We start from the raw sequence: 288,358 nt of genomic DNA, 5'->3' as shown, positions 1-288,358 counted from the left end.
TTGTTTTTTTTTTTGCTTTGCCTTTGGTACTCTGACTCCCTCTTCTCATCTCCATGACGTGAGATCTTGTGATGGCAGGTGGCAAAGTCTGTCTTTTAGAGTGACTCTCCAATTTCAGCACTGATATGTGTAAGAACTCCAGCAATCACTGATCAGGATATAGTTCTTGGTATATTTCTTCTATTTCCTTGTGCAATTACTTTAATCAGCGATACAAAAAAATCTCATTTTCAAGGTTGTTTAATGATCCTAAATTGAAAAATCCTGAAATAAGTGAAAATCTTTTTTAGTGTGCTATATATATATATGCCAGTTTATATATCTATCTATATATAAATAAATATGGGTTTATGGGTACCAGAGTAAAAATAAAGACACTGCATGTATTCTTTCTGTACCATAAGTTTGGGGGAGAGGGGGAAGTTGTTAAATTCTCAAAGCTGTTCTCTGTCCTCAGAAATTTCAAATTCCTGGCTGGAAAGAGGTCAGTACAGGTTTTCCTGGTGGGAAGAACACAATTTTATTAGTCACTGATTAGATTGTGCTGGTTGTGATTTACTCCTTCCACTTCATCCACTGGCTTATGGAGTAAATATCCCTCGGTGAGCACTGAAAAGTCTCACATATGTTCCTGTTACTCTTGTATTCAGTACGCTGGCTTACAGACATGAAAAGCGTAAGTCTCAAAATAACAACTCTGCTCCCTTGTTCAATTTATACAGTTACAGATGCAGATGATCGCAGTAGTTTGTGGACATTTATGCCATTTCCTCAAAAACCCCACAGGCATTATACACAGAGTTAGTAAATTCAACCTAGCTGTCACTGTGAAGCATGAAACTACAGGACAGAAAGCGATGCAGTGTGCTCAAGCAAATTATTTGAGGCCATAGTAGTGCTGTGCAAGTGCAACCTATATCCTTTGCTACATAATAGTATATAGAATATATATATATAGAATATATAGAATAGCTAGATGCTATTCTAGCACACGTTAGAGATAATTTACACTCCTTTTTCTCTCCTGATCTAATGGCTGCTACCCCCAGTGTTAAAATCTAAGCGTCATCTGATTGTTTTGCCTCTCTCTGCCATCTCCTCTGCTTCATTTTTTAAATAATTCCGAAGTCCAAACTGCTTTATAGGGCTTCTCTAGTTATTAAAAGGTATCTGAAAGTATTTCTTTTATTCTTGACATTATATGAGTGAATGCACATATTTTTGAAAAGGAGCTTAGCCCCACAAACACATGCCTCCAAACGCAATCTTTGTTTCAAAGACAAGCTACTTCTTGACTTAGTCAACTGCTGATTATTACTAACAATACATCCCCACTCAGCTCAAAAAACATTACTCTGTATGTTGCAAGGCATTTATAGCACATCTTCTTTCCCATGTTTTTATTTCTTTTTAAAAGATATTTTTTAAAGGTAACTTTTGTATCAACAGAAACCATGAGACTCAACAAATGCAGTGAGCAAGGCACTGCTATTCTTGTTGAATTACACTCGAATATGAGATGTTAAAAACTAGCATTACTGTCCTGAAAAGGAATTTAATGAAGAAATCATCTATCTACATTTACAACAAGAACCTACAACTGGAATCCTTGTTGAAGTCTCTCCTATTGTGCAAGAACTGACCTTGTTTCTTAAACCCATAAAGCATCATCAAGCTGATGAGTTACATTATCACAGTGGACTTTTTTAATCAGTGGCACTTTTCTGATGAAGCTGTGAGTGGCTTAGATCTAATGCTTCAAGCAGTGGACTGGAAAAGTTAAACAAATATTCATGGAGAGATTGCCTGTGAATTGCTTCCTTTTCCTCCTTTTTCTTAGCATCTTTTCTAAGAATAGCACATACTGTATCTCTCATAGTCATGTAGTTTCAAACTTGAAACCCATTCACCTTTCTTATTCAATGTTCCCATGAGTCAACCTGTTACTTTCAAGAAATGCAACTCAAGCATGGATCAATCAGCTTCATGACTTACAAAAAAGCATGAAAAAACACCACCTTCCCATCTGGAGACATTTTCCTAAGAAGTACCATATTAAAAAAAAAACCAGCCATTATATAAAAAACAATTTTTGGAGAGTACTTTTGTTTCCTATTTACGTACTTTCATATGCCAGAAAAATATTTCACTTTCCACTCTTAACCACAATCCACTGGCCAAGCTTAAAATTACAATCCAGTATCAAGATCAAGTAGAAATGGCAAACTAGTTTCCCCTGACACTTTGTTTATTACTTTAGGAGTTTGGCCCCAGTGACTTGGGTTCACAGACAGAGCTTTACTTCAGGACAGGTCAGCAGATTTGGAGCACAGATAATAGATCTGCATCATGCTGTAATCTGGAAGAATAGTAGTACCCCTCATGGAGGAACGTCTTTATTTCTTCTATCAATCCTAGTTAATTACCCAGAATGCAAATTGTTGCATTCTAAGTAATGAACAAATTGCTAGTTTCAAAAGCTGTAATACAGTTATCAGAGGCTATATTGAAAAGGTGTTCTTACTGCCTTCAAACCCATCAGACAAGAATTACAGTGTATATTATGCTTTGTTTTTTAAAATGGAGATCAGGAACTCATCTTTCTCTCACTGAGATTTAGACAGTATTTTTATGCCATCCTGACTCTTAAGACTGTATTTTTTTTAGTAGTTTCTCAATACACAAGTTATTTGTCTTCCAGTTATCCTGACTTCATGATCCTCACTGAGATAAACCACCATGCTCAGAAGGCCTCTGCTTTAACTAAACTACTATTTGGGGTTTAGTTACAGCAGGACAGGAGTCAGGACTGGCTGGCAAACCTTTCTATATACTTAGGCAGTTAAGTTGGTTAAGCTAGTTGTAACTAAGTTCCTCCTACTGCAGCTATGTTAAGATGCTCCAGAGACTAAAACAGACATTGCAGTGACTGGACGGCTTGCTGCTTTGTCTCTCAGCTTATCTTCCCACTGAAAAATGCAAAAGAAGAACCAAAATTCTCAATTCCAGAGGACTGGGAAACTTGCAGAATTTCTTTACCTATTAAGAAATGATGCAGGGTATGGAAAAGATGGAATGGCCGGATTTCTCAAAAAGTTTTCAAAAATTTCTCAAAAAGAGACAGACACTCTGGGGTGCATGAAACTCTTATTTTAATAACTCTTATTACACCCATGAAGAAGTTTTCTGTGCATCATTTCCAAGGCATTCATGGCTGGGACTGTTTTAAATGTTTCTTGACTTCTGCCTCCACACTCAGCCACACAGAGCTGTATGGGTCTCCTTCTGGTGACCATACCCCATCCCTTCTGCATCTGTCTCCCCATGAGAAGGGAGCTCTCAGCTCATCAGGCACTCTTACTTTTTTCTATGGACTTTTTTTCATGAACCTGTGTGGACCAGGGTTTTTCTTTGAAGCTAGACCTTATAGCAGCTAAGCCCAGAAATTATAATAGGAAATGCCATCCCTCTTGCAGTCTTAGCAGACATAAGGATGAGTACAGTTAGTACACGTGCTCTGTTTGTTGAAAAAATAAAGAAAATGAAAGGTATGATAGCTTTCAGAAAAAAGTAACTCCAAAAGCAGCGCATGTAAGTCCCTTAAGTACTCCATAGTAAAAACATAATTTCTGGAATCCGAGAAGATTAAATTCCTATATCTGATATTCACATGTGGCTTAGTATATAGGAGGACATAAGATGCTGCCTAACTTCTTGTCGTGGTTTAAAACCAGGCAGAGCTCCTTCACTCACTCCCCCCCTTCTTGCCCTCCTCCTACTCACAGAGGGACAGAGAAGAGAATTGAAAAGAATGCAACTCCCACGGGTTGAGATAAGAACGGTTTAGTAACTAAGGTATAACACAAATCACTACTGCTACCACCAATAATAACGGAAATAACAAGGGAAGAGAATACAACATCTCACCACCAGCTGACCGGTAACTCCCCCCCCCAGCCCGACCAAGCACCGACCAATACCTCCTCCAACCCTGCTGTCTCAGCCCTTCCGGGTAACTCCCAGTTACATCCTGGGCATGACGTGCTGTGGTATGGAATACCTCTTTGGTCAGTTTGGGTCAGGTGTCCTGTCTCTGCTTCCTCCCGGCTTCCCCTCCTCCCTGGCAGAGCATGAGGCTCACAAAGTCCTTGGTCAAACCAAAACATCGCTATCAGCTCTGTTCCCAGGCCGAAAGTCAAAACACTGCACTGCACCAGCTACCAAGAAGGAGAAAAATGACTGCTACTGCTGAACCCAGGACAGTATCCACCCCTTATTCCATACCATTCACGTCATGCTCAGATCCCACATTTTCAATATACCATCACTCTTATCTAAGTGCATGGACCAGTCGCTATAAAGCTGCTGCGTCCATCTGGTCCATGATGCCAGGTTCCATCTCTTGTAACAGTCTTCCACAGTAGGAGAGACTGTGTGCAGTGTTCACACTCGTGAATAACCTGGGCAATAGTGTCCATTGTTAAGTCCACCCCTCGATCATGAGTCCATCTCTATGTTGCATCTCTGCTCTGATGGCCTGAAGTGCCATGGGCCCACCAGGTTCAAAATAATTCACTGCCCCCTTCAGCAGTTTCTGCAGGTTGTTGCTGGGGACTCCATACAGCTGCCTTCCATCTCCGATGCTTCCAAAGCACTGGAGGGGCCCAGTGGACTAGATACTTGCCCATACTGTCCCACACACCCTGCCACTCATGACTGTCCAGCCTTGGGGAAAATCTCCTGGTCCCCCTATATCGTTGCCTAACCCCAGACAAGACCCGAAACCGACTCTGCTTAACTTTTGAGATCAGACAAAATGGCTGTGGGTAGAACACAGTCTGTGTGTAGGCCAACATGCTGATCCCCATCACAATCAGCAGGCAGGTCCCAAGGATACCCAAAGGCCATTCAAAACCTTCAGAACTCTCAAACAATGCTGCTGTACTTGTCACTGGGGCTGGTGTAGCTGCTGTGCTTGCCGGCTCTCCCACCGCCAGCTTCCCTTTTCCTGAGTCCAGCTCTTCCTCCTCTGCCTTGCTGGGAAATGCTGCGTGGTCTCCTGCATCCTCCTGGGGCTCGGCGGGCGGCTGCCGGGGAATGCTCTCGGCCGTCACGGGGCTGGGCTCAGCTCCTCTGCGGGGCTCGGCCCCTCCGCTGTCTTCTCCCGCTCTCAACAGCCGCCTCCTTCCTCTCCTCGACCGCTCCGGCCTCCTCCACCGGCAGCCGTCCCCTCGCGGCCTCCGGCCCCGCTCCCGCCGCCGCTTGGTCCCCGGGGCCGCTCTCCCGGGCCGGTTCGGCTGCCGCCGGCTCCCGGGGCCGCTCCCTCTCAGCTCCCCGCGGCCTCACGAAGACGGAGGCGAGGGCGAGGGCCAGGCCGGTGAAGAGCAGCCGGACGGCCAGGTACAAGTCCACGGCCACATCCGTCCCGCCCTGCTGCTGGAGCCCACCCGTATTACAAGTCATGGCCATAAAGCACAGTGAGACAAGAACCTTAGCCCAAGCCCCACACTTGATAAACACTAACACAGCAAATACCGGCTCTAAGTAATGTACTGCATTCTGAAACTGTGAGATCGAGAGGAACAACTCTGAGAGCCAATAAATTGGCATTGTGACGAATTACTATTAATCAGGTCAGATCTGTCGTTATCTCAACCCTTCTTGACCCATGTTGGCCGACAAAAAGAACTGTTGTGGTTTAAAACCAGGCAGAGCTCCTTCACTCCCCCCCCCCCCCCCCCTTCCCCCTTGCCCTCCCCCTACTTCCAGAGGGACGGAGAGGAGAATCGAAAAGAATGCAACTCCCATGGGTTGAGATAAGAACAGTTTAGTAACTAAGGTATAACACAAATCACTACTGCTACCACCAATAATAACAATGATAAAGGAAATAACAAGGGAAGGGAATACAACACCTCACCACCAGCTGACCAATAACTCCCTCCTCCCCCCAGCCCGACCAAGCACCGACCCATACCTCCTCCAACCCCGCAGTCTCCCAGCCCTTCCAGGTTACCCTCAGTTACCTCCTGGGCATGACGTGCTGTGGTATGGAGTACCTCTTTGGCTAGCTCGGGTCAGGTGTCCTGTCTCTGCTTCCTCCTGGCTTTCCCTCCTCCCTGGCAGAGCATGAGGCTCACAAAGTCCTTGGCCAAACCAAAACATCCTTGTTATCAGCTCTGTTCCCAGGCCGAAAGTGAAAACACAGCACTGCACCAGCTACCAAGGAGGAGAAAAATGACTGCTACTGCTGAACCCAGGACACTTGTTCACTATGGAAATGCAAAGCGCTCATTGGCATCAAGCCATCAGTGAGAAAGGCAGAGGGGAACCACCACCAGGTCACAGCAGTTCTGGGATACGATGACAAGAAAAAGATGTTCAACATTCTTGCAAAAAAAATCCCTACAACCTGGTCACAGAATCGTAGAATCACTGAATGTTTTGTTGGAAGGCACCTTAAAGGTCATCTAGTTCCAACCCCCTGCCATGTGCAGGCACATCTTCCACTAGACCAGGTTGCTCAAAGGCCTATTCAGCCTGGCCTTGAACACTGCCAGAGATGGGGCAGGCACAACTTCCCTGGGCAACCTGTTCCCAAAGGTGCTTCAGTACCTTTACAGTGAAGAACTTCCTAGTATCTGATTTAAATCTACTCTCTGTCAGTTTAAAACCATTACCCCTTGTCCTATCACTACTTGCCTTTATAAAAAGTCCTTCTTCAGGTATTTTTTACATCCCTTCTAGGTAATGGAAGGCTGCAGTAAGGTCTCCCCTGAGCCTTCTCTTCTCCAGGCTGACCAGGCCCAAAGGTCAGCAAATGGGTGCCTCTCTACTTCTCAGGAGAAAGCCTGCTGCTACTATCATAGAATCATAGGATCATAGGATAGTTAGGGTTGGAAAAGACCTTAAGATCATTTAGTTCCAACCCCCCTGCCATGGGCAGGGATGCCTCACACTAGACCATGTCGCTTAAGGCTCTGTCCAACCTGGCCTTCCAACTGCCAGGGATGGAGAATTTACCATTTCAGGCAAACCCAAACCCATTGCCTTTTTCGGTTGTTCTGGTTGTTATACAGGGAGCATATCGGGCTGCCTTGGCTCCAGCATCTCTCCTGATGTGACAGGTCTTTCTTCTTTGGTCTGCAGAGCAATGAAGTGGATCTGCAAAGGCACCTCAGGCACTGTGGGGAAGCCACTTTCTCCTGCAGGTCCTTGCTGTCACAAGCTTCCATGCTTCTGCACTATTAGTCCCCTCCCTTCTGTGTGTGTCAGCAGGGGAGATTTTGGCTGTTTGGCTGTGGGTTTACTGAAGCCTGCACTACAAACCAGCTGTCTAACTCCTCAGCTTCCCTGATGTTACACAGTCACCTCACTGCCTCCCGCAACTTTCCCAGCAGCCACTGCATACAGTCCTCCATCTGGGCACACCGTGTACAGGCAGGTCTGCTGCCTGTCCCTGCCCCAGGAAAAAGGTCCAGGCACTGATCAACAGCATTCAGTTTGTAACAACTACCCCCCCACCACCATCAAACCCTTCCAAGGAGCTGTGAGGACAATAGAACGCTGAAAGAAGCAGATGTAATACTTGTTTGCCAGTTGAGGAGAGTGGTAACTTTACACTCTTTGGAAGATTTCGCTTTAAAGCATGTCAGTGTACAGAAAGTAGTGCATTACCAAACCTCAGTGATAATTGGCAATTTTAGTTCTGCTGTTTCAGTCCACAGTTTCATAATTTTTCATGCTGTGGATGACATTTTCTGCTTCAGCTGCTCTGACTGCAGAGAGCTCTGGGGCTTCTTAAAAATTACCATGCAGTAGGCTGTATGTAAAGTGTAATTTTATAAACATGCACATCAAAGAATTGAGTGCTAGTCTGAGGCAGTAGCACAAAGCAGGTCAGCATGAATAGTACTGAAGAGTTTCCCACGCCTTTAAAAAAATCACTGCCCACCCATAAATCGATGCATTTTTTCGTTATGTACTGAACCTTGAACCTCTTTTCTTGAGAGCAACAGCCTATTTTTCGGTACCACGGACTTTACTAAATTGCTTTATATGTCTGCACAGACACTAACTTAAGTATTTTGCTTAGATTTTTCTTCTTGTGTTGGTTGTCAAAGTGGAAGATGTCACATGATAATATATACCACAAGTACTTTTGTTGGTATCATTTTAAGTCTTGCATAATAATAAAAATCACAAGATGCAAATACAGTTTACAAGTGAACTGGAACGTAATGATAGTTTATTTCAAAGTATAAAGAAAGACATAAATTTTCTCTTCTAGTTTTAGTCTTTCCTAGTGGAAATGTCTTTCCTCGTAGAATCAAAGAGTGGTTTGGGTTGGAAGGGACTTTAAAGATCATTTAGTTCCAAACCGTTTGCCATAGCAGTTAGAATTCAAGACCCGTTTTTCCTAGAAAACGTTTTGGATTACTAGACAAACAGGAGGAAGTCATGATTCAGCATACGAATAGTGCTGCCAACAGACTCCTCCTGAGCTGAGCAAGCTGCTTCCAGGTACCCTGGAGTAATGTGGGCTGCAGAAAACCAGTATGTCCACAACTGCCCTTTGTGTGAACAGGCTCCTTGCACCTACAGAACCTGGTAGAACACAGGCATGAATAAAACAGCCTAATGTGCTTAATTGCACCCTTAGCAAGCACAATCTGGTAAATAAATGAATGTTTCTGTATATGCTGCGAATTTTGCATTTGCAAATTCCTGGCAATGGGTTGGTATTGTGAGCCAGACTCCCAGAATAGCCACTTAATCTACACTTACTTATATCATGAACTGGACATACACACAAGATCTGCTCAAGCATGTCTTTCTCTCTGCTTATCCAGGACTCCTTTTACTCTGTTCCTATTACATCCAGCCATTGTGTCTTCAACTCCAGATGCTATTTGCTGACAGAGTCTCTTCGGGTCTGAGGGTCCCATGAATGCACAGCACCCTGGGACAGACATACCCCAGCTTTCCAATGCTGGGTAACATACTGTGCATTGTGCCTGATGCATCAGGGAAGGAGGACAGGAGTGAGAGTGGCAGAGGTTAGTTCAGAATGGGGTACCAAAGATATGCTGCTCCAAAATAACCACCCTCAGTGCAGAAGGATGTAGGTGTTTTGCTGGCAGTCATGAGTGGAGTCGTCAAAATTACTAGGTATTTTCCAGCTTCTTTCTCCTTCTATGGTCTGAAGAGTGGCAATCTTTTTTTTACACAATACGTATTACTGATACTGCACTTCCTTTACACAGGGCTATAAAACTTTTAGAAATCCCCTTCTCTGCAGGTATCTAGGATTTTATCAGAAATCCTGGCTTTTGCTATTTCCAATAGCAGCAATTTTAACCGAACCACTCAGTGCCTCTTCACTCTGTATGACCTGTCTTTTATTTAGATCCTTCATTTCTGGTGCTTGTTTTATTAGGAAAAGCATAATCTAAGAGTTTGGTATGCTTCTTCCACACAGCACATCTCATTGTGCCCTCTGGGATTCACACTGCATCTGCGCACTTTGGGGCAGCTAAGTGCACCAAAGAAACGTAACAGAAATTACGCTTACTACACCCTGATGTTTTATAGCCAACTGCCTTTTCAGCGTACAGTAAGGATCAAGACCAATGTCTTTGTTAAATGCAAATTTTTAAGTCTTTCTTAAACACAAATTCTAAAGAGAACAAGTCAGACCCAATCCAGATGTACTGCATTTGGCAGAAACGTCATTATTGACCTCCTGCAGCTTTACATTGGACTCAAAGTCACTGTTCAACTGTAGGATGAAGCTCAGGAGAAAATGCACAAACTTAAATCTTTATGTGCTCCCAAGGCTGTATTTTCCCCAGGGGCCATTCAAAAATAGCTCTCACCATTTCCATTGCAAGGCTAAAAGGAGGGCTGCTAACATCATATGAATTATAGTCCTTGTCCCACAAAATAAATCCCTAACTGTGCATCATTTTCTACTCACACAGGCAAATATCAGCTGAATTCAACTGTTTGATTATTCCTGAACAGGTAAAGTGAAGCTAAAAATTATTTGCTTAAACTGCAAATGGTGTAAATAACTTACTGTCTTGGGTTTTGTATGAATTCCTATTTGTGTAAAACTTGTGTAACTGAATTCTTTGACAAACAGGAGCAGTTTGTAAACCTGTGGTTTTACATGGCTTATGGTCGTCCAGCCCGCATACATCTTGAGCAGAACAAGGACTGTGCAACTTCTCTGTGCAATTGCATGACAGAGAATACAGGCAGCTCTGGTTGGTGATGGAGGCAAATTCTGAAAACTGCAGGGCAAAGAGAGCCAGGGATGAAAACCAAAATGTTTTTCATTATTAAAAGGAAATATTTGGAGAAATGCGGTCACACCATTTCCTCACATACCTTAACTAAAATGCTAATTCTTCTGTTCATTGTTGCTAAGTTAATTATTTGCCTACTTTTAGTGTATTTGATTCTTCCAGCCTTTGCAATCAAGACTCAAATATGCTCATTTCTATTCAAATATCTTCAAATATCTCATTAAAAACATTTATAGTCCTCATCACTTATGGAAAAATAGGTGGATATATGAAAGTTAAAAAATACACTAAAACCACTTTTGAATTAAAATAAGTAGAAAATTAAAAATATTTCTGGATTTGACAGCTTTAAATTCTGGAGTTTAGCAATATTGGCTATGTCAGTCTTACACTTACTAACAAAAACTTCATTACAAGCTCAGTGAGTATGACTTCTCTTTAAGATTTCAGTTTTGAAATAGAGAAACAAAGATTATCTTACCCTGAATATCTCTTTTTCATGCAAAGTAATTTAAACTTAAATCATTCAGATACCTACACTTTTTTTTTTTTTCCCTTAGCCTTTATCTGAATAAATATTTATTATTAACATTTACTTCCCGTATGGAGCACCTCTGTCCGTATGCGATGCATCCCGAACATCTTTTTCTGGGAAGCCTTCCATTAGTGTTCTATGCAGGGTAACTGCATTGGTAAATAAACCATCTGGAACTGTGTATTAAAAGTCTGCATATTAAGTACAACGGGAACTTAAGCTGAAGGAAGGGAAGGTTTCTACCTCTTCTCTAGATGCTGTGTCAGTACTACAATGCGACTGCAGACTCCGTGGGGTAGATTCAAGTTTTCTAATGCTTTATTTAGCAATGAATCAGCTGATGATACTTTGTTAATACATGAAACTTAGCTTAGTTTGTCATGGATGTAGTCATCCCGTGTGTTTCAAAAGGTGCCACCTAACAAGCCCTTCTTCTTCACTGAAGAGAATTTACTTTGTATTATCTTTAGTGTTTTAGGTGGCAGTAGTTGAGCTTTTGATGTCTACTGACAAAGGAAATAGTTTTCCAAAGAACTGTTAAAAAAAAAAGATAACATTTTTAAAAGTAAAATTACTCAAAATTCAGCTTTTTTCCTTTTCTTTTTTCTCTTTTTACCCTGCAGACAAAAGCAGCTAAAAATAATATCACTGCATTTTCTTCCAACAGGAAGACATGCTAATATGGGAACTGAAAGAGTTTATTTTTCTCAGCAGGAGCAAAATATAGACTCTGGTTTTCTACAATGTTTACATAAAGATTTCTCTCTGAACTTGAATTCTAGGGGAAAAGAGTCTTTCATCAAACTACAAGACTTGCACTCTAAAGATCATTCCAGATGTGACAAGCACATGGGAATACTGCAAGTTAATTATAAACAAGGATAGTTCCCTACACTAACTGGTTTTACATGCATATGTGTTGAGCCATGTAAAACCGTGTGCAACCAGGACCAGACAGTCCCATTCCTTTTTCCAGCAACAAGCACACCAAGAATGCTTTTAGTCATTGTCAAATGAACTTGGTATGTCATACAAATGAAACCTGACATGCACACCTGGAAATGAAAAATAATTGCTGTAACAAAGCAAACAAATTCCAATTTCTAGTCAGTAATTTTCAAGCAAATTACTGAAATGTTGCACTAGTGAATCCAACCCACAAGACACAACTAAATCAAAATGGCATAGGTAAAATCTGGCTGAACAACTTTATTCTTTTTATCCAAATCCTGGAGAAATACAAACAAGAAAAATAATAAGAACAAGAGTTAGTGAAGGAGAGAAATACAGGCAATGAAAGTTTGGAGCAGGTTGTGATTTTAGTCTCTGTGTTACTGTGACTTCTGCACTGAAATCAGCCATGAGATGCAGATTTTCTTACATGCCCATAATGAGCTTGGTACAGGACTGCTACAGTGAAACAGCTTATTGGTGACATCTCAGTTTGTGCCAGTGCTTTTAGACTTTTGCAGCAGTTAAATGAACTGTTGTCTAAGTTGTACTATTGACATTGATTTCTTCAGGGACTACACACATGGTATAGTTTACCTGATTTATACCACTACATGGCTCTCTCAACTTGTGAAATTCCCAGCTAGCCATCACAGGCAGATTTTGGTCCCCTATCACTAAGATAACATCAGCTGTGATGTTCATCTAATGTCTTCTACAGCTGCAGGAATTTTGAGTGGGGTCTAATCAGTCCAGGAAATTGTATCCAGCAAATCCCAGGTCCTTCAGAAAAATACCTTATTTGCATCCTGAAAAGTTCTAAAGTAAGAAATATGTAGTTATCCAATGGCCTTGAAAAAATTCTTTCAGGGCCTCTTTAATCAGGTTTCATGCTCACACTTTGCAGGAATACACCCCACTTCACAATCATAAAAAATTTTACTTATACTACTTTGGCCAGAACAAATTTAAAAAATCAACACATATCCACATCTAAAGAGACAACATTAATCAACTCACAGCAAATATTCAAACCCATAATCAATGTATACTGAACATGAATTCTTTCAAAGTTTATTCATTGTTTAAAAGGTAGCTTCCCCTTCTCAAAGATGAAGAATGTCTGTCAAGCCTAATACATGTAGGGCCAGAGAGTGGTATTAGAGAGCCGTGGGCCACTATCTTGCTGACAGCATGCTCTGGTATGGAATTCATCCTACATGTGTTGATACAATGAAGGGACTCTGGCCAAATTCCATAAGAAGACCGAGTCTCATTAGGTCTGAGGATGTGATGATTATGATATTCCTCCAGGCATCCCTTTAAAGCAGTATCTTACTAAAGAGTCACTTATGTCTCATCAAAACGTGTACACATATACCAGTTTGCATATCATAAAGCACCGCTGATGGCACAGAAAGCATCCAGGAGTTTGGAAACACTAGAACTTGGCTAAACATGTTGGCTCTGTTGCAGGTGAACCTATATGAAATTAATTGCTGCCAATGGGCAAAATAACTAAAAAGCTCCACGTTTTACCTCAGGGGCTGCAAAATTCTGGGGTTTCTGGAGAAGCTGTGAACAGCCAGAAGTAAAAGCTAAGATAAAATCACTATCTGTCTTCAGCAATGCTTTATGCCAACCTACTTCACCCTCCAAAACATTATCCATTCTTAGAAAACAAGTAACTAAATATTCTCCTCTGTAGATCTCCAGCAGGACAAGACTTGTCCTCCTGTTCTTGCTTGCTGGTGAGTTAGATAAGCGGGAACAGTGACAGAAGTTTAGGATGAGCGATTCCTATAACCTGTTGATTTACTTCCATCATTAACTTCCACTCCGCAACATGGAAGATGGAAAATTTTGTGGATCTCTGTTCACTTTACTACTCTGAACAATGTACTTTCAGACAGCTCTACCCCACATTAAGACTGTGGAAATTTCTAAAAACTATTCAATGACTATCTTCTGTTGTGACACCTATGGTCCAGTGACAATACACAGCAGTTGAGGAGAGTATAGCTAGAGATGATTATCAATGAAACCTAAAAATGAAAACCTTAGAATAGGCTAAACAATAGCCCTAGCTAGGTACTCTAGGTCTGTCTCTTGAGTCCCATTTATAGTTACATAGCCCACAAAACATGAAGTTTGAGGATCTGGTTGAAGAAAACTGGATACTATTTCAATGACTAAACAAGCATACCACATTTTGCATGAAAACCACTTCCCTTGGTTCAATTAATGCTCAGGCTTAAGCTTTTAAAGCACATTTAACAATAATCCAATCATGGTGAACAAACAAATAGAATCAAATTACTAGTTTCCAGTTATATCTTCTTCTTTAGTACATGATAAGCACTAAATTCTGCTTTGAGTGACAGAGAGAAAAGGTGACACTTCTTATCCCAGGAGGCTGTCACGCAGAGATGTCCCAAACTCAGTAGTAAATTGATTACGCAAATGATTCTGCTGGTTCTGTCAACCAAAAATAAAAAAAGCAGGCAGACTAGTTTTAGCATGGTGCTTCATTATCAGTTTAATGGCATCCCAAGGCTTATCAGACTGTCAGGCCAGAAAAGAATTACACCTTGTTAGAGGGAAGCACTGACACAAATTTACTCATGAAGTACTGTCTCCCCTAGTTTTTCACTGTCACTAGAATGACATTTTTTCATCCTGTAATTTGGATAAGGAGGAGTCAATCATTTTCTGTTTTACATTAGGCTATCTCCATCACTTTTACCTTTCTTGTCTTTGACTACTGTATTTTTAAGTCATTGCTTCTGGGTCTTGATATATTTTTCCATTTGTATTTTATATTAACATTGATATTGAAGCAGAAATACTGATCACTTTATGTACTGACATCTAGTGAATCTTAGTGAATTTTTGTCTTACTGTTTCAAGACTGCCACATTGCCAAAGGTTAATTACATTTTCCATACCATCTGGGCACTGTTCTCAGTCATACTTGTACTTCACTTTGTTCAATTTTCCATCAAAGGTATCCCCAGTGTTTTTGTTAGGAAACTTACATCCCCCCCCAAACTCTTTGTCCTCTCCACCTCTTTGTTTATCTCTTACTACAGGTGTGGATGCAGAATGAATTTCTGGTATTGTATCATTCTATAAAATACATCTTAATGCTTTTGACATACTTGTCTATGTATCAACCTCCAGGTGCACAGTTTATTTGTAACCCTAACAAAGAACATTAATTCAAAACAGTAATAAAAATCAATTGAGAGTAAGCCAAAGTCTTGTTCAAACCCCTCCTCAGTGCAGCTGTTCTCCAAATCTGAATAGTTCCACCCTTGAAGTAATCAAAACACATATGTGCATCTAATGTTTGACAGATTTGCCCTTTCTGACAGTCAGTATCTATATCATGCACATTACATTTCTGACTGTAGATACAGCCAGTGGATGGACTAATTACAGATAGGTATTTGTGACTAAGTGTTCCCAGAAACTAAACTGAGATTATTTGTCTCACTGCATATAGCCATCACCTTACAACTACCAAGCAGAACTGAAAGATGAAAAACAGAGGCAGAAAACTCCCTGTCTCAGCCCAAAACAATGAACAATCTTGGCCCCTGCACAGCTCAGGTGTCTTGTTGAAAGCAAAATGGCAGGAGCCTAACATTCAATGAAAGCAAATAATTGCAACAGGCCAGTGCGGGAGCAGGTGAGGGAGTACAGATGGAGGTGAATTTGGCCTGTTTAAATTTTTGGTCCAAATGTAAGGCAATAACTGACTCATCACCATTTGAGTCTTCAGGGAGGCAAAAAAAAGATGTACCTGCTTATACTCCTGAACATGTTGTGCTCCTAACCAAGCGTGAACAAGCAAACAGTGAGAGTCTGTCAACCACTACTCATATGAGCTTGGATGAAGATATCCTTGTATCATCTGGCTTTAACACATAGACTACTGTCATGGTTTAAACCCAGTCAGGTAACTCGTTCACTCACTCCCCCCCTTCTTTCCCTCCCCCTACTCCCGGAGGGACAGAGAGGAGAATCGAAAAGAATGCAACTCCAATGGGTTGACATAAGACCAGTTTAGTAACTAAGGTATAACACAAATCACTACTGCTACCACCAATAATAACAATGATAAAGGAAACAACAAGGGAAGAGAATACATCTCACCATCAGCTGACCAATAACTTGCCCCCCCCAGCCTGACCAAGCACTGACCCATACCTCCTCCAACCCTGCAGTCTACCAGCCCTTCTGGCTAACTCCCAGTTACATCCTGGGCATGACGTGCTGTGGTATGGAATACCTCTTTGGTCAGTTTGGGTCAGGTGTCCTGTCTCTGCTTCCTCCCAGCTTCCCTTCCTCCCTGGCAGAGCATGAGGCTCCCAAAGTCCTTGGCCAAACCAAAACATCATTGTTATCAGCTCTGTTCCCAGGCCGAAAGTCAAAACACTTCACTGCACCAGCTACCAAGAAGGAGAAACATGACTGCTACTGCTGAACCCAGGACAGCTACACAAAATGTTAATTCCCATGGCACAACTCAAGCTATGGTCACTTAAGTTTGTAATTTTTCACTATTCCCGTTTGATTTAGTCAGTAGAGGCTTTCAAATTGAACTAGCCAGGCCGAACTCTATCTGAAGCCTGTAAAATGGCTGGAATATGGACAAGTGGGTGAAAGAGCAGGAGTAAGCAGGCAAGCATAACCTGCACATGTGTAAAGTCTCTGAAAGGACTGAGAGAGCTGCCTTTTAGTTTCTAGACCTTAATGGCAGCAAAGCATGATTGCAACAGTGGTTTCAGTGAAGAACTTCTGGTTCTTCCTGGCTGCACTTTCTGCAGCTCCTGTAAAATGGTGGCTGTTCATAAGGGCAGCACCTGAATGGCGGGCAGTCAAACAACAATTAGGAATTAACTCGATGTTGTAGGTCACAGCTGAAAGCCCACACTAGCCTTGCAGCTGCCAACTACTTCCAGTCCAATATGCATCTCTAAAAGCAGGATTACTAAACCACTGCAACACAACCCTATAGTCACCAACCAACCATTCCTGTGCAATGAAGTCAGCTTACAGCTAGGAAGTTAGCTTTAAGGGCTTTATTATAGATGAGTTTCTCCTGGGCTATTGAAAATACTTTGATCTCTCAGGTTTTAGCGTGGCCTAAATAAGCTGCTATAAGGGAACCTATCCTTTTATCCTGCAACTGAGCTGCATCAACTGAAATGTTATAGGTGCATGTAGGAGGAAAGTAAGAATGGGAAGATTAGCTAACACATTCATCTTCCTGTCCGCCTTGGCATGGACCCGTGAAGTAAGTCAGAGAAACTACAACTTCAGCAGTCATGAAAGAGTGGCTCTGAATTTTGCTGGGAGGGGAAAAGAAAGGCATAGGAATTCAATTTCCAGCTTCTTAAAATTTCATCACCTTCAGGGGCTGGTCCTAGAGTTTATTCTCTGTCATATGAATACTCCCATTCACACTATGTAATTCTCCCCCTGCTGCACCATTCTCCCTCAGACATGATTTAAGTTGTTGCACTACAAACTTATTTCTTTATGCTTTAGAAAGGGACTATCATACAAAACATGCTATGTGATGGCCACAAGTCTGTCCCAAAGTCAAGCTCCCCACGCATGCCAGGCCTGCGCAGAGGTCTGGGATCTAGTCAGTGCTCAGCATGGCTCCTTGCGAAGCATCCAGGAAGATAATCCCCTGCAAGCTTCACAGTCCAGCTGCCCCCATCTAGGCTTGGCCACACTCCCTTGCTGCTGCCCGCTTTCAAGACCTGTAGTGCCCAGCCAAGTGCTCCATGCACGATGGTGTCCATCAGCTGACAATCTGCACCAGCAGCTTCTTCAGCTCGAATTGCCCTTGCACTGCTCACCTTAGGAAGAGTCAGTCTGTGGATTTCTGTAACAGTTGTTAAGGTCTTCAGTGGCATCCACAGAAAGTATTTTATTATGTTTCTGCCAATTCTGAGGCAACTGGACCTTGAAGATTAACTTGATGGTTCAAACAGCCCAAAGGATGAGGCTGTAAGGCTATCCTGTGTAAAGATACTACAATGATTCTGTCAATACTGGGAGTTTAAGCAAGCCCTGTATATTTACTAGTTCCAGCTACAAACATGAACTACTACAGCATTTTATTTCCAAACATTGTACAGATAAATGCATCTGATGCTTCTGACAAACAGCCTAGAGCAGATAAGCAAACAACTAACACTGACCTTGTGTCAGATTTACAATTTTTAATTTTTTAGGCCCTCAGAAAACCAATTACCTAAACCTTAAGCTAGTTAGGAGAAAACTATCTTCTGGTCTTCAGCCCAGTGAGGATTGTAAAGCATCTGACTGAGGGGGACACAAGACTGCCCTTGAGTGTGATGATGTGCCAACCACAGAACAAGCTCTTTCTCATTTTGTCGCTCCAGCCCTGGCAAAAGTAATCTGCCAATAAAATCACCACCAGTCATTGGGAGCTGCTACTGGACTATTATGGAAGAGGAAGAACATGCAGAAGTTATGCTGCAGTTTGCATTTTCAAAGGATCACACAAATGATACTAAATGATGGATCAGGTCCCCAGTTTACATGATCAGTATTACTCAAGCTCAGCAAAGGGCCATTTTCTCTGGTCAATAAAATGGGGGGGAGGGGGGGAAGACACAACTTCAAAAAGGCCTCAAAATCTCTTTAAGGCAGCTCATACACTAATACAGAGAACCACATGGATGAAAAAAGATTGCAGAGTATCGCATCTTTAACTTCACCTCATCCTGCTGTCTCTCCTGAGATAAAGCACTGGTCCACTACATTGAGAACTGGGATTTTAACAACAAAAGAAAATGAAGGTCTGTTGCACTTCATCTGCAATCCAAACATCTTGGATTATCTCCTCCTTCTTCACATCATTGATGGCAGCTTAATGTAAGAATTAATCATCAGTGAATAACACCAAGCTACAGGCAGGCACCACACACTGATCATCCCAAAGCACCAGTCACTGTTTTTGAATGTGCAATTTCAAACCCTTAATAGGTGCTAACTCTGAATTGCACATTGACCTGTAATCCCCAGCTAAGTGTCTACTAAAATAATGAAAAGAACTGAACAACAAATCTCTGCAGCTGTATCACACCTCCTGATTGTCCTCAAAACTTATCCCTAGCTGCTGCTCTCCCCAGAAGTTATTCTACCCAACTGCACATGTGGATGTTTGGTTCCCCGGCACCAAGAGCATTAACTGTTAATATTGCTCCTTCAGAGGGATTTAAAAGAGAAGCAAAAGGAAAAATAAAGACAGTTCCAGTGAAGACTCGCAGTCATTACTCAGTGCTACAACTTGATCATTGGATAAAACTTAAAATGTAGAATGAAATCCCATTGCAGGGTTGGAACATGATACACTTTCTTTTACATTAGCTTTTAATAAAGGATCCATTCAGCACAGGAATACACTAACTCTTCAGGTGAAAGTAATTTATAGACTACTTCACCCTAAGTTATTTTCTATTATTTTGTTCTTGGCAAAGCAATGTTTCAATGAAAACCAACAACTTGAGAGCAGGGCAGGTTAACAAGATCATTAATTTCCCGAGTTTTGCTAACAAAAAAAACCCATCACTCTCTTAAATAAAAATGAATGGCAACTATTACCGATTTTATTATTCCTCCACAAAGAACAGACACTATTGAAAACCAAATCCTTTTTTTCAGTGAGCTGTTAATTACCGAAAAGAAAAAATCCCAGATCCATAAAGCCTTTTATTCTCTACATTTATTTATTTACTTTTTTTTCTAATGATGTTGCAGTGAAAAGAACTAGATTCTGAGTAAGTCTGAAAGGGCTTCTTGGACATACGTGAAGTAGCTTCTTTGCCATGTAACCATGGAGAAGCATTTACAGAGGAAAAGATTGGGTCCCTCCCATAAAATTTAATGTTTGGGCATAAACTGAGAGAGTCTTTTATTCATTTCATGACTGAGTCAGGGCATCAGTACACTTTGTCCAAGCTGCATGTCTGCATTAACCCAGTGCTTATAGAGCTGCTGTGTGCAATGACCTGCAGGTAGGACTTGACTTTGCTATAGGGATTTTCACTCAGGTCTCTGAACCTGTTTTTACAACACACTAACACTTGCTCTTTTCATACTAATCAGTAGAAATTAACAGTGTTTCTACTGAAAGGGTGGTAGAGGAAGAAGGCTAGTTTTCTCAATAGGGAACTGAGGCTTATGCTTCTTTTTCAGTACTTTTTAAAAGCAATTACCATTAATTGTAAGCAACAATGTGACACAAAACTAGGATTTGCAGTCACATTAAAGTGCTGCCTATATTAATGCAACTGTTTTAGAAGACAGGTGTTCTTTGAAAATTCTGGATAATCCAAAGACCTGGACACGTAACTGTTGCATCAAATTACTAATGCACTTCAATTTTAGATCTTCCTGGAATCTCTGTATGCTAAGTTTTATGAAAGCATTAGGCATTTCATGTTTGCATACCTCTGTGGATGCTTAAAGAGCAGACAGAACAGCTAATTTAACTTGGACTATAACTTATCACATAGAGCTTTTCCTTAAGTATCTGAGAAGGAGGTATAAACTTTATTCCATCCACATTTTGTGCTTGTTAGAGCATGTGTTGGAAGTACCTGACTTTTGGCATTGGGCAGGGACTAGTTGTGGCACACAATTTTTGATCTCTTTCACCCTAAATGTTTGGTAGGGTTTTGTGGGGGGCTACTTGTAATACTGTACATACCAGTATTTCTCTTAAGCCTGTCTGGTGTAATCCCATGTTTTTGTCCTTCTGCCAAGCAAACACTTCTAATGTCTTTATTTTATTTTATTGAAAAAAAAAAATATATATATATATATATATGTATACACAGGAACAGTATTTGACCTGATTGCATTTGTAAGTATTTACTTATTTTCCACAAGGGCTGAAGTTAACAAAAAATTATGCTATTTTTAATTTCAGACTTCAAATCTTTACATAATTGCATCCCTAGGCATCACACAATAAACAGCGATACAGAACAACAGGCATGTTTGCTTACAAAGTTTATTGCAACTGAATGAGGCCCTGCAGTTTGGTCCTGTGACATGATGTTGGACTGGCCCAGGAGCAGCATAAGCGACATAAGACCTGAAAAGAATGACAGCTTTTTTTAAAGCTCCAGACTGGAAACCTCCGCCAGATTTTTGTAAAGTGTGTGGCAAGAACAAAGCACAGCAGTAGACAGTGCGGCATGCTCAGCACGAAACCCTTTAGTCAGGCAAAAATCCAGTGAAGTAAGATTAGCAGAAGAAAGAAACAAAGAAAACCATCTTTTCCTGGTGACCTTCTCAGCATACAAAGTTTAGGTATTTCACCAGGAGCTTTCCATCTTCTTCCAGCACCTCTCAGGGCTGTTTTTTCCTGTAGGGATGCAGTCTGAGCACCACAGCAGAAAGCTGTCAATTTAAGAAGCTCTGATATCAAGCCCTGGCATTACTCATTGGCATATCTGCCACTGTGAGCATTTGAAAAAGTAAGTCTCCTAACAAACACACTTGCTGTCACTACAGCCTATAATTGAGGTGATGGATTCGGCACTGCATCTACTCTGGACCAGACATGAGGGACCAAGTGAGACATTCAGGTATCTTTGGTGCACCACACATTAACATGCACTTTAAACCTTCTCCAGAAGTAAGTTTCACCTTTACTCTACTAATTCAATTTCCACATGCTCACACAGCTCTGCCCCATAGAACATGGAGCTGTATCCAAACTGCAAGGTGGTCAGCTCCCCAGCCATCCACTAGATCAAACCACCAAGCTGGTTTCTGATTTTCATTGGCTTCAACATCTCTTTTTCCTAAAACTTGCGCTGAGGCCTCATTATCTTAAATCTTTAATCTCCATTCTCTTGGAATAGGCAGAAAACACCAACTCTGATCCAGCACATACAACTGACCTTTGAATCTACTGATGTTAAGGAGAGGTTTGCCATTAAGTGAGGCCCCACTGCATTGCCCATCATCATCTTACTGCTTCCTGACAGGGCCGTCTTTGTAGGCTCTTGGCAATATGAAATATTCTCCATGGTTGCAGGCTTGGAAATCCAGTTTACAAAATAGTAATTTTGTTATAAATGCTAGTAATACTAAGAAACAGAATGTACACCAAGTAAACTTAGTTCCTTGGTGCCAGATACCAAAATTAGTATCAGGCTGTTTCTGATTCTTCACTTAGTATGCAGCTATTTTGTGTCAAATATTTGGTGGCTAATTTTACTTTACCTCAAACCACAGAAATTTCAAGTCAGTCAGAAATGGCTCATATCAGTCTTGGGGCAGACTAAGCAAGTTTTTTTAAGCAGTTCAGGTGAGATTACAGAAAGGCAAAATTAAAGTTATGCTGTGCCACTTGTTTCAGTGGTATTTGCATACAAGGATAGGTTTAGAGACAGTGGAAGTGCATGCTGCAAATGTGTCTTATCAGTGAAATAATCAAGAAACACTTGGAAAGCTTGGAATGTGAATGCTGTTTGCAAGCAACCTGCTGGGCAGGAAGTCAGCACTTACTACACTAATATTTCTACACTTGATAATGAACAGGAACTTATTCTGGTATCCTATTCTACACTGATAATGAACAGAAACTAATTGTTTCAATTGTACATCCACACAAATAAAGAAATGCATGTGTTCCTAAAATGCTGGCAGTAACTAACCATAAATGCTTCTAAGACGGATAAGGCTGAAGCTTATTAAATAGAAAGTATGTCTGTGACATTGTCCTAGCTATGGAATTAATAAGTATCCATGCCACCCGTTTCAAGATTAGGCACTCACAAACTATAGACAGAGATCAATGCAAGTAAAGCAAGCAATGTTACACAGCATTTCTGGCAGTACTACATGCTCAGAGAGGACAGTGCAACTGCTTTCTAAAAGGTAAAAAAGCCCAAAAGCACCTTGCATCTCTGTGAGCTTAAAATGAGAACATCTGCTTTATGTGGCAAGTCAGCTTCATCCTCTCAGCAGACATTGTCTCTGCTTGGGACAGAACATCTAGAAACAGCTTTTGCTGGAGTCAGAACTGCACTGTGCGCAACACCCCATGAAGAGAGATAGGAAAGGTCTGGTTACTCTTTGAGGAATCTCAAAGTGGATTTGGTTAGATGTTATCAAGAAACAACATCTCAGGAAAACATGGGTTGCCTTATTGCAGTAGTTCAGAACTTTCCTGCAGTGAGACTTGTTTCTGATCCTGGTCTTGCTTGGGGTGGGTTAAGTATTTGTAAGGAGGAAAGAAAGCTTACTGCCAAACATGACAAGATGTGGATGGGAAAATCAATGTTTACAGAGAGATACCTGCAGTTAGGCATGGTTCAGCAGTTCAGACAGGGACATGGCAAGCCATATCAACTCCTAGCTAAAGAAAGAAAAATCAAAGTGAGAGGCATTTAAAAAGGCAGGACTACCAGTGGATTATTATCAAGCAATTTTATTTGCCTCCATCACTTTGAGAACAGGATCTTTCAGATCCAAAAGAAAAATCTGCTTTAGTGCAATGTCTCAACATTCACTTACATAGTTGGGGAAAAATAATTTCTTCCACTGGCTGAGGTTTTATGGTATGAACTGTTCATACTTAAAGAGAATCAACTCTCCATTCTCAGAGAACCAATTCCCCACTTTGCTCTGTAATCCTGGAAGGCAGGAAAAAAAAAAAAGGAAGGAAATACAAGGAAGAAAAACCTGAAAGGAAACATAAGATAAAAACCCTGAAGCATCACAGTCTCACAGCCATTTTACAGTGTTACAGATTGATAAGAGAATTCTAACCAAATGCATAAAGGAAATGGATCATGATGTCACTGTTTCCCTACCCACCCAAATTTTAAGCATTTAAGAAATGTACTTTTGCAGTTATGCACATTGCATGAGCAGATATAGGAGCCTTTACACTAACAAACTTAGACAACAACTACATGATACACGGGTAGTCAAATTTACATAGGCTTATACATTACTATTATTTCTGTCTGGTCTTCAGCTTTGAACTTTCAAATGCAGCAGCTATAAGTAATTGTGATTTCTGTCTTTCAAAGCTACTACATCTGCTTTCACAGAATCTTGACACAATTAACATGAAGACTTTGCAAGGAGGTTTCAAAGCTTAGCATGCCTAAAAAAAGAGTACTTTCCACTGCCAGAAACAGCTTCCTGTTCTCTCCCAGATATCTTGGTAGACTGTGTATAACCCATTTTCTTTCATATAGTGAAGGTTTAAAAGGACAAATACAAATTCTGTATACAAAACCTTTGCTCTCCAAACCACAGTCACATTCATCAATATCTGAAAAGCAAAGAATGCAAAGAAAAATCAAGAAGCAGGCATCACCCTGGATTTATTTTTGTTCCTTTTCTCTCAACCCAGAGTGACAATTCCTGTGCTATAGTACCTTGTGCACCTGTGAGAGCAATTCAAAAGCAAATATGTGCTTCTCTGGTAACTTTTTCTTTTAATAACTTCCTATACACTGCTTTATAAATTAAGGACCTTTAAAACTAGGGAAAATATACCTTTAATCCTCTGCAATGACTAATTGTGTATACAAACTGTACATCATGCAAACTTCGTCACGTGGAGGTATTCAGAGAAAAAGTAATTCAGTCTGAATTGCATCACTCTCCCAAATAACTCAGAAGTTTGAAACAGCTTACTACTATATAACTTTTTCCACTATTTCTAGTTCTCAGATGTCTTAACTAAAAGCTCAGTAGGTTTGGTTATGAGGTGACCTAGAAAGGACAGAGCTAATGAAACAACGGAGTACATTCTTTCAGCTGAGAGCACTTACTATGGTCTTTTTTGGTTCCCTAGCTTGCATTAGCATTAAAAAAAACAAAACCAGAACAAAAAATAAAACATCACCAAAGAAAGATCTCTGTGCTGCACCCATGTATGTGCTAAAGAGAACAGAAGTTAGCTATAAACTTGATTTATTTCATTAAACAATGTATAAATTTGTCATCCTTTTCCATCTTTACAGACTTCTCATCCTTTTAGTAGAGACATAATCATCTGGGCATTTACAGGTGCCTTTCACAATATTCTTAAGGCTCTCACTTCTGCACGTAAAGCCCTATCTCCTTGTTAGTCATTAGTGCTGCAATTTATCTTTCCGCCGAAAGGATTAGATGTGTGACTCCATTAAGAAAACTGCATGGCCAGAAAAAGAGCTATAAAAAAAGAAAAAAGACAAATGTAGCATTCTGTCCTAGAGAGTGTGTCTCTTACAGCTCTGTCTATACAGCTTGGTTATTTTTGTTCCCATCAAGAAAGAGGAAAATCAGAAAAGATCCCCCCTTTACCACTAGATATTTTGCATGTCATACCATGCCCAAACTATTACACCAGCACTGCCCATGTCATACCAGCCCAACAGAACACCTGTGCAATCCAGTCTGAACAGCAAATTAATAGCAATCCTCCCTGCTTTCCATTAGCCACTTCACAATGTCTCTTCCCTGTCCATAATACACCTGTAAAGCCTTACAGCATATTTTGGAGCCTATTGTTACAGCTTACTGTGCATCCGGTAGTCATCAAGATTATCTACTGTACTAAGAACTGTGCGTATCACACAGATGACTGCATGACCACTCCAAATCACAAAATTAGAAGAAATTTAAAGTTGCTAACCTCAGTGAGAATAAAAAAAATGCAAGAAGGAGACTGAAAAGAAATACCACATCTACACCTGAGATACATAGTAAAAATATTTTCAGGCATATAATGTGTGAAGACATAAAATTAATCTCTTTCTTTTGCCTTTAAGCATAGAGAGAATTCCACTTTTTTTGGTAGTGTACAAATCTGCTATCATCTTCTGCCAAGCTAGACTTTGCTTTGGGCCTTCCTTGATTTTTTTTGTTTGTGTGTTTTGGTGGTGTTTTGTTGTTGTTTTTTTTTTTCATTTCAGCACATATACTGAGAAACTCAGACACTACTGTGAATGTCAGTGACTGACTGCTTGCTAAATACTGTAAATTGTACCTGTAAGAAAACTGAACAAATCAACAGTGCATTAGTTGTGGCTTGGCACAGCTTCACTTTGGCTGCTTCTTCTGGATGAAGTGCAGGGTCTGGAGAGCTGCCAGTAGTGCTGATAAAGTGAACCAAGCCATAAACCGTAATACACAGGGGACAAAAAATTCTTTTGCCAAGGAAATGCTGTCAGCCACAGCACAGCATCCTCATGTACACTTTTATATACCCTTGTATTATCACATAACACTTCAAAAATCTTTAATATGGTGTAACTGTCTTTCTTAAATAATAAAAATTAACTTCTGACTTCCATTATTGATTTCCCCTATATTCATTAGTGCTATCTGATGTTCCTTGTTAAATACATTCCCCAGAATGACATAGGTGACTAGCAGAGTACAGGCTTCACCCACTAAACTAACATAAATCTTAGATTTTCTGTGTACCAACAACCATTCAGAATTGATTTATAGCTTTTACCAGTGGTATGTAGGGAAGCCATGTACTTAACTTCCTGTGACAACACTAACAGTTTTAGAAAAGCTGTTTACTCAGCATAAAAAAAGATCATTGGTTCCTCATCCAGCACTTACAGTGTAATGAAAATGCTCTATTCCTGCTACTGAATGGTCAATACAAGCATGGAATTATTTTTACGTCTGCGTATTGTGCAAGGCTAATTATTCCACCTTTGCGTCTTTAGACATCTACTACAAACTTACAGTTAGAAATCCATAACGAGATGTAACTAAAAACTATCACGTGCATGCTAGTATTTATTTACCATTCTAAAGCCTAGAATTTATAAGTGTTACGCTTGTTCCTGTAAATAACTCAAAACAACTCAGGACCCCTTCCAAGCAGTGTTCTTATCTCCCTTTGGTAATTAGTTGTATATTTCAACAATCTGTGTTGAATAACCATTAGCCAAGCTGCACCAGAGTAGAGTAGTACACAGAATACTTTAAGTCACACCTTCTGGTGCAGGGGATTCTGCTCTTGTGCCCTCTGTTCTGATGTATGAATTATGACAATGACATAAGACACGAGGAAAGGCATACAGGGTTAAGGTTCAGGAAGTGGATCACTACTTAAAAAGTCATCTTTTATGAAACTATATTCAAAATGAAGTAAGAAAATAATTGGCCTTGAAAACATGCCAAATACTACACAAATATTTCCATTTGCTCACTGCAATGGGATAGTGAACTCAATTGCATGGCCATCCAGAGTTCACCTTGTGCATGTGCTGAGAGGTAATAATTAAACCTACAAACCAAAAGCCTTGCTCTTTCGCATAAGGATTCAGTATATGCTCATGACAGAAGAGATATCATTGCTTCCTTACCTACAGTGCTTCTCCCTTCAAGTAAAAGGACCCAAATATCTAACCATAGTTCTGAAGCTCAAGAGCAGTTCAGGGCAGCAGCTGCATATCAAGCAGCTTCCCAGGAACACATCCCTCTTGACAAAAAACAGGTCTGTCAGGAGAGCTTTCCTTTATCTACAGGCTTCCTCTCTAGCTGACCACATCTCTGTGATGATACAGTCTTATCTGCTGTCACTGTGAACAGACCTACTGCAGATGGCTGGAGTTTTGCATACATAATAGTGAATTCTCTGCAGATGGTAGCCTGCATCCATGACCACAGTAAATGAAGCAGACATTGTGTTTATATTTCAACTCCTCAGTCTGGAAAAGTCCACAGATCCATAACTGTATTTTATCAGAAGCAAACAGCTACAGAGGACAATTTTTTTGCCCAATGGATAATGAAATAGATCCTGCTTACAGCACTGTTTCTCATAGGATAAAGCAGTAGCATATACTGCAAAAAAGGCTTACTCATCAGGCTTGAAATATTTCAGAGTAGGTTTCCATCTTGCCAGCTTATTCTCACAGACTATCCACATAACACCCCAAAACACACCAATAACTTTTGTGAACATCTTGAGCTCTTAAAGAGGCAGACCATTAGTGTCAGCTACCTTGGATATTCACCAACAGATTTTCCTAAACCTTCAAAGACTTTTGTCGCATTTCAGCTAAACAGAGATAAAATATTACCTCTTTCAATTTGAGTTTCTTTGTTTATTGTATAATTTAGTAGCCTTTGTGTACTGCTGCAGAGCTCTGCTTATGAGAGTCCAAGACATTGAGGCCGTGGTGCTATCTACTGTTACTTATCACATATGCAGTTGACTTTATGGGTGAGTGCTGTGTTCACCTGAAGAACCTCTTTGTCAGCGTGAAAAGTGTGAAGTGTGATGCAGTGTGAAGGCTTTGTAGACAGCCTTTAATTCTAGTGCTCACCTAGACAACATGAATTACTGGAGTTAGAAATGAGAGATGGTAGTAGCAGCTGATGCTAAGAAGCCCTGAACAGTATGGATGAGAAGATAAAGAGCAACAGTAGAGAAAGCAGGCAACAATGCAAGGCAGATACAGAGAGAAAAGGAAGAGAACAAAATGGTAATCAACCAGCAGCAACTCATCAATTACAAAAACAAAACCAGAATTAAGAAAAAAAAAATAGAAGGCAAAGCTTTTTCTGGAAAGAAGAATACCTTTGTAAGAATAGGAAAATAAACTGAGAGATGGCAAAGTTTAAAATCAATGAATGCTATTCTGTCCTTGTTAATGACCTTTTCAAACTCCTTTCTGAAGTGAAAGTTTGATCACAATCATCTTACACAGAAGATTGAAGAAACTTTGAAGCAGAATGAAGTGTGTACATGCTTAAGCATAGGAAAGTAAAATTCAAAGCTAGAGAAAAGACAAATCACTATTCCCTTTTGCTATAATTAAGGAAAATCTAGTGATTGGTGATCACAACCAAAAGGGATAATAATATATCAACAGGATACCTGAAGTAAATCAACATGCTTGGTACAACTTTAGAAGATAGCCTGAAGGAATCTGTATAGGAACACTGATATTGTCAGTTTACTGAAGTTACATGTACCGTGCAAAACTACCACACCATTCTAGCAGAGGGTATCAGTACTAAAATATTACTCAAATCATCATTTTAAGGCAGTCATTTTCATTTTACAGATAATAAAATGAGGTGGAAAGAAGTACTTCATGGCTTTCTCCTGCTTGCAAACAAAAGGAATGGTAGTGGCAGGAATAGGAAGCTGTGCCTGCCGAATTTCCCCTTCCAGCTTCTAGGCTGAACATGCTCTCCCCAAAGGCTATGCTGCCACAGTAGCAATATTCAGTACAACCGAAGTGTAAAAGTAAGTTTGGTTATAAAATAGGCAGGGTTCTGTCAACTTACAAAGACAATTTTGCATCACTTTTATTGGCTGCACTTCTGAGCACCATGTACCACACACATATCCTGCACTCCAAACACCACAACCAAATGTTAGCACAGGATCCTACCAAGATCAGTTGTGAAACAAACGTTACACATCAAATCCAAAGCATTTCTAGGTAGAGCCTTGTTTTCCACCTAAAATACTACTGAGCGCAGTTCATGTGCATTACAGGGAGAATAAACACAGTTCATGTTCACTGCTGCTAAGCATAAAGTCCAGTTTCCATGCCAGCCTGCCCATATATGCTTCCTCAGATTCCTTTTAGGATGAAACCACACGTGTCTTATCTGAAGCCCTTTCAACAGGAAGTTTCATTTTCAGAACTTAAAGAGGCTAGAGAAGTCAAAATGTCCACTACTGCTCTTTGTGTATTAGAAAGAAATTTGCAAAGGCTTTGAATTCAGTCTTGGCAATTTACTTTGTCACAGGCTAAGAATATTTATATACTACAAGTTAGGGGAGAAATGCCTGCCTTCTGCTGTTTCCCACAATATGACTATAAAGTCAAAAACAAATTGTGGGGAAGATCAGAGTGAGGTGGAATTTAATTTTCCTTAAAGGGTAGGGCAGTTTTATTCACTGGATCTCTCTTATTGTACTAATTAACAGTTTCCTGAGAGACTTTTTCTGATCAAGATTTTCTATCCCACTTGAAAAGCCTGCATCATCTCTGGTACTAGACTCTCTATTGGCTACTCCAACACAATGCACAAAAATGAACAGACTTGAAAGGGGAGGAGTTTCACGTTTTGCTTACTAGATCATCTAGATCACACTAAACTGTTCATTTAATGAGGTAGGATGCATTGGTCTATTTGTATTGTAACATGCCGCTACAGTGAATTCAATATGTCTGCAACTCTGGCCATAAACTCGTCTTTACACAGGTGCAAGGACACTTCAGTAGAAGTTTGTTGCTGAAATTCTTACAGATTTTTCACATATGGCTCCACTGCAAACTGCTTAGGTAAGATGAAAGAACACTGCCTCATTTACAAGTGCCCAGAAAAGCTTTGATCTCTACTTGACAGCACCAATTACACTCTGATAAATCAAAATGCAGCCCTAAAAGTTGTCTGGGATCCACAGTTCATACTAAAGTCAGGCCATACTGCAAGAATTCTTTAGCATTATACCTGCAACTGAGAAATATATTAAATCCTAAGACCAGTACTAACATTTTTCTCGTCAGGATTCCCCTTCAAAAATTAATCTAGTCACAAACTCTACCGAGTCAAAATTGCTTTAGTATTACTGGTAAGAAGTGGTAAGAAACTAATGAAAACAGGTCATGATTTTATCTTTTTGTTATAGTAATCAGTGGAGAAAAAAAAGGAAAAGCTGTGTTCAAATGTTTATAGATCACTGTACATATCCTACAGAATATTCAAAGAATAGAGAATACTCTTATAACTGATCACCTTTAGACACCATCAGGCTACAGACTCCCTCAATGAACAAACTATTCTTAGCCTTTTGCAGTACACTTACTGAGCACAGGCTGCTGGGAAGTCAACAGAACATCCTTGAAAGTTGTATTTCTAAGCAATGTTATGCTTTTGTTGGTGCATGCTCAGGTTGTAAGTTTAGACTGATATTAGGAAAAATGTCTTCCCTGAAGAGGTGGTCAGGTATTGGAACAATGACTTGTCAAGTTTCTAGACAGCCTTCTTACATCTTTTGCAGTAAGAGGAAACTATCACTTGCAGAAGTGCATATCAGCCTTTGTTTGCTTTGGCATTCCTCTTGGTAACGTATGAAGTCAGAGTCTCAAAAAACCCAGTTGGTTTGAAGCAGTTTATTATCTAACAGTAATGGGTAACAGTGCATTTGCAGACCTTCAGCCTTTATTAGGTCTGAAGCTGCAGTTTTGTTCTGGTTTTCCAGAATCTAGCAGCATGGGATAACAAGGACATCACTTGCAAAATTACAGCAAAACTACTCTGGAATGCCAAAGCTAATTAGTTGGTATTGATAGTGGCATTACAGTCAAAGGTGATTTGCTGCTTGTCGGTTATGTTTGTTCTACTATATGAACTACTTTCCAAACAGGGAAAAATAGGTAAACTCTTTGGCCTGAAAATTCAGTAAAGCAATAGCATATAAATTAGAGGAGAATAAGAAAAGTTATTTAGGAAAAAGGCGGTCACGTCTAGATAATTCAACTTTCATAGTGATTCAGTGATTATTTATGAGACAGGGCTGTTGCTTAGTTGAAATGGATGGTCAGCTCTAAAAGTTTGAAAACTACTGGTAAGTGACCAACACTACCTCTTCCAAGTGGAATCACAGAATCACAAAAGAATTGATGCTGGAAGGGACTTCTGGAACTCACCTTGTCCTTCCCCCCTACTCCAGCAGGAATATATAAACTATTCGCAATTACCCTCCACATGTCATTATCAGTCAGCAAGCTTCCTTGTGGCAGGCATTTATTTTCCAGAAGAGTCTGCAGGAGGAGAGACGTGAACCTCTGAGGACAAAGGAATGAACAGCTTCCCACATATTTGGAGTACAAATGAAAACACAGATACAATTACATATGACTCAGTCAAACAGCATAATGAGGCAGGTCTGAATGGTCAAACAGATTATAGAAGTGGCTATTACATACTATAGAAGGCAGGCACCAAACAGGCAAAATTATGTGGGAATTTGAAGTGGATTTTAGTTTGGTTCTATGGAGGCATCCAAGGAAGAGGTAACAATACAGTAACAAAGACAGCTGTGGTCATTGGTAAGAACAAGGTTAGAGTAACCTACAGTTAATTGACTGCAGGACAGGGTCAGAAAGGAAATAAACAGCCATGGACAACATAAAAAAAGAATTTAAAACACTGTTCTCAGCATGCAGCATGGCTGAGCAGAAGATTACAGGTCAGATTCTGGCAAGCTAGACTGAGAACAGGAATAAGCAATCACAATAGCCAAATGTATGTGCAAGGGAAAAGGGGTCTTACTTTTTGCACTCAAGTTTTTGGAAAGTTTTCAGGAAGCCTCAGGGGAATGTGCTAAACAAGGAATTAGCAGGGGGTAAATGCTAAGAAAGGAGAGACAGTTTTAATTTTTACTCACTAGTGACAACTTCAGGGGTCACCTAAATTAAAATGGTGGAGGTTAAGGAACAGGACCATGAAGGACTCAAAACAGACCCATGTCTGCAGAACAAACCAGAACTGCTCTTCCCTTTGCTCTGCAGTTTTTGTCTCTGCACACACACCAGCATGTACTCACAGTGAAACATGTACCACCCATAGTACAGCCACCCTAGCCAGTCACCCTGGGGCACCTCTAGGAGCTAACTGCAGTACCCTCCTGCCTGCAGACAGTTTTCTTTCAAAGGAAGCCAAGTCTGTCCTTGAGTGCTGACAAATATGCAGAGGTAAGGGAAAACGAAAGATCAAATTCTGTTAGAAGATGCTGGTATGACCGAAGAGACCCGTATCAATACGATGAGGAAGATAAATATCATTCAGTGAAGCAGAAAGGACCAAAAGGTGCCCAGAAAATGCATGTGAGACCTTGGTTTAAAACTCAGTGATTTCCTAGGCTTTGGTGATACCAACATCAGAAACTCAAGTGTGGGGACCTCTTCCATGTGATCCAACCAAACTGTTAACTCTTGGTTTAGTGTATTCTTAAATAAAAAAGCACACAAGACTTTAATTTCTAATTCTTCCCTTACGTGAGGAAGCTGAGCCTGCTCGGTCATATTTAACTAGTTTTCTTACTTTGTCATTTTCATTCACTGTGGCACAAATTTTTCACTATGAAATGCCTATGGCTAACTATAGCAACTCTGCTTTTAGGACTGGGACAATGTAAAATCTTTTAGGAGGTCAAAACAACCAAACTAGCTAAGGTAAAATTTCCCACTGGATAACAGAAAAAAATTAAGTCACTGATGTATCTGAGAGATCACTAATTCAGCACAAGCCACTGATCCAGTCACTCTTTCATTGCAGCCTCAGAATGCAGGCACACGAGCTAAGACTTTTTTGCCTTTTGAGCAGATTCATAATAGAGAAATCAAAAAATTAGTTGATTAAATAGCCACTGTTACTCAAAATTGCTGTATCATTTGTAATAAACATGACTGCAGTATATACAAAAGGGAGAACTTTTGTATATTCCTCACTGCGAAATGCGTATTTGCACCACGCAGGACACCATTCAAATTAACTCATCTATTTAACTACTTGTCCTCCATTACCTCATTTCACAGAACAGAAACAAATTTTAGCTTTTGTTTATTGGTAACACTTCAAGGAAACAAAATCAAAATTTTGTTTTGCCTCCATATTCCTAGGGTGACTCCCAGGTGTCACCTGGCAAGGCCAGCAAGATTCTAGGCTGTGCTGGACCACAGTACAGAGCTAAAAAATTCCCCACGTGCTTCCTATCCCTCCACTAATGACTTTCATGTCTGCATTCAAGGAGGATCTATGAGCCTTCTACCTCACACAAGTTAAATGATCACCGTACCACTTTCTGTCCTTCTAACAAAAAAAGCGAGCAAAGAGAGTAGCATCCTCCTGGGAGACCAATCCTATTACCTGCACCACGTTCCTGTTCTCAGTCCCTTTGTACAGTGTTGTGGTTGGCTGACCTTGCCCAGCATCCAAGTGCTCATACAGTTTCACTCAGTCCCCACCCCACTTGCCCCAGCGGGACAAGAGAGAGGACACAAAGAGCAAAAGCAAGAAAACTGATGGGTAGATGTAAGGACAGTTGAATATGTGAAGGAAATTTAAAAAAGAAAAGAAATGATGCAAAGGCCACCTCAGTCACCACTTCCCACAGGCAGACAGATGCCCAGTAATGGCCACCTTGGAGGACAACACTCACACTCCACCCTCCCATACCTCAGGTTCTATTGCTGGTCATGACACTGCGTGCTACAGAAAATCCCTCTGGCCAGCTCAGGTCAGCTGTCCCACAAAAACTAACAACCTACTCTATGAGAGGGTAGGAGGGGAGAATGGGGGGTAGCACTGGAGGAGGGTGAAAGCCTTAACAGCACTGTTGTAGCCACAAAACAAAACACAATACCTTATGGGGCTTCTATGAAGAAACTTACCTGCATCCCAGTCAGACCCAGCACAAACATAAAAAGCAGCACACACCGCAGCTGACTAGCCAACCACTGATGTGCTTACAGTAGCCCCCTCCCAGTTAAGAGTGATTCTGTCCAAAGAGCACTGTTTGTACCATACACCACACTTCTGCACCACACAGAGAGTGGTGCAATGCAGTGGCAGTCCATACATGAGTTTCACAGGCCCAGCACCATTGACCTGCTTCCTATTTTCTCCAAGAGAAGCCTGATTCCTACAGACACACAGCAAAATCCCACTGCAGTTTAATGGCCTGTACCAGCATCTTGTACAACACTGGTTTCTGTCAGATATCAAACTCCCTCTAACAGTCCTAAACCAAATCTGTTGGGTGGGGAGGGAGGAAATTCCAGGTCATGCCTATAGACCTCTCAAAGATTACGGATCTGAAAATAACTAAGAGGTCACATGCCATTGGAAGCTCCCTGGTGAGAAAAATGTCCCCTCAATTGCTCTTTTCAAAATCCCATGAGAGAATAATTTGAATCCTGTTGCCTAAAGTTAAAAATGTTTAATCCAGAGAACTGTACATGAAAATGTGAGCCTAGAAGTTTCTGCACATTACTACAGCAGCCATCTGCATGGTGTACCCTGTATTTGTAAGCTTATGTTACTCCTGCTCAGGACTTTCAGTTAGTGAATGAGTATTTGCTCTTGTAACAGACAGAAATTCAGTCATCGCTGCACGACTCTATCTACTCACCCAAATAACCTCAGGCTTATTTGGGCATGCATTCAACTATTTAATCTATTAAGAAGGGATGGTTCCTATAAGTAACCAAAGCCAGGTCTCAGTTTGGCACCATTAAAGGTACTCTTATAAGCAAATGGGATGCAGAAAATTTTTTTATTCTGCTCTAAAGTTCTGCTTAAGTTAGTATCAAGCTTCCTTTCTTTTATCCTTTCTTTTATTTTCTTTTAAGAATTAAAGTTTTCAAGGATAAACTGGGTTAGGTGTTTTTCTCTTCCTATATGGGCTTGATGACTCACATGGATCTGTGAAAATATGTCTCTCTTGCCTCTCTTTTTCTGCTCATAGGTCAATTTGTAATCCATTATAGAAATTAAATATAATAATATTTTAGCAAGGATTTCCATTTAAGATACATCTTAAAGAAAACAACATCTGAATAGTCATAGGATTCTCTGATTAAACAGTGAGCAAACAAAACACTGACAAATTATTTAGAGTCATCATGTTCAACTTTAGCACATGAGCCATAAACTTGGGGTTTTACCTGATTATATGTTAGTATTTTTTTCTGTTGATATCATATTCCATACTTTACATAATGAGTAGATTAAATTAAAAACTATTCCTAACAGGGCCATAGAACTATTTCAGATAGTAAAGCTATGCATTTCAACACTGTCTTGACTTCCAGTAACTAATCCCTTCTAAATGCATTCTCAGATTGGAACACTGAGACTCAGCTAATTCACGAGGAAACAAAAGCAAAGATGAGAAGACTTCACCTCAGTGTGTAGCCAGATCATTGAGCAGATCATCCTGGAAACTGTGCTAAGGCACATAACAATAAGGGGGTGGTTGGTGACAGCCAATTTGGCTTCACTAAGGGCAAATCATGCCTGACAAATTTGGCAGCCCTCTATGATGGGGCCACGGCACTGGTGGACAAGGAAAGAGCAACTGACAGCATCTACCCGGACTTGTGCAAAGCATTCAACATGTCCCACACAACATCCTTGTCTTTAAATTGGAGAGATATAAATCTGATGGATGGACCACTCTGTGAGTAAAGAATTGGCTGGATGGCCACACACAAAGAGTTGTGGTCAACAGCTCGATGTCCGGCTGGAGACCAGTAACGAGTGGTGTCCCTCACGGATCGGTGTTGGGACCGGTCTTGTTCAACATCTTTGCCAGTGACATGGACAGTGGGATTGAGTGCGCCCTCAGCAAGTTTGCCGATGACACCAAGCTGTGTGGTTCGGTTGATACGCTGGAGGGAAGGAATGCCATCCAGAGGGACCTTGACACGCTTGTGAGGTGGGCAAACACTCATCTTACAAACTTGAACAAGGTCAAGTGCAAGGTCCTGCACTTGGGTCAGAGCAATCTCAAGCACAACTACAGTCTGGCTGGAGGATGGACTGAGAGCAGCCGAGAAGAAGGATTCAGGAGTGTTGAATGACAAATAGCTCAACATGAGTCTTTAATGCGCACTTGCAGCTCAGAAAGACAATTGTAGTGGGCTGCATCAAAAGGAGCACAGCCAGCAGGTCCAGGGAGATGATCCTGCCCTCTGCTCCACACTCATGACACTGTACTGCATACAGCCCTGGAGCCTCTAACACAAGAGGGATGTGGACCTGTTTGAACAAGTCCAGAGCTGGGCTATAAGGATGATTAGAGGGTTGGAGCACCTCTCCTATAAAGACAGGCTGAGAGAAGGCTCAGGGGAGACCTTGTGACAGTCCTCCAATCCTGAAAAGGGGCCTACAAAATCTTGGGAGGAACTTTTTACACAGGCATGTAGTGACAGGACAAGGGAAAATAGCTTTACACTGGAAGAAGGTAGATTTATATTAGATATTAGGAAGATAATTATTCACTGTGAGGATGGTGAAACACTGAAACAGGTTGCCCATAGAAGTTGTGGCTGTCCCATCCCTGGAAGCGTTTAAGACCAGGATGGATGGGGCTTTTAACAACCTGGTCTAGTGGAAGGTGTCCCTGCCTGTGGCCAAGAGTTTGCAACTAGATGATCTTCCAACCAAACCATTCTATGATTCTATGATTAAACTCAGAGAAGGCCCAATGAAAACTTTCCTGTAGAGAGCTCGTCATCAGCAGACAAACCTACACCATTCTTACTTCTTCTCACTATTCAGCTAAGCAGTCTGGAGACAACAGGGAAAAACAAAAAAACCCAGTGTTTCCTAAAAGCTGTTCCCAAAGTTCTTCCTAAGCTGAGAAGTTCGGCCCACAGAGTCTTTCACATAAACACAATGGGCAATGGAAAGCGTGGCAACATGCATTGGTTTGGCTTTTAAAAGCTGTCATGTTTCACATCTCATGTAACCTCCTTGTGAAAAACTGGGATTTTCAAAGCTTTATGTTAGGATCTGAAATTTGAAAACTGCCTTTTACATCTTCCCTGCTTCTTGACCAGAAACCCACTATGACTAGTATCAGCAAAATCTGCACCAGAAATACCAGAAGTGCTCTTGTAATTTCCTTTTGCATCACTGAAACTTTAGGGATATAAATTATGCTAAATAATCATATTGTTTCTTATTTCCATTGTTTACAGATTGGATATAAGGAAGAAGTTCTTTATTGTAAAGATGGTGAGGCACTGAATGGGTTGCCAGGGAGGCTGTGAATGATCCATCCTTGAAGGTGTTCAAGGCCAGGTTGGACAGAGCCTTGGGTGACATGGTTTAGTGTGAGGTGTCCCTGCCCATGGAAGAGGGGTTGGAACTAGATGATCTTAAGGTCCTTTCCGACCCTAACTATTCTATGATTCTATGATCTTTCCTATTATGAGAATTTTTATAGAATGAGAGAGGTAAATAACTCTTTTGTGACAAAGTTTATTAATAGCAGGAAAAAAAATACAAAAAAAGACAAATTCTTCAACTTATTATTAATTTTTTACAGTGGCTTACATAGAAACCAATTAGTTTTAAACTCCATTCAATTTTATGGAATGCCTCCACAAGAGCTCTTAATACAAAGCTAAAACTCAAACAAGCACAGTATAAAGATGATGAGAACTCTGCTATTGTCATCCTCACAGAGATAGCAGAATTGCAATTTTCATACGTGTCCATAATAAAAATTATGGGTACAATGTCCAAAACTGTAGTAAAATCTCAACTGTTTTACATTAGCCATGGTGCAAGAAAGAAAACTTCCTTGTGCACTCACAGGAAATACAGACACCAAAATTCAATCCAAAGGGGCAGAAGTACAAATAAAAGGAACAGTTAAAATCCTGGAAAGCAAAATGAAAATATTAAAAAATTTTAATTAATTACTTAGATTGAAAAATTGAATTAAGTGCCAATACTTTTCTCAGAGATACTTAAAGAACTGTAGTTTAGAAATCTCCCTCCCCTTTTAAAATATGTGGTTAAATGCAAATTGCCTTCCTGAAGACTTGCTGAAGTTATATTAATTACTTATCTGGTGAAGCCTACTCAGAATTTGGGGGGGGTTTGCTATTTTTATTCCACAGACCCTCAGTGAGCTGAGGAAGGACTACTTTGCTATGAATGAGTAACGGTACTGTACCTCTCATGCCACTGCTGCCAGTGCACAAACAGATCCCCAGAATTCTACTCTCCCAAACCTTCAAAACAAGATGGAAACAGACTGCAGTACGTCTGATTTAAATGAATTTCAGAAACTCCAGGGCCACTTCTGCCATGAACAACTGTCCTTCTGGATCACAAAAGAGCTTCAAATCACACCATGCACACATCGCAAGCTCATGCTGAGCTCTGGCTTCAGCACAGCAGACTCACTCCTGTTGATTCAGCTGTGTGCGTGTAACCGTCACTGATTCCTTCTAATTGCAACTGCTTCTGTTACACATTTTGTCTAAGCTCTGCTGTTTCCCACCCACACAGGCTAAACAGTAGAAATGCCTTCCCATCAAACTTTACAGGGCCATCTTAACAGATATGGAAACACAGACAAGTATGTCGTGGCTGGACTCATCTTCAGGAAAACATTTTTCTTATCAGTGCTTCAGTATCTGCCTTTTCTAATGAAACTCATTAGGAAAAGGTGTTTTAAAACTGTTTACATAACATACTTACTGACTGGAAATTCTGATTGGAAACCTATGCAGATTAAATACATTTCTAATATCTTTTGGTTAAATTTGCTCTGATAACTAGATATAAAATAAATCGGGGTGATTAAGAAATTTTCTTTACACAGACACAAAATATGTGGGTTGAGACAAGCTGCTCTAACCTTTCCTGTCATGAAAAGGAGGAGGGAAGATTTCTAAACTACAGTTCTCCCAGAATTACAACTTTAATAAGGAAGAGGATGTTCCCTATACTGCTCTGACAGACATGGTAAGAAATGTGTACAATCATTTCTGGAAGGACACTCAGTAACCTGGGGATAAGTGAAAACACTCCATTTGTCAAGATCTAGAAAAATGTATCTGCTATTCTCTGTCACAAAAACTGGTTTTAGTCTGCTAGATATTGTGGGGGAAATAAAAGGGTAAAACCTGAGTTTCCGTGCTGATAAGAACAATGTTCCCAGAAGAGTAATTTCCATTTGCAAAAGTAGGCTCAGTTTGTTAAAATGAATCCATGTATTCTTAAAATTAATACAGATACCTTATGCTTATCTTCAGTATTCAGGCCTGAATATGATCTTACAAAGAAATAGAAGAACATCACAAATGAGACAAAAGACTTACAGGTATTCATGCATATTACCATATGCATAATTCTCAGGGACATGATTTGTTCATAACCTCCATTTATGGAAATTATGAATTAAACACTGATAAACAATAGACACTTTTGCCATTGCTTCTTGCAAGTATGCCTATGTTTCCTTGTTAGTCCATACTGGTTACAATTTTTTTTGCTATAATCTATTTTATAAACAGACCCCTCATCCTTTCTCTTCATTGTCAGGTATCATGATGTCAAGCACCATGTTTTACCAGCAGGAGTAAGTCTGATAGTGTTAATCATTATCTGTGGCATAAGGAAATCAAACTGAATGGCAGCTAGAAGACAAAGCTGATTGTGCAGGAAACAAGCATGTTAGTAATCGGTACTTCTCAGAAAAAAACCGTAACAGATGCATTGCTGTTAGGTGGGAATTTGTTAGAGCACCAGTATATGAAATAACATTTACACAATTGAGGCCTGGGTTTTCTTTCTGTTTGGTTTGATTAGGTGGCTTTGTTTTTTTTTGTTTGTTTGTTGTGTGTGTGTATGTGTGTGTGTTGTTTTTTTTTGTGTGTGTGTGTGTTTTGTTTTTTGTGGTGGTTTTTCTTTTTGTTTGTTTGGTTGGTTTGGTTTGTTTTGGGTTTTGGATTTTTGTTTTTTTAAATCAGCTTATAATAGCCAGGCTGGCAGTAGCAAACCAATAATAACAGGGCAAAATAACCCAAGGAAAGGCTGGCCTTCATAATGGCTTGTCACACTGGTGCTGCTGGAGCTGGAAAAGCTCCAGTCTGGGGTCAGCATGGGACACCACAGCAGGGCTGATGCCAAAATAGGGTATGCTTACACAAGCTTTTATGAGCGAAGAGGAACCTCAATCTGCCTAATGCTCCCATCCAAGTCTAAACAATATGACTGATTTTTGGCACGTGGACAAATAAAAGGTAATAACCCTAATGCAGCCTGGAATAAAGGCAGAACAATTTTGCCCCTACCTGCAAAACACTCCTGAAACGTACCCTGTGGATCCATTAGATAGGGCTGGGCTGTATGCTAGCACACCTATACAGCTTCTGAAATTGAGCTGGCTTCTTTTTGCAGCTGGGAGCATAGAGAAAATGAACAGATGCTTGCCTGCAGCCAAGGATATACCCATACTGACCACTCTCATAGGCATGCTGTACTTGCAGAATACCTTAAACAAGTTGTGGCTTTCACCTGCAAATAAGACTATTTCCATTCCTATTTATGTAAAATCTAAATGACATCAGGAGTAATCCAGGAGCTCATGTGCACACTGCAGTTGCTTCCAGCCTAACCCCAACCCAGGGCTGAAGCTTGTTCACTTTCATTAAATAGCTGCTGTTTGTAGAGTGGAGGTAGGAGGCTATAACCACTCAGTTTTGCTTTCTGTGTCTATTTGGAAATGGCAAGGCTCGTTAAACTTCAGCAGCCAAGTTGCTAGCTGTCTTATCCACGAATACCATACAGATGATCTTATTAGCCACTACTTTGCATTGGGCAATACAAATTTAAAACCAGACTTTCTATCTGGCAGCATGCACCAACTCAACTCTAAACAACATCATTGCTCAGAGGAACAGTAAGAACAGGAAAGTGCAGCTAGTGATTAAAGTGCCATTGTCCCAGGAGACAGACATTTTCTAGGCAACGTTCAGCAAACCACATTGGTTCCCCCATTTAAGCCAAATTTCAGAAGTGTTAGGATTCCTTTCTGTCCTCCTTTAACCCTGGTACTGACTGATTCTTCTTCCCTCCGTTTCATTACTAACTTACAGTGATTCACCTGTGGGTGCTGAATTATCCCCAGATTAGTCTTACTAGAAAAGAAATAAGCAGTTTTCTGCTGGCGTACCTCTCTGAACCAGCTCATGTCTGAGTCACCTGAGGACCAGCCCTGGCCCACTGCTCCAGATCAGCTCCTTTGACTAGGCTCCTTCCCGCTTACAAGGGACCAGCTTGCTGCTTGTAAGCAATGCTTCAAGCCCTCTGACTTGTTGTGCAAAGCCTTGTGCACAGCAGGTTTGTTTCAGCTCCACTGATCACCTGGTGGAAAGGAAGGAGGGTCTCCTTCCAGACAGCTGTGGTGGAAGTGTCCCGGAATAGGAGGACGTTTGAAGGCTCCCCTGGCTCACAGGAGAGGAAACAAACTCAGAGTATGGAGCTGAAGTTGGGCATACTCCCCCATTCAAAATCCCACAAAGCTTCAGGACTGGCTTCATCACAGCAGAACAACAGAGTTTGTGGGGAACAGATTAAGGAACAGCCCTAGTCTGCTCTTGTAGTATAAATATCTTCCACCAGTTTCTTCATCACTGTGTATCCTGTGTGTGCTTCCCTACAGCAGGGGAAGATATTCCTCAAGTAGGCAGCTTGGGAAGCCCATTTCCTATCCCCAGATGCCCACCTCTGTTGTGATGTAGAAAAGACATCATTCAGTTCGGGATGCTCAGCTGAATTGTTTCATTCCTGTTTCATATCTTACAAGTACATATTTCTTGGGCATTGAAAAGCTCTCTGTATGATTCAGTAATCCCAAGCACAATTATGGTCTGTGTTTCCCATTTCTCCCCATAATAAAAGTTTTACATGAAGAACAAATAAAAACACACTGCTGAGAAAGGGACACAATTCAAATTAATTGTAAATAAGAGGAAATATTGAAAACACACTTGGAACATGGAAGTTCATCTCCTTTATTGATCTCTGACATAACCAAAGAGGTATCACCATGATTACAAAGGCACCCCAGGCTGATGTTCAAGCATGGGGACCTACTGCACCAGGCAATGTAGAAACACAGAAGGGTGACTGAAATCCTTGTCCTGAATTGTTTAGGGTGTGCAGGCTGGCAGTGAACAGAGAAAAGGAAAACACAAAAGCAGAATGATGATGTCGGTAAATACAGTGGTTCTACCACCTGTATTTTAGAATGGGAAGGCTGCCAAGGAAACAAAAAGTGTGACGTAAATACCAGAAAAAGGGAAGAACAGAGAAGTGCAAGACTTCAAGGCATAAAAAAAGAGGAAGACAAGGAAATGTGAAAGGATGCTAAGGTGCCAAGACTAGCAAAGTAGACATACTCCAGATCAGAAACAGACATGCCTGAAACAGATTTAACATGGTTTTGTTACAATTGTGATGTGGCTGTTACCATTTTAAATTCCATCTTCAAATGCCATTCCTCATATTTTTCAATGAAAAAGGCCTGGTAAAACTACTTAGAATTAACAAGTCTTACATCAAATACTGAGTTTTTCAACATGAAGTCCACACAAAGGATACCACATCCAAGCATTTTGTTCTGACACTTCCAGGGAAATTTTTTTTTTTTTTTTTTAATTTTCCACTAAAGACTTTAATTTCAGATTGGAATCAAGTACCAAGATACCAGAATTTTTAATGTTACTAAAAATTCCCATTTTGAGAGTTTATCCAAGAGAGCTCTGATAGTCATGCTAAGCTTCAGGAAGAAACAGCTCTTCCCTCTCTCCCCCTCCTTCTCCCTCAAAACCTCAACAAAACCCTATCTTTGACCATCATCAGGCCAGCAAGATTTTTATATTAAACAATACCCTCAGGCACTATGGGCTATTCAGCTGAATTAAGGCAAAGGGACTGCTGGCAGGCTTAAAAATAGGCATGTGTTTAAGAGCTTTGCTGGCTTTGTTGCTGCAGTCACAAAAAGGAAGTTGAAGAGGCATCAATCTGGACTTCATCAATATCTCCAAGAGACAAAATATAACTACAATTAGTAATTCATTCTGGTCTACAGTGTCTTTCAGGAAGCTTAACTGAGAGCAAAGTGAGATAGTAGCTTTTTTTTTCCCTTCCTGTTATTTTATATTAATGTGAAAACAGGTTAGGTAATCAGAAGAGTGAGACAAAAGACACTGTGCTGTGGGAAGGGATGTATCATAGTAAGGGAAGTGAGGAATAACTACAGCACAGCACTGAGTGGACTGAGGATAACCTATGGGTAAATTCCGTGATAAGCGTTATAATTTGTATTATCACTTTGGTAATTTTCAGGATTTCAATTTTGTGACAAGCCTTCCTGCACATTGTCAGTAATATTTTTCCTACCTTTAAGACTGTGACCCTAAACAGCAGCAGTATTTCTTCCTGCCAGCTTCCACAGGGAAAGGAACCTAGCAGAAAGCTTCCCACTTGGCAGTGGAAATCTGCTGTGCTTACCTTTGTAATGCTTTCACATACTTTTCCTCAGTCTATAACCTATGTTCTGGCTCTTTTGGGCTTGCTCTAGCTAGCTGCAGTCATCTTTAGGGTAATATGTCATTCGATCAATGATGGTCTGAGGATGAATCCATTCAGAATGTTGGCAAAAACAACCCCTCTGAATTTGTATCAAGGGACTCAGAGAAAAAAGTAACTGTAAAGAACAAGCTATGCAGATGCTAACTGTGTTTCAAATGTAGACGATGTTTCTAATGCTATGCACATGTCTGAAAGAATTTCTATCTACTGCAGAGAATTAATACTCCATACAAATTCAGGAAGTGATGGAAAATAGAGAGCAGACATATGTCAATTTTCCTTTTAAATAAGCTGCATATTTCAGCAACAACATGCTAGATTTTCCTTCTTCCCCACTGTCTTTGTCTTTGTTGTTTTCTGTTTCTCTCCTGCTTTTCCTTCTGACGTGCAACAGTGCAACCCTGCAGGCTGTGAACATATATATTACAGTTAGTGTTACAAGAGAGCTGAGGCACCAGAAACAATGTAGGCATGTTAACACAGAAGATAAATTAGCATGTATGAAGACCAAAGTCAAAGCACAACCTCTTCCTGAGTTTGCCCAGTGCTGCACCCAAAGGTTAGGCAAAGCAGGACTGTGTTTTTTTTTCTCCATGAGGTCTTCATCCATATGCCACAGTGGCCCCCAACAGTGGGGAAGAGCAACTGAGCAAGCTAGAAAATCATACCCCTGATTTCCCCATTGCTGTCCATGTTTTCTCCTCCTGTATTCCATATAGTCAGTGCTGCTCTCCTGTCCCCTGCAACAGCGTGATACTAGGCTGTGATATTCTTGTGGTGGAACTCTGTCAGAGGGCTGTGTAATACAGCTATTGTTACCTCTTTAATCTTCAACTGCATATAGAGCATTTGAAGCTAACCCTACTCCAGTAGTGTCAAAAAAGGATGTAAAATAAACAGCATTCCTTTCTACTGTCCAGCCCCTTCAGACAGACTGCACTCAGACAGGGTCCTGAGGATCAGTATCCATAGTATCTGCAGCTAACCAGTGGTGGAAGGAGGAATTTTAGAAGAAAGTTTGTGGCTGCAACACAGAATGTGCTATCATACCTGCAATAATTAGCTGTGCTATCTTTGGAGGAGCTCTCTAGGGTACCATGATATGCATTGCCCTGTGCCATTTCAACATGTTCCAGAATTCTTAATTACCTGCTCACACAGAGGTGGTGTGACACCACACCGGTGCTCTGATGAACACTCTACAGCAAGGTTCATCGAAGGGGGGAAAAATAGCAGAAACCATCTTAGAAGCTACATCTTACAGGAAGCCACGTGACCATCAGCATGCTACGGGACAAAAGGCAGCCCACCTTCCCAGCCTTATACAGGGCTAAGCAGTCCAGACAGGACCCAAAGCATGTTCCCTTCTTTCTGCAGGTAGCCATGAGAAGGTAAGGCACAAAGACTCACCAGACTGTTGCACAACAGGCACATTCAGGAAAGAGGAAGAAAACAGTGGAAACCAGCAGAAACCAAGGTATTGTTTTTGTACCACACCTCAGAGAGAATACAGAACTTTACGAAGGCAAGACCAAAGGCACTTTGAGGAGCCCTCTACAGCATTTCATCCTCATGCAAAGAGGAGAAGGCAGCTCTGTCAGTACATACACCACAAGAACTATAAATATCCTGATGTGTTTTAATAAGTATTATATGCAAAATCATATTGTGATAGACCAAAATAGCTTTCATCCTAATTACAGACATTTTAAGTAGTAGGTATTACTCACCCATTTAACGCTCAAGCCTGTGACCTGCTAGGCAGTTTGAAACATACTTGAACTCCTGCTGTGGACAGAGCCTGTCTTTAATGAAGAAGTGAAGGCTACACGGAAGTTATGGGCTTGATACAAAATTTACTTGTGAAATCCTGTGTCCTATAATAAGCAAGAGATCAGAACAAATTATAGACAAGGGCCCTTCTTGTTGGGAAATCTTGCTACTAGCTAATCTGTATGTTTGCAGATGGGTCTATCACCTGAGCAGGCCTGTAACTGCTGCTCACAAGTACTCCCTCATCTGGAATTTTCCAAACAGACATTATACACCCAAGATACTGTCACAGTAGTCATTAACATGGAAAGACAAGTTGCAAGCCAGCTGCTTCATCAGCATAATGGGCAGCAACAGACTAAGCCATTAGCAATTAATTAAAGATCAATGACATTTAAAAACCTAAAGAATGCATATCTCAGACCATTTGTAATCATCAAATAAGATAAAGCAAGCCATAACCCTGTTAGTTGTTGTCTGCTACTGCGCTTCCCTCTGTCCTCCTGCTTTACAGACAGTGGAGATGCAGGAGAGTTGGTTACCTACAGGACTGCTCTTAGGATCAGCACCAGATGAGGCCAACAGCATGTGCTGGCAGCCTTGTTTGAAGCCCACTGTCATGAGTCATCATCAATGAGTTTTTCTGTTTATCTCAGTGGGCATTGGATGGGCTGTAAATGTCCTTGCCAAAATCAGTAATTTCTAATAGATAAATATCCTCTGCTTTCAGGGGTTTTGTGACTTTGAATTAGCTAGATTATTCTGTGCAGTCAGAGTTGGGACATTACTCAGTGCACTTCCTGCATGTGCTATCAACAGCCCACATCCAATGATGAGTGAAACGCAGGGTTAAAATTTTTAAAGACTTGTTGACACTAGAACTCCTGAGCAGTTTCATAATCCCTTACACCTACAAGTGTTACAATCTGTGGCTATGAAAAGGAAAACCAAATAAAACAAAACAGAAAAAAGGCAAAAGGATATGAAACTCTGTGGCTGAATCTCAAATGGCTAGGGTTTGCCGTAACTTCTGTTAACAGAAAGAAACTCTGCGTCTTGCCTTCTCTCCCAACCACTTAAAAGTCCTGAAGGTGGTTATGGCTGAGTCATCAGATGGATCACTTTAATCTGGACATCTTTAGTAGGTATTTTTGTTTCTTTTGATGATAGAGTTAAAATAAATTGTAGAATCATAGAACAGTTTGGGCTGGACGGGACCTAAAAGCTCAACTACTTCCAACTGCACTGCCATGGATCAAGTTGCCCAAAGCCTCATCCAACCTGGCCTTGAACACTGCCAGGGATGGGGCAGCCACAGCTTCTCTGGGCAACCTGTGCCAGCCTCTCACCACACTCATAGGGAAGAACTTCTTCCCAATATCTCATCTAAATCTACCCTCTTTCACTCTAAAGGTATTCCCCCTAATTAATCTCCGTGCAGATAATGCACTCCTCCCAGAGACAGCCATTCCTATTTCCACGTGCCAAATTATACTTTCTTCATTCACTCGGACTCCCAGCTGTCCTTCCAAAACACAAGACAAGCAGCCCACAAACAAGCCAGGGCCGGAAGCCGCTAACCGCCGAGTGACTCACGTACCGTCCCGCCCGTTCGCCTGGCTCCACGGCACTTCGCGGCCATCAGCCCACGCTCACGCACGGGCGGCCTTCTCCTTCTCCTCCTCCTTTTCCTCCTCCTCCTTCTCGCGGAGACGGGACGCGTCCTCTCCTCCTCCTCCAGATGCTGCTTTCTCCGGCGCTGTCGCGGTCTGTCTCCACAGACGGACTGTGAAGGGGCTGCGGGGATGAGCGCTGGGGCGGGAGCTCGTCAACTTCAGGGTCGCTGCCGGGCCGGACACCAGCGGCGTGAGCGAGGCCTGCGGGAGACGCGCCAGAAGCGCGTGGTCGCACCGGCGGCGCTGCCGCCGCCTCCCGCAACTCATTGACCCACACGGTGGCGGAGGCGGCGCGGTGCGGCCCAGGTCCCGCCCCGCAGCGCCGCCGCCTGCACAGCACGGACGGATTCGACCCGACTCTGCTCGGCCGGTGCAGAGGCTCCGTCAGCAGCGGCTCCACGAGCTCTCTCCTCTGCCCTGCCTGCGAACCAGCGCCTATGGCACCTTTAACCGGGGCTCACCCCGTGCCTAGCGGCAGGCAGGGCAAAACCCGCCGGCTGGCGGCAGCCGCGTGTGAGCCTTAGTGTAAACGGGAGCAGGGCGAGCCCCAAGTCTGGATGAAAGACGAAACAGAACAAACACCACACACGCCTTCCCCCCACCCCCTCCCACCCCCCCCCCCCCAAAAAAAAAAAACAAACCCAAAAAACCAAACCAACCAACCAACCAAAAAACCCAAAACAAACAAAACCAAACCAGCCAAACAAAAACCCCCATAACAAAATACAACTAAAAAAAAATAAGAGAGAAAAAAACCCCACCACCCTCACCAAAACCAAACATGGAGACAAAACGAGCAAACAGCAACAACAAAAAACCCTACAACACAAACATGGAAAAGCAATCAGTTTTTTTTTGTCACAAAGAAGTTAAATCCTCAAAATACCCATTTCTTGGTACTCCGATACATAAAGCTTTTCTGAAGCCTGCTACTACACTTGGGACCCTGCGAAGCTTGCGTTGATGTCATTAAGAATGTTTGAGCCTCTGAAACTCAGTTAAAGATGTACCTGAAATGACAGCTCCAAGTTCCTAAGATAGCAATAAGTGACCTAAAGGAAACCTGGAGGCCAATATTTTTGTTTGCTTCATTATAGTTCTCCATTTCAAGCAACCTTTCTTTCCTTGATCAAAACCAAATGAGCATTGTGGGGCTGTGGTAGTATCTATTTTGCCATATTTTAATAAAACTGCTATGCTCTTTTTATATAGTTGCACATTAGAACACCAAGATAAATTTAAATTTTGCTAGAAGCGTAATGAGGTGGTCTGTTTTCCCCTCAGTGGAGAAAAAACACCCCTACATTTTCCCCTGGCTGTGTGTTCACCCCTGTGACACTGGTGCTCTTCCACGAGGACACAGAAGCTGCATGTAGGTGCTACCTGTGTACTAAAATAAAAGGAGGGGGCCCAACAGTGGTTGTTGGAGTCACTCTGCAAACTGTGGCAGAAGGCAGGTGAGTAAAATTAAGAAGAAAGTAGATGTTCACTGGACCTGGGACATTAATAAAGCCACTTGGAAGCCAGTCTTGCAAACAGATTTGTGGTGACAGTCCTTACCATCATGGAGACCTTGCTGCAATGGATGCCTCATCTTCTAGAGTAGAAGCTTCAGTATGCATCTTGACCTACACAAATCAAACCTACGCATAAGAACATGGTTGTAGTTAAAAGACCACTTTCTGGTCTTTAAGTAACTGAATTCTGCAGTGATAGTTCGCAAGCACTAAATAAGACTGCTTTATGAGACACAGAATTAATGAACCTGCTTACCGGTCGATTTATGTACTTTATCCCATAAGCTTCCTTCCACTGCAGCAACATGACTCCTTGACATATTTGCTGTGATACACCTTTCTGGATGAGATGTTAAGTGTCACTGCCAGTACAGAGCTACCTGTCCACTGGGGAAACGGATGGAGAGATTTCTGTCTCTGGAGGAAACTTGTAGGAATGTAATAACTGGGGAAAAGCAAACAAACAAACTAAACAAACATAAAACCCCCACAACAAAAAAAAAGAAAAAAGAAAAAAAGAAAAAAAACCACAACCAACCAACCAACCAAAAAAAAAAAAAAGCCCACCAAAAAAAACCCAACAGTTGGGTCACTTTGTTGAACTGCTCCCTGAGTTAAACGTTCGTGGGAAGGAACAAGAGGAGTCAGAGAGGAAATGGATAAGGGAAGGAAAAGAACTGGACTAATACAGGGTTACATGTTCCAAGTCTAATTGCTGTAGAAGACAGGCCAAAAATATTTCCTCTTTATTAAGGTCCTGAATTAAAGCTGACAATTTTACATGCCCTGATCACCAACATATCTGGATGCATTCCAGTAATGCATATTGCACGTTGCTCTTTCATCTTCTCCCCAGAAGTGGCTGTAGTTCTGTCTCCAAGCTGTAGGGTATGACTGGGGGGGACTTGTTTCACATCCTGCTTGTAGAATTTTGATCAACCATATGCACTCCAGAAGACAGCATCAAGGCAAAATGTGGAAGGTCTGGAGTGCCCTCAGTCCCTTCAGTTCATTTCACAGACCAGACAGACAAGGCATCTTGGGCATGTGTCACGCATTACCTGCAGATGACTAAGACCTCAAATTTGATCTGAAATGCTATAGGAGGTGAGGGTAGAGGGCAGAGTGGTTTTGTTGTTCTTAGCATGCCTTTTGCCAAGGCAGTGCAAGTCAGTATACAGTTGGAATTCCCTAATTGCTGAAAATTTCCTGTTCAGGTGATTCTCACAGATCATCTTGACCTGCAAGAACTCAGGTTTGGGTAGCCAGGGTCCAGCAGCTTCACAGGAATGGGATGGAGACATCTTGCCAGCAGGACGTGACAGAAAGGAGACATGATACTGGTACAGCATAGACTGGAAAAGCTGACTGGAAAGTGATGCTGTCGCTAAGCAAAAAAAAAAAAAAAAAAAAAAAAAAAAAAAAATTCTATGCTCTTGCCACTTCCACATGTGGCATTGTTTACTTCCATGTGCTGCTGCACTCATAGCTAATCCAGATGGCCATGTGATTAAGGATGAATATGCACACAAGTTGAAGTAGAGTTTAATACCTTCAGAACTGGCTAAGCCTGCATGCAGATTTTTTAACTTGGGAAGTTAGACTAATAAGAGAGATACAAATTATTAAATAGATGAGAACCATACTTTACAGAAGGAGCTTTCTTTAAGGAAAGGAGGGAATCAAGTTATGTGTCAAAGGCAAGTTTCTATGAGAAGACACTGCTAGGAGTGTTGTGCTTAAAGATACAACCTCTGATGTGTTCTGTGTGTAATTTAAAGATGTAAATAGTCAGAGAAGTAGAACAATACAAGAAAGTAAGCCTGGTGGGTATTTGTTATTTATAGTTACTGGAAGAAGACAGGACTTTCTGTATGTGCTTTTTAGTTGGACAGAAATAGGAAGTAAGTTCATCTTGTATTCAAGCTCATTTAACATTATAGGGATAGTACATCATGGAGCTTTGCATTCCTGCCAATGTTCACTGTCAAAAGAGTAAATTGCCAGTTTTCACATAGTTGCATATGCCTCCATACATATATATTCAGCAGAGGCATATGCCTTCTTGTTGTAAGGTTATAATTTAACACATTTGATCAGAAAGATGGCTGTGCTGGAAACCTGCTTCATTTCTAATAATAAAAAAAAAAAAAAAGAAACCCCCTTTAAATTTACGTAGGATACATCCTTTGTTGATTTTTGAAAATGAAGGTGGCTGACCTGCCTGTCATGCTAAGTCACACAAGCACTTGCTCAGTCTCTTCATGTGTCAGAGGAATGGAAAATAAGTAATTATTTGAGATAAAATTCTGGTCCCATTGAGGTTAATAAATTATTTTTCCTATGGGATCACAAATTCACATGGCTATTTTTAGCTATTTTTAGCTGATAATGGCAGTTAAATGGAAGATGACACTGAAATACTTTCCGGTCTAATGCACTACTTAGAACTCTTGGTGTTCACATGTGAAGATAGTCATCGAATGCCTTATTATTCCAATGAGTAGTGCTGCTGGTTTCAGAAGAGAAGGTGGCCTCCTGGAGTACTTTCTTCAGTATTTTTTATTCCTTGGAGAAGGTAACACAGAAGGTAGTAACATCTTCATCAACTTTGACACAACCTAACTTTGCAATGAGAAATCTACAGTAGCCTACAGTCCAAATGAGCTGTCAGACTCTTTCCCATCATCTCATCCTGCAGTGCTTTTATCTAGAACCTATTGTAGCACAGCTCACTCTTTGAGGTGTGCTACCAAGGCTTTACATTGATATGTTTCAACTTTCTGTCTTTGTATCTGAGCTCAGGAGAACAGGGCTTCCACTCCCTTAAAACCTTAGAATGGTAACATCTTCTCAGATACCAGAGAAAGTTTTGGCAATGTATCCATTTTGGCTTTGGAAGGACAGGGTGGCGTTTGGAGAGAAAATGGCTGGCAGTGGTCTTTTCATGCCACAGAAGAGTCACCTCAGAGTCCAAGCCTGTTCCTTGCACTTTAGTCTGTAATGACCTTTCTCACACGTCTGAACCTGCTGCTTGTGTTGACAAGGAAAATAGGGTTGAGGCATGCACAAGGCAGCGGTTTGTTTGATTATACACCAGAAGAGTTAGAAGAAGCAGCCACCTGTTCTCTGTACGTTAAACACAGCGTGCACCCACAGCAAGAACTAATGGAAAACCTGCATCTCACAGATAAAGGCTATGCCATATGCAAAACTTATTATAAAAATCCCATTTTTATAATCCCACTTTACAAAACAAAGAGGGGGGGGGGAAGGAATTCTGGCTCTGGCTACAGAAGAAAACCTCCACAGTCTGAATGAATAAGGAACAAGGGATTAATAGTATGTTATGTGATTAAGAAGTTTGCTTTTAGCTTCCTTTTTCTTTCCAAATCAGACCTTATTAAAAATAAAAGAAAGACAAATTGGTCTCCAATGACTATTCCAGCCTCTGTCAGTGATGTGTATTTGGAAATGGGGCAAGTCCACATAACCTCTGTCCTCCGTATCTTTGAGATAATGATGTTATATTTTAGAAAAGCACTTGAGCTATGTCTGACACATGCCGAATGCCCGTTCTCATTACAAAATCTCAGTAAAGTAAAAACCTGGGCCCCCCTGAAACCATCTCAGCTTATAGAAGGAAAGCAAATGGCACTTGTTTGCCAATACAGAGGTAATTCAGACCTATTTAACAGTTAATTCGTGGTACAGTTCGGAATCTGACTGTAGCATTATGAACTGCAGAAAGTAAAGGTTTTGTCTACAGGGTCCTGTTCTGTAAATGGTGCTGAAAAGCATGGTGAGTAGGGCAAAGCTATACTGCAACATACAATCCAAGAAGCATCTTGCTATTTCAAGTTTTGCCTTTTTTTTTTTTTTTTTCATGTTGGGGAAAACATCACATTTAACACTTTGCCAGGTTACTCCAGGTCACTCACTTTTTTTTTTTTTAACATCTCCTCAACTTACTTTTCCTCTACAATGTAAATGACCACTATCAGGGTAAAGCAAGAGGCTCTACAGGTAAAGTAAGGCTGCAAAAAAATAAACTAATTACTTCAAGTCAGGATGAGTGTTTTTCTTTAGAAGCAGCAGTTGGCTGCAATTTTGGTTTTAGACCAGTTACAGAATTACTGATAGAAAGACCTAAACATGTTTAAGGAGATGTTTAAACTTCTAAGCTTCTCTTTAGCTCTTGCAACTCTACTAAATCCATTCTGCTGGATACCACGCTCTCTTCTGCTGACCTCTCCCCTCTTTCTGCACTCTCAGAGGAAGATGAGTGCTTGAAATCAAAGCTGTTGAAGTCCTTTGTATCACAGGGTACAGTTAGATGCTGTGTCTGAACTTACCTAAAGCTCTCTGCTATAAAAAAGGCACAGCTCTCTCCCACGGGAACTCTTGGATACTTCCACACCATTTTCTGAGTGGACTTTAGTTGCGGAACTAGAAGAAAATTTATTTCTCACTGCCCACTGTCCAGAGAATTTTCATCTTGCAGAATACGTCAGAACTGCATTGCAAATGAGCTGTCAAACACTAAAGACAATGTAGGATGGGCTGTAAAGGAACTGCCCATCTTCACCACAGATCAGCTGGCTTCTTATTGAACCATACTCCAAAAGCTAAAGTCCAAAATCAATCCTGCTGAATTTCAATTTGCTATTCTAACTGGGTACTGTGCCACAAATCTCCCAGTGAAGACTCAGTATCACCATGGTAGAAAGAACATAAATGAAGAAGGTAGGGATTAGTTTCTGTGCTTCAGGATCTATTAATTAGATAAAAAATACCAACATCTTTCTCCAGCACTTATTACAGACTGTTTAACTTAAACCAATTAACTTTCCCTTAACCTACTTTTCTCCTTCTCCTGCAAATACATTGAACTTAGCCGTTCTGTCTGCCTATCTACTTCACATCCCTACATTGCCAATTATGCACTTAAAGAACTGTAGTAACCCTTGATATAGTGGTACTCTTGCCACATGATAAAATAGATTTGCAGTTGTTTTGTAAATAACACAGAACTTTAGTCCATAGGACCAACCACTGTTCCCATAACATCAGAAAAACAGGTTTTCTCTATTCAGTGTATTTGTAATGATGAATTATGACACAAGCATCCCTAAGCAGGGTAAAAAGACCATATATTAATACTGACTTTTCCAAGAAGACAACTGGAGCCTAAGGAAGAAGTTGCATCTCTTAGGCAAGGAAATTTTTTAAGACATTCATGGGGTTACTTTCATTTTATATTTTGAAATTAGTAGCATTCAGAGAGACATGTCTGGAGTTAATAAATGCTGTTTTCATTGCAGATTCGGTTCTTTTGGTTCAATTGTAGTTCACGCTATTTTTATTTTTTCTTGTCACTAAGAGTATCTCAAGCACTAAAGAGCTCACGGTTTTCTGTAGTAGATAAAATAGGCTTAAATGCAACATATGTTCATGCCATTATGAAAATAAACTATTCAGTGTTCTTGTGTTGGTAACAACTGTATCAAATTGTGATGACTTTTCTACAGATATGACTCAGCTTCAGTGAAAGTATGCCATCTAATCAAGTGTCCTTTTAATTTATGGTAAATGCCATCTTCTCCATTTCAAATGAACACTTGGGATAGTCTCCTAGACTTCTGCAAGGAAGTCTCTTGCAGACCTGCAGCTTGCATGTATTAACAGTCTCAAAACACTGTGATGGGTTGACCCTGCCTGGATGCCCGGTGCCATCAAAGCCACTGTATCACTCACCTCCCCAGCTGGACAGGGGAGAGAAAATACAACCTAAGGCTCATGGGTCAAGATACAGACCCGAAGAGATCACTCACCAGGTACAAAACAGACTCAACTTGAGGAAATTTATTACCAATCAAATCAGAGTAGGACAGTAAGAAACAAAAATAAATCTTGGAAACACCTTCTCTCCACTCCTCCCTTCTTCTTGGACTTACCTTTACTCTGAAATTGTCTACCTCCTCCCCACGAGTACTTCAGGGTGATGGGGAGAGGGGGTTGTGGTCAGCTCACCACATACTGTTTCTGCCACTCACTCAGGAGGACTTCTCACACTCTGCCCCTGTTCAAGTGTGAGATCCCTCCCACGGAAGACAGTTCTTCATGAAGCTCTCCAACATGAGTCCTTCCCACAGGCTGCAGTTCTTCATGAACTCCAGCGTGGGTACCTCTCACAGCGTGCAGTCCTTCAGGAACAGACTACTCCAGCATGGGTCCCCCACAGGGTCACAAATCCTGCCAGCAAACATGCTCCAGCATGGGTTCCTCTCTCCATGGAGCCATAGGTCCTGCTCCAGCATGGACTTCACACGGCGTCACAGCCTCCTTAAAGCATATCCCTGCTCCAGTGTGGGGTCCTTCACAGGCCGCAGGTGGAGATCTGCTCCACCATGGAGACAGCCTGCCTCACCATGGTCCTTACCACAGGCAAATCTCTGCTCCAGTGCCTGGAGCACCTCTTCCCCTCCTTCTTCACTGGCCTTAGTGTCTGCAGAGCTGTTTCTTCCACATATTCTCACGCCTTTCTCTCGCTGTAATTGCTCAGATTCCTCCACACCCTACAGCCCCCTTTTTAACTGTGTTACCCCCAAGGTGCTACCACCCTCACTGATGGGCTCAGCCTTGGCCAGCAGCGGGTCTGTCCTGGAGCCAGGTGGCACTGGCTCTATGGGACAGAGGGGAAGCTTATGGCAGCTTCTCACAGAAGGCACTCTATAGCCACCCCTCACCTCACTGCCTCTTGCTACCAAAACCTTGCCATGCAAACCCAATATAAACACATTTCTCTTTATCTGCTACTCCACAGCAGCATTTATTCTCTCAGTGAAAAGTCAGCCTAGGATACAGAACTGCCACTGGTGCAGTGGGGCTGGATGATTAATACAAAAATAGAATTCAAGCCACAGAAATTTTTTAGGACAGTGGTGCCATATGTTCTAAGAAATGTAACACCAGATGACGAATACTGCTTTTCACACAATTTATCTTGTACAGTCCTTTCAGGTTCACACCATAGCAGATGCATTTTCTTTACTGTTTTCCATCATTTTGCAACTCCAGCTTCAGAAGCTGGTCCTCAAACTTTTGAATGTCTACTTGATGCTTCATTAGGAACTTTCCGTTTAAATGAAAAACGGGTATGTCATATTTGTATTCATCATACCATGCCGAGTTCTCTGGAAGGGTAATATCCACCTCCTGCAAAATAAACTGCCACAGAAAAAAAGGGTTAGTACCTACTGAACACTGAGAAACAACACCTGCTTTTATTTTTTTGGTAAATGTAAGGCTGTTTTCTTGGTGCTTTTGGATTTATTCTTCCATGTTGTACACAACTACCCATTCTGTGGGTACAAAATCTATGTAGCCACAATCCTTGGCCATGTGTCTGCAAAGGACTCTCTCCCTAGTAGAGGATGATATTCTTGGTCCTGTGTGCAGAGCCATTCTCCTGTGAGCACCAACCACAACAAATGTGAAGCTGGCAACACACTGCTGCTAATTAGCAGAGTGCAAGACCACTTAATGCTTCTGTTAACAGTTTCTTGAAGAAAGAGACCAAAATCTGTTTGAAGAATGGCAAAAAACTACAGTCACATACAGTTCAAATATTTGAAGCCCCACTTACTAACATCCTTCACAAATTATGATCTGCTTTATGAAAATTGAAAAATCCTCTATCAGATAGGCAATAGTGCATACAAAAGCTGTGGTTTTAAAAACTATCGTGACAAAGTGCATATTGGTTTAGTTTGCCGATACTTATTTGAGTAGCATTGTTGCAAAATGCTTTTGGATAATGAGTTTTATTGAAATAAGTGCTGAAATTGTCTTGAAGAGTCACCCATGAAAGCACTGCAAATAAATCCATGCAATTTTCTTTTACAAATAAAGAATCCTGATTAACTGTCCTTTCTATACAGAAAATGTAGGCAATATTGCAATACATTACCCTTCTCTTATATGGTTCAAGCAGTTCTTTTGCTTCGTCACATAGAGGGCATGGTTTCTAAAGAAAAAAAATTCAGACCAACTTAAAGCATACAGTAAACCACACAGATCATTTGTACTGTAAAGTAACATACACTGACAGGAATGATCATTACTGTAAATGTGGGTTCTCCCCCCGTACCACCCTGTCTTAATGCTTTCTAAATTTATTTATCAGTGCAACATGGATAAAACAAAAACTATTCAGCCAAAGAATTCAATTATTTCTTATTTGCTATTATTTTGCTCATGGTGCAAATGAACAGCTTTCAATGGCTTTTCTAAAGGCTGATTCAAGGGCATATTTTGAAAGGTCATGCACAGACCCCTTCTTTTGGTCAGCAGCAATGGATATTCAAAGCTGAAAACAACTGCAGCTACCAGTCTTGACAGAAGAATTTCCCTTGATAGAAGGGGAATGAGGAAGTACTTTCTAATTAGATTGAGTCACTAGGGTCAGTTCAAGTATCTAAAGATGGTGATTCAAGATGACCTGATGGTTGTCTTTGCCTGAAAGGAATTAAGCATGATCCTACAACCTGCAGGAAGAACTGGCAAACAGCTGCAGTGTTTTGACCTGTTACGGGGTCAAAGAAAACATGTCATTTTTAAAAATTCCTTAGTCTTCCACTACAGGAAGCTACTCTACCGCTGACTTCTGCTGGGCATGCATCATGATTAGTAGATTAGTGAGTACATGAAGAAGTAACACATGAAGGCATGCTGCTTCCATGACTGTAATGCCAGAGTCTGGCCTATAATTCACATAGGAAAGCATACAGTGGTGAAGGTGATGGCTCTGTTTCACTGCCACAAAATACCTTCTCTTCCTCCCACTTAAAGTGTTCCTAGGGCTCGTTTAAACATGGAGTCAATCCTCCACATCAGTTTTGTAACATGCCAGGCTCCTAACAGTTAAAGTAGGATATACTTGATTTCCCTAGGTCTGTGAAGAGCTTTCTACTAAAACAGTCTGTAGTGGTTTAAACCCTAGCCAGACAGCTTGTTCACTCACTCCCAGTGAGTGGTGCCGGGCTGAGAGCAATCGAGGCCGCCCCCCTCTCCGGGCTCTCCCCTTCCCCGCTCCTGGAGGAAGTGGAGGAATGGGGAGGAGGATTGAAAGAGTGCAACTCCCATGGGTTGAGACAAGAATAGTTCAGCAACCAATGTACAACACAAATCACCACCACTACCACCAATGACAAGAGAAAATAACAAGGGAAGAGAATACAATACCACCGGCCAAGAAACGAGTCCCACCCAGAAGCCCGTGTCCTTCTGGGTAACTCCCAGTTACCCCCCACCCTTGGCATGACATGCTGTGGTATGGAATACCTCTTTGGCTAGCCTGGGTCAGGCGCCCCGTCTCTGCTTCCTCCCGGCTTCCCCTCCTCCCTGGCAGAGCATGAGCCTCACAAAGTCCTTGGTCAGGGTAAACATCACTTAGCAACAACCGAAAACATCGGTATCACCAGCACTGTTCCCAAGCCGAAAGTCAAAACACAGCACTGCACCAGCTACCACAAAGGAGAAACATGACTGCCACTGCTGAACCCAGGACACAGTCAACTAAAAGCATGTGACAAACTAAGCTGACTCTTAGCAAGGAATACATTTTTACTCCTGGAACTATTTTAAAATCAGACAGTGAACTATGTTAACTAAAAGTGAAATCTGTTCAAAAAGTCCATTTATATTAGTACATAGTTTTCAACAGAACGGTCCAATAGTAGGTTTCTGCCATCACTTGCTTTATGTTAATTTGTAATAGAGCTGCCTAGATAAAGCTGTCTTGGACAACCTTCTCCCTTAGATGTATGTTACAATGGCAGGAGGGACTCCCACTGCTGAGGTAGTAAAAACCCCTTCATTAAGGGACATGCAGTGCTGATAGCTAGATCCATTAGACAATGCACACAGCGGGAGGGACAGTTTTATTTCTACAGATAATTGCCGTTTATGCTGCATACTTAGACTGCAGTTTTGTGGTCACTCTAAGCTGGCACTGATGCTGAAGGAAGCAAACACATCTTCCTGTCACTGCTTCTTTTGTGCTGGCTGTACAGTAGAGCTAGACAGGAGAATTGATGAGTTAACAGCAACCTCCCTCCCCCCCCCCCCCCAAAAGTTGGTGGTTTTTTGAACAAACATTATGAAAGAGGAGGAAATTATTTTAGTTACAACCATCTCCAACAAACATGACCACACTGATGTCAACATTCAGTGCTCTGCATTTCTAGTTACTCTGCTCTCTAAGACTACATAAACCATACAAATGCAGTACAGCCCACCATGTGCCATTCCATCTAAAAGTGCAGAAGAACTCTGCAGGTAATATAGGCTCTTGATAACAGTTCACAAATGACAATTCCTGCCCATCGCTTCTCTTTTATAAACATGTTTAAGAATCCTATCTGCTCATGCCACACACAAACCTTTACCTGCATTTTATTTCTACTAACATTACAGCCAGTAAAGCAAAAAGAGGATAAAGCACAACCTGCTTTTTCCTCATATGCTGCTAACACTGCTTGGATATATTTTCAGTCTCACAGGTGATGCTGAAAGTAAACATGAATGTTTTGAAGAGCCTACTTCTGTCCTGGACAGATTATGCATAACAACTCATCTTTGCTCTCCATTTCAAGAATGAAACATTGGCTGTTAGAAAACAATTTTCAACTAGTAAATAAACTGTAATGTCACTAAGACACAATTATCTTGAAATCTTCATTTACTGGTTGATAATTACTTTCTTGCTACAGTGACAGCAGGACTACGCTGTAAAGCCTAGTGTAAAAGACACCACCAAACTTAAGTGTGTAGTATTAGGATACTACACAAATATGTGGACAAAACGCATAGCAAAGCCCTTTCATGTGGGATTCATATATATCAAAACTGATAAATATGTAGTCTTGCCTAGCTTTATTCTGTAAACAACTTTTACCTTGGTGAATAAAGTCAGCACTGGCTTATTTGCACTGGCGGAACAAAGTGGTCTCCCCAGTGGACTGTACGAATGCCTTGCTAGTTGTAATGTTCTGCTCAGAGCACAGAGCATCATTGTCCTGTTAAGGCAAAAATAAAATCTTTAATTGTTTTGTGGCAAATTATAGCTCATGAAATTTAACGTTAAGATGTGATGTTTCAGTTGCAGTTCTAAAATACACACAATCGGATAATTTCCCCCAGATTTTTATGCTCACAGTATCTACACATTAATCAGAGAAACAGTTTACTATGGAGTGCAGCAGAACTGTTGTGTGGCTCTGGCTCAAAAATGTAGCTCCATTAAAAAAAAAAAAACAAACCCCAACACTGTGTTTTCTTACTGAAATGCCTCTTCCAAATTCCCTAACACAAATGCTGACATAAATGCATTATGCTGTTTCAACTGCATAGATGTCAGTAAAAATTACGATATTAACAAAACGCAAAGTGCTGTGCTTTGAACCTAGTAATCTTGCTGAAGCACTTGACGCATTCTACTTACTCAAATTATTCCATCAAGAAACTAATCTCTACCTAATCAGAACATTAATATAATGCTTTATGCAGTGAAAAAAAAGCTGCAGCCAAGACAATTTAACTTGGTAATATTAAAAGCATGCACATTGCCCCAAGTCCTTCTTGCAACAGCAAATTATTTCTTCAAAGATATTGACAGGCCTGCAATTTCTTTGAGAGAGTTTTAAGTAAACTTAATGTTGAAGCGTGCCATGCTGGAGTCTTGAAGTCATGTATTTATAGTTAACAGTGCTTCCTCCAAGCTTGTGTCTTAATGGGACCTTTACGAGGCATTTTAAGACTGAAAGGCAAAAAACAGAAGCAAAAGGGAGTCTGCACAAACAGCTGGCATCAGAATTTACACTTGGCAAATCAAGTCCCTTCTATATAAAGCCAAACTGCATCTATTTAGTTTCCGTTCAGGCATGACCAGCCAACTGTATCCTGGGTGCATCAAAAGGAGGGTGTCCAGCAGGTTGACAGAGGTGATTCTCCCCCTCTATTTCACACTCATGAGACGCCACCTGCAGTACTGTGTCCAGTTCTGTGGTTCCCAATATAAGAAACATGTGGAGCTGTTAGAGCGAGTCCAGAGGATGGCCGCAAAGATGAACAGAGGGCTAGAACACCTCTCCTGTAAAGACAGGCTGCTGAGAGAGCTTGGCTTGTTCAGTCTGAAGAAGGCTCAGGAGAGACCTTAGAGCAACCCTCCAGTACCTAAAGGGGCCTACAAGAAATCTGGGGCAGGCAGTGGTAGGACAAGGGGGAATGGCTTCAAACTGAAAGAGGCGAGATTTAGATTAGACATTAGGAAGAAATTCTTCACTGTGAGGGTGGTGAGACACTGGCACAGGTTGCCCAGAGAAGTTGTGGCTGCTCCATCCCTCTACCCTCTGGTAAATTTGAGTCCTCTTGATTCCCACCAAAACTTCAGCTGATGGGGAATGAGTAAGACAATATCAGAACCTAAACTTCAAGATCTCACAAAAAGAAATAATGTATCACACTGTCTTACTTCCTTACTAATTCTAAATAATTATAAGCAACACTACCTTTGGAATTCAGGAGCAAATCTCTGCTGACCAGTATTTCTACTAAAGCAAGAGTTTCCAGAGTTATCTTCAGACTGACTGGATGTTTTTTGTAAATAAGTTAAGGAAAACAGAGTCCTGTTGTCAATTTATTCACCTATGTAGAATGATATTAAGGCTACACAGTGATGCCACTTCCAAAAAGACTCAAAGGACTAATCCCAACTCAAAATGACTCCACTCTCCATCCAGGCCCTAGTCATGCTCTGCTCATCCATTAGCATAAAGCAGATTAGGACATTTGGCCCTGAGGGAGGATGAGATACTGTCAGACGGCATCATGTTCCCACAGTACAGATGACACAGCTTGACTTCCCTGAGCTTCTGAAGCCCAGCTGCCAGACAGCATCATTAGGAAGCACTCAGACCTGCTTGCTGAATTTAACCTGGGCTATAGCATGGTGCAACTTCAGCTTTACATGACTGCAACAAAGGCTCTGCCCTCATAGAAGCTTGCTTTTAAATCAGCAGAATTTACTAATCTTATATATTTGGATTAAATAAAAAGGCTGCAGATAAAACCAAATCACAGTGGTTTGGCACAAACACTGAAGGGTGCTAACATAGTGAAGGGTTAAGTATAGTTGCTATTGATCAGGAGGTGAAGAAAGCAAATACCCTATCACTTACTAGGCAAATCTACGGCAGCAGTTCCATTTCTCTGAAGAGCACCCCAGGGCCACACAGGTGTTTAGTGCATACACACTACCATCATGTAAACAAGTGGGTTCCCAACACTGGCCTGTTCTAAGCTGAGCAACATTTCTGGAATGCAGAGCTCCAACCTCAGAGGTCACCTCCATGCTGGTTTCATTGCTGAGAGAAAGAAATTGTCCCACTGACACCCTTTAGGCATTCACATCCAGCTCACATCTGTATCATATGTATCTTTTGTTATGAAAAAACTAAACTGCTAAAAGCACACACAAAATCTTTCGATGTAGTTGTTCTGGAGCTCAATTTAACCTATCCCCCAGTAATTGTAACAATTTCTTTGCAGAACAAATTTAATACGTAAACGTAAAAAAGGATGCTTGTGAACTTCAGAACTTACCCTTCCCTACACTACAGTGATACAGAATGATTTAATAAATGATGCTTGCAAGTCTGGACGTTTCCCATGCTGTATTTTGCAAAGCCAAATTGGACTAATTTCCTGTTAATAGAATTTCCATCACTTAATAAATCCTCATCTGCTGGAAAAACATGATGTGACACTAAAAGTAGCCATTATTTAGATAATTACCTGCATAAACCTCATCTTAACATCAATCAAGGAATGACAAGCATGGCTGATTTCCTCTCCAACTATGTAAATTTTAATGATGCTACATGCTCTTAAATAATCTCATCTTCAAGACACCAATACATTCTTGCTCTGTGGTTCTGAATGTTTTATATGCATAATTACCAACATATTTGGACAGGATTATGTTGTGTTTTCCATGGATCTGTATACATATACACAAACATGAAATTATTATAAACTTGCAGGCATTTGTCTGCATATACTTTACATTCATGTAGCATTTGATTTTGGAACCCTAACCTGGGTTTGGCAGAATATGGGGATCACATGGACATATCACACCTCTTTCTGCAAGTAACACATCAGGAACGTGGAAAATATGACATTGAAAATGTCCTAGGCATTTTCTACCTATTTATCTTAAAGAAACCTTGTGTCTATTAAACTGACTCCTATCCGCCATTTAATCCTAGGTGTAGTCTGACAAAAGAGTATCAAGTGAAAGACAGTGGGGGAAAGTAAACAGATGCAAATACAAGAACACTTCCTGAGGACCCAAGTTAGTGGTGGTTTAAAGCAGCCTTATTTTGTTGTCCCTCATTCAAAACCATCTTTGGTCTTCAAGGAAAGCAAACCTGCTAGGAGTCTCCTGTTGCCAGTTTGATTCCTTACCAGAGAAAAGCTGAACATGAAAACACGCTGACATAGCAGGAGACCAAGGAGCACGTGTGAGAGCTGTTGAGATTCCACCTAGGCTTTTACCCCACCAGCTGTTCAGAGAAGGTGTGCAAAATACAGGAAAATCCTGAACTTCTTTTTGCAAACACATTTAACTCCTCAGGTCTTTAGGGAAGAATCAGGTTTTTACATCAACTCAAAATTCAAAAATGTCATGAGTAATATACCTGTTTCCGTGAGGCGTTGCTGTCTATGAATTGATACATATTTCTAGGCATTTTCTGCTCCAAACTACTTACTATAGTAAACAAGGGGTAAATGTCACAAACCCACTGTGCTCCATCCCAGAAAAGATTAAAAGTATGATTTCATGCTAGTGTGCAAAGAATTTGGTTTAGTGATCCCTCCAGTGGTATTCACTCTAGACTCTGGTCCGAGACCTGTACTCCAAATTTCATAACTAAAACCCACTCAACAGGCTGCTGTAATGGCCACGAGCCTATTTCTTAAGCCTGAAGAATCCATGTATACAAGGGACCATTACCATACAGTGGAATTATAATAGTTTAAAAGCCTATTTTAAGCATCTCCACCTGAAAACCTTCCAGCCGAGTGATCCATTACCTCCCACAGCCAATTTCACCAGCTGGGTGAAAAGTGCACCCAGCGGTCTTCTCTTCATCACCTCCTGTAATGGGAAAGCCCCCTTTCTCTTGGTGGCATTTTCTAAAGCAATAATGCCCTCTACAGACAGAGTCACAGCCCATTAAAAAAAACGAGACTCCAAGTCTTACCCGCTTCGCGGCCCAAAGATCGCACCGCACCTCACCGCACCTCACCGCACCTCACCGCACCTCACCGCACCTCACCGCACCTCACCGCACCTCACCGCACCTCACCGCACCTCACCGCACCTCACCGCACCTCACCGCACCTCACCCGGCTCTCTGCTCTCGGCCTTCTCCGGCCCGCTACCGGCGAGAAGCCCCGGCCCAACATAAGGCCCGCGACCGTCGCGCCTGCGCCGAGGAGGCCCCTGCGGCCACTGCCTAGGACCGCGGCCTGGCGTGGCCTGGCCCGGCCCGCCGCACCAGCCTGCGCTAACCCGGGCGTCGGCAGCAGTTTGCGGCAAGAGTCGGGGCTGCGAGCACCCACCTCTCGCGGGGCCACGGCGTGGGCTTCCGGTGGCACCGATGAGGAACGAAGGCGTAGCCTCGGCGGGCCCGCCTGCCTCCCGCCACTGCCGCGCCCCCTGCTGGTGGCCTGCCCGCGGCGCCCGCCGCCTCCCTTCAGCAGCGGGCCCGTCCCCAGCCCGCCTCTGCCCCCAAGCCTCCTGGCGCCCCTTCCAAAGGGGCATTGTCAGCTGCCCCTAGCCCTCCGTCTTCCCAGGTGTACCTCCTTTCCGTCAGAGGCAGCCCTGCATGAGTGTCGCCGGCGGGAGGCGGTTGCTCTGGCTCCTGCGGGTGTCCCCCCGGGGCCGCAGGAGCCCCTGCAGCTGGCCCCGGCTTTCTAGGAGCTGGGAGCTCCGCTATAACTGGGCGCCCCTTCCTTCAGCGGCGGAGAGGGTTTCTGGCTTGCAGCCTCCAAGCCGTGCCGCCCTGAGCTACCCTGCTTCTCGTACTCCCTGCCCTCCGCTGTGTATCAAACAGTACCGATCTGCCTCACCATGTTCTTCTCCATCCCGGACGGGTGTGCAGGACCACGATTTTGGCCACCCACTCAGGCTGACAAAGGAGTTATCTCCAGACATATGTAGGCAAACCCTGCCTACCTGTTAGTGTGCAGCATTAAAGCACAATGGGTCACAACAATGAAAGCACACAGGGATCATAAGGGAAAATATGGGGAAAATACACTGCGAAATTATAGGCAACAAAGGTAGAAAGGCAGAAATTTCTCCAAAGCAAAGCACCAGTTGTTCAGTTCTTTTGCTCATGATGCTTCTGTTGACTTCAAATGGAGTAAGTGGGCTTTAACTTAATTTCTTTCCTTTGAAATTGCAATAAGTTTAACGTAATAGAAGAAAGTAATGGACCTAGATTGTCTTTTTGACAGTATGTATTTCAGTTTTAGTGAGACTTTCCACTTCCCTGTGATTCAAGCAGCAGCAATGTAGATAAAATTGATTTTTATTGAAGACATTATATGTTGCTTTTTAAATTTTTACATTTTAAAATTCAGTGCAGGCAGCAAGTATAGTCATAATTGAGTGTAACACTGGGCAAAAGAGTGGGAGACTGCAGACATCCGTTTCAAACATGATCCTCTGCTATTTTCATTAACAGCTTGAGGCATTACACAGTATATGAGCTAAGCAAATTAGTGGGTGATGTGAAGCTGGGCTCAAACAATAAGATTTTGAGGCATATGGATAAATCCAAATTAAATATATTAATAAATCCAAATTAAAGAGGCTGAAATTAACATAATGGGATTCAATAAAAGCAGGAAAAGTACTGATTTAAAGAAGTTACCAAGTTGACAGTCTTAGGGAAGAGCTCTTTCCATGCTGAAATGAATAGCCACGTTCTTGTCTGAAACTCTGATTTGTCCCTTCCATTGTGACAGACATTTGGCCACAGGAGAGAGTCCCTGCTTAAAGAAGCGTGTAGTGTGCCCCTCTTTGCTCTTGATACTCTGTTTGACTACTGTGCAATGTTTTAGTTGTTAACTGTGTTCATTTTCCTTTCTCCAGAAAAGAGAAAAGAAAGGTTATTATTTTTTTAAATAAAACCCAGCAAGCATTCGCTGCTGGGGAATGAAAGCTGTAGGCTCATGTTCTTTTAGTTGCTGCATTTCCATCAGGATTTTGGTTGTTCTTTTGATTTTAGTTGTGCTTTTGTAGTTGTTCTTAGGCTTAGAGTGCGAGACAAATCTTCTGGGGTATAGTCCCAAGCCAGCTTCACCTCTTCATCTGTGCTTTTAGAAGTACAGCAGCATGTAGTAGGAAGGCCCTCCAGGAGAGCAGTCTTACCCTGCTGACATGATGAATCTAATTAACTAGCAGACTAAACTAACACAAGGATTAGTCAGCTCTGGATCCTACTGACTCATTTTCAACTACTATCTTAATCCCTTCTGTTGAACAGAGATGTAATGGTGGCAGTTGACACTGCTCATTTTGGTATCAAAATCAGAAAATCCAGTATCAAACTGGCTTTTGGCATTGGTATACACTAGACCTGTCAAGCCTCACACGAAGGAATCACTGAACTGGATCCCACCTGGCTTTTAATTTCTGAGAAGGGTTTGAAGGAAAACATTTAGGGAGTGAGCAATTTCAGCAGAGGCTGGTTGAAAAGCAGTGGTAAGTAAAGAAATAAGCATGTTCAAAATTAGTTTTCTCACTCTTACTCCAAAAACTAGTCTAGCCCACTCTGGGATATCCATCCAGCATTTCCAAAGGAAGCTAGAGGAGATAGGCACACGGTCCCCAAGCTGTTAACTTTATTCAAACAGAATTGCTGCTGAAGTTAAGTGGTGTTCTGGCCATGTTTCTTTCCTGATTCCAATGTGATTGTCATGTTACTTAACCCAGTTCAATTACTAACCAAACAACTAGAAGGCTTTGCTGAGGTAACTGTTCAAAATGGCATTCATTTGACTGTTTACTGTTTGCAAGAGAGAAATATTTTTCAAGAGCTTTCAGTCTTTCATGTTTCTGTGTTTGGGTCTATCTGGTGCTGGCAGGTTTCACCCTTAAACCAGGTTGTTTATAATCTGGGATAAATATGGGGGGGGAAGCCAGGGTTCCTTACACTACAAACTTCTGTAACAAGTATTACTTGTTTAAAATGCTTTGTAGTTGACCAGATTCGCTTTGGTAGCATTGGTACAGCATTGTGGATATTTCAGCACAAAACTACCTTTGGTTTTAATACATTACTTATGTGATGAATCTTTTTTAATGTTCATAGCAATTTGAGGAGGAAAATATAATATTACAGACGCAGAAAGAATTATTACCTTAGAACACATGACACTACTGCTGTGCTGAGGATAAGATGAATTGCTGTAAATTTTCCTGTTTAAAAAATATCTGAAAGTAACACAAATCCACTGTATTTTTCATTCTGGCACACAGGATATGCTTTAAATAGCAAGAGCAGTTAGGACTCAATGGCTAAATTTGCTGCATAGACATCCTGCTGTAGTGCACAAGTCTTCCTGTCTTTTTTTGAACATATCTTAAATGAAGTATGGGAATGTTTACACAATTTTGGACTAAAAAGAATATATGTTGTGATGAATTGCTGTTCCAAATAGCCTTCAAATAGGTTCTTTTCCAGATTTCTTTGTTATTTCCCTGGTATTTTGACTTACTGTACTGTTTCTCATTTTTGTATCTGGTGTATATCACAATATGCTTTTAATTACCTTGTATGTTTTATTTGGACATTGAACAAATACTGTATTTTAAATGCTGCATAACACTATTAAAATATTAATTCTCTATTCCTCTCTTCAATCTATAGGTAGTAAAACAATAAAATAGAATAGTCTCAGTTCATCTCCATCAAATATTGGCCCAACATTTTCCTCCTCTTGATATTAACATACTTAAAAAGCCCTTTTTTGTCTGACACAAGACTGGCCAGTTTCAACACTAGTTGAGTGCTGGTCTTTTGTCTCTCTTTGGGGCCTGTCAGCAGCTCTTATTGCCAAACCCAGCAGCTGCCTTCTATCCTTGCATGGCCAGCTTGGCTGCAGAGGGATCATGGAGCAGTGTATAGGAGGAGAGCAAGGGGCCTTGGGGAGCACGGAGAAGATGCGCTGCTGTTTCTGTGAGGTTCACGTGCAGCACAGAGTAGTGCTGGAGGAATCCTGCAGAGATTATTCAGTGCGGAGGGGTGGTGGTGGCAGTGAGGGGTGCTGGAGAACTGGTGGTACCCATCTGTCCAAGATGGGAACTTTCCAAGTGAAGGAGAAGAAATGTCGGTGCCAAGACTGGATGTGGGAGAGTGGGAAGAAAGCCTGTGCCCAAGGGCAGCAGCACATCTTTCCTTCTTGGCTCACATCCCTGTAGCACCTGAGTGAGGGGAAAGAGGGCCCAGAAAGATGAAACAAGGTGACCAATGGCACTCATATCAGTGCAGAGAGAACAAGAGGAAATGATTTCAAGTTGCACAAGGGGAGGTTTAGATTATAGGAAAAATGTCTTTACTGAAAGGATTATCAAACATTGGAACAGGCTGCCTAAAGGAGGGAGTAATTCTGTATGGGTGAAATGTGGGTTTCTGAATGCTCAAGTAACTTAAATATGAAAAAGCTAAAAACCTGAAAAAAGAAAGAAAAAAAAATCAGTATCACAGATTCAATAACTTACGTAAGGAGTGGAGGAACATCAGGAAAAAAAGAAGTAAATTTGGTTCTAAGAATAAAACAATTTCTTGTAATAAGGTGTAACTGCAAGGTATGGCTCTTAGGGATCTTAGCCTGAGGCAAAGCTCCTTGAGGCATATGCTAAAAAAAAACACAGTGTGCCTCTTTAAATGATGAATGTCAGTTGAAGCGCATTTTCATTTGTCTAAATGGACTACACAAGCGAGAGGACAGCCTGCCTATGAAGTTTCACTGTCTGTTAGCCCAGTGATCATCTGAACATTAGATGTACTGACACATAAATGACATACTGTGTAATTGTGGTTTGGATGGTACTTTGACCTTATATCTAATAATTTTTCTTGGAACATTGCTGTGATGACTATTAACTGCACACTAAGTACCAATAGAGCACTTAGAAATAAATGTCATTGTTTCTTTTCTCTTTAAAAAGCTTTGGGTCAGACCATTCCTTTGCATGCAGCACGGGAAATAATTGTACATTTCTTTGAAGTGCTAAAAAAGAGTTGAGTATGTTTGCGTCTAACAACCTTTTTAATAGTATCATTTCCTTTACATAAATTCTATCTCAGTGGAGAGTATTTGTAGGAAGATAGATGTTTATATGGGAGCTAGGATAAGTACTAGCCTTATCTTCAAACAAATGTTAAGGCCACTCTGATAAACAGTAGTTGCAAATATCTTACTCCCCTCATCTCTGAGATCATACAGAAGAATAACAAGACAGTGAAATAAGGTATACAATTTTGGTCCACATGTCTTCAGTAAATTATATGAAGTTTCAGAAGTAATTTTTCTAACCAAAATTTTCTCATCATATATTATGCCTTTGATTGCAGCTAAATGGCATGTGAACGAGTAGCATTTGTTTGGCATTATAAAGTGAATAGCAGAGATTTTGGTTTACTTGTGCACTGATTCAGAGAAAACTCCAGGAACAAACTTGCCAACAAAGTTTTCAAGCTGACAAGCAGGTATTCTTTATTGCGGTGCCGCGAGACACTGGGGATGGCTCCTCCTAATGTGTGTCTCTCCCTGCTTCCTCCTTCACTCCCGTCCACATTTATTCAACAACCCCTCAGTCCCGTCTGTCAACATGTCTGTTCCCACTTCTTTGCCTGCCCCAGCACCTATCCCGTGCTCAAACACAGGAGCTGCCCGAGCTCCCCTACTTTCCCCCTTGGTTTTCCCTTTTTTTTTTTTCTTACAGCTGCTCACCCTGCTCTGCAGGGGCTGCAGATGCCTGCCTCTGCAACAGCACTTATGGTTTAACCCCTTCGTAACTCTGAACGTGAATGTGCCGCTTGTTGCCAGTGACAGCAATCTCTTCCTCCTTATCAATATCAAATAGGACGGATACAGAAGCTGCTTCTCTCGGAGGTACCTGTGATACATACTTTTCCAACCTATCTTCCTGATTACTGTTTTTTTTTTAACTTTAAACATCTTTCCCCAATATCACAGGCTGAACAACATCTCTCCATCTTAACTTTCAGCTTTTCCCTGTCCTTTTCCAAAGCCAAAATTAAGGAATCTGGCGGAGCTATATTAATTTTGCATTCAGTCTGTCACTCCGTGTGGTTTCTTAAAGTGAAAAACATATCTGCATACATTACTTCATCCCATTTTCCTTGCCCCCTCAAAACAACATTAATTGTAACAATGTATTATAGTATATTACTATATTAATGTATTATCTGGGAGTATGGGCATCTGAAATTCCAGGTAAGGTGAAAAATGCTTTGCCTGTTAAAGTGGAAATAAAAAGGGGGGGAGCCTGCCCAATTAGAGTAAAACAATACCCCTTAAAATCAGAAGATCAAAGGGAATCAAAAATCACTGATAAATTTTAAAATAAAGATTATTAATTGAATGTGAATTGGAATCTAATACTCCTATCTGGACAGTAAAGAAATATGCTGGGAGAAGTTGCAGATTGGTTCAAGATCTCAGAGCATATGCCCATACTCCCAGATATACCTGATTAAGGATTTCTTCTATTTCAGGGGAGTCCTCCTTTTTGCTTTTCTGTTGAATTAAAAATAAACTCAAAACTGCAATTAATTGATTGGGTTTTTTAACTCTAAATTCCATTTTGCCTTCTTTAAATGTTGCTTCTTGCCCTAATAAAGATTTTAGAGAATTTGGCATGCATAAAAATTTATGCATTCCTATTTGTTTTCCCAATTTGTACTTTAAGGGTTTCAGAAAGAAGGCAGAAATAATAGCTTTAATGAGAGCCCTGGAATTGGCTAAAGATAAAAGGATAAATATTTGGACTGATTCTAAATACTCATTTGGTGTGGTACATGCACATGGTGCTATCTGGAAAGAACGAGGACTTTTGAACACACAAGGGAAACAGATTAAACATGCTACAGAAATTCTACAGCTACTGGAAACTGTTCAGCTACTGGAAATTGTTCAGCTACCTGAAGAAGTAGCTATTATGTATTGCAAAACACATCAGTACATTCATATCTTTTTCCTAGAAATGTCTTCCAGTGTTTTACATGGATTTGCTTCTTAAGACCAAAAGATCCTCTCCTTTTATCATGCTGCAGCACCATGGATTGAAAAAAACATTTGGAGTTTGAAAGAAAATGAGAAAAAAGAAGACTGAATGTGAGGCTCTGGTATCCTTCTCTCAGCTATCAAATGAAAAAGAGAGGTTCTTTATCAGGGTAATGATGTATTTAGTGATGATGTACTATCTAATACACAATGTATTGCTTTTATTTCCTTCCTCTTGATACTGGTTTCTAAAGGAAGTGGATCTCCTCATACATTTACACTGTTAATAAAATATATAGTTACTGTCATGCAAAGGCTGATTTCTGTCGTTACTCCAGTCACTTCAGAATCAAACACAACAAAGTCATATTTTGTCCATCTCCTAAAAAGCTAAAAAGAAATGTTAGAAAGCGTTAAAATTCTTCCCTATTTTGAATTCTGTTTGAGTAAAAAAGTAAAACAGTGGCCTTATAGTTGAAATTATAATTATTTTAAATCTATCTGATTAAAAACTGTATGCAGCACACAAGTTCTATTCACAGAAGTTTTTCAAGGATATTTTGTTTCTTAACTACTGTTGCCTTTGCTGCACAGTAAATAATTGACTCACTAATAGCATAACCTGTATTATAACCCATCCCCTCTGATGCCATGGACTTTTCTAGAGAGGTTTTTTTGTGTGAATTGGTAGCAGTAGCAATGTTCAGTTTTGTGTTGATTTAAAATCAATTAAAAACTGACCACAAACTTAAAACTGCATGATATAAAGGACCAATATGGAGTTTGATACAGAAAAAAATTCATCCAAGGTGTACTTCATTTTGTAATAAAATTACTGAATCATACAAACTGCAGTCACTAAGACACCATGCAGCTGTCACAAGATCACGATCCTTAGGAGGGGATGGATGTACTCTCACTATTCCATTTATGCTTGTCAAGACGAGACAAATCCCCTCCCAAAGTGCTTCAACATTTAATCCATGGATGTGTCACTCAGTCTTGTCTGCACCATGGAGCCGTGGCTCTGTTCCAGCTCCACACATGCTGCCTTCCTGTGAGGCTACTGGGTTTTGGCATGCCATTAAGCTAAACTGAGCCACAGCAGCAGCAAGTATTGGCACACTGGTGTCTATACTATTTTGTTAGCTTGCACCCTTCAACTTTTCAGTGAACTAAAAATCTAGGACTTTTCTGAATAATGCTAAGTATGTGCAGGTGAGTACATAAGCTAGGGAGTGTGCAGTCCTTTGTTTTCAAATGAAGTAATGGGAACAAACCATTTATTTGTGTGTTTTAGCTGCAAAAGGGCCTTGCAGGTCCAGGGATGTGACAAACATAGTTTTTATAGTAAAAGTTTTTGCTTTCAACACCAAGATGGAAGACAATCAAAAGAAAAAGTGTCCAACATCAAAATCCATATTGATCCTGTCTCCTCAATAGGACTATTCCAAGGCATGAGAATGGTTACATTACGGATTTACTGTTCTTTTCTTAAATAGATACCTAAAGGCATGGAAAAGTGTCTCATCATCCTATGCTGGGCCCTTTACTTGGCCTTTCTTCTGTAAAATCTGGGTGGGGCTTTTTTGGCAGTTGTTTTAGTGTGCTAAGATCTCAGGGTGATGATGCCTTGTTGCAGAAATCTGGGGGACCATTAACGTATTGTTGTCAGATCAGGGAGACTAGAAATAGAGAAGCTAGCTTCAAGGTTCATGGACATTTCTGTCTTTTGGCATGTCTGCACAGTAACAGTTTCCTTAGCCTAAGGATGCCCAGACAAGCTTTAGACGTGCTGTTTGGCTCTGGTAGCAGACTAGCATGAGTTCAGCCCATTCTGGTTTCTTCTGTTTCTTGACTTTGGAGACAGCCATACAGATAGACTCTATTATCTATTGGAATGCTGAGATGAAAAGGCTTTTGGTTTCATGCTCTGCAACATAATGTGATCTAACTGAACATGACGTTACTATGATTCTTTTCGTAGACAAGGTCTCTTTCTGTGTAAAGCTTGTTTTACCAAAAATGTGTTAAGCGATATGATATTCATTGTCTAGACATCTCAAGGATTTGGTTTGATGGCAGCAAAAATCAGTTACATTATGCGGTTTGGATCACTGAGTTGATTTGATCTCAAACAATATTTAAAGCTAAAATTCCAATAATGAGTATCTCCCTAGCATGCAGGGCAGTATTGCCTCTGATACTACAGACAGACACATGATGGGCTAATTACACCTTGGGTTTTGCTGTAATTATGATCCCATGGCACAAAAATTGTAAGGTAACAGTGATGGTGACATCTGATTATTGCTGCTGATGTAAAGCTTCTCATTGTGCTTTATCAGCTGCCCTGGGATATTCACAAAATGTATAGCCAGAAAGGATAGCAGCTTTATTTCAGCACCATTGCCCAGTTAAAGCAATTCCGTGTTAATCTGTGCACAGATACTCTCAAATATGAGCTTTTTGTTCTATTCCTAATCAAATGCAGAGATATCAAAATGCCCTATCCTTTCTGTTTGATTTAATTTTAACAGTATTTCTGAGATTCCATTCAGTACTTTCTTTGAACTGTTAGCTTAAACTGCAGATCCTACAGCTTAAAAAGACAGTACGCGTATACTCAGCGTGGGCTTTTTGTCTGATCTACACAAAAGTCAAGATTTCATCCCAAAGTATTTAGCAAAAGTATGTACTTTTCAGTAGGCATTAGAGAGAATGGGAGAAAGAATTTATTGTTTTCTAATCACTCCTTCAGCATTGGGCAGTTCAACTTCTAAGCAACTTGTGTGTTTATGCAAGTGTGCATGCATTAGCAAGTTGAAAATAGGTAAAGGAGGAAGGTTTCCACTGGCTTTGCCTTGTTTTCTCAACAACTTGTTTCTCTGAGAGTGATCCTCCAACACAGATTCAGCAACTGTTTTAACCTGAAAGTTCTTTATTCTGGACCTCTCTCTACAGTCCAAATGAAAATGCAGCTAGTTTAGTACTTTTTGTTTGTCTGTTTGTCTAGTTGTTTGTTCGGCTGAGGTAAAACAACTCTGGTTCTTCACTGCCACCTTTTTTTCTCTGTCTCTTGTGGAATGTCACCATATTGTGCGTTGTTCAGGGTGATAACTGAGCAAACTCTTCAACTCAGACCTCTCTCTCTGTTGTTACTTCTCTCATCTATCTAGCTCTTCTCATACAGTATCTCTAATCTATGGTCTTTCCTATTTATTTATGGAGCTAAGATTCTTGTCTGAGATCCCAGTTTACAGCTTTGTTGCTGCAAAAGCCTTTCTTTGTCCTTGAGAAGAGGAAGAATGAAGTCTTGCTTCCTATGCGTATATTCTCTATGTATATAAAATGTCCTCTGTCTATTATTTTCATAATGCCACCTGTATGGTTTTGTTCAGCCCAACTTTGCTCAAGACAATGGTGGAGTTAACACTTTCTGCAGAACAGCCTATGTGTTGGAAACAACTATTTTCATTATTTCAGAAACTAACTGGACACATGATATATTGTCAGCTTTATGGAAAAATATAGCTATATAAACAGAAATAGGAAGAGTTCTGAAAACTGTTTTGTGAAAGAAGATATTCTGGTTATAACACTCCAACTCTTTGAGCAAGGGTTTTCATCACTGTTACTTGTGCCTAAAGTGCCTTCAGCCATTTGCTGTCTTCTCTTTGGACCAGCTGTGGATAGTCTGAACTTCAGCTTACTTGCTGGTCCCATGAATACCATGAGTATTGCTCTAACACTGCTTATTAGAGAATAGATGGCATTGTGTTACTTTGTTCTTCTACTGAAATGAGACTATTTGCATAAAAAGTGTTTGTAAACAAAGTCTTTTGTACAACTTCAAAAGGGTTACATATTTTTTCCTATTGAGAGCTGCAGGACCTACTTACTACAACTTCAGAATTTGCACAGTAGCTTTATAATGGTTTTTATATGTCAAATCTATTTACAGGTCAGTCTGCCATGCAGATGATCTTGTGAAAGGTAATTTTGCAGTATAAGATAAAATAATCTGTTGCTGAGACAAATTAATTATATACTTCAGTTTGTATAGGCAATGTAGCAGAAGTTTGTAGCTGTCTCATAATTTTCCTTTCATGTTAAGCCTTCTCACCCTGACATTTGATCAGCAAATATTTGTGTCCTTGCCAAAGTAGCATAAAGTAGCCTAAGCAGAAGTGAAAGTTTAAATGCATTTGCAAACCTGATGAACTATCCAGTGCTTGATCCTTTTGAAATTATTATATAGAAAAAGATATGCCTAAAAATGTTTTGATATCATAAGGCTTTAAAGTAAGTTCAGGACAACATTTTAGTCAGTTTTACTCTATTCCCAGCTTTTCTGCAATCTTTTAATTCAAACTCTTATTACAATCTTCAGAAATTACACTGGCTGCATTGAGACACCCAATGTTCATGAGGAGCTTGTGGATATCTCACGTTGCAGCTGATGATTATCCATTACTGATTAAAACCCCCACTTGCTGTGTCACAAAGAAGAATTCCTGAATTCTGTGGAGCTACTGGAGGTTTTCAAGAGTGATTTCCACAATGCATTCAACAGACTGCCTGAAAATCAGATCAGTTTGAAACTAGGACATTCTAAATCAGTTATTTTTTTTTTTTTCTTTTTTCCTTGAGTTTGGGGTTTTTTTGGGTTTGTTTTTTTTTTTCTACTCATTTGTTTCCTTTTTTTGTTTTTTTTTGTTTGTTTGTTTTTTGTTTTTTTTTCTAATCATTTGTTTGGTGGTTTTACTGTATGGTGAGAATTACCACATATACTCTAAAAATCTAAGAAGTGAGCCTAAGTGCTATGAAAACTTGCTGTTTTAAATCTGGATGCTAAATCTATTGAATATCATACCATATGTACTAAATAAAAAAGAATAAATTACCTACAGTTCACTCTTTCTTAGTGATACTTTGATCTTGTCTGCTAATACAGTAAGCACTCCAGTGGCATAAATTTTCAAAGTGGCTGTTCTTCCTTATTACTTTCAATAGTGAAATGGTGTGCACACAGGAACTCTAATAGGTTATTTTTTTTTATTATTATTAGTAGTAGTACTCTATCATCTAGCAGCCTTGGAGGTCTGGGTAACTTTATACCATGATATATAGGAAATACTGTATTATTTTTTATTTTGCTTGCTGTTGGGTTTGTATTGCTATGCAAAATGCAGATGTCTGGTTTCCATTCATAAATTGCAACATCAAAAATAGTTCTTCTTAGCTAAGAACTAAGACAAAAAGTGTAAACAGAAATTAATAAATCAAAATTTACAGTGAGCCAAAGTAGGATAGTTTTCTGTTTGTTATGCTTCTACAGCAGCTGATGGAGAAAGAAGAAGCAAGGCAGCTACTAAAATCCTGGATAATCTGTTAATTCTTGAGGATTATCACAGCAAGCTATTACAAAGTCAGCATATCTTTCATCAGGGACTTCAGCACTTTGGGGTTAGTAAAAGAAGCAGTTCCAAAGCATTATAGTTTTTTAACAAAGTACTTAAAACTTTCCTTACAAAGCAAAAGAATCAATAATTTCTATTGATCAAGGAGAGCTAATTTCTGCCAAGGCCATTTCATTATGGATTTTAAATCAATCAGTGCAGACCAGTCTTTCTTGAAGCAAGCACTGAAAAGAGCCATTAACTACTTAAACTCATATACTTCACAGGTACAAAAGGAGTAGATTGCCAGAAGGCATTTGCAGCTGAAGAATGAGACAGATTTTAAATTAGTGAGAAGTCTGTGCATAATACCGTAACAGGTGGAGCGCCATGATCTTGGGAGATCAACTTCAAAATGTTAAGAGCATGTCTCAATACGGTACACACTAATTACACCATAGACTAAAGCATCTGATCAGAATTTTGTGTGATGATGGGATGGAAAGAAGCAAAGAGCTATTTGGAGCTTGTCTGACTGCATCTCTGCGTTGTACTCCCTTCTGTTATGTTCTCGCTGAATTTCATTCCTTTTTGATGGGTCTGATTGCAATGAAACAATTGTAACTTACCTAGTAATTCTTCAAGGAGAGTCATCAGGATGCAAAATCATTCCTTGGCTCTTTTTACTGCATTTACAGGCATCATTACAACTTTTCTTCGTGTCCTAAATTTATTGGACAAGTAAAATGCAGAGAATGTTGGTTATTTGACAGTGAGAATAGCGACACCCTGTGGCTTCTGCTTGATTTTGCAACATTTAAAATCTAGTAAAATCTCTCTGATTGATGCATGGCTGGTTATTATTATAATGCACGTGGAAGTTAAGTAATTTATGCTAGCTCATGAAAGACGGCGATTTTTTTTCGGAAACCTTAATTTTCTGCCTAGGAGATAGAATGTATTTGGGGCAAGACTATGAAAAGTTATTTCATCTTTGAAAAGTTATTAAAACCCAATAGCTTTTACACTTTTTTTTTTTTTTTTCCACAGAAAGCTAGAAGCCATCTCTCAGCTCATACCTATATAGGTATGTATATATCCAACAGCACAGGTTACATTGAATCACATTGACCTGGACCTAAAGTAGAGCCTCAAGTAGGGCTTTGCCAACCCTCTCTCCTGATATTTACAAACCTAAATATCAGGATATTTTAACTTTTTAAAGTTAAAATTATTTATTTAATTTATTTATATATATTTTTATATATTAAATATTTATATATATTAAATAAAAGTTATTTAATTTTTTAATATGGATAATTTTAACTCAGTTCTGAAGTAAGACCCCTGTTACTAATTTCTGAAGGCTTTGTGTACCCCTTTTTTCTGCTACTGCAATGTACTCTTAATATGAGCCAGTTTTCTGAGCACATTTCAGCATCACACCTACTGAGCCCCTGTGCATCTGGCTGCTGGGACCAGGGCTGGGTGGGGAGGGGCACAGAGGGGAGCTCTCTGAAACCTTTGAGTGTCACTTATGGCATTTTAACAAAACCCTGTCACAGAAGTGAGGCAGTGAAGCCACTGTTTGCACTCTTGCTTTATTGTTTTATTTATTCTTTGCAAACTAACCCTAATATCACTACAGGTTGTTTCACAGCCTACATAATGGTATTCCTTGTCTACTTGGAAGGAAATGGAAACATTGCTGTAGTTCTATTTTGCTAGCCACTAAACTTTCAATGCTCAGCTGGACTCAGCGACACAAATCTCAGGTAATAGGTTTTGTTGCAGGTCTTTACAATGCAACATGAACACTAAGCAGTGTTTCTTGGTGAATTAAGTATACCTAAAGCACCCAGAGAAGTATAAAGGATGTTAGGTGAACTGAGTTTAGGCAGAATTTTGATTACATAGGTGAAAGTAGGGCTTAACTAGGGCATGATGCCCCAAACCAGACTAGTCTGAGAAACACCTCCAATAGTATCTGTTGGTTGTTGCATTTAACATACCAGTAATGCCAGAGGTGCTCATTTCACACACCACATCCCATGCATGCTAATTTTGCATGCATATTTCAGGGGTTTGCCCTAGATTGAAACAACAACTGTGTATGACATTATTTCTCATATATACTCAAATTATAACTACAGTTTCAGGGTGAGCAACTGACAGTCTGGTTGTGGCTGAGATGGAAGCCACAGAACTGAGGCAAGAAATCTCAGAGCAACTTGACAGGCAAATGTAAGAAAACAAAGGGAAGAGGGCAGAGGAAATGGATTGGTAGGTGTACATGTGCGAACAAAGAAGATCCTCTTATTTTGTTTTTAATTTTTGACAGCTATCTATCAGATTATCCTTCCATGCAAAAAATGGACAGCAACACAGTAGAGACACCTAAGCTTGCTTTAAAGTGCATTGAATACCTAGCAGGTTGTAGAGCTCAGTGGGGAATTTGCCCTACTGAGAATTTAACTGGCACATTTAGGTACTAATAGTTAATTAATGTTGTTATCAACAGTACTAATGGGTACATATTATCAATACTGAATGATGCCAATAATATCTTTCATGTTTGAGCTGTTAGATATTCTGTCAAAGGCTTAGGAACCAACTACTTTTGAATGATGCGGAACTATATAGCAGGAAATATAATGAAGAGATCTTGAGAAAATGTTTCATTGTCCTGACCTTTCAAGTGGATTTGCAAAAGGCAGGCGTAATTTTGGTCTTTGAAACAAATGTCAGGTTTCATAAGTACATTTGCACCCATTTATCCATTTAAGTTCTAATGCAGAAGAAAAGTAATGATTTTGACACATTAGAAGAAAACACAACTGAAATCTGTCAGTATGACATTTCAGTAACTGTGCTACAACCTGTCTGTAGTTAGTGTTGGATGGAGCTGTTAGCAGTTTCAAGACCTTCTATAATTAGGTCTTTTGAATATTAACAAAAGTTTGAAAATGCCGTAAGTGGTATAGAGAGGTTTTTAGGTCAAATCTGCTTGTATTTATTTTAAAATTGTATAAAGGTGATAGCAAAATTAAAAGAAAAAAAAATCCAAATACTCAAAATACAGAATATAGGATATATGCTATTTTTTTGTAAAATGTGTTTTTTCATGTTGAAAGATATTTTAAAAGCATGCACAGCTTCCTCTGCTGTGCAGCATGCAAGGGGTATCTAGCCTAGAGTCTGGCTAGGTTATCATAAAAATTTTTGGAAACTTAAATGAAGAATATTAAACAGTCTAACATATAAACTTACTTTTTGAGGAAAAAAAATATTTTAAGACAATCTGATTTATATACATATCTGTTCCATAAACATAACAGTTTCTTTCTAACCTTCAAGTATTTTTTAATAATAGAAAGAATACTTGTAAACTGCACTCTCTTAGGTTATCTCTGAAAAAATTGTAATAATAAAATTGCAAAAGTATTACCTTTGCTTCTTTGATAATCTCAGGTAGTTTTTTAACACATTATTCTATGGAAAAAATATTGAGCTATATAAAATATCACCATCTCACCAATGTGATTGCATAAATATATTCTACTATAAAGTGTTGTATGCCTTATAACTGGAAAAACTCTAGATGCTTGCAAATACTAGTTTGTGGAGAGTAGATCATCTCATTCTTTCTGGGCATCCAGTTTTAGGAACGCTAACAATGAACTGCATGAAAGAGATGGAGGTTTCAATGGAAACTACTCATGTGAAGCACAGGAACATCTTAGGCAGAAGCAGTTGTTCTTCTTGTATACGTGTACAGCATAAAAAACTTTTCTGAAGGAGGAAAATAAAACTCCTTGAAATCTGGTAGTTTGGAAAAGTCTTAATTTAAAAGATCTCTCCGTAAGAGTTTTAATCAGTAGATGACTGTAACTCAGAAATTTCAAGAGGAAATAATTTATTTTGTAAAAGTCAAATGTAAATAGCTGCTTAATAGAGTCTAATTCTATCTATAGACTCATTTCTGCTTCACCATAACAGTGATTTTATAAGCATTAATATATTTCTTTATCAGTAACAATCTTTTGTTCATAAACTGTTGCAGAGAACAGACTAAAGCTGTGTTACTACCCTTGCCGTAGGTATTAAAATGCTAAATAAATATCTTTCAAAATAAGAACTCTTGCACTCAAATACCTTTTTTTTTCACCTCGGTTTCCATCTAAAACAGGAGTATCTCCTTCAAGGTCCATTTTGGAAGCTATACAGCCCAAAGGACCAGGACATGAGGTAACTTTTAAAATTCAGATTTCTGGTAACATTATGGAAAAAGACTGTGACAAAATGAGTCTTGGAGAACATTTGCTGCTGGCATCCTTACATGACAAGTGCTATTGCAAGTGCTTGACCCACACTTGTTGCCTTAATTAGTCACCTAGCAAGGTACACAGATCGAGGAATCTTTTTCATTGTCAGTTCAGGGCTGTGCATACATACCTGGGATAGGTCTAGGCAGAGTTTTGCATACTAATAATTTTCATTTTCATCTGAAGCTCTGCTGAGACAAATACATCCCGTTAGAGAGAATGCCTTTTACAAAGCTCTATTCTGATGTGCATAGGCTGCTTTACACCTACACAATGCTTAAAAGATGTTGTGCAGTCACACCCTGAATAGCCTTCCATTAGCCTCATCTAAACTCACATCGAGAGTGTGGCCAGGAGAAAGAAAGTATGGCGACAGTGTCCCTGTGTCCTGGGTTCAGCAGTAGCAGCCATTTTTCTCCTTCTTGGTAGCTGGTGCAGTGCTGTGTTTTGACTTTCAGCTCGGGAACGAGTTATTTTTTTGGCACCCAACGTCGGGCACGAAGGGACAGATCTGTCCGGATTAATAGTCACTCGTCACAATGCCGATTTATTGGCTCTCAGAGTTGTTCCTCTCGATCTCACAGTTTCAGAATGCAGTACATTACTTAGAGCCGGTATTTGCTGTGTTAGTGTTTATCAAGTGTGGGGCTTGGGCTAAGGTTGTCTCACTGTGCTTTATGGCCATGACTTGTAACACGGGCGGGCTCCAGCAGCAGGGCGGGACGGACGTGGCCGTGGACTGGTACCTGGCCGTCCGGCTGCTCTTCACCGTCCTGGCCCTCGCCCTCGCCTCCGTCTTCGTGAGGCCGCGGGGAGCCGAGGGGGAGCGGCCGAGGGGAGCCGGCGGCAGCCGAACCGGCCCGGGAGAGCGGCCCCGGGGACCAAGCGGCGGCGGGAGCGGGGCCGGAGGCCGCGAGGGGACGGCTGCCGGTGGAGGAGGTCGGGGCGGTCGAGGAGAGGAAGGAGGCGGCTGCCGAGCAGCGGGAGTAGGCGGCGCAGGGGCCAAGCCCCGCGGAGGAGCCGAGCCCAGCCCCGTGACGGCCGAGAGCATCCCCCGGAAGCCACCCGCCGAGCCCCAGGAGGATGCAGGAGACCACGCAGCATTTCCCAGCAAGGCAGAGGAGGAAGAGCTGGGCTCAGGAAAAGAGAAGCTGGTGGTGGGAGAGCCGGCAAGCACAGCAGCTACACCAGCCCCAGTGACAAGTACAGCAGCATCGTGTGAGAGTTCTGAAGGTTTTGAATGGCCTTTGGGTATCCTTGGGACCTGCCTGCTGATTGTGATGGGGATCAGCATGTTGGCACACACACAGACTGTGTTCTACCCACAACCGTTTTGTCTGATCTCAAAAGTTAAGCAGGGTCAGGTTTGGGTCTTGTCTGGGGTTAGACGACGATGCAGGGGGACCAAGAGGTTTTCCCCAAGGCTGGAGAGTCATGAGTGGCAGGGTGTGTGGGACAGTATGGGCAAGTATCTAGTCCACTGGGCCCCTCCAGTGTTCTGGAAGCGTCGGAGATGGAAGGCAGCTGTATGGAGTCCCCAGCAACAAGCTGCAGAAACTGCTGAAGGGGACAGTGAATTATTTTGAGCCTGGTGGGCCCATGGCTCTTCAGGCCATCAGAGCAGAGATGCAATATAGAGATGGACTCAAGGTCGAGGGGTGGACTTAACAATGGACACTGTTGCCCAGGTTATTCACGAGTGTGAACACTGCACACAGTCTCTCCTACTGTGGAAGACTGTTACAAGAGATGGAGCCTGACATCATGGACCAGATGGATTTAGCAGCTTTATAGGGACTGGTCCATGCACTAAGATAAGAGTGATGGTATATTGAAAATGTGGGATCTGAGCATGACGTGAATGGTATGGAATAAGGGGTGGATACTGTCCTGGGTTCAGCAGTAGCAGTCGTTTTTCTCCTTCTTGGTAGCTGGTGCAGTGCTGTGTTTTGACTTTCAGCCTGGGAACAGAGCTGATAACACTGATGTTTTGGTTTGGCCAAGGACTTTGTGACCCTCATGCTCTGCCAGGGAGGAGGGGAAGCCGGGAGGAAGCAGAGACAGGACACCTGACCCAAACTGACCAAAGAGGTATTCCATACCACAGCACGTCATGCCCAGGATGTAACTGGGAGTTAGCCAGAAGGGCTGGTAGACTGCAGGGTTGGAGGAGGTATGGGTCAGTGCTTGGTCAGGCTGGGGGGGGCAAGTTATTGGTCAGCTGGTGGTGAGATGTATTCTCTTCCCTTGTTGTTTCCTTTATCATTGTTATTATTGGTGGTAGCAGTAGTGATTTGTGTTACACCTTAGTTACTAAACTGTTCTTATCTCAACCCGTGGGATTTGCATTCTTTTCGATTCTCTTCTCGGTCTCTCCGGAAGTAGGGGGAGGGAAAGAAGGGGGGGGGGTGTGCGTTAATGAGTTGCCTGACTGGGTTTAAACCACGACACCCTGTTACGTCACTATTTTGCCTTTCAACCAGAAGGCTCCTTAGTGTGCACTGCAAAGGCAGAGGAGAACAATTTCGGTTTAAAGTTTGGCATGTCAACCTAAAACTCAACACAAAGATATTCATGCTGATATTATTACCTCTGTTAGATGCTTTTGATTGATTGCACTGATGGATATGAAGTGATATATCCTCTGGGAGTGTCTAAGACTGCATCATAATCTTGACTTCTTTTGCCTAGAAAAACCTACAGAAAGAGTCTCCTTTGCTGCCAGGACTTCTGGTTTTCATTTACTTTGCTTGCTATGTGTACATTACAGCGTCTGGAGTGGCTGCAATTATTCTTGAGACTGTGCAGTGAACTACAGAGTAAACTACCATGCAAGTGTTCCCCTCCTACTGTGTTATGCCTTTTCTGCTTGTGGATCTATAACGTGATTGATGGACCACACATTAACAGGCACCACATCGGCTTCTGCATCTTTCAAATGCTGAAGTGTAAAAATCTGTCATTTCTGCTTTATTATGTGGAAGAAAGCAAGAATGGAATTTGAGGATAGACTGCACCATTAAAAAGAAAAAAAAAAAGAAAAAAAGAAAAAAACCGAACTGTCCTGGGTTCAGCAGTAGCAGTCATGTTTTTCCTTTGTGTTAGCTGGTGCAGTGCTGTGTTTTGACTTCTAGTTTGAGAACAGTGTTGGTGAAGCCGATGTTTTCGGTTGTTGCTAAGTGATGTTTACCCTGACCAAGGACTCTGTGAGGCTCATGCTCTGCCAGGGAGGAGGGGAGGCTGTGAGGAAGCAGAGACGGGGCGCCTGACCCAGGCTAGCCGGGGAGGTATTCCATACCACAGCACGTCATGCCCGGGGTGGGGGGTAACTGGGAGTTACCCGGAAGGACAGGGGCTTCCGGGTGGAACTCGTTTTCTTGGCCGGTGGTATCGTATTCTCTTCCCTTGTTATTTTCCCTTATCATTGTTTTAGCTGATAGTAGCGGTGGTGATTTGTTGCTGGACTGTTCTTGTCTCAACCCGTAGGAGTTGCACTCTCTCGATCCTCCTCCCCGTTCCTCCAGGAGCGGGGAAGGGGAGAGCCCCGGTGCAGGGGGGGGGAGACGGACACGGACCTTGATTGTTGTCAGCTCGGCACCACTCACTGGGAGTGAGTGAACAAGTTACCTGACTGGGTTTAAACCACGACACAAACCAACCATAAATAAAACCCAAAGGTAATTAATAATGCTATAAATACATATTGAGCTGCTGTGTCCAGTCTGAGACACACAGAAGCTTCTGTGCTCAATCTATTCTCCTCAACAATATAAGGATTTTGACAGCAAGATTACATAGCTGCAAATATAATTGCCTTATTGATTTCTCTTTTCTTAGGTATCAATGTGTGCAGCAGTAGAGGGGAGCTGTGCTAAACACAGACACATCTGCAATGTCTTGGAGTTGCAGGCAACATCTGCATGTTTTCTTGGCAATCCTATTTCCATATACCCTTTGCAATGCAACAATCCCTAATAGGCTGCATTCACTGGGGCAGGCCACACTTCCAGATGCCCACCATGTTAAAAAATAGGACTTGCATAATGAAATGACTGTTCAGGATTTGAGATAAAGTAAAGTGCTGGCAGCAAATAACCGGTGGCTTCCAACTGAACTTCAGGCTACTGAATTACATTGGAAGGAATGTGGCATTTTTTCCCACTTCTGTTTTCCTAGCCTGGCAGGCTTTCCTAGTCTTTCAAATTCCCAGCTCTGTCAGAAAACATAGCTGCTATTACAGCTTGCATTAACTTTGAAGAACATCTGTTTGGTAAGGAAGACTCATAAGCTGTTTAAGCTAAATTTGCAATTCAAAAGAAGTAATCCCAAACCAGGATTTTCTTAAAAAACTAAGTAAGAAAGCACTAAATGCTTAAGGAGGGTTAATTAAACCCTCCACTCTTTTGAATGCTACAGAATCTTTATATTTAAACTCCGAGATAGACATATGAGGCATTTCTGACAATTCCTAATGCAAGCTGGTAGGCCAGCACTCAGCGCCAGGCAGCACATAGGGCTCCAGAGACTGTGGACATAATCGCATGATGCTTTTCTTCTGTTTGCTACCTGTAAGATATGTGATGGATTTACACTGCACTTAGTTTAATGAGGCTCTGAACATCTCAATTTTCTGCTCTGAAATTTGAGGATGAATTTGTCTAAAAGGGTATAATTTATTATTTTGTTTTTAATTTTTGTAAAACAGATTGGATTAAAAGAAAAAAAAGGAGCAAAAACTGAAGAAATTCTTAACAGCCAATTTACATATGGATTTGCCTCATTTATCTCTTTTCTAAGTTGCCTTTAATGTTAAAAAACTCAACATGCCAACCTCGGAGGTTTTGTAGCAGAGTTGTATATCAAGACTTTCACATTAATACTTCTGTCACCAAATCTCAGTTTCCTTTGCTTCTATATGCAAATGAGATCTACCTTATCAAGTGGTCACAATGAACTGGAAAAATTTCATTTTCTATTCTTATAAAGTACTAAAGACTGCAAGAGAAGCCCTATATCTTCTTGGGGGATCAAGAAAATTGTTTGCCTTTATGTAGTTGTTGTGGTTTAAGTACAGTTGGTAACTCAGAGCCATGTAGCCGTTCACTCACTCCCCCAACCCTTCCTCTCTCAGCTTCCGTAGGGATGGGGAGGAGAATTGAAAGAATGTAACTCCCACTGGTTAAGAGCAGCCCAGTAACTAAGGTATAACACAAACCACTACTGCTACCACCAATAATAATAATGACAAGAGAAATAACAAGGGAAGAGAACACAACCGCTCACCACCCACTGACCGATACTCAGCCCAACCTGAGCAGTGATCTAGCCCTTCTGGGTAACTGCCCCCAGTTTATATAGTGAGCATGAAGTGCTGTGGTATGGAATACCTTTTTGGTTAGTTTGGGTTAGGCGTCCTGCCTCTGCTTCCTCCCGGCTTCCCCTCCTCCCTGGCAGAGCATGAGACTCGCAAAGTCCTTGGTCAGAGTAAACATTACTGAGCAGCAATTAAAAACGTCGGTGTTATCAGCGCTGTTCCCAGGCTGAAAGTCAAAACCACAGCACTACACCAGCTACTGAGAAGGAGAAAAATGACTGATACTGCTGAACCCAGGACATTATCCACCCCTTATTCCATACCATTCACGTCATGCTCAGATCCCACATTTTCAATATACCATCACTCTTATAAATATACATATATATACGTCCACAGAGAGAGGGAGAGAGAGAGATCATTCTTTAGTGCATGGACCAGTCCCTATAAAGCTGCTGAGCCGATCCGGTCCATGATGTCAGGCTCCATCTCTTGTAATAGTCTTTCAGAGCAGGAGAGACTGTGTGCAGTGTTCGCACTCGTGAATAACCTAGGCAATAGTGTCCATTGCTAAGTCCACCCCTCGACCATGAGTCCATCTCTATGTTACATCTCTGCCCTGATGGCCTGAAGAGCCATGGGCCCACCAGGCTCAAAGTAATTCACCGTTCCCTTCAGCAGTTTCTGCAGGTTGTTGCTGGGGACTCCATACAGCTGCCTTCCATCTCCGACGCTTCCAGAACACTGGAGGGGCCCAGTGGACTAGATACTTGCCCATTCTGTCCCACACACCCTGCCACTCATGACTGTCCAGCCTTGGGGAAAAATCTCTCGGTCCTCCTATAACCTCGTCTAATCCTAGACAAGACCCAAACGCGACTCTGCTTAACTTTTGAGATCAGACAAAATGGTTGTGGGTGAAACACAGTCTGTATGTGTGCCAACATGCTGATCCCCATCACAATCAGCAGGCAGGTCTCAAGGGTACCCAAAGGCTATTCAAAACCTTCAGAACTCTCAAACAATGCTGCTGTACTTGTCACTGGGGCTGGTGTAGCTGCTGTGCTTGGACCTGGAGTATCTGCGCTGTCTACTGTGGCTGGAGTTTGAGTACCTGCTGTACTTGTCACCAGGGTGTGTGGGAATGTCTCTCTCAGAGGCTGACCACCTGAGGAGGGAAAAAAAGATGTGTTATTGTTAAACCCTTCTGTTATGTACTTCCCAAGGTATAGAGGTGGTGACCACACTGGGAAAGCAAGCCAGATCAGTTTCATGATCAATGATTCTATTGTATTACAGGTTATTACCATAAGGTACAATGAAACAGGAACATTAGCCCAAGGCCCCCAGCCAATAAACACTAACACAGAAAATACTGGTTGTAAGTAAGGTACAACATGCTAAAACTGTGAGATCAAGAGCAACAACTTTGGGAGCCAGTAAATCAGCATTGTGACGAGTGACTATTAATCTAAAACAATAAATGCTTATCACAAATACAGTTAGACACACTCCAGTCAGATCTGTTATTATCTCAAGCCTTCGTGCTCCACGTTGGGTGCCAAAAAATAACTGTCGTGGTTTAAGCATAGTCGGCAATGCAGAGACACGCAGGTGTTCCCTCACTCTCCCCCTTCCTCCTCAGCTCCTGGAGGGAGGGGGAGGAGAATCAAAAGAATGCAACTCCCATGGGTTGACATAAGAGCAGTCCAGTAACTAAGGTATAACACAAACCACTGCTACCACCAATAATAATAATAATGATAAGGGAAATAACAAGGGAAGAGAATACAACCACTCACCACCCACCGACTGATACCCAGCCCAACCGAACAGTGGTCTAGCCCTTCTGGGTAATTGCCCTCAGTTTATATAGTGGGCATAAAGTGCTGTGGTATGGAATACCTCTGCTTAGTTTGGGTTAGGTGTCCTGTCTCTGCTTTCTCCCAGCTTCTCCTCCTCCCTGGCAGAGCATGAGACTCAGAAAGTCCTTGGTCAGAGTAAACATGACTTAGCAACAACTAAAAACATAGGTGTTATCAATGTTGTTCCCAGGCTGAAAGTCAAAACCACAGCATTACACCGGCTACTGAGAAGGAGAAAAATGACTGCTACTGCTGAACCTAGGACAGTAGTGTGACAAATATTAAGTGTTTAAATGTTACACAAATCAGATCTAACTTCAAATAAGGCTCTTTATTTATGTGAATGTTTTTTCCCTTTCTTTTTCCTTAGTGGGATCTAAATGAAGGTATGGCAACACTAACTTCATGTTTTGTGTTGAAAATTGTATTGAGCCACATTAGTGAACTTTTAAAGTGTATTTCTGTCACCTCAAACAAGTATATTAATATATTCCATTCATACACATAGGATATAATATTTGAACAGGAGAAATTATAATTTTGCACTAGATATTGAATAAATAAAATTGTATGCCATAACTGTTTTGAATATAGGCATTTCTCCCAGAGTATGTGAGCAAGGAGATAGGGAGCATCTCCGTAATGTAGTTGTCATCACATTTGTCTCACATACAAGAAGTCCCTGGTTTATAATTGGTCAGACAACATTTAATTATTACCTGTGATTTTAAGGGTCTTTTCCAACCCAGATGATTTTGTGATTCTAACTAGGGTGAGCAGAGGTTCATCTCTTGTCACCAAATGAAAATTACTTTCTGGGACTGGAGTTGTGTCTTGGTATGGTTGACATTTACATAATTTTTTTTTTCATTCATGTGTAATCTGTCAGGCTGAAAACCTAGAATTATTGATACCGGAGTGCAAGCATTTTTTTAAAAAAACAAATTGGAAGACTTTATTATCAAACTTGAAGAATTTGCAGTGACAGGTTATCAGAACCTAGTGCAATAATTTTTTGAAGCAGGAAAATGTATTTGTAATGAGTGTCCTGGGTTCAGCAGTAGCAGTCATTTTTCTCCTTAGTAGCTGGTGCAATGTTGTGGTTTTGACTTTCAGCCTGGGAACAGCTCTGATAGCACCTATGTTTTTAGTTGCTGCTTAGTAAGGTTTACTCTGACCAAGGACTTTCTGAGCCTCATGCTCTGCCAGGGAGGAGGGGAAGCCGGGAGGAAGCAGAGACAGGACACCTGACCCAAACTAAGCAAAGAGGTATTCCATACCACAGCACGTCATGCCCACTATATAAACTGGGGGCAGTTACCCGGAAGGGCAAGATCACTGCTCAGGTCAGGCTGGGTATCGGTCAGTGGGTGGTGAGCGCTTGTATTCTCTTCCCTTGTTATTTCCCTTATCATTATTATTATTATTGGTGGTAGCAGTAGTGGTTTTGTGTTATACCTTAGTTACTGGACTGCTCTTATGTCAACCCATGGGAGTTACATTCTTTTGATTCTCCTCCCCATCCCTCCAGGAGCTGAGAGAGGAAGAGGGGGGAGTGAGCAAGCGGCTGCATGGCTGAGTTGCTGACTGGGCTTAAACCACGACATGAGCATAAAAACTATTTTTAAGAAGTTATACTGGGAACCTGTGACATGAAAATTCAGTATTTTTTTTTTTCTGCAATGATGGTACTCGCATTTCTTTCTACTCAATCGTCTCTTAATTTACTGTCTTAAAAAAAGGTGATTTTAGCTAAAAGTACCCTCAGGGACATACTTTAAAACTGAGAGGTTCAAAATAGGAGATTACCAAAAAAAGGTAGAAGGCAGCTGTATGGAGGGTTTTTTTGTGTGTGCGTTTGTTTGGATTTCTTTTTCTTTTTGTGCGTGGTTTTCTTTTCTGTATGTAGTTAACTGCTATTTAAGTAGCTATTTCCGTGAAAGTGATACTGTATTGTATTCCTTTTCTGTATCAGGACTCTGAATTCAAAAGAATATTTGAAATCCATGGATGCTGCACTGATTGGAATAAATTCTTTGCAGAAATGTTGCACATATATTCATATATAATATTACAAATAACATATGTACACATTAATATATATATTTATATATATTTGTGGGCTCTGATGGACTAAAATAAATTCTTGTAAATGTTTGGACTTTATAGATAGTTAATGCTATTTCACTACAGGCATAGTCCCAGCTATTAAATGAAGAAGATATGATAGTTTTACTTTCAACAGTACAAGTCAACATGTGGTAAGGCACATCTAATTGATTATGTCAGTGACTGTGTGCTATTTATGGCCTAATAGCTCCAAAGGACACAACTTTTTTGGTTGCATAAGCTAGAGATAGTTTCTTTCTTATACAAGCCTACTGTGCTTACATTGACTTGACTATTATGCACAACAGAAACTAGTTTAAATCTAGCACAGAAAATAATATATGATGTTAAAAGATGCTTAGCTTGCAAAAATTAATGCATGTCTTTTAGTATTCAGGAATACTAAACTTTAATGAAATGGACTTAATGCTTTTGCATTAAATATATTTCAGTCTTACATACCTCTTTTTAACTCTACACTTGTCTTGTTTCTCTCTGCTATCAAATGTCATAGCAGGATTACCACCAGTGTTCATACCCAGAGCTAGGCCCAAAATACCTTTGTTATAAAATGATGATCAGTATCACAGTATCGCAGTATGCTAGAGATTGGAAGGGACCTCAAAAGATCATCTAGTCCAATCCCCCTGCCGGAGCAGGAACACCTAGATAAGGTTACACAGGAATGTGTCCAGGTGGGTTTTGAATGTCTCCAGGGAAGGAGACTCCACAACCTCCCTGGGCAGCCTGTTCCAGTGTTCTGTCACCCTCACTAAGAAGTTTCTTCTCAAGTTTAAGTGGAACCTCTTGTGTTCCAGTTTGTACCCATTGGCCCTTGTCCTATCATTGTTTGCCACTGAGTAGAGCCTGGCTCCATCCTCGTGACACTCCCCCTTTATATATTTATAGACACTAATAAGGTCACCCCTCAGCCTCCTGTTCTCCAAACTATAGAGACCCAGCTCCCTCAGTCTTTCCTCATAAGGAAAGCTCCCTTAATCATCTTAGTTGCCCTGCGCTGGACTCTCTCCGGCAAGTCCCTGTCCTTCTTGAACTGAGGGGCCCAGAACTGGACACAATATTCCAGATGGGGTCTCACCAGGGCAGATTAGAGGGGAAGGAGGACCTCTCTCGACCTACTAACCACCCCCCTTCTAATACACCCCAGGATGCCATTGGCCTTCTTGGCCACAAGGGCACAGTGTTGGCTCATGGTCATCCTGTCGTCCACTAGGACCCCCAGGTCCCTCTCCCCTACACTGCTCTCTAACAGGTCGTTCCCCAACCTATACTGGAACCTGGGGTTGTTCCTGCCCAGATGCAGGACTCTACACTTTCCCTTGTTATATTTCATCAAGTTATTCCCTGCCCAACTCTCCAGCCTGTCCAGGTCTCGCTGGATGGTAGCACAGCCTTCTGGCGTGTCAGCCACTCCTCCCAGCTTAGTGTCATCAGCAAACTTGCTGATAGTACACTCAATTCCCTCATCCAAATCATTGATGAATATATTAAATAATACCGGTCCCAGTACTGACCCTTGAGGCACTCCCCTAGTTACAGGCCTCCAACTAGACTCAGCCCCACAGACTACAACTCTCTGGCTTCTCTCCTTCAGCCAGTTCACAGTCCACCTCACTACCTGATCATCCAGACCACACTTCCTCAATTTAGCTGTGAGGATGCTGTGGGAGACTGTGTCAAATGCTTTGCTGAAGTCAAGGTAGACCACATCCACCGCTCTGCCATCATCAATCCACCGTGTTATTTCCTCATAAAAGGCTATGAGATTGGTCAAGCATGACTTCCCCTTGGTGAAGCCATGCTGACTGCCCCTCATAACCCTCTTATCCTTGATATGCCTTAAGATGGCACCAAAGATAAGGTGTTCCATCACTTTCCCAGGGATGGAGGTGAGGCTGACCGGTCTATAGTTACCTGGGTCCTCCTTCTTGCCCTTTTTGAAGACTGGAGTGACATTTGCTTTCCTTCAGTCCTCAGGCACCTCTCCCGTTTCCCAAGACTTGGTAAAGATGATGGAGAGTGGTCTAGCAATGACTTCCGCCAGTTCCCTCAGCACCCACGGGTGCATCCCATCTGGACCCATGGATTTATGGATGTCCAGATTCCTGCATTGCTAGTGGTTAAATATATTGCCTATCTTGAAATGCAGGATGGATGTCTTTGAAGAACAATTCAAAACCCATTTTTGCATCATCTCTTTCATATAATTTTGCTTATTCCTTTCTCCTTCTAAATTCTGTTTATTATTTTGGCTTTTACTTACTTTGGCTTTTACTTGTTACTATCTTTGTATCTTCCCCCACTTGCTTCTTTGCTTTTTTAGACTTTGTTCTTCAGTCTTCTGTTTCCATTCACAAAACCTTTTACTTTCAAGTCTAGGGCCAGACTACAATCACCCCTTCATTTCACTTTTGCCTCCTAAAGGCCAAAGCACAAACAAGTTGAATCATCCTGATTTCAGTGATCCCCTTTTTTCACTTTTTCTCTCCCCTGAAATTACAATTTGAAAGCAAACAGCAGTCCCTTTATCACTGAAAAAGAGCGTATGCCTGAGTCACTCAAGGAATGCAGCAGTGTTACTTTGTATTCCCATCCCTTCAAAGTTAAAGAATGATGAAACCACTTGTTACCCATAATCACATCACTTCTCTCCTTAATACCTCATTTTCTGAGGGAATTTCAGAGGAATAGCTCATCCTGAAATCCTGACAGCGTGAAATTGTAGATACAAGTCAGACTGTGAGTGCAAACTTTGTGTTCTAATGCAGATGTACTTCTGTATATCATTTGGATCAGTCATGTTATGTGCTTGCACAGCTAGGTAATTTCAGATCAAATAATTTGGATAATAAACAGAAGTGTGAAAAACTGGATAGGTGTATCTGTACATAACACTTCCACTGCTGTTTATTCACATGCATATTTTATGATTACATAGCTCTTTGTCTCAGCAGACAAAGAGTTCAACACCTTTCCTCTTCTGAACCTACACTCTTCCTTTCAAAGCTTTACTACTACCCAGTCTCACTTGTTCATAACCTCTTGTGGATGCACTCAAAGGCCTTGACATACTCATATGGTCAAAGGCAAACCTCCCCCCCCCCCCCGTTATTTCTTCTCAGTGTCTAGAAACCATATGTTCCACACGCTAATTTAAGTTTTCCATACTGGAGAGAAACCAGATCAAAGACATCATCATACACTTAATTTTTCTTAGGGAGTCAGACAGCAAGACTGGCTATTACTTACAGTGTTGTGTGCAGAAATAGTAGCACTTACGCAGAAATTACGTGGCCCATATATAGGCATCATAAGACTTTAAAATATTTAGAGTATTTTGAAATTAAGCCTTATTTGGTGAATTGAAAAGCAGTAGTGATAACAGCAAAGTACAGACATATTGTCATTCTTTGTCCAGTAGTCCTCAGAATTTTTAAGAGTGTTCAGACTTCATTAACAAGTCAGATATTTTTATAATCTCACAATGTTCAAGATACGTATCCCCTTCTTTCAGAACAGGAATTAACTTCTTGATTATTGCAATTCGTTGTTGAGAATTATGACCTCGCAACTGCAGCGTCTTTGTAGAAAGGCTTTGCAGCTCAGTGTCTGTTTCTGGTCAACAATCTGGATACACTGCCTAGCACATACCTGAGTATGCATCATAGGGTGGATTTCACCTCTCACCACCTACCTAGAAGTCTAAGAGTTAAAATAGCTTAGTCATGGCCAGTCAGTAGTGATGGACAAATAACCTTAGAGGCCATCCCAAGACAGGTGTCTTGCCACTGGTAAGTTTAATTTCCCTTTTTAATGATGACTAGCTTAATCTGATGCTTAACTTTTAGGGACAGCTACATATTAGTATAATATTTGATCCTCTACAGGTTCATAATTTTTCTTAGAGACACTTGAATTGTATTTCAGATTGGTTGAGAGTACATTCACCGAGCAGTATTTTCAGCTTTGTGTGATTAAGGAGATTAGTTTAGGATGGTGGAAATGAAAACATGCTGTTGTTCACCATTTGTTACCAGTGAGGATAATGTTCCAAAAAACCAGGAAAGAGTGTGGACTTTGAGACTAAGGAAGAATGTGGAAACTGGCTTCTAGAGCATTTAACAGGGCTCTGGCCCTGATTTGTTTGTCTTGTGCATCTCTAAGCTAATTCTTATCCTGACAGTAAGACAGGCTTATTGGCTTCAGACTACTTTGAAGAGTTCGGTTTTAAGAGGTACTAACCCCACACCCCCCAAACCAAAAGAAAAAAAACAAACAAAAAACAATTAAAAAAAAAAACCAACAACCACAAAAAAAAAACAACAAAAAAACCCAAAACAACAACAACAACAAAAAAAAAGGAACTTTTTTCAGGTTAGACATAAGGAAGACATTCTTACCATGAGGGTGGTGAGGCACTGGAACAGGTTGCCCAGGGAAGTTGTGAATGCTCCACCCCTGGCAGTGTTCAAGGCCAGGCTGGACAGAACCTTGGGTGACGTGGTTTAATGTGAGGCTTCACTGCCCATCACAGCAGGGTTGGAACTATATGATCTTAAGTTCCTTTCCAACCCTAACCATTCTATGGCTGTTGTGAGACAGGTTAGTTTTACCCTACTGATGTTGTGTTGTTGCAATAGTAATCCTGCTCAGTAAGAGAGGGAACACATGTTCAGACCCCTGGTGCATGTGCTTCGCTGAAGAGCCACTGGCTCGAAGCTACCATCTGCGGGTTCATGACTGAACGCTTCTAAGTCAGAATCCCCCCTAGGCGCAGCGATACCGCAGCACCGCCGGCGCTTCGGTGGGCTCTAGAAAGCCGGCCGCCCGCCTCCCTGGGCGGGCCCGGTGCGGAGCGCCGCGTGTGGTCGAGACCGGCGGGGCGGACGGATGCGCAGCCTCTCCCCCTTCACGTACCGCATGATCGTGGGGCACCCGCCGCTAAATCATTCGTAGATGACCTGATTCTGGGTCAGAGTTTTTCGCACGTAGCAGAGCAGCTCCCTCGCTGCAATCTATGTAGAATCAGCAATCGATGCAAGCTTTTGTTTTCACAAGCTCAGGAGCGTAGCTACAAGTTCAGGAGTGTTGCATCCCAACTAGAAGGAAGTGCAGCAGGAGGGCCGGGAGACCTCCTTGGATGGATAAGGAGCTGCTGAAGAAACTTCGAAGGAAAAAAGAGGCTTATAAGAGGTGGAAGGAAGGACAGGCGGACTAGGAAGAATACAGGGATGTTTTCCTGGAAGCTAGGGACCAGGTTAGGAAAACTGAGGCTAGAATTAAACTTGGCTAGGGATGTTAAAGATAACAGGAAGGGATTCTATAGGTATGTAGCACATAAAAGACAGACTAGGGACAACGTGGGCTCTCTTCGGAAGCTGTCAGGAGAACTGGCTACCCTGGATTTGGAGAAGGCTGGGTTCCTAATGACTTCTTTGCCTCGGTCTTCACTGGCAAAGGCTCTGACCAAACCACCCAAGTCTTGGAAGGCAGATGCAGGGACTGTGAGAATGAAGACCTTGGGCCCACTGTACGAGAGGATCTGGTTCAAGACCATCTTAAGAATCTGAATGTACACAAGTCCATGGGTCCTGATGAGATCCATCTGTGGGTCCTGAAGGAGCTGGCAAATGAAGTTGTGAAGCCTCTGGCCATCATATTTGAAAAATCATGGCAGTCAGGTGAAGTTCCCGATGACTGGAAAAAGGGAAATATAACCCCCATTTTCAAGAAGGGGAAAATGGATGACCTGGGAAATTACAGACCACTCAGTCTCACCTCTGTGCCTGGCAAAATCTTGAAGCAGATTCTCCTGGAGGCCATGCTAAGGCACATGAAAAAGAACAAGGTGCTTGGTGACAGCCAGCATGGCTTCACTAAGGGGAAATCCTGCCTGACCAATTTGGTGGCCTTCTATGATGGGGCTACAGAACTGATGGACAGGGGTAGAGCAGTTGATGTCATCTACCTGGAATTGTGCAAAGCATTCGACACTGTCCCACACGACATCCTTGTCTCTAAATTGGAGAGACATCAATTTGACAGATGGACCACTTGGTGGATAAAGAACTGGCTGGATGGCCGCACACAAAGAGTTGTGGTCAATGGCTCAATGTCCAGCTAGAAACCAGTAACGAGTGGTGTCCCTGAGGGATCGGTGTTGGGACCATCTTTGTTCAACATCTTTGTCAGTGACATGGACAGTGGGATTGAGTGCGCCCTCAGCAAGTTTGCTGATGACAACAAGCTGGGTGGGTCAGTTGATACGCTGGAGGGAAGGAATGGTATCCAGAGGGACTTTGACACGCTTGTAAGGTGGGCTGATGCCAACCTGATGACGTTTAACCATGCCAAGTGCAAGGTCCTACACCTGGGTTGAAGCAATCCCAGGCACAGCTACAGATTGGGCAGAGAAGAGATTGAGAGCAGCGCTGCAGAAAAGGACTTGGGGTGTTGGTCAAGGAAAACATGAACATGAGCCAGCTTCAGTGTGCACTTGCAGCTCAGAAAGCCAACCATATCCTGGGCTGCATCAAAAGGTGAGTGACCAGCAGGTTGAAGGAGGGTGGATCCTGCCCCTCTACTCTGCTCTTGTGAGACTTCACCTGGAGTATTGTGTGCAGTTCTGGTGTCCTCAACATAAAAAGGACATGGAAGTGTTGGAACAAGTCCAGAGAAGGGCCACGAGGATGATCAGGGGACTGGAGCATCTCCTGTATGAAAACAGGCTGAGAAAGTTGGGGCTGTTCAGCCTGGAGAAGAGAAGGCTGCATGGAGACCTCATAGCAGCCTTCCAGTATCTGAAGGGAGCCTACAGGGATGCTCGGGAGGGACCCTTCATTAGGGACTGTAATGATAGGGCAAGGGGTAATGGGTTCAAACTTAAACAGGGGAAGTTTAGATTGGATATAAGGAAGAAATTATTTACTGTGAGGGTGGTGAGGCACTGGAAATGGGTTGCCCAGGGAAGTTGTGAATGCTCCATCCCTGGCGGTGTTCAAGGCCAGGTTGGACAGAGCCTTGGGTGGCATGGTTTAATGTGAGGTATCCTTGCCCATGGCAGGGGTGTTGGAACTAGATGATCTTAAGGTCCTTTCCAACCCTAACTATTCTATGATTCTATGATTCTTATCAAGGGTGATCCAGGAAATTGGCACAACATTTTCTCTTTGCATCATTTGCTGATACGGTTGTTTTCTACCTAGTATGTGGATTTCCATTACAAGTGTCCTACATTTTCCGCAAGTGAACACTTAGGGCCATACTCTTGTAACAGAGTTCCTTATTCTTCCACAACTTCCCTTAATGAAAATGACCAAAGAATGTCATTCTCAGTGCCGAAAAAACACAACCAAACAAACAAAAAACCAACCAACCAACCAAAAAAAAACCCAAAAGGAAACGGAAAGGAAGTTGTTCAAGTTGCCAGAGATGTCAAAAAGGAGTAACACACAACTGGCATAACTTCATTTGATATGAACATAAATTTTTGGTTCATTTTCAGTTTTCTTCATTTGATATGAAGTTAATCGAGGATCTCAGAATGAATGTATCTTTGACATCAAAACTGGAGGAATAGTGATTGGAATAAATTATAAGCTTTGGAGAAACTGCTGTGTTTTAATACGCTAGTAACTCTGAGGGCACACACATTGAGAAGGAGTGAACAGATACATGCTCCCAAGAAGGATACTAAAGTTAACCACATTTAAGCAACACGCATACAAGTGACACTGGTGGTCTTCAGTTGGCTAGATCAACTCCTTGTGCAGACAATTACCATTTCGTTCTGGATTGCCTTAAAAACCTGTAATTAGAACACTTAATTTGAATCAACTCGATATTTCCCTTTTTTTTATTTGCAGTCTTAGTGCTATTAGTGGTTTTTAATCATTTAGGCTAAAGATCAGAGCAAAACTGCTATTATTACTTATAAGGTTAGATACATGGATTAGGAATACATCTGTCAAAAAAAAAAAAAAGGGGGTTGTCTCTTTTTTAAATTTTTTCTGGTAAAAGGAAGATATTCTCTACAGGCAGTATTACAGCTATTACAGCTGTGTAGCTGCAGTACTGTTCTTGAAGAATTTCCTCAGCCCCACAATACTTTTCTTAACAGCAGGTGTCTCTGCTTTCCCGCGTATCGGATTTAGCCCCGGCTCCGGCTCCCCCAGCCCGTCCTGTGTACCCTGCTCACTGTTTTCACACCCCACCTGAGGTAGCAGAGACAATAAGCAATAGGCCCTACATGCTGTTCTGTAAAGAAGATGCTGTAATGGCACAACCATTGCAAGAAAGAGCAAAAATAGATCTATAGGCAAAATAATACTTAACCAGTTATGTGGTGCTGACTCCCCCTTGAAAAGCTAATTTAGTAGATTAGCTGCTGTCCTTACTATTTGTGATAGCTTTTCGTGTTTTAAACATACTAACATTTGTTTATCGTGCAAAGGCTGTCTTACAAGGGATACACACAACATGCCATTTGTCAGTCTCTTCTGGTCTCTCTTTTCTGCAAGGAGACCTCATAGCAGCATTTCAGTATCTGAAGGGGGCTTATAGGGATGCTGGGGAGGAGTCTTCATTAGGGACTGTAGTGACAGGCCAAGGGGTAATGGGTTAAAACTTAAACAGGGGAAGTTTAGATTGGATATAAGAAGGAAATTCTTTCCTGTTAGGGTGGTGAGGCACTGGAATGGGTTGCCCAGGGAAGTTGTGAATGCTCCATCCCTGGCAGTGTTCAAGGCCAGGTTGGAAGAAGCCTTGGGTGAGATTGTTTAGTGTGACGTGTCCCTGCCCGTGCCAGGGGTGTTGGAACTAGATGATCTTAAGGTCCTTTCCAACCCTGACTATTCTATGATTCTAAGTAGTGGTTGCTTTCACAGAACATTCTCCTTCCCCTGCTCCATGCTGCAACTTTAGTCACAAAACAGGCTCACAGGTCTGACTGACCTGAAATATTAGGGGAATATTAATGTACACCTCTACTACAACATGAAAAATATATATGTAAGTGCGAAATCAACGCTTTCCATCCTTTCTCAAGCAGTACTGGAGTGGAGCACGTGACATTTGCTTTTCTTTGGATCTGGGTCTCCTGCTCTCGGGACCTAAGGAGCTTTGACTATGCTATTCTTCGGGCAGCGCTGGGTGGGAGCCCATCCTTCTCTGGGATGAACGAAGTAACCTCTGAGACTCCTGTGTAGCTTTCACTTAGCCTACAAGTGACTGGGGGGGGGGGAAGGCTATTTTTGGGGTGCGTGGACAGCTTCGGAAGAAGGGGTTGAAGGCAACATACCCCCTGGGGAGCTCCCCCGCAAAGCTTGTAAGTGGTGAAGTTGTCTGGCTAGGTGTCGTGGCTACGCGCCGCCACTCCCCGGGGCCGAGTCGGAGTCGGGGGCGGGTCGGGCAGCGCCGGGCTGGGGGGAGGAGAAGGAGGAGGAGAAGGAGGAGGAACTGCACCCCGCCGGTCCCGCTGCACTCACCGCCCCTCGCTCGGCGCAGCGGCGGAGGGGCTCTCGGAGCCGGGTCGGACGGGGAGGGCGCCCGCGGGACAGGTAGGTACGGACCATCCATTTCAGTCTCCCCCAATCCTATCCCATCCCATCCCATCCCACCCCGTCCCATCGCTCCACTCTCCGCAGGTGCGGTGCCGGGATGCCGAGGTGTCGGAATGCCGCGGTGCCTGGATGCCGCGGAGCAGTGCGGCGGCATTCCTGTTAAGGCGGCGGCAAAAGCAGCATTGCTCCCGAAGCGGAGCGGACGGGGCGGGGTTTTTGCCCTGGGCAAAGGTGGCCTCGAGATAGCGGTGTGATGCCGGCCCCCTGGTCCGATAAGCCGGTACCGTCACCTTTGCAGAGCATCCGGGCGCCCGTGCGTGTTTCTCTCCGTGTTAAGGCTGGTGGGCGAGCGGGCTCCGGGCAGGCTTATCCCCGTCTCCCCAGACCGCATCGCCGCTGTCTCCCAGGACGAGTCAGTTCAGGCTTTCCCGTATTGCTGCGGAAAGATCTTTTTTTTTTAAGGGTTGCCGTTCGTTTTCAAGGAAAGTTTTTGACAGTCCTAAACAGAGACTGGATCGAGCGCAGATACTGATATAGAGGGATGTTTGTATATGTATGTAAATAAGCGTGACTTGCACGTGAAAATGCACATCTGTTACATAACTTGACTTTGTTCCAGCATTATGTCCTTCAGCAGAGGCTGCCTAGAGAAATTCTCAGTTGTGTGGTATCCTGTACAGATTTTCTTTTGGAGACAGTTATAGTAGTGTAAATATTTCCTATTTTGCGTTCCAGCCAAGAAGTAGGCTTGATCTGGAAATGTAGGCACAAATCAATTAGGAAAAATAGGCAGCTCCTTTTCCTAGAATGAACTAGTAATGCAGGCTTTTTGGTAATCTTACGGATTACCTAAACGTTGCTGCCAGTCATTGGGAAATCAAATGTAGTCCAAGTATTCATGTATTTCGCAGAATCATATACAGCTCTGAAGTTTTTCTCAAGTACCAACTTTCGGTTACGGAGCAAGTTTAAAACCTCAGTTTGGACCAATGCTGTCAGTACTGAAGATGTTCCATGGCATACTTCCTCAGGTTTGTAACTGAGCTTTGGCAGCAGCAGTTCGGAAAGCAGATTAACATAATGACTCTATTTAGGAAAAATGGTTTTATCCAGCAACTTGGAAGAAAAAGAAAAGCCAAGTCTGGAGAGTTTCCCAGCAGATAAGCTGCAGACCTACGGTGAAAAGCCTTAGATGCCTTGACTGAGCAGCATGTCTGATGTGAGACTGAAGCTGAAAGCTGGCTTCAGTTGCCTTGTCAACACCCCTAAATGACATTTGTACCCAATAACACAATACCATGAGGAAAGCATACGTAATTAGGTATGTGAGTTCCTCTTGAAGTGGAGGGGGACATCCAACTGTCAGAGCTGGAGACAGAATTTAGGAAAATAACAGCTTGGGTGTCCAAATTATCTGTATCAATTGCTACTTAGTGGCTCTGCAAATGAAACTGTACTAGGAAGCCTACTTTTATTTCCTGTCTCAAGACAGAAAGGTCAGCCAGGCAGGTGTGCTGCAGGTTTTTAATAAGCTGGACAAACAGTGTAATTTAGGCTCACATTTCTACTTGTTTGCTCATGCAAGTCGTCACCTGCATAGCATCAAAATGTGGGACCTTATCTCGTAAAATTAATTTATTTTTTCTTACACAGACAATTATAATCACCACATGGCCTTGTCAGACAATCAAATTTAAATGGTATCACTCCCACAAGAGGTGGATCAATTGCATCATATTAGTGTTCATAGTTAATGTGCTGTGGAGAAGGCATGGCTTTGTGTTTGGCTTCTTAAGATGGTGCAGTTTTAAGTCTGAAGTGTTAAAAGTCTCTGCTAGAAGATAAGCCATTCACAGGATTGGCAATGAATTTTCTGCATCTCAGTGACTGCAATCCATATCTTGCAAAAAAATTCTCAGCTGATGGTTGCTCAGTGGCCTGTGTGTAGTAAGCTGGTGATATCTATTTAATTTCCTTGGAAATCATGTATCAGAGTTACCCTATTTCGAATACCAGGTGGTGAAAAGGTCTGGAGTCTGCGCTGTTCTCCAGGGTCGGGCCTCTGCGTGCCAGTTTCAACCCCCCTTGGACACTCCTATTAGGCAGAACCTGTATTTCCTTTGCCTCAATAACTCGATGCTTTAGTCCTTCATTTACCCTAAATTTTACTGTTTCACCGATCTAGCTCAAACATGCATAGCTAATGCCAACAAAATGCAGTTGGAAGTGTGGGGTTGTGTCCTCACAGGTGGACCTGTCCAGAGGTTAACAGTGTTAAATGAGCTGTTCCTGCCCTGCAAGTGAACAGAAGATTTTGACCTAGTGAGCAGTCCTTTGGTGATTCTCATAACCTTGTTTTCCATGAAAGAATGTATTCTGCAGTCTGGGGGCATACACCTGGGGAGGCAAATGCAGTTTAAGAAAAGCAGTTAACTCATCTATGCAAAGAACACAGAAACTGTGGATTAACATACTTAAGTTTGATTAACATCTAACAGAATCTGGAGTGGGCTTTTGGCTCCAGCTGGTAAGGATCCCTTGAATTTATATTCAGATTAGTTGGCAGGAGACTTGTAATGTGTTTCTACATACCTTTTTCTTGTCTAGGTATTTTCACTTCTACTCATTGGGGAAGTAAATGGCTTTTGAGGAAGAGAAAACATAAGCAGATTCTTTGCATAGGTACTACAATCTTAGTCGAAACAAAGATATGTTGATTATTCCGTAGAGAATAGTGTAACTTGGATGTGATCCAGTAAATTAATTTTTTAAATACAACACAGTGTAGAGCAGTAAAAGTCCATTGTAAGCCTTTCTTTGGTGGTAGAATGGTGTAGTGAAATTAGAGTCAAAGTTTTTACATCCTTACTCCCATTAAGTGGTGTTGTTGTTGATGATTGATGCCAGTGTCACCAGATTTGACTATGTAGTAGTTATGTTACCAACTCACTATCAGCAATGGCACTTGACCCTGATTTTTAATATCAAGAGATGCATTTGACAGTAATTGGTAAGCTGTAAAGATTTGAAACATGTGCTAGAATCAGCATATCATGAACTTGGGTATAACTGCATTATTCTTTAATCTATGAGGAGAATCTGTGTCTTGATATTCCAAATGTTTTTTTCTTATAAAAAAGATATATATCATCTAAAGCCATCTGTCAAAAAACCAGGAGGAGTATTCCGGGGAGGGATTTGCTTTACTATAATAGCTTTATTGATTGTGTCAGTGTTCTTGTTAATTAACCTATTCAAACTGTCTGGTCTTTAATTGATGTTTTGCTTGTGTAAGGATTTGTAGTTCATGCCTTTGGATGTACACATTAGGTTTATATTAAAATGTAGACAGCTAGCTTTTCATCTGTTATCTCTGTTTTGTATCTGACTGCCAGAAAAATTAGCCAATAGTCATCAATGTGGTGCTAATTCTGACCTCTTTTGGTGTGCAAGACAATGAAAGAATATAGATTAGGAAACAAAAAGCATAATTTTACCTTTGACATTGACTTACTGTGTGACCTTAGGGAAGAAATTTAATCTTTTTATTGTTGCTGTACAAGAACACTCTTCTAAGCCTACAAAATTATTTTTGTTGAACACTCAAAGATGAAAGTTAACTCCTGCAAAGAAACTCGAATATAAAAACTTCATATTAATGTGCCATGTTTAAAATAGAAACACCAGCACTGGCAGCTGTAGGTTGTATGGCTTTGGCGTCCCACTACTCCAGTCACAGGAGTGACTGTACAACAGCAGAAAACAATAGCAAAATTAATCTTGCCGTTTACAATCTACAATTTAAGACAAAAGACAATAAGAAACAAGGAAGGACAGCAAACTAGTTAAAACAGCTGTCAAGCAGAGTCATTATTATTAATCAAAAATTATGGAAATTAAAATACTTAAAGGGATTAATAATAGTTTTTTTTTCAGGGGAGAGTCTTCAAATAGGAGGCAATGTAGAATTGCTTCTCTGAAACGCCAGTGTATTACCAGTGAGGGCTGGTACCATGGCCTTGCTGAAGAAGAGGTCAACATCTTGATAAGTTCAAGAAATGCTGGGCATAGGAAGAGACCATGAAGGGCAAGGGGAGGCTCAGAGAAGTCATGGCTTTAGACTAGCAGGTGGATTTGTCAGGCTGGACAAGAGAAGTTCAGAGGGTTTTGTGGTGTGGATAAAGTTGTGCAGGCATAAGCCCTGGCCCAGCCTGGTGGTGTCTTTCATAGGTGGTGCTGGTCTGGAAGGGTGTGATCAAAACTGGTGCAGGACATAGAGAAGGAGGGATGGTCAGGACTGCTCAAGAAAGACAGATGATCGAGACAGTAATAATGTGTGTTTTGGGCAACTGGCACATCTATGAGTAATAGCAGGGTGGAATACTAAACCAGAGAAAATATATTACTTTGATGGACTGCAGCTGGATTTTCTCTCGAAAAATGGACAGGACACAAAACAAGAAGCAAGCTGGTAGTTATTCCATGCACAAACCCATTTCTTTTGGAAAAAAGCCATTGCTTTGTAAAGTTTTCCATACACTGCAAGCATTATTCTATGAGACCTTGCCACATCATGCTTACGTTCTTCAAGGGTAGATCCTTTAAGCTCTCTTCAAAGTGAGTACCGCTGTGTTCTGTAAGTAACAGTACAAGAAAAATACATGCAACAGAAAATGATACAGAGAGGCAGTAAGGGTGGGAGGATGTTGTTCTTAACATATTTTTATCTTAGATCTGTGAGAATATTTTTCACTAATGAAAACAAAGACATCCGTACAGGGTCTTGAATTTGGTGTGTATGCAGAATCTTTTGAAATTTCTCCTATATAGAAATCTTGTTTTATTACTTTTCAGGACTTTTTTAGGGTACTTGATAAATTTAAAGGATTGACATAGCAAATAATAATATTGCCACCTGGTAAGTTGCTCATCTTTATCTTATGGAGATGTTTTGACTTTTATCTTGCAGACAGTTTTCTGAAGTACAGGATTAAAATACTCCAGGTGTCGACAACTTTGACTTGGGATTTTTTCTATTCCCAACTGCTACTTGGAACAAAATACTCTGCTGTCATAGGGCTCAGGAAAAGTCATGATGAGATCCTCATCCACAGTTCACAGTGGATGTGGCAGTGCCTGTACTCTGCAGTCATGCCGAAGCTTTGTAGGCGTGCCAGCCTGGGGTGTGGGAGCTGCGTGAGAGCTCCTCAGCTTCGGCTCTGCTCATACTCTCGTGGAGAGCCAGCATGTGCTTCAGGAAGCTCTACACTGAAATCTCATTTTGACATACAGTTTTGACTGTCATAATTCACATCCAGCGATCAGGGCTACAGGGTGCATCTCCTTTGCATTGTAGATACAGGTGGGAACAGTGAGGTTGTTAGCTGGTGGAACAATAGGGAGGAATTTGCAGCTGTGATGCTTGTCTTCTCCTAAAATGGGCTTTAGGAGGAACCCACCACCATGCTAGTATCCTTCTGACATCACATACAGCAAAGATGAACTAAATCAAACTTATTTCTACGTTTTCACTACTGTTGGCTTCATTCAGACCCTTTATACTATGGCAGTCTACTTTTTATTAACCATGTTGTTCAACAGTTGATTTTGCTGTTGATTCTTGCATAGTGATTCAGATGGTGACTATGTCACGTTGCTTGCCCCTTTCTTCATGTGGTCTATAAAGAAATTTCAGAATCAGTCTATTTGGGTGAGAGCTTCTGAATCCTGACTTTCAAAGTTTCGGCACTGCTGAGCAAAAGAGTTTCAATCACAGGGCTCTGCCAAAAAGGGCCCACAAAGTGAATGTTTTGTGTGAAAGCATGCCTTGCAGTTTAAACCCAGAGTGACAGTGATTGTAATACAACACTGTTCATGTGACAGCCAGACAAAGAGGCCATTATGTACGGCTGGCCAGCATCAGATCTTCCCAAATCCAACAGTCAGGCTAAGCTTGGTCGCCCCGAGAACGTGAATGCACTAGAAGCACTCTCGTGTTAAAAAAAGAAGAAAAAGATTGTGTGTGCATGCACATGCGTGTAAGTGTGTGTGCACCAAGGTCTGATTAATTTGTAAGTACAAAATGATGTAATTGATTTGTTTATGTTTTTGTGGAAGTTGAAAAACCTGCATGTAATGCTACACTGAGGGCAGACCAGGTGGGACTAAGACAGAGTATGTCAACAGAACAAGTAGATCTTAAGTTCTTTTGTGCCCTGCTACAAGATTGCTTGCCACAGTGTGCTTTGGAGCAAGTGTGATTGAGTTTTGGTTTCCTCTACAGTGTTTACAAAAATTTGGACTGCACTGGACTGTCAGTGCACATGTTATGATCACTGGAAATTAAGCACAAACAATGTTTATGTGTGTTTGTGGGAAGCGTTTTTTTGGTGACTTATAAATCATCTTCAAAGGGTTCCAGACCAGTGGAAAGAATCAGAGCACTTGGTACATGAACAAATGTCCCTGACAGCTTGTGAGCAGAGGCCACAGACTTGTGTCAGCCATTGTATATCTACTTAAAATATAGGATACCGCAGCTGGAGTGGAAAGCTCTTCAATGAGAAATGTATTTTGTTAAAAACAATAGTTTCACCTTTGCAGCCCTGAGAGCTGAGCCATCTTCTCCAGCACGCAGGAGGTGGCACCTGATGATGACCAGAGTCGGTGGTGGCAAATGCGCTTTGGCCTCATTCCCCATCTACTGCTGTATGTTGGTTTTTTTTTTCTCCCTTTGTATTCCCCCTCCCCCCCCTTTTTTTTTTCCTTCTTCCTCTTTCTTTTTTGCTCTTCTTCTTCTCTTTTTTTCTCTCTCTTCCTTTTTCTTTTTTCTTATTCTAATCGAGGACCTTACTAAACTAGTGGTTGCTTTTGAATGGTATTCACATCTAAACACTTAGCTTACAGGAAGAACATTTACAGAGCAGTCTTTGCTTGTTTGTTGATATACTGGCATTGGTATAAAACCAAAGCACTGTGAGTTAAATTTCTTTATGTAAGGTTCAAATACACTTTTTTTTCATTTTGCTCTGTTACGATTGCTGAATACAGAAGTTCAAAATATGAAATGATTTTATATTCTGCAATTGTTTTGTTTATACTGGCACTTTTTTCCTACTTTGTTTACATATTTATAGTGAGTATTTTATTTTAGAGAAGCTTTTGAGGTGTAAAGAGGAACAGAAATAATTTTTTTTGCGACTGGTGATGGAGTAGTATTAAATAATTCATATTTTTATTTATTCAGTACTCCGTCATTAGGCTTTTCTTTGAAGGTTTTTTTCTGTCTCTACTTTTGAGTCAAGAAGTATTCTGAAGAGAGTCAGGCTGTATTTTGTGTTTGAGGTGCAAGTGATAAATCAAGAAGCACAGCATATTGGTGGCTCTATTTAAATACAGAATACAAATGCCCAAAGAGCTGATGATTTTGTTACTCTCACCTGCACCATTGAAGGGCCAAGTTCAGTCATGCTGCATCCAGTGTGTGCTGAGGGCTGCCTCCAGCAGCCAGCCCTTCTGCATGGTCACTCCCCACCACTCCAAAAACATGTCTCTTGAGAGTTGTTGCAAGCTCTGTATGAACTTGGCACTTTTGCTCGCAAATTCCTTTTTATGCCAAGTTGCTGGTGCTTGAGGATCAAAACTAGAAAGCTTAATGGTTTTGTCTGAATTCTACATGTCGGTAAAAATTCCATCCAATTTTGGTCTGACACTTGATGGGGTTTTGGTTGTTGTTACTTCTTTCTTTAACAGTGCGTTCGAAGAGTCTCACTGCCTCTGGCAAAAAGCCAGGATGGTGCTTGGTTTTGGGAGCACAGCTGGCAGAGTTAGACTCCTGACCAGCTTCTTCCTGCAGACTTTACCTTACATATTTTAGAGAATCTTTTAAATAGAAAGAAATCCAAGGATATAGCCCAACTGGTGTTAGAAGGAGACTGAGCTGTTAGCCTAAGTCTCAATACATCAGATGAATAAATGCTTGCTAAGGGTACAGCTGGGCCAGACAGGCTGTTTTTCACAAACAATCCTGAATAAAAGGATTGGTACTTTTTTTTTTTTTTTTAAACTCTGTTAGACTGCATGGAAGTAAGTATTTCCTTTTCTCTTGCAAGCTCTATGGAAGTGATGCTTGTGATCTCTGTATGTGCTGCTATTAAAGGATGTTTGTAGGCCACTGAAGAGCTTAATGACAGTAGTAGATTTTAATTATCCATATAATTACTTTTTTTTTTGTATGAGAATCTCTTTGATTCTAAAGTTACTATGAGCATTCTAAAAGCACATGTCATGTGAAACAGTACATTGTCGTCTCCTGAAGATAGCAAAGCAAACAGCTTCTCCAGATCTGAAATCCCATCTCTTATGTGGCCCAAGTAAAAACCTGGAAAGGAAATTATTGCTTCCAAGTAATAATGTTTGGATTTGTACAAATGAACTCATGTCACGGGTGTGCTTTACTGTTCAGATCACATCCTGCTGTACCACATTTGTTTTGGGGACCACAAAAAACATAGATATTTGAGTATATGTTTTAAAAATTATGGGCAGGACTTAATTGCAGAGATGGTGCTATGTGATTCCTGCCTTCTACATATGGTTTGGTATAGGTGTTGCTGTCTCTCATGATGTAAGCTTTTACAGTCCTGTTTGATGATTTCAGGACCTCCCACACTTTTATTACTTTCTGATGCATCCAAATTAAGGTATTCAATGACACAAAACCTCAAAACATGGGAACTTTAAAACTTGTGAAATTTTGCTTTTTACGATACAACTAGGAGACTTTCAGGAATCTGAAACATCACTTGAAGAAGGTTCTGTGGAAAGATGGGAGGGAGGTTTGTCACTTGTGTTCAGCAAGTCTTAGCTTATATCCTTTCTAGATAATTGTAATATGTTCAGGCTTGTGTCTGTTTATTCCAAGTTTTTGTCAGCCCCTAAACACAACTCTGATTTGCCCATTGGTACCATTGTCGTATCTGTGATTTTTGTGATACTACTCGTGTTCTATGAGTTCCTATGTGCTTCATGAGAAAGCCAACCCAGGGTAGTTCTTCCATCAGAGACTGCATGTCCCCTGATGTTATTTCATGGACCCTTCTGCCAGACAGAGGCCACATTCCTCAAAGCAGTTAAGGTGAAGCAGTTCAGTAATTAATATTTGTCCACACTGGCTGTATGTTAATTAGAGAGCATGTAAGAGAGGCAGAATAAAATGCCTGGTGCCATTATTCCTGCAGGGTGGTGTTGCTTTCCTGCTAGTGGGAGTTTTTGATACACAGCAGCTGAGAAGTGTTTCACTGGCTGCAGTACACTATTATTATGATGATGTAATTATTACTATTCTTATGTAATTTATTTTAGTGGATTCTGATTAACCACATGATTGCTTTTTATGAATAAGAATGTGAGTTAAGGCATGGAATTTTTTTTCTGCCATGTCAAAGATCTGGGGCACCTGTGGACAGAAGGCTGCTGCTGCTGCTGCTTTGTACTTGTGTTGTCTTCCTGGCATGACCCAGAGGAAAAAAAAGTATGTAGCACTCTGCAGGTTCTCAGTGTCATGTTTATGAAGAGAAGTTAAGTGCAGTAGCAAAGAAAACACCTCCCTCACTCTGCTGGCTCTTTCCCTTGCCTGTTGAGAAGCGGGAAGGCTGGTGGTCTACCAAGTGTAAGAAACAGCCCTAGTCAAAATAACTGCTTCCCCTGCTGTGTAGAGGACTGAGGTCTTAACCCTTGGCAAGGGTACAGGCTTCATGTAGTCTTGGGTGCTCCAGCTGTAGCCCTCCTGGGACTGGGGGATGAGCTGTTGTTTCCAGTGGGTTGAGGAGGTATGCCCATATGGGGAACCTCTGCACTCTGTACTCGGGTGTTTGCCATGGGAACTGCTCCTTCCTCTAGTTTTCAGTTTTGGCAATGGTGTTTCTAAAGAATATTTCTCAATTTGCACAGGCTGCCTGAAGGCTGCCTGACTCCATTGCTCTGTCATCTCCAAAATCATAGGCCACCTCTTCACTATTGTGTTTTTGCGCCAATCTCCCCCCTCTGCCCCCTTAACACACTCATCTCCCTCCCTCAAATTTTCTTCTGCTTGCACACTGAAACCGTGAAAGCAGAAAATCACTTGGGTTCTTTTTTCTGCCCCATTCGTGGGCCGTGCGAAGCCGAGTGCGGGCTCCTCCTGGCGCCGGGGCAGACCCCTCGGGCACAGCGCCGGGCGGGGTCATTCATTCACCAGCGGTTCATGGAACTCGCGGCTCCGCCTGCCTTGTAACGGAGCTTTACTGCTGCTTTAATCCACGCCACATGCGGGTGACCCGAGCAAACCCTGCGGTGAAACAGAAGCCCTGTTGTGTGTTTGTGGAGCAGTTGCTCGGAAGCTGATGTACAGCTGTGGACGGTCTTGTTTGGAAGTGAAGAGTAACTTGATCTTTTAATCTTTTCTTTTTCTTTCCTTTTTTTTTTACTTTCCAGACTGATATTGTAAATAACAACTGTTTCTGAAAGGTACCTGTCAGTGGGATCGAAATGCATATTTTAAATTGAAGGCTAGATTTCATGAAGATTTTAGCTGTGTGCAAAGAACGTGCTTTCTTTTCTTGTGAATTATTACAGCTAGTTTCATTCCTTTTAAAATAAAAGGCATAAGAGAACAGAATTATGTTCTTCCTACTTGCATTGAGTAAACTAGGAATAATTCAAGTGAGATCAGGGGACTTCCAGAGTATTGAGGTGAGGTGCATGAACACGGATCCCTTGTGCATTGCCTGGAAAATGTATTGTAGGACCTGTGAACATATACATGTCTCTGTTATCCAGCTATCCCAAACCTGCCTCCATTAAGGCCAGAACAACTGGCCTCTTTTAATAGATTATTAAATTTTCTTTCAGAAAAAAAGCTGAATTGCAACCTCTGCAATGGCCTCTGCTGAGAGTGCATGGCAGCATTAGTGCTCTTCATGCTTTGGGGTTGTTTTGGATAAGGCACTACCATTTGCAAATACTGCTATGCAGGTATGCCGCAGGGCTTCATCGTTTTAAGAGGGGAGATGGTACTGAAGAGAAGTTTCACAAGTTCCGGGGAAGTTGCTTAAACTTTGATCCTGCAACAGAGTGAAGTTTTCATTATTGAATAAGAAGATTGGGAGAGCAGTTATTGAAGAATGAAACAAAAAGCACAGCAAGAGAGAAGCTTCCTTGCCTGAAGTGTCCCTGCTGCTGTGTAGTAGATTTTTTTCAGTCTCCATAACACATTTCAGAGAGCTGGGAGACTTAATCTCCTCTCTGGAACAATATTGTTTCTCTGCAACTTTAATGCACTTCTAACATAGGCTCCATTCTTTCTTGCTGAACACTAGTTCATGCCAATTTGCATTATGTATGAATAACAACATCCAGGATATGCATTCATGGTAAGTGAACCTCAAAGGATGCAGTGATTTGGGGTTCTGGTTTGCACCACTAAAACACGGAGGAATTTATTTGTGTTTTCACAGACTGTGAACCTTTCTGTGTTTACAACACCCTTTGACAAGTTGATTTTTATTTTGACAGTGGATCAACTTCAGAAAATAAATTTTAGGGTTTTTTTTCTTTGCTGAAGTATTGCTGGGATGCAGGAATGTGGCAATGAGAGAATATGTAAGAATAAAACATCTGAGGTTACTGGCTCTTGGTCTGCAGTAGGAAGATTTTGCAATTAAATAGAAATCCATTGCAGTCATCCAGAAAATGTCCAGTGACATTCAGAAATGTCTCTGGAGGCTGTATCCTAGGATGTACCTTAAGCTTCCTCTTCTTTTCCTGTGGTAGTCTCTTGCTACACTTCCAAAAATTACACTGATTTCTGTTGCCTTGCCCATCTCCAGGGAAATACCGAAGTTTCAGTACAACTAGGTCTTCTCTTCAGCATATATGCTTGCTTCTCTTCATTGCAGTTCACAACAAGAATACCAATGGGAAATAAATAAAAAAACAGACAGAGAAGAGAGCATTATTGGCTTCCTCAGAGGTAACCCAAATGTGTTAAAAATTCTCTCACTTCTAGTACTGTGCGTGGCAATTCCTTTTAAATGTCTCTGACCCCAAAGTCTGTATTTCATGATGCTAATACTACACACACAGTAAGTACTATAAGCATGATGTGCATGTAATTGCCACTGTGGCAAAATATTGAGCTGGAGGTGTGGGTCTTAAGGGTAGGCTGAAAATGGAGACTAGCAGACTTAAATTCTGTTTTCAGCTCTGCTGTTTTTTTTTTTGTTTTTTTTTTTTTTTAAATGAGATGAAACATTTAGACAGAAGCCTAAGAACAGTGTGCCTCTGAAAAGTAGCATTAAAACCGAAAAACCCTACGGTGTTAGAAAAAGTGCTGTAGATCTTACAGGGAGTGACATTGATAAAAATACTGTATGTGAGATGATGACATAGCATATACCTAAAAGTGAGTGTGCTTAATTAAGTGAAGTCTATCTTTTTGCTGAATTAGAGTCTGAGGAAGATCAGGTATTTGCAAAAGGCACATGAGAGGAAAGAGAGCCAAGAGATAGCCACATGGAAACTTGCTGGAACCCCTTGCTGCATGGAGCAGCCTTGGACTCTTGAGGGAGGGCACAACAAAGACCCTTGAACAGTGACAGATAGCATCTGCCCTGGCTCATCTCACCCATCGAGGGAGACTCCTTCCAAAAAATTGGTCACTTGCTGTCATGGAGGGAGGGAATTGGATTGTCCCACTCTGCTCTCCAGAGAAAAGAAAGATTTATTCATGGATTAGTTCACTGGTCTGCTGATATGTTGGGTCAGACAAAGAGACTGTTGCTTGCCCCAGACTTTGGTAGACACCTTTGCTTTGGCTTTCAAACGCAAGGGAATCCTTCTGCCTTTCAGGAGTCGATGCAGTGGGTATCTACAGTTTTTGTTGCTCTTCTACACGTTCTTACCTTCCTTCACACTCTCTAGAGAAGCAGAAAATTGGTGAGGAAGGTCAAGTAATCCCTTGCTGCTTACTGGGTGAAATGGATGAAAAGAAGTAAATTTAAGCAGTATGGCAGCTGGTCTGTCTGCTTCCTTGCTGACAATAGCTACATACATTTCTGTGCTTTTAGTAGAAAGCCTCTATGAAACTGAAAAAAAACACTTAGTCAAGGGAGAATGTGAGTGAAGGTTAGAGTTGTTTTGCTAAGTCAGGACTGGTAGATGCTAAAAGGTTGGGGTTTAGAGCCAAAAGAAGATCAGCTGGTAGTAAAAACAGTTCAATAGTAGTTATTGGCCAGCCCAAGCATGGAGTTTCACAAGGTGTCATGGTCATGAATCAGAGTCTTTAGTCATCAAGTTGGTTGCAGCAGCACCCAGCATAGGGCCATGGGCAGGAGGAGGGATGTGCTTCCTCTTGACATTACACAATCCTTTGGGGTGGCCCCTCTGATCTCTTACTCTTAGACTGGCTTTGTTTCTCCTTGTTTGTACTGTGTGCTGCCAGGGAGCTGCACTTGAGTTTGCTATCTCTGTGAGAAACACTCTGCTAAACTGCTTGCAGTGTCCTTGCTGATGCCAACAAGATGACTAGGCAGGCAGCGTTGAGCTGTTGGGTAGCTCTGGATTTCAGAGAGGGCAAGCAGTTTCATGAGTGAGTTCAGATTTCACCAAGGATTTCCACACAGATGAGAGAGCATCCTTTCTATTTTGGCTCTTCCCAGAAGCTCCCTCACTGTGACCATCCAGTCCCTCTGCAAATGCTGTTTTTCAGTGTCCTCCTAGCTGGTTGCTTGTCTGTTAGCACAATAAAGCAGCAGATGTGCTACTGAACGTGAAATTCTGTCCTGCGCAGTTTCCAAATACTGGATTGCTTATGTCTCTCATCCATTAATGAGAGATGATACATTCACACATTCATATGACAATTTTCTTCTGAAAATAGTGAATGCTTTTTATTTGTCTTTAAAAAAGCCCATGCACAATTTGAAATACTTGTTTTTATTTTTAATGAACAACTGAACCATAGCCAACAACGTTCCTGTAATTTTAACTGAGTGGCAGCAGAAGTTGTAACAGAGATGCTGCTGATGCCAGTTGGGCTATAAGTTATACGTCTACTAACAAAGTTTGCCTGTTTTCTGGCACAGTCTCTGATGCATACACTCCAGTCAATCATTGTAAAATGCCTAATAACAGATGTGGCAATTAAGCTGAAGAATTCTGTCTCTCTTTTAATTTTTATTACAGAGAATAACTAAGTACCTCATTAAACCCACCATCACAGAGATTTTTCAAATTTGGCATACAAATGTCTGCAAAAATTAGATCTCTGAATAGGATACTTATTAAAGGTGCTTTGTCAGACAATGCTATGAATAGACCATTTTTGTAATGACAGATACTTGCTTGTGCTACTGCTGTCCTTTTACAGCCCATACTGCAAAGAGGTACAGGTTTAAAGAAGGCAACATGTGTCCTGAAGGATAACATTTTGAGGGATTTAGGCCTTGTGCTCAAGTTAATAAAAATGTGATCTTGATTCTTCTGGGTTCAAGTTACTCTGCCTTCAGCTGTAATTAGCATCAGACATTTAGAAAAGTTTCAGATAACCTGTAACCAAAGTATATTAACATATTTTAATAAGAGAAATCATCTTGAAAAAATATATTAATTGCAACCAAGAAAAGTCTCCTTTTGATTGTTGGAGCTTCTAGAGCATTTGGCTTCATTAGTTTATTTTAATGATGTACAAGGCACTCTTTTGAAAGGAGAGTATGATTCATTATTAAAATAAATTAGTTTAAGAATTTAATGATTTGAGATGTGTTAAAAATTATGGTAAGAAAATTGAAGCTGGTATAAATCAGAACTGGAAACTTTGATATGGACTTACTCTTTTAGTATCAAAGTGGTTTTATGCATGAAATACAAAGTTGTTTTCTTTGTCATTGTTGGAAAGAACATGTTTTTTACTGCCCATCACAAGTGTTGGTAGCATTTTTATTTTTTAGAAGTATTATCTTTTCACTGAAGTGCAGTTCCTTGTCTTAAGGGATTCAACTATTTATCTAGGAGTACATAGAATCTGTCAGTCTCTGTGTACATTTACTTGCATGTATATATATATGTACCACTGTGCGTGCACACACACATGCACACACAGAAAACCTGCCGACACCATTGGCACCTGGCAAGCTGAATTTCTCCCTAGGAGTACTTTCTTTCTCTGCTAACAGACAGGAAGACTAAGCACTAAAACTACAGGAATGCAAACATGGTTGTAAGTTTATAGAGACATCAATTTGATAGATGGGCAACCCAGTGGATAAAGAACTGGCTGGATGGCTGCACACAAACAGTTGTGGTCAATGGCTCAATGTCCGGCTGGAGACCAGTGGTGTCCCTCAGGGATCGGTGTTGGGACCGGTCTTGTTTAACATCTTTGTCGCTGACATGGACAGTGGGATTGAGTGTGCCCTCAGCAAGTTTGCCAGTGACACCAAGCTGTGTGGTTCGGTTGATACCCTGGAGGGAAGGAATGGCATCCAGAGGGACCTTGACACACTTGTGAGGTGGGCTGATGCCAACCTCATGAAGTTTAACCATGCCAAGTGCAAGGTCCTACACCTGGGTTGGAGCAATCCCAGGCACAGCTACAAGTTGGGCAAAGAAGAGATTCAGAGCAGCCCTGTGGAGAAGAACCTGGGGGTGTTGGTCAATGACTAACTTATCATGAGCCACCTTTAATGTGTGCTTGTAGCCCAGAAAGCCAACCATATCCTGGGCTGCATCAAAAGGAGCATGACCAGCAGATGATCGTGCCCCTCTACTCTGCTCTTGTGAGACCTCACTTGGAGTATTGTCTACAGTTCTGGTGTCCTCAACACAAAAAAGACATGGAAGTGTTAGAACAAGTCCTGAGGAGGGCCACGAGGATGGTAAGGAGAGTGGAGCACCTGCCATATGAAGACAGGGTGAGAAAGTTGTGGCTGTTCAAGCTGGAGAAGAGAAGGCTTTGTGGAGACCTCATAGCAGCCTTCCAGTATCTGAAGGGGGCCTACAAGGATGCTGGGGAGGGACTCTTCATTAGGGACTGTAGTGATAGGAAAAGGCGTAATGGGTTCAAACTTAAACGGGGGAAGTTTAGATTGGATTTAAGGAAGAAGTTCTCTACTGTGAGGGTGGTGAGGCACTGGAATGGGCTGCCCAGGGAAGTTGTGAATGCTCCATCCCTGGCGGTGTTCAAGGCCAGGTTGGACAGAGCCTTGGGTGGCATGGCTTAGTGTGATGTGTCCCTGCCCATGGCAGGGGGTTTGGAACTAGATGAGCTGCTGGAGAAAGTCCAGCGCAGGGCAACAAAGATGATTAAGGGAGTGGAACATCTCCCTTATGAGGAAAGACTGAGGGAGCTGGGTCTCTATAGTTTGGAGAAGAGGAGACTGAGGGGTGACCTTATCAGTGTCTATAAATATATAAAGGGGGAGTGTCACAAGGACGGAGCCAGGCTCTACTCAGTGGCAAACAATGATAGGACAAGGGGTAATGGGTACAAACTGGAACACAAGAGGTTCCACTTAAACTTGAGAAGAAACTTCTTCTCAGTGAGGGTGACGGAACACTGGAACAGGCTGCCCAGGGAGGTTGTGGAGTCTCCTTCCCTGGAGACATTCAAAACCCGCCTGGACGCATTCCTGTGTAACATTATCTAGGTGTTCCTGCTCCGGCAGGGGGATTGGACTAGATGATCTTTCGAGGTCCCTTCCAATCTCTAACATACTGTGATACTGTGATACTGTGATCTTAAGGTCCTTTCTAACCCTAACTGTTCTATGATTCTGTGGTTGAGTTCAGATGTTTTAAATGTTCAGCTACTCCTTAATCTGTTGATCATACTATGTCAGTAAATATTACTGGCCACAGGTGGGATAACGAGACCAAATTGTCACCCTGTAATGTCTGGGAGCAGAGCAGATCAAACAAGCTAGGTAAGTAGAGGTGGGGGAGAAGGCTCCCAGAGAAAAGCAGTTTCCATAACTATGTATTCTTAGAATGGTTATGAAAGGTATAGAGTAAAACTTGAGTCTTGCCCCAGTTCTCCTGGAGCAGTAGCAATGAATACACAGCTGCTAAAAGTGTAAATGGATACAGTATGAGCACTTAGTGGCATCTTATTATGGCCTTCTGCAGTAGTAAATTAACTGTGTTAGAGAGAGACAGGGAGATGGGTGAGAAATGAAGTGAGTTGGTGGGGAGATGGTTCTGGTCTTGCATGTGTTGTTCTGTAGAGCTCCTTCCATTTATTCCAAGTAGTAGCAACTCCGAAAGGTGCACTGAAAGGATCTTCCAATGCTGTTGAGCCTGTTTACTGAAAACCAGAGTCTTATATGTTGCTCAGTTAATTGGATGGCCTCATCAGGTTATAGTGTCTCACTAACATCATGTGTTCAGTGCAGAATTCCCTTTAACTTTAATGGGAATAGGATTTGTCCCTTTAATTGTGGTTAAAAATCCAGAATTGACCACTCTTTCTCAGTTTTGCATTACGGTTTTCCATTTTTCCCTTTGAGGAAAGAATGCAGGAATACTACATTCATTCTAACCTTTGCAAATGCCAAAATAAAAGATGGAAGAATTGAATGAATGAATGAAGGGTCTAAGAAAACACTTCTGGGTTCCCCATTCTTCTACCAGAATGTTTTGGATTTACTGGGAGAGGGGGTGGAGTCGAAAGCTCATGCAATGAATCATAGGCGCTTTGAACTATATTGCTAGGAGTAGAAAAGAAAAGCTGGTAAGTAATACACTGAAATATTCAGAAGCTTTAAAATGAGGTGGCATCAGAGTTAATTAACTTTTTTTTTCCCAAAGAAAGATAATTTGAAAATGGAAGATTTAACAAAGTATTATGATAAGGATGTACACAGTAAATGAAATAAATGCTCAGTCTTATTCATGAAAATGGGAGCTGACTGGAATGACAGCTTTTATTTTCTGTGGGCATTATATGCAAAATGCCATTTCCTTGCATGATATACGAAGATAAAAAAACTGAAACAGTGTTACCAACAAATTTGTTCACAAATTTTAACAACTTGGTATCAGAAGATGTAAACAAATGAGGGTGTTCATATGTCCGATTTTCATAATGGAAGGGTTCGGTGAAAGGCTGTGACAAGTGTGGGGAGCTGCAGACTGAAGAATTTGCCAATAATAATGGAGGCTGTGTCTGGGAAAGGGAAGAATCTAATCTATGATGGAAAGGTATGTGGAAAAAAAGAATGTTTATGTAATGGGGGAAGAAAAAAACAGAGGCAGTCTTTGAAGAGAGATGAAACAAGAAAGTAGAAGATATTTAAAGGAAGTTGGGCCCGTTTGAAATGGATCCTAAATTACATAGCAAGCTAAAGGAATTGTCTGAGTCTGGTGATTGTACTCCTTTACATGCTGGCAATAAACTGGAAGTGGCACAGTGTCTGGAAGGCTGATACTTGACATAATAGGAAAAGAGGGGTTACAAAAGCTACAGTCAAGAGAGGGGAAAACCATGAATGAGACTTTCTGCAGCAGTGGAACCAGGGCATTGGTGTATTTAGGCAACCACAGGATTGTCCGGGCAACTTGTCAGCAACCACAGAGTTTTCACAGTTGTATTCATGAACACAATATCCTTTCTTACGGTTCCCAATGAAAAAATGAAATAGCAGATGTCTGGCAGTGTTGTCTGCTTAAGGGACTATGGTAAAAAATCAATCCAGATTTCTTATGTCCTGCCACTTATGTCCTGCCACATCTAACTTGAGAAAGAACTTTCCTTAAACATATGTATGCAGCCGTTTTTTACTCTTAAGTCTTCTAGACTTCACCTGCACTATTAAAACACCCCTGGAATTAATATAAAATATCACTTGTTCAGTAAGTTGATTAAGAAGAAAAGGGCAAGAGGGGGGAAAAAAAGCCTATATTGATATTTTTGTATCACATCCTGTATCATGTAACCGTTCTTAAAATATGCGTTACTTGTTTTCACTACTGACTGTTAACTGACAACAGCTACCCTGGAAAGATGTTCACGGCTGATAGTGCTGCTTGTGCACAGGGTGAAGGCTGCTGGTCCCTGCATCAGTAGCCTTGTCCCAGCTGGGTGAGTCACCAGGCAGCCCCTGGCTCCTGCATGTCTCTGCATCCCACCAATGTTTTCTTCCAAAATGTGGCCTGTGGCTTCCCTTGGGGCAGCTGGCCAGCCCCGGGGCAGTCTGCAGCTGTGGAAGAGGGGCTGGAAGGAGAGGAAGAGGACACTGAAGGTCTGACTGGAGGGTGCAGACAGCAAACAGCTGCAATAGTTCATTGGCAAACAGGCAGTCATCTGGGGAATGGCAGCCTCCAAAGATCTACTCACACTGAAGAGATGATTGAGTGCGGCCTTTCTAAAACCAGGCTGCTATATGCCATTCCCTGTGTGTGGAAGAGGATCTACTCTTGGCTTCAAGTTGTCATGCAGTGACAAGGAGAACATTGCCATTATCCCAAAATATGACTCTGAGGCAATGGTACCATCCACAATACAGACACATCTTGCGCAGATTTCCAGTGGTCTGTCTTTACAAAATTGGTTTATTCAAACTCTTTTTAGAAAAAGTTTCCTTTTATTTCTCCTTTCTCACCTCATGCATAGCTTTTCTGTTCCAATGCTTACTCTTGTTTCATTATTTATCTTGGGATGAAGCAGCATTAAGCATCTTGAGGAATTTACCCTTTTTTTTTTTTTTTTTAATGGGAGCCTGAAGCAATAAAATATTGCTCTGTAATACCCAGACCAGAAATATGTAATAAGTATACTCACATGGTTCACTTAAAGTGTCTTGTGTAAAAGAGGTATTATCAGGGTTTATGTTCTTGCTGTTATTGCATCTTCTAAAAAGCATGCTTTTCTGATACTTTGATTTGGATTCTAGAGAGCCTTAACTGTCTTATTTTGTAACTTTTCATCTGAATGGAAAGTAACTGGATAATCTTTTGGTTTAGCCAAAAGATTTTTGTTAACAGTTCATCCAATTGACTTCCATGTAAATAAACACACAGTACCATGTGCTGTAAATAACCTTAATGATCACAGGTTTGCTTGTTCAAGACCTATACTAGTTATCTGCCTGGAAAAAAAAAAATAAAATCTTTCAATGTGGACAGTGCTCTGATTTAGTGGACAATGACAGCTACAGTGAAGTGACCCCATGCTTGTGATGTTTGGCAGCCTGCCTTTGAGGAATAATAATGAGTCCATCTGCAAAGGATCTGGCATGCTGGCGTTTGTCTTTACCATGCCTCTTTGCCTTGTGCAAACTTGACTTCCACTGAACTTTCTTTCCCTCTCCTTTTAATACTAATTTGAGGGAGAAGAGGATGTATCAATGGATATATCTTCCCTGCCAGTTTAGTGGATATAGAAAATCTCACTGTATCATGAGAGTGTTGCATGGCAGTAGGTGAGATTGATGGGCCAAAAGGTGTCTTGCTTTTCAAGAGGCCAGAAGTTCCTAGGGAAACGCTCATCTGATCATTTACAGTAAGAAAAAAATCTTGTAAAAGGTACTGCTGAGTGACTTGCAAGTGAATACAGAGGCCTTGAGGACCCTGTTTGTGTTGGTTGTGCAATATTGCTGTGCTTTTGGGTCTGTATTGCAGCATGATGCTCAGATGTGTAGTGCTATGGAGGGGTCAGCCATCTAAGACTGTGCCATGGTGCTGGGTTGCTTTGCTAGTATAAGGCTAGATGTTTGCTGAGAGTCAGAGATTTCTGGTTTGTCCATTGTTTGGAATTAACCTTGTTTCATTTTGGAAATGGAACTGTCCTTATAATTGCAGTCCAAAAGGTTGTTTGACACTTAGAAAACAATATATAGTGTAATGGCTCCCAGTCTCTCCAGGCTTCCACCTGAAAGATTTCCTGTTCAAGTAGAAGGTGCTTAGTCCAAAATACAGATTAACAGGTGCTCTCTGTTATTTAAAATCAGATCATGTACTGTTGCATTTTCATTTAGAAGAATAGTGCAGATATGCCGCCTGTGAAATGATAACATTGCTTAAAGGATCGTGATGCCATAGATTTCAAAACAGGTATTTCCATGACTTATGAGTGAATAAAGCTGGCTGTCTTCCATACTTGTGGGTTATCAGGGGGTTCACTGAAACTTTAAAGTTCAAGAATTCTTCACTTCTGTAAACTCCAGTTTAAATGATCACTGGATTTGGAAATTACTGGGCATAAGGCCAGAACACATACACAAACATTGTGGTTACAGAAATCTAACTTTCTTAGAAATATCTGATAGTTAGAAAAATAAAAATGATCTAATCTACTAATTGAAGAAATATGGCAATTCATTAATGATTTATTTTTGTTAGTAACATGGCACTTTGAAAAAGTAGAAGTGTATCTGTCTCCATGAAAGAGACTTGCTCCAGCACACTTAGCCTTTGTTTTGGTTATACTTCAGGTACCAGTCTAAATTGCTTTTCCATTTCATGCACTTAGTCCATTTTAAATACCTTTGGACTCTTCAAATGTGTCATTTTGCTTCACTTTGCATCCCAGTAACTAACGAATTTGAGACTTTGCATTGTAACTGTTTTTGAGTGACTTAGGGGTACTTTGTTTTTCATGCAAGATGGGCTAGTATTTGGGAAGGGAAGCCTGAGATGCGGCTGCATTGCCTTGTGTGCCTAAACTTGACTTAATTGGCATAAATGGCTGTGACCCTCTAAGGGACCTTAGGAGTGAAAAAGCTTGTAGAAGAATAAACATGTGAAGAGGAAAACTGGAGGGACTATTTTGTGTGGTGGGGTATGAAATAAGGAAATTAATCATATGTTTTGAAGGAGAGCCCAGTGATTGGGTTAGTATTGTTTGTGGCTAGTCATTTATTTAGGTAGTTCATCAGCTAGTCTAGGGTCTTTATGATAACGCTCCTATTCAGTTTAATTCATATTTGGTTTATGAGTGAGGTTTCATGTGACACAGCATCAAACCGATTTACTGATTTCCAAAGGAAAAACGCCTTATGCTCTCCACCCATTAATTCTCTAATGTAATCAATAAAAGCAATCAGTTCTTTTCATGGAAGTTAACATGGGACTAATCATCTTTGACAAGATTAGGTCAGATTCAAATTTTGTTTTGCCTGACATTGGTAGCGTATAGGATGTTTTTATAAACAAACTGTGCCTCTGATAGAGGATCTGAAACTCAGGACTGAGAAGAGTGTAGTGCTATGAAAAACACTGTGCAGGAAGTGAAGGACCAAACAAATCTTCCCCAGAAAATCTTGAGAAAAAATTCTGGGGCCATGATTTCCAGTTTAAGGTATCAATCACAAAGTCTGTTATGGGATACCGGCTTGATCATGCTCTGGAGAGCATGAAGACAGGGGCATCAGCAATGGGCTCTGCAGTAACAACTGTGTTGTTTGCAGTTCAGTCTGGAAATTTAACTGTGATGGACAGAAGGAAGATTTTTTAAACTAGCATTTGCAGTACGTGCTGATGAATGCAATGCACTGTAATTAAGACCAGCCCACGGGATTACAGCCCAGAGAGCTGTTCAACATACTCATCATCAACATACTCAGTATCACTGCAGAAAGCAGAAATGCGTCAAGTAAAACCATACAGGTACCATGACAGAATACGGAAAGTACTATTCTGTAGTTCATCTTATAACTAGCTGGCATATTCCTGCTGCAGTTTTTATGTTGCATTGGTAAAAAATGCTTTTGTGACTGTAATGAGAAAGCTACATCAGCATTTCCCTTGATCTTGGGTCTATTATGTCATGTTAGCAACTGCATTGTACTGTTCTCTGTTGCTCATGCAGTTCTAATCCTGCTTAATTCACCAGCACCATTTGATTCTGCTGGCCCAAAAGTACTTGGCTCTCACCCTTGAGCAATCTTCACTTCTTTTACATTTGGCATTGTTTTGTCTTCCCTGCTCCCCCAGTTCCACTTGTATTTACCTTTTGTTATGACAAATCTGAGGGAGAGCTGGGTGTCCAGAAGTTTGCTTACTGCTCTGCTGTGGGTACGTGGAGAAATTAATTTGTAACTGTGTCTCAGTTTTCACCGATTAAAGGAGAAGCATTTGTTTGCTTTTTATAGTTACCTACTCTTTCTCAGGTTTTGATCCTGACTTCCATAGGAAAAGAAACCAAAGCAAAACGTGCAAAACTGTTAACATATTTAGTAGTGGCACAGGAAGTGCCTACAAATTTCAGATGATGAGTAGTTAATGGTTAACTGTTTGTGTTTGTATGGTGCACATACAGGCTTTTTCAACTGCTTACTAGTGAGACAAATGCAGTTTGTGTAGTTACTGCCATTAAAATGTATTTTGAGGGACTTACAGGAGTATATTTTTGGGATACCTGCACACCTGTTACTCCATTTTAAAATGAGCTTGTTAGTAATTAATAGTATGCCTTAGGATGATCAGGTTAATTTTTTTATATGACTTATTGATGACTGTTAATATCTTCCTTTGATGAAGTAAGCATATAATGAGTTAATTTTCCTTAATCAGATTACAGAGTTTTAGGAAGTAGTCTGTGGCTGCTTTATGCAATTGCAGTGTTTTCCTGTCAATATTTTTAAACCATGGGCCTGCCTTAAAGTCTAGGGAAACAGAGAAGTGTGTAAGCTAAACAGACCTCTTAGTTTAGAATCTTCAGAACCTTCCAAATAGAGAACGTTCTTTAAAGATCCTGCCCAAATGAAAATAATGTTGGAGCTTTGCCAACTAAATTTTTTTTCCTCAAATAGCATAAAAAATGTTAGGATGATAAGATTTTTAGTGTTCTGTTAAAACATATGTGTTTTGTGGTGTACTTTAGTGGAAGAAAGACCTGGCAGTAAAACGCTGTGGGCTAGTTTGAATTTGTTGTGTGTTCAGACGGATTGTAAAGTCAGAGACTTCACCCGTGCTGAGGGGGTCGTACATGCTGGTTAACACTCAAAATGATGGGAAAATGTATTTTGCTCACTCCAGTATGAAGCTTAAAAAAGTCTGTTTTTTTTCTTTGCCCCCTATATATGCAAACATGTTGCTGGATATTGGAAAGTATTTTGGGGACAACCATTTGCTGCTTTGAAGTTCTTTTTCATGGAGATTAACAGTGCTACTCATGGTATAAAGCTCAATGCCCGGTAGCAAAATTCCTGTTTACTGCTCAGGAACATAAATTATACAATGTGGTGTAGGAGGTCAGAGGAGTTTTCAGTTTTAGCATGAGGTATATACTCTCTCATGCATATGCTGATAACTAATTTGCATACAGAATACATTCTCCAACATAGCATTTTCAGTACTCAAACCACAGGTTCTATGGTATATATAGGTAGTGAAGATACTGATGCATTATTGAGTGACATAAGCAATATATAATATGAAAAGTGAGTCTCTGAGCAGGGCATCTCCGTGCAAATTGTAGACAGCAAGAGTTAAATGAGTCATCTACATTTTTTATTGCTAATGTAAACACTTTAGCAATGCTAATCAGTTGTACTGATTTTCTGTTTTGATTTTCCTTAATAATTAAGCCAAAGATCTGGAATGCAATCAAGTTTTACACTAGGGGGTTCATGCAAATGATTTTTTTTAAATAGGATTTTATTTTAAATTTTGTTAAGTGCATCCAAATAGGAAAGTTGCTGAAATTGAGAATTAAAGAAAAAAAGGAAATACAGTTTACAGTCTGCATAATCAAAGTGACTATTCTCAATGAGGGAAATCACCACTTTGTTGAAATTATTAGCTGAAAACACAGCTGCTTTTACTGCTTTTTGAACAACTGCACACTAACTACTTTGCTATGCAGTGTGCATGCAGAGAAACAGTTACAGACCATGAAATGTCTTTCAGCAGCCCTGATTTTTCAAGAGGGATTTAGCAAAATGGGATCATCTCTGTATACTCAGGTACCTTATATATAATAGTTTCTTTCTGTATGCTTTTTTTTATGCTGACTTCTGAAGAAGGTATTGTAAAGTAAGACTATTTCATCTGTCTCCCTTTTTTTTTTTTTATTTTTATTCTGGCCCAGCAGACATTTTTTCTTATAATAAAGTTATTGGTGTGGTTTGCTTTATTCTGTTCCATAATATTTATAGTAAGAAATTTCTACTTCTGATTAATTTACTTTGTTAAAAATACTTGTATTATTTAAAACCAGACATATTTATTAGAATTTATTTTCTTAACTACAGATTAGACTCAATGATATCTTTTTTTTTAAAAAAAAAAAATCTCTGTAGCCACATGCTGTTAAATTTCATGTGAAAACAAGGATATAAAGTCAAATGTTCACTGAAAGGGAAATGTAGCAGTTTGTTACAAATTACCTTCTACTAGCATTCAGTCTGGCATTTGTGGATTAATGGCAGGTTGGATTAAAAGTATTTCAATATGCAAACTAAAATTGTTTGCTTGAAAAGAAACATGGACCTAGTCAGAGTGTTGGGACAATATTTTAGATTCTAATGCTATTACTTTTTTATTAGCAAAGTGTTTAGTCTGTTTGGAAATTGTACAGCTGGCAGAGGAGGGGGTATTTTTGCAAAACTGTATTGGGAATTCATCTATAAAGAGCAGGATGATGTGAGGCTGTTTGTTAACAATGAAGAGTCTTTTAGCCCTTCCTATGATTGTTTACATAAAAATTACTGTATATAAAATTAATGTTATTTAATAAAAGAACCATGCCATTGTTTGCAAGTCATGACCTTGCATTGCACCTTCCAGTAGTGTGGCATCTTGAAGTACTGATAAGTATTCATACACAGATATAATTTAATTTATACATTTGCATTAGAGAACACCACCACTCCCTGAGTCCTATGGAGTATCTTGTACTGGATTTTGTTGCTCTGACTTGCATGTCTCCATATGATGCCTGGGTCCTGTAGGAAGGTAGTTTATGGAGATACTGAGGTCAAGGTAGTGCCCAGGTGTTAGGGTACAGGCTTTTCCAAGGAGACCCTGGGCATTACCTCTCCTTGGTGGCCTGGGCCCAGGCACTAGCGCTTCCTTAGGGAGGCCACATAGTGAAGGCAGTGTGTAATTTTGGGGAAGAGCTGTTTACGAAAGATGCTGCTTGAGATGGAGTGTTATGTGGTGTTTTCAGGAGGCCGGTGTAGGCTGCAGGAGTTGGGGATGCTGCTGACAATGGAGTAGCACAGACCCCTCCTTGTAAGTGATGTGCAGGATTTCCAGTGGTGTGTCATCAGCTGAACCTTTCTACACTTGCTCTCTTGAGCAAATGCCAGCCTTTATTTTAAATTGTAGCTCTGTCATTTGGTGTGGACAAACTGTCACTAAACAGCCTCTGAGAGTGGCTGCTTGCAATTTGATGGGACAGTGGGACCTCTAAAATGTAGTTTGTTCACCACCTGGCTGCCCTGCCATTCATGTGAAACTACTCCATTTGGGTTCTTCCAAAATAGGCATGGTACTGCTGCTGCTGGATAAGCAGTGTGTGTTTCTTGAAGTACCTGTTGCTTGATATCATGTATATTGATTATAGATGGGTCAACGTTTTTACCTCCTTTATAATCTGTATAATAACATGTTGTAAATATTTTTTCATACAGCCACCTTTTTGGAAAGATGACTCTTCACTTGAGGTCTTTTTTTGGCTTCCCTGTCATACTCCTGTACCATTGGATGGGGACAACTTTATCTTTGAATCTGGAAGATCCCAATGTGTGTAGCCACTGGGAAAGGTAATGTTTTCTTCTGGAAAATACATGACATGAATTCTGATTGTAATAATTTTGGTTTTACTTAGCAGATTTTAAATGATTTAAAGCTTTTAGTTGAGTAATGAGCTGGGGAAAAAATTCACATTACTGCATAGGCAAGGTAAGCTCATGGAGAAGTAAAAGACTATTTCACACTGGGCTGAAATGCAGTCATTTTTGCAGTAGGGTGTTAGGATGTGAAAACCACTACAGTGGCACCAGCAATGTTACACAACCACCTGGGTATAAGAAGTGAATAAAAATAGATTTTTCAATTTAAGTGAAAAGAAGCTTTTACATATGCAAAAGATAATTAACCATATTGGAGTTTGGCCAAAATTTGATTATGTTGATTCTTTCTAACTCAATTTCTCATTCACAGAATCTGAATTAAGATCTGGTTTGTGTTTGGGTTTTTTATTTTTTTTTAATTTTTTTTTTTTTTCAGAGATTTTTGACATACAGAAAGAAATTAATCAATTTAGTTGGCCCATTCTTTCACCTAGTTTCACATGAATAGCACACCACAATGAGTAGGGGAGGTTGAGCTACAGGCATTTCTTTTCTTGTGTAAAGGTTATAGTAGTGAAATCAAGCTTTATGGTCTTATTATTATTATGTATTATTATTATTATTATTATTATTATTATTATGGTTGATCAGCTAGTCCTTGAGACAGTCTAACTGTTCACTTGAGGACATCAAGTATTTCCTGCATTTACAGTAAACTGTATTTTGGGTTTAATCATTGGGAGTGTTGCAAAGACACTGTACATTTGTTTGCAATTGTTATGGCTGAATCTTTACAAAGAAAATGGAAAACTCTATTTACTTTTTAATAAAGTCTTTCCACAAAAAAAAAAAAAAAAATTCTCCAGGAATTTATTTGAGATTCATGTGAAGCATTAGGAGTCTCTGCCCCTACTGTTGTGTACAATTTGGTTTATACAACAATGTGTATATGAAGTAGTTACCATACAAACCATACAAATAGTTGCTTGCAGTATTCACCCCATAGGCTTTGTTTACTGCTTTAGTGGTAAAAGCAGTTTTGAGGGAAGCTATAAGGTAGCAAAAGCAAAATGGGAAAAAAGCCCAAAATATAACTATTTACATTGCATGATGTATTTAAAAACAAACATCTAGATGTACAGAAAGCGAAATATACCTGGCCCATTTTATTGCATGAACTTTCTCCTTCTGCTGATTCTCAGGAATAGGGAGGAACTCCAAGTAAACGTATTGAAACATTCATGCTGTAGCTCAGAACAAGTGACAAAGGTACATAAGTATGAAAGTATACATTAAAAAGTATGAAAGTATACATATTTCATACATAAATATGAAAGTATACCCCAGCTACGAGCTATTTACTGCTGCTGTCACTGGCAGTGCTGCATGCTTTAAATAAATCTACCCCAGCCAGTAATAAATTGTTTTTTACAAATGAACCATGATCACAGCAAGAAGGGGGAGATTGTGCCCTGCCTCGAACAGAGAGCACACAGCCTCAGGCAGGCATCGGCACCCCATCAATGTTTTGTCAGACTAGGTTGGACAGCTGGATGGATTAGCATTGTTTACCTCCAATTGGACATAGGAAAAACAGAGTAAGTTCCAGGCAGTTAGAGTAAGTGGGTCTAGATGTTTTTTCACTTAGTGTAGGTGATGACAGGAGGAAGAGGAGATTGTGGCTGTTAGCCTACAAAAGGTGGTAAGAGGTCAAAGGTCAAAGAGGGTGTGAGTGAAAGCCGGATGGGCTACATACTTAGTATTTTGGCTGGTCCTGTGAATTAGTCCCACAGCAGGAACTTGCCATGCATTCCTCTATTTTCTAACCCTCTTGTGCAATCAAGAACTGACTGATTGCCAGCACAATCAGCCTGCTGAAGAGTTTTCTAGGATGATTCAGTATTTTTCCCTTTTGCAACAGGGCTGTTTTCCTCTTCCTGCACTGACAACTTTGGAGGCTCTAGAATTCAGAGTGTAGCTTCATTTCTAAGGCACTGTACTTATAATTTGGCAGAAAATAATATTGTTTTTATGATAATAACAACATATATGTATGTTGTATAATAGAAGAATCCTCATTTTCTGTCTCTTAACTAGTTTTCCAGATATCCAGTGAGATTAGTAAAAGTTTATTGCCACAGGAGAACATGTACTACATGCTACTTCAATTTGCTGCTCATTTGAGAGACAGGTGGTTTGGTTTTTTTAGATTTAGGCTTACATTACTTTTCTTTAGATGTTTAGTAGTACCATTTTATCAAATGTATTACACAGTAGAGACATGATGGCTCTCTGCATAAACTTGTTTCTTTGCTTCATGGAAGAAAAAACTTTTAATTGATATCTTCTGTATTGTGAAGTTAGCTGGTTTGTGTTTTACTTGAACTTTCTGTGAATTTTTGTTATTTTTATTGTAATATTTTGTTATATTTATTCCTTTCTGTACTTTTACTCTGTAAAAGATACTTAAATCAGACTTGCTTCATAAACTCTCTGCTTGCTCTCTTTCTCTCCCCAGTTACTCAGTTACAGTGCAAGAGTCATATCCGCATCCTTTTGATCAAATTTACTACACCAGCTGTACTGACATCCTAAACTGGTTTAAGTGCACACGACACAGGTGATGTATAGTTGTTGACATTGTCCAACTGCTGATCTTATAGATATTTGTAAAGATTTTGTGTCTGGCAAACTCAAGCAGACGTAGGATATTTTAGCTCTAGTGACTAGTTTGTCTAACTGCTACAGTCTGTACCAACTGGAAGATGCTTGTCCAAGCAGCATCACATATGTTTTATCAGCAGATTAGGGAGTAACATCCCATGGAGTGCTAACAGAAAACAGACAGTTTGAGAAAAAGCATGCAATGTACAAAATTAAATTCCTCAGACCCTGTGAGGTGTATTTGTAGAAAAATACCATGCAAGACCTTTTGCTGCTTGCAACCTTATGTTCTGGGGCAAGTGTATGCTACTTGACAGGAAAATAAAATATTTGTTAAAGAGAACTCCTTGTGCTTGCAGAAAGTAAGCGAGGGGCAAATGATTAAAAACTGGTGACAGCTATAAAAAGCATTTTCTTCAGAGAATGTCCTTATAAGTATTAACTGTCAGCAGCGGGAAAGGCTCCCTGGAGCTCAACAGCTGGAGGAGACAGATCAGTACAGATAGTACGTAAAAAGCAGATGCTGCATTCAAAGAGAGATTTTTATTTTTTTTTACCTATGACATTTATATACAAGCTGTTCTTTACTGGGAGTTCAGACTGTCTCAGATGTTGTGGAGATGCGTTTACTCATTGGTGGAGTATGTAGTCAGCAGCCAGAAGAGGCAGGTTTGGAGATTTATGGACACGGTGAGGAGCAGAGAGGAGAGAATGGTGAGATACACCACTTCTGATAAATACTACTTGCTCATGTCAGAAGGAAGCTGTATTTTCTGCAGTTCGTGATGGGTTTTTGTGCTGATACTCTGTGTACTGCTCACCATAGCCCTGCAGGGCTGCATTTGACAAAACACAGTCATCCTCATGGCCGGAGGCATGCTGTGCTGCCAGCTGCCTAGGGGGCCCAAGCTCTCCTTCAGCCCTCCTGTCTCTTGCCTTAAAAAGGACTATTCTCACATCTATGCTTCTAGAAAACCTGACTCACCCTTGGGAGGATGATCCCAAGAAATTTTCCCCGTGGAAACTGATACCTGCAATGATCCAGCAAACTGATTTGTATTGCCAGCCTTTAGCTTCCATAGAGAGTGCTAATGGCAAAGGCAGTGATGCTCTGGTTTGCATATTAGTTAAGTAGTCAAAATCCTTAACTGTTTTCCCTACTGTCTGGCCACCCACAGACATAAGGCTTGTTGTGGAACCAGTAGGACTCTTGAGCTCAGCGACAGGTAAATCAAGGTCTCTTTGAACCTTTTTTCTCTCCTCTTACTGATACCAGAATGTTTTCATAAAATATATAAGAATACTTATTATTTTGTTTCTGAACCATGAATTGTATGTAACAACCATTCATTCTTTTCTCTAGGATCAGTTACCGTACTGCCTACAGACATGGTGAAAAAACGATGTACAGGCGTAAATCCCAGTGCTGTCCTGGATTTTATGAAAGCAGGGAAATGTGTGTCCGTAAGTTTAGCTTCTAGTTGCTTTGAAATTCCATACATTTATCACAATGCTGGTTTGACTCTCCTTTAATGGGTGACTTGTGGAAGCTATTGTTGGGGCTCAGTTATTCATCAGTGGTGCACGTGCAGCTCTCGAAGTCAGTTGGTGTTGCACATACACAAATGACAGGATGATTGGATCTCAGATGTCTAAGTAACCAGCCTTGATGTGATTCTAAGTAATGATCATGTGGAAAATGCACAGCACAAGTGTCAGTACGTTTTCCAGCACAGTAAATAAATACAATGTTCAAAACCAGAAGAGAAATACGAGGTTTTGTCCTTAGTGCGGGCTCCGGTTGATCCCTATGCTTGGTCTGTCTTGCAGATACAGAGATCTGTAACAACTGTTTAAAGGTGGTAGCACCACCTTTTCATGTGACACATCCCTTACTCCGTATCTTCTGAAGTCTAAAGGGGGAAAAGCTGTGTCCAGAGTCTGGTGGTGGCTTGTGCTCAGCTCTTTCTCTTGTGCAGCCTTGTAAAGACCTAGGAAGGTCTGATTCCTCAAATGGTATTAGCTCAAAAGCATATCAAAAAGGCAGAATGAAAACAGAGCAGGTGTTAATCATAGAACCATAGAATCCAGAGCCCTAGAAGTGTATGATTAATAGTTTAACGTAGGGCTGTTCAAAGTCATACAGCAGGTTGGGTAGATACATGCTCATGTCAGCAGGACTGAAGGCAGACAGCTTGTGATAGGCATGCAGTTCAGAAGGACAGCATATCCTTGGAGGCAGGCAAATGTGTAGGGCTACATATGGAAATGATTCAACAGTATTTCGAATTATTTGTCCCTGTGAATGTGCAGCATGGACTGCTGTGTTAAGTTTTCCAGAAGCCAGGGAACCAAATCTCTTCATCTTTTCATCTCCTTTTAGAAATGGGCTCATCAGGGGCAATCTTTTTTTCTGTAACGTCATTTGTGATGTTGACCTGTACATATAATTTCATTAATTTTAGAGAAAAGGCATGCATTATAATGAAAAAAATACTATATCCTTTCCTTGGCTTCAGCTTTTCTAGTAGAGATTCAAAAAACCTGAGAAACATTATTGAACAATGTCAGAGGGACTGAGGGAAGATACTTCATTTTTTTTCTGGAAATGTGAGTCTCTAAGAGCAGACCAGAAAGGGTCTGCAGCCTCTGGACTGCAGGGGCTGCCCTTGGGCTTGTTGCCTAGTTTCTGGACAAGCAACCAGGTGGCAAGACTTGCCAGGAGAAAAAAAGGGAAACCCCCAGTTTATTGGGAAAGCCATGACATGTGAGCTCTTTTGGTGGCTGCTTGCATTTGAAGCTCTGTGTCACGCCTGAGTCAAACCCTGGCTTGGCTGGTCTGGGTAGGGTCCTGCTGGCAGGCTCCCTCTGCAGCAGGACCTGGACAGAGGCATATGTGAAAGACTGGCTCTGTGTAACTCTCTATGGCACACTGCTTTACCTGGTGTTTTTTTTTTCTCAGTTGAGATTGAGAAATACGGAGATACATTCATTGCATTATTGTCTGCCTTATGATGTCAGTGGTGAAGCACAGCATTCAAAGTGTGGTGAAATTTGTCCAGGAAAACATTCTGTGAAATAGCAGATAATATTTGTCATTGCCACTGGATTTTGCACAGTTTAGCAGACAGCAGTGCAGTGGATAAGTCTTTGTTTTTTACCAATAAATCAGTCTGAAAATCAATATCAATATGTACACTAAATGTATTTATTCAATACAAATACAAAATTGTTCCTTAATTTACACCATTTTGCTTGTTCTGAGGTGCATACTGGAAGTAACCAACAGGATTTATTTGTATCCCTGGCAATTATAACCTGTGAATGTCATAACACATCACACTATTCCCATTTACATTTTTGCTTTACAGCACTTCCTGGAATTTAAAAATGCAATAGTAAGATCTTTGATTTAAGCTGTTTTCTGCACATGGAAAAGCAGGATCAAAATTATATTTTTAAAAATATTTAAAAATATTTGAAAAATGCATCTATATTGGCAATTTTTTTAACCTTTTTGTTTTTAATGTGTATATATTAGATTTACAATAACTATTTTCTAACTACATTTTGTTATTGTACAGCATTTGAATGATCATATTTAATTTTTAATTAAGGAGTATTATTTTTGAAGTATCTAATAGTTTGACTGATCATCTGAGAAGTATAATGGTGAGCCTCATGTGACTACAGCTTTTGCATAGATATAGTATATGTAGTAAATTAATTCTGTATTAACTTAGTACTACTGAAAACAGTAAATTCAGATCACATTGGTTGTACTAATCATAGAATCATAGAGTAGTTCGGGTTGGAAAGGACCTTAAGATCATTTAGTTCCAACCCCCCCCCCCCCTCCCCCGGGCAAGGACACCTCGCACTAAACCATATCACCCAAGGCTCTGTCCAGCCTGGCCTTGAACACCACCAGGGATGGAGCATTCACAACTTCCCTGGGCAACGCATTCCAGTGCCTCACCACCCTAACGGGAAAGAACTTCCTCCTTATATGTAACCTAAACTTCCCCTGTTTAAGTTTTAACCCATTACCCCTTGTCCTGTCACTACAGTCCCTAATGAAGAGTCCCTCCGCAGCACCCTTACTGGCCCCCTTCAGATACTGGAAGGTTGCTATGAGGTCTCCACGCAGCCTTCTCTTCTCCAGCTTGAACAGCCCCAACTTTCTCAGCCTGTCTTCATACGGGAGGTGCTCCAGCCCCCTCAGCATCCTCATGGCCCTCCTCTGGACTTGCTCTAATAGCTCCATGTCCTTTTTATGTTGAGGACACCAGAACTGTGCACAACACTCCAGGTGAGGTCTCATGAGAGCAATATTTTTATTTTTGTTTCATCGAAGATGCCAAATGCTGATATTCAGGACATAACCTGCTCTGAATTTTGATACAATTTTTGAATGCCTCAGGCTCCAAATTGCATTGAAAGTAAAGATCCTTCAGTGGAGCTAACTTTACATTTATTTGGTGCTGTAACGGTTGACCCTGGAAGGCATTGAGAGACCTTCAGTCCTCATGATCTGCAAGTACAGCTGAAGATTCAAGGCAGAGAAGGAGCTCAGCAGTTAGTGGAAGGCAGCAAATATTTCATGCTTTCCCTTGTTTCAACCAGCTTTCTTTGTAGTAAACTTGTACATAATAGATGATGCCTGCATTCGCTGTGTATTTGCTAGTATTATTACTAGTCATCCAGTTGAACTTTGAAAGCAAGTGTGGTGCTGACAGCTGAGATCAAATGTAAGAGATAGTATATGGGGAGGATTCTTTTTCTATGTCATCACGGCAGAACTATCTATGGCAGAAAGCCAACACAATATCTCTTCCTGCAAGAAAATGGCACCCCCACTGAAGAACACATACTCACCTTCCCCCTTTTTTATATGCAAAAAGAGAAGAGAATCAAAGCCTTCTGAAGTGTTGCAGATACCTTCATTTATGCTGCTATTGCTCCACAATGTGCACAGCATTACCATTAGGGTAATTTTATTTTACATGGAGTTTTGATTATTATTTTCTTAGTGGAAGATGTAGGATGTTTCTAAAAGGCTATAATATTTATGGTGGTGTTGGTGTTTTGTTCATTTGTTCCTTTATTTGACTTCTCAATTCAGAAAGCTCAATTAGAAAATTCTACTGGTAGATGATTTTGGTATGACTTAACACTTCACTGAAATCTTATGATTTCCTTTTTTAAAATAACAGAAATCTACAGTGTGAATACTCACCATTCACTGTTCCGCTAGAGGTAGTACTTACTTACTAGTTGCAGTGCCACTTCACTGCCTATAGTGGGAAGAGAATTAGTTGTCACTGCATAAAGAATTGTGAGAATGTGCAGACTCATGTTGCTAGTCTGTAAATGTTACATTTGCAAAGAGAAAAGAATGAATAACAACCAGAGAAAAGCACTAGCTGAAATTTAAGTGGGAATAATTTTAGTCTTTTGGAGTCCAGTCTGAACAGATGAATTTGGATTTAACTTAGGATACAAGACTTGTGACTCTGACTTCCATACTTGTTCCTCAGAACTTTCAGTGGGTGAAACTTGTGTTATGTTTTCACTTTTTGATGAAAATTCCTTTTGTGTTTTGTCTTTGGATTCAGTGTGCGTATATGTGTATATATACATATATATATATATACAATATGTATGTGTGGAATATATGCATATATGGAAAATATGCAAACAGGCCTTTTCATCACTCATATGAAGATTTTTGGTTTTTTTTTGTTCTACTTTAAATTAAAGATAACTGTTTTACTATAAACTGTCCAAATTGATACAAAATTGACTAATGCAATTGATAAGAAGATGACAGTCGCAGTAGAAATAGATACCTGTTAAGAGTTTTATGGAAAAGACCACCCCTGTACAGTCATCGTGAGTTTTAAAAAAAAAAAAGTTTAGATCTGATGGACTTTCTGATCGGATCTGAATGTAGTTTATGTGCAGATACAGGTTCTTTTATTCCCATGTTCAGTGTAATAATTTTTTTTACAGATGCTGTCTCTTAGGGTTGTTAACTGTGATTCAGCTGCTATGAATCAGTTACCCTGTAAAGTGTATTTGTGTGTCTCATATATATTCACTCATACAAAATTTTAATTGATCTTCATTGAAGTTATTTGGAAGCAGCAATATTTGTATTATATAACTTCCATCAGTGCTCATTATCCAATATTTCTTCATCATTAAAGTCAGCAGAGTTTTGGCTGTCAAAACTCCCAACATTGCTACCTATAGATAACTTATGTAGAGGCTTACTAGTTACAGCCTTTTTTGAAGATTTGTTTTAGATTTACCTTCTACTACTGGAAAACTGAAACACCTTTTCAGTGTCTGAAGAGCAGCTGCTGTTGATTTATGCTGTTGTGGCTAAGGAAAGAATACAGCTCTAATTTGTGAGATAACTTTGCATGGTGAAGACTCTGCCCCAAAGTTTCATCTGTTATACATTTGTTCTAAGACAACTCTATTTTATTATTTGTAGTAATTGATGATTATTTGCACAGTTTCATAGTATGTGCTGTAACACAGGGACTGTAGGAAGGACCTCTGTGCTCAGCATGGCATGAGGGGCAGTGCAAAGCGATGCTCAACGAGTTTCTTTGGTACCTCGCACTGGGTCCATTTCCTTACACTGTTTTTATTTTTGTATTTTTTTTTCCATCTTTTTCACAGATTATATGATGGAATGTCTTAACGGTTTATTGGTAAGATTTTTCACACACTTGGTTTAGCAAGAGCTTCAGTTCCCAAGGTAGAATTTACTAGGCAGGAATCTTCAAAGATACAAGTAATTCATGTCTAGATATAAGACTAATTAAAAATTGTTATGTATTATTAAAAGTCATTATTTTCATAATAGAAAACAATGAACTAGCTTTCTTGTCTCATCTGACGTTTAAAAATTCATATTCTCTCTGTTCGTTTCTAATGAAGATCATTCCAATGCATATCTGAAAAATAGTAGAAATAAAAACTGAGAACAAAAATCAATTCTGCAACTAGTGGCTGGGATACTAGATAATGAAAGATTTTAATAATATATGTGATTGATTGCTGTATGGCTTTCCTTTTTCTTGGCTACACAAAATACATAAATGACTAATGTGCTACATCGTGTTTAATTAGGAAAAAAACGGGACATTTTTCAAGTATTTTTCCTAATTAATGTAGAGCATTTCCAAGCCATTCAGAACCAATTTGATTCATGTATAGTCCCATTAAACTTATTGTAAACACCAACTTTGTCTTTTTCCCATCATTCACCTTGTGTTCATTGGCATACTAATCAGGGTCCTGTAGTAGTTTCTCTGAAAGTGTTAGTACAAAGAAAATTCTCATACTGTGTACATTTTTTAGGTTTTATTGTTGTTCAAGCTAGAAGGAAAGTATTACAGTGTGTATATTTTGGAAAGCTTAAGGGTATTTTGTGATGAATATGAAGCTAGTGAACTGCTGCTTGTTGCAGATTCTTCCTTTCAGTGTGTTGTATTCTGAGATAGTTACATTGATGTACTAGCTATCAGAACTATTTCAAATTGTTCTTAAAAGTTTCAAATAAAAGCTTTATTTCAAAGTAAGATTTAACTGTAGAAGTACATGCTTGCAAAAAAAAACCCAAACCAACCAACCAAACAAACAAAAAAACCCCACGAGCTCTGCTTAGCACTTAAAGGTTACAGTGATTCATATGATTTATATCTTGTGCCTCACCTTAATCAATATCACTGTGTTGTTGTGCTTCAATATTAAAATTCTGATCTGTTGTGCATTGTATTTTATCCACACTGTTGCAAAAGAATCCCTTTTTTTTATGAGTGCAGAAGTTTCCCTCTTTTTCTTAATGTGAGAGTTTGCTTGAGAAAATCAGGGAGTAGTTGCAGTTGGAAAGGACCTGTGGAAGTTATCTTCCCTAGCTTCCCGGGCAGAGCAACCTACAGCCTCTAGCCCAGGATCGTATTCAGATGGGTTTCCAGCCTATGTCCTACTGTGTCTCTTTTTTCATTAAATGTGGATGATTTTGCTTCATTAAATGCCAAAATATTTTAGTAGCACAGACATGGTTTTAGTCAGAGCCTTCAAACTTTGGAGAAATAGGAGACAGGTGTATTAAGAAAATTTATTTTGCAGAGATGCCATCAAACATTAATACACAAATGTTTGTTTCACTTTTAAAAGATATGTGAGACAGGAAAGGTCTGGATTAGTAGTAAGTTTAGAATATTTTTTCCTATTAATAATCCTTCTTTGATTCTTTATTTCCTTCTATGACAGCTCATTGTGCTGATAAATGTGTACACGGTCGTTGTATTGCTCCAAACACCTGTCAGTGTGAGCCTGGCTGGGGAGGACCCAACTGCTCCAGTGGTGAGTTTTCACCTGCTTCTGCCTGTCTCATCCTCTTTCCACAATGTTGTCCTCCTTTGGGCAGATTACCATTGATCCTGTGCTTGGGCTCCTGCTTTCTGGTCAGATGGCTGTTCTGAGTTATCAGGTTCCACCTGCGTGACCTGATTTTTTTCATTTACTTGTAAACAGTATTATCCTGTAGCAGCAACGCTAAATGTCATGAGTTAATTTGTTCTCAGAAACATGCAGGTAATGCAAATCTCTTGTTCAGGCAGCATATTTGGTGAAATTTGACACAGAGTGTGTGTGAATAAATATAATAATAAATTACATAAGGGAAAATTTAACCATTTAAAGATGATTACATTTGTTGTATAGTCTTTGTATATACCTAAATGTGATTCTTTCCCTAAACAGCTCTAAAGAAACATCAACTTTCTTGTAAAGTGTAAAACTGAAAGAGTTAGCAATGCAGTAATACTATAATAACAATCTTAATCTAGGGTGTGGGATTGTCCAAAGAAATCGTCAAAAAATGTTATCTTTCTTTCAAAAAGCTTATTTGTTGAGCTTTTCTTTAATTAATCAACTGTGAAGAAGTGTGTATCACTAGACAACATAGAATGGGGAATACTGCTATTTGTTGAGATTTCCAAGTTTGAAACTTGCTGAAAGGGTTCTTTAGGCAAGACAGGAACCTCTAAATCTGCCTTTGGAAATAATCCTTCCTCTCACAGGATTTTCTAGAATCCTTTTCCCTTACCTGTCTGGTATAATTCATTTTGAATGCATGTGCAGCTCTTTTCCTCTGCTTCATCTTCATCTGGTTGCCTTTGATTGCTTTTAACAGCAGCCTCAATGGCAAAAATACTTTCTGGTCTGTGTACGCAACAGGCCAAAACTGAAAGAGCCTTTATTCACATACCTTTAAACAGTATGATCTCTGGAGGGGCTGGTGATCCTCTAAAGGCTTTTGTGTGACATTAGAGCTAACTGGAACTGCCGAAATTTGTTTCGGACCACTAGAGTAGTCCTACAAGAAGGGGGGTAGGCTGAGGAAGAGGATACTTTTGTGCATGTGCTGCTGCAACATTTGTTTTGGAATTCATCCCATTCTGTATGGGCAAACTTAAGAAAAATGTGGCTTTCACCAGACTATCCTTCAGAGTTTGGGTGCAGCTGTTTGTTGCTAGCTGTGCCTGACTTCCTTATCCGTGTGTCTGAGAGCTATAGCACAAATCAAATTGAATTGAACAGCAGTGGATGATGTTGGAAAGACAGTAAGTGATAGGGTTTGGGCACTCTGGCACTCAGTTTTATTGGTTCTTGCCCTATATAGGGGACATTCACGTTTTGCCTTTAACTGCATTTTCTGCATGATCCCCAAGTGGATTAATTTTAGTCACAGAAAGGTACAATAAGTTAAAATAAAGAGATCCTTTTTCGAAAAATAGTGATTTTATTGACATGCAAGTTATTAATACAAGAAAAATACATGCAAATTGCTATATTGTAATAATGTCTATCATATAAACATTTTAAGTATGTAACTATTTAGTTGCATAATGGGGAAGGAACAATGATTACAAGACAGGCCAGTATTTTTGTAAAGCAGACACTTGGTGATTTAATGGTTACTGGTGATCAAATAAAATACTGTGACTGAAAGGGAGAGATTATTCTCAAAGTGTGGGATATTAGGCAAACTTCCAGTTTAGGAATCTGTTTATTTTCATGGACACCACCCTGTTGGAAGCAACTGTTCTACCTAAGCATGAAACTTTTTGTAAAGCTGCAGAACTAAGCTTCTCTTCCAAAGTACTATCTTTTCTCTATTAGGACTGATTATTCTCCTTACAAAAGGAATTTCATCCATAAGTATCTGAGAACAGAGTTAGTCCTGTTGCAGCATTTGTCCATCTGCCAACCCCCAGCTTGATTTTATCAGTTGTTTCTTGCTTGTATTTATTCACTGTGTTAAAATAAATTTTTAAACCATATGCCACAGCTTATATGTGACAGTGACTTTGTGGGTGGTAATTGCAGACAAGTGCTTCCTAAACGCTGTAGTGTTCCCTCCAAAAATGGCATAGTGATTGCATGGACTAAATTCATGTGTTGTGCAGTAAAAGCTGAATCAGCAAGCTTCCTCTGTGTCTTTGCACACCACTGTGTGTTACTGCCTAAGAACGTTTCCAGGGACTAAACTATTTAGGAGACTCCCATTTGATTTTGTAGCAAACATTACCTCCTTTTTGTGATTAGTTTTACCCAATTCCTAATAGCCTATGCTAATGGCCGTTTTCTGTTTAGGAAGAGGAGGGCTTTCTTCTTTCAGTGCTTAATTCTAGCTCAACTCATAACTCTTCTCCACCTGCCTTTCTGGAAACCTTGCGTCACACATGAGAGTAAAATAGTAATGGATGTATTCTTCTGTCAGTAAAATCTGAGTGGTGATCTTGGAATTTGGCTAATGAAATAATACCCGCTTGGGGAACATTTCCAATGTGACATTATTTTTTTTCTTTTGTCTTTAAAAGGAAAGGTCTTTTTTCTTTTTTCTGTAAAAGGAAAGGTCTTTTCCTTTTAGATAAATACACTGTATAAGGCAGTGTTTGCTTGCAGTGAATTTCAGTGGGAGGTGATGGGGATTATGATAATGTACATATATCTGAAAAGAAATGCTACCTGGATTGAGACATCACTCATACACAGAACACTTCCATTCTAGTGGGAGAAATGACAGTCACATAGAACAAGTTATTTTAATAAAGATTTATTGACTTAACACACTAGTGAGGTCAGTAACAAATGAGTGGACAGAAGATGTGTTGAACCTGTCCGTTGGAGTGAGCAAATCAGCATAATTAACATGCGGTCAGCACCCCTTTGAAGAAGTGCCTGTGAACTTTGGGAGTGTAAGTTGATCGGTTCTGGGCTGGGGATAGGACAAAATTTAATAAAAAGGACACAGCTGTAAAGATAGGTATGTTTTTAAATTAAAATATAAACAAACAATTTATTGAGAAATGAACAAACCAGCACAACCTTTCCCTCTCAAAATAGATCATTGTTCATATCAATTTTTTAACTTGCGTGTGTCAGGTTGGATTGTTAGAGATTGCAAGAGTGTGAATACAGGTTGTGTATAAAGCAGTCTTCTGTAAATGTTGCTACCCATAGTGATAGTTGACTGTTGAGATATGAAGAGATGATCAAATGATGTTTTAAATTTTTAGATTGTTTTCTGCTTTTTTTCTGCTCACAGTCATGTAACAATATTTGCTGTAATACACAATATATGGATCAGGTTGTCAGTTTTGAATGTGTATGCAAGCTAGGTAACACGTGCAGCTTAATGTGGAGCCCCACTAAGAAATCAGGACATTCACTTTGTTTTTCTTCTTATGCCTAGTAGTCCACAAATAATTCCTTCAAAATCAATAGAACACTTTCTGAATAAGCTGGAGCAGAGGCAAAAGGCCAAAATCAATATTACACTGACTAATCTGCAAAGGGCATAGCTTTTGTGACCCCCAAGCTGGCCAGAGTAGGAAAGCAAAAAGGGAATTACATGGTTTTGGTTTATGACAAGTATATTAGGAATTTAATTTGTACTTTGATTCTGTTGGTGATTAATAGTTTCATTGGGACTATAATCTGAGGGAATGGGAGTAGAACAAGTGGCATTAAGGCATAATTTGGCTCCAGAGTTTCATAAAGCATCAGAAGAGGACTGCCTTTTTCCTCAATACATTAAGCAGAGTGTTTAAAGCTGGCATCTCAGAAGAACATTTTCTTACATTTAAATGCACTTCTTAAGGAAACTTTTAAAGTACAGTCACTCTGCTACTGTCAGATTTCCTTTACTGCCATGGGTGTTTGTAAAGTTCGCAAATTCCATTAAAATCTCGCTGTTTTCTTCATGGGAGTTGGCAGATGCAGAGTATGGCAGAAACTGGATCCCTTGGCACAGCTGGTGTGAGACACTCACGTGAGTTACAAGCACTGCCAGTTTCTCAGTAGAGTTTATAATTTCCATTAACCCTGCAGAGATAGATTTGTGACTGTTTTCCGTGGACACACTTGCACTCCCAAGTAAAACAGCTCCCTTTGTGCAGGTACCAGGCAAGGTGCCTTGGAGCATCTTGTACAATCTCATGGCACAGTTTGTGGATCTGGAATTGAGCTTTTGTGGCCAAGGCAATGCTTTCCTTTTTATTTGCTGAAAGCATTTTGATTAACAGCGCTTACAAGATAGGCATGAAGAGCTAGCTTACGCTTATGTTTTCCAAGCCATCCAACAGGCTGTAGAAATAGGTTCTGGTTTGCACCAGAAAGGCTTGATTGCACCAGAAAGTGCACAAGTGAAACTGCGGAGTATCCTTAAAGAGATCTACTTGCTTTCATTGGAAATGCAGTGAGATAGCTCATTCAACTAATGCAGAACTGCCACCCACCACGGCTCTCAAATGGCCACATGCAAATGCATCCTATTAGCAAAAGTGACAGCAGGTCATAAACAGTCTCAAATTTAACCTTGCCTTATTACATGTGTCTTTCCCAAAATCTTCACTACCCTTAATTCTGTAATTATTACTTTTGTGATTCCCCTACCTAACTTCTCAGTTTTGCCAGCTTAACAAGGTTGAGTATCTTTAGGTTGAGAAACTAACCCACCAACAAGTTCAGTCAGGTGAAAATAGGGAAAATAGATATTAATGGAAATTACCATCACCATCATTTTTGGCAAAGTCACTAACTATGGTGTCCCTGTTGTAGGTGGTATCAAAATCCTCAGGGCTACATAGCAGCTGTGCTTTAGTTCTAGAGTTCATTACAAAGATGTATTTGAAATTATAATATTTTTATGTTTAATATAATTTCTGTCCTATAAAGCATTTTGGTTTTGAAGTTCTAGGGTAATTAATAGATTTTTATGGATTATTTGTAGATTCAGTGTTTTGCTGAATTACAGTTCCAATCCTTTAAGCAAAAGCAGAAACAAAAAAGTATTTTCTACAAAATAGGATTTATTGATGTTGAGATTTACTGAAGGAAAGTTTTGCAGGAAAGAGTGTTAGTGTTACTGTTTTGTAAACATTTTCCAGTTCAGAGATTCTTTTCATTTCTGCTTTTCTGATTTCAGAAACTCAGTATTGTGGTATTTACCTAAGTTGGTTTCCTAAATGATATGTATGTAATTCTTTTTCTTCCGGTAACAATGCAAAAGTATTTTTAGCATTTGTTTAATTTCAATCTGCTTTATATATTGGCCAGCTTACATGTTGTCAATGGCTCACTTAGCAGGTTTTCAAGAATGTGAAGAATAAAATTTGTTGCCAATTTAAAATCAAGATGACTGTCAAGTCATTGTAAAAAAATAAAAAGGCTAATTTATGGTCCTGCAAGGAGATCTGCGCAACATCAGGATGATGGGCAACAGTCCATTTTATAATCAGTATAATCAGATTCTTGCAATTTTGTAACTTTTCCTTAAATAGTAAATATTTTTAATAGATATTATCTTTGTAGCAAGATAAAATGAACACCGAGAACCATCTGTGTGTGTTTTCTCAGCAATTATCCAACCTTGTGTTCTGCTGTCCAAAGCACTTTAAGGAGTTTTCTGAAATTTATGGCATGTGAAAGGCATATAGTTCCAGTCTTTTACAGGATCTGAAAAACACATTTTCATTGTTCTTCCACTTCATGGATCAAAAGGCTTTTACAAAGTAAAAAAAAGAAAAATCCCTAAATTAAATTAAAGCTTAACATTTTGAATAAAAATCCTTTCTTATACACAAAACAAAAAGTAAGAATGAAAAATATGCCAGGGGGTAAAAAGCCTACAGTATGACAAATGAAGTCAGATAGAAACAAAAGACTGAAAGAAAATCCAGATTTAACAGAAAGTGCATTGTGAAAAAAAACCCAGACACTGCTAAGCATTTTTGTCTGGGATGTAGGTAAAATAAGTGTTTACTAAAGGAATTGGTGTTTTATAATTATGATGAATTATTCTATGAAGGAAAAAGATTTTTTTTTCTGATACACATGTGCACATATTTTCATCACATCCTGAGCAGATAAAAAAAAAAATACATGGAGAATAATCTTTTTATTAAATAAGGTTTTGAAGTTTTTTTTAAAGGATGTTTTTATTCTACTTTGCAGAATAGCTGGCTTTGTTTTCTAGCTTTCTTGACTCATCTCTGAAATTTTTGTTTGCCATGATCCACATTTACTATCTTGCAATCCAGGCTGACATACAGGTTGATGTCACAAGGGGCTTAATGCATCTTTACTTTTATTTGGCTTAAATTTCAGGTGGGAGTAGTATTATCTGTTTCCTGTCCTGCACAAATATCCTATAGGAAACAAATGCCATCAGTTTAGATCTGCAGCTAAGCAAATCATAATAACAGAGAGTAGTTTCAAAAATATTCTCTGAACTTTCCAGGGAGGATGCTGTGGTTTTAGGTTAATGGCAACATTCATAGTTTTTTAACAGTTTTTGCTTAGTGAATAAGTGAATGTTGTTCTGAACACACTCTCAGAAATTAAGATTGTTATAGGTATCATCTACATGGCTATGACTTTTCCTGTCCTTATTAACTGTTAATTAAAGATCCATAAAGTATTATACAAGTTTAGTTTTGTGTAGACCAAGGTGTGTGATGCCTTAATGTAATATAGGACCTATTTGGCTATTGTAATTTTCAATATTGACCTATTTTACTTGCACTGACTATGCTTGCCTATTAGCGGTGGTTATTCCCTGATAATGCAAGTCACTTGTGGGCCTTCCTAGAAATGTTACTCTTATTTATATCTTCTGCTCCAAAAGACTGGAATAGGTTTTAAACAAAACATGTTACAGTTGGGCTACTTTTAGCTGTAGGTGACGGTTATTCTTGCTCATTGGTGGACCTCATGGCTGTCCCTCCTGGGGATTTGTGGACTCCTTCTGCAAGTAAAAGTGCACAACAGAAAGTTGCCTCTGCACCAGAGAACCTGTGGTTGAAGGAAAAGAAAAGATGAAACACATAAGAGATGAGGAAGGAAACAAACACTAATAAATGACCATGGCAGGTAGTGGTTTGACATACTTGCTGCATCAACTTTTTGTGGACTTCACAGGAAAGAGGAGTTATAAGGTAGGGATGTAGAGGAGGACATCATGGCAGTTTTATGGCTTGGGGTATGGAGAGCTGTGCCAAGTTGTAGAGGCAACCTGAAGAGCAGCAAGGAAGATGATAGTCTGAGAATGCCACAAGGGTGCTAATGTCATGGGCGATGTAAATGTGGGGGTTGATATTTGAATACTGGATGAGAAATGATAGATGACGGTTACACCATAAAGGCCATGAAAGGACAAGGCAATAAAGATCTGAGAGTCAAAGGAGGAATGCAAAAAAAGGCACACAGATTTAGACTTGTCCTTGATGTGACAACCTAGAAAGGATTTAAGGTCAATCAAAGTTGATGTTGAAGTTATGGGCAACTTCGGTTATACATGCTGTAGCAAGGAAAATTTTCACTTACCAAAGGCTGTGGCTCCTTGAACCTATCTGGAAATCATGCTGGAGTTGTGAGGAAATGGAGAGAGAGAGAGAGGAATTCTGCATGTTTATCACTGTTTGCTTATTTTAAATTTGTACTTCCCAATATTTCATTACAAGTGAGGGAACGTACACTGTGTTTCTGCTGTCAGTGGTGCAGATTTTTGTTTCCAGTTGTTCTAAAGGACCATAAAAATACATAAGCCTAATGCTGCGATAAGAATCTTCTGTTTTGGCAACAGTGGTACATATTTCCAGAAACACACAGTGTTTGTTACAGAAAGATGTGTATGCCAGAATAAAATGTCATCCTGCTGTCTTGGTGCTGCATTCAGACAGCTACAAAAGATAGCAAGAAAAATAAATCTTAGTTTTGCTGTGTTTCTTTACTTCCACCTCCCCATTAGCAAGAAAAGAAAGACAAAAAGAAAAAATGTTAAAAAAAGCATTGCAATATACGCTGTTTGGCCTGAATATCATTTTATAAAGGAAACTGTAGCACACTTAAAAGGTAGTAGTTGCAAATCAGAAGTCGTGAGGAGGTTTTTCTTCTGAAATATTCTTTGACTTGATTTGATAGCCTTATTGTGTTCTCATTATAGGCCATTCTTTAGAGAAATACAGAATTGTAGGTGATCAAGGTGGGTTTGTCAGGAATAAACTCAAACTCATTTGCACTTTTTTTGTTGCCTTTTAATGAAATCAGTGAGAAAAAAAAAAGGCAGGAAAAACCCCTAACAATTATGTGACCACATTTAATTAAAAATATCTTTGTTTATAGGGAGAAATAAAAGAGTTGACAAATTCTTCAGATGTGTTGTTATAAAAATTCATACCTTGTGCTATAAAATATCAGGGCTCCCACCATTCTAATTTGCAAATCACCAGCCACTCACCGAAACCATATACCTGAAACCACATCTAGCCCAGCAGAATAACAGTGTGCCTTGAAATTATTATACTAGGAGGTACAGAACTTTACATCTTCAAAGACGCTACAAAAGGCCCAGAAATGATAGCAATTTGCATCACAGGTTTCAATTGCTTCATGAAGATGATTTTTTCACTGTTGAATCCTTGAGCTTCTCTGTTTCTAAAGTTGTTTGGCCCTTAGTTTCAGTGAGTGTTTCTTTATGAGGATAGACCGTATTGTCTTAGAGTTTCATACCATACCATACATGCTCATTTAAAATAAGGGTTTATATAATGCAGTGACCTTATTCCCAAATCAAACTTCTGCATTCACGGAAGTATCTCTCCTGTATTTGTAGCATTGTGTGATGTGCACAGCGTTCATTGTGGTTACAAAAAAAAAGATATTCCCAGATGAACAGATAAAAAGAAAAATGACAAGATGTGCCATTAATACCATGGTGTTTGTAAAACATTTCATTTGATTAATTTTTTTTCAGTTACCTGGTTCTTCTGTTTAAAACAGCAGAACCTGAGGATGAATATATGTGAAAAGAGGAAGAATTACTTTTGTAGGGAAGGTGCTCTGTGTAAAACAGGGCAGCATTAGGCCAGTTCTGTATGATCAATACAGAAAGTTAACTTTGGTTTACTTAATTGAGTTTTGCATTTCTGCATGATTCAAACTGCTTCCAGGAGTTACTGAGGCTGAGATGTATTGCCCTTGTAGTGGTGTCAAAACTTTGCTGAACATAGGGCTCTCGTCTATACGTTGCTTCCCTTTCAGATATATCCTGTCCTGAGACAGATGATTTACAGCCCCAAATCTGTTCAGAAGCTGGTACTTTTGTGTGTGTACGCATGTAATGTTTGCATATGTGCATGTGCCTGTGACCTTAGTCCAGTGAGGACAGTCAGAGCAGCTATTCTGATTAAACTCCAGCTGACAGTGTGTAACTTGATGATAGTCATTAACTCAAAGACTATCCCATTCCACCAGATTAGCAGCTGTGTGAGTTCCAGCCCAGCTTTCTTAGTGTCTGAATACTAGGAAACAATAGAAATAGTCTGATATAATAGTTCATAAATTTAGCCTCCAAAACTAATTAAAAATAAACCAAACTTGCCACAGAAAACATTTCTACGCTTTGACCTCTTCTTTTTTAATAGTAAACTGGGCACTGGTTTCTGACAAATAACTTTAATTTCCTATGGGGAACATTATTGATTATCAGTCAGGGGACAGAGAAGAAAAATATGTGATTTATCCATCTTGTTCCAAATTATTATTTATTCCCATTAATGCTGCAAATTTCTCCGTGGTTCTTCCCATAACTCACAGATAGATGCCAGGCTGGTGACAGAATTTCTTGAAAGACTATTATGCGGTTGTACTATGGTTTTGTCCTGGTGGAACGCTTCGCAGTTGTGCTCTAGTGAAAAATTGCATAGTCAGCATTTGTCATCCAGCTGGCCGTTGCCAGGAGAATGGTTGTGAGACTGGAAATCCTATCAGCAGCTGTATTGATGCTTTTTATTTTAATGATTTCCTGCAAACATGAGAAGATCACACCAGGAAACTAATATATTATTATGTACTCTGTGGTACATGCTCTTACAGTAAAATAGTTGAGAAAGGTTCAAGTTCACAAACACAGCATGTGAATGTCATTCATCCTGGATGTCAGTAAATCTTTAGGAGACAGGCACATCTCTGGGAGGCAGGCTGGTGATGGGATTGTAAAAGGAGCAGAGAAAGTAAAAGGCTTCTGCTGCTTCACAAATGAAGAGGTTTCTAGCAAGGCAGTTTTGGGGCCTGGGTGTTGGATGCAATAGCAGATGCATGGTGGTAAGTGTTTCTGGCCTGTGTGGCTCTGAGACTCATTATGCTGGGTCTTCAAGCAGCTAATATGAAAGTTGTTGCACAGCAGCAAATATTCCATTTCCAGTAACTGGTGGAAGAGCAGAAACTCACACTTTGCAACCAAGATGAAGTCTTGGTTTTATAGCTAAAGTGTGTTCAGGCCACATTCACCCTTCACTGAGCTCTGCACTGGAATACTCGTGGTCTGGCAGTCAGTCTGAGTTGTTCTGTTTGTCAGACATGCCAGGGCAGGTTTTTTTTTTGTTGTTGTTGTTAGTGGGTTTTGTTGTTGTTTTGTTTTGTTTGTTTTTTTAGAATTATTCCATTAGGAATGGATGAAATTGAAATTGTCTGTTTTGTCTGGAAGCAGGAGGGCAACTGTTAATCTGAAACCAGACTAATGTGTTAAGCACAGAATAAAACGTAGGGGTGTCTGCCCAATCAAGACAGAATATGTGAATGTCTCAGACATCTCACCACCCGTACATGTATTTATATAGATCCCAAAATAGCTAGTTTCCTGATAATTTGAGGACTGGTTAAGCATGAGGCTTACACTTTCTATTCCATGCAGACATGTTTAAAATAAATATATAGCAGTTCTGAATGAATGTGAGTTATTATGGGGAAAGGCAACTTGTGAGATACTGTGTGCTGTAGACAGCAGTGCATTGTAGTGTAGTCCAGAACAAAACCCGCAATGTGTTCAGAGAGAGGCCAATAATAAGATGGAAAGTTGTTCTGACAGTTTGACAGTATCACTGGGTGTTTGTAATACATGCAGTACTTTCTGTTGCTCTGTATTTTGTTGGTTTTAGGTGCTTGCAATATATCCATTATCAATTTATGTTCTAGTGACCTCTCCTGGAAAAAAGAAATAATCTTAAGGAGTAGGTTCTTAAAAGACTTAATCCCTTTCTATTTGTGTAGCCTGAGTGAACAGCTACTATAGCTGAATAGTGCCTGCCCTGAGGAGGATTCTTGAATTGCTCTGCATTAGTCTAGGAAAGTGTGCCTGTTTTCTGCCTGACTTTTTTTGCCCCAGGAGAAGACTGAGAGAACAATGGTTGTCAGTCTCCCAGAGGATAGTCAGTTGGCACAGTTAAGGCTTTCCTGTAGTACTGCTGTTATCAACAGAACATAAAAATAAAATCAGATCATTTGACCATATGATTAGCATTCCTGTTGAACTCTAGGTGACCTTCATCTTCTAGCTCTTTAGAGAGCTCCAGTGTTTCTCACTTAAGAAAAATATCTTCGTTAGTGTTAAAGTTTTTCTTTTGATGCTGAAATAACTGCTGTGTGGTTTGCTCATAGGGTTTTAATGGGCTTCATTGGGGCAGACAAGAAGAGAAGCTTTTGATTGATCATGAAGACACACTGGATAACCAAATATGTAATATCCAGATGAAATTTAGCCATATAATCTTTAATTTCTGTTGCTTGGTGAAATATTTCTTCTGTTCTCTTTCACCCTATCAGTATATTGCAATATTGAAGAGGAAATACTTGTACTTGTGTAAACAAGTAGGAACTTCTGAATTGAAATAAAATCATAATCTTATATTGTGTAAGTTTTACAACTTCCTTGTGGGATTCAGACAGTTGTTTATGGATTTAGGCTGCATTTTTTTACTTTTTTTTTAAGTTTGCAAGACTTCTCTGTGTAAATGGAAGCTCACTGCAACCGTAACTGCTAGTTGATGGTAGGGAGTCATAATGAAGAGTTTCGACAATGAAGGAACTATAACTTGCATTTAGTTCACAGCTTAAGAAGTCAATTTTTATGCATAAATTAAGTTCTTTCTGCCTGTCAAGATTCTTGAGGACCAAAGAGAACTGAGGATGTACTACATGACTATTTCCATTTTATAACTTTTTTGGTTGGTTGTTTACAGTTGACTCATAGTATCTTCATTGCTGTAACATGAGCTATTATAAAACTGCTGTAACTTTTTCCTTCAACCCTGTCAGCATGTGACAGTGACCACTGGGGACCTCACTGCAGCAGCCGCTGCCAGTGCAAGAATGGAGCGTTGTGCAACCCCATCACTGGAGCCTGCCACTGTGCATCAGGTTTCAAAGGTTGGCGTTGCGAGGAGCGCTGTGATCAAGGAACATATGGAAATGACTGCCATCAAAGATGTCAGTGTCAAAATGGAGCCACCTGTGACCACGTGACTGGAGAGTGCAGATGTCCTCCTGGATACACTGGTGCCTTGTGAGCATTGGTATATTATTTATGGGGGAAAGATGCAGGTCCTAAATAGTGCTAACAAGAGAAATTAAGTTTAGATTAACTTAATACTCCGCTGTCAGTTTGGCTGCTGCGTAGTGCAGGGAAGTGGGACTGGTGGCTAAGAAGCAGTTGGGCAAACTGTGTTGCAGTGCATATTCAGATGTGTAGCTGAAAGCCCTATTAATCTGTACTTCTAAGTAAAAGCTGCAGAAAGTAGCAGCAGGAGCTTTGTCATGACCACATGAAGATGGTTTGACTAGAAATTTGGGAAATCGCAGTGAAACATAGAATTAGCTTTGTCATTCCAGAATAGATTTTGAGCTTTGTCAGTAACAACAAATGAGCATCAGCCAGTGTAGAAAGAAATATCTTCAAGAAGAAATAATTCCTAGATTGCCAGGTGTGTTTCCTTAGATTTGTTGCATAGACGCTGTACAATATTCACCATGCGTCTGTTTCTGTCGGACTGCTTTCTGTTTTATACTTCTGGCTGGAAAAATTAATGGTTGCATTAAAAATAGAGAGGTGGCTGGAGACTGGAGTGTGTGCTGAAGTAACAGTTGTCTCTGTTGTACACCACCACCTCCCCAGCTGCGAGGACCTCTGCCCCCCCGGGAAGCATGGGCCCCAGTGCGAGGAGAGGTGCCCCTGCCAGAATGGAGGCATCTGTCACCACGTCACCGGGGAGTGTGCCTGCCCACCAGGATGGATGGTAAAAACACTTCCCGAAATCAACACAACCCTGTAAAACTTCCATATTTGTAGATTTAAGGCAGCACCAGAAAAGGGTAGTAAATGAAGATACCAAATGTAGTCTGCCTGTTGCCAGGAGTAATGAGAAACGTATTTGAAATGACTGGAACAAAATACTTGCAAAACCATCTGTTACTGAAAATCCTCCGGTTCTGTGCTGCCTTTTTAACTATCAGATTCTGAGAAGCAAAATATATGATTCATACTGTGATGAGGCAACATTGTTTAGATCTTGTCTGGAAGTCATTAATTTCTGCATAGAAGTTGATATTATACAGGTGTGACACTGCTATATGCAGTTTTAGCAGTGGGTTTTGTGCCTGTTTTCATATGTATAATATGCACAACAAAAACACCAGACCTTTAAATATTGTGTTAAACGTTGCTGTTGGAAACGGGACATCAGAACTTTGACATTATCTTTAGACTTTCTAGCCTTTTGCCAGTGGATAGGGAAAGAAGAATTGACCTTAGCTTTGCAAGTACTCACCTCTACTACCATGCAGCCAACTCCAAGCTGGCAAGTAATGGAGTTGGAATATGATCAAAAGGCTGGAAGGTGATCAAAGCCCAAATAATTTCTTTACATACATTCACAGATAATATTGATCAATAGTATTTGCTAATATTATTTTTAATTGAAATGTCCTTTTGTGTGAAAATCCACATTTACTGAGCTTTTAATTATCTCATGATAATTGAGATATTACATTGAGATAACCTATTGCAGAGGTCAGGTCTTCACCAACTAGACAGCATAGCCATAAATGATAGTCTCTGTGTGTTTGAATAGCACCACAGATTCTGACTGCCTAACTTGGCTTATGGCCATTTTTATTTTTCATTCCACTTCATGTTAGAAGAATGAAATTATTTGTTATAGAATACAATTTTTTGCATAAATTCTTAACTCCCTTTATTTACTTAAATGCAGGTAATGAAAGATGAGAGTGCATGTGAAGCTGCAATGGAAATTTTATACCAGTGTGTGTCTTAACTAACAACTCACTGGTTAACCCTTTGGCTGATTTTCCATTCCAAATAGTTATTTAAGCATAGGTCATTAGATTCAGATTTTTTGATTCTGTAAAACACAATTTTGTCAATGTAACCTTTTTTGCTTTACATGTAAGGAAGGTTTAACGTAGGCAGGTATACATTCTGCAGTATCTTATGTTAACTGAAATACCTGCATGTCTTTTGTCTGATGAAATGCCTGCAGATGTTTTTCTTGAAATGGCTTCTAGAAAGTCTAAAGATCTGATGCTCTCCTCACTACACAGGTGTAATTAATTCCAAAGATGTAAACAGCAGTGCAGAAATTCAAAACCCGTTGAAGGGAAGCAGGCATCCTATGTAAGCTTTTAAGATATGCTCCTTTAAATTAAATTACAGACAGCTTCTCCTTTCATCAGAAAAAAACAACTTATCATAAAGTAGTATAATTGGGGCATTACAGCAATTACTGATTTCTACACCTCTACTTATTGAAGGGCATTTCCGGATGTCTTGATATATACTACTCCTCATAAATAAATTGGGAAGTTCTTGATATCAATTAGTCTTAAATGTCTAAGTGTTTTCACTGTTGCTTAGAGATAGCATTTTTCATTAGCTTACGCTTCCAAATGGAAATCCTAGAAGTTTATGCCTCTGGTGCCGAGACATAGCCTGTGTTTAAAGCTGGAGAAGACTCTGGTATTTCCAAGATGAGCGCTAGACAAGTGACATGAGGTTTCCTTGATCTTCCTTGATTACAGACATTTCTTCTTTGCCCACTGAAGCTGTAATCCCAAATCTAATATTATGATATTTTGTTTTCTGCACACACAGGGCATGGTCTGTGGTCAGCCTTGTCCTGAGGGTCATTACGGGAAAAACTGTTCCCAGGAGTGCCAGTGCCACAACGGAGGGACCTGTGACTCAGCCACAGGTCAATGCCATTGCAGCCCAGGTTACACAGGGGAACGGTAAGGAAAACATATTATTGCTGGACTGCTGAACTTTGCAAGGGATCCGCTGTGGCTGTTAGAAGCTAACAGAAAGCAGAATGAAAATACTTGTGATACTATTAAAAGAGTCCTGTGAAATATTTGTCATGTCACATAGCTGATGCCGGGTCACAAGTTAAAAGTGCTTATGTGACTAGCCTTCTGTGGGGAACTGCTTGGTTTCAGGATTTTCCTGCTGTGGCCCATGCTCTGTCAGTGTCTTGTGTGTCTTCACTTGAGTGGTTTGCATAGTGACGCATTTTGGAGTATGGTGAAGGGATGAGAAGGGAGACTTTTGGTTTTGTGCAGACGTTTGGCAATCATAGTAGCAGGGGAGGCTCATACAACCCTTCAGACTGAGCAGGCTGGAGAGGTGTTACCTAAAGTATTTCATTCAAATGAAGAATTGAAACTTCTTTATTTTCTGACTTGGTTGTTAAAAATCACCTTTGATAGATTGGAAAGGTAGCATTGCAAGACATAATCTTTGAAGGCAGTGGCAAGTGATGAAAGAAGTGATTTCCTGCAAGTATTTTAAACAGCACGCAACTCATTTGCTGAAGTCAGCAGCAGCTTAATCACTGGGGTCAGCCAGGGGACCTCTGCCAACAATTTATAGGGATTATAACCATATGCTCTTCCCACACAAGTGTTCACAGGACATGGCAAGAGCTGTACCAGTCGTAAGGGGGAAAAAAACTCATGAAGAAGGGAAACATTTAGTCCAAAGCCATTTGGATGCCAGAATAAAATTCACATCTGTGAAGAAACGGTGTATACAGCAGTAGACACATTTAAAGAGACACAAACGAGTCAGCAGGGAAATCGAAGAAATATCCATGCACTGCACTAAGCTGGTGTTTCTAGAAGCAATTTTTTTTTTTTACTTGGAATTTAAATCTGACTTTAATCTTAAGTGCCTTACTGGCTGCACCATGTTGATCACTTTTGCAAATCTGAGCTCCCTCTTCCTGCAAAACAGGCTGTATTTGCAATTCCTTTGTTTTTCAAGGTATTCCAAGGGCAGGAATGGGTCAGAAGCAAGGTTTTAGACCTGGTTCTTATTTCATGTCACTGGACTGGCAAGGGAGGGTACGGTTAAAAGAAATGTGTGGGCTTTGACTTAGCTAGCACTTACATAAAGCAGCAGAAAGGATGTTTTTGAAAAGTCCTAAACTTCACTTCTGTGTGTAACTGCAACATTATTTGTCTGAGATTTCATCGTGGTGGTGAAATCCTGGAACTGCTTCATCCAGGAAGAAAAAGAGGACTCTTAAAGCATGTAATAGTTTTGAGGGTTAACACAAACGAATCTAGTTTAAAGTGCCTTTATGATTATTCTGTCTAATACTTTTTGATTAATGAGTGTCCTCACCATGAAGTGGAAAAGGATCTTCCAGAGGATACAACTAAAATAAAATAAAAATTGTAATTTTGAATTTGTCTAATTTGGCTGGGATTCCTGATTGTCATTTGGAGAAAATTCAGTCTCAGCTTTATTTGTATAACTTCATTAGGAAACATTTAAATAGGGTTATTAGCTCTATTATTACGCTACATGTCTGAAGGAAAGGGGATATTACTTCTGGCTTCAGCCAGGGCAGAGTTATGAATACCTTGAAACTTCTGGATAGCAGCATCAAATTGAGGCAGTTACTGAAGAAGCATGAAATTAATGTGTATACCTATTTTATGTCAGTCAGAGTGCTCTGCCCAATTCTGTACATTTTGCAGTGACCTGTATCACATCTTGGAAAATCTCCTGTGATAAATCACCAATCATGCAAAAAAAGCCATCCCAAAACAAACAAAAAAAGACAACTATTTAAGAAAAATGGAAAGACACCCCCAAGGAAATTCTTTTATAGGACTGGAGAAATGAGCAGGTTATAAACTGATAAAACCATTAATAATGTGCTGTATTATTAAACAGTATTTTTGTACAATCTGTAACTTGGCAAAACATACATGTACCCAAATTGCAGAAGATGTTTTGTGCCCTTTCATTTCCCAGCACACTTCAGGACTTCAGTGTCAGCATGTTCTGGCCCAAAGCTTTGAAATTTAGCTGTTTCACTTTTTGTCCATGCCAGCATAATTCAGAGCTTATAGGATACTTATATTGAAAAGTATGAGGATTTTCCCTGATATATAAGCTATGAAATGTTGTAGTCCTTGGCTCTGAGATACAAACCCTGAGATACAAACCTGAGCTGAGAGGTCTCATACATACAATAAAATATTTTATGTACACTTAGAGCTGGAGCCTTTAGTAATGCTGTAGTAGTACTGCCGTTCCAAATTTTAACAATTCAGTTACATAAAAAAAAGAGAAAGGTGAAAACATCAAGCTCATATTGTATCTCTTAAATACATAGTCAGTGAAATTACTATCTGGAAACTTTTTAGTAAATGAGTTGCAAGTAGACGCAGGATACTGAAAATTGTCTTTTAGTCAGGCTGGACAGCTAAACATACAGTGTGATCTTTAACTCAAATAATGTCTTTCATATGTATAACATTAAGAAAATAAGACGGTTACCCGAAGTAGCTGTCTTCTAAAATCTGTGTGAATGAAAGCAGAGAGGTTGGATTAAGAAGTCTCTTTGTTATGATATATTTTCCTTATGGAGCAACAAAAATCATTGCTATTCTCCCATATGGGTCCTTACTAATTTTCACTTTAATCTATGGGAAAAGTCAGATGAAAAGAATGGGTTTGTATTACTGAAGATTTTTCCATATTATGTTGTGAATTTTTGAAGGCCAAAATAAAAACAGAAAAAAATGTTCAGAATGAAATTCTGAAAATAAAGGTATTCTGGAAACATCATGTGTTTGGAAACACAGTTAGAAAATACTCTCTTCAGAGACTGCTGAGCATGATTGCCAGGGAACTTCCTGGCCTAAGCATCTGCAGGAGCACGTGTGTCTGCTGGCTGTTCACACTATTGCCAAGTGAAGAATCTAGATCACTTAAAAAAATTACAGATGGATGGCTTTTGAAACCAAATGCTTGAAAATTTATTCTTTCATACTTCAGGTTTGATTTAAAAGGGTTTGGTTTTGTTCTGGTTCCTGAACGCGAAGTGCAAATGTCTGTGTATGTAAGTTGTCTCATTTTTCCAAAGGAATTTGCAAAGCCAATGTTTTTAAGCCTGTCTAGCTGAACAGCAAAAGAAACCAGGGAAAGGCACTTTTGAATATGAAGTTACGTAAATTTCAGCTCTACTTAAGAGACATTTTAGGCCAGTATAAGAGATTCATTAAAAACTGTATTTCCTTTAAATCCCCAAAACTGGTAGTTTATGGGAAATAGAATTAATTTTTGTTTGTTTTTCTCACAGATGCCAAGATGAGTGTCCAGTGGGGACTTACGGAGTGCAGTGCGCTGAGACCTGCAAGTGTATGAATGGTGGGAAATGTTACCATATTAGTGGTGCCTGTATCTGTGAACCAGGATACACTGGAGAGCACTGTGAAACAAGGCTTTGCCCTGATGGAATTTATGGTCTCAAGTGTGATAAAAAGTGTCCCTGCCACATGTCTAATACCTGGAGGTAGGCTTTACAGGCTTTAGCCTGTTTCCTTTTTCTACATAGAGAATAGAAATCAGAATAGAATCTGCAAACAAATGTTACCTGATTTTTATAGTACTTTCATACAATCTGAAGCAGTATTTGGTATATCAAGAAATAAAATACCAGCTCAAAAGAGCTTCTGAATTTTAGCACTTGCAGCTACATTTGATCTTAATATTCACTGTTGTATTTGGTCTCTGACCCGTGAAACAAACATGAAGACAAAGTGTGATCTTTGTCTATATTTACCACATGAATAAATCATTATATTGTTCACCATATAAAATCAGTATACAATCATATGTCTCTTGCATATTCTGGTGTACTGTAGATGAGAACTTGCCTTAAGAGTTGGGTGTAAGGGGAGAATCTATTTCTCTCTCTTTTTCTCTCTGTGTATAAGTATATAAGAATAGGTGTAGGTGACTTATTTAATACAAAATTTCCGAAGCCCTACCAATTACGCAGTACATACACAGTACATACACAGTATGCTAGAGATTGGAAGGGACCTCAAAAGATCACCTAGTCCAATCCCCCTGCCGGAGCAGGAACACCTAAATAAGGTTACACAGGAATGTGTCCAGGCGGGTTTTGAATGTCTCCAGGGAAGGAGACTCCACAACCTCCCTGGGCAGCCTGTTCCAGTGTTCCGTCACCCCCACTGAGAAGAAGTTTCTTCTCAAGTTTAAGTGGAACCTCTTGTGTTCCAGTTTGTACCCATTGGCCCTTGTCCTATCATTGTTTGCCACTGAGTAGAGCCTGGCTCCATCCTCGTGACACTCCCCATTTATATATTTATATACACTAATAAGGTCACCCCTCAGTCTCCTCTTCTCTAAACTATAGAGAAATCTGTAGTAAATCTATCTGTAAATCTAGATTTGAAAAATACATTTTTTGTCATTTCAGTGATTATTCTAGAAAGCAGGTAAAATCTGATCCCTGGAAATCAAATGAAAATAGTTTTCCAATTAGCTTACCTTTTACTATTTCTCCTTATTCAGGTGGAGAGTCCTATTTTTTGAGTTTTGTGTGTCTTTGTAGATTTTGCAATAATTCATCATGCTGTTATGAAAATCTGAATACTAGTTTTTTGCAGGCAAACTTTCAGCTGTGAGGGAGGAATGTGAGTTGAGGCAACCCAACATATTTATAGAACAATTCTGGACAGCTTTCTCCTGCTACGAAATGCAGTTTTGATGAAATATTTTGTTCATTCATTTGCACTTAATTGCATTACTAATCACAGTACCTTTTATCAGGTTTGTGAGCATTATCTAAAATTTCTGCTGTTGAAAATAGCCGTGAAAGAAATTTGGAGGGACTGTTGACTGTCACATAGAATACTGCTATATGTATATACAATGCATTTTTTATTCCCCATAGATAAACCAAAAGCCTTTAGCCAGAATTTAACAGTGATGTTAAAGCACTCAAGCACATACATGGAAATATCTATGCCGTTAGGCCTCTGTGAAAAATTACTTTGTGGATTGTCTGAGTTGTCCAGCACACCTTTCATTGACAAACCATGTTGACAGCAAACCGATTTTTTTTCCCTTTCAATTCGTATGCTTTTACAGTTGTGTACTTGTGCTTCTGTTTATCCTGTGTACTTGACATGGTTTTTGAAAGAATACAGGTTTTGACATAAAATCAAGCAATTCATTCTCTGGGCAATGTGTTCAAGAATAAATGACACCATAATGCTGACCTGTCTAGCTCTCAAATCATGCTAGTAGACCAAATAATAACTCATATTAAGAGTTACAGCAAGCTGCTTTCTTGAAAATTTGTCTACAGACTGTTGTAGCAGCCCTACAGGCTTAACAGGAATATATTACACTGTATAGTATTTCTGATATTACAGGGATTACTTCTGATTCATGGTCAACACAGCTGTTGCTTCATTTATACAACTGGAAGACAGCTTGTGGTCAAATCGGATCACAAATGTTCACATGTAAACAGCTGCATATGGATGGTCTTTTTTTTGAACATTTTCCCCTCTGTATGACGAATCAAAAGGCACTTAACAGCTCTGAAGGCGCAGGAGCATATTTGCAATGATCTGTAAGGAAAACAAAGATTTTCATGATTTCACAGGTGTATTTTTTGTATTTTTTCGTATATGGGTTCCTTTCCCCTGGGTCAGCAAGTAATTTAGACTACCACATACTAGAAATCAAAGGGCATCTGAATAATGGTACAGAAGATAAAAGGGACACTTTACATTTCTAAGAACTTTTTGAGAAGCCAGTTCTATCTGGCAGTCTTCATCTCTTACTACATGTCAGTCCACTGGGAGACAACATTTTAAGCATATCAGGGATATGCTCATTGCTTACTTCTCTACCACAGGTACTATTTGGGCTGACAGTAGCCAAAGGATTGTCTTCATAGCACTAACCCATTTAGCAGCAATGTAACAACCAGTAACGCCAGGGCATGAAAAAGGGGGTACAATCCCTTCTTCAAATACACTCTGTGTATCTGTAGGTCTAGGATTCTGGGGGCCTTGGTATTGTTAAAAGCTTCTTTCATCTGGGTATGACCACTAGTTTAGATCTCCTCAAAGAGGAGATGTTGATAGGCTTAGAGCCCTATGTTATTACTTATGTTCTTAGTATTCATAGATATGGAAATGAACTAAAGGTTAGTTAAAAAAAAAACAAACCTAGCACCAAAAAATAATGCTGTAATATATGTGTACATATGTTGTAGTATACAAGTGTATGTACACCCAATTTCTTCAAATACTTGAAGATACAAAAACATCATGATACATTATAGTTTAAAAATGCATACAAATTTCTATACTATTTAATGATTGAGGACATTGCATCAAAACAGCTTTGGCAGTAATTCATAATTTGCATTTTGGGTAGGCTAGCTAAGCTACAGGGATTTTGCCATTGTTATTGGTTGGTGGCAGCTGCTGGGTATGGAAGGCAAATCCATCCTTGCTGTTAGTGGTATCAACATCCTCTATTAAAAGCTTCATAAAGGGTTAGGTATAGATACACTTGAGAGATTTTATTCTTTTTGAGAAGTTCAGAGGACAGTGGCAGGTAACAATCCTCTTGTGCTAAGAGTTTTTTCACACATGGTTCTTTGCTATTGCATCTTTTGATATATATGAAAGGATTTGAACTGCAGTACAAATCAAACACAGACTTCTGTTCTCCATGACTAGGCGACTGTCAAGTTTTCCCTTTTTACTCGATAGTCAAGAGAAATAGAGTGAGTGCAAGCTGGCTAAGACTAAGGCTGTGTAAACCATGTTTCCTCAGTGGGGTACAACCACAGTGCTGTGAACCGGAATGAGCAGACCCATATGTCCTGCCATTGCCATCCACAGTGTGTGCGGCTTATAGAAACTTGTCCTTCTGAAGATCCAGTTTGCAAGAATGAGTAAAACAGACCTCGATCTGCCTTCATCAACATGGTCACTTGGTTTTGTATAGGAATGACCTTCCAGACTAAACCACTTTTAGACTGGGTTTTGTCATTCCTTTGCTCAAGTGACAACTGATGACCATTCAGAAAATATAAAAAGGGCAGATTGTAGCTGTATATTTATCTGGAAAGTTTATGAAGGATATCTGTTATACCTGTGTTACTGACAGCATACACAGTGGTTTCAGGTTGATCTCCAAGCTGAATTTGAGATGTCCCTGAATTTTTTCTTGTAAGTTTTTTCTGGTGATCTTCCAACACTGCTTCACACTTGTATTGGGTGAGATCAGCTTGAGTCATTCTGTCAACTATTTTGGTATAGTTGAGGGTGTGTGTTTTTAAAGCCAAGATAAGGGCATTTTATAATTTTGCATTTTTCTAATGATCTTGTATGTACATACAAGAGCTGTTTGTGGAAATTTTATATTGCAAAGAGTACTACAGAATTTAGTTGGAAATTGTAATACTGAAACACCTATATAAATCACATGATAATCAGTGCGTTCATTTAAGTCCTTCAAATATATAATATCAACTGCCCATAAGTACTTATTTTGTCTTTGTACAGAGTAGGGTCGTATTGCCAGAAAGTGTGAACAAAAGACCAGATATAAAAGCAGATGTACTGGCAGTATCTCTCAAGCATCTCTTATTTCCCCATCTTAATATATAAATGTTGCTAGCAATTAAGATAACTGCATGAGAACCCATCAAAAAGCTTCAGAAGTGCTTTAGCTTCCTACATCTAATTACAAATTACAGAATACTAATTTTGGTGTCAATCAATATATGTGCAAGTACGCCTTATTAACACTCACTGGGGGGGGCACAGAATATCAATGCCTCTGCCTCATGCCCAATGCTTACTCATGTGTGTGGTCTCCCCTTCTCCCGAAAGGGAAAAAACCCAACAACAAACAATGCAGGGGTATGTGTCTTAAAATGACAGTACTCCTTATTTTATGTTATAAATATATTCTAATACATTTCCTAGTGACTATTCAGTTGTGGACTGAAAAATCTTTTTATATTCCCTGCTCTGTATTCTTCCACAGATAAGAAACATGGGAATTGGAGCCAAAATGCCAGTGAGCTCCTACAGGAAGTTAGGAAAATTATTTTATAATTTTGCATATATTTGATATGAGAATAGCTCCATTTCAATTTACTTCATGGCAGGTATTTTTGTAATGGAACAAATAACAAGGGCTGTTGACTATGAACACCATGAGTTTTGAACCATTTCTGCATCTGGTTCTCTCGTTGAGAAGACCTTTCCTCTCACTTATGTAAACAAGCTTGATACTGTCAAAGAGATTTTAGTATCTTCAAGACCCCCAGATTCTTAAGATGTTATAACGTATGCAATAATATGTAGTGAAAAGAATGCAGAATGATATTCCAACCTTTGTAATTAATAATTTCCTTGATCAGAAGTATGTTGTCCGTTGTATTCAGCAGCAGGGAACTCTTAGTTTGACAAATACTTGTCGAGTCCAAATGCAGTTGCAACTAATACTGTATTCCCATCTTACATTTCAACTTTTTCTAACCACATTGTTGTTATTTATGTTATAGCACCTAAATGTGCAGTAGGTATTTTTTCAGACTTTCAAATGGTCAGAAAAATACTCAGTTTCAAACACAGCCCCCCACAAGAAGTCAGCAAATCTTGCAAAATCAGGCTCTTGTCAGGGGTTATTTAATATGTCTGGATGAAGGCACTTCTTTTCTCCAGCACACTTAAAGTAACTTCAATCAGTGGCACACAAATATCTTTAAACAGTCTTCCCATTGTAAATATATTAGATTTGGATATTAAGGCTTTCCTCTGGTGCAAATTAAGCAAGTGCTTTGTCTGCCAGACGGCTACAGAGTACCCCATTGTGTCCACTTTTCCAGCACATATATCTTTGCACAGCTGATGATGTCCATTTGTTACGAGACAGCAGCTGTCTGTCTGGCCTTTCAATGAAAGTGCTGTTCCAGGTAGAGACAGCTGGTCTGCCACCAGGTATGGCCAGCACAGGAGGAAAACTCTTCAGAAGGTCACTGGTCTGATGGTATATCTGACTTCCACCCGATGCAAATGAATTTGTAGCATTCCCGGAAAAATGCCAGTTGTCCTCTTTTTGGCCAATAATTTAAAGAAAAGAGCATGCTTGCTTCTCACTGGGTGCTGTGTTGTTATTTTGCGTTGGATGCCATGCTATAGTTCCAAAGCATAGTATCTGTCAGACAATATGCTGCTGAATGTAACATAAGAGTGTTATGAAAGTGATCCTATTATACTTGGAGTCACAATGCATTCTGGGAAATGTAGTGGTTTCATCACCTTGATATTTGCAAACATGGATATCTATTTTATGAAAAAAAACTTCTTTTCTTTCCAAGTCCTCCCAAAATGTCTATAATTTGTATGTTGTTGCATTTCTTTAATTGGTATGCATTTATACATACATATACAGAACCCTTTGCTTTGTGGTTTGAGGAGTAAACCTATCTCTATGCAAGATCCGTTATGCAACCCATCTATAACAACATGTTTTTATCTGGGTAAAAAAAAAAGAAGCTATGTTTAGTCCTGAATTATTTATCCTTTCATACCCCCTGGCAGCTGTCACCCAATGTCTGGGGAATGCTCCTGCAAGCCCGGTTGGTCTGGGCTCTACTGCAACGAGACATGCTCTCCAGGATTCTATGGCGAGTCATGTCAGCAGATCTGCAGCTGCCAAAATGGTGCTGACTGCGATAGTGTATCTGGAAAATGCACCTGTGCCCCTGGATTTAAGGTAAATAAGTCTTGATTTCACAACAGCCTTTAGTTAGGTGCCAAATTCTTCAAGATGTGAGTGTCCTTTCTCCACCACAGTAAAAGAGGTAAAGACACTTAGATACCAATGGGTGTCTTACAAACGAAATTTGTGATTGGTTGTCAGTACTGAAAGGAAGCCATCTGAAGAAAGAAAAGTTAGTTGCTCTAAAAGACATAGAGAATAATGAGGGTGTGCTTTTGAGGTGTAAGTAAGAGGAAGAGCAATAGCTTTCAGTCACTATCTTCTTGTACCAAGGCCTCATGCTCCATACAGAGAAACTCTGGACAAAGACATTTGTTTTAATAGTTCAGAACAGACTATTCTGAAGCTTTTATAACTCACTTATTGTTACCTCTTCACTGGATGCTAGTCTGACAGAAAACATTTTACAGTATCACCATTCCTCTAGGAACAGTAACTCTGAAAACTTCAGCCAAATTAATTCTTAAAAATAGTTCCCGTATCTATATTATTTTCCATTAAACTGCTGCTGTATTGTGTTTTGTTTTCATAAAGGGCTTCTTTATTGCTGAAAATGCTGTCCATTGGTTTAACCAATGTGACCTGAGCTCTCCCAGCAACTAATAGTAAACTAATGCTTAGTGTAGACTTAAAAAGTATTAAGGACTCTCTGTCCCTTAAATTCAGGATAACTTAGTGACAGCCTAGGACAGTCAGGCTGTCAGTTTTTTGGCTTTTGTAGCATATGAGTCAGTCGTGGTCATTTATTAGTTGTATTGTCTGAACCTCCTTAAATAGACTCTTATTTTTGTGTAATTCAGGGTGCTACTTGTGGTACTCCTTGTCTTCTGGGAACATATGGAGTAAATTGTTCATCTGTATGCAACTGCAAAAACGATGCTGTCTGTTCACCAGTAGATGGTTCTTGTGCCTGCAAAGCAGGTAAGTATCCCTTATGATTAATTTTCTTTTCCTATAGAGAAGGAGAAAGAAAATTAATAAAAACTTAATAAAAAGCAGACCATCTTGAAGACCATATCACTAGATACTTTATGCTTCAGCTCCTCTGGGGGGGGTGAAAACAAGAACATCTGCTCAGAGAAGAGTATGCATGTCTCGTTTTCATGTTTCCTCCATGCAGTTCTTAGTGGCCTGGACACTTTGGCTGGGCAAATTACCGGTGCTTAATCTGAGATGGGACACCACTGATTCTTGTGGTAACACCATGGTCTGCTAGAAGGCTGCTGGTGCACCATTTATCTGATGTCAATCTTCCTAGTCAAAATACGTTAGCCTCAGGGAGTACCACCTCTGGCTGTCACCCTTGCCCCTTTCAGCATCACAGAGATGCAGACATTCCTGACAGTCCAGCACTGACACTGACATCTATTGGCTTTCTTTTTTTTTAATTTGAGTATTCTTTCTTTCATCAATTCTCTGACAAAACCTTGCCTACCCCCCTTCCCAGCCTGTGCCCTCTACAGTTCCCTGCTTCCATGAGAAACTTTCTGAATTTCCCGGTATTAGTGCGAGCAGACTTGTGTTCCTCGGTGCCTCTGCCTGGCTCTCTCCTGCTAACAGTAATTTCGATAGTCATCATACCTCCCACTAGCGACCGTATGTGCCTGTCCACCTCTCCATCTCCCAGTAGCCCATGCCTTTGGCTGGGGCAAAGGTACTTGAGACACCCTCCAGTGCTGGTTCTGCAGAGACAAACAAATCCCTTGCCCAGCCTATGTTACAGACACCCCCTCCCATCTAAAAATGTTTTTTCTGAAAAATACATAAAGGTTAAGAGTAGGTGAGAGGAGTTCAGAGTTAGACAAACAGCAATTACATTTGTGAGGGATTGGTAACAAATCTATTGTGTAGGAATATGGGGAGTTTCCAGTTTCTACTTTTGCCATAGACAGGAGAGCTGGTTCAGCTCTGTTAAGTAGCTAAGTAACTATGCTAAGTATCTAGGTCATGAGGAGAAAAACTTTTTTGAGCCATGCATAATCCTATCTTCTAGTGCATAACGCAGTTTTAGTCATAATGTGATGGAAAAGGGCAGCAAATGGTGACATTAAACTAAATCTAAATATTTGTCATGTAAGTGAAGGAAGTTCGTAAGTTCTGGAAAAACACTTGAGAAAAAATGCCTGGTTTTCGGTGAGGGTAGTATAATATTTTTTTCTTGAAATGACCCTTAAATTCAAAATTACCAAACCAGGGTATGAGGCAGCTTCATTTGAATACATGTGTTTTGCATAGTCTATTGATTAGGCTCAGGGTGGAATTGTTTTTCCTTTTGCTTCCTGTAAACAAGGTACAAAATTAGAAACTCAGTGTGTGTCATTCCTGATGATAACATACGACTGGTTCATGCCATTCCTCTTGTATCCAATAGATGATCACATTTTAGAAAATCTATTTACATGTCTGTCTATGCAGTGGGCGGTCTGTGAATCACTGCTATCAGGCATAATCACTGGTGAATGCTGCATTTTAGAACCTTTTTCCATTGTATTCTTTTCTCAGTATTTGGAAAGCAGTACAGAAACCATCTAAAAGTTCTATGTATCCTTAGAGAAATCCAACTTATGCACTACTTCGATGTTTTTGGTTTTTTTTGTCTAAGATTTCTGTTAAAATCATATTGCAGAACTGTCTGTATTGAACACTGGTGGAAGAATTATGACAGTAGCAGCTTTCTAGGGAAAATATTCCTAATTTTTTTTCAAGCTGTGCCTTAACACTTTCAGTATAGTTTAATGCTTATTAGTGAAATTTCAAGGTGTCTCTGTTTTCATTTCAGATCTCCCATCAATTGCTTTTGTATGTTGGCACTGATCTGCAAAAGTGTGCTGTGCACAGATGTTACAAGGTGCCCTTGGGCACCGTTGTTCAAACCTGGGCAAATTCTAAGCTGAAACTGCTGATACTAGCCTGTAGTTAATGTTACTCTAGTATCACAGATCTCCAAGAGATGCCACATGTAGGCAGAGGCAAACATCCTCACAGAAGAATGGGGCAAAACCTGATTAATTTGCCACTTTCTTAATTTTGGCAGGTTGGCATGGTGTAGATTGCTCAATAAATTGTCCCAGTGGTACCTGGGGACTTGGCTGTAACTTAACTTGCCAGTGTCTTAATGGAGGGGCTTGCAATGCTCTGGATGGAACCTGTACCTGTGCCCCGGGCTGGAGAGGAGAAAAATGTGAACTCCCTTGCCAGGTAGTTTAATAATTTCACTGAATTTTGCACTGGGGGGTAATGCTGGGCATGGTCATGCTCTTTTTGTTCTTCTAATTTCATGGGAATTAAGAGCACTGCAGTTGGTAGCCCATATACAACTGGGTTCCAGATCAGGGATGCGCACCAGCAATTCTTCTGCAAGAACTCTGCTGCTCAGCATGCCAGAGAACTTCTGTTGGCTCTCCTTTTCTTCTCTACTGTCTTTTCCTCACTTTTGCGATACTTACTGCTTAGCAGGCTGTTGATTTAATATAACTCTATTAGGGATTGTATTCAGGAATTACCTGAACATAAACCTTTTAAATTCCCCTCCCATATCACATTCAGGCTTCTGTCAGTTTGAACTTGCTTTACTGAGCAGTAACATGATATGGAGAGGCTGACCAAAGCACAGTGTGAGACTGGAAACTGAACCTCTGTTTTGAATGAAAATTTGCTCTCTCAAACTGCTCTTGGAATACTCAGAAGGAATATTTTTCTCTGAGTTTTGTTTGTTTGTTTGTTTTAAAATGAGGTATAGTGTACACTGATCCAGTGAGTAAAGTGGCAAGCAAATTCTAAAATATTCTGGAAAGTTGATTAGAGTACCATCTGTGCATGTTGATGCAGTGTTTCCAACAATACATCTCCATCAGAAGACTAATTTTTCTTCTTCCGAAAGCAGGTTTGTTTATCACTTAGTGTCTTGATTCTGAAGAATGATTCTGTCTCCCAAGCTCCATTAGCTCTTCCAAAACTGCCTTATTAAAAAAAAAAATAGTTATTATTTCATGGCATTGGCTTTGCTGTTCCAAATTCAGCAAAATAATGCTTAAAAGCATTTTTATTTTATATAATTGAGCACGCCCATATTCACTGTCTTGCTTGCTCTGTCTGTGTCAAATGATGTCCCAAGCATTTACATATTTCAAATGCCTTTTCTGCCTCAAAATTCCAGAACAGGAGAATAAACAGAAAACTAACTCAGATGTGTCCACTGTTGTCTGACTTTTCTCTTGTTGAACAAAGTGTATTTAAATCAATGTATTTCAGTTTGTTTTGATAACTTCAGAAAATTAGTATCACTGCCCAGATTGTTATCCAATATTTGACTGAAGTTTGAACTTCAATCCAAATACATAGCAGACTAAAAATACTGCAGAACAGCAGATACATTTTCATACAGGTTTTATTCTGATTTTTAATGTGGGTGAGACCAATTTTTAACCTCAAATTTAAATGATTGGGTTTTAAACCTCATATGTTTTTTCCTTTTTGCCTTTGCTGTGCATAACCCCACATTATGTTAAATTATGTTATTTTATATTATTATTATAATATATATATTATGTTAAATTATACTTGCTTTTTACATAGTTTTTTAATTTGGTTTTGACACTTCTGTAAAATCAATTTAGTGTTGTACTTTGCCTTGTTTTGAGAATGCAATTATAAAGATTTTTCTCTTTTCAGTTTCTCAGATCGATTTTGTATGGAGTTACCCCCAAACGTTTGTGCCGTCTTCTACAGAAGAAGCAGAAAAGGCAAATTTAAGTGTTTAGATGTAGTTCTATGAAAATCAGCTGTGTTCTTTTGGCACAGCTGAATACCCCAAGACGGGTGTTCGACTTTGTAATCTCTCTTGTGGTTCAAGAAATGTCTCATAGCCAAAAAATAATTTTGTTTTGTACACTGTCTCATAGCCAAAGAGCTTCTTTTTTTTTTACATAGTATACGCTGTAATGCAGAAGGAAGGATTTTAATCAAATGAAAGTGATGGAGTTTGCATTGTTAAGCAATAAAATTCACACTGAAGGCATATTTTAATCTAATGTTTTACTACTCTTGTTTAGAAGTTGTGGCTTTATGCAATAGTAGTTTTGACCAACATATAAAGTGCTGAGGGTCTGAGGCAGAAGGGAGACTAAATTACTTTTCCATCAAGGGACATCATGGTCCTGGAATAGGAACTCAGCTGTAGGAGAAATTAGAGGGACAAGTACAAGAAAGTTTTCATTGCAGCCTGTTACTGTGTTCTGAATCATTATCTCCAGGTCCATTAGTCTGGGATTTTTCAGGAGAATGTAATAAATTCTTATATTTCCCTTTTAAATGGAGAATGGAGGTGTAGGCCACAAGAATGTTCCAAATGCCATTTTATATTAAGAAAGCAGATTATGGATGCAGGAATGATCAGTGGTTGCTTTTTGAGGCTGCACTGACCAGAACTTGTTCTCCTCTAACTTCCGCTTGTCATCATCTCTGGGTTGTTTGGTTTCTTTTGTTGCCACAGGATGGCACATACGGTCTGGACTGTGCTGAACGCTGTGACTGCAGCCATGCGGATGGTTGTCATCCCACCACAGGATACTGTCGCTGTCTGCCGGGATGGTCAGGTACAAAAGAGACTGTTGTGAAGGACAAGAGAGTTTCCAACATGTTTGGGGCTTGGTATTGTATTTTGATTTTGTGGGTAGAGGAGGAACGGAGGAGTTTGTGGGATTGGAAGAAGAAACGGGACAGTTCTGTGGCTGCTTCTACATATGATTCACATGTTGAAAATCTGTTGAGCATGGGATCCACGGATAACTGGGAATAGAAGGGGAAATCTTAACACTTGGGTACCTCTACCGTATGGTTTCTTATGAAAGTGATGTGTAATCTAAACATTCAAGGTTGAGCTGGAAGCTTTGGTAAGTACAGCATCACATCCAGGAACTCAGAAAGCTTTGCTCAGGCAGCCAAGAAGAGGATAAACCTTGCAGATACTGTGCTGCCATTTGAGTTTCTCAAACTGTTGGAAAAATTGTTTCTCTGCACATATTTTTTGTATGTAAAATTGTTGCACCTTTTTTCACAAAGTTTCTGCAACATTTTCATTGTGGTTTTAAGAACTATATATATTTAATTATTATTCAAAATTTGAATTTGACACTCTTGTTACCCTGACTAATTTGTGGAAAGCATTTTTTTTTTTTTAAATCTGATGAATCTATGCAAGGGCAAGCTGTCATGCAATGTTCCCTTTATCTCTAGGAGGTAGCTTTAGTGCTCACTTAGATTTCTAAGCAATAAGTGTTGGGAATACTCTTCCATCTTCTGTGAGGTTTAATTCACACTGTAAGTTTGCCCCTCTCCAAGTGTTCGTGACTTTGTCTCACTGGGATATTGTTAGTGTTGCATAGGTCAGGTTTCATATCACCTGTCTGCGTGGACTCCTTCCTTTAATAATGAGAAGTTAGCATGAAAAACACACATTAAGTGAATAAAGCATGTTTCTGCTGTGAAAAGAAAAGGGATGTGTTCTTTTTTTTGTGATTTCAGATATCATTTACTATTATTTATTGTCCACTCATTTATAAGTTAATATTTTTCCTAAGTAACTTGCGAGTTCATGATATAATTGTTTTCTTTTTTCTCTGGTGCTTGCTTCCAGACATTTATTTGAAAAGTTTAGCAAATAATTATTCTCACAGAATTTTGTGTAGAGCTTATGACTTCCTTGGGAACAGTCCTTACTAAGTTTTTTGTCCAACTTTGATTTTTGTATGCCTTTCTCCCCCTCACCCCCATAGCTCCCTAGATGGATCACAGGCATTTTGTTCAAAGTATATTTTATACTTACAGTCTGCAGTTCAGGTTGATTAGTTGTAGTTGATTACAGCTTACCTGGTGTTTTTTAATGCTTTCTGTTCAGATAAACGTGACTTTTGTAAGTACTGGGGGGAAAGGGGATCAGAAGTATCTCCCAGGGATACAGCCGTGGGCAGAAAGGGCTCTTGCTTTGCTTTGAAAGTCCAAACCCATTTATGATTTCTGCAATTTGTCTGTATGTTGAGCTTCTGCCAAGTTCTTTGAGAAGGCCTGTCTAACCATTGGGTCTCCTGCTTGTCACACTTTCCAGTGTGAAAGAGAGAGTCTTCCAGAGCCAGCACTCACCTAACTGTGCCAGCAGTTTGTTGGTTTTAATCCTTTTCCCCAAGCTGCAGGTTGTCTTAACATCAGTCACTCAGATACCTCTAGGAAGTTACTACCACAAGGACGCAAAAATAATAAAAGTTATCTGAGTGAATTGTAAAAATATACTATTAGCATTATGCCATCTATTCCTATTTTGTGAGACACTACTTTGTATTTATTTTGTTATGATGTTAATGGCTTTTGACGAATTCTTACTCACAGCTAGTTTCAGGTAATCGTGAGTGTGTGTTTGGACAACTTTCTCAAACTTGTATTTGGATCTTCTCAAAATTTGATTCCTTAAATTAACAAATATATTAAGCACAGAATACTCATATTAAAAACATGTGAACAGTTCCTAATCTTGAGCAACCATGGTGTAGGCAGTTAGAGCTGTTCACAATTTCCAGATGTACTGCTCAAAATACATCTTGCAAGTGTTCTAAAACTGAGACCAAAAGTATGTTACTGAGTGAGCCATATTAAAATAAGTAGTTTAGAAAGGCTGTACAAAAAAATGTAGCAACTTTCTGTAAGAGGTATAAAAGTTACCTAGCCAGTGTGCTACAACTAACCTAGGATGTGACAACGGCTTCAAGCATAGCACAAACCTTGACTGTGCTTGAGTTCAGGTATTGAAAATGTAACAATATTTTTGCCTTCAGTGAAATTTTTTTTTGTCTCCATTTTTTAGTAAGGAAAAAGATTTCACTAGAAAGATACTTCATGCATGATTACAGATAAAAATTGAGTATCTGTCCCTGGATGATGCCATCACAACAGTGTGTGTAACAGACTAGTTTCAACATGTTGGTGATGTCTAGACAGACAATATAACATAAACAGCATAGTTAGCTTTATACTGAGTGTCTGGAAAAACCCTCCTCCCACACTTCACATGTCAGAGCAATACCCATGAGGAATTCGGTCTTTGTGTAGGTGCTTATATTTAGAATGATTAAAAAAAACAGAGAATACTTTAGAAACAGGTTCTCAAATAGCTGTACTGCAATGTTACATTGGAGAGATAGAATTAGATTGCAGGATTACGGGAGGTGCTATGTGTATTTGTGTGCATAATAGGTGGAGAATCAGATGGAGGCTTTGTGAAAATATAGAAGGGTACTAAAATGAAACAAATTATGTTAGAATAGCTTAGAATTTATTTTCTGCTAAATTTGTTAAAGTAAACATCAGACTTAATAGATTTTTGGTGGTTAGTAGTACCTACCAAAAAGAACCAAAGAGAGGAAGAAACTGATTTTGGATCAGTCTGATGCTTATCTAACCCAAATGAAGGATTTTAGTTGTTTAAAAAACATTGAGAGAGTAATGTTAAAAAATACATTTGAAGAGGCTTAGAAATGTAGTTAGTGAGTCTCTTTTCTGTTTCAACTAGAATAAATTGATGAGTGCAAGGTGAACTCCCTCAGCTGTTTTGATGCCACCAAAATTATATAAAGTTTCCAAATACATATTTTAAATGTAGTATTTTTCTCAGCCCTGTGCACAGAGCGGTTGTCTACACTTTCCCCAAGGAATTTAATCAGAGGGAATAGTTTATGTAACTTTGCAAAAATAAGCGAAGGGTGGAAGGCTTTTTCCCTTGCTGGGTGACAAAGTTGTACTGTAATGCTGAGGAACAGGAAACATGATGCACAGGGAGGGAGGTCACTAGCCTAGTACTGTGCATGCTCACTTGCATAGGGAGGGATCTCTGAGCTGCTGAAGTGGACATAAGTGCTACTGCCATCTACCAAAGGGGTAGCCTAGCTAATATCCTACCCTTTACTTTCATCTCAAGATACAGCTGCAGCTGACCACTTGGACAACAATAAGATGCTATATAGTTTAGCGGTTTTAAGTGTGTTATTTTATTTTTAAGAGGCCCAATATATTATCTTTTGCTTCTTAGGTCCTAGTTCTGAACAAACACGTAAGTTCAGTTACTGACTATTGTGTTTTCATGAGCTGCTATAAAATTAAAGAAAAAATTTGTTTTCATTGGTTTCTATTTTAATTTAGGGTTTCTGTTTTTAATTTACGTTCTGTTGCCTATGAGGATAGTCAGATTTTTTTCATCTAAACAAAAGTGACTTCCTTTATGGGACTCTTGTTAGGAATCCTACACTCTCTAATTTACACCAAATGCTCCCTGTACAGCAGCCTTATTCTGCTTAAAAAAGCAAGAGTTAAGGATGATGTTTTTCCTGGCAATCTGACCATTCCATCACATTCCAGGAGCCACATGATAGGATGGCACAAATGAGAAACACTGCCCACGCTGAGGATGATGTCTGCCCCAAATGCTCTTGTCCCTTGACTTTTTCACTTTATCTCATAAGCAACTTTTCTTCATTTGGAGAGAGTGCAATAGTTAGACAGGGGAAGAATAAGAACCATTAAAATAGAAAGCAGATGAAAGACACAGAAAATGTATTCCTGCAGTAGGCAATGGTAATTAATTCTTCTAGCAATTCTTCTAGTAATTTATACCAAAACATTATATAACTTTGAAGAGCCACCTCTACCATTTCTCTCAGTGACCACAATCCATGTTAACTGTTAATTTCATATCTTAATTCTGCAAGCAACTGTCAAAATACAATCTTTCTAAATTCCCTAAAAGATTAGAAAATTAACATTCTTGCAAACTGAGATTTCACAGTACATCATTGTAAAAAGAACAAGGTTTTTTTCTCCAGACAGTTTGCATTATAGTAATGTGGTTGTTAATCTGTGTGATAACACCTTACTGTTGTGCTTTTTTGGGTGCAGTTCTTCTGGACTACTCTGTGAAGAAATGCCATGTCATACCACATTTGTTATTTTTAAAATCAATTTAAAGGTTAGGTGGTGCCAGGGATTACTAAACACCGCGAGTCTGCTATCTGTAACAAAACAATAGCATTGGTTTGTGTGAAAAACAGATGCAGTAATATCAGCCTACATTTTACCAGTGTGCACAGTATTCATTCATATGCTACAGCAGATAGGGTGTTGGTGGCTTTTTGCTGTGCTGAACACCTGCTGACACTAGTCAGATTGCCCATCACCAGATGTGTTGTTTCTGTGAGGAAGCGCTGTGCCTTTCCATGTGCTCCTGACATTATTTCTAAGAGGCATATTTGTTGCTGGATTATAACAGGGAGGACTGCCATCTGACACCTGCCACACTGATGCAAATAACCAGGTCCCCTGGGAAGTGCTAACCACAACTCTCCTTCGGTCCCTAGCTTTTAATGTCTAATGCATTTTCTTCCCCTCTTACATAGCAGAATGAAAGATATAAACCTGTACTTTTTCATGGGTCTCCCTCTCCTTAAGAGTGAGAAACAAGCTCTGCTAGAGTGGTGTGCGTGGTGCGGGCACCTTGGTCAACCCAAGAGGAGAACCTTTTGCAAGAACATGGGTTTCTCTCCCCCTTGGCTGATTTCCACATGGCTCTTGATGCATGAGGTCCCTCCCATTGTGATGAATATTCAGTGTGCCACAGAATGCAACTATATGCAGGCACTGTGTCTTGATAAGTATCGTATTTACTTTCCAAACCTAGGGAGATGAGTTCTTCAATAAGAGGTTTGGCCTACCCTACATCTGGACTTAACTGTGTCTGTATCTCTATTGCCTATCTGTTCTGCTGGGTCTTTATGTGGAAGAAATACCAGTCTTTACAGTGCTGGTTTTGTTTACAAGCTTTTGTAGCTGTCTTCCTACCGGAACTCATGGGCACAAATTCTCCTGCTGCAGCAGCGAAGAAGCAACAGTCTGAACTTCTAAAGAAATATCTTCGATCCTTTCATTAACTCCTTAATTTAAGACACTTTTCTTTAGTCTTCTGGCTGCCTTCAGCTAGTGGGCAAGGTACTTCCCTTAAAGACAATTCACTGCTAAATAGTGCCTACAATGTTTTTCACCATATCCCTGTAGTGTTTTTCTCCTTTCTTTGAGCTGCTCCTCCATCAATGGACAGAAAAGGAGGGGAGTAATTGCCACCACCAGAAATCTCAGTTTCCTTGAGCAGATGTGATCTAGTGTTTCTATCTCTCATACAAAGGGAGAATATGAAGAGTGAGGTCTTGGACCATAATGTAAATATATCATTAGCTTTAATGACACAAAGATTTCCCCAGGTTTTGAGGGCTTGATCTTTCTCTTATTTAGGCTGTTGTATATCCAGTTTAGCTCTAATATAGGGGAAGTATACCAATACACAAATAGGTTTTAATTCTGAGAGTCTCTACTGGAAAGCTCCATGTTTTGTGAAGATATGTATAGCAAATACATGTTCTTCATGAAAAAAAAAATATTTTTAAAGTTTGAATAGCTACTTATCAGACTAATGGAAACCTAACAAGCTATGAAATAGCACTTAGTCCAATAATAAATTATCGGGAAGAATGTAAGAAATTATTGGTAGATTTTTTTCCCCCTTCAAGTGCTAAAACAAATTAGCTCTCCATTGATCAGAATTGGATGGATCATTAAGTTTCAACTTGCAAATATAGCATAGGGAGTATGTAAACACTCTGCTGGCATGGGCCGAAACTATGGTATACCTAAAGAATTTATTTACTTCATTCATGCAATTACGAATGCTGGGGGAATGCTGATTTAGATGTGAGGCCCCCAGCATAAAGCACTGGGCATTAAATGCATGAGCATTTCTTCAGAGTAGCTTAGCTGAAGTTTATCATGACCATTCAGCTATTGCCTAGCAACTTGTGAAGGCCATCAAAGAGCTCTTTGTCCATAGCTCTGGCAAAAACATTTCCTCTCATATATCCTTATCACTATCAAAATCAACATGAAAAAAACTTATAAAAACCAATTTAATTTTATAAGAGATTAATACTCGCTTGAAATTGCGGCAATTGCCAGTACAATGTTGATGCCATTATTGTAAAAGCTGAGTCTAATCTTGCTTTGTAAGTTCTAGTAAAAGTGTTTTTTTTTTTCCTCAAAAACGTTTAGCTCTTCTATAAAAGCATACCTTTCTTTGCTGAAATTTCATATAAAGCGTCAGTCTGGAAAATTCTTTTTTCAATTTTTTAATCCTTTTAATATTTCTAACCTATTCTTTCTCAAAAATACACATTTGATTTTTACACCTATAAGATGTGAAACTCAGTTTCTTTAAGTGCCTTGTGAACTTATCTAAATAACAGTGAGTGAGATTGTAAAATCTTTTTATAAGTAGAGATGCAGTAAGTCACTGAATGTACTGGTCTTTCGGCTTTGCTACATACATTCTTGGCATGCACACAGAGGACTGAAATTAATTTTGCTTGTGATCAATAATGAATAGAATAGAATTCTTTCTGCAGGGGAACAGAAGTAGTATTCAGCACACTTGTAGTATGTTATACTCCCACAGTTATTACCCAGTGATACTCAGGATGCACTGTTTCTTTGCTAAGTAGGGGGATACCATTCTTCACCTGACTATAAGGGGTGAAAGTGGGAAAAAAAAAAGATATTTTTTTCAGTTTCCCTAATGGATAATTTTCCCTGATGTGTACTGGAGGAAATTTTTCCTTTTTATTTTTAATAGTAGTTGTTGGCTCTTTTAAGTATCGTGGATCTATGCAGTATGGGGCCCATTGTCTTTTCTATCCTAGTGTGCCCAGTATCACCCTTTGACACCATGCTGTCATAAAGCATCCTCTGTTCACAGATCAAGATGATATAATTGAGCCTGTTGTTATTGTATGTCACTGGTCTACATAATCTCAGATAATGCACTATGGTAACTCTTGGCAACTGCTGACTTGTTAATAGTGACCATTGTATACTGAACACTACTGAAACCCATTAAAGCTCTGTGAAAAATGTCTTTTCTCTAGCAGGGTTCAGTAACTGAAGCTATGTATGATATGACAGATAACACGTGAGCGGAATGCTAGGCTCAATTCTGAGATGCTCTGCATGTGTCTACTTATGCTTTCACAGACTTACAAACCTGAGTTCTCAAATTTGGGAACCTAAAGCAGAGCGATTTCTTACAAATTGAAATGTAAGTGGTCTTGTTTCTAAAAAAGGCACTGTGATCTCATCCAGCTCATGTGCATCAGCATTTCTCAAAATCAAACCACTCTATTTTATCTATTTATCCACAAATAGGGAGTTAATGAAAAGGTTGACCCAGGCTACTGAGAAGCAAGCCTACAGTGCCTCTCAAATGTAGATGAATAAAGGAGAATGACATTACTTACACAGGCAAAAATGAAAAAAAAAAAAATAAGTAGTGATATAAGAGAGCTTTCATTTCTTGACAATAAATTTGGTTTAGATCAGTATTAACCAACGGTCATTGTACAGTTGGGGCTTTCAGGTGGCCTATGTACTGTCTGCTGCTGGTTGGTGTCTGGATTCTAAAAGACATGTACCTTTCTCCCTTGCTGGCATAAATTGGTGCGATCTGTTGAACCACATATTTGATTATTCAGTCTGTTGATTGTGTTGCAGAGAAGCAAACAATCTGAGAGCCTAGAGTTTCCCTAACTCCCTAGTTAGGGAGTTAGGTATTTGGATATAGGCAGCTTTACAAAGCAAATGCTGCAAGGGTTGAGGAATAATCTCTAAGTCTGGTCTATCAGTAAACAGTATATTTTTTTTTTTCAGCATTGTTACGAACAGTAGGTTTTGCTCTTCAAAGTTAAAAGAACTTTTTAGTGGCAACATGTGAAACTGCTTTGCTTTTTTATGACACTGGCAGCCAGTGAACCTGTGGCATATATTGCTGGAAATCCTTACAAAGCAAGACATGATTGTGGCTGGATCCAGTCCACTTTTCCTTTAGCGAAGGGCTTCATTCAGTAGAAGCATTACAATAATACTTAATTGTTAATCCAAAGTACTGTAGACACAATACGGTCCGAGTTCCACCGTGGTGCCCGCTGGCATTTAGCATGCAGCATGCTTTTAGAAAGCAGACAGTGAAAAAAGCAAACAGGAAAGTGATATTTAATGTTGCTGCATTGCAAAGAAATAAAACATCACATGACTGGATGACTGCAATTAGCAATTTGTATTATGATTTATGTATAGGGTTTCAGGTTGTGGCCATTTTATAATAAATTTTGTGTCAAAAATGGTTAGACAAAGCACTGACTGACCAGCATCCTTAACACTGTTGCAGCTAAGCATTTTGGAATGTTCACATGGTGTGTTTGGGAACCCTTTGTGTGTGCTACATTTTTCCATTTGGTATGAGGCTGAGCAGTAATCAGTTCATGACTAATTAGAAATCATTCCATGTCCTGCACCCTATTATTAAATAAAATTATGTCAGACCTTAAGTATTTTTACATTGAGGAGGAAAAGTTTTTGCAAAACATTTTGTCGTGCATTTCCCTAACATTAAAATTGAAAATAAGCTTTTGCTGTTTTGAAACACCCATTATGGAGAAAGCGAAAGCCATTATTTTGCTGCATTTAAATTACTTTCTTCTTTTTATTCTTTTTATTGATACGAATGATGAAAGTGAGAGAAATAAAAGACCTTTTAAAATTTTTATATGTGTAAAGGTCTTGGAAAACTATCAAACTCTTTATCCTACTCAGAGGTTTGCATTTTTCTTTGTAGATATTAAAGTATCTGCAAGCAGGAAGCCTGGAGGTAGCATCCCATTGAGCTCTTATGTTCCCTGTAAATCTGCAGGAGTGCTTTCCTGTTACAGAACTCAGGATCAGCCCTTATGTACATCTTTCAAAACTGGAAAATGAAAGAAATTAATTGTTCTGGGGGAAGGCAGGAGCAGAGATGCAAGTTTACCTTGTTATATTTTCCTGATGTTAATGATATTTTAATAAATAAGTTTTGTGAGCTTTATTTTAAAAATGAGTTCTTCGGGGACTAAAGGTTTAAACTAACTACATGTAAGAGTTCTTTACAAAGGCTGGCAGTTTTGTTTATTTATGGTTGCAGGAATTCACTGTGACAGTGTGTGTGCTGAGGGACAGTGGGGTCCAAATTGCTCGTTGTCTTGTTACTGCAAAAATGGAGCATCCTGCTCTCCAGATGACGGAATCTGTGAGTGTGCACCAGGATACAGAGGCACCACTTGTCAGAGAAGTAAGGACAAAATAAATGCTTTAAAATCTCTGTTTCTCCCTCCCTTACTTGGAATATAATACCATAATGCTTTTTTAATTGTAGTATAAAGTACTATGAAGCACTCTTTGACTGGATATTGTGTCAAAGGGTATGAATATGCAGAAATAAGTGTTACTTGAAATTAAAAAGTGTTTCCAACTAGTAGTGCTCTTCTTGTAGAACTTTCGTTTACTGTCTGTGCTGTGACATTTCTATGCACATGACTTTCAAAGAAACAAATTCAGTACGGCATTCCTTTCTAAAGGCAAACATTTCCAGATGTCGTTGATGAACATTAACTTCGTAATACATATTTTAGTAGGTAAATAAAACATGTATGAGATTCAGCAGCTAGACACCCAGGCTTCCCATTGAGTCTAATCATTGGCTAAATTACTACCTTCTTTTAACGCTTATTTTGAAGCAGCAAAGAATGGCCGGAGGGATAAGGCCTTACGGTAAGTAGATGATATCATGTGTACATATAGCTGCATTTGGAAAAATTGTCTCTGTAAAATTTAAATGTTACAAGAAGAGATACAGGTGAACTGAGGCAAAATATACCAAAAACAGGGAGGCAAAAATAAGCTGATGCACAAAATATCTACCCTTCCAAGATTTGTCGCAGTTTGTCAGCAATCTAGCTGCCTTCAGTCTGAATTGTTGAAGGTGTGAGGAAAAGGTGTTCAGAGAAGAGGAACTGAGTCCTCTGCACTTGGAGGGTAACCCTGTTTTGAGAGGTCTTCCAGAAATAGGGTCAAGAAGTAGGTGTAGTAGGCCAAGTGGAGTTGCTTATAGGCTCTTCAAAAGAGGCTTAAAGGCAGGAGATGACATGATATGGTTACTAGAAGGCAGAAGGAGAACCAGAGGAGGAAAAAGTCTTACAGTCTAGGAAAGGCAAGATTTCAAGCTGAAAAATGTAATTGCCTATGGCACTGCTAAATCCCACATTAGTGTGGCATTAGCATTCCTTAAGCATTTTTAACTAAATGCAGAAATTATTGTTACTATCTAATCTCTAAAGGCCTAGCAGTTAATCGGTTAATCCAAAGGCAGACTAAGTGTAACACTACATATAAAAATGGTCCCAGTGTTTTGGAACTGTGCCTATAACCTGGACAAGAGGCTTCCAGTCCAGTGGCTGTCAGAGTCCCTCTCTGATGTACGGTCTGGAGGCTAGGAAGACAAAGGTCATATGAATAATTTGGATCTCAGTCAGAAAGTGCCTTTTCAGTAAACAGGAAGACCTTTTGGCACTGTTTCACTACGAAAAGTTAATCTCTCTAGAGAGGTCTGGCCAGATAACTTCTCTCAAGTGTATAATTAAAAGACTGAATCTTGAATGAAATTAAAATGGAAAAGATTCCAAGCTAGTTTTCATCAGTGCTAATTGCTGCTGTGAAACAGGTATTTCTCTTGATGCATTACCTAATATTCTAATTTATCAGGAAATAAATGTCAAAAGGGATTAAAGCAACAAAGGAGATTTTATGCAAGTCTTTTTATTTAAATTTTTTCCTCCTCCATTTTTTTTTTTTTAAGAAATGAGTGACTTTAGTGTAAGAATTAAGTAGATGACTCTGTATTTCTGCTCTAAGGTTCCCTAAATTTTAGATGATGCATAGCTGTCTGTACCATGTAATGAGTACAGTGAATATAAATAAAAGGATGAATGGAAAACATTTGTATGTTTTTCTCAGTGAAGTAATGGCTATTTGTATTTTAAGTTAGAAAATACAGAAGTCAAGATCTAAGATGACCCTAGTCATCTAAAGATAAAACTACCCACTCTACTTTTTTTAAATTGCTTTTCTTCAAAGGTGCTTTAAAAGACATTGATGTTGCAGAGGACATGTAATGTATAGCAAAATACATATAATATGTATAGTATACATGCATTTCAAACATAACTCAAAGGCACTGAGGCCTGACAGGTAATGGAATGAAACTAAATCATTACTAAATAGAATATAGTCAACCCTTGAGGAAGATGAGCAAATCTCCTTTTGTGAGTAAAGCAGGGGACTTTATAAATAACAACCACCACTGCAATTCTTGTGTATTTAGAAAGGAGAGCTAATTCAAGGTTAGGAACTCATGCACTGAAGAGTAGTTCACAGCCACAGAGAAAATACAGGAAGCAATGACTATTTGTTCTTTCTAATTCCAGTTTGTTCCCCTGGGTTTTATGGACACCGCTGCAGCCAGACATGCCCACAGTGCGTACACAGCAGCGGTCCCTGCCACCACATTACTGGCTTGTGTGACTGCTTACCTGGATTTACAGGAGCCCTCTGTAATGAAGGTACATGTTATAATAAAGACTTTATGGGGTGCAGACCAAGCACTGTAATAATTTTAATGTCATAATTTGGAAATAATGAAACCAAAAATAGTTTCTGGTTTAGTATGTGCAGCTTATAAATTAGAAATCCTAAGCAGGTTTAAGCTGTTTGAACATTTGATCCTGAAGTATAAAACCCGTTGTATCCTTGTTTGCATTATTTGTGTAATGAGTATGTATACTGGTCTTACCAGAACTTTTAATGCCTTACTTTAACATTATACTAAGCAACACATTTCTTGATCCAAGTACCAGTTGCTTTCTCTTGAAATAAGGAAAATAAAATCTTGTTCTGATGACTAGGAGTTCTAATTCTGACAACTTGTTCTCAGTATGTCCCAGTGGCAGATTTGGCAAGAACTGCATTGGCATATGCACCTGTACCAATAACGGAACGTGTAATCCTATTGATAGATCCTGTCAGTGTTACCCTGGCTGGATTGGTAGTGACTGCTCTCAGCGTAAGTATCATCTTTTTTTCCTTTATTTTTGAAACAATTGATCAAGGTTTGGCTATTTAAATTCTCTATTTTTTTTTTTGGTAAAAAACCACTGTGTAAGTCAGAAATGAGGACTTCATGTTATATAATGAAGAGATCCTGAACTTCTGCATTTCATCAGCACTATCAGAAACACATCTGCACTATGATTTTCCTAGCAAGTGGGCTAGAACATATGACAGAAAGGGATCAATTTTCATTCTTCCCGTGTCCAAGGAAGAGTTGTAGAGAAGCTGCATGAAATTTGTTTCAGAAGTGGCAGCAAGGGTTACTTGTGCTAGATAAAAGAAAAAAAAAAGAGTAAATCCCTATTGTGTGAGTGGTCAAGCACAGCAATTGTCCACAGAGGCTCTGAAGTCTCCAGCCTGAAAGAGGTTGTGAAATTATCACTGTTGAAGATCCTTTGATGTTGGACTAGGTGATGCTAGAGGTCTCTTCCAACATGAAAAAGTCTGTGACTTGATGAATCTTGCATTGAAGAGAGGGTTCTTGACTTGTAGTTTGCTTGTCCATAATTATTCAGTCTTTCCATGGTAAGGTGAAGATATCAGGGCTTGTATTCTCAGGACAGTCTTATGTTTAACAGAAGTATTATTTTACAAATTAGGAGCTGAGGCACTTAAATGCAGTGTTTTTTCTTAACACAGTTGCATATAGAGCCACTGGCAAGGCACAGAACAGAGTCAAGATTTTGTCAGATAAAATTTACTGCTCTGGCTGCAAGATCATCCTTATTCTGGTTAAACTTTTGAACATCTTGTTAACAAACTTTTCACCATGACTTTTTAAAGTACTTACAACTTTTTAATGGATTTTTTTCTTTCTTCTTTTTCTAACTGTTTCACAGATACATATTTTTAGTGTCATTCTACCTCACTTGAATATTGTATTGGTATGCTAAACTCAGGGATTATTTTGCTCCTGACTTAAAAAGAAGGGTAATTTTATTGTTTCATATTTTATTAAATAATTAGGCACTCCCAGATGCCTTGCTTGGTCTATGCAAATTACTAATGACAGGAAATAAATATCTGAAGGAAAATTCTCACAAGAAACATATCCAAATCCATAAGGTACCAAAATGCATACAGTCTGGCTCACATGCCAAAATTTCAGCCAACCCATTTTTATGAATAAAAGAAGCTGTACAAGACCCTGATATGTCAAAATTCAAAAGACATTGTGGTGGGGTTTCCAGGGAGGTGCATTTCCTAACAACATGCCTAATAACATTGCTTTATATCATTTATGGGTTGACTGCTCCAGGTTAACGGGCTCTGTAGTAGTGTGATGTAACATCTGGTCAACTTGTTAAAAAAGCTTTGCTGGCTACGTTCCGTGAAGTGATTAGCATGCACAAGTCAATATGATACCAAAATAAATCTTGGACCCGTTTCTGTGAAAGCCAGTAGCAACAAAGGTCCCTGTTTTTATGGTAAAATAAGTAGGTATTTGGGAGAGTAGCAGAATAGGGGTATTTAGGAGGAGGAGGGACTTACTGAATCAATAACAAGAAAATGGTGCCAGCAATATGAATGGAAGCGTCTACTGAGGCTGTGCTCATGGACCGTAACAGAGGAAGTTTATTTGCTTTGTATAAAGGCTTTTCGTTCACATGGAAAATAATGATTCCATTAATTTCTTTTGGAAGAGTGACCCTTTTGAAACTTCTAACCTTTGGTCTGCATGTGATTTACATTCCTTCTTCATTGACCATTAATTTTGAATACAAAACAATACTAAAAATAATTGTGTGGCACAACTGAAATGGAAAGAACAAAAAAACAAGCTTAGTACTTTTCTTTCAATATAACATAGTGTATTTCTTAACAAAGTGAAATTTGCACCAAGAGAACACTGCAAAAATATAGCCTACACATAGATGAATCATTATGCAAACATTTAAAGGATTCAGGAACTCCTATTGCTGTCAGACAGGTCTCTGGACAACAAAATCAGTACCAGCAAAAGGAGTTACCAGCCTTTTTAAACTTACGCAGGTATAAAGCTAAGGCTTCGATGTCTGATCTCTTTCTTATGTCTTGTGAAATACTCGTGTTGTACTTCCATAAAGCTATTCTTAGCTTGTGCATCTCTTTAACTAAAGAAACAAAAAAAAAACCCCAGGATGTAAATCCTAATCAGCAGAAAAGGACTATTCTTGAGAGTACTTTCTGCATTTAGTGATATTCTGATGTGAAAAAAACTATCTTTTGCTGTGTCTGAATAGTAATTATCATTTTGGAACCGTTCACAATTCTAATGGCAGCACATAGTATCAAATTAATTCACCATGGCATTCTCAAAGCATTCAAAAATCTACAGTAAAATTATATCTTGTAACATGTCCAAATGATTGTGAAAAAAAAAAAAAAATCCCCATTTTATAGAGAATTACTTGGGTTTTAGAAATATTATATTGATTAATGGACCTACAGAAGCAACTGAATTAACATGATTAATGTATGGTCCTGATTATATGTACCACGTCTAGGCAACTGTGTACAATCTATTTCCAAAAGTAAGCTTAGTATTGGGTCTAAAGCAATAGATGTGTCTATTGCTCTTGGGTCTAAGGCTGTAAGATGTTTCAATCTTCTCTGTTCTTCTTCACTTTTGAGGCTTAAAGGGCTGATCCCCTTAATTGTGCTTATTGAACTGTCTGCAGGTTGAAAAATGAATTAAGAAAGGAAACTTGCATGGCTTTCTGTATGTGAAAGCTGGTATGCGTGTCCTAGGTGCTGAGTATCAAGTATGTATCACTGGTTTCTTTCACACTTCTAATCTTTTATCTATTTTTCAGCACTTTCTATCTAGACTAAAATGATTTCTTAGTTTAAAAAAGAAAAAAAGTCTGTATTTTTTTCTCAGAATGCAGCAGCCCAAAAGATATGTTTAAAAGAAAAGCAAACCCCAAATGGAGCAGTGGTTATATATGAATGTAAGCAGCTCATGGGTATCAAGGATCTTTGTCATTTGAGATTAATTGTTGTTTCAGCTTGCCCACCTTCCCACTGGGGACCAAACTGCATCCACACCTGCAACTGCCATAATGGAGCTTACTGCAGTGCCTATGATGGGGAGTGCAAATGTACGCCAGGATGGACTGGCCTTTACTGTACACAAAGTAAGTGACTTCTGTTATCCATCCTTAGTCTATAGTCATTGACAGAATTTTTCTTTAGTATTTTCATGCTTTAACCATTGATTTCTTCCCATGCTGCTGAACTTTTTTGATACAGAAGATGCAACACATTGCCTCCATGGTTGCAGGGGAGGCCCTGTATAAGCGCTATCAGAGTGCTGATCGCTACATTTGGGATCCTCTTTAGCATTTCTTCAGAAGAAGACAACTTTTGGCTGCAGCTGGGCATCTCCGTGGAAGAGTCTGTCACATGCACACACAGAATGACTCTGACATTCAGATGCTACCACTGTGTATGTGTGGTTTGGCTGCAGTCCAAAGCACTGACAGTGTCAGTTCTTCAACCATTCCCCACAGGGTGGGATGATGGTAACATTTAATTTCCTCTTTCTCTGAAACCATCCTAGCAAGTGCTCTAATAGCAGGGACCTGATGACCAAGAGTTGTGAGAAAAGATAGAGCTGACTCTGACTGAAGCCATGAGAACAGCTCCTACCTTAGCTGTGGCTGTGGTCTGCTGAGGCACAGTCCCTGTTGTCACTGCAAAATGATCATACAGTACATCTTGTATCTGTAACTGCTATCTCCAGGATCAATTGCAACAACAGCTCTAGCTCAGCACCTGTAATTCAGACACTGATAAAGTTATTTTATTTGGAAGTTAGAAACTTAACTTCACTAGACTCACAAATTTTTGAATTTTCTTCATGTAATTAATACGCTAATCTGATATTTATTTTTTTTTCCCAAGAACTTTTAATTAAAATTAAAATACTAGTCATGCAGTGGCTGCCTGCAAACTCATTGTATGTTGGGGAAGAGTTCATATTAAGTTTGAGAAGTAAGCATTTATTAGAGATAGATATTGATAAAGTTGGCTTCTTTATCACATTACAGCTTCAATTTGGTTTACCTTCAATCTGGGCACCCCTGGTGTCTGTAATCTGTGCACAACTGTTATTTTGAACTCAAGAAAATTAAGACTGCCGTCTTTTGCATTCAGTTCTTAAGTACGCTTTTCCATATAATGAGAACTCTCCTTTTTCAAGTGAATAATATAGTGGCAGGAAATAACTGATGTATTATAGGGCCATATGGATGCAGTTTGGGAAGACATTCACTATACTGGTTCAGCTGTCAGCTATCATGGTTATTTTGCTTCCTGCTGATGAATAATGATCTCTCTGTGGTGACATGTCTTCATGCTGAAATGGTATCTTGGCAAGGAGCTGAGATACAATATGTTTTTATTTTTTTATGTTTCAACATCAACTGTGCAAAAATATGTCCAAGGGTTCATTTGTCACTGAATAGAATCCCTGCTCTGGTTCACAAACTGCCCTCTTTCTCCTCCTTCAAATATCTTAAACCCATTTCTTTGAAGAGACCTTCTTGCTGCCTTCTTCTGAACATCTGCTGTCTGTGCAATTTCCCAAACTCATTTTTATGTAGTTTTTGCCTAACATGTATTTTAAACTACTTAAAATAGGGTAGGTCTTGATCTATTATGTTTATAGAATGCCATGCTGAATAGTAGGGCTATAGATATGACTTCTCAATAACATACTTAAGAAGGATATTTGCATTTCATTTCCAGAGCCGTTGTTTCACTCCTTTTCCCCTGCTTCTTTTTGTATTGCAGGATGTCCCCTAGGGTTTTACGGGAAGGACTGTGCACTGATATGCCAATGTCAGAATGGAGCTGACTGTGACCACATCAGTGGGCAGTGCACCTGCCGCACAGGGTTCATGGGGAAGCATTGTGAGCAGAGTAAGTAGGGATGGGAATTGTCCATGCATGATAGCAAATATTAAACCCTGAGCCAAACCTCTGTTGTTTTGGCTGGTGTTGTGATACAACCTCTTCACTTTAGTGGGAATTTTGATGGGGAAAGAGCTTCAGGAGTTGGACCTAAGCTTTTTCCAAACAGATCAAAGCCTGCAGAATTAGTTATTAAGACTGGTTCCGATTGGAATGGCTGTTTCTTTCAATTTATAGCTACATGTAAGAGGCATTTGTACTTCATTCTAGTTGCTTTGGACATAGTGCTAAAAAAACCCAACAACTCTGTCTTGTAAGTGTAACAAATGAATCGAAGTAATTGTCATTAGCATAAACCACAATGAAAACTAATAGAAAAGTAAAGAAGTACATCAATCCTAGAGGATAAAATTAATTTTATGATGTGATTTTACAAAACAATTTGATGATAAAAGCATCACCATTTTGTTTTCATATGTGTGTGATTCTTTATCCCAGGAAAACAAGAATAACACCACTGACATCAACAGTGTTACAATGTTGTACAATATTAAAAGAATAATCGGGCTTTTGGCCCAAGTTTTGCTAATGCTACAGAGTGGTGCTGCCACCCTTCATGGATTATATTGCATTGCAAATAAGCAGTCTTTTCAACCTCCTCTGTTATAAAAAATAATTTTGAATACTTCAGGAAATCTAGCTTTATAATTAAGTTTTATAGATTTTATACTTCATAGTATAATCTGATAATGATTTAACAATATTAAACATTTTTGCATTTCTGAATTTGAATTTAAATTTTAAAAATGGACTTTTCATTTCAATTCAGATTTCAAAATGCCAAAATACATTATAGTGTGATGGGGTTTGCCCAAACATTGTCTTCATTACTTCTAATCTTGTTTTACTGGGTATACCCAAGAGAAGGAGAAGGTATATAAGCATAAAATTCCACTTGAGTCTAGATTTACCAAGATTGTAAGAATATTTATCTAGCATCCAATGTGTTACATTATCTTGTAAATTATTCTAAGTTAGAAATACATAAAAGATGTGGTATATTCTTTTAAAGATGAAAACGAAATTAATATAGTTACAAAGTCCTGAGAGATTTCAGAAAATTGAGTCTCAGAAGGTGAAGAAATACCACAAATTCCTCAAACCGTCAGAACTACAGTAATGCAACCAGCCACACACTAACAGAGGTGGTGGTATAGAGGAAATAATTTTTATCAGTGTAGGATAATTCCCTATCATGCTGATTACGTGATGTAGAAGACACTTTGATCAGTAATTAATTACTGTATTGAAGTCATTTTGCATGAGAAAAAAATAACATAAAACTCTTCCAATGAGCTTATTTTTCATAATTTACCATTTTTCTCCTGTAGGTAGTTCCTTAATGTATACATTGCAGCACCAAAGTATGCTGTAGGCATACTCTTACTACATCAGCACATCTGTCATATGACATATCACTAGCCAGATGTCTGGTTCCACTCGTATGATTATGTGATATTTCAAGAAGGGATCTGAGTAACCTGTGAGACTTGACATTCTGGTGTAAAACTGGCACTTTGTCGCCAGTTTAAAGGGTCTTCTACCTTTTAAATGTTGGCGTTTGTGGGGGTTCTTTGTTTGGGGCACAGGTAAGATTTTGTTGTTGTTTTGGTTTATTTATTTTATTTTTTTTCCTTTCTTAAGTTCATTGCCTCGGCGACAGCAACAGTACAAGTAAAGGAAAACCACTTCTGAATACAATCTCCTTTCCCACGCATACACACATATACCGACAGGACCTTTCCGGAACACCCTGTTAGGTCTACTACTAATAACACATTGCCATCTGCTGGCCATGTATAAAAACGTATGAGGTTAGAAATGTATGGTAGCATGTAAAGCGCTGTAGATCTGTAACACGAAAACATTTAAGAAGTACTGTGTCTGATGTTTATTTGCACTTATTTTGTGCAGAATGTCCTCAAGGCACATACGGGTATGGATGCCGGCAGATATGTGACTGTCTGAACAACTCAACTTGTGACCACATCACAGGAACATGTTACTGCAGCCCAGGCTGGAAAGGGGCCAGGTGTGATCAAGGTAAAACCTAGATGCAATAAAATTATTGTAATTGTTTTATATAAAACTTGGATTAATATATTAAATGCCATATCTATATTATTAATTAAATTAACCTGGTAAGGCATGTGTGTTTAAACAGTCCATTCTATTAAATTATACATGTTCTGTAGATTTTTTTAAATATTAAATGCCTCAGTGATAGTTTGTTGGAGCAAAGAATTCAAGTGTAGATTTCGTAACATGTTTTGCAGTGCTCTGCTGTCCCAGGCTGCTCATAGAGCATGTGCTTTACCTGCTCTCTGCTTTTGCCTAGTGAGTGTTCTTACTTTTTCAGCTCCATGAAAATATCTCTTTCTTTGAAGAAGATGAATGCTTTTCCTTAAGGCTAGGATTGTCTTCATATTGCTTTCTGACATAGTTTTATTTTGGCATTATTAAATGCAGTTAAATTAGTAGAAAGGTTTAGAAGTGAAATATTGTCTTCTGCTCCTGACACATAAGCCTCTGAATTTATGCCACATATTTTCATTTCTTCTTGTATTTCAGCTGGTGTAATTATAGTGGGAAACTTGAACAGTTTAAGCCGTACCAGTACCGCCATCCCTGCTGATTCTTACCAGATAGGGGCTATAGCAGGCATCATTATTCTTGTCCTGGTTGTGCTTTTCCTGCTAGTGCTGTTCATAATTTACAGACAAAAGCAGAAAGGAAAAGAAACAAATATGCCTGCAGTAACCTATACCCCTGCTATGAGGGTCATCAATGCTGATTACACCATTTCAGGTAAGTGGTATTTAGAACAGGGCTTTGTCTCTTGATCTTGTGCTTTTTTAGCTGAGCTCTGAAGTGGTTCAGCTGTGCCCCTAACAGGGCTTAATTATGCATGCTTCACGTTTCTGCATTAGTGAGGGCTGCTGTGAGCAGGAACATACTCGATTTCAGAAAAGGATGACTGCAGTTCTGCCTTGGAAGCTTTCCTGGAAGGGGAGGCTGGGGAGGGGTTCCCTGTTTAGGAAGGGGAAGAGTGAGACACTGCTCTCACCTGCCTTTCACAGGAGAGAAGCCCCTGAGACCAAACTGACAGTGCTGGTGAACTAGCACACTAGACCAGTGGGATGCAATAGTAGACTTGTGTGCTTACCTTTCAGCTATCAGGGACACTTCACCTGAGTTCAGAATGAGTCTGTGCCAGCATCTACAGCTGCTTAGCTTGTTCTGCATCATAGTCTTTTAATCTCTGCTTTTGATACTATGAACATGGCTTACCCTGGTAAGATAAATTAACTGTAAAAAACAAGTGCCAATACACCTTGCTTACACTGTGTAACCTTTTGAACCCTCAAATGTTTTTTCTGCACTAAAATGTGGAAGTATGCACGTTTCTATTCCTCTTTGCTTATTTTTAAACAGAATTGAAAAGTGTGGCAAAAAATAGTTTCTACACACAATGCCAACAGCTTGAATACAGACAGACTGTTACAGCTGTAGAAAATCAGGATTTTACATTAGTTGGGGCAAGATTCTGTAGAGAGGCAGATAGCAGAGTGGCTTAAGTTTAAAACAAATTAAGAGAAGGAGCAATGCTCCTGAAACAGGAGTTTTCGACCTATGAAAGTGCATGTGGATGGGTACATGAAACTATGTGGCATATATAACAAGTATAGAGATATGCCTTCAGTACTTTCCTAAATATACAATTATCAGCATAGAAATCCTCTCAACCAAAAGGTGTATTTACATCACAGTGTTTAATAACTATTACCGTAAATTGAGAATAGATTTTTACCTATTCTGTTTCTTCGCTTCTACTCCTTTGTATGTTGAGCAAAAACCTGCTTGCTCTGTTAGGTTTAAACTCACTTACTATAAACTTATTAGGTACCCTTGCTTTTATTAGGAAGAACAGTGAGTACTTCTTTCTTTGCCTTCTGTATATTTTTATGATTTTATAGATCTTTAACATACTCTCTTTTCCACCATCTGTTTCCAATCCAGAGATTGAGATTTGAAACTTCAGGCAGTGATTAGTCAGTTACTATCTCTAATTTCTTCAAATGGATGCAAAATTTTTAAACTTTTTTTTTTTTTTTCCCCAAGAAACTGTATCAGATTCTGAAATCAGGACAGTACTGTCAAAAACATATCCTGAGAAAGAAATGCCATGTTATTTTTAATCGTTTATTCGTATTTCTTTTCCATTTCAGAAACCATTCCTCATGGTAGTGGCGGAAATGCAAACAGTCACTATTTCTCTAATCCTAGTTATCATACTCTAACTCAATGCACTACCCCACCTCATGTCAACAACATGGACAGGCTGACCCTGGCAAAGGTAAAGCATAAAAATCTGGATCCTTTTGTGTAAATGAGAGCCTTTGATTTGCTTCCCTAATGTTTCTTGTTTAGTTTAACTTTCCCTGATTATCACATGGAAATGCAGCAACTTTTCATCAGTTTCAGTTTCTATAAAGTATCTTTCTTTGATACAGGCAAAAAACAGCCAGCTGTTTGTGAACCTTAAAAATGTGGAACCTGGAAAACGAGGCAACATCATGGACTACACAGGGACACTGCCAGCAGACTGGAAACATGGTGGCTACCTCAATGAGCTTGGTAAGAAGGAAAAATAAAACAATAAGGAGAATGTGAATGTTACTTAGTGTGTTTGGGATGGATTGAAAAGCAGGGATGTTTTTCTGGTTCTCCACTTAGAGTAATGCCAGGCTTCTTAGACTGTGTGTGAGTTTCCGGGTCATGGATTTGACCTTCCATTAAGGCAGCATTCTTAGAGATAAAAAAGTAACTCCTTTTGAGGAACAGTGAATCAGTCACAGCAAATCAGTCTGATGCCCAATGGAGACAAGATGTGCAAAGTATCTCATTTTTATAAAAAGATTTGCTTATCAATTAGTTTCATAAAATAATGGGTACTGTACAGTAAGGGTCTGTTTTTTTGTACAGTTTTTACATTGTACAAAAATTACATATTCTTTTTAAATAAATTAGGGGTTGCATATAGATTAGTAACCAAGTAAGTGCCAGGTCTCTGAAGACAGTTGTCAGGCACTGCTGACTGCTAATGTTTACATTGGGATTTATATTGAGAGAAATCTGTTACTAACAGATAATTGCAAAGCTGTAGACTTAGACAATAGGTGTTTAGGCCATTTGTGCAGGCCAAGGGACTGGAACAGAATGACTTTGGGCAACACAATGGGAGTGGTTAACTTTGGAAGCAAAGTACCAAGAAATGGAGCTATCTTCAGGTCAAGACAGGATGCCTTTCTGGTAGATACAGTTTATCCAGACTAAAAATACTCTTTAAACAAACAGCAGTTATTAGGCTCATACAAGAGTAACTGGGGAAACGTAATGGCCCATGACGTATGTGAGGTTGAACTAGCTTATTCCATGGTGCCTTATGACCTTAACCACTTTCTCTGTTCAGAAAGCTACTGTTTGAAAGCATGCAAGCAAGTAGTAACAATGCTTCTGTACCCCTGTATCAGGCAGTTTCACAGGGCTTATAAGAGAATTATTCTGTTGAGGTAGAAATTAGTCCCAAGGCAATTTTAAAAGCTTTAGAAGTCGTTATCTAATCATTTTTCTAAAACTATTCTGTTTATTTGTGTTGTTTTTCTCAGGTGCTTTTGGACTTGATAGGGGATATTTGGGAAAGTCCCTGAAAGGTGAGGTGATTTTCTGATGCATTTACATGAATTGTGTAGACAGTCAGTTTACTCTTCTAATTTATCTTTGGTTTCTGTGTGAAGAAAACATAAAATAATTTTGGACTAAGTTATTCCTAGACATTAAATCAATGCATGAATTTTTATTTTTTTTTCTTTTGAGTGGCAGGTTTAAATAAAATAAAATAAAAATCCCAACAAACTACAAAAAAACAAAACAGCAAGCCAAGCCTTTTTAAGTTCCCTATGTGTCACATCCATCAAATGTTTCTGTAACAGCTGAGTCACAAAATAGTCCTATTCTAAATAGCAGAACAGGGATGGCCCTGGAAATCAGCCTAGAGAGCCAGGTAAGGCTGCATGCTGCCTCTGAAAGGCTTTAAAAGAGATACATAACAACCCCATGCAGCACTACAGACCTCGGAAAGCGTGGCTGGGAAGGTGCTCCATGGAAAAGGACCTTGGGGTGCTGACTGATGGAGCTGAACATGAGCCAGCTTGGGCCCAGGCAGCCAAGAAAGCCAATGGCATCCTGGCCTGTATGAGCAATAGTGTGGCCAGCAGTGCCAGGGCAGTGATCATCCCCCTGCACTCGGCACTGGTGAACCTGCACCTCAAATCCTGTGTTCAGTTCTGGGCCCCTCACTACAAGAGAGACACTGAGGAGGTGGAGTGGGTCCAGAGAAGGGCAATGAAGCTGCTGAAGGGTCTGGAGAGTAAGTCTTATGAGGAGCAGCTGAGGGACCTGGGGGTGTTGAGTCTGGAGAAGAGGAGGCTCATGGGGCTCTCTCAACTACCTGAAAGGAGGTTGTAGTGAGGTGTGGGTCAGTCTCTTCTCCCAAGAAACAAGCGTCAGGACAAGAGGTAATGGCCTCAAGCTGCACCAGGGGAGGTTTAGATTGGATGTAGGAAAAATTTCTTCACAGAGAGGGTGATCAGGCATTAGAATAGGCTGCCCAGAGAATTGCTGGAATCACCATCCCTGGAGATACTTAAAAGATGTGTAGATGTGGTGCTTATGGAAAGGTTTAGTGATGGACTTGGCAGTGCTGGGTTAACAGTTGGACCCAGTGAACTTAAAGGTCTTTTCCAACCTAAACAATTATATGGTTAACGGAAGCCCAATTAAAAATATATTAAAGCAGTCACAAAGTTAAGCACCTACCCACTGACAGGTTCGCTAAGGTTGGTCTCATACTACATATTCAGAGTCAGGAACAAGCTGAGAAAGTGTCAGCTCCAGAGCTTAAATAGCATAACACAGAACAACACAGAAAACAAAGGAACACAGACACCACAAAATCTCTTCCCAGCATAAGAAAACACATCATCTCTTAAACTACAGTTATCCGTTCTTCAGTTAAATCCTGAAATAACAAGCCACCTGATGTTTTCTTTTCAGTTCTATGTGCACCTTACAGAAACTTTTAAGAAGCTGGTTTCTCTTCCAGTGTGGCCTCATACTCAAATTCTGATAGGATTATAGAGCACTTATGGTTAGGAAAGACCTTAAGATCATCTCGTCCCAAACCCCTGTCATGGGCAGATATGCCTCACACTAGACCATGTTGCCCAAGGCTGTGTCCAACCTGGTCTTGAACACTGTCAGAGATGGAGCATTTCTTTGGGCAACCCATTCCGGTGCCTCACCACCCTTCACAGTAAGGAACTTCTTCCTTGTATCTAACTTGAACTTCCCCTGTTTAAGTTTAAAGCCATTAACCCTTGTCCTGTCACAACAGTCCCTAATGAAGGGTCCCCCCCCACCCCGGCAGCATCACTGTAGGCCTGCTTCAGATACTGGAAGGCTGCTATGAGGTCTCCGCGCAGCCTTCTCTTCTCCAGCCTGAGCAGCCCCAACTTTCTCAGCCTATCTTCGTACGGGGAGGCACTCCAGTCCCCTGATCATCCTCATGGCCCTCCTCCAACAGCTCCATGTCCTTTTTATGTTGAGGACACCAAAACTGCACGCAGTGCTAAAAGTGGAGTCTCATGAGAGCAGAGGAGAGGGGCAGGAACACCTCCTTCGACCTGCTGGTCACACTCCTTTTGATGCAGCCCAGGATACGGTTGGCTTTCTGGGCTGAGAGTGCGCACTGAAGCCGGCTCATGTTCAGTTTCTCATCTAACAACACCTGCAAGTCCTCGTCCGCAGGGCTGCTCTCAATCTCTTCTCCTCCCTACCTGTACCTGTGCCTGGGATTGCTCCGACCCAGGTGTAGGATCTTGCACTCTGCATTGCTGAACTTCATGAGATTGGCATCAGCCCACCTTACAAGTGTGTCAAGGTCCCTCTGGATGGCATTCCTTCCCTCCAGCGTATCAACCGAACCACGCACCTTGGTGTCATTGGCAAAGTTGTTGAGGGCACACTCAATCCCACTGTCCATGTCACTGACAAAGATGTTGAACAGGATCAGTCCCATCACCAATCCCTGAGGGACACCACTTGTTACTCCTCTCCAGCCATTGACCGCAACTTTCTGCATGTGGCCATCCAGCCAATTCTTCATCTACCAAGTGGTCCATCCATCAAATTGATGTCTCTCCAGTTTAGAGACAAGGATGAGCAGGACAGTGTGAAACACTTTGCACAAATCCATGTAGATGACGTCAACTGCTTTGCCCCTATCCATCAGTTCTGTAGCCCCAACATAGAAGGCCACCAAACTGCTCAGGCAGGATTTGCCTGTCACCAGCCACCTCATTGTCTTTCACGTGCCCTAAAATGGTTTCTAAGAGAATCTGCTTCAAGATTTTGCCAGGCACAGAGGTGAGACTGACTGGTCTGTAGTTGCCTGGGTCATCCATTTTCCCCTTCTTGAAAATCAGGGTTATATTTCCCTTTTTCCAGTCATCATGAACTTCATGTGACTACCATGATTTTTCAAATATGATGGACAGCAGCTTAGAAACTTCATCCTCCAGCTCCCTCAGGACCTGTGGATGGATTTCATCAGGTCCCATGGGCTTGTGCACATTCAGTTTCCTAAGATGATCAAACTGGCCATCCTTAATTTCACATTACCATTTGCCCAGACACTGCCATTGGGAATAGTCTTAGATCACTTAATTTAATAGTGTCCTGAGTTTAACAATTAGAAAGGCAAAAAGTATTCTGAAGTTCCTCTTAAAAACTGATTCTGCACATTTTCTGTAGTTAATTCTGGCTACTATTTTAATGAGAACTGAAGGTTCTCAGACCTTGTAAAAGAAATTTCCTGCTGGCAAGATCAAGCCCATGAAAAAGCATACCATTAGAGGTACTTTGCACTATAATAATTTTGAAGTGTTATAACTGGTTTCCACTTAAATAATCATTTATGGCTAAGTTTTTTGAACTCAAAATTAAAGAATGTCCTGGTTAGCAGCAATGTCCATAGTATGTAGCATGCTTGAGAGAACAACGTGTTTTAATTTTTGCAGATCTAGTGAAGAACTCAGAATACAATTTAAGTAATTGCTCTTTAAGTAGTTCTGAGAACCCATATGCTACTATAAAAGACCCACCGGCTCTTGTACCAAAAAGTTCAGAATGTGGATATGTTGAAATGAAGTCACCAGCACGCAGGGACTCCCCATATGCTGAGATCGCCAGCTCTGCTTCAGCCAACAAGAACATTTATGAAGTTGGTGAGTACAAAATCTACTTCCAGATGTTGGAAGGCTAAGAACAAAGACCACAGGGTTTTTATTGTTTGAATTATTCTAAACAGAACACATGAAAAATTACTGAAAAAAAAAATGATGCATTCAGATTCTGGTTTCTGCTCAAAAGCTGTAACGATCTCATTCTTTTGACATAAGCATTATAATTCGCAAGAACAGAGTTTGAAATACCTTCGGCTCTGTTTTGTAACCTGGATGTACCTCTGTTTAAACAACAGTATAACATAAGCTTAGCATTTGACTGCAATATAATTCAATGCTAGATTAGGCTGTCAAGTACTGAATACAGCTGGATTAAGTTTATGGGAGGAATAGGAAAGATCTGTTTCCTCCCCTTGGTCAGAAAAAACAGCATCTTCACCGACAGACGTAGTAGTTAATTGATATGGGCTCCATCTAGCTACTGTTTTAGTATAGTTACAGAAAACTTTGGGCTCGTGTGGAAAGGTAGTTGTCCTAATGGTGTTTCTAAGGATTTTTATGAAATCTTGAATAAAAGTTGTGGGTGTTTTGGGATTTTTTTGTTTGTTTGTTTGGTTTTGGTTTTGTTTTGCTTCCTTTTTTTTAGGTCTCTTTTTTTTTTTTCTTTTTCGTTTGTCCACACATAAAAAACAGATGCTGGTCCACTTGCTTCTGTCAGTAAACATACTCATGGAAGGGCCCTGTTGCAAGCCCACAAGTGTAACTTACTTTAAAGCCAAGACCCCTAAACATCAGCCTTTGTTTTTACACCTGTATTTCAGGACTAAGCCTGACAAGGAATCTCTATATTGATGCAGAAAGGAGGGGATATATTTTAATGTGAACTGAAATGAAATACAGTGTTTGCCTTCTCTTTTGCCGCTTCTGGTGTTAAATGTGCTTTCTTTTATCACAGAACCTACGGTGAGTGTTGTCCAGGGAGCATTCAGCAGCAGTGGACCTTTCAGCCAGGATCCTTATGATCTTCCAAAAAACAGCCATATTCCATGTCATTATGACTTGCTACCAGTTCGAGATAGCCCCAAATCCTCTGCAAAAGGAGTCAGCAGTGAATGACCCCAAAAGCTGATGTGTAGCACAGTGGGACTCTGAAGGGGTAAAGTGGCATGGTTGTGCTCCTTCCTCTAGTTCTACCATTATATTTGGCTCCTAATCTGTCCAGCAGACAATTGCTGTACATTAAACAGAATCTCAACATGAGGTTTGTATTGTGTATACAAGTGACAGATGGACAAATGCCACACTCTGGGGATCCTCTTCACGCTTTTTTTTTCATGGCAGTAAATTTTATAGAAACAGGTATGCAACACATTTATACTGAAATATACTGGCTTAAAAACATTAGTTTGCAGATCAGTGTTGATAACAACCCATTTCAGCAGTTTTAAATATAGACTTCATGTTTGTCACGTTTGAGGAGAAGTACTCCCAGGACACTGCAATTTACCAAATACCACTTCATGTAGGTGATCTGAGTTATTAGTTATGCATAAGAAAAACTGCCTTGCCAAATTTTACCTTCCATTCTGATCTTTAGTCAAGACAATACTAAGAGACAAGATCTGATGGGGATAAGTAAGCACAATTCTGCAGTTTGGGAAATCCATCAGTACACGTTTTTGTCCATTACTGGTGGTAGGCATACCATGCTTGAATAGTTTTGCAGATAAAATCATTGTGTACATCCATATTACATGTCTCAATATCTCTTGGTACTGCAGCACCAGTCTTCAATGAATCTTTTGCTACTGTTCATATGCTGCAGTTCTGACCACTGTTTCTGCCGTATACAAATAATCCATAACATATCAGTAATCACTTCAGAAATATGTAACTTAAATCAGTTTATTTTTGTCACCATGGACTGTTTATGTAAGGAGTGGACAAAGGTGATGACTGCTGTAAATCTTAACTGCAAGGAAGGGTTTACATTTTATAAACAGGTAGTAATAATGACTGTAATATAGAATAAAAACAGTAAAGTGTTGTTTTCTTTCTTAGAAATAACTAAGCAATCTGTGCATATTTGCTCAAAAGGCACCTTTTCTTTTTTATAGTTGATGTAGGGAAACATGCTTAAGCTGGTCTTTTGCATTGCTAATAACGTGCTCCCCATTCTTCATTAACTTGTGTCTCCATTTTTACGCTGTGTGTCTGTGTTTTTAGTGATCTGTCTTGTAACTGCAAAAGTACTCCACTGTGTGTCCATTTCTTTTGCATTTTTGCTAACTGGACTTTATTTTATCTGGTTATAGACACCTCTGTGCAGGAGGAGAGTACTAAAGTAAGAATTCCTGTCATACTGATCTCTGTCAGAGGTAGTTAGCATAGTAGTTTAACTTAACAAATTAACTAGGAAAAAAAAAAAAAATCCAAACCAACAAGGTGGTTTTTTTGAGGATAATAACAAGAATGCAGAAAAAAAGTAAAAACAGTCCCTCTGTGAAGTTTAGCGCATTCTGTTGACTGTATGGATGGAGACAATCTTTCCAAAAGGCTCCTTTTTCTCCCTTCAAAAGAGTCTTGTTTTTTAAGTGCACAGTTCAGTGGAAATTAAATTTGCCAAGGTATCCATGTATTGAAGGAAAATTGTTGCCCAGACATGTCAGCCTAAAAAAAAATAATGGTCGATACAGGTTAGACATTCTCTTTCTGTCAAAAGTTACCTTTAGAAACCTAAAAATGATGTCGCAATATTATTTCAGCTGCTGTTGCTGTCAGTGATGCTACCTGCTAATCATAGTCCAGCAGGCAGTAACGTTACCCTGGCAAGCTTTTTCACCTTGCCCTGGTGGTACTCTGTAGCTTTTTGTGAATAGCTTGTCCTAGGGGTTGGTATATCCCCAACTGATGAAGAAAGGACACAAGTGGTTGCATTATATGACATATAAGGGAAAGCACTAGTCCTCTTTCTGCGTTTGGGGTCACATTTTGGCACATGAGACCTGTGATAATGATGATAGGAAAGGCAGTCAATAGGTTAAGAATTCTGTGTATGTGCTTCCCAACTTAGCACAGAGAGTGCCACAATTTTTATTGTTACATCTGGACTGTAATACAGTCTGAGACAAAGTCTTATCGCTATTGTGAGAACATTGATATATTCTGAAGAAAATCACAACCAGTTGCCTTTGGAATACTAAATGCAACAGAGGATCAACTGGAAGAAAAACTGGAAAAAAAATTGGATTATTATTTTTGTTTTTTTTAAAAGGAACCCCAGAGCTGAAATGGAAATACAGTTTGCTTTTAGTTGTTGTCACTGAAGTGGTGATAAATGAGAGATCTGCAACTGAAGACATCATTGCGGATGTGTCCAAGCCTGAGAATGTATATGCCTGCATGAAGTGCACCGTGACATACTTAGTTCTTTCTAGCCATAAGCACTGGCTCTTTTGCAATTCCCTGGGCATTTCTTATATATCTTTGGAATAAATAATTTGATTATCTTTGCATTTTGCAAGTACAGAAATTAACTACAAGACTTCAAAAGCCAGTTACAATTTAATCCTTCTGTAAGGCAAAAGTATTGATTTGGTTTGTGTGCATATAGATAACATGTAGAGCTACTGGTATATACTTGTGTTTGTACCTTATGAAACAGACTTTAAAATAAAACCTTTCTTCTCTCAAGCCATGAATAGCAAATGCTGTATTTAGCAACTGTGAGCTCAAACAAACTTATTTTTCTTCCTCTGTGTAAAATTTGGAGACCACAGATGATCTTCATAATATAACCAGTTCCTTTTTCATGTGAAAAAGTGAACAGCTGAATAGACTACAATCGTTTGGAAATTTCCAGAATATCACATATCCTCAAGTGATATATTCAGCCAAATATTCGTGAAAACAGATGAGTTTCTGATAATTTTGCCTATTTTATATGTTCTAAATATACGCATTACCAAAGTCTGCCTTTCTATTTGTGGGTTAAACTCCTGCTGCATAGTCAGCATTAAGCAATACCTGCATATATCTGAGCAGGATTTGCAATACACATTGGTGAAGTAAATAGCTTGTGAATTTATTTCAGTGAATGATCTTTGGTAGACGCTTAGAAAACAGACTGCCTGCAGGGGTAATGTATTCATGTTAAATGATGTCAGTGTATCATTCCAAAGGAAAAAAGTTTATGGGACTCACATTAGCAATCCTGCTGTTTCCTATATGGCTAGGGTGTATACTCTGCCGTCAATTTAAGACAACCCCGACTCAATCCTTATGACTGACACACAGCCCTCTTTGTATCACAGTATGCTCTTCAAGAGAACTTAAATATCTTTGAGCATACATGCTATACTGTCCTGGATACAATAATTTTAGCAAACACCATCTACTCAGAGAATTGGCTTCACCACAGACAGTAATGGAAAGAGATGCCTTGCCTCTATATATTCACATTACAACAAGAAACATAGCATTGAAAATGGAGATAGCTATCCCTTAGCAACTTGTTATCAGTTTAATGAAGTGCAAAATGCTGCACAAAGTTAATAGCTGGTTTTAAAGTAAGTAGTGAGTATAAACTTTAGGTTTTAAATAATATAGGCATATTAATTCTGGTCATTTAGAAGCATCGTAAACCTCAAAGCTTTTTACTCTATCAAAGATTTTTAATCACAACACACTGCTACACATAAAATTTTGTCCTTATCTCTCATTAATTTTAATTGGAGATGTACATGCAGATTAGAGGAGAAAGATTTCATTGTACTCGTACTTTCTGTTGAGACAACCTGCAAAGTCAAGTTTATACTGAAGTGAAGTTCGGATAAAATCAAAAGTGGGGAACATGTTATTTAAAATATACTGAATTTTTCAAGTACTGTGACTTCAATTGAAATTTTTATTAGATATGTGTCCAAATAATAATCCTTAAACTGAAGCTCTAAAGTCCAGACTAAAGAATACAGAGCTAATTTTGACAAAAATGCTTTATATTAAAGATTATATATATAGTGGTTAAAATTACTAAAGACACAAGGGTGCATGTTTGTTAATTAATGTATAGAAAATCATGTAATTTGGTACACTCTTATTAGTGCTAGAGCACTGAACCTAACTCTTCTATGTGCAGTTTTTTAGCCCACAAGACTTCACTTTGATATGATTGAACTGTAATGTATTTTTAAAAAAACCTATAAAGTATGCTTGGCTTTTTTTCTTAGCTGTAACAAAAAAAGTGTTTTGTTGTGAAAATATATCTATTTTCCAAAGATGACTGATGTTCATCATTCTGCCCTTCACTACCATTTATTTCACTTCACACACCTGTAGGTTAATGTAATAAAGTTTCTAATGAAAGAAATACTTTGATTTTTTTTTCCTTGTTTTTCATTTCCTTTGGATGGAAATAGCATGGGAAATACAGAAAATATTACCCTTGTCCATGCTGGACCACCAAGCAATATATTTTATTTTCCCTTTTTTTAGAAAGCAGGTAGTTTATGAGATGCTATGCAGAAAATCAAGGTTGATATTGAACTACGGAACTTCTGTGATTACTGCCTGTTCCTGAAGGAATTAGTTATGTGAACAGGGTGATGCTTTCCAGCCTGTCCCTTGAATACTTAAAATTTTAACCTTGATTAAGATGGAGACCTGGGTTGCCAAAAGCAAGGTATTTTCCCTTTTTGTTAGGATATTAGCCTTGGATTAACCCTTAGAAAAACAGTTAACCAAAATACAAACACAACTTAAAAGGGGTAACATACATAATTTCTTTTTTATTACTCTGACCCCCCAAACATGGATCTACAACACCGGCTACAGGTAGATGAGGTGGGAAATTTTTCTTTCCTATCACAGTTTAACAATGAGAGACTGACATTAAGAACTCATACTAGAAACATAGAGTGGTTTGGATGGGAAGGAGATGAAGGTAGTCTGTGACACAAGCAGGCCTGCGACACCCTGTGGGAGTGAGCAGTGGAGCCCAGATGGCTGGCAAGCAGTGCTGGAGTATATGGAGGGCCTGTGGGACTTTGTTCTGCAGCTACCCAGGGAAGCACCAGATGTCGCTGAGTGAATCAGATGTGCCTGGAGATGTCTGCCGTGGCCACAGTGACCTGACATGGTTTGAGAAGACACAACTGAGGCCTTAGTGGTTGGCATGGAGTACTTATGCCAACTGTTCAGTGCAGCTCTCCATGCCTGACCCCAGCTCTGTCAGAGGATTCTCCCCAGCCCGGCCAGGTTCAGGCAGCCAGTAGACCCCCAGAGCTGACCTAGCAGCAGCAGAGGTGAGCTGGGTGGGGAATCCTCACCTGGGGTGGTGAGCTGTGGGTGTTTCCTTTTTAGAGGGACCTGGGCATTTCTTCCACCCTCCCCAAGCCAGCCAGTGACCACGGCGTCTCTTCCTTTCTAGTGTGATGCCTCCTGCTGCAGTGGCAATGAGAGCCACCTTCACCACAGCCCCAGCTCACTGCTGCCCACGAAGAGCGTGGCTGCAGAGCTGGACAACTGCTGTCCAGCATGCCTGGAGAGCTGTGTACTGCCATGTCTCCACCAATTCTACCCATGCATCCTGCATTGCGCTGAAAGTAAGCCTGAGTGCCCCCTCTGCAAGAGGACTATCGTTTCTATCATGCCCTCTGTGCGGGCTGATGACGACTTTGAGGAGCATGTTGTCACACCATCTGCGGCATCATGTGTCACCAGCCGCCATGCAGGAGCTCCATAACCATCCCACTGCTCACAGCCCTGCAGCAACAGAACGACGGCTTACTGAACACCAGCAGCCCAGCTGGCTTCCAGCCACACACCTGGCTCTTCCTTTACCAGCTCCCACCCTCTTCTAACCTGGCGTGCAAATGTAACGGGGGGAGAGCGGGCAAAAGGAACCCACGCACGGCACCGGCACCAGTACTGCTACCCAGCGGCGGGCAGAGAGCGCCAACTCTGCGACCCCTCCCAGCGGCAGCCCGCCGACGTGGCAAAAGAGGCGTTCCGCTCCGTGCTGCCGCCATGTTGGGTGTCGGGAGCAGCGCGCTGCCGAGGGACGCTGGGCGCGAGCCCGCAACCCCCGCCAGGGGTAGAGGAACATGCCGGCAGGGGGCGCACCGCTGCACGGCGGCAAGACACGGGACGGGCGGGTATGGGCGTAACGCCGCTAGACAGCTCCTCCGGAGACGTGGCAGCACGGGGCGGGGTCGAGCGCTGGGGTTGCTGGGAGTTGTAGTTGACGTCCGTCGGTGCCTCCATTAATCACCGGCCGGGTCGGTTGTGGTGTTCCTGCGAAACTGAACGCAGCCGTGTGGGCCGCGGCGCGGGGAGATACCCGGCGGGAGGGCTGGCGGGTTCCGGCGCTTGAGCTCGGTGAGGCCGCGTGTCGTGGTGGGCAAAACGTACGCACTGGCACCCGTCGTCCCCGGCGGCGGGGAGGGAGTGGCTGAAGGGCTGGGCTGGGCTAGGCCGGGCCGTGGCGGGCGGCAGAGTGCCTTCCCCGAGCCCCCGGGTGGCGGCTGCGGCAGTAGGGTGTCGTTGGGTCCCGAAGCGGCTGGGGCGCCTCTGGAGGTTAGGGCGAAGGGGCCGGGGACAAGGTGGGAGGCTATGGCATGCGGGGCAGGGGGAGCGCTTAGGTGTTCCCGGGGCGTTCCGTGTCCCTCCGCCTGACCTGCCGGCCTAGGCCGCGTCGCTCCGGCTGCCTGTCATTGCTGGGGCCGTGCCCCCTACTGCCAGCCCTAGCGGGCGTGTGCGTGCGTTTGAGCGCGTAGAGGCCCCCGGCTGAGCTCCTGTAGCCGTGTAACCTGTCAGGTTTCCCTCTTGGGCGGCATGCTTAGGCTGCACAGTGTATGCCCCTCACCGGGAGGGCAGCCAGAAGCCTGACCTTGCTCTGGGCACCATAGCTTATTCCGCATGTTTAGAGCCATCTTGCCCTTTTAGGGCAGTAGTGGCTCCTGGCCTACCTACTGACAGGAGCATGCCCTGGGGTTTGTCATAAGGTGGGGATTGTGGGCAGGTAAGAGACTTTACAGCAGGACTCACTGCTTCAGTGACTGATGGCATTGCAAGCAAATGCATGTGCCAGCACTCCGTCGAATTTACAGTTGGCTGATTCTAGTACCTTGCTAGGCCATGTCTACTGTTCTGCTCTTTTGAGTCATTCAGACCGACCAAGCTTCTTCCAGGCACTGTGTAGAAAGTTGGATGTCTGGCCTCAGGGCTCTTGTGTTCCAACCTTGCAGCTATGGGTGGAAATGCTGGTTCTGGTAAACCCCCGTGGTCTGAGCTTGAGTTAGCATCATAGTGGAAATCCTCTCATTTGAGGATCTGTTAGCATCTGTTAGAAGTGCTGTTTCATCAGGTTCATTAGTCCATGGAACTAGATCAGCTTTGTGATATTTGAAAATGTGTATTTGATTGGAAGGGTGCATGTGGTCTAGAACAAATTCTGATGGTTGAGAGTAGCACTAAGAATGTGGGAAACAAAATAATCTTCAGGGATTTATGAGGAAGCTTTTAAAACAGTGGGACTTCCTAGTTCTTATGAAATATATCTATGGACAATGATAACTGCAGTAGTCTCAAGACCAACGACTTCTGGCATGTCTGGTGTTTTGAGGTATCTTGGTGCTGTGTAAGGTCTGCGGCAGAATCTACTAGATTCTGCTTGATAATTTTTTTAATTTTTTTTTTTAGGTGAAAAAGGCTCAACAGTATGCTATGAATATAAAACAGGTAGCAGTTCTTTTTATTTTTGTGTGTGTGGTTTTTATGCTTTTTTTTTTTTTTTTTTTTGTGGGGGGGAGTTTTTGCTTGGTCGGTTGGTTGGTTGGTTTTTCTTTCCTTGCCTGCATAGCCCTCTTTAAGGCGTTGGACTTTAAAACAAGTCATTTAACACCAGGTGATTAAACTGATGATCCCCCTATGCCATTCTTTTGGCTTCAGGGAGACTGTCTTCTGGAACTTGCCTGCATTTAGGAGACTGGAATCTGATGAAAATTTTATCCCTGTCTTTGTGCTCTCCCTTTCTAAAAAGGAATAAACCAATGTGAAGGATTTTTCAGATGAAACTTTAATGTACTAACAGTTCAACTCTGGTTTTGTTTAGAGTGTTATCTTTTTGGTAGGTGTCAGCTTCAGCTTAATAGCTGAAGACTTTTGTCATGTTTTTTCTTGCTTTCTTCTAGTCATTCTGTTTTTTCTGTCTTGTTTGTATCTCTGTGAGTTGTTGGGCTTTATTTCTCCTTTGATCTCTCCTGTTGAATCTCCTATATGTGCCTGTAAATCTATCAGTTGATGTAACATTTTATTTGAAGATCTGGTTGCGCTGGGAATGGCTCCAAACAATTTATTTGTTCAAATAAATAAATAAATGTGCTTTATTCCAGGCAGCTTCAACTTGTGGTTAGCCATTAACAATTTGTGTAACCAGTACTGTTACACTTAATTAATCATAATAGGCAGAGCTATTTGCAGGAGAAGTTTAACAGCATTTGAATTTAGTTTTCCAGGTTTTTTTTCACTTTAGGCTCGGGTTTGAGAATAGTTCTGCTTCTTAGAATTCTGAAGTATTGTGGAGTGGGTTGCTTGGTTTTGTTTTTTTGTTTTTTTTTTTTTTGTGTGTGTGTGTATGTTTTGTTTTAATTAGCAGAACCATCTTCAAAAATACAAGAAGGGGTTAAGGGTGATTGAAAATATGTCTTCACTATAAATTCTAAAGTATGAATGATTTCTAGAGAGTATGTTTTTATCCATGTGAGATTTGCTAATCTCAATTTGTAGGTAATCATATTGTTAACTGTGAATATTTTGGAGTAATAACCTGAAGAATGCTTTTGAATATGGTTATGCTGTTAAGATAATTGCAAAAGACTAGTGCAAAGGTGATTACTCCCTATTAAACTTAAGTCAAAACATGAGTAATTTTTCAGTTCAGCCTTTTAGTCTCTAAATCAAATTATTTTATTCCTATTTTAACATGAGCCGTGTTAAAATTTTCAGTTGGAACTTACACTGGTTTTCCTTTCAGTATACACAGGCCTTGCATTTGGGAATTAGGTTAATGGATGAGATTCAGCTGGTAGGAGTCTGTAAAGTATAGTTACTAGACAGCTATGGATAGACCTACTGATTCTGTGATTTAAATTAAGCGCATGCCTGGCAAGTCACAAAATCAGGGTCAAAAAGGAGAAAAAGCCTTGACGTTTCATATAGTAACAAACCCTAGTGAAAGCTATAGAGATGTTCCTGACATAAAGGTCAATGTAATTAAAAAGAGCAAAACCCCAATAATGCATTTTTAGGTTCAGATTCCCAGAGTGCAGTGGTGAAGGAGCAGAGAAGAGACAACATCCCAAAGCATCAGGCTGGATGTGGCCCTGAGATAGTTGAAGATGTCCTTTGAAGGTCCCTTCTAACCCAAACTGTTCTGTGATTGTGATATACTATGTATGCTGCCTGTTCTTTGTGTTATGTAGGTTTAACATCATCCTTGTAGTGTCTCCATTAGTACTTACAAAGATTAATTTTTTAACCAAATAAGTGATAGAAGCCTAACAAAATTCATGCTTCTACATCTTCAGTGGGTTATTTTGAGAATGACTTGTCGTTGGGAATGTGTTTTTTCTATGCTTTTCTCTATTTTTATTTTCTGTATCTGCATAAACCAGAATTTTCTTCTAGCTAAATGTGAGATTATCAAATTGGTGAAATTAATTTATGGTCACAAATCACTAGATGGCAGTACTGCTGTTATTTTCACCTAATTGTACTTCCTTCAGTTTGCTAGTCTCAGAGTTTCGCCTTTGTTTCTTCAGTTTAGTAATACAAAGTGTTCTAGTTTGCAGGAGGGCACAAATGTCATTTTCTTAAGAAGTTAGGCTGAATTTTCAGATGCCGCTTGCTGCAAATTGGGAGGTTGTGGCTTGGACTACGAAGTATTATTGCTTTCTTTTTTATGTGGTTTTGTTTTTTGTTTTGTTTGTTTTTTTTTATAATGACTGAGAAGACAGACCAGTTCCACACCCAGCAGTCAGGCATTAGGGATTGGTAGGTTGATCGTACTGGGGAACGTTTTCCTGCATCTCTCCGCAGAGCAGTTAGAAACTCTCATTGGAAACTGCTGAGGATGGAATCCTATTAAAAGTCTGTGGATTGCTTGGGTTCCACTGCCATGTTGTTCTTCCACCATAATGCTTCCCTGTTTTTCACATATAACTGGTTTCATAGGCCATTTAGATTCAAGTGTTAAACCATACATCCTGTAGGATGAGTTTTAATTATATGTAGTGCTGGATTCTTTCAACGCAATGAGCTATTAGCTTCCAGTTACACCTGTTGAACGGTTTGCTGTCTCTTCTTTTTGTATTTTCCTTCTTCCATATCTTATCTTCCTCCTTAAACTTCTTTTTAATTATTGTTACTGTTATTTGTGTGTTTTTTTCCAGCACGTGCAGACTACAACTAGCTTATGTTAAGAACTCAGTGTATAGAAAGCTGTTATTTGTGCAGGCTTCACGTTAGTCCCTGCAATGTCAGGACTTCACAGTGAGATTGGTGGTTGTGTGAGGCGTAAAGGGAAAAGAATATGGGGGCATTTTGGCTTCAGGGTTCTCTAATTGGTATTGGAATGGATAGACAGGTAAAGAGTGAAGGAAAAATTGAGAGTGGGAGGAAAATACTGCAGGCTATTGTGGTTGTGCATTGTGTGAGAGGATAAAGGAATTTGTCTACTATTTCAGTGAAAAGTAGAGTTCATCTTTTCCCCAGCTGGTGGTAAAAAGCCAGTTGATTATAGTGGTCAATATATGAAAGAGTACTAGTGTCATAGAATGAATTTAAGCCAGACACAAGAGAAACAGCAGTATGCTTGTGACTGGACATCACTCTGAGAGTATCAAGCTTACTCAGACACACTGCCTAATGGTGTGTACCTGAGCCTGCAATGACCGAGGGAATGGAAATAAGCTTTACAACTGGCAGGGTTCCCCTCCCCGGCTTCCATCTGTCCAGGATGGATTTACAGTTGACTGGCTTTCCCAGAGGCTTACAAGTGAGAGGAGATTCAAATTTTAAGTTGGTTCCATGTTTGGTTTTTTGGGTGGTGTTTTTTTTTTTTTTTTTGGTAACTGTATTCCTGCAACTGACTCATAATTTGTACAAGTTTAAGATTGCTGTATTTGTTTAATAGTTACTTCATTTTTCACATTGTAAAGTTAATAGAGTGAAGCAGCTATAGAGTTACTTCCATTTATTCTATTTCCTTACTTTGCAGATGTCAGATTACATTTTGGGTAGCTTGTTCCTTCCTCCCCTGTTCTGCCCCTCATCCTTCCAATAGCTCTGTGAAGCTTCAAAAAAGCTTTGTACAGAGTGTTTTGAAAAGCCTGGAACTTTTCCAGTCATTCTGCATGGCCACAGTATTTATTTTAAGTAGTAAGTACCTCTCAGCAGTTTCTAATCATGGCATTAGGTGAAATAAAGGGGCAGATTGAAAGAGCCTTGATAAAATAAAATGGGTCTGGGAGGTTTTGATCAGTGATTATTTCAGCTGCACAATGGAAAGTTCTTTCTTGCTTTGCAGTGTATAATTGAAAGAATGACTTTAGAAATACTTGTCCAAGGGGGAATGTAAACTCATTTAGCTTGATTAAAAACATAATCTTTCACTTAGTGAAGTTTAACAGAAGACCATGCAGTTCTTTTCGAAGAGATGATGAGATGTACTCGTTCTGCAAGGACAGTCAGTGCCACAACAAGCAATTACTGACCTTTTCATCCTATTGGAGGAGAAGCTTTTAAACGAATTGAAGAGGTACTCCGAACCTAAAATCCCTCTGTGATGAGAGTTTTCATAAAGGGTGATACACATAAACCACATTTACTTGCTTTCTGAGGCTGAGCTGAAACATTTAAGCTTGAATTGCTTATGCAAAGCATACTGGTTTGTCAGAGGGAGATGTAATTTGTGATTTTGATACCTGCATTTGGTTTTGAGACTAAGCTTTTCAAAATTGACATCCTTTCTGTATTTTTCAGTTTGGCAACAACAGTAATTTTTCCTCCATATTGAACTTGAATTGTATATACATTTAAATCAACAATGAGGCAATTGGGAGGGGGTTGAAAGAGGAAAACCAGTGTTTTTCTAAGTGGAGTTATTTTTATATACATATGGGTATTTTTATTGAACACGTTATCTAAGCCTTTTCCTCTGTAAATTGTTGAAGGGAATAAAGCTGGCAGTCCTCAGTAGCTGCTGATGTAATGGATATGGTGGAAAATGTTTGAATCTATTTTTCATACACATTATTACTTCATACAGGATTGTTCTTTCATGAAGAAATGTCACCTTGGAGTAGTGCAAATCATTGCTGTCTAGTTTGACAGGCTTGGGAGGAAGCATGGGGTTTTGTTAGGTGCCTCTTTCACAAACAAAAATCTGTGTCTTCATTGAAGTCTCAATGTTTTCCCTTCTCCTATACCCTTTTACATTAGTTTTTAAATAAGCGTACTTAAGGTTTTTGAATAAGCATATAGCTTTACTTTTCTGGAAGTAGTATATTTTAAGGGTTTACTCAAAAGATGTTAGAAGATAATTTCAACGTAATCCAGCCTTCAAAATAAAAGCCAAAGTTTTCAATTACTTTCACTTCTGATAATGTCACCAGAACAGTGTGGCATTTTACAGCAAGTGTTTGTACTGGAAAACTTGTTCAGTGTAAATTAATTTCAGTGTAATTTAATCTATGTTGGAAGTGAATTTCGTCTGGTTTCATTTAGGTTTTCTGGAGGCTTATTCAGCTGGCCCCAAAACAGTTCTATTTGAAGGTGGACAAAGTTATGGTTAGAGCATAGGCCACAGAGTCCAGGTGCCTGGGCCATTGCCAGCTATGCTGCTGTCTGTGGTGTTCAGTAAGGTGTTTGCCCTCAGGTGTGATGCTCAGGAGTATCTGTTGAAGTGCTTCAGCCTCAGCAGGCTACAGCTTCTTGCTTAGTTGTGGTTCTTCACTGTCAGAAGGGGGATCTCTGTCCCCTGTCTTGTCTCTTGCCAAGTTTGCATTCTGTCATGCATCAGCACTGAAAATAACAGTTCTTTGAGTTACTACCACTCAATAATGCAGTAAAATACTACCCCATAGTTAAGTTTTTTGCGATGGGATATGGGTTTTGTGAAGTGTAATTACTTCTTTGATATTTTTCACCTAAGTACCGCCAGTGTATATTTGGAAACAGTAAGTGGGCGTGCACGATAAGGTTTTTGGAAAGAGGCTTGGAGTTTGAGGTATTATTATGGTGCTAAAAGTAAAGGGAGCATACAGTAGAAATCAGACATAGTGGATAATTATGTACTTGAGATTTTTTTTTTCTTTTTTCTAGAGTTGGTATTTTAATCACCTGCTCTGCTCAGGAATGTAAATTAATGTGTTGTGGCCTTTACATTCTAATTTAAAATCTTTCCCTTGTTTCTCAAGATACGCTGTTTTGTTTGTCTTTTTTTTTTCCTTCTCACAGCTTTTTGTAGCTGAAAGAAAATGATGGAAGAGAGTGGTATAGAAGTGACTCCACCTGGCACGCCCCCACCAAGCACAAGCACAGCAAGGGATTCTGCTGCCGCTGCTGCTGCCGCTGCTGCTGCCACTGCTACACCTGTCTCATTAGGTACAAAAATTTTCTCAGCAGCTTGGTCACATTTATTCATGCTTTTTGAAGCACAACAGTTCATCCAAAACCACTGCAATCAGCATAGTTACAGTGCTCTTCTCCAGACTAATTGGAAGAATTTAAATTGTTTCTTAATCATAGAAGTGTGCTCGTTACCTGACATACATCTGACAGAATATATTAAATAATTTTTTATTCTTGAAACTTTTTAATGAAGTCTTGTGGATGCACCTGTGTTTTTTTTAAGGCAAATAATACCTTCCAGTACAGCGCACATTTAGAATGGGCAATGTAGAAGGGAATTTAAAACCAAAGAAATTTACAGTATTCTAGGGGATTGTAGTAAACATGAATAATCACTTGGTTTTTAATATTGTGGGTGGTAATCAAAACACTTTACCTGATTTTTCAAGAATCTGAACCCCAAATAGTTCATTTTCTGACACACCTGATATTGTTCTTATGAGTTGCACTAAGTGCAGTGGACTCCAAAGTGGAGTGCCCTTAACCCAGGGGGTGTGCAAAGCAATTCGCAGGGGTGTGGGAAAAAATACTAGACCTTCATTAGTATTTCTTCTTATTTGAAAAATAAGAAATGAAGCTTTGCTGATATTTAATATACAGCTTGACATGAGTGTCTTCACTCGATTCATATGTTGGGACATTCACATGTCCTGAGGGAAGAGTGGGTGTTCCACAATGCAAAGGGGTTGACAGCGTCACCATCACTCGTTTGCTCACTTTCATTATGCTGCAATGCCTTGCAGTTTGTGTGCCTGCTCAAGACAATTTAGGGGTTACGTTATCTAGTTTTAACTATATTAACCCTCACAAAATGGACAAGTGACTCAAAAAAGGTTCCTGCAAAAAGACAGTGCATTGAAAATACTACTTATAATGCAAGCATGGGCAAACCGGAAGAAAGTGAAACATTGAGACTTCTCTGACTCCTAATACGAACTCTTGGCCATTGTTTTTATCTTGTAGTATGGCTAACAGTCTAATTGGATCTGACATAAAGTTGGCAAAAAGATATTAATTTTTTGAGGACTATTTGAAATATATATTTACATCTGGTATTGTTAATGATATACCTTACTCTAAGTGTACATTGTGTCTTGAGATAATAGGTAAGGATAGTATGAAGCCACTATAATTAGCAAGACATCTAAAAACTAAGAATATGAAAGCCTATTTTTTTTTCTTTTTTTAAAATGTTTCAAGTCATAATAGTATGCATTCTCATAAGTCTTTATCAGCCTCTTTGGAAATTGCTTATTTAATAGTGAAGATAAAAAGCTGTTTACATTGGGGAAATACTTGCTCTTCCTGATATGGTTAAAATTTCTGAAATAATACATGGAAAGCGGTATGGTGACAAGCTAAAATGTATTCGTCGGCAGATACTGTTGGAAGAAGCATAGAAAATGTTGCTGAAGATTTGAAGAAACAAGTATTAGAAGAAATGACACAGCATGGCAGGTTTCCTGTAAAGTTGCCTGGAAGTACAGATGTTTCTAACATGTCTCAGCTTACTGCTTTTGCTAAATTCTGTTACAGTAATAAGATACAGAAATAACTATTTTATTATCAAATGCTAAAGGAGGGATGTGCCAGAGAAGATTTATCCTCAACAGTAAATGACTTCTTTAATAAATGCAAAGTTTTTATTAAAACTGTGTAATTATAACCACAGATGGAGCAGTTACTCTGACTAGGATAAAAATAGATTCTAGGGAATAATGTTAGAGGTATCGCCATATGTTAAATTTATTCGTTGCCTCATTCTTCAGCAAGCTGTTGCAACAAAGAAACAAGAGCCAAAAGTGCACAAAGTGCTACAGGATGTCATCAATGTAGTTAATTTAATGAAAATTAAATAGTAATTTTTTTTTTTGAGATGGGGAGAGACTATGAATTTTTTTTTTTTGTATTGCATAAAGGTTTGCTGGTTGCCATATGGCAAGGTGTTTAAAAGAGTTGTTGGACTTAAAGGTGGCATGAACAATTTTCTTTTACATAAAGAGAAGTCTCCCAGATTTGCTGATGTTTCCTGTCATGACAAGTAGCTGTCACCAGTGTGCTGCCTAGTATCTGTTTTAAAAAAAAATTGCACTCGTACTTTGTCCCTTCAAGGTAAAGGTAGTATTTTAATAAAGAGTGATGCAGTAACTACTTTTTGTAGGAAAGTCATGCTTTTGAGAGAGCATTTTAAAAATCCGTACTTGGAAATGTTTCCAACATTATGCAGTCCTACTGCCATAAGCAATGCAAGTGTCATATAAAAGCTGTCACATCTGTTTACATAAACTTGCAAAGAGGACTTCCTGACCTATGTAAAAAAATTCCAAAGAGTTTCAGTGGGGCTTCAACCCATTTTTAAAAATACTAAGTTGCACTAGCTTCTGATTAGTTGCAAGAAAATTGATTGATATCACTGAAGATGGGAATTTGCCAGCTGAATTTCAAGAAAATTTTTTTGTATGACTGGTTAGTGAGAGTTGAAAATAAGTAGCATGATTTAGTAAGCACAGACAGTGATGCAGTTCTGCCATTTAGATCTCTATACCTTTGTGAGGTATCTTTTCTAGCAATTGCAGCCATTAAAGCTGTGTTAGAATTGTCTGAACATCAAACCAAAGTTTCACATCGTGGTGTTAAACCAAGGTTTAAAAAATAAGGGGGCTTCTTCAATCACGTTACTCACATAAAATATTATTAATAATAATTATATAGCATGTCAGTAGTTACTGACATATTATTATATTGATTTGTACTGTTAAATAATTAAAAAAAATTCCTCTTTATCACGTCCTTTTAACATTTGTATTGTTTATGTTTTGTGATACACATAATATGCTACACTACAGTGATATGTGTAAATAAATTAGAAATTGCATGGGATTTGCATGCTCATAATTTTTTTACTGATAAGTGTGTGAGATAAAGTTTGAAGACCACTGCATTAGTGCAGCTTGGCATATAGTTTACTGTCATTGGCTGAGACTAGTGAGATGCTTGAGCTGATCCAGTAGGTTACTGCTACAAAAAATGGTCATTTCTATTTTTCTGACATAATTTTCTAGCTAAACTTGGCTTAGAGAGCAAAATTAGCTAATCTAAGGATCAGTTGAGAGCCAGACTGGAAAATCTGTTAAAATAGACTTGAGTAATGGAGCAAAGGCTCATGCTTAAATTTTATCCTTTTTTGAGTTTCTTTTGTTTTCCTTTGAATTATGTAAAGCTATTCATTTGCTTGCTTCTTTTTCTGTTGCTACTGATTTCCAGCACTCAGGGTTAGAAAATTTCCTACTTCTCTTTCTTCTATTATGTGTGAGATCATTCTTATCTCTGTTCAGAGAGCAACACCCATTCCTCTTTTTTCTTCTAATAATCCCTAATGAGGGATTATTCTGAAAATTTGAATACAATAAAAAGCACTACTGTTAGACTAACTTACTAAGAAAAAAATCACTGTTTAATTTTATGCATAATGTACAGGCAGTCTCTGTTCTAATAGCAGGTATTGTTGAAGTCTTTTAGAGTAGTTATATCTGCTAACCTTTAATAAGCAGAATTGTTCTGGGGCCTTCAAGAAATGAAGTGAATCAGCCAAGTGTTCTGTTCTTCCTGCTTATTTTCTTGTTAAGCTATTGTGTGTTCCTACAGTATAATAAATTAAATGCAGTAAAATAAGAGAACACTTGTGAGTTATTTTCCCCTGTTCCTAGGTGCTTTGGCAAATCCTGTTACGCAACAAGCAAATCTGTCATCAGCTTTGGCTCCTGGAACGGATTCTACAATCACTTTTCCTGAGGAGCATGATGACCCCAGAGTATCAACTGCCACAGGAGGGCTGTGGGGATTTATAAAGGTATGGGGGTTTGTCTGTACACTTAATGAGGAATTACTGGTTTTACTGACTAGGAGACATATTTTAAATGCATGTTGCTATAAATCTCTCTCTGGCCTCATATGCAAGGTGGCTGAAACTATGCTTTTGCTCTTCCTTTGTATGAAGGATGGAGGAGTGTACAAATGCTGGTGTTTTAGGTTGATATGTTGCTGTGACAGGAAGATATGCATACCTAACAAGTTCTGTCACTTGTTCTTAAATTGGGGAAGCTTTAGGACCCCTTTAAGATCTGAAGGCTAATTTTTACTTTACAGTGACTGGATGTAGAAAAAGTGTGTTTTACCTCACCAGAGTTCTTTGTATATCATGTTTCTTTATTATTCTCTAACGAGCTGAATTTGATTTCTGTGGGATACAGTCTTGCCTGTTACAGAACAAGAATGTCCCTTCAAGGAGAGGAAAATAAATTTTCTTCAGTTCTTCAATCAAAGAAGAGTTTACCTGAGAAGTGTTTAAGAGATGTAGGATTTTTCTGTTCTGCTGCAAGGCATGGAGTATATAGTGCAGAACGGATACTCCTTGTGATATGATCTAATCATACAGAGGAAATAAGCAGCAACGTCAGCTTATTAGAGTTTCACTAGCCTATACCGTTTTTGGAGTTGTGACAAATGTGACATGTAAGTAGAGTCAAAGATTGTGGCAAAAAGGTGTAAGGGCTACAAATGAACACTGAAACGTCTTCAAGAGTAACAGTTTTTTTGTACTGTCTCATACTAGAAGTGAAGGAAGAATGGAGAAGATTGATATCTCGATGGGGTTGCAGAATTTTGGAGTGGCTTTCAAGCCCTTTTGAGCATGAAGAGCTGGGAGAAACAGTTGTGTTATGGCAGACTGAGCCCTCTGTTCCTCCAGGAATACACATCTTGACAGTGATACAGTCTTAAAAAGCAAGAATAATCCTCTGTCAGTATGGTGAAAACAAAGTTGTCTTGCTGCCCCTTTGAAGGAGAGATGTGTTTTCATGATCATAAAAACACATCTTCTGTCTTCCTTTAAATAATATCCTCCTCTCAGTTATGCACCTCTTAATATTCATAATAGATGGTAATGTTTCAGAAGGGAACATTTTTTTGGTAACATGATTCTGTAGCCATTTTGAAAGTACTAGAGCTTGCCATTGCAAATTACTTGAAAAGCCAATCTCAACCATATTACTGTTGCCTTTATACCAGTAGGATCCAAAAGGTGTCCTGTTTTGTGTTGGTATAAAGCTATGGACTATTTATCAATATTTGTGCTAGGCTGATGAACATAAAGGCATCTTCCACAGGTAGAAGCAACTGCTTCTTGCTACTCAGGAATCTGATTATCTTTGCGAGATGTATAATGACCTTGTGTTAGTTAGGCAGGCAGACTGCTGATTGAAGAAGTACTGCTTGGCTTTGCATTATTGGAATGATACAAGAACTGGAAATTCATACTTTAAATGTTTCTGAGGATCTCATAGTGCTCTGTTTTTGTTAAAACAACAGAGAAACTTCATGTTGTGGGAGAGCTGAAGGAGGAATTTAAACTTCCTTGTTCTTGATGGCATTCTGTGGGTACATGAGTAGTCACAAGAGTTTATGTATTACTGAGTGAATGCTGCCATTCAGAAAAGTCTTGTATTCATGATAAACAGTGGCTATAGTGGGCTCTGGTTTGAAAAAGCTTAATTGTGTATGAGTGAGTAAGTGTTCTGTTTTCTTTACCAAATTCTGCAGTGAGGCTTAGTGTTCTGCACAGCATTTAGAAGAGTGCCTAAACCCAGTGGTAAACTGTTTCAGTGTGAGACATAGGATAAGATAATCATCATTATTAGTAGCCAAACGATGTCACAGTGTCTGTAGAAGTGTGGGATTTTTTGTTTTCGGTTGGTTGGTTGGGGTTGTTTTTAAGCTTGCTACAAAGAAAACATTCAAAGGTTGGATGTGGCTTTGAGCATCCTGTTCTAGTGGAAGGTGTCCCTGGCCATGGCAGAGGGGATGGAACTAGGTGATAGGTGTCCTGGGTTCAGCAGTAGCATTTTTCTCCTTCTTGGTAGCTGGTGCAGTGCTGTGTTTTGACTTTCGGCCTGGGAACAGAGCTGATAACAATGACGTTTTGGTTTGGCCAAGGACTTTGTGAGCCTCATGCTCTGCCAGGGAGGAGGGGAAGCTGGGAGGAAGCAGAGACAGGACACTTGACTCAAACTAACCAAAGAGGTATTCCATACCACAGCACGTCATGCCCAGGATGTAACTGAGAGTTACACGGAAGGGCTAGGATGGCAGGTTTGGAGGAGGTATCGGTCAGAACTTGGGCTGGGGGGGGCGAGTTATCGGTTGGCTGGTGGTGAGATGTTGTATTCTCTTCCCTTGTTATTTCCTTTATCATTATTATCACTGGTGGTAGCAGTAGTGATTTGTGTTATACCTTAGTTACTAAACTGTTCTTATCTCAGCCCGTGGGAGTTGCATTCTTTTCGATTCTTCTCTCTGTCCCTCTGGGAGTAGGGGGAGGGAAAGAAGGCGGGGGAGTGAGTGAACGAGCTGTCTGGTTCGGTTTAAACCACGGCAATAGGTAAGGTCCCTTCCAACCCAAACCATTGTATTGTTTATGGGAAAGAAGCTTGCTGAGCAAAACTTATTCTGAAATAATTAAAACTACTCTGATTCTGCAGTTCTCTGGAATACTGTGTAGTGTATTATGCAAGTGGAAAGATGTATGTATGTGCACAGTGCTGTCCTGTGTCATGTTTGTCATTTAATGAAACAGATACAAGCATGTGCAGTTTTAATATTGGACTGAAAACAGCCTGTTTACTGAAGAAGTTTGCCAAAAGATTTCTGTGAAATGGTTTCCAGTGCTTTATCTTCCAGTGATTCAGCATTGGTATTTTTCTTCTTTCACCCGTTGATCTTATCTGAATTCAGATAAGCTTTTGATGAGATGCCGACATTAATTAAGACTATGCAAGACACAGGGCAGTGTTTGGGTTTATATTTAATGAATTTTTAGGTCTGTCAGCAGCTCCACCTATGACTTGGCTGGAGAATGTTGAACATTTTTCCAGCAATGTTAAAAATCTATTTATAAACTGAGGACTTCCAGCTGAATTGCTCTAGAAATATTTGTTAATAATGAGCCATTCAAAAATAGATCCTATTGTCTTTAAGAACATTAGTAAAGGAGACTGTTCAGCTTGAGTTACCACAGTCTAAATCTAGCTACTTAGTCTTATGATACCTATAAGTAGCATTAGGAATCTACATTTTTTTTAAATGCTCCAGAATAGAACTAGATCAAGTTTATTGCCCACTATCACCGGTGGTACTGCTCCTGCATTAATGCAGAAAAGGATGGTAAAGGTGATATTTGAACTTCATGTTTTAACTGAAAACTCATGCAGTGATAGCCACATTCTGTAGTGTTTGTGTTGAGGAGTGAGATGCAGTAGGTGTTATGAAGTGTAAATGTAGTAAGAAAAACACAAAGCAGCTTAATATTTGCTTTTTATTTGTTTTGGGTTTTTTTTAACTGTAACATTTTGAGTTTCTCAAGGAAAAAAAAAAATCAAAACAAAAGATGTTTTGCTTAAATTTTTTGCTTAAATTTAGGGTGTAGCTGAGAATCCCATGGTGAAGTCTGTTCTTGACAAAACCAAACATTCAGTGGAGACCATGATCACAACACTGGATCCTGGCATGGTTCCATATATCAGTAAGTATTTATGACAAACCATTAAGTAATACCTTTAAATGTTGGAGAGGTTAATAGCACACTACTTTTACACTTGAAGTTTCTATATGTAGTGTGTTAATTCACAGTCACAATACTGTATTGATTTATCAAGTGATTTATCTGCTGAAACTCATTTTGAAGGCTGACTTTGTATGTGTGTCTTTTACTTTTGTATTCTGCTGTAGTTCAGATAATGGCACAGTAATACCCTTTAATTCAGATTCAGATAGTGAAAGATGAAGTTAAAAATAAAAGTCAAGAGACTTCCCTATAATCCCTCTACAGCATATTATTTTCTCCCACTGTGTCTCTATTTAAGCCTTATGGAGCTGAGTTTAAACACACCGTATGTTTTCTGCTGGATCGCATGCTTAAATAGTACTGTGTCACATTAGAGCTAAAACAAGCCAAAAGGTAGGCATACTCTGAGAGGTATAGAACAGAGGTATTTACATAGCTTTTGAGACTTTCTTTTCTCTGTTGCACTTTTCTACCTAATGGTATTTGCACTATTTTTAAGAAATTCATCAAACTTGAAGCAGTTTCTGATTCAGTTAGTAGGAACTTTAAAATTCTAAAATAGTCTTGTGAAGTCTGAAACGCACTGAGCCAGGAAGGAAGAGCACAGTATTTCAGTTACAGTTTGTTGTGGTATTCAGCATTTTTTACTAGAGTACATTACATGTGGCATATAGCCAAAGTGAAATTTCTGCTTTATAATGGTGAAGCAACAGACATAAATTGTCCAGTGTGATAGTTTGTTTTGTTTTGTTGTTGGTGGTGGTGGTTTTGTTGTTGTTGTTGGTTTTGTTTTGTTTTTTTTTTCCAGCAGTCTGGTAAGCAGTCTTCCTCCTTGGTTCTGCCAGTACTGCCCTTTGTCTGCATGTAGGTGAAACTGGTCATGAAGCTGATAAGACTGAGAACAAACTATTAAAATGTTCTTGCATTTTGTTTTCTAAGCTGTTTTTCAGGTGGACCTATTCTGTGATCCGTTTAACTGCATTTCTGCACTATTGTTCTAATCCAGTGGACAATATGTGGCATAAAAGGAGGAGAACCGAATTATTGAGTAGTTAATTGTGTTACATTTAAGGAAAAATATCTCAGCAACTGACTACTGAGGAGACAGTGGGATATGAAATCAGTGAGAAGGCCAGCCAGCAACTGAGAAAGTTTTTGAGTAGAGGGATGCAATGCAAAACCAGAGTAAATGTTAATTATGCACAATTTGGCAAACTGTATTTAAGGTTTCTATTGCAATTATGACCATTCCTTTTTAAAATAGGATCTGACAGTATCCAGTTGTGGTTTGGATGTTTTGATACACTATTCATTGGATGGAATAACATTACCTAGAGGAAGTAATTCTAATAAAATGCTTTGCTTGTAAGATTCAGTTAGAGTAAATGAATAGTTACCCGGGTAACTATAGACCGGTCAGCCTCACCTCCATCCCTGGGAAAGTGATGGAACACCTTATCCTTGGTGCCATCTTAAGGCATATCAAGGATAAGAGGGTTATGAGGGGCAGTCAGCATGGCTTCACCAAGGGGAAATCTTGCTTGACCAATCTCATAGCCTTTTATGAGGAAATAACACGGTGGATGGATGATGGCAGAGCGGTGGATGTGGTCTACCTTGACTTTAGCAAAGCATTTGACACAGTCTCCCACAGCATCCTCACGGCTAAAATGAGGAAGTGTGGACTGGATGATCAGGTAGTGAGGTGGACTGTGAACTGGCTGAAGGAGAGAAGCCAGAGAGTTGTAGTCTATGGGGCGGAGTCTAGTTGGAGGCCTATAACTAGTGGAGTGCCTCAAGGGTCAGTACTGGGACCGGTATTATTTAATATATTCATCAACGATTTAGATGAGGGAATTGAGTGTACTATCAGCAAGTTTGCTGATGACACTAAGCTGGGAGGAGTGGCTGACATGCCAGAAGGCTGTGCTGCCATCCAGCGAGACCTGGACAGGCTGGAGAGTTGGGCAGGGAGTAACTTGATGAAATATAACAAGGGAAAGTGTAGAGTCCTGCATCTGGGCAGGAACAACCCCAGGTTCCAGTATAGGTTGGGAAACGACCTGTTAGAGAGCAGTGTAGGGGAGAGGGACCTGGGGGTCCTAGTGGACGACAGGATGACCATGAGCCAACACTGTGCCCTTGTGGCCAAGAAGGCCAATGACATCCTGGGGTGTATTAGAAGGGGGGTGGTTAGTAGGTCGCGAGAGGTCCTCCTTCCCCTCTACTCTGCCCTGGTGAGACCGCATCTGGAGTACTGTGTCCAGTTCTGGGCCCCTCAGTTCAAGAAGGACAGGGAGCTGCTGGAGAGAGTCCAGCGCAGGACAACTAAGATGATTAAGGGAGCTTTCCTTATGAGGAAAGACTGAGGGAGCTGGGTCTCTATAGTTTAGAGAACAGGAGACTGAGGGGTGACCTTATTAGTGTATATAAATATATAAAGGGGGAGTGTCACGAGGATGGAGCCAGGCTCTACTCAGTGGCAAACAATGATAGGACAAGGGGTAATGGGTACAAACTGGAACACAAGAGGTTCCACTTAAACTTGAGAAGAAACTTCTTCTCAGTGAGGGTGACGGAACACTGGAACAGGCTGCCCAGGGAGGTTGTGGAGTCTCTTTCCCTGGAGACATTCAAAACCCGCCTGGACACATTCCTGTGTAACCTTATCTAGGTATTCCTGCTCCGGCAGGGGGATTGGACTAGATGATCTTTTGAGGTCCCTTCCAATCTCTAGCATACTGTGATACTGTGAATTCAGTAGTTATCTCAAACTTTTCTGAAGTCATGTTGTTAGGGAAAGCACCTGTATACATCTTGGCTATTAAAATACTGCCTTTTTTTATAGTTGCAGGTTGTGGAGATAGGGCAGAGATTTGTAACCTTAGTATTTACTTCCTTCTAGAAATGTTTTAATTCATTAACTGTTTTATTCTAAAGAAGCTTAGTGAAAACTCACCCTCTTTATGAAGGTACTGTCATATGGAAGTAATTCAGAAATACAACTTTTTTGTTCTATAGATATTCCGTAAATTTTGTTCCATAAATGTCTAAATCAGGATAAAGCTGTAGGGAGGCAGACAGGCAATAAAATTCACAGTCCACAGATGCCTATAAAGTAATACGAGCCTTTCTTTTAAAGGTTGATAACTGTTCACTGGATTTTATGAACTACATCTGTGTATCTCTTTCATAAGGAAGACTTTTTGTGTTACATAAACATTCCTTACCCCTTTGCAGAACACCAAAATATCTTCAGGAATGGATGTCCAAGTTATTCTTCTAAATCCATTGTCATCTTAAATGAGTGGTATGAGGTTTTTTTTTTCCAGTTGCTGAATAAACATCAGTTGCAGTTGTCTGTCCTTCATTCTTGAATTACTTAGTTCTTCACCTAACTTCTACTTCCTAAGTTACTTCTATACAGTGGCAAAGAAAGAGGAGAGCAACTCTGAAGCATAGTTTTTTAAGAGAGAATGTACTTGAACTAGTTTATAATGTGAATGAGGAAAAATACATGAGCATCCAGTACTTAGCGCTTGTGAGGCTGCACTTAGAATCCTGTGTTGAGTTCTGGGTCCCTTGCTACAAGGAAGACATTGAGATGCTGGAGTGGGCCCAGAAGAGGGCAACAAAGCTGGTGAAGGGTCTGGAGCGCAAGTCTTGATGAGGAATGTCTGAGGGAACTGGGGCTGTTTAGTCTGGAGAAGGCCCAGGGGTACCTTATCACTCTTTACAACTACCTGAAAGGAGATTGTGGTGATGTGGGGATTGGTCTCTTCTCACAAGTAACAAGTGATAGGACAAGAAATAATGGCCTCAAGCTGCATCAGGGGAGGTTTAGATTGGATATTAGGAAAAAATTCTTCACAGAGAGAGTGATCAGACATTGGAACAGGCTGCCCAGGGCAGTGGTGGAGTCACTGTCCCTGAAGTATTCAAAAAAACATGTAGATGAGGCCCTTAGTGACCGGTTTGATGGTGGTCTTGGCAGTCCTGGGGTAATGGTTGAACTTCATGATCTTAAAGGTCTTTTCCAACCTAGCTGATTCTATGATTATATATGTATGTATTTTACAGAAACTGGGGGAGAACTGGACATAGTGGTTACTTCTAATAAAGAGGTAAAAGTTGCAGCAATTCGAGATGCCTTTCAAGAAGTCTTTGGAATGGCGGTTGTTACTGGAGAGGCGGCTCAGTCTAACATTGCACCCCAACCTGTAGGCTATGCAGCAGGTTTAAAAGTAAGTTGATCTGTAACAGCACTGAAGTACCTCCAATGCAAAGAGAGAGCATAGAATCATTCACCTACAAAAATCTGATTTCCTGTAAAGGGGAGGGCAATTGTGAGATAAGTATACTTTTTTTTTTTTTAATTGCCATCTGAGTCATTAGACCAGTTTGAAGCTACTTGGTGAAATAGTTTCAGGGGTTTTGTTTTTTTTTTTTTTTTTTTGCAAAGGCATTCACAACGAATGATATTCATGTCAGTTTTCTTACACTGTCATTGATTGCCATCACATCTATCATACATTGTGATAGTACTGTAGTTTCAAAGTATAGCAGGTATTTCTTAGACTTACTAGCACACATGTTGGAAATGCTAGAAATTAAAAGTTTATTTAAAACTGAGTTTTCTCCCCACTAATTCTGTAGATCAGTAATAGTTTGATCAGCACTTGTCAGGTATCTTCTCAACCAGATCTGTGGTGTGTTTTAAAAGTGAGGATTCACTCTGCAGCCTTGCAAACAGCTGTGCTGGCTGCAAGTGTTATCAAAAGTTGTTTCATCAGATTTTAAAAATGTACGTGGTCATCAGGTATATTTATATGTAACTACCTCCCTGGCCAGTAACTAAAACCCTCAAAAACAACTATTTAGTATTCTGCTTCTTAAATACAAGCAAATCATTTACTTAGTAAAAAGAAAGTTTTCTCCTAACTGCTGTGGCAGTGCGCACAGATGAGTAAAACCTATCCTCATAGCAGCATATTAGCTGATACAATTTTATGTTGAGGTAAGGAGTATACTGTTCCTTTAACTGTTTAGCTGCTGCAGGGTAGGAGTAGTATTTCTATTACAGCTTCAGAGTAATGAGAGGTTTGGAGCAAATGCTTCCTTCATCTTAGTTGGATAGGAAACACAGGAAAGCGATTCTTTCCCTTACTCTTCCAGAGTTGGTCCAGTGCTCTTAAATGACCCAACAAATCTGCAAAAATGTCAGTATGAATAACAGTCATACATACTGATGCTTTAACTAATAATGAAACTTGTCACAGTAACAGGTTAGGAATCTAGGTCTTTTTCAGGGAAAAATAATAAACTCAGAATATTTTATCAGGTTTGTCTATTTTTTGTTGCTGTTAGGGATTCCATTGTGGCTTTTCATGAGGTTTGGGGTTTTTTTGTTTATTTTTCTAATGTTGAAATAAGAGTAAGTTTTAAAAATCACGTTTTCTGTTTAACTTGAAAAGTATGTTCTAGTATTCTTTTTGCATTAACCTGCAAGCATTGTACTATGTTGTGATTCAAAGAGAATGTTGTCTTTAACAGCTTGTGTTATCATTTAGGGAGCCCAAGAAAGAATAGACAGCTTGCGTCGGACAGGAGTAATACATGAAAAACAGCCCGCTGTATCAGCAGAAAGCTTCATTGAGGAATTGCTTCCTGACAAGTGAGAACTTCACATACATTCCAGGGGAAGGTGGGATGCAGGGGAAAGGACTCAAAGGGGCCTAAAAAATTGTTGCTGGCAGAATCACTCTGAGCGGAAGAAAGGAGAGAGTTTGTCTTCAGTATTGGTCTGGCAGACTTGAGTTTGGTGATGATGTTCAGCTTTTTGTCCTTGAGACTTTAACATACAAAATCCTCATCGATTTTTTCAAGATTCACAATACAAAAACACAATGAAGTTACACTGAAATGACAAAACTAAATAGCTGTAAAACTTGGAATTTAGCTAGTGGTTTGCTCGCTCCTGTGAGCAAAACTCGTGTTTCTTTGCTTTCTCCAAAATTGTATTCAGTTCAGAAAGTACACTGGGAGATGTTCTGTGACTTGTAGTTCATTTGTAGCAATATCATTTTATCAGATAATATATTATCTAGTTTGCTTTCATTGAGAGTGTGTTTACTGCTTTTGATTTGCACTTCACAGACGTAACAATGGTGTTTCCAAATACAACTTGATTTCATAACGTGCTTTTTGACAGACAGTTCTTGAAGTAGCTTTATAATTAATTTCCAAAACATTAAGGACAACATCATGTTGTTTTTAATACAAACTATGTTTTTTTTCTAATGTTTTGTGCATTTTTAAAGGTACATTTAGTATCCTTAGTGGAAGGTAGATGGTGAATTTTCTACAGTAAATAGAATTAGGAAGTGGTTTAGATTTTGTTTAGGATTTATTTGCATCTAGTCTGATTTAGATGTTTTATCATATTACCAGGAAGGATTAAATGTGACAGTGAAATCTCTGTTTCAGAGTAATTGCTGTTCTTGTCCTCTGAATTCTGTCATTCCTAAATATGAAAATGTTGCTTAAAGAATTCAACATGAAAGAGCTCAACCATGACTGAAGTGTACTGAAGGGAATGATAACTCTTCTCTCCACACATGACAGGCCCCAAGAACACCTTGATCTTTGATATTAGTTACAATAGAAGCGAACAATAACTTAACAGATGCTTTAATTTTTATTCAGTGGGCATCATCGCTCTGTTCCCTGCTACATAGGTGACATAAGTGAAATACTTCTTCCTGTCTTGCTCCACTAAACTCTTAACATGAAACTTACATGGCTCACCCAGTCATTTCTTAAAATTAGAGTCTTGCATTTTGTTTTAGAACAACACCTTTATTTCCCAAAATACAGTATATAATATATATATGAAACAAAACCTACAATAATACTTTTTAAGTCTGAGACTTGGCCTTGGTTTTGTGTTTGTGCTTTCCCTGGAGCATGTTTCTCCTGTGGCAACTGAACTGTAAAACTGTTACAGGAATTGAATACAGTGAGTTAATGTCGGTGCATTGTCCATGATTTTATTTGGATTATGTCAGTGTTGTTAGCTTGTTGATAGGAGAAATGATATAATGTTTTTGCAGGCTAAATAGGGAACCATTTTGGGTACTGCTTCAGTAGCCTTTACTGTGTATGCTACAGCAGGCACCTTTCAGAAAGATGTGGAAATGTTTCTCTGAATAAGTCATTTAAATGGTTGTTATAAAATTACACATACCAAAAAATCTTCTGAATATAGAACATGAATGATAGATTTTTTTTTTCTTAATTGTTAGGGCAGGTTATCTCAATAAGAAACATTCTCTAAAAGCATAGTAACTATGGCCAAAAGAATGTATCTGCACATATGCCTACCCCACCAAATTTCTGTGGGTTTTTTGATCTGTAAATTTTAAATATATTTTATATATTTTAAAGTATATTATGTATTTCACGTGCATACATATGCAGTATAATTTTATATATATAAAAATAGCTATGTGTAAATTTTACTTGAAAAATACGAGAAAACTGATGAAACTCGTTATTACTACATTTGTGGTAGAATTGGTAAAATGGTCACAGTTCAACTGCTAGCATGTTGTTTTTTCAATTGGGTGATGCTCAGTACTCAGAAATAAAGTAGCTTGTATATCATTGCAGGTGGTTTGACATTGGATGTCTGATTATTGAGGATCCCATTCATGGAATTCATCTGGAAGCTTTTACCCAAGCAACACCTGTGCCTTTGCAGTACGTTCAGCAGGTGAGTTTTCACTGTTGTTACAAATGTTGGATTAACAGTTAAGACATAAGACTTAAGGTTTAATTTCACTTAAGATGTCAGTACTTGCAGTCACCCCACTTGAATGTTTTAATTTATGAAACTAGGATAAAAACTATTTTTGAATCGTATTTATGTATTACCTAAAAATCATCAGGCATTTGTTGCAAAGCAATTTTTGTTCAGTAGTCTCATTCTAAAATACAAGGCACTTGAAAGCACTAGTTTTACTTTTCTAATAACGAAGAAATATTCCAAGAAGAAATTAATCAAGAGGAAATATTATCTAAGAAGAAATTAACCACCAAGAAATACTCCATGAAAAATGAAATATAATTTTAAGAATTGAAATATCAGTCTGGTTCAGTGACTTAGACTTAACCCTCATGAATCTTTATGTTGATAAGGTAAGAGTACTCATTCTTCCTCAGGTGTGGAAGGAGCACCTTACAAAATGCACTAAGCAACTGCACAAAGAAGTGCAGTAACCACTTTTATCCATCCAAAGGCTTAGTTTTCTTTAATTAACTTACTTCACATATATATTAGAGTGTTAATGCCAACAAAACTGCATAATAGTGAGTTGTCTGTGCATACATGTACATGTTAGCAAGTCAGTGACATACCTTATACTTCATTTAGGCAGAAATTTTTAAATTGAGATTTTGCCATGCAATTTTTACTAAAGCTCATAAAGCCTTGGTATTTATGTTGTTATTTACCACCAAACAGACTGCATACTTTACTGATTAGTATTCTGAAAAATTATCCCTAATAAATGAATAAAGGATACCCCTTCTTCAGAGTTGGGCTTGGACTTAATTCCACTATGAACATAACAGACTGTTACCTAAAATTCAAGGCTGATTTCCTCTTCTTGACTGTCCTGTCCTGACAGGGATTGAAAATTTCTGAAATGGAGAGATTTTAATCTTGGAAATGTCATGGTTCATCCCATTTAAAATAATGCAGTAGTATGAAGGTCTTAAATATCACCAACAGAAATTATTCGTGAGATTGTTTACATTTCTTTAGACATGCACTAGGAATTATTCCAAACTCCAGTCACTGTGTATTGCCTGAAGGAACGTATGAGTCATAAATGAGTTAACTCTGCTCTGAGAATTATTTTTAAGTAAATGTTTCTGTGAAGAATTTCAAAACAAACTGTTTGGGCTTTGACCCTCAGGGGACTGTTTTGAGAAAACAAATAGTAACTGTTTATGGTGGTTTTTTTTTTCTTGTTACTACTAACTCCAATAGAGTGAATGTTTTGGGATTGGTTTTAGTTCTTATATTTCAGAGTTCTTACAATTTTGAAAAGCTGACAAATGGAAAAAGGAGAAATACTGTTGTTGCTCAGTCTCTCTTTAGTTCTCCAGAATGCTTTTCGAAAGGAGTCAGGAAAGATATGAAGCTAAGGAAAAAAAATATTGATAATGCAGATACAACTTAATTGACTAGATGATCTTTAAAGGTCCTTTCCAACCCAAATCATTCTATGATGCTATGAAATCAATGTGAAGTTACTAATTAAATTATTGTCACATTCTATGTGGAGCACCGATAGGAACCAAATGATTTTTTTAAACATAAAGCACAACAGGTATTTTTAATTTTTGTTTCACAGAATACTCTGTTTTTTCATTTAAAAACTATAAGTTAATAGTAACCTTTTGAGTATTTCTTTTCTCTTATGTAAACATATTTTGTAACTTTGAAAATTAGTATTTACCTTGTGATAGCAGAAAACATTCTTGTTTAGATGTCCAGGCAGCCTGTTTGGTGTATAGCTTGGTGTACAGCACAGTTTAGTAAGTCTTTAAATTTGAATTAGATTGAATTCTTATATTTAAAGAAAACTGTTCTTGTATGTACGTCAACAGCAAAACATAGCTTTGTTTCATACCTTTGTTCCTACTATATCTCTTTTATGAACAGAGGGAATTTCTCTCAGGGGCGTGTAAGAAACACTCATTGGTATAAATGCAGTCCAGTATCTTTAAGCAAAATCAAAATTACAACAGGAAAAAAACCCCAACAATTGCGTAGCTGGGTTTCAGACTAAAAACAGAGAATAAATATGTTGGACAGGCAGTGTTACTTTTTTTTTATTCACAGTACAAAAGTTTTAATAGAGGCAACCTGCTCTAGTTGAACCTGCATTGGAGGGGGAGTTGGACTAGATGATCTCCAGAAGTCTCTTCCAACCCCAACCATTCCATAGTTCTCGGAATATTAAAACCAGTTATGCTCCTCATAGTTCTTGCTAGCTATGTGTTCTGTTGTTCTGTATAAGGAAATAGTGATAAAAAACTGTCTTTGTAGAATTGATGCTCTTTTGTTAATGTCTTTACCAACAGCATGGAGTTTTCTGAGCACATAAAATGGGACTCATGGCTGTTAATAACTCTAAAATACTGCTTGATTTGAGAAGGTAAAAAGGTGGACTGGAGGGCTTGTTTTGAGAAACTTTTTCTGTTAACAGACCAGCTGTCATCTTGTTTTTAGCTGAGGCAGAAATTGCAGCTGTGATGGGAAACTACTGCAAGGTTGATCTTTTTTATTTTATTTGATGTTCACTTAAAATTTTTAGCAATAAAAATACCAAATAATTAATTTTGAAGTTATGTGCAATTGTGGATCATAGTGGAGATACTTGCTTATATACTGCATACTTGCAGCTAGGTGCACTTGTATTTACTTCTTGCTGCCACTGTTTTGACTAGTAAGCACTAGTTCTGTTTCTTTGCTTCAGAAATCTGCTTTTTACATACCTCTTGATAATCACAAGTTATTTTTATATTGGAGTAGACTGTGTTTTCTGTCAAATTTACGTATCCTGTTATTGTTGCAAGACAGTAGTTTGAGGAAGCATGGAACACAGTAATGAGCTTCACCAGCTGTACAGGCACTGGAAACAGGCTGTGTTTGTAAAAATAAAGTCTGTATGAAGAATTGGGCCCAATATGCAATGCTATGAAGAACTGAATAATACTAAGAACACTCTTAGTGTGGCTAAAAGTCTTCTACATTTCACTGTATGTGACAATGGCCAGAGGTGTTTGCCTAGGATGAGCATCAGAGCCATTAAGTGCAGTGATACTTCCCCCACTGCTTCCCTTCTGCTTCCAGCTTCAGGGAATTACAAGTGTGTAATCCTATGTCTCATGCAAATAGCTCAGTCCTCCATTTCTGCCAGCTGCAGCTTTCTTGTATTTGGCTACTTGCCTGCTTCAGAGGGACATTTTAACCATTTTTGAAACCTTAGGCAGGTAAGAGCTATTGTATAAATATATATAATTGGTTCCATCTGTTAGCTGCTTCAAAAGAGAAAACTACTTCCTGGTAATGGTGGAATGTCTTTACTCTTTCAAGCATCGTATTTTAGCTTTACACTATTCTGTTTGGATCATGATACATACAAATCCAAAAAGTATTAACTGGCTAGGCAAATTATGGGGCAGTCTGAAATTTGGATTTTGATACCCTTTAGTTTGCTATGTACATTCTGTTTATGTATCAAAGTTGGTAATGGTGAAGATAGAAACAAAACATCCTTCTAAACTTTCAATAATCACTTCTCAAAATGTTATACAGGCGAAGAGTCTCACTCCTGAGGACTACAGTCTGAGATGGTCAGGCCTGTTGGTGACCGTGGGTGAAGTGCTTGAGAAGAACATACAGAATGTCAACAGGACTGATTGGCACGTGGTATTCACTGGCATGTCCCGTCGACAGATGATCTACAGTGCAGCAAAGGCTCTAGCAGGAATGTACAAACAACAGTTACCACCCAGGACTGTTTGAAAGAAAGCTGATCCATGACACTACTGGCTTTGTGATTCTAGAATTGAAGTGAAAGCTGCACATTCTAATTCTCAGTGGATGCAGCACACATTTGTAATCTAACTTTAAACTGAATTTTACTTTTTAAGAAGTGAAGGTAATTTCAATAGCAAAAATGAGCTATTGCAATTTTTAACTAATATGATTTCTAATATGATTCACAAAATGGGAAGTGAGAACAAATACATATTTATAATTGGAACAAATAGCATTACAGTTTGTATGGTGAATGTGTTGTTATTTGAGACCTGAACTATGCATTTGCTGAGATATTTTAGTTAGTATACTTTTTAAAAGAAGGGGATAATTGTTTAGCTATTTCTGTTATATTAGTAATATACACATGTTGACAGCATAAAATGTATTTTATATATGCATTTCAATCCAGAGTCTATCTTCTGTATTAGGTGGTTTCTTGGAGCCTGTGCTTAGATGATACTTAACACCTGATATGTTTTCATGTCAGTACAGAAGTTCTCAGGAGTGACGCTGAGTAGCCCTTTCAACACATACCAGTCAGCTGCTAAAAAAGCAGAAATCTGTTCCTCATTAGTTGAAATTTTTGCTAAATTATTTTGAAATTTCATGTTCCATGCTCCATCTTTTTTCTGTTGTGTTTTTTTTTTGTAACAGTAATGAGATGCATGTCCAATTAAAACATTAGACAAATTTTAAGTGCTTCAGTGGGTCATAGATCAGGTACCACATACATATGAAATTATCTCAGTAGTTTCAACAATGTAATTTACTCCAGTGCTTCTAAATGTCATCTTTTTTACGGATTTCTGTAATTTCTTCTATGAAGTTATGGTTGTCAGCATTTTGATGTGAAAATGGTGAGAACTGTATCACTTGCTTTGCTTTCCTGGGTTTTCTAAGTATTTTGAAATCTTAAATGTCTTCCTGGTATCATGAGCTCATTGTTTCTCATGTAAGGCTTCATTGGTGTCTGATTATTTTCATGGCTACAAATGCCCTCTATCCATGCTTACACAATCTTAAACCTGTATTTAGAAATATGGAAGTAATTGTGAAGAAAATGTTTCAGTAATAATACTTTTTTGAGAAACAAAGAATTAAAAAATACTTTTTGTTTGCCTTGAAGCAGTTTTTCATCTTATACTGCTCTTTGATGCTTTCAAATGACATTTTTATATATAACAAGATGTTAAGCCAGCTCATATTTGTACCCAGTGAAAGCCTATTTCCAAGTAATATATTTTGCCTTAATTGGTTTACTCCATAAATCAGTTGAATAAATGATTTTCCTACAGGATTGTATCCATTTTAGAGGTTTATTTTTTAATATAGGTGATGAATATATGTTTATTGAAATGATTTTTGCATGGTTAAATTATGAATTTGGCACATACTTAAATGCCTGTCTTGTCTGAAGAAAACCCCAAACAAACAGAATCTGACTCTTGTGGTCTTGAGATCTCTTGGGAGCACTTCTTTGTATCGTAAACTAGAAGGATGATACAGGGACTTGTGTTTGTCATTCTTTGCTAAAGTCATCTTCACTTTTATTGTAATTTCAGTTTGCAGTGTATAATATGTTGAATGCTGCCCTTTTATCCTCTGCTTGCAGTATCCTCCCTGATGCAAATGAAGAGGACATGGAATCATCAATAGGTTTATCTGCCCTGGCCTAAGTTAAAATTAAAACTGAAGAAACTGAAGGAGAATTTGTGTTTTCTTTCTCTCTTTCCTGGCCTTGGTCTTCACTGGTTTTCAGTGGTGGTAAGAGTGGAGACAGAAGGCAGCTTCTTGTTCTTGCAGCATCTGGTTCATTTTGGTGACATTGGCCCAGCATTCCAGGTATCTTGCATGGCTGCTAAAGTTGCATTTTCCTAGGCTGCCTTAGCCTGCCTCAGAGAACTTTTACATCTCTTTTCTCCTGTAAAAACTTGCTTGCTTTATGCCAAAATGAGAGCGTCTGCACACTCTTCTCTCTGCGTGCTTTCTCCATGTGGTTGGATGCTGGGATATGACATGGTCAAGTGAAGCGGTCTTTCTCCATTCAGAATCTCTGGCTCGATAAAGATCTGTTGATGTAGTTTTGACAGCTCACCCAAGAATAAAAATGGCTTATCTTGATAACTTTATTGAGTTTCCTTCCTTTACTGAGCATTTCTTGTTTATGTATTAAAAATCCCCACCCATCCTCATCTAAAAGCCAGGAGTTCAGCTTCTTCTCTGAGAGGCCAAGGAAAGGAAAAATGTCTGCAGTATGCTCTGGAATGCTAATAAAATTTGAAATTACTTCCTAAGTGAAGGCCTTTCTTAGGGTCTGAGTTGGCATGGGTGAATTCTGGAGCAAGTTAAGACGACATTCAGCTTTTTACCATCTGCTGGGCTGTAATGTGGGCTGTAATGGGAGGAGGAAATTTGGCAGGTAGGACACTAACACCCTGTGTTAAGCTTATATTGAAATCAGCGTAGAAAAGCAGGTATCAGAACACATTTGGAAATGTAAGGACAATTCTTGACTGCTAGTCATCACTGTGGATACAGCTGCAGAAGCCATTTCTGCTGCTTTATGAATAGGTACATTTGCTCAAATACAGGAGCATGAACAGAAATCAGGAAAGCTCCCACATTGGAAGACAGAGCATAGCAAGGACTGTTATAAATGGTCACAGGGATATCTCCATAAGGAAATTGACCAGTTATTGCTACCTGCAGTCTTTTATTTTGAATTGCTGTTGTTTTGTTTATCATTTGTAGCAAGTGGTACTGACGGCGATTTTCCCATGACCATGGCTAGTTTAGTACTTGACATTTTAGAGGTATTTGCCTCAGCAAGGAAGTGCACATTGATAAATATTTTTGTTAAAAGAACATATTTTGGCCTGACCCACTTCTATTGTAGTTTCTACAATAGTAGAAGAAGTAGTCAAATGTAAAATCTCTGTAATAGCCAGGGAGCGGAAGGCCAGGCTGTGAGAGGTGGTTTGCAACTGTAGGTAAGCCAAAACGTAAGAATAACAGCAATGCTCTGTTATGGTGTTGGTGATGCTGATGGTTTTTGCTGCACATCTTTGTAATGATCCTGTAATTTCATTCGTTGCCAGTGTGTGATCAGTTCATTTCCCTGGGGCTGGAATGTGACAGATGATTGCACCAGCATGTCTCAGCATTGCCTAATCACCATTTCATGACTCTTGACAAAGATGTTCTGGTTAAAAACCTTCACATGCCTGCGTGCAAGCCACAATATCTATTTTGTCCCCTAGACCACTATTTTTTTAAAGTAAATTGTAAATAGACACAGCCAAATTCTCCGTGTTTGCATTAAATTGAAGGAGATCTCCATGATCTTCAAACAGAGGCAGTCTTTAAAATGTTGGAGATAGATAGCTCATTATCTCTGCTGTTGCCTGGTGCCCTGGGTAGCAACATTTGCTGCTTTTGTGCAGCCTGGCTCATGCTAAGTGTTAAGTGCACTCTTTGTTGCCATGGTTTAAGCCCAGATAGTAACTCTCCCAGCTTCTTCCTCTCTCTGCTCCCGGAGGGATGGGGAGGAGAATCGAAAGAATGTAACTCCCATGAGTTGACATTAAGAGCAGTCCAGTAACTAAGGTATAACACAAACCACTACTGCTACCACCAATAATAATAATAATGATAAGGGAAATAGCAAGGGAAGAGAATACAACACCTCACCACCCACCGATCCATACCCAGCCTGACCAAGCAGTGATCTCGCCCTTCCGGGTAACTGCCCCCAGTTTATATAGTGGGCATAAAGTGCTGTGGTATTTGGGTTAGGTGTCCTGCCTCTGCTTCCTCCTGGCTTCTTGTGCCCCTCCTTACACATCAATCCACCAGCCACTAAGAAGGAGAAAAATGACTGCTACAGCTGAACCCAGGGCATTTGTAGATGTCAAGGCAGTGACTCTTTAAGATGTGCTATGTCAACTGCCATACAGTTAAAAACCTGTCGCATGTACTTTCTGTAACAAGTTACTCCTAGTGGCCATTATCAAGCTTTCCCCCTTGTCGTAGGAGTTTTGGGTAGTTTTCATTGTCAGTGGGCTTAAGAAGTTATGATTTTATTTATTCTTTTTAATAAAAGTACTCAGTTTGGTCCAATTCACAAGAAGTAACACCCTCAAGAGAAGGCAATGTTTAAAAGAAACTAAGCAGTAAATAGGATGGCTCAGCTGAGGAATATCCCCACAAATATTCCTATGCAGTGATAAGGCTAAAAGTTTTATGGGCTGAGAGGTTCCTAGAAGCAGAATGAATGAATTGAGAAAGTTGGACCTGACTGCATGACTGGAAACCTGGGATGCCAGAAATGAGAAAGGAAGGCTTCTCAAAGGTGTGCTGCAGGCATTCTGTTTCACTCAGTTTGCCTGCCTGTGTGGTTCAAAAAATGAGTGTTAAGGAGAGATTGCAATATTTATACTTAGTTTTGTTGTGTTTTCCCAGTATTCTGGTCCCCCGGTCAGTATACCTGTTCTGTAAAAAAAAAACCCAAAAAACAACAACAAAGTATGCTCTGTATTTTTAGACATATCTGTAGGCTGCTTAAAAGTAATGCAACAGAGGCCCAAGCTGAAAGCTGTGCAAAAAAACCCGAACTGTAATATCCTCAAAAAGAGGAGCATGTGCCTACCAGCTGCAGGTGTACCCATGCAACAAAGTGGGCATGGGGTGGCAGCAGAGATGAGCCTACATGTGCTGATTTTATTCTAGTTAGTGTAGATGACAAAAGAAGGGAAAACAGGGCTGTATTTTGGCTCTAGATACTTTTGTACTCATTGATACTCTGCAATGAAATCCTTGGCACTGCTTTTTCAAAACACTTGCCAATTGTGCCAAGGTGCAGGTGGCGGAAGCGAGGCTGTGTTCTGCATTCCCACCATGAATAACAGCAAATAATATTACTCTTTCCAGCTCCTTAATATAGAAGTACTTTCTACCACAGATACACTGACATGCACTCTTTACAAGATTAGATAGGTGAATTTTAGGCATGCTGTCACTAATAATGATTCTAAAGGAGGGTGTGACAGTGTTATCAGTAGAGAAGGGCTAGAAATTCAAATATGCAAAAACTGCTTTGCTCAGATGAAACCTTTTTTTCCTGCATTTCATTTGCATAGAGTCAGTGGTCTGGACAGATTTTGAGTTAGAAAGTATATAATTATCCCTATCGCAGCTCTTATGCTGCGGCTTTAGTCAGACTGACTTGACAAGGAGCTGTACTGTACTTATGCTGTAGTGGCTTTAGGGTGGTGAAGAGCCCTGTTGGTGGAGGTCTCTGCCCCTGCAGATCCTCTAGCATAATAAGCTCTCTACTCACAATCAGCTGATGTGACCTAGGGCTGCTCTCACACTCTGTTTTGGCTGTAGCTAGGCTGGGTTGAAAAGTTGCTGCTGGGGGCCTGGCCTCAGTTTTTTCATCACCGCACCATTAGGAATGGCACAGTTCTGTTGGAAAATTCCCCACACATTTGTTGAAACTAATCCGATAACTTTCACACTGCTGCCCCTCTCAAGGTTTGCCATGAACATCTGCGAAAAAAGGATGGAGCATGTGGGACCTGCTGAAACAGCAAATGGAGTTTGGTGGAGCATATTGATCCAAAATGAAAAACAAAACAGCCTCGGTGGCTGCTCCTGTACTTTCCAGAACGTTCTCCTTTAACAAAAGGATTTTAGAAATGCCTTCTAATACCAGTCTTCTCTTTTAGACGCATGCTCAATTTGGTAAAGAGAGTGAACAATGGCAGAAGAAGTTAGTCTAAGACAAGAATGAAATATGAAAGGATGTGAAAGCAATCAGGAGAGTACCACAGAAGTCAGAATGTTTAGCGAGCAGTGCAGGAGAAGGAACAGCATCTTTACTGTCTTCTGTTCAATGTCCTGGCCACAGGAGTTGGTAGAGGGTGGCTGAAAAATTGTATGGGAATACGGAATAACTTGTGTGTGTCTGCTACTGCTGACTTTGGCCAGCTTTAGACCACCAACACATATGTGCCAAGTCTTGCAGTAGAGATGTTTAGCATACAATGAAGTTTACAAGTTGCCTTTGAAGTTTACCCTTGCATGCAGCATAGGGTAGGTTTTTCAGTGAGCAGTTTTTCAAATGGGAGGATTTTTAAGAATTACATATTTAAATTTGTGAAAAAGAGAATTTTAGTAAAATTCTTACTGATATTTGTATAAGTAACCTTTTTTTTTTTTCTTAGTAGTATGATCTGATGTAGTGTTTGCAGATGGAAAATGTTTACTGCTGAATGGTGTTCAGTCTGAAGGAACTCTGTGGGTCTAGTTTACTGTTACTTTTAATAATAATTTTTAACCAAGAAAATTAAAAAAAAAACAAGAAGCTAAAAGCTTTTCTTCATTTCCTACTGTTAGCAGACACTGGAGCAAGTAGGAAATGAGAACAGTCTGTACCCCATCAAAAGCTGTCAACAGACTTGAAAACCAGGATAAAATAGTTTCAAACTTGGTTAATTTTCCAGTGTGGAGTTTAGCTTTAATAATTAAATCTGTCTGTAATCTATCAGGAACTCGTATTTTGACATCCTGGATCTTGGAGCCATTTGGCTTTGACTTTATGGCTCTGTTCCATCCATAGTTATTCAATTAAGGAAAAACTATTTGCTTAAGAGTAATGGTGTATAGAGCTACAGTTCATAAAAGGAAAAAATGCCGATTGGTTTGATTTATCATCTCATTGTTCAGAATTTTGTTAAAGCTTTAGATATTCCAGCCAGTTGACTTTGTAAAGCAGTCAGACTATGACCTGGCAATTAAATTGTGACTACACAGTGCTGCAGAGGAGTAACAGATTCAAAAACACTTAACTGCTTCTGAGCTAACACAGTGATTTTTCATATACTAGAATCAAAGTAGATGGAGCTTAAAAAGGTTACAGACCAGTTTAAAATATTTTGTGCTGAGAAAGTGATTTCCAACTGTTTGCATTCTACAAGTGCAAGTGAACATACCCATGGACTTCCCTGTAAAATAAGGAAGTACCTCATATACTAGGGAGAAAGCAGATGAGTTGGCTTTCCAAAGTTATATCGGTTTTCTTTAATAGAAAATTACATAGAATTCTATTTTATGTCTGAGTTTTGGAGTTTTTATTAATCACAAAAACATGCTTCATGTAAAAGTATTCCCCACAACAGGAGTGAATGTGATATTTTTCTTTTAATGGAGATCTGGTGCTAGAAATTATGCATCAAGACTTTCAGACTTCTATATTTTTTGTCAGATCAATGCAAACAGCATGTATTTGGTAAAGGCCAAACTTTAACTAATTAGTAGCTTTGTTCTGAGCAATGCATTGAACCACTGAGTCAAATTCTGCCCTCAATTTTCTCTTGTATTCCATCAAAAATTCTCTGAGTTTTAAGTTTTCACTTTTCATAGTTTGAGTATCTGTATGTTTATGCCTTCCATAGTGAGCACCTGAGTCAATTCTACTCTGAATGTTACAGGACTATCTCCTAATGGAAGAAAACACCTAACAGGATACTAGAGGGAACTCGGGGTTTTTTTTTTATCAGCTAGGTAACTAAAAAGACTATAGCTGTAGCCCTGCTTTATGCTGAAAATGGGAAGAGTATGTCTTCTGGTGAGAAAATCAGTAGATAAGAGATAGTAGATAAAAGATACAGGCTTAATTAAACTCTCCTGACTGGCAAATTTGTCAGCCTGGGACAGGCCATGAAGAGAACGGCATTTAACTGCAGTGAGAACCACCCTAATTCACTTCTTCCTCAGATATGAAACAGAGAGCTGTTCTGTTTGCTTTTGTAATAAATCACATATGAACTCGTAGCACTTAGGGATCATTTTCATGATCTAATTCTTACAGTTGCAGGAGCAACTATTGCAAGCAGGTGGTGATTGTGCCATGAGTTCTTGGAAAAGTGCAGGAATTTTTAGCTTGTGTAAGGAAGAGTGTTTTGGGATTTTCAAATAGCTATGCCACCCAACAGGAATAAAACCCAGTATCTTGTAGAGCAACAGGTTTAGAAAGTCTTTCCAGATAGGCCAAACAGTTATCCTGCAATCTACAACATACTTGAGATATATTGTGGTGGGATGAATGAGTACAGTTATGCACATGCAAGTCACATACTGCAATTTGTTTTCTCATAAAATGTATTAAGACCAAAGCAAAGTCAACAAAATGTGCCTGAAGAGGACAGGACAGGAGAATATTTGTTTTTAATGTAATGGGAGCTACTGTAATTAATAACTTAATAATTAAATTAATAACCCACTGTTACATGGGTCTTTTAATCTGTGGATCTGAGAGTATTTATAAAAATGCGCATACCTGTCCTTAGAAGGTTGCAAGCATTACAGGTTCTTTATGTCCTATATAGATGCAGTCCTTTGTATCTTCAGAGCTTATTTTCTTGGACGTTGGAACTCAGTAATACCAGACATAGGCAGTTTGGTCTTAAATTGATAAATCTAAGACATTACAATTATTACTAGGGATAAGGTATTTTAGTTTGGGTTTTTTTTTAAGTGCTACAAATCCTATGAACCTATGTGAGCAGGTTCTCTTACTGCCAATGACAAATTAGTAAGTGAGCAGCTCTGCATGGCTGTAAACTTGGGAGTGAGCTCCCAATTTCTTTTGGTTTTCTACTTTCTTAAGTGCAAGTAAGATACAAAAGCTGATTCCTGTGGATGCCATGGCTCTCTTCGGGTAGATTTCAGATTTTGTTTCTGGTTCACAGTACCTCTATAGCAATCCATCTAAGGTGGGAACAGTACTTTTGCCATAGGAAGCTTCCAAAGACCTAGCTGATGACGAAGCACGTGGCATAAAACTGAAGAGGGAAGGAGGGATATAAGACAGATTTAAGAGGGTATAGATTAAAACAGTAAGGATGAGGAGCTGAAGATGTATTTTGGGAACTGAGTGTAAAGTGTAAGCATGGGGGTCAGAGCTGATGCAAAATCCAGCCACTCATGATAATGCCTTCTCTTGCTGCTGTGCCTATCCAAAATAACTTTGGAAGCCCCTGCATGTGCAGGGTTTAGTCAAACTCTCAATGCTTTGCTAGTTTAAATCAATATTGTTTTCTTAACATAAGTGGAAACATAGCAGTTCATGCAGGTTGATGAAACAGCACCACATTTTCATGATTTTGATTTGGTTTTGTTGAAAGATGGCAGGTTCTAAGATACTTTTTCAGAGTTCTGCAGAACTCAGTAATACAAAACTATTGCTTCCATACATATAATCGAATAGGAAAAATGTTTTCTTTGCAGTGTTTTTTTTGGGTTTTCTTCTTTTTGGCTGGTTGGTTTTGTTTTGGTGGGGGTTTTTTTGGTTTGTTTTTTTTTACTTTTGTGTTATGGCAAAACCAAAACAAAGTGCATTTGAATCCACAGATCAAGAAGTCAGATGAAGCTCAAAGAAACCTAAGATTGCAAATGTCTCATAGTTATTGAAACTGAAGATTGTTCATGTTCTGGCTATTATTGTGCAGCCTCAGAAATGAATCTGGCTACTCATTGGCTGTTATCAAAACCACCCTTCTAGTTATTGCTAGCTGAACTCATCTGGCATTAAAAAGTAGAGCTGAATAAACACTCAGAGAGTTGTGAGAGCAGGTGTCTCCAGTCAGTGTTGAGCAGAACATCCTGCCTCTACCAACATTAATACCCTTCCTAATTATGTTTAAATTTAGTTTTGAAAAGAAAGGCATATTTCTGTTGAATTTTTTGAAGCCATTTAAATCACCTAGTCACAAAATTGCTACTTGTATCAAATTCCTAATAGACTGGTATGAATAAAACAGTTACAGTAATATAGTCTCAGTGCAAATCTTTTTATTTATTTAGGTTTGTATAGTCAGGGGAAAACATTTCTTGGTAAAGAATGTATGTGAAGAATTGCATAAAGAATATGTGAAGAATTGCATATTCTTCACATCTGCACTGCAGCAGGAACTGTAGGAAAACAGCTCAGAAGCAGAAAACATAACAGTTGTCTATAAGCAATCACAAACACTGTCTGGTTTTGCACAGTCTACCTAGGTAGCTACATAAAAGTGACTGTTGCTTCCAAAATTATCAGAACAAAGAGAAGTTGTATCTGCCATATATTTATTTATACTCGTCCTATTGTGTTTGGGTACCCAAACACACTTATCTTTCTGTTGATTTCTCCGCAGTCTAGTCTGGTTCATTGAAGCTCCCTTACCTCGCCTCCATTTCTTCTTTTAATTCTCTTCACCTAGTTTTATTGGCTTTCTTCCATTTTAGGGAAGTCCTAATGCTGTGGTACACCTCATCCTCCCCTTGGATGCTGTTAGTGACTTTCTGATTCCTTCAATCTTTGACAGTGCTTCACTGTACCCTTATACTTTGGGGAACAACTCAATAACTCAGTCAAAGCTTCATGCCCTATTGGCCCTCTGCCTTTGCCTTTAGCTTATAACACCAATGAGGAGGGCTGATCTGACAGTCACAGATAGAGCTTCAGGTTGTCCTGATGTTGTTTTCCTGTGTGATGTTTGCTTATTTGTTTGTTGGTTGTTTTTTTTTTTGTCATCTACCTGGGGAGGTCTTTAAGGAACCACTGTCACTTGCTTAAAGCAAGAGTGGGACATACAGCTAAGGAGTTGTGATTTCATATAGAGGAGGGCAGTGTTGTTCAGGGTGTAACCACTGAGTAGAGTATGCACAGAAGACAGTATGAGGCTCTACTCAAAGACATGTATTTCATTTAAAAAAGTAATATTTTGAAAGTTTTTAGTATGTTCACCCATTTTCTACTTGCATTTGGCTTTCATGCTTCAAACCTGCCAAGTGAGCAAGAAGATAAAACCTGAGGATGTCCAGAGCAGACGCATATATATCTTTACCTAGATTTTTTTTTTGAACCGTGTCCTTTATATCATAAACACAAGTAGAAAAACTATTGTTATTTCCTGGAGGATTCTTGTATCATTCTTGAAAAATAAGGGTGAGACAAAGGGAGAAATTGCAGTCTTGTTTTGTTGTTGAGTAGCCAGCAGGACTAACAGCCATACATATCAACTGCAGAGTCAAAACAAATAGTCTTCTGTGAACTAAATCCTGTAGTAAATCCGCAAGTATAATTGGGGTCAAAAAGAGACTAATGGAGGAGTACAAAATGCCATTAATCACAAAGATACAGATACAACAGTATCTTTAAACTACCTCTGTCAGATATTTGGAGGCCTTAGCATAAGAAGCATAATTATTTGCTGAGTTGTTCTTGTGTTATGGGCCCAAATTATTCCTTTCCACAACAAAATGAGTAGGGTAGGATTGCCTCCTGCAGCCAACAGGACACAGAATGTTATCGATAAACACAGAGCATCCATCAAAAACACCTCTTTGCTTTGGCTCCCATGTGCTAGACATAAACTGTGCCAGGCATCATGAGGCAGAGCACTGTATGGCATAAGCCAGTGATGTCTGTGGGTGTTCTAGGGGTTAAACACATTACAGGGCTGTGCCTGAGCATCTTCCTCAATTCTGCTTATTGACTAATATAACTGTTGCCTACAGACCAGTTTACTGATGCTTCTTTGATAGAGAATCCTCCCAATCTATTTACCATTGACACAACCCTTGGCAACTGGTAGTTACTGGCCTGGTTTAAACTGGCCCAACAAATGAAGAAACTATAATTGCCTAACTGACAGAAGCTTAGGTGAAACAGAGCAGAAATTGTATTCTCATCAGGAAGTGATGGAAGTGATAGAGGAGCTGACAAGGAGAGGTGCCATACTTGACTTCCTGCTCACCAACAGGGAAGGGCTCGTTGGAAATGTGACGCTCCAGGGCAGCCTTGGCTGTAGCAATCATGAGATGCTCGAATTTGAGATCCTCAGGACAGTGAGAAGAGCGTGCAGCAAGCTCACTGCCCTGGACTTCAAGAGAGCAGACTGTGGCCTCTTCAGGAACGTGCTTAGGAAGGTTCCATGGGATATAGCCCTGGAGGGCAGGGGAGCCTAAGGCTGCTGGTTGATATTCAAGGATCACCTGCTCCACACAGGAGTGTTGTGTCCTGACTAGAAGGAAATGGGGCAAAAATGGCAGGAGACCAGAGACAAGTGGTGTCCCTCAGGGGACACCATGTTCTGTGTAGCAGCCGTATGCACTTGGGGGAGCATAAAGCACTGCAGCAGGAATTTCATATTTCATTTTTCCCAACATATGGATTGGACCCTAATTCAGTCCCTAGTTAATTGAAAGAACTCTTGCTAAAATCATGTGGCAAATCAGGGTTATCTTCTGGGCGTTTGACACATGATGAAACAGCCACTCATTTTCTTTGTGTTATATATTCAGATTGAATGTTTGAAACATAGTAAGGAGGCAGACAACAGACTATTGGCTTGAATAGAGTTAATGTGTTGTTGCTATTTTCAGTAGTGGATTCTGACAGGAAAACCCATCTTGGATCTGCTTTAAAGAAATACTGGTGTCTTGCTTGTCTGGAGGTCAGTTTGACCTCCCTAGAAATCTTTGCTGTCAGCCAAAGGTGTATGTTCTTTGCCAGGAAACACATGGGCCAAAAAGAGTCGGTCTATAGCAGTGTCTGACATTTGCTAATCGGACACTCAATTGTACCTGTATTTGTTAGCATTTCAGCTGATCATTCAAAACTTCTGACAATTCAGAAGTGAGCACAAACTAGTTTAGTTCTACTTCTTCGTACAGATATGTTTTTAGGCCACCATTTATTCTGGAACCCACATAGGCTGAAATCCTGGCTCAGGAAAGTCTGAGTGAAACGCCTGGTGATCACAAGAAGACCAGCATCTCCCTTAAATTCTGTCTGAAGGTCAAATATTTCTTTCACAGGTGTTTATGTATGTATGCATATGTATATACGTGTGCATATTTATATACAAATGAAAGATAAAACTGATTTGTGTTTTTCTTCTTGAGAAAGGAATCCGTAGCCTTGTCCTCGAGGAAAGCCACTGAAAAGTGTAGTACCCAGTAAACTCCGGAGGATGATGGTTTCACACTATTTTAGACAATTAGAGCAAAAGAGACTCCATTTGAGAAAGGATTGTTGTAGTTTAATCTAGGGGGAAGATATGGCAGCTAGCTGAACAGATATCTAGGCTTAAGGATGATCAGTCAAGATCTTAATTGCCAAGTATTTTACTAATGTGAACACTCCCCCTTCCCCGAACTCCCCTCCCCCCCTCCCTTACTTTCATTTTGCAAACGGAAGTTTCTAAGTAGATGTACTACTTTGTCCTGGGGTCTTGGCTAGTGATAAAGATACATCTGGGAGGTGTGCCATACACAGATAGGCTTCTTAAGGATCTCTGCATCTACAAACCAAAGCGGCAGGCCTTTGGACAAACACTCCTCAATGTTCTCGGCAGCCAGAGAGTAACAGTTCATGTCTCCACATGATGGCACTAGATGTCAGCAGGGTCTTGCTCTGTGAGGCATAAACAACTTTCATTTAACCAGCCAGTAAGGAGAAGAGCTGTCTGCAATGTGACAAATGCATGCTAACCATGCTTTAAAAGCTTGAGATCTCCTGGTCAGTCATGGATCTGAACAGAAATGCTCCATAATGGTAATAGAAAAGTACATTTAGCCTCTTTTAATGCTAGCATTGCAGTAACATTTGCCTAAGGTTTTCATGTGTTCAGAAGTTGTTTCCCACTGGAGTTGTTGCCCCCTGAAACATTACCTTGAAGATAACTCAGGTATCTATGCCCTTTCCTTCAGCGTGGAACCAAGATCAACTACTTGTAAAAAGTACTCTTGCAGTCTGAGGGGAATGTAGTAAAACCCTATGGAATGTTTCTCTTAAATGTATTGGAAATGCCCACAGAGTAAGTTTTAGTGAGAAGATACATTATAATACTGAAAGTATTTGGTCAGATAATTATCATCTGGGCATGAAGGTTTTATAAGTAAAACTGGGGGTGTTCAGTCAGTTTTGCTTTATAGCTGTACAAACACAAAACCTCTGATTAATTTTTCCTTTATTTAAAAAAATGGAAAAGATAATTCCCCGAAGAGGATACAACTTCCCTCCTGCAGGAGATCTTTCAGTCTCTTATCCTTCCTTCCATGAGAGAATCTTTTTTCTGTCAATTGCTTCAATTGCTTCAGTTCAGCTGTTTTCAAGGCCTCAGAAGTGTTTTTGCTTGCCCTTTTTCCTTCTTGGATTTTTTTTTTTTAACTTTTTAACATGTCGTCTCAAATTTAAAATCACACTGTGTCAACAGTGGTAGACAGGCATTTTTAAATTAAAGAAATTAATTTAAAAAGGCAGTTTTTAATAGCCCTCTGTATTTCAGATTTAACCCACTCCAAAGTACTGCCTTGTAGAACCTTAGGAAGTTTATATGCATAAAGTTATGAAAGTATAGCTAATCTACAGTAACAGAGTATATAGCCCATTGTTTCAGGCTTCTGGAGAAACTGCTGGAGATAAAGCTTATTTAGTGGGAGGTCTTAAATAGATGCTGTAGCAGACAAAATTCATGCCCATTACTTCCCCTAACCATATTTATCATATATCATATTTATCATGTTGATCAGTATCGCTTCTTTCTTTTCCAAACTGCTATGACAATGGCAGGCTAACTACATGAGCAGTGACTCTCCTGTAAGTGAAATAATACACATAAATTTGCAAAACTCTCTCATACAACAGGGACTTTATTTTCTTAGATTGTGAACTAGATGGAAAAGAAAAAACCATCAGAAAGAAAAAACCATCAAATAAAAAAATTTTCAGTATTTTTAAGAAACATGTACAGGAAAAAGCAAGTTACTTAGTATCTTAGTGTTGAGGCTGTTTGCAAGGATACTTAGACAGATAGTGTGCATTTAGCTTACAGATAGCCCATTCATTTCATTTGACAGATGTATCTGGTAGTGTTATTCAGAGCTTAGTCATTAGCCTAGGCTAATTATTTCTCTGTTTATCAAAAAGTAAATGTTGGATTATTTTCTGTTGCTATTGACCCCATTCCTATTCATGCTCAGGAATGTACACTTTGATACAAAACTTCCACTTCCTTCAGTGTGGACTGGGACTCTTGGGAAACAACACAAAAATGAACGTTTTAGGCACTATCTGTGGCATTTATTCCCATCCTGTCACTGCATGGAAATATAAGTTATGGCTAACAAAAAGTCACAATACAGTCACTGAACAAGAGGAAACACCTGGATCCAAGCACAGCTGGCAAGGAAATATGGCTCTTGTCCATTCCAGACAAAGACTGAGGTGCTGCCTGATCTCAGAGTGGTTGTGAGGAAACCTTATTCCTAAAACCATGCTTATGGGAAAATGCCAGTGATCATGCGCTTGAGAATGGATCTCTCCATTGGGAACACCCATGCCCAACACACACAATTTAATTATATGCCAAATTTTGGCCTTTTTTAATTTTTTTTTTTTTAGATTCATGTGTCTGTGTTGGAATGCTGAGGAAGATAGGAGAAGGAAGATGGGAGTCACATCCTACCCCAGTGCATTTTTTCAAGTGAGAATGTCATGTTGTCTTGGATAGGAATGCAAACCAAAGACTCCGAATTCTCCACAGAGGGAAGTTCTGGAAGAAAAATACACTTCACAGCAATCTTCCAAAATAAAAGTAAGTGAAATATATGAAGACAGAGGAATTTTGCAAGAAATTTCCTATTCTGACAGAAATTTGTACCATGAGTAGATTCATTCTACTGCTGGTTATATATCTGCAGTAGCAAACCTGTATATCCCCTATCATGCACACTTTCTTTCAGCCCAGAAACAACATTGCGAAGAATTCAGCCTACTCCCTTTTGGATATTTCTTCAGTTTGCCATTAGAATTTGCATATCACAGGTTCATACAAGTACTGGTAAGAAATGCTAAACAGGAAGTATTCCAATACTGTGAAATAGGGATATATGAAAATGAAACAGTTTTAAAAGAATCTTAAAGAAAAAAGGAATCAGTATGCAACAGAAAATTACCTATATCTAGCATGCTGACATTGCAGAATTTTCAATCTCTCATCCATTGATTACAATAATGAGTATAAAATCAGAATGCACCAATCTGCATCTCAAATTTTACATTAGCTTACTTTTAATGTATTAAAATTATGACAATCTGAATTTCAGCCAATTTCAGAGGTAAAACTGGAAAAATGAAACTAATTAATTTATTAAGCAGAGGCTGCTAGGACAGACTGTTGGGAGCTAGAAAGGATGGCTCTTTCCTAATGCTGCAATTCTGCTTTCCTCCGGCGATCTTGTGTTTTCCAAGAGCTGCATGGACTTCTGAGGAAGTAGCAAATAAGGAAAAACCAGTGTGGCAACTGACAGGACTTATGTGCTCCACCAAAGCAAACACCTACAAAGCGCCTACAAGACACAGATTTCAAAAGCAAAGCCTGCCACCACAGACGGTGCTGCTTCATCAGAGAGGTAACCTCAGGGCTCTGCCTCGGGAGGGCAGAAGAAACCCTGGCAGAGAGGAGCGTGCCGGCCTTTTCTGGCCTGGTGAGGGACTGCAGGCTCCCTGCTGAATGGCCCCCACCAGGGAACGGAGTGTCACCCCACTGTGTGCACACAGTGTGCCAAAGCCAGGCCCATCCCTGGCAGAGAGCACAGCTCAAAGCAGCCGAAGGGCTCTTCTCTGTAGAGCTGATGCAGCAATTTGGCACACCATCACTTACCACCCCAGTGCATCCCCAGCCACCTGCTGACACCAGTGTCTCGGGGTTAGGCACCCGTTGCTTTGCCTTCGACCACCCCCAAGAGCAGGGTAGGCTCGCTGGCATGTGTCAAAGAGCCTTTCGGAGGAAAGAAAGTGAAATGGGTCAGCTGTGGTTAAATCCTTGCATTCCAGTTGATCCTGGCTTTACCTTTCTGGTCACACTGTGGAATGGAAAGGTTTGCAGGACCCCTCAGCAAAATGAAAACTGAAGGAAAAAACAAGAGGCCTGGTCAGAGGAAGAGGCAGTGACAAGAACAGGAACTGCAACAATGCAGGAAGGTCCAGCACATCAAGAAGCCTGAGTGTGTAGCAGGCTCTGCCTCCCATCTTTCGGTCATGCCTGAATACCTTTCTGAGCCCACCCCTGGCAAGGGACAGTGAGGGTCAGAGAAAGAACTCGGTGGCAGCTCCCCATGGGCTCCCCACTGAGCCTGCATGGCACAGGGGCACTCTGCATCTCTGCACACACACAAGTCTCTAAGGGCATTGTCTGTGGGGAAAAGGCAGCAGAGCCAATGCCAGCCACAGCTCTCTCCTCATGGCTCAAAAGAATTTCTTTGTAAACAGTGTTTCCTGGAGAAAGGGGAACCAAGTCCCACCTATTCCTGCCTTGAAGAGTTTATCAGTGCTGTCTGACTGTTGTAGGTGCCAATTCCCTGTTACTGGCTGAACCCCTGTGACTCCTGGGCTCCCGCATTTGCTGCCACAATAAAAGGATATCTTCTGTCTTCTGACTGCATCAGCAGTGACCGAACAAGAGGTTTGTGGGGATGTGATAGCTGAGCTAAAGATAAAAATAGATCTATAATTTCTGATGTAATCTACATGTGATCTTGGAGTAGACTCCACAGAACACAGGATCATCATTTCACCTTTGACTAATGACAAAGGCAAGATACTGTCTTTCTTGGGACAGGATTTGGCAGGGCAGGACTCTGTCATCTTGATATATCTTCTTTAGCTGGGGTGTGAGCAGAGACAAATACCTGGAGGGTTCTCCAGTGTTGGGAACTTTGGGGCCCTTCCAGGATGTTGAAAGGATCAAATGCCTGGTGGATTTAAATAGACTGGAAAAGGAAACTAAGCAGATGGTCACATGGGACAGAAAACCAAAACAGAAAAAAGGCTGCTGCCCCAGAACTGTGAAGTAAGTCTGAGTCTGAGTCTGAACCACGGTGTCGTGGTGCCCAAACAAGCCAGCTTTCCATCAAATAACAATGTCCTTTCTGGAGAAGTAAGGGTTTCCAGCCCACATACCTGCTCTTAGATGAATTTTGTCTGACCTGCGCTCCTTCACAGACTGCTTCAGGATGGGCTCTCCTTTCTTTAAAGCAGTATCACTTCCCTCCCTATATTTTGTCATTATAAATATCTGACTAAATAGAATCTCCTTTTCTTCTTACTGAAGAGGCCTTCTCTCTGTAACATTTTCTTAGCATCGTTTGCAGAAAAATGAAATTGCTGAAGTCTACCAAGAAACATGTGCAGCAGGTTTTTCTGAACTACGGCTGAAAAACAATCAGGGAATGTAATAACATGCGCTTTCAGCTGTGATGGGTAATTGGATGAAACTTAAAGAAATTAAATTTAAGTCAAAGAGAAAATATGTGAGCAGTCAGAATTCACTGAAATGAAAGACACTTAGGGAAGCAACACAGCAGGATAAACAACAGAAATTAATGATTTTTTTCAGCTGTTTCTAATATCTAAAATTATTGCAGCTGTAGCAAAGAAAGGCTGTATTTAGTGGTATGAGGGCATCGCATTGCTAAAAAGCAGACAGTCTTAGTTCAGGTGGAGTGCAACCAGTGCAGTAGCTGTACTAGCTCCTTCAGAGCCTTTCTTGGGAAAGTTCGAGTAACACCGCAAGGAGAATTGCTGTGTCAGTCCTGTAAAGGCATCCTCTTTTCCTCACACATCTCAGTGCAACACTAACAAACAGCAGGTTGGTTGTTTTACATGATGGCTGCTCTCTGTCAAGCTAAGCTTAACTTGAAAATTATTACTCTAGTGCAGCTAATTTACACAGATTCTGTACTATAAGTATAAATAAAAAGGGTGCTAAGTTGTCTCTGCTGATTAGAAGATGCACTTGTGAGTGGCAAACTCATCAAAAGGGTGGCAGCTTTGTCAATGCTTTCTGATAGGACTTGTATCAGGAAATGCTTCTGAGATGGCAGGGAAGGTGGGACAGCAGGATTAGAGAAGATATCTAGGCATGCAGATTTTCAGAATGACTGGGGAAAAGGAGAAAATGTAAAGCAATAGGTTTGTTGTTTTGACTGAGTAATTGCAAAACCCTTTGACGGGTGATCTCAAAGCATGTAGACTATTCAGAAAAGGTAGAGAAGCACTGCCTCTGGCTGTGCTTTGAGTCTAAGAGAAGAGGGTATGATACGTGACCAGGCACAGCTAAGTTATTTGTTATTGCTTACCCCTTTAAAAAGATATCTCAAGGAATTTGTGTTAGCAGAAAAAAGACTAAATTTGTAAAACAAACTGGCTGATTAGTGCTATAGCAGCACTGCCTTGTGAGATTCACAGTATTAGTTATACAGTATGTATCCCAATGAACATTTTGTTTTAAACAAAAAGCCAGAGGTTTCTGTTTGAAGTCACAGAAGGATTTTGCACAGTATCTCATTTGTCTCACTGTCTGCTGTCAATAAAGAGTGAATTAGAGTTAATGAATCAATATTAATTTATTTTGTGCCCATTGGATGTCCCATGAAACCAGAGCAAAGTTATCTTGTTAGGCAGCGTGGGAGAGATACTGTCATACCATTGCAGAGCCTGAGAGACAAAAGGTTGCAGCCTCCGGTTCTTTTAAGCCACCTTTTTTTCATAAGCTTCACAATTGTTTTACTGTTATATCTTAGGTTTAAATACAATGCATTTTAAATGGGGTTTTATCATCTGGAAAGCCTTAAGGGCTATACAGGCCTAATGTCACTGGAAAGGTTTATTGCCAAATGCTTGTACTCATGAAGGCTGTGCTCCTGAGGGCAATGAAATGTTTTGGTAGCACTTTCAGTGTTCATTGCTGCAATCTGCAGTTAGAAATCACCCCAGTACCTTTCCTGAGCCTGCCTTTAGTAATACTGCAGTCTGCCTCTGACAAGGCTGAGCGCCCAGGTGCTGGGAGTTGGTTTTCAAAATACTATATCTTGTAGTGGTTGAGATTAATGAGAATAATTTAAAATCATTGAAAAGATTTTAAAAATATTGTGGGTATTTTTGTAGCTTTATGATGTGTACTGCAATATCCCAGAGCAAGGCTTGTCTCTTTGTTTTACACCTTTGACATGTCAGATGTGTTGAATGAATCAGAATCACAGACTAGCCCAGGTTGGAAGGGACCTTAGAAATTTATTTGGTGTATCCTTTTATGGGAAAGGGAGTATTGAGATTATCCAGCATTCTATCCAAGCACATCCTGAAAATCCCCAGCAATGGGGACTCCACCATGTCCATGGGGAGGTTGCTGATTGTTCTCACTGTAGAAAAATTCTTACTTATTTTCAGATGGAATGGTTTCCCTTTCCTATTAAAGTAATTGAAGAAGGATAGAGAAGTGAGGAAAACCTTTGGGTATTCCTTTTAGTTTTCTTCAAATGGATGAAGTAACCTTCTTTAGCTTTAGATTTAGCACATGATATTAAATTAAGAAACTTCCCATTTTTCACTCTGAAGGTATGTGATAGAGAAGCCACCTCCCAAAAATCTTGCACTGGAGATTTCCCCTCACTTTTGTACTTGTGACCTTACAATGAGAATATAATTAAAACAGGGCCTTTAGGAGAAGCTGAATTTCTATCTTCTTACTCTTTTTCATGAGAACTGGTGTACAGGCAGCTCCACCAGGACCAGGGCACTTTACAGTTGGCAATATGACAGCTGGTGCTGACAGGGCATGCACAAATAGTGTAGAGAGGTGTGGGCATGGATGGCTGGGAGTCTTGCAGTTTGCATTAAGAATTCTGCTCCTTTACCAGAAATGTCTTCCGTTTATGGCATGATTACAATCTGAATACTTCGATATATATTTGTGTTTGCATGTATGCACGCATCCTATTAGCTGATGTTGTCTTGTGGCTTCTTTCCCAGTATGTTGGTATGCAGAAAACTCCTGTTCCCTCTTTTCAGTCATTAGACTGTTCTCTTGCTTTCATGTGCACTTAACTGAAACCATAATTTTGCAATTAGCTGTCCTTCAGATCTTCCCTCTTTTCAGCCTTCTTTCCTATAGTTTCTCCCTATCTCCCTCTACAGCTGCTTTCACCTCTCTTTATACGTGCAGCCTAACTGTGAACTGCTGAAATCACTCTAGTCCATCTGTAACCAAATCCCTTTCAACCTTGATTTGTTACAGTTCTACTTGCATATCTGCTCCTCGAGGTAACCACAGCTGTGGCACACCCGTGGTTCCTCCCATCTGTTTTAATCTTTCCCTTTGTCTGTCTCTAGGGAGAGATGACTGCATAGAGATTTTCCTCCCCAGCTTTGCAGATAGGTTTAGGATGCAATTTCAAGCTGTGGCTAAGCCAATCTAATAATAAGCTACTGCTGACAGAGGCAGCCCTACTCCTCTGCTTTCAGGTTCCCCGCTCTGTGCCCATCTCTCTTGAGATGCTAACTGATCTGATTAAGAACTTTTTTTGTTTTAATTTTTTATTCCCCAGATGGATTTTTCCACACCTGATTTATGCTGTAGTTGCACAATAGCTGTATCTGATGCAAAGGGAGGGGTGGCGACTTTCAGGGCTAGAAGGTGGGAGTGTGCAGATTTGCCCCTTTTTGGCAGTAGCTCACACACTGACTTTGCTGCAGTATGAAAAGTCTCTCTTGAATCAAGAAGTAGGGAGATAAATGGCTGGCTACAGATTTTCCCAGCAGAAAAGGTCATCAGCTCTTCATGCCTGGTGGCTACAGAGGAAGAAAGTGCCAAGGGCTATGAATGAGAATGTAGGAGGGTGTGGAGAGGAGGAGCGTTAACTTCCTTTCGCTGCTGCCTGTCCAAAAGCAGTCTACAATAACTTAGATTCTGTTTGTGATTCTGGTAATGTTTCATTAATGTTTCAAATCTAAGGAAAAAGGCTGAAAAAAAAACCCCAGTGTAATTTGAGTTCATGATTTGTGAAATACCAGCATAAAAAAAGTGAAGGCTATATAACCAATCACTTTCCAAAATAAGAATATAGAAGGGTTCAAATTAAAGGTTATGAACTTTCAGGTATATTTCTATTATTAAATGACAAATTTGTTGACATGAAAAAAATGTAGCAGAGCTACTTTGGGGAGCTTTCATGCCTTTGAAATACCTTTTTTCAGTGCACATTTGAGGACCTGGCATACTCCTGCCTGGTTTGCCACAGATCAAAAACATGCTACATTTTGTACAGAATCCTTCAGATTAATTTTAATTGATGTGCTAAGGGCCTTTCAAATGAAGCCCATTATATTTGTTACCACCTTTAAAAATAGGATTAAATCAGTTGCCCCAATCATGTAAAATGTGAACATATCTTGAATGTAAAGTAACTGCAGTATTCAATAGCTCTATTGTCTGTCTTTTTAGATGGGCTCACATGCTTTTAGCTTTAACTAAGGAGACCAATTTTATTTTTTGAGGATTATAAATTCTATGAGACAGGACAGCAAGAGGTAGCATTACAATATGCTAGTTATTATGCTGTTTGGAAAAGAGAATTGTATAACTAATCTTTTGTCACATGAAATCATTATGCTCATATTTGAACTGTATTGTTTCCAGCCTTTGTGCAAGTACTAATAACATTAAATAATCTTGCATTAAATAACTGTTTTTATGAACATTTCCTTAAATTACCTGATAATGTGTTCTGCTGTTTTCTGATGTAAATACATAACGTCTGTTTAGAATATTAGATCAATGGCAACATTTAGCTGTGGGGAAAAAAGTTCCATGTTGGTTGTGTCAGTGTGACCTGTTGCACTGCTGGGTGTGTAAAACATTCATTATGGAACTTCTGTGGTTTTTACTGAATAACACTGTTGCCTTTGGCATTTCTGGGTTATCCAACAAGATGACTTTCATTCCTTTAAGGCCCTAATTTAACCAAAACAGTGGAGAAGAATCACTTGGGCATTACCAGCTTCCTTGGTTGGAATTCTGTAACACATTGTATAGAAATTTTAACTGTATGGGTTTATTTAAGGGATCTACCTCTGGTTTTCATGACACACTCTCAAAGGCTGACATAATTTTGAAAAAGGGGCAGCTTTTATAAAGGAATCAGGGCTCTTGAAAGGGAAAAACATACTCACCATCCCAAATTGCTCTAAAGGTCAGCAGTTATATCCCTGTACATTCAACCTCTCTGCTCAAACAGTCCTGTCTCCCGCTCAGCAGTAGCTGTCATTTCTGCAAAGTTATTGAAAATCAGGACAAAATCAAGCATCAAGAGAGCCAGCAGCCTGCTCATTAAGTTCTCACATGTCTCTTCATATTCCTTGTTCTAAATTTCTTTATGTTATTCTGAAGTAACTCTAAAGGCGAGCTAGCAAATGTGGGAATGGGAATGTTAGGTAGCATTTATAATCTCTTAAACAATAAAATCTGTTCAGTGGTGTTACTCTGCTGGTTTTTTTTTAATGATACTTAGACATAAAATGTGCCTTAACTGACATTACTGAACTGCATTACACCAAACCACAATTCCTAAATAATGCACTGATGTCTTTTGAAAGGCATCCTAATCCAGTCTCTTAATCTTCAGCGTTATAGCAGTAAATTCGCACATCACTTATTTAATGACTAATAAGCCTACGGATTAAAAATATAACCATAGATATAACTAAAGATATAACTATCCATATACTTTTATTCTCCTGTGTCCATGTAATGTGTAAGTTTAAATCAGTGTTCTTATGGAGCTGCCAGTCATAAGACATCTTGTACTGTTTTGTTCAGACACCATCTGAATTTTACACAGCTGCCTGCATAAATCAGCTGTAGGAAGAGAAATAGAAGTTGTTGCAAACCTTTATGTTTTGGCAGCAGAAGTGCTGCCATGTTATGTTAGGTGTCACATCTAGGCTGTATTAAGAGAAAAATGGGAAGTAGGGAAAAATGCAGAGAAGGTAAATTCATTTTGGAATCTTGGCTTTTATGGTGAATTATGCAAATTTTGTTAGGAATTTTCCCCTTTTTTGGTATTGCTGTGGTGCACACTAGAAATACAAATAAAAAATCAATACTAATGAATATAATTTGCAAACACCTCTGAGGTACTAAGTATCAATGAGTTAATGAAGTGAATGCCACCTCTGGTTTAAGTTGATGGCATATTGCACTTTATAGGTATTATACTGCACTCTGCTGATCCCCATTCCTGCCATCCTTCAATGTCAGTTAGAAGTGAGTGACTCAATTTGCACTTCCAAGAAGGTTGAAGCAGGATGTGGTTTGTCAACTTTTATGGCAAAACCATAATCAATTGTAGAATCCTATAATCAGCTAGGTTAAGACCCATAAGTTCATCAAATCAAACGGAGTATAATAATGATGGAGATGCTCAGGATGGAATGCCTGAAATGGGCACTATATATGCATACAAGTAAGCAACACAAATAGGAATGTGAGAGCTTTTGATTTAGAGCTATCTGTATCATACTTTAGATTCCTTTTAGGAATCTATTGCTTTTTTAGGATCCTTTAGATTCCTCCAGAGAAGGTGCTGTCACCCCACAACTTATCCTTGTTCCCTTTTCCCTCTCCTTTCTCCACAAACAACAGCCCTCCCTGCCCCAGTATTTGTTATTTTCACTTTGTTCTTACCCAGATTTTAGGAGTCTCTTTAGGTTAGGATCATAAAACTTGTCAGAGTCGACCATCAGAATATGGACAATACTTACACTGAATGCAAAACAAAATCTCTCATTGCTTTCTCTGGCCAAGCCAGGATTCCAGCCTCATCGGTTTGTGCACCCATTGTTGCTAAAGATTACAGCAGTAGATGCAAACATGAGATAACCACTTATGTTAGGACAGGAAAGCAGGGAAGCCACACAGTCTCCAAAGTAAATCTCATTTATAATACCACTTTTCCTTCAGACATCTGAATATTTTACCCTCCCCAACATTTTATACTTCCTGCTTTGCCCTGGCAATGGTAGATACCTGCTGTCTAGGCTGAGGCACCATTTAGAAATGTTCCAGGTTTTTATTTTTTTCAGTTTACTTGGTCCCACAAAAATAGTTTTAATGATGTGCCAAATGAAACATATATGTGAGAGCTCAAGTAATTGCTATGGAAAACGCTGGCTAATATTTGGATCACAGAGATGAAATTGCAGTGTAGAATTGTACTAAATAGAGAAGGCAGGGAAACAGATTGTGCCATGTCAAAGTCTTCCTCTGAGATTACCATATGGAACCCATGTGTGCTCCAGATAGCTTTACTAGGAAGAAGTTAGCAGTCATGTTGTTTGCCTACCGCTCTCAGAAAATGTCTAAACTACATTGTTATTTTGAATGACCTATGTTAAGAAAGATATTCAGGCACTGCCACATGACTGCCAAAGAAAACTTCCCCATGCATGCACAAAACAAGAATATCATTGGAGTTACCCTGAAAACACAGTGTGGTTTCAGTGGGGGCATGAATGTAGTAAACAGGCTTATTTTGCAGGATGGCTTTCATGATGGAGGTGGTGGAGTGCCAGTGGTAAAACTGCAGGGCCTGAGAGAGAAAGTTTGGATGGGAGACTACGTTGTTTAAGAGATGCCTGATCTGACTCTGTGGTCAGAATGTTCACAGTACCTGCTAAGATCAGCCCATACTTCCAGCCAAATACATGTCATAGGGAAGGATGCCTCGAGATGTTGGTGGCAATTAAATTCTCCTGTAGGGGAAAATAAAGATTTAGTGTATTAAGCAACTTAACACATGACCCTTGGGCCAAACATGCGTGGCCTATCCCCCTTTTCTGCAGGAGAAGAGGAAGCTGTGCTGGGCTGCAAATCCTGTTGAATCAGCTGAAATCTTTCTACCTTACTTTATCTCTAGAGACCTGACTCAGAAAGTCAGTTCTTGACATTAGTTGTGAAGTTTATGGGAGCTCAGTATAAACATCTGTGAGAGCAAACCGCAGGAAAAAGTAAGTCTGCACTATCCTCTTCCATCTGTGTTAAATATGGTGGCAGAAGACCTGCAAGACAGATGCCAGCTACTGAGTGTGTGGCATGTTGCTGCTTTGTACAATGATGGACTTTGTACAATGCAGGACTTCAGGGTCCCCATCTCCACCTCTCAAAAGTAAGTAACAGATCTGTGAGTAGACAAAAATAGAAGCACACAAAAAAGTTAGCAGGAGTCTCTTTTGAATTGCAGTGAATGTCTCAGGATTGCATTCATGGCTTTTAATCAAAACCTGATAGTTTTCTGAAAGGCTACGCTTATTTACACTTTCTGAAATTGACAGCAATTTTGGAACTGAAGCACTAAATATTATATATAATTATATTCATATTTCTTGTTTCAAAAAGTTCTTAAAACACAACCCTACAGCAAAGCAAGCCAAGGCTGTGGAAAATATTTTAATGATACTGGCTGAGAAACGCTCCCTATGAAGAGAATTAAAGGAACTTCCCTATTAAATAGCTGGAGATACAAATTCATCCCATTACTAGTGCTGTAGGAAATTACCTGAAATACCAATGTATTTCTGATATTTATTTAGAATTTTACATCATTTACATTCAAAGGCACATGTGAAGCATGCCATTTTCAAATAAAATAATTTAGGAGTTTGCAGCCTCTAGGGCTGGAAGCCAGGATATGATGCACTCGTTGCAAGCCCTACAAGAACTGACCCTGTAGCATCCATTAAACTGAAAGTCACACCCAAAAATTTAAACTCCCTAAAGCACCATTAAGGGGACTACCAGAATCTAGTTCTGAAACTGACACTCAAAGTAGTCCCTGGCCAATAGCTGCCCTATTAGGCTGTCCTCCTGTCTTCCCTCTCTGACTGACTTGGTCAGAGACATGCCTGAGATTTTCCACTTGATTCTTGGCTCCTGCTTTAATCTTACTGGGACCAAAACCTAGCAAAAGCGATGCATATGCCTCTTCTGGAGTCCAACTCACACAGTGTGGCAACAGCACTGAGCATTGAGCTTTTATGTGTTAACCCAGGTGGATTTTTCTGAGGTTCAGATGTTGTGTTTTTTTTTTATCTAATGTCTACTTAACATAAAATGCATATAGAGTGGTAGGAGAAAACCTCCCCTTCTGTGGGAATTCCCTTATTGCTGAATTACAGATTCAGACTCTTATGATCTGTCTTCTTCTAAGAAATGAATCATTCCTTCTTTTCTTGCAGAGTTGCTCAGTTTCTGGGAGCTGAGTGGATGACAACTTCTATTAAAATGAGAATTGTTTAAAGGGAAAAGTGTGATGAAGAGTTTCTTCATGACAAAAAGGTACACCTCAAGAAAGCACACCAGCTTGCCTTAATCACAGATCAATGCTGCTGCAGTAATGTGCTACTGGGTCTGTAAGACTTTGGTTGAGAGTACTTACACACAAAATACAAAGTTTCTGGCTGATGTTATGAAATTCCTATGCCAGAAATCTTCTTGAAATGGAATCCAGCCTCTTTTGTCAAGTCTTGTCATGAGTATTCCAGACAAGGAGGGGTTACTAAACCTTGTCAATTATTGTTCCAAAAGTTGCAGAGTACAGTAATGGGGTGGATCTAATCTAGCTGTGTGAAGCTCAGGTTTGGAAAAGTGGAAAATCCCCAAAGATTTAAAAAGGGAAATTGCGAGTTGGCTCTTTAAAGTCACAGAACAAGAGATGCTGACGGGATTAAGAGAAGTGTAAAGAAGGGGTTCTAGGACACCCTTTTTAAAGCTTGTCTAAAGGAATAGATCCTGAGGGATTTGGAGGGTGAAGAACACAGCATCAGACTGACCTGCGCCCATGTGTGCAAAGGAGAACAAGGAGGTGAAAATTCCTTCCTGAAATGTTTTCCTTCAGTGGCAGAGGTATACCCTGGTGTGAGCATAATGCATTCATACTGCAGGCTGGCTTGTGGCTTATACTGAGGTATAGCTACTCTGCAAAGCAACCTGCTGGCAAGTAATTGCCACATACAGAATATTTGTGTGTGCCAGTCCTAAGTCCCTGTATAACCCTTGTTACCTGCTTAGCCTGCAATGAGCGAGGTGCTGAGGGAGCCCTGCATGGAGATTTTTATGTGACAGCAAGAGGAGGTGCTTCCTTCTTTCTTCTTGGTTGTAAGGCATGAAAAGCCAGACTGTCAATGGGTTTAAGGCAGACCACCCAGAGTGCATGGATATCTTGGGTTGCCTGCATGGGTGTCCACAAAATGACCATCTCTGCATTGTGGTAATCTGGGTGACAGCTTTGCTTCATCCCTGCAAGCATATTTTGTCCTACTACATGCACAAAACGATAGTCCCATGAACCATAATGTTGACCCTGCCAAAGACAATGTGGTTGGCAAGGTTAATGTTTTAAGATAAAGAATGTTTCCACAGGAAAATCCTCAAGGGGTAGAGAAAGGAAGATAATTCTTGTGAGCTTTAAATCTATTGTCCATAACAGAAGCCTGAAGGAAATGTGAGAGCAGAATAATATCGCATATTCTTTTTCTGGTCTATGAAAATATGGGATATCTGAAAGCTAAAGTTCCTTGTAAGAAATCAAAACAGATGACATTCCATCACACTAAAATGGTTTGGGGTCTCAGTGTGAATGTATGCATATGTGTGCCTGCTTGTTTTGAAGTAAAAACTCTCAGAAAAACAACCCTTACACTTTTTAATCAGCCTATCTGACTGACATTCTAAAACTGACTTCATTTTTCTCATGGGAAAGGAAAACAGGAACCTTCTCGCTTTAGTTAGATATTTTCCCTCAAAATAAAAAGCAACTATATCAAGGGCAGCTTTAGTATGTGGAAACAAGTACAACTCCCAGGGCAAAAATCCCTAGATACAAGTTCAGAAGTTAAGCATTAAATGTTACTGACTATATCCTCTCCCACTGCAATGTTGGTTTATTTTCTGAAGAAAGTATACCACTGGCATTCATAGAATCCACTACATTTTGAGATGTATAAAGGATTAAGATATTATAATAATAAGATATTATAATCATTATTTGGAATGACTGAAAAAAGAGTGTTAATTGGAGTTAAAAAAACACATTAGTGACAACAATCTATAGAGAAGAAAGAAGCACTAGCAGATTATAGGTCTGACTTTGCAAAGGCATGGGAGTATCCTGTAGGGTTTTTTTTAGGTTGGTTTATTTTTTGGCACACCTTTTGAATGTTAATGTTCTGCTGAAGATGGTTTCAGACAGGCTGCAAGGCGACTGCTGTACTCAGCCAAGCAGAATCCATTGAAGTGCTGCTGAGGCAGAACTGAAATTATAGCCTCACTTTAAAAAGCAATAGTATTGTCAGATAATTACTTCTAACACACAAATAGGATTCTCAGTCGAGTTTGTGGTTTTTCATGTAAAATTCTAAGCCTTCAAACAGCAGCTTTTGAACTTGGGTATTCGCTAGTTTCTTGGCTGTCCCTGATCCTTTATGCTTAGAAATACAAGAAAGGTGCAGAAGAATGGAAACTAAAGATACTTGTAACAACCTCTAACTGCTGCAGTGGGAAATGGGTCAAGTTTCCCCTCTACTAGATGAAGGTATTTGTTTCACAGAAATTGATTGTCTAATTTTCTTATTTAATAAAGCTATAATCTTTATATTGCATATACCTGGCTAATATTCTCTATTATGTCCTCCATACCAGGTCAGGAATACTGACATTAGACTTCAAAATAACAATAATTAAATTACTATATACTAACTATATTGTTATGTATTTCCTATTTACTTTCTGAAAAGTATATTACAGTTCATCTTTTACTAATGTCAGGCTAGTATAAAATCCATTTCTTGTCATTTTGAGCTGGAAATATTTCTTTTGGTAAGGATTTATGATTGTTATGGTGACAATTTTTCACCTTGCTGATTCATGTAGGATGCAGCCCATGAGGATATTAGCCATGTTATTGGCTTTACAAGCTTTAGCATTTTTGGCTAGCCTATTACTGCTATACCTTTAAAATATTCACTGTGGAGAAGGGTTGCATTACTGTCACCTCTGTATCTGTACACCCTCTTTTTGAAAGAAGAATGTATACTGAGGAAGGAGAACAGTCTTGGGTGCATATTTAAGACCATTGCACAGATCCCTGAATGATGTAAATATATTGATGTTTCACAGATTCATGCCTTCAGTAACTGCTGAAAAGCTGTCAATTACTCTAGAAAATGCAGTGAGTAATTCAAGTTTTTAGAATAACTTTGACCTTTTTTTTTGTATAAATCATCCTTACACAGCTTATGTAGAGGAATTAAAAATATTATTTGTGTACATTAACACATTAAAGGTGAGCCTGCATTTTAAACATTCCATGGTGCATTAAGTAAAAGTGATGTGCATGGTATTAGAGGGGGTCTATGGAAAAAAATAACAGGTCCCTTTCTAGCATTTTTTATTGCTAAAATTAACCCCATCAACTTGCTTTAGCAATATTAACTACTGAATAGTGCACCACGGGGCTCTTTGCACACAAAGATCTGTCCTTAAAAGCCGTTGAGAGATGATGAAGATATGTGCCTGCAGGGAAAGGGCAATGGCATCTTGGTATCAAATCTGTAAGAAAAAAAGATGAAGTATAGGTGAAAAGGGCATTGCTGATATATCAAATATATACAGTTGGAAAGAGACTCTGGTGCAGCAAGCAACAGTATGAAGGAACCTAAGAAGCATTTCAGTACAAAAGAAGTGCACATGTAATTCAATCTGCTAGCCTGGTACTTTTTGTAATCAAATTTTGTTTATTTAAGGTAGGTTTAAAACGTCAATCACAGCAACTGAGCTGTGAGTGCATGGAAATATCTTTTCTCAAATATTTTGTGTATAGATGTTTGAGCCTGAAGAAACTTGCCATGTGTTTTTGTAGCTAAGGAAGTGAGTAATCACTGAAACTAGTATGGGTGGTATAGGAAAATCAGGCACATGGTCTTGGCACAGCTGTCTGCTTGCTACATTCCATGAGATATTTCATAATGGAAAACCAATTGCTCCACTAATATAGGATACCTGGATATCAGGCATATGGGGTGAAGCACCCAGTTAAGTCACAGGACCTTACAGATCAGGCCAGTAAATCCTGAGTGAACAAGAAGGGCGAAAGAAAATCTCTGGGTATTGACTTAAAAGAGAGATAAAAATACCTTGTTTAATCTCTTTAAATGTCTTGATCTTTAATGTCTTGCTGTTTGTTGCTTAACTGTAATTTTTATCAAGCAAATTTTGCAGGACCAAAGGTGTAAGTAGGAAAGATGGTGATTAAGTTGACAGAACAGCATAGCTTGCTGCAGTAGCAGGAAACTTGGCCTTGTGTCTAGTTATTCAGGCTGCAGGCCCCTGTGACTCAAAGGGTTTTCTGCTAGTTAAATTACTCCTTTGACCTTGCTTGTTTCAGAGGCTTTTCTATTTGTTTTATGTGATTTACATGGAACAGAGTGAATGATTTGTCAAGAAATAGCAATAAACAGATTCTGTCATTCTGTATGTTGTTTTGATTGTTAATATTTTTAGTTAAAACATTTGCTTTGAATCCATGTGCACATAGATTGTGGATGTCACAGTTCAGCCTGGATGTCATCAGTGGTTTCTTGAATTACCAGTTCCTCAGTATTTTTAAAGACAAAGGGCCAATAATTCTAATCTGAATATATCTCCAACTTTGGAACAATTTACGGCAACTGAAGGTCAGCTCCAGAGCTGCTCTGTGTCTCAGAGTACTGCAGCTGCAGGGATGGGATGATAACGCAAGTTTATGAGCGGGTAGAATACAGAACCTGGCAAAATGGGTAGAAGTAAGATTCTATTCAGCAAACTGGTATGTGGTTTCCTACAGTCTCTTTGGCTGTGACTACTCACCAACATGCAAATCTTTTATAGTAAGAACATAAACATATGGGTATTGATGCAAAATGCAATTTATGTACATGGTTATAAAAAGGGAGCAGTTTAAACAGCAGAACAAAACCACGTTTAATTGTAAATATGTTGTTCCTAGAGGTACAGATCTTAAAGCCAGTCCTATTGTTCTCAAAGTCAGAAGCTTTAAACTGTGAGCCCTGAGGAAATCCTTTTAATGTGCAACAATTTTCAATTAAAGTCAAATTTGAAACAAAAGAAATGCTAAAATAACTGAAAAACCAGTTAAAGGATCTTTGAATAAGCTTAACTATTCAGAGTCCTGTGAATCTGTATCTTTCAGATGAATGTGCATATAGCTCTATCAACTAATTAATCCAGTGACATTTTAACTTCAAATAGTGGCTTGGCCAGAAAAGTTATGTTTTGGTGGCATTTGACCAGGCCCTGTGGTCATAGTTCAGCTGCAGGGCTGCAGGTGAATACCTGAAACTTTGTGAAGGCTGTAAAGGTTTACGATATGCCAAAGACTAACCTGTCAATTTAACACCATTAATGATATGCAAGTTTTACTCTGTTTCATTTCTGTATAAATTTACTATCTTAGACTGTAAGCACCACCTCAAGGAGAGCTATAATTGAGCTATCTAATGGATGTGTGCACACTAGCAAGGAGAAATTATATTAACAACCTGATGTAGATGTAGTGATGTGCAACTGTTTACTCATTAAACAAAGGATTAAACACATCTGCAAGGAATCCATTACAGAAAGTAACTGAAGGGGGCACATCTGCCTTCAACAACAACAAAAACAAACAAAGAAAAAATCAGGGCTAGACATTTAAGTGAAGGATAACATGTTTTTTCTGTCAGTTATGATTTTACTTGAGATGTGAAATAAAAAAGAAAGCATCAGGTCTGCACCTACAGGAATCTTGATTACATCAATGAATTTTTAAACAAGCTTGAGGCGCTTCCACCCCTGCTATAACTTGGCTCAGCATTTAGTGATTGGAACAACCTGAAAAGAATCACAGTCAGGTTGTGTTGTTATTATTACTAGTATCTGCTTTCTACCACTTCCCTTGTTACGATCTGTATTTTTTATTTATTTGTTTTGGCTGCATGGATGCTTTTGTGCTGTAATGGGTATATTTATAGTGTGCATCTCACTCATGCTATTGTCTTGGCCTCTTGGGATCTGCATTAGAGCTGTAGCAGAACTCTCCCTCATGCCATGGGGAAGAGCCTTTCTGCCTCTCTCTGCAGCTCCTCAACACCCTTTTCCAGGCTCCTGTCCTCCCTGTCAGCCTGCTATAACTACCATCAGGGCAGGATGGAGCTCACGCAAGGATGGAGGAACCCTTGCAAGGTGTGCACAGGTTCTCATACAAGAAAATACAGTTTGCCATGTACAGTGTGCATGGTACAGGGAATGTTTTCAGTTGGAAAGCAACTCTCATGCTTAGTGCCAGGGCAGTCTGCTGACACAATAGAAAATGATGGGCAGGCAGAAAGATATGGGACCCGTGGACTCCCTTATACCAGTTGCTCTAGGTGAATGACCAGAAGCCAGGAGTTGTCAAGATGCTTCCAAGCCTTATTACTTCTGTGTGTAGATATGCCCAACTAATGTCTTTAGCTAGTTAACTTCTTCTTTCAAGTACTCATGTGCTTATATCAGTGGGGATATTTAAACATAATTTTCTCATAAAAGAAGTGGTTAATAAGCTCATCCATTGTCAAAATCAAGTTTCTTCAAAGCTGTGTACATAATACTTTGTCTGTTCTAAGTTTGGCATTTAAAACCAATGTATCAAAAGTTCATTTTTCCTGACATTCACAGATTTTCCTTCTTTTTCATTTTCTCCCATGGTTGCTAACTGTATTCAGGTAATGCCTAGAAAAATTTCAGGAAAACCTTTCCTAAAACACTCTGATCTGTGGAAGCAAGCATAATTATTGTATTGTGTAATTACAGTTTTAGGAAAGACTAAAGTTACATGTGTATAATATGCGTTTAGCTGAGGACATATGCTTAAACATTAAAAACTATGACATAATGTATGTACAGAAAAGCTTTCCAAAATCAGAATGCCAAAGGTCTTTTAGAATGGGACACCATCACCTTTGGCCTCCACTGCAGCATCAGTGCCACAGTGGTACACTCAGTTTATATGTTTCTTCTTTTTTATAATCAGATTATTTATTGCCAGAATTCATTATTTCCTTCACCAGATATTACTCCCTCCCCACCCCCAAATATATGTTGGCTTTATTAAACCAGTTGTTCCTAAGTTTTAGCTCTCTCTGTTACAATCCTCTGCATCACTTTTTTATCAGCTGGTAGCTGAGACACTTTTTCAAAAGACAAAGATAGCAGTTTTGATCTTGCTATCTTTTCCATCATAAATTACACCAGGCAATAACAGCCACCCAATTCCAATTTTTTGTTGCTTTAATACTTTGTCTATTTTGTTTAAGGTACAGTTTTTAGGATAATCCTAGAAATATCCCAGTATTGCCATGTTTTCTTAATCTACTTACACCTAATTACTGATCCCAGTCCAGTGATGGAATCAGTCTAATGATTCCATCTATAAAATGATATGAAGCATATATGATATGAAGGCTATAATGATGTGAAGTTTTTTTCTGTGTGTGCTACATACTGCATTGTGTTCTTCTATTTCTTTTTCTTCCTCTTTCCATTAACTCAACATGTTCAGCCAATACAGTGTTGTCTTTCAACCAATTTTGAAGTCTTTCTTTTCCTAAGAACACTTCACAGGTAATTTCAGTGGTGTTGATGACCATGCTTAAGCTGTGGCATCCAGCTTCCCTCCTGCTGGAAAGAAAATCCAGTGTGCAAAGGAGGAGGAAATAATGGTAGACAGACACCCAGATAGACAGCCAAGGGAGCAGATGTGCCAGGCAGGAAGTAGCACAGCATATATACTGCTGTCTAGGAACAAATCCCAAATCCTGGCATTTCTCTTGATGTGGCAGAGCTGCTAACATAAAAACCATTTTCTCCTAACTGTGTTTGTAAGCCTGAATCTGATTTTACATCAGAAAGCATTTAGAAATATTTGCCCTTGAGATAAATTTCTACCTGACTTACTTCAAGCTGCCTTTCTAAATCTCTGAAACACAAATTATTTATGGCTTTTCTTCATTAGTGCTTCAATGTTTTCAGGCATTGAATGATTGCTGCTTTCTATTGTGGGGACACACACATTTTGTTGGCTTGCAGTGGGTCCTGGTCCATCCCACCTCAAAACATTTTTGGTCATTGTGTAAAACCATAACTACATGTGTTTTTCAGACCCATCTTAGAGTAGCATCAACTACATCTCACCTGTCCTGCAGCAAGGCTTGACATTTGTCTTTTCTCTGTGCTATCCACTGTAGCTAAACCCCTCATTTTTCCCCTTGCAGGAAACAAACGTTCTGCTCCAGTCCAAATTACATGGTAGGTTAGAGAGAGGTTACGGCCAGCTCTGGTTGGGCGACTTTTAAGATTTGTGGCTGGATTCTGTACTGCCAACAGAACATTGCAGAATTTCTAACTTGTCTCAAATATGACACAGAGGCAAACAGACCCTGCTGTCAAGTTCTTTTCATCTAATTTTTCTCCATTATGAGAAAGTTGTATTGAAGTAAATAAAAAAAAGGGCTATTTGCAGTTAACTTTGCTTCCCCTTTGCCCTACAGATAGCAGAGTACATCTAAATGGCTTCTACTCTGACCTCAGCAAAATGATGATGAAAAGAAGGCAACTGTGGGATTATTCATTTCACCTTCTCTTGATGACGGATGGAGAGGTATTCACTGCCACTTTTGTGCCATCTGGGAACATGACACCAAATTCCAGCATGACCCTGGAACAGAAAACAGCGTTTGCCTTTGTGATTTTATTATTTATATTCTTGGGAATCATTGCTCATTGCTTCCGAATTCTCCTTGACCCTTACAGGAGTATGCCAACCTCAACCTGGGCTGAGGGACTTGATGGGCTGGAGAAAGGCCAGTTTGACTGTGCTCTTGCCTAGAGACTTAAAAGTATGTAGGCTTATTTATCACTCTGATTAAAAAAAAAAAAAAAAAAAAATCCAGGAATGTCTGTATTTTTTTTCCTGGTTTGTAGTTTTTAAACATTACAGGACTTGCAACATACAAATGCGCACATAATGAATTTTATTTTAATTAAATACCAAAGCAAATTAAATTTTTGGATCTTCTCCCTGGGAAAAAGATGAAGGTTGCACTAGCAGAACTTTTCTTCAGAATTCATTGGAACAATATGTAGTGTAAGACACTAGAGCACATCTTCTCTTTCATAGCCTTTTTACCATTAACACGAGTCTGTGGAGGGACGTGTCTTACAAAGGATGTAAGAATGCGTTTTTATGATCTGAATGTAATAAATTAGCTTTTCAAGCTCCACAAGACTCTTCTTACTCTATCTCCTTTGCTCTAAAAACAAATGAGGAAGTTTCCCATACCATAAGATTGAAAGAGCTGGAGAACTTCAGGAGAAAGAAATTCCTCCATGTTTTCCCAGATATTCAGTAAGATGATCTTTCATAGCATTAACCAGTGCTTAAATACTGACAAATAACTGACTGTAATCTTTGTTGGAAATAAAATATGTAATGATTTTGGCTTTTCTTTGTCTTTTTTTGTGCTAAAACTAATTTCTATTAAGATAGGCTTTTGCATTGGTCTTACAACAGCTTTTGCAAACAGATTTCAGTCTTGCATGTGTTTCACACCCTGCATTTCCACCCAAATTATTCTATGATTCTATGATGCTATGATTTCCAGCATTCACTCAGTCTATTTACTTGGTGTGTAGGTTACACTGCACTGTTTTTTTTTGTAATTGGCTCACTGAAACATTGGTGCTAAGAATCAATAAATAGCCATCACCTTCTTTATCTATGTCTTTGAGTTTATCTGTACAATGAAAATCCATACCTAGAAGTCAGTGCAAACAAAAAACTACCTACGTGATCGATCAAGGAAAGAAAGATTTTAAAGATTACACAAAACTTGGTAGAACTGCTTACTGTCCAAGTGCATGCTTGCACGCATTGTCTAGCAGCATTGAAATATTATAGTGGTAAGAGCATTTGATGTACTGCCAGGAGGGAGAAGACTACGCTCCTGAACAGAGAAGAGTCTTGAAAAAAGTCTAGTGCTGCCAGCCTTCTTAAACATCTCATGGAGTGAGGAAGGGAAGGTGTATGCTGCCTGTTTTCAGATAAGGCTTTAGATTTAGCTGTTTTACTTTACGACAAGCAGTTGGGAAGTTTTCCTTTGTGCTTTGACTTGCAGCCTGTTAGTGGAGAAACAAAGCCAGCCCACAGCTAGTACAGCTGGGGCTGTGCTGACTCATTTGAGCTGAAGCTCTGACTCTAGCTGTGACAGTCAGAGCTGTTTGTTTCCCTTTGCTGCTTGTCCTGTCCACTGGTTGAAGGTTGCAGCTATTTGTAGCAGAGTCAGTGGAAGGAGGGGTGGCGCTGCACACTGGTTATCACAGTTCATAGGAGGGCAACCATCCCCCCCGAACACAGCTCACTGGCCAGGTCGCAGAATGAAAGTGGCTGTGCTCTCACTGCTGAAATACAAGTGCAGCTTGTTCCAGGGGTCGTAACCTTTGAGGTAGACTGGGCAGAAGGGAACAGGATCGCAGCTGTGATCTCTAGAAGCCATGAGGTATCAGCTTTAGCTACTTATCTACAGTCCTACGGCACCTAGATCAAAGCAAAATCAAACTTTCAGATGACTTCCCAAAGGTAACGACAGGTTCCTATTGCACCAGTGGTCTTTAAATGTGCTGCCAGTATTTATGAAGCAGCAGTAACTTCATTTCTTTGTATGACCTGGGAAGGATGCCGGAGAGGGACTATTCATTAGGCACTGTAGCAATAGGACAAGGGGCAATGGGTTTAAACTAAAACAGGGGAAGTTCAGGTTAGGTATAAGGTAGAAGTTCTTTGCTGTGAGGGTGGTGCGGTACTGGAATGGGTTGCCCACAGAAGTGGTAAATTCTCCATCCATGGCAGTGTTCAAGGCCAGGTCGGAGAGAGCCTTGGGTGACATGGTGTAGTGTGAGGTGTCCCTGCCGGTGACAGGGGGGTTGGAACTAGATAATCTAAAGGTCCTTTACAACCCTAAGCGCTCTATGATCCTATAAGAATTTGAATATGAGGCCACACTGAAAGAGTATGTATTCTATGATTCTGTGATTCTAATATTTCTCTCTTGTGTCAGGGTCTGTTGAAGACTCCATAAATTTTATTTTCTAGTAAAAGACTTTCCTCCCTAATTGCACCCAAAGAGGGAGATGATGACTTTGATCAAGGGAATGTAGTACAGTGTTCAAGTGAAGCAATTTGATTCTTGTGTGGAGTTTGGAAGTTGCTAACTGAGGACTATTTTGGATGCTTAGCCAGCCAGCATCGCTGGTATGTTTGGAAGCATTCCAGGAAGATATTTTTGTAAACCACTGGGGTAAGTCAGTCTATTAAGGGGAATTTAATACTGCTGGGCAGTCACTTTAAGTCAGCCTATCTGTGGATATTGCTAAATTGACTATAGCAAAGATAGGAAGTTCACACCAGTTTCCCCCCGGCAGTAGTCTTTTTCCTTTGCTCTTTCAAAGGCTAACAGAAGATTTCTAAAGACATGCTGGTGATTCAGTTTCAAGATAGCTCACTTTTCATTTGCTTGGAGAGACCAGACCAGACTTCAAATGGAAAGACTATTATTCCAATCCACAATGTAGCTTCTGGCATATCACTGTGCCTCAGAAAAACATGTATTCACTGTGGAATGAACTGAAATATTAATGAGCCTGGAAAGGGAGGGTCTGTGTGCTAATGCAGATCTGCTAAGGCAGCTCTGCAGCTGTGTATCACTCTAGTATAGGCTTTTATATATCAGTTTCTGTAGAAAATCCTGTGCAATCTTTAAAAAATGCTTTTAAAAGAATATTTCTTGATACATTTCAAACAAATACACTCTTATATACTGCACTGAAAGAAGGAATATGTGTATTTTTTTTAATAAATACATTTATGTTAGTTTGTTTAATCTAGCTACAAGGAGTTTAAGTCAAAGGGCTACTGGGGAGAGATAAAGCCAAATAAGGACAGAGATAAGACTCTGTATTGGTAAACACCAGGGACTAAAGCTGTTTTACTCCAGTGGGGATTTCAAGACTTTTTCATCTTGGACATGACCCTTAAATGAAGTGCTGACCTAACAGCATAGAGCTGAGCTGGGAATCTGTTCTCAGCAACATCTGGGGTGCATGTGTGCAAGAACAGCTCCAGTGCTGCTTCTCCACTGCAATCAGAGGTTTGTGTACAACTTGTGCAGATATGAACTATCTTTAAATTAGCTCAGGTGTCAGGAATGGTACAGCCACAGAAATCCATAGTTCAGTGCACGTTGCAAGAGCCATGTAGGGGTTACTGCTGGATATGTACACACACGCTGCACCTCCAGTGAAATTTATTTGTCATTGCCATGCAAATAGCAGGATCTGGGCTCTCTTTTAAAGGCAGGTGAAGTTGGGATCCAGCAGTACAGCTGTGCTGAGAGAGAAAAAGAACCGCCAACCAACTGATGCAGTTGGCAGCAAACTTCTCCCTTGCCAGAGATGGGGTTTATACAGTTGAATGGAGTTTAAAGTTTCCAAGAGGAGGATTTTTTGTGTACATACGAGGAAGTGTAAATAGAAACTCATCTTGGTTTTACTTTTTTTTTTTTATTTCCTGCCTGCTATGTATTCTGAGCAAATGTGTAATGCTTGATTTTGAGAGAGCCGTCTGTGGAGCATAGCATAGTCAGCTTTTACCACAAATGTCCCCAGAAAGCCTGGAGGTATCTGATGTGTGTCTCCATGGCCTTGTGAGTCTAATAAGATTGTTACACAGGGGGTTTGCAGGTTTGCAGCTCTACATAGAGATACTAGGTCTACGTGTCTCAGATGTGGTGTCTTAGGACACTTGCAAGTCTAGCGTAGGTGTTGCAACTCTGTTCTCATCTGGAGACTATTTGGTAGGAATTTATACTCCATTTGGTTCAAAGGTCAACAAACTTGCCTATGTCAGTGACCATTGAGAAGCAGCCTGAAAACCTCCAAAACTGCACAAAAGAAACTGAAAACCCTTAATCTACAGCATGACTGGGTCTGCGGCCATGACTGGTATTTTCTCCAACATAAAATATTTTGGTTTTTTTAATCCTGGTTTATTGAAATGTGATTAGTCTGTAAAAGGTGGCATCATACTGATGTAATTTGTGTGAAGATAAAGCTGTTGATTTCCCACATATTGCGTCCTGTTTTCAGTGCTTCTGGAGTTCTGCAGCAAAGTTTTGGACTGTTTTTTTTTTATACATTTGGTATCATTTCTGCAGCATTGATATGTGAGGCTTTCATGGCTCTTCTTTTCTCAGGATCACAGTAAAAGCAGCTGACACTATAGTAATTTTTCTTTTTTCCCTCTTGGCATGCCAACTAATCAATCCCCATCATGCATTGGGTACATTGTTAACTTCATGAGAAGGAGCAGCGAAGAGTGAAAGATCATTTTGGAGGCAGGGACAAAGGAGATTTCATCTCTGAAGTTATCAGTGCTACGGTAGGATCTGTGAAGCATAGGTTTCTGTCCTGTGTTGAGGTCACTGTACTAGTTTACACAGGAGTAGGAAATGCATCCTTCACTTCTGATATAATTTTATAATATAGTAAGTCCTATCACACTTCCTTCTACTTTGTATAAATCCTGTTTTATTGTAGGAGAGCTGGTGGTGAGGCAGATGCACCCAACCTGCTATTTAGACCGGTGCAAGTTCTCCAAGGGAACTGGGGGATTTGGTGCAGTGCTGCTATCCCACCAACTTCATAACCAGTGCTTGGACTAGAATGTACTTCTGTCTTACTGATTTGATTTTCAGAGAGATTCTCTACTTTTATCTGTGTTGCTTTAAACTCTTAACTTGCCTTTTAGAATTGGTATTACAGTTTTGAATACAGAAAAGTGATACTCAGAATTACACAATGAAGCCATGGCAAAAAAAAAACCAAAACTAATATTTTTCACTACTTCTTCCATATGAGGAAAAAACAACAAAGGCCAGAGTCAGAACATCTAGGGGATTACATCTTAAACTATGTTTAATAAGCCCCAGCCTGAGACAGGAGAAAGACTCAGACATAATGACACTCCTTATCTTCATAGTTTCATAGCTAATGCTGGTAATAACTTCAGACTCTAGTGTAAATCAAAGCAGACCTAAAGGACTTTGATCATGTAACATTAGCCACAGTAACCTTACAACTGGAAAAGTAAGTGTATTTATGAAGTTTTTGTAGTTGGAGGGTCACCTTCTTAAGAGCTGATTCCCTATGGCTTTGGCTTGATACAATAGACTTCAGCTGCATTACTTTGGATTTACATCAGTGTAACTAAAAATCAGACCCCAAATTTCTAAATACATACAGCTGCATCAAAGAATTGGTAGTGCTGCACTGATGCTTAATACATGTGCCGTCGATTTATTACTTATTTTTTAACCAATTTTTAGTAGCAACATCATTGGTTGTTAAGCTTTAACAGGTCCTATAACTGCCATAGCATTAATATGGTGAGGGCTTCCTGATGTGTTAGAGCATATCTTTGTTCTTGGTGTCTGACCGCTAATTAAGGGGAAAGTCTCATAAAGCAGACATTGAATTTACCATTGATAGCATCCTTTCTATTCTGTCACTCTATTTTTGGTTAAGTTTTACAACTGGTTGAGGTGTTTGGTTTGCATTTTTATTTGTTTACACTTTGAAAAGTTTTTGGCAGAGACTTAAAAATTGTTCTGTTTCCTATAACCTGATTTAAGGTTATTAGAACATAATACTGCCTTCTAATCAATTTGGATATATACAAAATGTCTCACTTGTTTAAATCTTATCTATTACAAGAAAAAAATTGCTGAAACTCTCTGTATTTTGTCTTTATGTTGAACAACAGAGTGCCAAGATTGATAACCAGAAAGAAGTTGCCTTAAAACATTACTGTGTATATGTGGCAGTTGTGTGAAATGAGACATCTTGTCTTTTTACTATCTGTATTTCTTGATGCCAACAGTCTGCATTACACATTAGTGTTTCTCTTTCTTACAAATGAGTGGCATAAGATATTTTTTTCTCTTCTTACCTTGTCATTTCAGATTTTTCTACCTCAGTGGGGTTTTTTTTCTGTTCTTCATTCTGTTTGGGATTCCAAGCTCAGATGCCCCTGTCTGCTTGTTGCTAAAGCTTTACTTCTCCCAGAAGGGGTCATTGCCAGGTGTAATTAAGCAAGAAGTCACGCTGCAGTGGCAAAGGTAACAAAATATACAATAAAAAAATTGCAGAAATTAATCAGAGCTTTAAAACAGTTGAAAAATTGTGATTTTTGTCTCTGTCTTCCATATCCTCATGACATAGCTTATGGGCTACCTGGTCAAAGGTGTTATTTTTAGCCATTATAGCTCTCACCACAAACACTGACTGACAGCTTCCATTAATTCTTGTTAAATTCAGAAGATGGTGGATTCTGTACAAAAATGTAGCTTCTTCCCCTGCAGGGTTGTAATATGTTGTCCCTACATAACTCACTAGCAATGAACAGGGTAAAGCTGCCATATGATGCAATGTTTCCAACATTTCTGGAGCTTTTCTCTAGCCCATATGGAAAATGGATGTGATTAAAGTAGGACACTGCTTATGTATACAACAATTAAAATGAAAGCTTTGAGATGAGTACAATGTAGAATTTTGTGAAATCTAATTGACAGTAAGTACTGGTTGGTACATGTGTTGCTGGTTACATAGCAGCAGACACAGAAATAATAAACAAAATCACAATGTGCTAAATATAGCCTGGAGATTAAGATGTGGACTGAAAAAGCTCTTGCCTAAAACAAATGGATTATGTAGAAATACCATATAGGATGACATATCAAGACTAGGCTGTCTCCTGTGTGTTTAGAAAATAATTATTCACAATTGCTAGTTACTACATTTAAAAAAAAAAGCTGTTATCATCTTGGGTATGTAAGCACTCCATTGACATCAGCGAGCTGAAATTTGTTTACACTCATTGAAATTCTTAATCTGTTCAAACTCACTACTAAAAGACTCAATTTTTCTGATTGCATAAATGCAAAAAAGTATCCATTGTGTTTACATAAAGAAAGACATGGTTAATCACATGTAACTAAACATGTGACAGTATTACCTGAAGCAATCACCACTATGACATAATCCATAGAGCATGTTTCTCTAAGAAGATATTGAACAGCATAAAATCCTAATGTAAACAAACACAATGCCTGCTACCTCAGTATATCTACTTGAAATCACTCCTCTGCTCTTCATTGTGGAATTTATAGCTATACCTTTATTACATAGATCTATATAGTATGTCTACTGTGCTTGCAGTTTGTGTAGGAAAACACAGCTACACTCTGGAGTAGCAAGCTCAAATGCTTCTAGTAGCCCAGGCACAGCACTAAAAAGCTGTGTTTTGGCTCAGCACTGAACAGATCGTGAATAGGTTCAGCAGACCTTCCTGAGTGTTTTGTCATTATTTGATACTGTTAACCTGGGCTGCATCAAAAGGAGCGTGACCAGCAGGTCGAAGGAGGTGATCCTGCCCCTTTACTCTGCTCTTGTGAGACCTCACCTAGAGTATTGTGTGCAGTTCTGGTGTCCTCAACATAAAAAGGACATGGAACTGTTGGAACAAGTCCAGAGGAGGGTCACGAGGATGATCAGGGGACTGGAGCACCTCCCGTATGAAGACAGGCTGAAAAAGTTGGGGCTGTTCAGCCTGGAGAAGAGAAGGCTGCGTGGAGACCTCACAGCAGCCTTCCAGTATCTGAAGGGGACCTATAGGGATGCTGGGGAGGGACTCTTCACTAGGGACTGTAGTGATAGGACAAGGGGTAATGGGTTCAAACTTAAACAGGGGAAGTTTAGATTGGATATAAGGAGGAAATTCTTTCCTGTTAGAGTGGAATAGGTTGCCCAGGGAGGCTCTGAATGCTCCATCCCTGGCAGTGTTCAAGGCCAGGTTGGACGAGGCCTTGGGTGATATGGTTTAGTGTGAGGTGTCCCTGCCCGTGGCAGGGGTGTTGGAACTAGATGATCTTAAGGTCCTTTCCAACCCTAACTATTCTATGATTCTAAGATACAGAGTTTGCAGTTAAATGGGATAAATCTCACAAGCATCCTCATCCCTCTGGACTGTAGTATTCGCCTTAGTCCTTGTAACTCTCAGAGTAAAATATCTCTGTGCCTTCACTCCATGATAGTTGTATATTTGGATGGCTGTCATTATGTAAAAACAAACAAACAAAAAAAACCTTGAAAAGATCCATTCATTCTCCTCATAGAACAAAAGCAGTGTCTGAGAATTACAGAGTTATGCTAGTGTACAAAGGATGCATCAACACAGGAGATCAAGAAAGGATTTTTATATATATATAATGTTAGTATCAGCATTAGCAGAAATTGTTGGCAAACATGCAGAGTTACATAATCACAAAAGTTTAAAAAGAACAAGGGAAGCTCTGGCTATACCACATTGCTCAGGGTTGTCTCCATCTGATTTTTTAGTATCTCCCAAGATGGAGTTCCCACAGCCTCTCTGGGCAACCTGACCAATTAGAATCATATAATTATTTGATAGTCCTCACTTTAAAAAGCAAAACAAAACAAAATGAGAAATTCTGTTGGAATTTTCCATGCTGAAATGTGTGTTATCATCTGCCAAACTTCAGTTTTGCACCTCCATTGTCTGCAGCCACCAAGGGCATCAGCTGTAAGCAGCTGAGCTTTTCCTCCTCCAGGCTGAACAAATTGCTCCTTTAGCCTCCTCTCACACACCAGGTGCTCCAGCCCTCTGATCAGCTTGGAGTCTGCTGGACTTGCTCCGGTATAGCCATTCCTGGGGAGCCTCAAACTGGACACAGTTCACCAGACATGGTCTCCCTAGAGTGCAGAATAGAGAAATATTAGTGCCCTGGACCTGCTGACTGCACCCCTACTAATACAGCCCAGGATGTGGTTGGCTGCCTTCACCACAAGAGCACACTGATGGCTTACGTTGTTTTCTTCACAGCAACACTGTTCTGTAATTTTAAGTGCATTTCCTTGCAGTGCAAGGATCACACTGGAAGTTTAAGTGCCTGAGGTTTGTTGTCATGGAGATCATTTTCTGGGTTGGTTTTATTTTTTCACATAGGCAAAATGAAATAGTAAGTGGATTTTTTCTTTGAAATTTTCATGTGTAAGTTTTCAAATTAGAAATCCAGAGAGACAATTGTAGGTAATCTAAATTCTCTAATTTTCTCTTTGTGGAAAAGTACAGCAGAACTTACTTGATGATTCGATAATGGTAGTAAGAAAAATCTATTTCATTTTTACTTATAGTCTCTTTCAAACCTTCCTTGCAGTCCCTACCCATTAAAAAAAAAACAACAACCAACAAAACACAGAGAGAAATCCAACAACCACCAAAAAAGTATCTTTTCTGCAATCAATTTCCATGACCATGTGGGCATGCAAAAATAGTTCTTATCTTAGTATTGGTAGCTGAAAAAGGGAGGAGGACTGATTCATAGTTTACTCCCTCTTCATAAAGCTATTGGGTAAATTCTTTAAAAAAATTTGAGTATTTTACTATGTTACTTTAGTATAGCTCATTACCTCTTTCTGTATTCTTCTGCACATGCTTAGATCATTTTGTCATAAACAACATTAAAGCTATCAAATGCCAAGGTATTACATAGCAACTGATGACAGAAGCGATCTCTTCCACAGAAGAATAACAGAGCCTCCCATGTAATGATTTTATGGGTGTTGCCTATGTACCTTTGCATTTCAGGAGTTAGATTTTGAGAGCAAGGATTAATGACAAGTCATTATCTCTGCTGGAATGTAAATCCACCTAGAAGTAACCGTAAAGCTGTTTTCCCCACCCTGTCAAAAATTCTATGCACCCAGAGAAAGTGCCATTTCTTGAATGTGAAGAAATGCAGCTACCATCTATAGTTCTAATAGCATATTTACTAGGAAGAAAGATTTGTGCTAAGTGAAGCTAGTTCCACATACCTGAGTTTTAGGAGAATTAATTGGTTTTGCTCTATGGATTTCCAGAATGCATTTTTTTCAGAGAAAACAATGTATTTTATTGAGAAGCTGTCATTTTCTGCTATTTTCCTTTCAAAAATTTGGAATAGGAGGGGAAAAGAGATGGGTATTTCTCAAATCCTTCATAGGTTTGAGAATAGGGTTGAAGGGAGATGTCTCAGTTAGGACCCACCTTCTCCCTCATTAGTTGTAAAAATCCATTATTTGACTGGGAATGGAATTTTGAAATCTGCAAGCCCACCACTGACAAGAAAATGTAATCTCTGTAGAATCATAGAAAAATCAATAAGCTAACCAAATACACTGTGAAGCAGAACCAGGTGATCTGCTCATGAGCTGTGGACTGCTAATGTAATTTTATTAAGCTTATTTTTTTAACTGTTATCATTGATCTAGAACATTGGACAACTTTCAAAAAGTTGTTAACTGTCAAAATTTTGCTCCAAAATCAAGAAGAGTCTTTAAGGTCTGTATTTTGACTTTACTTATCCCAGGTCTATATCTGATTTTTACTATAGCTGATTTTTACTGATTTTTTATAATATAACTAATGGACTTATATTATGGGTAAAGAAAGTTCACATAAGATCAGTTCTGTGTGGCTAAGGCTGAATGCCTTCAGCTTCAGGCTGTGTCACACTGAATACAAATTGTATTTTTAGAGGCTGAACTCCCATCTTGGACAGTATGTGCAGAGATGGGAGCATGTAAGGAACTTACGCAAAGTAGCTGGTGAATAGAAGGCACCTTCTGCCAGCTGAGCCCTGCTTGATACAGATTCAAAAGCAGAGCTGGACATGCTGGCAGTTACAGACCTGAAATTCATAGCACATACAAAGCCTAAGAAGGACTCTAAGACATGAGTACCATGTTTCTTTCAGATAGGATTGCCTATCTTGTAAAAAGTGGCCAAGGGTTGCTCCTTTGTAGAGCCAAAATGTTTATAATACTTTCAGGCTTTTATACAGTAGAGCTTTCAGTGTGTTTTCTGTCAGGGTTATTGTAGAGGTGGGAGCACTGATATTCTGTTCTGTTTGTTCACACATCTGTTCCTTTGAGTTGCGTACAATAAAACAAAATTGGACTCCACAAATATCCGTCTGTGCTTAATGATAGAATTGAGGGCAATACAAACTGCTGGCCTACAAAAGCAGCTGGGAACTTGATAATTAAAACTAAGGTTTTGTATAATTTGAACCAGTTAAGCATTATTGTTAAGGCAAAAAACCCTTTCTTCAACTTTCAATACCAGATCAAGCAATCTTTTTTTTTCATCTTGATAACAGCAAAGTATCAGTTATTTGATTGCTTGTTTTTACCAGCTTTATATCAATAAACCATGATTTCAGAGCTCTACCGGAGTGCGTTATCAAACTGCCAACTTAAAGCAGACGTATTAGAAGCAGCATGAATCAGGATGAAAAATATTCTGTGAAACAGTTGAAAACCTCTTCTGACAAGTGCATGTACAAATGAGAAAGACAGAGACAAATACTAACTCTTGCATCCTACACACAATGGACATTACAGAGGCGTTAAGCAGCAGGGAACAATACAACCTGATAGATCATGGAGAACTGTTGGTGTTGAATGCAGTACTCAGCCTTGGAAAAGGGAACTATTTTGCTCTTAGCTGACCTAAGACTTCAGGAGCATACAGTTACCTTTGACACTTCATTGCAATGCACTTCTGATTTGATGGAATCAGAATATATAGTGTAATTTAAAAAAACAACTCTGTCTGTTTTATTTAAAATTAATGGGCTCATTCCACATGCAGTGGAATCCATTTCAGACCATTCATTTTTATTCAGTTTACCAGTAAAAATCATGCAGAAAAAAAGCTTATAACTTGTGGAAATCGTTCCTTTTCTTGTCTAACAATTCAGTTCAAAGTACAGTTTATTTTCTTAACACTCTTATATCACACTTGTTTATTGTGCTTGATTAGCTGCACTGACATGCAATATACAATTAATCTCAAGCTAAACAATTTCTACTGTAATATTTCTGTGTGGAAAGTAAACGGGGAAAATCAAAGGTTATATCAGCCATAACAGCCACTTCAGGTGGCTACAATGCACAAGTTATTACCCAGTAATTTGATTTTTCCTGCTTCTAAAAATTTACAAATAATACAGCTCTTTTGACATTGGTGATAACTTGGAAAACAAGATTAAAAAAAAACCAAACTTCCAGTATATCTGAACCATTTAACTATTTCACATGATGTTGTCAGTTAGTCTATGCGTTTCCCCTCCACAGTGCAATATTTCACGTCTGCAACATTTAGTTTGGTGTGCTAGATATACCCATTCTAATTAGATAATGTAAAATTGAAACTGAAATAGAAAAAAAATGTCCAGTGTTCTTTTATGTAACTAATTTCTATCTTTAGAATATTGTGCAAAAATTGGAAAATATAGGTCTATAAATCTATAAATGTTGCCCAACTTTCAATCTTCACAGTGCTGGTTTTCAAAATTGGGTGGTGTTTATAAATTTTTCTGATTGTGGGATTATATTTGGGATTGGGACAGACTTTGAAAAACTAAATACACACTCATAGCAGACATTAGGCTGCTGCAACCATTGTCTGTGGTCTCCCAGTTGACTTCTGAGGAGGTGCTCACCTCACTTGGTGTAAATGTCAAGGCTGTTCTGTGACCCTGTTATTTCATGACTGACTCCCTTTCTTATTTCCTTGAGAGTTGCTTCCCTGTTCTTGCTAAATATGCAGTAAAGTCCCTGAGTCCCTGAGTACAGGAATTTTTTTAACAACTCCAGATTTATCCTTTGAAACTAGAAAATTTTAAGACCTGGGTTGGAAAATACCAGTGATTTAAGACTTTTCTTGTATCTTTCTAATAGTGGAACTAACTGGTGTCTCTTTTGGTGCACAGAAGTGCAGGTAGATTGCCTCAGTTTCTCTAGAGCTCTCTATAGCCCTAAGGAACAATTTTGTCAGTCAGAAGTAGCTGGAGCAGCATATGCTATACTGCGTCAGCTGTGCCTCACTGTCAGACACGCACCTTCCTCTTGAGGCTATGAGGAAAATGGCTAAAGCCCTACGCCCACTTAATCCTCCCATGTGAAGGGAATGCTGCAGTGAAGTGGTGAATCAAACGTGTCATGCTTGGATCAGGCCCAGGAGGCTCACTGCTGCTACTAGTGTTCCCCTGCATGCCCCCTGCTAGAGAAAGGATGCTCTTGAAAACATGGCCTGAAGAAAGGGAGGAAAGACCTGCAGTAACAGGTTAGAATTACTCAGCTGACAGGAGAGCAGAGCAGCTGGGAGGGCAGAGCAAGCACGTTGCTTTGCCGCTAACTGCTGCAGAAAGAAGTGTAGCACTGTGCCATGGAAAATAGTTTCTGTGTATGTCAGCAATTTTTCTGAATATTTGTTTCCTATACTCTGAGTTTACGCTGAGCTTTTTATTATCTTTTTAAGCTTAATTGAGGGTGAGATAAAACAAAGTCATTGAAAGAAAACCTTGGCCTGAGGGACAAGGCAGCAGGCATCGGCTGCCACACGTAGTTAAGCTGTCCGGGATGGATGCATTGTATATGTGCTATTATTGGCAGATTTCTCCTCATGTTCTCCTTGTTTTTCAGCCTCTTCTTACAAAATATAAAACTGACAATGCTACATCTGGACTGTAAGTATGAGACATCTAATGCTCTTTTTTAGACAAAATTTCTTTGCCTGTCATTGACGTTTATGAGATTAACTAACATTCAGTCTTTCCTGAGCAGAAGAGTCCATATTCAAACCCAAATGGTTACATCAGCAGTACAGTAATTTCAATAAAAACAACAATTTGCACAATTTATGATTCAGTAAAAGGTAGCAGTAATAAATTAAGAAATAGAAAGATAGATATACCAGTGTAAAGTGATCCAATTACTTGCTAGTGTAACTGTCACCTAAATTACTCTTCGCAGTAGGTTAGGTGTGGGATGCATGGAGGAAAAAGTCTTAGGCTCATGCAGATTGGTTTGGCGTCCTTTTCTGGAAGTACTACTTAGGCTTTACTGATGGTAAAGGTGGCTGAACTTAACAAGTGAATGAGAGTATCCTCCTAAACAATGATGCTAGTTTTGTCTGTAGCACTTCAGAAGCATGTATTTCTATTAAACAATGAGATGCTGAACTAGTTAGGTTCTGGTGCAGATGCATAGCAGTGTGTGAAATAGATTTCTGTGTGTTGACAGCAGGTTGATTAATTTAAAACCATATATTTCCTGGGTGCAAGGAGAACAACATTGCCACAGGTTGCTTCCTGGCTGGCTGGAGTGTACTGGAAATCCCAGGAGAAGGATAGTCCTTTGCTCAGAGTTGCTTTTAGGAAAATGATTAATTCTCTGTCGTGGTCTCTTCTGAGGGCACATAAATATGTCACCCAAGGTAAGCTGAACAGAAAAGAAGAAGAAACATTTATTTTCCCAGTCACAACCCAGAGAACAGTGCTAGCAATTCCTGCAGCCATACTTGGAACATGGACATGAACAGGATGACACTCTGGGGTGAGTGGCCTGTCTTTAAGAAGTAAGGACTACAAAGTCTTGGAAAGTGATAGACAGAAGCCAAAAAGACCATGTCATTGTGTCAGGAAAAAAAACCAAAACAACCCATACAACAGAAACAGAAATGTAGATTGAAAGAAAAGGGAAACAATAAATCTTACACACAGAGAAGTGTGCAACAGGACCAAACCTGAAATGTATACACACAGAAAAGAGAGGAAGCAGAGTACAAGAAGTATACCTCTATACAAAAAAACATAGGAAACTGTGTTGTTACACTGAGGGATCACTCTCATCATTGCAAACCATTTAGTTTTCATTGACAGAGGCTTGCCAGTGCCTGATCACCATTTTAAGCTCCACCTGCTCTTGTAAAATGGAAGTTCAGCATCTGCAGCAGTACTGTGGCCCATAGACAAAATGGATATGTCACCCCAGAGATTGCAGAGAGTGCTCTTTTTCCTCCTCCTCCCTCCCACACGGGGAGGAAGAACAAGGAGAAATGAAAGTGCTTATGGACTTGCCCACTCAAAGAATCTTCCTGAGAAACATAGAACTGATCTACATTTGTTTGTTTTTATTTTCATAGCATCAGCAAAAGAGGTATAAACTCCAGGAGAAATGACAGTCCTGTATTTGCTGTAGCTTAAGGTGATAAAGGTCCCAGCAAATGGTGCCTTGTGTTAGATACTGGGCAAGTTGCAGCTTTTGGAAGAAAAAGGCTATGGGACCTTGAGGGTTTGCATTATGTTAAGGAACTCTGAATACTGAATGTATATTGTGAGATATGTTCCTTTAGGTAGAATATTCTGGGGTTCACCCATCTGGAGACCACAAGTAGTGTCCTGTACTGATGTACAGATTCTTTAGTGTGCCTGATTTTATGTATACATCTGTGTGCACATGCATTTGCGTGTATGTTTATATGTATTCACATGCACATACTTAGGTCATGGATACTTAGGTCATGCAGTGAAACAAGACTGTAGCCTGCTGTTATGAACTCATACAAAATGTCTGCTGTGCCTTGCATACAGCTAGGGCTAACATGCTGACTGCTTGACCGAGGCTAGTATTTGGCTGCTCTTTGCCTAACCATTTCAGGTTTGTTTGCCTCCTACTTCTGTGTGCTGCACAATTAATTTACAAGTGGCTAAAAGCCAATTTCTTTCAGAACTTAGTCCCTTTGCAGACGTTCTCAATTATTTATGCCTTTCTTCAACAGTGAGTCTATTGTTCTTCTGCCTTGTCTGCAATGAATCCTTGTTTCCTCTGTGTGAGTATTCTCTATTATACAAGGATGCTACATTTTTCGCAATAGCCTGTCTCAAATTACCAAAAAACTAGACAGTTTCTGTAGGTGATGATTTAAAAAGATCTTTGTTGGAGCACATAACTACAATGCAGTGGGCAGAGTAATAAACCCCACAGAAAAGAACTTATTGGGGGGGGAAGAGTGACTGATCTCCCACTGAGCTGTGAACACTTGTTAAACAGTGAAAATTATCCTTAAATAAGAGAACAGTGCAAATCCCAGTTGGTTTAGGGGTAGAAATGTGACGTGCATGGGTAGTGCTCCATGCTATTTTATTCTTCTTTTACCTGCCTGCAGTCTCCATTTTTGCTATCCTCATCATTTTCTTCACAAGTGAACAGGTCTCTAGCTTTTTTAATTGACTTACAACTTTCAAGCTTTGTTTAGCACAACGACATTCTTACCATGCTTACCAGCAGACAATCTTGTAGAAGATCATTTATGGTGCCTCTGCTATGACTTTACAAAGAAGTGTCTGCTGAGGTTTTTACTTGGTCCTGCTCAACACTGGTTTCTACACTGTGCTCCAGTTTAAATGTACAATATTTCTCTTATGTGGTGCTTTACAACTTCTCTCATTTTATTATTCTATTAAATACTTCTTCTATTCTGTATTCTCTTCAAGCACTGTCTTGTTGCTTGTCTTCAAGCTGTTTTTTAAATTTTATTATAATTACTATAAAAGTGCCTCTTTGTGTTTAAAACATTTATGGAGATTTTCTACTCTTTTAACATTGAGTACTTATCTACCTACACAATCCTTCTTCTATCTCCCTCAGAAGCTGAGGGATTAAGAATTTGATGGGGCATCCTTTTTTCATGATGATGGTAAAAGAAAATAGATGTATCACATGCATATTCTACTGGACATGCTGAAATGTTGAATGTCACCTAAATGCTGGAATGTTGAAAGTCACCTAAAGAGAGCTTTCAGCAAGGAATATGCCTAAAGATGTCAGAAGATACAATAAGGTGATGTGGGCACAAATAGTATTTTAAAACAAAATCTATCTTTCCCTGCACATATTTAATTCTATTTAATGAACTACTAGTAGTAATTGCTAAGCCATTTTTAGCACTGAACTTCACGTTTGATGAATTCTGCATTTTGGTCAAAGGAATGTGCTGTATATGGACTTTTTACTGGGTATAACTTCTATTGTCAGATTTCTACATAAAGCTCATGAGACCATCCTTTTCCTGCACTTCTTAATAAGTTATGTAAATCTTAAATAGGTAAAGCTGGAGGGGAAAATGTTCATTCTGCCCACAGCCATCAGGAACAGGCAGGATTCTTGGCATGTATGTATACATATTAGTTTTTGCAGCTTGAAACTACTACAGTTTCTATCAAACAAAATTGCTTAATCTTCCTGTGCCTAACTCTCCATCTCAGAGTTCCCAGTTTACTTATGTTGCCCCATGGAGAGGCAGAACTGGTGTATGTGAGTGAGGGTGTTTGTGTTGTAAGTAGCTATTGGTCTTCCTCTTTTCCAAAATATGAAACTAAAACGAAGAGCCAAAGAACTTTCAAAATTCATGTTAGGATGCTTCTCTAGAGAGTTTGAATAATTAATTCCAAGGGTGGAATATGAATGAGCAAACATTTTAAATCCCTGCTTGATTTGCAAACAATAAGTGCCATTTTTAAATTAGAGGGTTTCTACACATACAAGCTAGTCTAAGAGGACACATAATTTTCTAAGCCTTCCAATAAAAAAATATAAACACCAATGCTTGAATGTAAAACCATTTCTTCTGGGATCTTTACCTACTGAAATTAGTAAAGTTTTTAGGTGATTTTTTTTAACCTTCATGGAGGGTGGTTCATTGAATGCCCATCCATATGGCCTGTAATCTGTTTGTGCTTTGCAAACGTGTGCTTATAGTTTTTATAAATATACTTGTTAGGGAAATGGAAAAGCAATGAATCACTGGAGCTGTATCTCAACAATAGTTAAACTAGTGTTATGTAGCAACGAAGACTGCCATGCTAAAGCTTTATCTGTCACCCGGTGTTTTGATTACATTTTACTTGAACTCTGTTCGTATGTAAAACTCCACAGGTAGCATTACTCTGCCAAACTTGCTTTCTGAAGTTGAAAAGGCAATAATATTAATGCTGTGAAAGCATATTATAAATGCCTGTCTGTTGCAAAGAAATTGTGAACTTGCCATTGCAGGCTCAATCTCAATTTTGCTTATGTAAGTGGTTGTGGTTTAGCTACTTAAAACCTGATTTTGAAAAGTTCGTAATACAATGACATAGAAAAAGAGGAATGAGGTAAGTGCTGCTTTTGTCCTTAGTAAGTGAAACAACAATTTGCTTCCTTTGTACCACTAGGCTTCTTTGGTTTTATTGCTATAACTTCTTTCCAGTCATTTAGGAAAATCAGCCATCAAAGCAGGCAATTAAACAGCTGTGCTTCTTTAGCTGTAATCTAGGTAAGAATGCTGATACTTTTTAGCTAAGACTGTATATTTGCTTCAAGTGAAATAAAAAGAAGCCTGTGAGGAACCTTTGGGATCCCTCTGTTTTAGGTAGGTCAGGAAGGCAACCTGACTGAAAGAATTGCTGATCCAGACACTAACTGTTCAGATAAATTACATAAATTGCCTGTGTTTTATGCAATTTATTACGTAAGCCCCTGCTTTAAAAATGAACTTCAGTCTGGTTGCCTTGAAGCTGGAGGGAGAAACTATTAATTAGAGAGAACAATATAACAGAGCTTAACTATGTATAATTCAATGAAATATTAATTCCTTAAAATGTGAACAAAACCCCTGAGAAGTCAACCAAAAAAGGGGTAGGAAAGGGTGGGAAACAAAGTAATGTTGTATTCTTAGAAATTTCTATGAAGACATGGAAAAAACACTATGCCCAGCACACATACTTGCCAGAAATCTCTCCTTAGACAGAAACTCAGAAAAAAAGTTGTCTGTTGAGCTAACACATTGCTTAATCCAAGTTTCACAACCAGAATGGCTGCTTGCCATTTGGAGAGTGTTTTGACTGAATACACCTGATTATTGCAGAAACTTTAAGCTAAGTGTCATGGTTTAAACCCAGTCAGGTAACTAGTTCACTCACTCCCCCCCTTCTTTCCCTCCCCCTACTCCCGGAGGGACGGAGAGGAGAATCGAAAAGAATGCAACTCCCACGGGTTGAGATAAGACCAGTTTAGTAACTAAGGTATAACACAGATCACTACTGCTACCACCAATAATAACAATGATAAAGGGAATAACAAGGGAAGAGAATACAACATCTCACCACCAGCCAACCGGTAACTCGCCCCCCCCAGCCTGACCAAGCACTGACTGATACCTCCTCCAACCTCGCAGTCTCCCAGCCCTTCCGGCTAACTCCCAGTTACATCCTGGGCATGACGTGCTGTGGTATGGAATACCTCTTTGGTCAGTTTGGGTCAGGTGTCCTGTCTCTGCTTCCTCCCGGCTTCCCTTCCTCCCTGGCAGAGCATGAGGCTCACAAAGTCCTTGGCCAAACCAAAACATCATTGTTATCACCTCTGTTCCCGAGCCGAAAGTCAAAACACTGCACTGCACCAGCTACCAAGACGGAGAAAAATGACTGCTACTGCTGAACCCAGGACACTAAGAAACAAAGCTTTTGCAGTTATCCATCTCCCTTGACTTTTAAAATCTGATTTAAATTTTCAATGAAATTAAATAGGTTGAAAAAACTTACAAATAAGTTTCCACAGCAACAGAAGGTAGAATATGATTTTCCACAACAGCAATATTCTTTTCTTAGGGTAGATTGCTTATAATTTTTCCCAGAAGTGACAGAATAGGCAACCTAAAGATAAGTGAGATTTTGGACTACAGTGTTTTTTAGATTGTAGCTACACAATTTTAAAAAAGTGTATACAGGAAATAGAAATGAATATTAAAAAAGGTTTTTCAAAGCACAAAATATACAAAAATACACCTCAATTTTATAAAAAATTAACATATCTACATAATTTATTTGAAGGAAGTGATACTTCAGGCCTATGATGAAAAATTTTCTGTCTGGAAACACGTCTGGAGACAGACACATTGCTTTTTCATTCTAAGATATTTTGAGAATTCATATGCTGCAGATCAGTGACTGAATCAAATGGAAAGACACATGGCTCTGATCAGCCAAAATTAAATATTCAGTCCTAAGTATGTTGTCCCCGAAAGCAAAATGGTATAATACTGAAGCTGAATGTCTTCAGGAGCTTTGCTGTCTATGAGTGTGTGTGGGTTGAGTCATGACAGTTCTTCTCATTGTTATGAAAGCTCAAAACAGTTCTAAAGAAATATTTTGCTTCATGAAAATTCATGTTCTCTCAGTACCTACTGTGGGGAAACAATCACTTTTGGCATATTATTCCCATGGGTTAAATTTTAAATAAACCATGTTTTGCAGTCAATTTGGCTATTAGCATTTGCCTGAATTTCAGCTTGCCTTTGGAGCTATATTTCTGACTCATGATACCTTTTCTCCTAATCCTTTTCAGGACGACTTACTCCACAGAGGTACTATGCATTTGTAATGCATAGCAGTTTCTGCTTATCCTTCCAATTCAGTTCCACCACATAGAAAAGTAGTTGGTTTTTATTACCCAGGTAGAATAAGTATACCTTTCAAATTGGCCTAGTTATTATCTTGCCTTTTGCAGCGCGTTAGAAAGAGAGGAGCTGAGACATCTGCTAGGTTGAAAGCCATAGCCTCAATTGGTTCCTTTCTGTTTGTGAACAGATGGGAGATAGTTTCTGCCCAGATTCACAGGGCAAAGATTCATGCAAAGTATTGCTTGGTTTAAAATCATAATCTTATCACTCATTGAGGACAATTTGCATTGAGTTTTAAAATTACGATATCCTGAGATAAATGAAGAAAACTTCACCTGCAGGAGCCAGAAGGATTGGAGAATGAGCATTAAACAAGGAAATAACATTTTTGGGCTATGTTTCTTTTTTGTTTGTTTGTTTGTTTGTTTGTTTACTTCTTGTTGGATTTTTTTTTTTTTTTTTGGTTTTGGGGGTTTTTGTTTGTTTGCTTGCTTGGTTTTGGTTGTTTTTTTTCCTTTTCTGTAGGAAACTCTGAGGCTCCCAGAGAAGTGGAAGACATTTTTCTTGCTAAACATTTAATTGTTAAGAGCCTGAACCTTGCATTGGCTATATAACAGTTGCTGTCTTTCCTTGGGTGTTTGTTAGGAGATCAGAAACTACCATAACACTTTGAAACAATGACGTTAAAAGCAAAGGTGACTTGTTAACCAGATCTGTCTGGTTATTTTGCATGGGAGCTGCAGTTCCAGTGGTAACAGGCTGTAACTGCAAGGTCACCGTGATACCAAAAACGCAGACACCAAAAGCAAAGCGCTGGTCAGAAAGCAAGAGGACGTGATTATACAATAGTTAAAAGAGTGAACTTTCCTTTCGTTTGAGAATGTTTCTCTTAACATTCTAACAAAGTCATTGTGCATATAATATGCCACTGTCCAGTATGTCAGATACGGTAATTATTATATAAAAGAGTGTCCTTTTAGCTTCTTGTTACAGGAGACCCAAGAAGTAAAGCATTACCTTAGACACCTGTAATGTGCACATAATGTGTTGTGTATAAAATCAGGTTCTGTCAAACAGTTGGTGAGCTGTAATTCCTCTGGGAATTGACATGCTGTCAGGATGTGAGCAGTAGTGAAATAATTTTTCAAGAATCCAACTGTTTCACATTTTGCAAAGTATTATTTTAATAATAGGTATTTTCAATGATCTTTTTGGCTTGTAGCTGTGACAGTGCAAGTGACCATTGATTTCATTCTATTGAAATAGCCTATTTTTCTAGGAAAAGGCTCTGAGGCTGTTCAGCTAAATGAGGGCTTTATCCGAAACCCATCAGAAATATTACAATCCATGGTGCAATATTTCTCATTTACTTCACTGGCAGAAGGCTTCTGTAGCCATAGCTGTACTATTCTGGAACATAAAAGATTATTATTAAAATGAATATGAAGAAAGTAAAATACCCTTCATAATTATCCCTTCAAAACCTGGAACTACATCTGCCTCATATTTTACTCTTCTTTTACAGAAGGCAAGATAAAAGGCTCATTAAAACAGTTTGTATGAGAAGATTCCAATTTGCAGATTTGGGAAATTAATTTTAACTGGAAAAGGAAATTACTTTCATCATGATAGTAAAATATATGAAAAGAAGTTAAAACACCTATTGCAAATAATACAGAATAACATTTTAATGTAAGAGATTTAAAAAAACCCAAAATGCAGCTTTTCTGGATCAATCGTTTAAGCTTCTACTTTATTTTGCTGTGTTCAGTGTACTTTATTTTTAATGTTAGTAATTTATGGTTGTGCTAAAGTGCTATCTCTCAGCATAAACAAGCCATCTAACAATCACGCATAGATAATTATTAATTTCAAGAAGAAAATGTAAGAGTTTTAGCTGTTTGCCTGAAGTTCTGCTCACTGGCATAATAACAGGCAATTTTGATTTCATTAAATTGTTCTTCAGTTTCTTTCAGTCTTTCTGGCTAATTTTGGAGTGTGCTATTATCTTACCCTTTTTTCAGTGAAGCTATTTTACAACACTCCAATTAGATCCGTCTGTCAAAATTGCAGCTTGTCTTGCCTTGCTTGTGCATGTTTAGGGCTGTGCACTTGCAGATGAGAAATGAGCCATTTTTCAGATGATCATTTACCACCCAACAGATGCTGTTTTCAGGTTTATACCCATCTCATATAAATAGATTCCAACTCAAAGTCCCTGAAATTTGTGTCAGCCAAGGCACAGTTATAATGGGTTCCTGAGTCTTTTAATATATGAAGGAATTTTATTTTACGATTTACTTGAGCTGCTTGTACTAGGGTAAAATTTAGAAATGGTAACTCACTAGGAATCTAACTTTTGGATCAAGAACCTTCAACTACATTACAGACTTTGCTGAAAGTGTGGATATACCCATTTCACACACAATTTTAATTCTATCACTTCTTTCTTAAAAAAAAATATTACACAGCAATTACACATCATATGTTGTCTGGAAGTATATTTGAAAAAGTGAATTCTTAGTCTCTAAGATTTCATTGCAGTTAGTATGAATTTATTCATTCAGAGAGGAGAAAAAACATGGTGAGGAAGTTCAGAATGTCTTTATATATTTCAATTTCTTCTGAGAAATGAAATATTTTCACAGTCACCTCAGAGGACAACCTCAGTCATGTTTACACTGGGCAACACCAAACACAATATATATGTTTGACTTCCTGTA

General features: G+C 39.6%; 4 protein-coding genes across 11 annotated transcripts; 3 read left to right on the top strand and 1 right to left on the bottom strand.

Moving 5' to 3' along the window:
- Window positions 1-55,982: 55,982 nt before the first annotated feature.
- Window positions 55,983-64,179, bottom strand: CUNH5orf63 (chromosome unknown C5orf63 homolog). Its single transcript, XM_061475635.1, has 4 exons — window positions 64,090-64,179; window positions 59,919-60,039; window positions 56,931-56,987; window positions 55,983-56,188 (listed from the first exon to the last, which is right to left on the bottom strand). Exons 1-4 carry the CDS (start codon window positions 64,176-64,178, stop codon window positions 56,009-56,011), a joined length of 447 nt encoding a protein of 148 aa, XP_061331619.1. The 5' UTR covers window position 64,179; the 3' UTR covers window positions 55,983-56,008.
- Window positions 64,180-99,825: 35,646 nt separating this feature from the next.
- Window positions 99,826-198,987, top strand: MEGF10 (multiple EGF like domains 10). Of its 2 annotated transcripts, none has more exons than XM_061475664.1 (25): window positions 99,826-99,946; window positions 126,562-126,693; window positions 129,242-129,343; window positions 130,751-130,851; window positions 137,683-137,775; window positions 150,073-150,319; window positions 150,929-151,049; window positions 152,924-153,060; window positions 156,429-156,641; window positions 162,742-162,916; window positions 163,723-163,843; window positions 165,957-166,120; window positions 168,414-168,516; window positions 178,011-178,157; window positions 180,349-180,483; window positions 180,855-180,983; window positions 184,021-184,149; window positions 185,810-185,938; window positions 187,904-188,032; window positions 188,561-188,797; window positions 190,219-190,346; window positions 190,504-190,627; window positions 191,659-191,703; window positions 195,130-195,336; window positions 196,250-198,987. In XM_061475664.1, the coding sequence occupies exons 2-25, from the start codon at window positions 126,578-126,580 to the stop codon at window positions 196,408-196,410; spliced, it is 3,393 nt and encodes a 1,130-aa protein (XP_061331648.1). In that variant the 5' UTR covers window positions 99,826-99,946; window positions 126,562-126,577; the 3' UTR covers window positions 196,411-198,987. The 2 variants fall into 2 exon arrangements, with proteins under 2 accessions (XP_061331648.1, XP_061331649.1); XM_061475665.1 differs by having other exon boundaries at window positions 99,826-99,950.
- A 3,606-nt stretch (window positions 198,988-202,593) lies between these two features.
- On the top strand, window positions 202,594-231,352 carry PRRC1 (proline rich coiled-coil 1). Of its 6 annotated transcripts, none has more exons than XM_061475648.1 (8): window positions 202,594-202,671; window positions 209,812-209,958; window positions 213,693-213,835; window positions 217,459-217,561; window positions 221,684-221,847; window positions 223,174-223,277; window positions 225,275-225,377; window positions 228,996-231,352. In XM_061475648.1, the coding sequence occupies exons 2-8, from the start codon at window positions 209,832-209,834 to the stop codon at window positions 229,203-229,205; spliced, it is 954 nt and encodes a 317-aa protein (XP_061331632.1). In that variant the 5' UTR covers window positions 202,594-202,671; window positions 209,812-209,831; the 3' UTR covers window positions 229,206-231,352. The 6 variants fall into 6 exon arrangements, with proteins under 6 accessions (XP_061331632.1, XP_061331637.1, XP_061331631.1 ...); XM_061475653.1 differs by having other exon boundaries at window positions 202,669-202,689; XM_061475647.1 differs by lacking the exon at window positions 202,594-202,671 and adding an exon at window positions 202,784-202,869.
- Window positions 231,353-255,144: 23,792 nt separating this feature from the next.
- CTXN3 (cortexin 3) lies at window positions 255,145-265,480 on the top strand. Of its 2 annotated transcripts, XM_061475636.1 has the most exons (3): window positions 255,145-255,278; window positions 256,348-256,447; window positions 264,733-265,480. In XM_061475636.1, the coding sequence occupies exon 3, from the start codon at window positions 264,777-264,779 to the stop codon at window positions 265,068-265,070; it is 294 nt and encodes a 97-aa protein (XP_061331620.1). In that variant the 5' UTR covers window positions 255,145-255,278; window positions 256,348-256,447; window positions 264,733-264,776; the 3' UTR covers window positions 265,071-265,480. The 2 variants fall into 2 exon arrangements, with proteins under 2 accessions (XP_061331620.1, XP_061331621.1); XM_061475637.1 differs by lacking the exons at window positions 255,145-255,278; window positions 256,348-256,447 and adding an exon at window positions 259,849-260,272.
- The last annotated feature ends 22,878 nt before the right edge of the window (window positions 265,481-288,358 follow it).

This window comes from Pezoporus flaviventris, unplaced genomic scaffold (assembly GCF_033815535.1).
Source record: "Pezoporus flaviventris isolate CSIRO_AGI_PZ_B2104156 unplaced genomic scaffold, CSIRO_AGI_Pfla_v1 ptg000086l, whole genome shotgun sequence".
Classification (NCBI taxonomy): domain Eukaryota; kingdom Metazoa; phylum Chordata; class Aves; order Psittaciformes; family Psittacidae; genus Pezoporus; species Pezoporus flaviventris.
The sequence above is the reverse complement of the archived record's forward strand: the minus strand, read 5'-3'. Positions and strand labels throughout refer to the sequence as shown.

Coding starts and splice junctions, on each gene's coding strand:
- CUNH5orf63 (XM_061475635.1), bottom strand. CDS start 64,178: ATGAAGAGAAGACCGCTGGGTGCACTTTTCACCCAGCTGGTGAAATTG. Junction 60,040..64,089: donor CTCGGCTGGAAGGTTTTCAG/GTGGAGATGCTT, acceptor TTGCCTTAACAG/GACAATGATGCTCTGTGCTC. Junction 56,988..59,918: donor TGCTGACTTTATTCACCAAG/GTAAAAGTTGTT, acceptor TTTTTTCTTTAG/AAACCATGCCCTCTATGTGA.
- MEGF10 (XM_061475664.1), top strand. CDS start 126,578: ATGACTCTTCACTTGAGGTCTTTTTTTGGCTTCCCTGTCATACTCCTG. Junction 137,776..150,072: donor AGGACCCAACTGCTCCAGTG/GTGAGTTTTCAC, acceptor CAACCCTGTCAG/CATGTGACAGTGACCACTGG. Junction 166,121..168,413: donor AATGTGAACTCCCTTGCCAG/GTAGTTTAATAA, acceptor TTGTTGCCACAG/GATGGCACATACGGTCTGGA.
- PRRC1 (XM_061475648.1), top strand. CDS start 209,832: ATGATGGAAGAGAGTGGTATAGAAGTGACTCCACCTGGCACGCCCCCA. Junction 217,562..221,683: donor TGGCATGGTTCCATATATCA/GTAAGTATTTAT, acceptor TGTATTTTACAG/AAACTGGGGGAGAACTGGAC. Junction 221,848..223,173: donor GCTATGCAGCAGGTTTAAAA/GTAAGTTGATCT, acceptor GTTATCATTTAG/GGAGCCCAAGAAAGAATAGA.
- CTXN3 (XM_061475636.1), top strand. CDS start 264,777: ATGATGATGAAAAGAAGGCAACTGTGGGATTATTCATTTCACCTTCTC.